The 288,358-nt window shown below is 39.1% G+C and overlaps 3 protein-coding genes across 8 annotated transcripts in view; 1 reads left to right on the forward strand and 2 right to left on the reverse strand.

Annotated features, from left to right (window-relative positions):
* Positions 1-19,054: 19,054 nt before the first annotated feature.
* bambia (BMP and activin membrane-bound inhibitor (Xenopus laevis) homolog a) lies at positions 19,055-32,191 on the reverse strand. Its single transcript, XM_039753879.1, has 3 exons — positions 31,681-32,191; positions 23,075-23,362; positions 19,055-19,895 (listed from the first exon to the last, which is right to left on the reverse strand). Exons 1-3 carry the CDS (start codon positions 31,838-31,840, stop codon positions 19,477-19,479), a joined length of 867 nt encoding a protein of 288 aa, XP_039609813.1. The 5' UTR covers positions 31,841-32,191; the 3' UTR covers positions 19,055-19,476.
* A 26,543-nt stretch (positions 32,192-58,734) lies between these two features.
* On the reverse strand, positions 58,735-197,071 carry waca (WW domain containing adaptor with coiled-coil a). Of its 2 annotated transcripts, none has more exons than XM_039753881.1 (14): positions 196,777-197,071; positions 196,513-196,546; positions 191,182-191,377; positions 137,278-137,381; positions 119,722-119,837; positions 100,174-100,289; positions 99,631-99,942; positions 91,840-92,082; positions 71,077-71,199; positions 69,845-69,993; positions 67,654-67,772; positions 66,582-66,768; positions 62,030-62,157; positions 58,735-60,023 (listed from the first exon to the last, which is right to left on the reverse strand). In XM_039753881.1, exons 1-14 carry the CDS (start codon positions 196,815-196,817, stop codon positions 59,954-59,956), a joined length of 1,938 nt encoding a protein of 645 aa, XP_039609815.1. In that variant the 5' UTR covers positions 196,818-197,071; the 3' UTR covers positions 58,735-59,953. The 2 variants fall into 2 exon arrangements, with proteins under 2 accessions (XP_039609815.1, XP_039609814.1); XM_039753880.1 differs by having other exon boundaries at positions 66,582-66,771; positions 196,777-197,070.
* A 53,433-nt stretch (positions 197,072-250,504) lies between these two features.
* Positions 250,505-288,358, forward strand: part of mpp7a (membrane protein, palmitoylated 7a (MAGUK p55 subfamily member 7)) — a 371,884-nt gene continuing 334,030 nt past the window's right edge. For 3 of the 5 annotated variants that reach the window (XM_039753883.1, XM_039753884.1, XM_039753885.1), the window contains exon 1: positions 250,512-250,727. The gene's annotated coding sequence lies outside the window, so the exon portion shown is untranslated. Of the gene's footprint in view, positions 250,728-288,358 lie in introns of all 5 variants that reach the window. The other 2 variants (XM_039753886.1, XM_039753882.1) reach the window with 2 other exon arrangements.

Below are 288,358 nucleotides of genomic sequence, written 5' to 3' on the forward strand. Positions count from 1 at the left end.
TGTGTGTTGGTTTAACTAGAAGTTTATATTTATTTGCTTAGCTGATGCTTTTGTCCAAAGAGACTTACAAAAGAAGTCAACATAATCGACTAAACATCAGTCCGGACTGCTTGGGAATGAGGCAACAACCACACCACTAGTCAAACTAAATCCATTGTGAATTAGTGACAATAAAATGACAATAAAGTGACAATAAAATAACTAAGTGGATACTTTTAAAAGTCTCAGTAGATTAAGTTATGGACGGATGAAAAGGGCAGCTCTCTGTTTAGTCTGTCTTGTGTGGCTGGTTGAAGAGTTTTCATTTAAAGATCAGGGTATGGACTCCTGAGATTAGGAGCTAAAGGCCTGGAAGCCCCCCATAATGACTTACACCACTGGACTAGAACTCCACCCAGAGATCATTCCAGCCTTGCACTCAATGTTGTTGGGATAACGCCTGGCACCTCTGAGCCTTGGTTTGACAAGGACTAGCAAGATGGATGGATTGAGGGGCTTGAGTGAGTCAGGTGTATGCATGAATCTACATTGTGATGGACTGGCACAGGGGTGTCATTAGCTATAGTACTTATTAGGGGCTTATCCTGTCTCCCAAACTCACTCCTAGTGATAATGTGGTCCTCCAACGAAGTTTTGCAGAGCTGAAGAGTTTTCACATGAAGATCAGGGCCTAGATGCCCGAGATTAGTGATTAATGCACCAGAAGCCCCCCACACCCAAGAACGCCACTCAAGGATGGTTCCAGCCTTGCAATTGATGTTTTTGGGATAACGTCTGGTACCTCTGAGCCTTGGTTTAAAAAGGTCTCCATGGACGGATGGATTGATGGGCATGAGTGATGCAGTAGTGTGCATGAATCTGTATTGTGATGGACTGGCACAGGGGTGTCACTAGCTTTAGCATTTGTTAGTGTCTTCAAGACCTCTGCAATTTGACCTGGCATGCTGTCAATCAACTTTTGGGCCAAATCCTTACTGATGGCAGCCCATTCTGGCATAATCAATGCTTGGAGTTTGTCCGAATTTGGGGTTTTCTGTTTGTCCACCCACCTCTTGAGGATTGACCACAAGTTCTCAATGGGATTATTAAGGTCTGGGGAGTTTCCTGGCCATGGACCCCAAATTTCGATGTTTTGTTCTCCAAGCCACTTAGTTATCACTTTTGCCTTATGGCCTGGTGCTCCATCATTGTGCTCTCGGAGGATGTTTTGGTATTTTGGTTTTTGGTATTTTACATACTGCAAGACAAAAACCGAGGAACTCCACTGACCAATGAGGAAAGACTGCCCACCAATGAAAACGTCAGATTGCGATCATGTGATTTAAAGGCAGTGACTGTGTGATTTAAATATCAGGTATTGTTGATTCGTCAAAAAAGACAATATTGTGTACGTGAAGCTCAGGTTAAATTAAATCTAGAGATCGTTAATTATAGTGGCAACATCATTTGCTCAGTTTGCGGAAAACTTGAAAGATGTGACTTACTGGGTTTTTCCATTGATAGTGAGAGGGGTCTGCCACAGATGGAAGGGTACAGACAATTCTTTTCTCAGCAGACCTCATAACACACTGCCATTTATTGTTGGAGGGTGTTGTTGCTAAACCAAACCATACAATAATGGAGAACGTGATTACACTTTCAATTGCGGAAAACTGAACTAGGGTTGGCTGGGAAATATTTAATTTCTTTCGTTGGTGTAAGTAATTCAATCGTTACTGTGTCTCTTTAGTGATGTAGGTGGTGTTTGTGTTAGCTGTGCCCAAAAATGTGAAGGATTACACCATTGTGACTGCAGGATCATGAATTTCTAAGGTGAGAAGTTGTAACTGCTGTTTGCGAAAGTCAATGACCATCTCCACTGCCTTGGAGGTACTTAGCACTAGGTTGTTGGAAGCACATCAAGACACAAGATGAGATCCTTTTTTCTATAGTGTGTTTTTCTGCCATTAGTAATTAGACCAAAAAACTCGACTTGATGTTATTCTAGAAGAATTAAGTGGATAGGACTGGTGAACATTCTTGGGCTGAAAGGCCTTTCCTCGTCCATACTGTTCTAACGTTCCGTCCACAAAAACTTAATGATGGGACAGTAAGAAGATTCTTGAGGGAGGCACCAAGACACCTTTGTGAACCCTGAAAGAGTTACAAGCTACACGTTCAAGTGTTAGCACAACATTACAAAGTCCAATTTAGGCTTGCATGAGGCCTGTCCTCACAAGGCAGGATCCAGCCTTGGATGGGATGCCAGTCCATCATGGGCTGTACTCACTAACACACATGGGCTAATTTAATATCGTTGAATAGGCTAAACTGGCTAAACCTGTCCAAGAGTTTTATAAAGAACGAAACATTCATTAAGCAGTGGAACGTCAAAAACTGCTGCCTCAGGACTCTCAGGATCACACTTCGATTCCAGGTGGGATGGTGTGAATTTGGCATGTTCTTCTCTGCCAGTGTGGGGTTTTCACAGATGATGAACCTATTTGGTCAGTTGGTAGAGGGTGCAAACACCTGGTGTGCCATTGCTGCTGGGATAACTTGGCTGAAGCATTCTGAGACTTGACAGAAAAGCTGGCTCAGTTAAAAGATGGAAGGAAAGCAGACACTGGGATAAAACGTATTATGCTTGGCATCTTCTCTCTCCCCCAAAGCCAAATAAAATAGAAGTCAGCATCCCGTTGGATATTAACTAGTATCTGGAAAGTCATTTTGAATTATCAAGCCTGAAATTGTTACATTTCTTTCTTTCATTTTTTTTTTACCTCTCTTGGACTCCGGTTACTTGGTTTTTTCAGGGTCCATCTTTAGACAGTGGCTATAAAAAGTATTCACCCTCTTTTGGAAGTTTTCACATGGTTGGTGGCAGTCACATCATGCTATAGGCATGCATGGACAGAGAGACTGGTCAGAACTGAGGGAAAGATGACTGAAGCCAAATAGAGAGAGAACCTTGAAGAAATCACCCTCCAGAGCGTACGTGACCTCAGACTGGGGCGACGGTTCACCTTTTCCCATGATGATGACCCCAAGATGATGCTGGGGTGGCTTTGGAACAAGTCTCTGAGTTTCCATGAGCAGCCCAGGCAAAGCCCGAACTCCACAGATCATCTGAGGAGAGACCTGAAGATGGCAGCTTACAGACACATCCCATCTAATCTAATGAGGCTTTAAAGGACCTGCCAGGGAAAATGGGGTGAGCTGCCCACATCCAGGAGCCCAAAGCTTGTAGAGACTTAATCAAGAAGACTCAAAGCTGCAATTGCTGCCAAAGGGGGTTTCCACAAAGTACTGAATTAAGGGTCTGAATATTTCAATGAATGAAAGATGTTACTTTTTGATGTTTAATAAATTTGCGCTGCTCCCTAATAACACATGTTCACTTTGTCCTTGTGGGTTATTGAGAGTGGCTTGATTCGCAAAAATGGCAATTTTATCCATTTAAAATGAAATATACATTATAAAGTGTACAGAAAGTGAAGGTATTTGAATCCTTTCTGAATCCATTATATCCTCATTGCATCTCTAGTCTCTCCCTGGAACAGAGTTTGCAAGCATTCATGATGATCTACATTGTGGCCAGTAGGGGGGTGCCTACTGAGCCTCTAAATCTCGAACACAACTACATGGCACAGTCCTGGGTTCAGCCACAAGATGTTGTTATTTTACAGTACTTTCACAGACCGTCAAGTCGTCTTTCATAATATTATAATACAATAATGTATTTCTTGCCTCCTCCCACACCTCCCACGTAGTCTTGTCCACTCTCTTCCCGACTCTGGCTACTCTATAGCATAAGACTTGTTCCTTTTATGCTGAACCTGGGAGTACTTCCAGTGCCACAGTATTGCGCCTTGGAAGCAGTTCCAGATCATACGGAAGTCTCTCAAAGAAGGGGCAAGGTTTCCTTGTAGCTCACCCTAGTGGCCCCCCTCAGGAAGCCCAACAGGGCTATCCCACTGGACTCCAATTCCGATCCTTCCCTGCGAGTATTTATATGGTGCATCTAACAGAGAGCGATCTTTCTCCTTGGAATGAGTTTCTTGATGCAGAAGGGCTAAATTTAAAAGAAGTGGCGAGGCAGCTTTCTGCTGTTATTCACCTAAAATCTCAAATAGCTGACCGATAGAAATTCGCCAGGCTAATACGGTGGGGCACTTTAAAAAACTGCTAAAAACTCTTTATTTGAACATGGCTCTCTCAAAGCTACATTTTAGTGTAACCTTGATATACTGTATATGCATTTACAGTAATTATCATTTATCATGGTTCCACAATCCATACTAACCACTACTTTCTCTGCTATTTTTTTTTCCGGTTTTCTGTGGTGGTGATGATCTGCACCAACCAATCATCTCTTCAGGGCACCGTGATGATCTTGCATTGATGGATTGAAGGCCATATGTCCACATGACCGTCATCATCTAATTCTTCCATGTGAAGCCTGCAAACTATGAAGACTGATTGAGAACATTTATGTTATTATGCCTAATGAGTGCTGGGTGGTCTTGTAGCCTTGGAACTCCTGCAGATTTTGAGTTTTTTTTTCTCCAGCCCTCTGAAATTTGTTTTGTTTTTTCTGTCCTCCTGGCCATCTGACCTTACTTTATTCTTTGTTATTTAGTATTGCCTAATCTTATTTTTATATTTTTGTTTTTATAAGCTTTTCTTCTTCATCTTGTAAAGCACTTTCAGCGATATCATTTGTATGAAAATGTGCTATTTAAATAAATGTTGTTGTTGTTGGTATTTTCATAAATATCTCCTCTTGAGTTTCAGCAGAGATCTCAGCAAAGTCACAATGGACTCAGAATTGACTAGAGCCCAAATACTATACCTTTTGTATCTAGGTGTAAAAAAAGAGAGAAATATGGTACAAAAAGAGATATATGTGTTTAACTTACTTTATCAGGTAACATTCTTTCCCAGAAATATAATGTATAACCCCATATTCATACATATTTAGGCCGGAGAGTAGCATTGGGACATCACAGCCAAGTGGGAGAATGCTGACAAAATCAGATGTCCCATCCAGCAGCAAGAATATCAGTGGTATAGTAACGCCTCTGTCATCATGCTGTATCCACGTCATTATAGTCACTCACATAATTAGATTTTCATAGAATTCATGTTTGAACTGGCTGGTTATTAATACTTTCATAAACTCTGGGTTTTGTAACCCTATTTGTTAAACAGACACCAGCACTTCCCAAATCAACCTGCTTGTATCCTTCACATGTTTTCTTCCCATCTCCCTAATCTGATTTACAGCTGTCATTTGTCAATCTTCCTGGCATGGATTTGTGAAATAAATTTCACAAATTATATTGGCACAGATAATCTTCTTGCTACATATGGTAGTTCCCCCCAGTTGGATGCTGCCATCATGTGTACCGGGGAGGGGGAACACACATAATCCTGGTGTGCAGACTCCTTCTGTTCTTCCAAGCTGGCATCCCGTACTGATAAGGAACCAGCATTCCATCTTCAACCTTCTGTTACAGTCTCCCTCAGGACAAGGAACCATCACCCACCCGGGTTGGGATGTCCATCCATCATATATGATACTCATCAACTTTAAACATTACAGCTGGTGCATGAGAGGGGGCCCAGAGGTCCCGAGGGTAACAAGTTGAAATTCCAGATCTTATCCTGTTGGTGAGTAGTTCAGATGTTCTCCCCAGGCTTGCAGGGTGGGTTGACTTGTGATTCTATGAGTGTGTGGGTTTGGGTGGGTGTGGAAGTAGAGTCTCACGGGTCTGGCTTCTCGTAACAATATTCAGAAAACAGAAAGGGCTGATGGTAATTCTAGGTTTGCATCAGGACACCTAACGTTGCTCATGCTAACACGAAACAACCTTATCAGCCAGGAGCAGGCCTTATTTAAAAGCTAAAGTCCTGGACGTAAACTGCTCTAGTAAAGATGAAGTCACATTATGTAACTTCTAGTCTTAGGGCACGTTGCTGATCTTGTTATTGGGCCATGTTAATGTACAGTCCTGAAATTTACTGCACATGTCACATTATATGACTTCTAGTCATAGGGTATGTTAGACTTGCCAACTGCCATTACTGATCTTGATGTCAGACCTTGTCAAGGAACAGGACTGAAAACCACTAGACATGTTGCATTACACAACTTCTAGTCATAGGGTACGAGGTGAGACACAAAAATAACCGGACTGGGCTTGGGGCTTTCCTGGAAAACCATCTGGAGGTCAGCTGGACATGAATTATAGAACTACAGTCATATGAAAAAGTTTGGGAACCCCTCTTGATTCTTTGTTTATCATTGGCTGAGCATTCAAAGTAGCAACTTCCTTTCAATATCTGACATGCCTTATGGAAACAGTAGTATTTCAGCAGTGACATTGAGCTTATTGGATTAGCAGAAAATATGCAATATGTATCATAACAAAATTAGACAGGTGCATAAATGTGGTTACCCCAACAGAGAAAGTACATCAATACTTAGTTGAGCCTCCTTTTGCCAATATAACAACCTCTAGACGCCTCCTATAACCTTTGATGAGTGTCTGGATTCTGGATGGAGGTATTTTAGACCATTCTTCATTATAAAATTTCTCCTGTTCTGTTACATTTGATGGTTGCCGAGCATGGACAGCCTGTTTCAAATCATCCCATAGATTTTCGATGATATTCAAGTCAGGGGACTGTGACGGCCATTCCAGAACATTGTACTTCTCCCTCTGCATGAATGCCTTTGTAGATTTCGAACTGTGTTTTGGGTCATTGTCTTGTTGGAATATCCAACCCTGCGTAACTTCAACTTTGTGACTGATGCTTGAACATTATCCTGAAGAATTTGTTGATATTGGGTTGAATTCATCCGACCCTCGACTTTAACAAGGGCCCCAGTCCCTGAACTAGCCACACAGCCCCACAGCATGATGGGACCTCCACCATATTTGACAGTAGGTAGCAGGTGTTTTTCTTGGAATGCGGTGTTCTTCTTCCGCCATGCAAAGCCCTTTTTGTTATGACTAAATAACTCAATTTGTGTCTCCTCAGTCCAAAGCACTTTGTTCCAGAATGAATCTGGCTTGTTTAAATTCAACATTGGCATACAACAAGCGACTCTGTTTGTGGCGTGAGTGCAGAAAGGGCTTCTTTCTCATCACCCTGCCATACAGATGTTCTTTGTGCAAATTGCACTGAATTGTAGAACGATGTACAGATACACCATCTGCAGCAAGATGTTCTTGCAGGTCTTTGGAGGTGATCTGTGGGTTGTCTGTAACCATTCTCACAATCCTGCACATGTGCCACTCCTGGAGTTTTCTTGGCCTGCCAGACCTGCTGGGTTTAACAGCAACTGTGCCTGTGGCCTTCCATTTCCTGATTCCATTCCTTACAGTTGAAACTGACAGTTTAAACCTCTGAGATCGCTTTTTGTAGCCTTCCCCTAAACCATGAGACTCAACAATCTTTGTTTTCAGATCTTTTGATAGTTGCTTTGAGGATCCCATGCTGTCTGTCACTCTTCAGAGGAGAGTCAAAGGGAAGCACAACTTGCAACTGACCACCTTAAATACCTTTTCTCATGATTGGACACCCCTGTCTATGAAGTTCAAGGCTTAACGAGCTCATCCAACCAATTTGGTGTTGCAAGTAATCAGCATTGAGCAGCGACAGGCATTCAAATCAGCACAATGACAAGGGGACCCACATTTTTGCACAGCCAGTTTTTTAAATTTGATTTAATTTCATACAACTAAATACTGCGTCTCTAAAAATCTTTGTTCAGAAAACACCCCAGTACTCCTAGGAAATGAAAGACATACCACTGTTATCTTTTTGGTTGAAAGGAGAGTCAATTATTATGCAGGCTGAGAGGGGTTCCCAAACTTTTTCATGTGACTGTACAGTATATCCCAGCGGGGTATACACTGTGAATAGCCCAGTCAGTATTTGAACAATAATCGCTACACAAGTTGCTGCAACAATGTCAGGTGAAAAAAACGAAAAGCAAGACAACACTTCCGTGCACAATGCTTTTTCCCGTAAAGTAGTTTTTGACCGACAAAAACATTCCTGTCGTCGATCATCCTCCCTATTCGCCCGTTTTAACTCCCTGTGATTTTTTATTTGTTCCCGAAAATCAAAAGTGACCTGAAGGGAAGACATTTTTCTTCAATGTTGAAGAGCCTTACGCAAGAAGACTTCCAGTACTGTTTCAATCAATGGAAGATATATGGAGCGGTGTAGAGATCGAGAGGGAGGTATATAGAAGGTGACAATGTTTAGAATGCTGGAATTCATCAATAAATATTTTTTTACCAATCTGGTTATTTTTGTGTCTCACCTTGTACGTCAGACTTGTCAACTGCAGTTGCTGATCTCATTGTCATCAGACCATATCGATGTACAGACCTGAATATTGCTGGGAGTGTCACATTTAGCATCTTCTAATCTTAAGATACGTCAGACTTGCTGATCTTGTCACCGTCAGTTTACAGGACTTAGTATCGCTAGACATGTCACATTATGTGACCTCTAGTCGTAGGGTACGTCAGATTTGCCAACTGCCATTGCCGATCTCGTTGTCAGACCTTGTCAAGGTACAGGACTGAATATCATTGGGCATGGCATATTTAGCATTTTCTAATCATAAGGTACACCAGACTTGCCAACCACAGTTGCTGATCTCGTCGCCATCGGTTTACAGGACTTGCTAGACAGGTTGCATTACACAACTTCTAGTCATAGGGTATGTCAGACTTGTTAAATGCTTCGCTGATCTCGTTGTCGGACATCATCAGTGTATAGATCTGAAATTCAGTGGAAACGTCACATTATCAGACTTCTAGTTGTAGGGTACGTTACACTTGCTGAATGCAGTCGTTGGACCATGTCAATGTAGAGGACTGCATATTGCTTCACATCTCACGGCTTCATGAGAACTTTCTAAAGCTGGACAGTCGCAGAGTGGAAAAATGTAGCCTGGTCTGATGAATCTTGATTTCTGCTGAGGCACACAGATTTGACGCCATCTGCATGAATCCAAGCAGTCAAGCTGCATTGCGTCAACCGTTCAGGCTGGCGGTGATGGTGTAATGATGTGAGGAATGTTTTCTTGGCACACTTTAGGTCCATTAATATACCAACCAATCATCGCTTGAATGCAGTGTGAGTACTGGTGCAGACCACGAGCATCCCTTTTAAGCCACAGTTTACTCAATTTACCCTTCTAACGGAAATGTCCAGCATGATAATGTGCCACATCACAAAGCAAAAGTTGTCTCGTGAACATGTCAAGGAGTTCAGTGTTCTTCAGTGGCCTTCCCAGTTAACCAATTTAAATCCGATGGAACACCTTTGGGATGCGGGGAGATTTGCAGCATGAATGGGCATCCGACCAATCTGCAGAAATTGTGTGATGCCATCCTGTCAACACAGACCAGAATCTGAAAGGAAGTTTTACTGAACAGTCAGCATGGGTTCAGAAGAAGGAGGTCGTGTTTTACCGACTTGCTGGAATTCTATGAGGAAGCGACAAAAGGATATGAGCAGAGTGCAGAATATGATATTACGAGGGGGTACTTGAAAATAACCGGAATCTGTACCTGGCGCACAACCTCGATTTAGTTGTGAATTTCACCGCTAGGTGTAGCACACTTCTGTGGCAGTCTGACGAGTGGCGTTGCTCTGTATTGTTCTACAACATTCCGTGTCGGTTTTTCTTGGTGCTTATTAAACGTGTTCTACGATTTGGGTGACTATAAAGAACACCGAGTCTGCGTTACATTTTGTCTTCTCTGAGGGAAAACAGCTGCTGAAGTTGTAGTGATGCTTGAAACTGCTTTTAAAGAGGAAGATTGAAGTAAAACACAGGTCTACAAGTGGTTTTCACTTTTCAAACGAGGGGAAATGTCACTTGAAGAACAACCGAGATCTAGCCGACCTTCCATAATTAGGAATGACGAAAATCTTGAAAAAGTTTGCAATGCAATTTACAAAGTTTGCCGTCGGACTATTGAAGAGATTTCTGAATTGACTTGTGTGTCTTGGAGGTCTTGCCACCTTCCCTACTCGCCTGATCTTTGCTCTGTACGACTGTTTCTTGCTCCCATATATGAAAAATCACTGCAGGCCTTGGCCAATGTTCCTCTTTGGCGATTCCAAAAATGTTTCTACCAGTGGGAAAACCGTTGGGACAAGTGCATTCAATCACATGGAGAGCACATTGAAGGAGACTAAAGTTTCAGTAAAAATTATTACAACAATTTTTTTTCTTTTCAATTCCGGTAATTTTATTTATCTTGACTTTCAGAAAGAATTTAATAAGGTGCCACATGAGAGGTTGGGCATCAAACTAAAAGAAGTGGGAGGTCAGGGTGTTGTGTGTAGGTGAGTGCAGAATTGGCTCAGACACAGGAAGTAGAAGGTGATGGTGTGAGGAACCTCATTAGAATTGGCTGATGTTAAGAGTGGTGACCAGCAGGGGGCAGTACTAAGGCCACTTCCATTTTTAATTTACATAAATCAGGGGTGTCGACCTGCAGGCCTGGAGGGCTGCAGTGGCTGCAGGTTTTCATTCTAACCCTTTTACTAATCAGTGACCCGTTTTCAGTATTAATGAACTCCTTTTTCCTTCATTTTCATAGCCCTGTTTTTAAGGATTCAGCCCTCTGAATTGATTAATTTCTTAATTAAATAACAGCCAAACAAGAATAAGATGTGAAACGAGCCAACAGATGACCAGCTAAACTGGGGCTTCAAACTCCAACCAATTTCACTCCAATCACCTTCTTAATAAGAAGCAAATTCTTGCTGTTAATTAAACCCGTTATTTAATTTCATGGCTCGTTGCTGATTTCATTCAGTCATAGCAGATGTTTCCAAAACTGTTGATTTTCTGTTTTTTCTAAGAACGCCGTCAAAATGTTTTGGTGACCTGAGCAGATCAACCTTACTGAGAATGTCACCTTTCTTTATTTTCAGATATTATATGATGGGCACAGGTGAGCTGGTCATGTGGCAGCTTGTTTTGTGTCTCATTATTGTTTGGCTACTAATTAAGGAAAAGGAAACAACAAAAGGGCCTGAGTCAAGTTAATTAAAATTAAGGCAAAAGAAGTTAATCAGCAGCAAAATCTGGTCACTGAGTTAAGAAGATGGTTAGAATGAAAACCTGCAGCCACTGTGGCCCTCCAGGACCGGACTTCAACACCTGTGACATAAATGATTTGGATAGGAACATAAATAGCAAGCTGGTTAAGTTTGCAGATGATACCAAGAACGGTGGATTGACAGACAATCTGGAATCTGCTAAATCATCACAGAAGGACTTGGACAGTAGACAAGCATGTGTAGATTTGTGGCAGATGAAATTTAATGTCAATAAATGTAAAGAATTACACATAGGAAGTAAAAATGTTAGGTTTGAATACACAATGAGTGGTCAGAAAATCGAAAGTACAGTGGAACTTCGGTTCACGAACGTCTCGGTACACGTACAACTCGGTTTACGACCAAAAAGTTCGCCAAACTTTTGCCTCGGTTCACGACCACACACTTGGTATACGAACAAGCCAGTTCCCCTTTCGGTTTGTACATGTTCAGTCTCTCCCTATGCATTTCCTGTGCAGCGAGCAAGAGAGAAAGAGCGCGAGAGCGCAACACACACACAGGCAGCGTGAGAGAGAGACAGACGCACACACGCAGGCAGCGCGCACACACACACAGGCAGCGCGAGAGAGAGTGCGACACACACACACACACAGGCAGCGCGAGAGAGACAGACGCACACACACAGGCAGCGCGCACACACACACAGGCAGCTCGAGAGAGACAGACACACACACACAGGCAGCGCGCACACACACACAGGCAGCGCGAGAGAGACAGACGCACACACACAGGCAGCACACATACACAGGCAGCTCGAGAGAGACAGACGCACACACACAGGCAGCGCGAGAGAGACAGACGCACACACACAGGCAGCTCGAGAGAGACAGACGCACACACACAGGCAGCTCGAGAGAGACAGACACACACACACAGGCAGCTCGAGAGAGACAGACACACACACACAGGCAGCGCGCACACAACACAGGCAGCGCGAGAGAGACAGACGCACACACACAGGCAGCACACAGACACAGGCAGCTCGAGAGAGACAGACGCACACACACAGATTGCGCGACAGAGAGACAGACGCACACACACAGGCAGTGCGAGAGAGAGCTGGACGCATTAAGGTAGGAAGGCAGTTAAAGAATGCACTGGGCTTAATTTTGTTTTCCAGCGATCGGTTTGTAGCGTGCATTGTTGCAATGTTACTTTTCTTGGTGGTTTATTAAATTACGGATTTTTTCAAATGTTCATTTTTTTCCCTGTGCTTAAAACTCATTAAAAAAGTGTTTTTAGCCAGCAGTTGGTAGCGCTATAGCGTGAACTATTGCAGTGTTAGTTTTCTCTGTTGTTCAAGGTTTTCTCAGTGTTATTCAATGTTTTTACATTTAGTTTACTATTACGCGGGCGGCACGGTGGCGCAGTGGTAGCGCTGCTGCCTCGCAGTTAGGAGACCTGGGTTCGCTTCCTGGGTCCTCCCTGCGTGGATTCTGCATGTTCTCCCCGTGTCTGCGTGGGTTTCCTCCCACAATCCAAAGACATGCAGGTTAGGTGGATTGGCAATTCTAAATTGGCCCTAGTGTGTGCTGGGTGTGTTTGTGTGTGTCCTGTGGTGGGTTGGCACCCTGCCCAGGATTGGTTCCTGCCTTGTGCCCTGTGTTGGCTGGGATTGGCTCCAGCAGACCCTATTTGGATTCAGCGGGTTGGAAATGGATTTACTATTACGCTGTGCATTCTGTGGTTTAATTAACTATATTTGTGCTTAAAAACCCCGCCCACTCTAAAGCGGTACTAAACTGCAGTCGAAACACAAACCGAGCTGAACTGAGCCGAACCAAGGTGAGCTGTACTGAACCGTGTCGTGCCGTACTATGCAGTGGAAAAGCGGCTTATGTGGATAGGGCTGGTGGGCTGTGCTGGGCTGAACGGCCTGTTCTCATCCAGACTGTTCTAATGAACGTTTGCAACATCTTGAGGAATCCAAGGCATGAAGAGCTGAGGCTGCTTTGAGAGCACAAGAAGGCCTTACCCAGTGTCAGTAGAGTGTGCCTGACAGTTTGCTCAGCAAGTGTACAGACCTGACTCTTTAACTGCCTTTTGGAACTCAGACCTCTGTAGACAGGTGCAATCTGGGAAGTCTGGTCACCCAAAGTGGGGTGTTGCCATCCTGAGCTTCCAACATGATGAACCCTTTAAAGCACAGATGTCAAACTCCGGTCCTGGAGGACCGCAGTGGCTGCAGGTTTTCATTCTAACCATCTTCTTAATTAGTGACCAGCTTTTACTGCTAATTAACTTCTTTTGCTTTAGTTGTAATTAACTTGAGCCCGGCCCCTTAGTTGTGTGTTTTTCCTTAATTAGCAACCAAACAATAATGAGACACAAAACAAGTCCCCACATGACCAGCTCACCTTGTGCCTGGTTACACACCATTACAATATCTGACAATAAAGAAAGGTGAAGGTCTCAGTAAGATTGATCTCTCAGCTCACGAAAACATTTTGAGGTTGTTCTTAGAAAATCAACAGCTTTGGAAAAGTCTGTTGTGGCTGAATGAGAGCGGCAACAAGCCATGGGATTAAATAACGGGCTTAATTAACGGCAAGAATCGGCTTCACATTAAGAAACTGGTTGGAGTGAAATTGGCTGGAGTTTGAAGCCCCAATTTAGCTGGTCATCTGTTGGCTCGTTTCACGTCTCATTTCTGTTTGACTGTCATTTAATGAAGAAACGAATCAATTCAGAGGACTGAATTCTTCAAAACAGGGCTATGGAAATGAAGGGAAGAGAAGTTAATTAGCAGTGAAAACTGGTCACTGATTAGGAAAAGGGTTAGAATGAAAACCTGCAGCCACTGTGGCCCTCCAGGCCTGGAGTTTAACACCCCTGCTTTAAAGCCACTGTAGCCAAGAATAATCACATTGGAGAGACGTCTAAATTATTAAGCCACACGCTTGTCACCACATTATCTTTTCTTCCAAAAAACTCCATTACAAAGATAGCAGCATTTTACAGTCTGCAATCAGACACTGGCTTTATCCACTGGGTAATCTGGTTTGTTAGAAATAATTATGTGTTTCCCAGAGTACAAATGGAAACTTAAAACAGGGAAAACAATCTCCGCATCAATACGCCGCCATCACCAGCCGGGATTGTTAAAAAGGGGGACGAGGCCTGGGGGCCACAGTCAAAGTAAAATCACCTAGAGAGCAGACGAGCGTGCAGAGCCATCGCCCTTGTTTATAAGTCGGATAGCCCTGCACACCTGCTGAACTCCCATTTTTTAATCTGTTGATTACATACCTTCCAAACAACCAGATAGGATTTACTGTTTATGTGCTCGGAATAAGAGACTTGTAAGATCTTCCAGCTCACATGACAAATCGCAACAAGCCTTTTCATGCCAGCTATTTGAGAGTTAGGACAGCATCACGAAGCTCATTTGCTTACGAAACTCGACCGCGAATAGCTGCTGTGAACTCACCTGAAAAGAGAACCCGCTGCTGTTAAAATCTACCATGTAATGTAGACGAGCTACTGTGCAAGGCAGCCCCCTGTAGTGGCAGGTCACGGCTCTGGAGCTGGTCGCCTTCGGACGTCAAGGCTGAAAATGAGCATTAACGGCGAGGCCCGGTTTTAAATAAAGGAGATGGGTAACAGTTTACCTTTCCCTATCCTGAAGATGCAGAGAATACAGAAAGGACTGGCAGACCAATAGGCGCCTCGTGTTTAGGTGCATATGATCCGAAACATGCTTCCTCATAAAGCATACGCTCTTAGCTGCTTTGCACTGCCCTCCATATCCTTTAATTGGCAGGAGCAGGAAAAGGTTTGATTTCATATGGACAACAGGAACTGGCAAAAAAAAAAATAAATAAAAATTAGAATTACAAAGCAACAATGCCAAGGTAGGCAAACAAATAAGGGATTGTTGAATGGATAATCAACTCTACCTGGCAAAATGTGCACAGAGAGGAGAAAGAAAATTCACGCCTGTAAGATTTTTTGGTAGTGACTTGGGCTAAAACAGTTTGAATCATTAGAAAATAATGGAATATCACTTCAGCCAGGGTAAATGTACAGGGTGGTCCAGATCTAATTAGGCAGATCCAGATCGTCTGGATGACTTGGATTTATGTGGGGACGATTCTTCATGTCGTCAGTTCATACACTTCTCGATGGTCCGGGATTTTTCGGGTGATTTTCTATGTAATAAACCTAATAAGTTATAGCGTAATGAAAATGGCATAATTAGATCTGGACCACCCTATAGAGTACATCTGTATAAAACAGTAGTACACGGTCATTAGCAAGAGTAAAAAAATGAGATCGCTCACCCTTCACTCCTGCTATACTGGTCTACAAAAAAATACAATTTTAGGTGTTCTTTACAGATTTCAAGGCACCGACAATAAATTTGCTTCATCTCATCCAGTTTTTAAGCAATAAAAGGTTTAAAGAATACTGGAAGGTTGGACAAGCTGGTGAAGAAGGCTGGCTCAGTGCTGGGCAAGACTGTGGACGCACTGGGAATTGTGGTGGAAAGGTGGATGGGGAAGAAAGTACAGGCCAGCCACCTCGACAATAGCAGTCACCCTCTCCACAACATTTTGGTGTCTCCGAGAAGTAAACACACAGTAGCCGTCTTCTCTCACTGCACCGTAGACCAAAAAGCTTTAGAGGATCATCTGTTGTGACTACCGTGAGATTTTAGAACTCTGATGTCAATGCAAGTGATTCATGGCCTGGTCCAACACTGTAACAACCGACCCATTTGTACTTTTTACTATTTATTTATGCTTGCACTCTATGCCTTTATAATCCATCCATCTATTTTCCAACCTGCTATATCCTAACTACAGGGTCACGGGGGTCTGCTGGAGCCAATCCCAGCCAACACAGGGCGCAAGGCAGGAAACAAACCCCGGGCAGGGCACCAGCCCACCGCAGGACACACACCACGGACAATTTAGGATCACCAATGCACTTAACCTGCATGTCTTTAGACTGTGGGAGGAAACCCACGCAGACACGGGGAGGACATGCAAACTCCACGCAGGGAGGACCTGGGAAGCGAACCCAAGTCTCCTAACTGCGAGGCAGCAGCGCTACCACTATGCCATCATGCCGCCCTGCCTTTATAATACTTTACCAATTTTTAATGATGTGTTTGAGATACTGGATGCCTGATTTTCCCCTGAGAGGATGTGGTAAGAAGTTAAGCAAAATGTTATACTATGCAAGATTTCAAGGACACTCAGGCAAAATCCACATCCATAATGGCTAACATTGAACAACACCCTAGTACCTGAGAGGATAAATAAAGTATTTATGTATATAAAGTGAAAAATCACTCTCTCTAAGTCAACCATTTAGACTGCGCCGGGGGGGTAGGCTGGGGTGGGAATATAAATTACACAATTGTTTTAAATATAATTAATTATTGACTTACTCAAAAACCCTATTAAATCATTTTGTGGCTCACGCCAGATCATAGGTATAGCAAATCAATTTGATTGAGGAGTTCCCTTTAGCCAGCCTGTTTGTCAACTCTAACAGTTATTGCAGCTAATGTTAGAAGCCCAAACTTTATATTGATCACAAACTCTGCACCTGAAATAAAGACGGCCAGATCCCCCCCACAATTGGTGTAACTGACAGTTCGCTGTGCTATCAAGTGCAATTAACCACAAATGTATTAAAAATTACCAGTTTGTTCATGTAAGCACACAACATGTTTTACTTCCACAAAGGCACAACTTTAATAAAATAAAAACCAGCCTTCAGACAACTGAGCTGCTACTGAACCCAGAAGTGAAAGACAGGGTTTAGTTTTCTAGTGGGATTTACCTCTTTTGAAATATACTGTAAATACATAAGAGTTTATAGGAATAGATGGAGACTGATGATCCTGTGTGGCGACTCCTAAATGGGAGCAGTTGAAAGAAGTATAATCTATAATAGTATAGTATAATAAGAAAGAAAGAGAGAGATACAGGGATTGACCTATATCTTTCTATACTGTATATAGGGATAGAGAGAGAGAGAACTCTAAGTATATAGAGAGATAGGTCTCTCTCTACCCCGTCTATATATATATATATATTTATTTATTTTATTTGAGAGAGAGCGATAGATATATAATATATAGATATCTCTATATATATATATATATATATATATATATATATATATATATATATATCTCTATATATCTCTATATATATATATATATATATCTATATATATATATATATATATATATATATATAGGTATCTCTCTATCCCTGTCCCTATACATAGAGATATACGCTCACCTAAAGGATTATTAGGACCACCATACTAATACTACTGTTTGACCCCCTTTCGCCTTCAGAACTGCCTTAATTCTACGTGGCATTGATTCAACAAGGTGCTGAAAGCATTCTTTAGAAATGTTGGCCCATATTGATAGGATAGCATCTTGCAGTTGATGGAGATTTGTGTGATGCACATCCAGGGCACAAGCTCCGCTCCACCACATCCCAAAGATGCTCTATTGGGTTGAGATCTGGTGACTGTGGGGGCCATTTTAGTACAGTGAACTCATTGTCATGTTCAAGAAACTAATTTGAAATGATTCGAGCTTTGTGACATGGTGCATTATCCTGCTGGAAGTAGCCATCAGAGGATGGGTACATGGTGGTCATGAAGGGATGGACATGGTCAGAAACAATGCTCAGGGAGCCCGTGGCATTTAAACGATGCCCAATTGGAACTAAGGGGCCTAAAGTGTGCCAAGAAAACATCCCCCACACCATTACACCACCACCACCACCAGCCTGCACAGTGGTAACAAGGCATGATGGATCCATGTTCTCATTCTGTTTACGCCAAATTCTGACTCTACCATTTGAATGTCTCAACACAAATCGAGACTCATCAGACCAGGCAACATTTTTCCAGTCTTCAACTGTCCAATTTTGGTGAGCTTGTGCAAATTGTAGCCTCTTTTTCCTATTTGTAGTGGAGATGAGTGGTACTCAGTGGGGTCTTCTGCTGTTGTAGCCCATCCGCCTCAAGGTTGTGCGTGTTGTGGCTTCACAAATGCTTTGCTGCATACCTCGGTTGTAACGAGTGGTTATTTCAGTCAAAGTTTCTCTTCTATCAGCTTGAATCAGTCGGCCCATTCTCCTCTGACCTCTTGCATCAACATTGGCATTTTCGCCCACATGACTGCCGCATACTGGATGTTTTTCCCTTTTCACTCCATTCTTTGTAAACCCTAGAAATGGTTGTGCGTGAAAATCCCAGTAACTGAGCAGATTGTGAAATACTCAGACCGGCCCGTCTGGCACCAACAACCATGCCACGCTCAAAATTGCTTAAATCCCCTTTCTTTCCCATTCTGACATTCAGTTTGGAGTTCAGGAGATTGTCTTGACCAGGACCACACCCCTAAATGCATTGAAGCAACTGCCATGTGATTGGCTGATTAGATAATTGCATTAATGAGAAATTGAGCAGGTGTTCCTAATAATGCTTTAGGTGAGTGTAGGTCTCTCTCTATCCCTATCTATGCGCACACAGAGAGAGAGAGAGAGAGAGAGAGAGAGAGAGAGAGAGAGAGAAAATGTGTACCAAATACTTGAATTTGGGTGGTTTCCATCTCAAGTAATGTTAATATGGAAGACTACCATTTTTCACCACCAAATAATAATCTGAACACTAGTTTTTTCACTGAATCCGATATCTCGCAGGAATGACTTGTGGTAGAAAAGTTCCAGTCTCAGAAATAGACTTAACCCAACTAAAATTTATAAAACATGCCATTTTTTTGGTATGTGAAAGGATGATGGTGTAGACCAGTACTACTTACAGTAAAAGTTAAAAAAAAAAAATCTTTGGAAAACATCCTAATTAACATTTAAACCGAGTGCCCCAAAAATACTCCCCCTTCAGAAAGTAAAGCAAAATGTTTTAGGCAATTTAAAAAAATCTTTATATAAAAAATAAAATTAATGAAAATCATGTAAACAGCAACAAAGAGTCTACATTTGTTTATTCTTTTGTGGGTCTGTCTGTCTCACGAGTAGCCTCTTTAGTCTGCCATCACTGTGCATCTTCTATTTTCTTTAAAACAAAAAGAATGTTTTTTTGTTTTGTTTTTATACAAAAGTGTGCAAATAAAACAATATTTGGAATCCTTCAACAATTAAAAAATAATCATAAAATCCAAAATTCTCCATCAGTTAAAACAAGTCCTCTTCTTTCCATTTAAATTACACCCCCACCCCGACCATTTTTAAAATGTTCTATTTTCAAGTAAAGTGCTCCGCAGAGAAACCTAAAACAAAAGGGCTTGCTTCTCAGTTCTCCTTGTTCCTTTTTTCAAACAAGTCATACAAATTCCAATTTCCCGTGCCCACTGTACATCCCCCAGTGGACCAGAGACAGTATTTTGTCATTGGCAAGGTCAGCCTGGCGCATTTTGTCACAGGTCAGGCAACAGTTCTCATGGCCCGTTACGGGCACCATGCACTCCAAATCCAGCTTAGCAACTTGGCCCTTTTTCGTATGATGTCCATGAAAGCTGTAGTGTAAGCGAGAGAGCATCTGCTGTCTCTGGTCTTGCAGTCTCTTGTTCTCACTGCGCAGCATCCGCAAAGCCAGCATAATTAAGAGCACCAAGATGAGTCCCCCGGCGATGGGGACAGCGATCACAGCTGCCCTGAACCACAGTTCTTTGGAGGATGTCAAATCCTGAACTCGGGTGATAAGATTTCTGCTGCTGTCTGGCTGATATCTTGTGCTATGATCTGCAAATAATAAAAAAAAAAGTCAGCAAAGCAAATAAAGCATTCAATGCCACCTATACTTCATGTCTAACATTTCACACAAGCTTGGTTATGGGCAAACTCAGATTAGAAACTAAAAAAAGTGAAGAGAGACAGCAAGATGCATGTAAAGCAAAGGGGCCTTCCTCAAAGTGCTATTTGTAAAAATGGATCAAAGAACTGAAAAGTCCAGTCAGTCAGTCATTTTCCAACCCGCTATATCCTAACACAGGGTGAAAGGCAGGAACAGGCGCCAGCCCACCGCAGGACACACACACCAGGGACAATTTAGGATCGCCAATGCACCTAACCTGCATGTCTTTGGTCTGTGGGTGGAAACTGGACCACCCGGAGGAAACCCACGGAGACATGGGGAGAGCATCGGGAAGTGAACCCGGGTCTCCTTACTGCGAGGCAGCAGCGCTACCCACTGTGCTGCACAGAACTGAAAAGTGCAACATAAAAAGAAAGCCATTGAGTTTGTATAATAAAAATTGTTCACAGCCCAAAATTAGCTAGTGAGAATAAGACGGAGGAGGATGAATGGGCAGAATCCGTTCACTACAGAAATTTAGTTTAGCGTGAATGATAAAATGTGCACAAAGTATCACAAAGCACTAAAACCATGACCACTGTTCTGAGCAGCCAGCAACGTATTTTGCCAAATGGCTTATCATGGCCTGACATTCAAAACATTCATCCATTTTCTGACCCGGACTTGATTTTTACAGGGTCAAAAAGAGTTGAGGCCTCAAGTAAGTAAAGACAAGTGCCAGTCCATGACAAGATGGCACCATTTGATGCGGGGTAGGAATCAATCCTAGATGGACTGCTGCCCTTACAAACTAAGCTGGCTAATAACAAGCCGATTTAGTCTTGCTAATCAACCTAAACAAGTATCTTAAAATGTGGAAGGAATTTCAAATTTCTAGATTCCTTGGCATATAAAAAAGGTGCCTACTAAACAAAGAAAGTTCAGAAAAATGGACGAATGAATAAACCAAAAGCACAAAGAGTATTGCTCACTTTGCAAGATGGTTTACAGTTAGCTGCAAGTTTTCACACACACACCCGCCACAATTAGTTTATCAAGGAAAACTATGCAAAGTGCTAGTTAAACGCTGTACACGACTTCATTTTATTGAAGTATAACAAGAATTCTTCACCCGGTCCAAGGCTGCCTCCTATCTAGCAAGCATTCACAGGGTCAGAGCAGGATTACATGGGTTTGATAAGATCATGTAAAAGCATTCTTGGACAACTTGTAATGCGTTGGGAAGTGTGAATGGGACAAATATTGTCTAGGGTTAGGCTCGAACGACCTCTCCTCCAAGATCATGAAATAGAAAACAAAGTTTCCAAAATTTGATGGAAAATATTTAAAAATAAACTAAATTGACAAGTCTCAGGGTGGATGTTGATAAGCAGACTCTGAGTTACTGCAAATAGTGTTGTACTTAATTATATCCCAAATTACAATATGCTAGAAATACACAACTGTGATACATTATAGTGCCTCACAACTGCAGAATTTGGTTTAAAGGCCATCTAGGCGATTTATTACTCTTCAGGTAACGTTAATTTAAAATATCCAAATCCCAAAATGTAAAAATGGCCGTTCTACACTGTGAACGTGTCTTACATTTGCTAAACTAAATCGACAAGTCTCAGGGTGGATGTTGATAAGTCGACACCGAGTTACTGCAAATAGTGTTATACTTAATTATATAAGTAATTGTGAATTTCCCCTTAGACAGATAGATACTTTATTAATCCCATCTATCTAGATCCCAAATTACAATATGCTACAAATACACAACTGTGATACATTATAGTGCCCCACAACTGCAGAATTCGGTTTAAAGGCCATCTAGGCGATTTATTACTCTTCAAGTAACGTTAATTTAAAATATCCAAATCCCAAATTGTAAAAAATGGCCATTCTACACTGTGAACGCGTCTTACATTTGCTAAACTAATCGACAAGTCTTAGGGTGGATGTTGATAAGTCGACACCGAGTTACTGCAAATAGTGTTGTACTTAATTATATCCCAAATTACAATACGCTACAAATACATTAGTGCCTCAACTACAGAATTCGATTTAAATGCCTTCTATTTATTACTCTTCGGGTAATCATGCTTTAAAATATCCAAATCCCAAAATGTAAAAAATGGCCATTCTACACTGTGAACGTGTCTTACATTTGCTAAACTAATCGACAAGTCTTAGGGTGGATGTTGATAAGCAGACAGATAGATAGACAGATAGGATTAATAAAGTGTCTATCTATCTATATCCCAAATTACAATATGCTACAAATACACAACTGTGATACATTATAGTGCCCCACAACTGCAGAATTCAGTTTAAAGGCCATCTAGGTGCTTTATTACTCTTCAGGTAATGTTAATTTAAAATATCCAAATCCCAAAATGTAAAAATGGCCATTCTACACTGTGAACGTGTCTTACATTTGCTAAACTAATCGACAAGTCTCAGGGTGGATGTTGATATGTCGACACCGAGTTACTGCAAATAGTGTTATACTTAATTATATCCCAAATTACAATACGCTACAAATACACAACTGTGATAAATTATAGTGCCTCACAACTGCAGAATTCGGTTTAAATGCCTTCTATTTATTGCTCTTCAGGTAATCGTGCTTTAAAATTTCCAAATCCCGAAATGTAAAAATGGCCGTTGTACACCGTGAACGTGTGCTTACATTTGCTATACAATGGACTGGTTTCCCATGCAGTTCTGGATCTTGCTTTGCCCCTAATGCTGCCAGCAGAGGTGCAGGACCCCTAACATCCTGAATAGCAAGTTAAGTAATGGATGAAATGCTTACATGCTGGTGCCCTGCAAAATAGGGCTGCATTCTTAAAATGAATAAATTTAATCTGAAACGATGCTAAGGCTTCCAGAAATAAACACATTCAATAAAGTACAGCCTTCAAGAAGCACATGAACCCTACATATATTAAAAAGATAAATTTGCTGCAATTTTTAGCCACATGCAGGCCCATTAAAAAGGGAAGAAAAACCACATCTTGGGTTACTTTAGTGCAAAATGAGGATCAATACAAGCAGACATGTTTACTGTGGCAGGAAAGCAGAACAAGCAGAAAGAATACAATGAAGGTGTGCTAACCTGAAACATCGCCCCTGGCATGAGAGAGCACATCATGCAGTCCTCGGTAATTGCACATATCATCGTGACAACACTCCAGCTTAGCCGAGAGTCCTGCGTGGTTCTCAGTCACTTTAGCACGGCACATCTCGGATGTTGTGCTTGCAATAGAGTCCAAACAGCCATGTGTTAGAGGAGAATTTGTGTTTTGAGGGTCCAGCAGTTTACTGAAGCAGGCGTTCAGCTCGGACTTGCACATGTAACCTGTTGCCACACAGTGGGGAGCATCACAGTAGCATCTGATCTCTCCTAAAAGGGGAAAAAAAACAAAAAAATAGAAAACCTTAGCTTGTTATACGGTACAATGAAAAGCAGCCGCAGACAACAAAAGCATTTAAAAGACAAGTTTATTAGCTCGGTGGGTCCAAATCGTTACTACAATTAAAGCGCTTTATGATGTGGCTGCCTAGAAAGGTTCTCTGAGCAATAAAGTCTCATCGATTAATCATATACAGTATGCAGGGTCACGGATGGCATCATGGAAAGCGGCATCAAGCCCTGGATGGAGTCTGAGCAGAAACTTAAATGCTGCTTCTCTAACCAAAGATAGAGAACTCAGAAAGTGCCAGATGGTGATCAGCATCCTAACAAAACACCAACGACAAAGAGGCAATATTAACCAGCAGCCCAAATGCAAACATACATCATAAGAAAAGTAAAATTAATCTGCAACTAACAGAAGATTTCAAAAATGAGGGATTCCTGCAAGGGTGAAAAAACACACTAAGAAAAAAAAAAAAAAAAAATCTGTCATTTTCCAACCTGCTATATCAGAGTCACGGGGGTCTGCTGGAGCCAATCCCAGCCAGCACAGGGTGCAACGCAGGAAATAAACTCCAGGCAGGGTGCCAGCCCACCACAGGGCGCACACACACACACACACCAAGCACACACTAGGGGCAAATTAGGATCGCCAATGCACCTAACCCGCATGTCTTTGGACTGTGGGTGCAAACTCCACGCAGGGAGGACCCGGGAAGTGAACCCAGACGGGTCTCCTTACGCTACCCACTGCGCCACCATACAAAAAATCAAAATGGAAACAAAAAAAAAAAAAAACTAGGGGTAAAGAATTGAGACAGCCCCCCCATTATAATGTGCTACTTAGGACTTGTCCCCTGAACATCAACATGAGCCTTACATAAAAACTAAAATTTAAACAACCCATTAAAAAAAAAAATCCATTATAATGGACCATCATTGGAAATTGCTAAATTAGCATTTATGATACACGTGTCGCCGCTTTACCAAAGTCTTTTTTTGCCAAACATTCCACACCCTTTTTTTTTTTTTGTTGCTCTCTGAAGAACTATGTGGTAGGTTTTGCAGTGCCAGAAAACTCAAAAAGTTCTGTATTGTTTCAGAGACCATTGTTAGCGGGTGTGCACATAATGAAAAATGTCTCATCGCTTTCCCAAACCCATTTAATTCTATTCTGGGTCACTAGGACTGAAGCCTTTCCTGGCAGCGCAGAGTGCGACCAACATTAACTGTTAGGAAGACACGCTGAACGGGATGGTAGTAGTCGGAGACTGCAAGTCGGAGACTCCCTCACAGACACAAACACACAGAGCCAATGCGTTTCTAAAATTTGAATTACTTTTAAATTGATTTACTTATTTATGATACAAATATTCCTTTAGGACATGACAATTTTGTATGCAAAACTTAATTTTCTACCCCAGCGTAACACAGCAGGATGGTGTGACAGGGACATTAATAAGAAAAAAATTGCCAGTCTCAGTGTTGTGTCATTATGGGCTTTCCACACATCTCAAAGACATGCAGGTTAGACTTGGATTTGCAGTTCTCAGTGGACATGGTGTGAAAGTGAGGGGCTTCCTAAGCTCTGCCTGAAGCTGTCAGGGTAGGCTCCTGCTCCATGTGATCCTGACCTGGATAAACAAAGTGGCAAGTGCTATCCACAAATTTAACATTAATTGATGCTTGAACAAACAAGATGGTATAAATTGTGAAATGGGCTATGTGAAACTTTACAGCAGTGTCGGGGGGGGATTTGAAGCTCTAAGTGGACACGCCGCAAGCGTGTGGGCTCCTATTCTCTGCCTGAAGACATCAGGATAGTTTTCTGCTCTACGTAACCCTGCCCTGGATTAATAAAGTGGTAAGGGTTATCCACAAATGTAACATCAATTGACACTTGGAAAAAACAAGCTAACATTACAAGAAGATAATATAAGACGGTCTATATTGTGAAATTGGCTATGTGAGACTGCGGCTCGGTATTTAGGGGATTCACAGTTCTAAGCGAATATGGTGGAAGACTGGGAGTTCCTATTCTGTGGCGGATGTTGCTCCCCATGATCACGACCTACATTAACAAAGTGATGTGTCACCCACACATTTAACATTCATTTATGCTCATGGGGAAGCAAGATTGCTCTTTGCAGAACACTTTATTCATTTATCCATTTTCAAAAACGCTTATCCTGAGCAGGTTTGCAAGGAAGCTGAACTCTACATTGGCAAGCATCGGGTGCAAGGCAGAAACAACTCCTGGACAGGATTCCAGTCCAGTGCAAGGCGAGCACACTCAAACGCAGGACCGATCTAGCATAGTCACGTCCTTTAACCCACATGCCTTTGGATTGTATTAGGAAACCCGAGCACCCGGAGAATAAGCAAACTCCATGCAGGGAGCACCTAAGCTGTAAATCTGGTTGTCTTGTTGCGAGGCAGCAGTGCTACCACTGTGCCACCCAATTTAGGATTGTGCGAGTTATGAAATGTGAAATTTTGCATAGCCCAGCAGCGTTTGGGGGAAAGAGCAACCATTATTGCACTATATATTTGTCTCATTGACCCAGTTCCAAATGGAGGATTACTTCAGAATGTGATTTTTCTGCCAAGGAACAAAACTTTTTCAAACTGGTTTAACAGAAGTAGGGGTGATAAGAGTTTTAAAAAAAAAGATTTGTTTCAAGGGCCAAACGCACGAACACAACTTTGTATATGTAAAAGGAGGTGAACCATGAACAAATGGGATACTGGATTCAAAATCTCAGGAGTCTTTAATTACAACTTGCATTTATTTTATTGGTGAAGCTTTGCTGCACTAGATGTGTAGTGGAAGGCAAAAAATAAATAAATAAATAAATTGTGAGAATCTGCGACAATCTACAGAGACATGTAGCTGAAGCGGACACTTTGATAACTTTTAAGAAGTATCCAGATTTGATATTACCACTAGCTATTAGCTAAGCAAATGAGTATGTGGACAGAATGGTCTCCTTTCGTTTGTCAAATTTCTTATAGTCTAAGAAACATTTTCAGCATAATGTGGAAACCTTTTATTATTTAATATCTGGTACAACAGTTACAAACAAGACTGTAAATAACGTATAACGTCAAATTTGGTCTAAAGGAGTGAAAATAGCACCACGTGAGGAAAAAAAAAAATCTAAAAATGCACACCTAGCGAAAGCATCTATTTCATTGTTAAATTACCCCTTTATTCGCTAAACCTCAAAAAAAATAAATAAAAACAGGCTGCTACTTCTTTAAGAGCTTTCCGTGCAAAAGGGCCCTTTTAGACAGTATTATAAAACAGGAACCGTGCAGCTTATAATTAGTGGTTTGCTTGCCAAAGTCAATTTATTTCAACCCAAATGGAAACTCATAAAAACGGGGCAAAGGAGCGATGCCTTTTTTTAGAGCATGCACGCAAACTTACATGTGGCTCAAAGGAGGGGATTGTTGGGGGGGACTCGGATTTCAATTTTAAAATACTGTATATATCCCTCGGAGTAAATGTGACTTCAGCTCAGCGACGGACCCGTGTCGTACTCCTGCTCCTCCTGAAAATGCTTCGAGTGACCGGCGCGGGCAGCGCCAAAAGCCAAAAGAACGGCGCGAGCTAGAGCGCGCGCGCATACACACACACACACACACACACACACACAGGCACTCTCGCGCGTGCGCACAGAGTTTAGCGCGAGTCTCTCGTCCGGAAAAGGCAGTGTGGAGGCCGGAGGTGAACACGCGCGGGTACAGCGGACGACACCTGCCCTGCCCTGCTCTGCCCTCCGCCCAGACGCTGTCGCCATCTGAAGTGGCCCATTGTCTCCTTCGGGTTAATGACCATTGTATTTGGCCGCAAGAACTGAAAACATACACACATTCTTTTGTGTGCAAACAGGGTGCGAAAGATTGTCCCGGGGGGCTTTGTTTGTATTGGAGAGCTTCAGGTTACAGGTCACCTTAAAAGCTTTCTTCTCTCTCCAGAAGGTGAAGCAGTAATGAGAAGACGTACAGGCCAACTGTACAATTGGAAGGTAAACTTAAAAGGGATACGGGGGTGGAGGGAGAATATTTTCAGTATCTGGTTAAATTGCTTAATTATGCAGCTTGGCAAGCAAAATAATAACTGCACAGTAGTATCTAAAGATGCCACCCTCCAGCAGAAAGGCTTGGTTTTATTACAGCAATTGAAACCTTGTTAAAGCGCCAGCCTACCCAAGAGTGCACACTTTGAGCCGTTCAGCGAAGGGTCCCCGCAAGGGTGTTGGGTGGATTGATGGGTATTGGGGGGTGCGAGCCATCTGAAAGAGTCCCGAGTTGATACTGGGAACGACACCAGCACTCTTCATCGGGGTATGAGGGGGTTGCTTGTGGAAAAAAAGTCTGATGAAGTAGGAATAACTCCATATACTTAATGTGCCAGCGTTTTACTGGAGTGGTGGGCCCTCTCTGTAGAACATGCTCTTAAAAATTCAGGCTCTTTAATGGTACTTTAGTGGGTTATATGGTTCCAGATTGAATGTGTACATTCATTCTGGGACGGTTTCTTTGCAAACAAAATTGGTTCTTTGGGGTTTGAAAAGGCACCTAATCCAATATATAAAGCTCAATGCGTGTTTGTTTTTATTTGTTCATGACACCATTCTGTAGTCAAAATAAAAATGAGTGCACATACATTCCATTTTGTCAGGGAGACACACTACTAAAACTACTTTGGAACTCAAATTTTTCACCATTTACAGGGGTATTGGGTTCCCTTTTTAAGGACAGTGACATTTCCCAGATTGAGTCCAGAAATAAGTTACTGTTTCTAAGATTGTACACTTTCAAAAACACCATTTATAGAAATTAGTTCTAGCCTTAAAATGACTTACTCAGGCAATGCCGAGTGCTTCTGCGAGAAGATAAAACGGATCTTTAATGTATAGTAGGCTACCGAGCAGGATACAAGCAGAGGAAGAAAGCAGAAACTTGCGCCCAAGTACTGAAAATAGCAAATAAGTCCTTTAAAAAAAAAATCAGGAACCTAATGGTATTTCACAAATCTTGTTATATATACACATTTTATTCATTGAAAATGTTACATGTCTAAATAAAATGCTTTCTAGGACCTTTATGCAGATGGTTCTAGAAACCAAATAGTTCCCCTATGGCATTACTCTGGCACTTTTCTTTTTAAAAGTGCAGGCCTGGGTACTTCCTCTGGTATTCTCTTCATCTAAAGTTGCCCCAATACCATATGAGCCCATGATGGATTCTGTACAAATCCATAATTTTGTTTTCACTTTCTTTTAGAGACATTTGCTTATTGTTTATAGCAGAAGTATCCCAACTCTGATCCTAGAGGGCCACGGTCGTGTCAGGTTTTCTTCTTGCCCATTTCAATAAGGGACCAATTTCTACTGTTGTCTGCTTGTCCCTTCACTTTAATTGCCTTTTCTTTAAGACTCTGTCATCTGAATTTTTATTTTTTTCCTTAAATGGCAGCCAAACAAAAAAAATGAGATGTGAGGTGGGCCCAAAAAGTGACCAGCTAAGCTGGGCCCTCAAACTCCAGTTTCTTAATCAGAAGATTTAAAAAAAACATTTAAATTCCACAGCTAGCTGATGCTCTCATTCTGCCAGAGCCGACATTTACAACACTATTGAATTTCCTTTTACCAAGACCACTGTCAAACGTTTATGGCTCGGAGCAGATCGACATTATTTAAGCGTTCACCTTTCTTTATGTTCAGATATTGTATGATGGACACAGGTTAGTTATGTATGTAGTGGTTTGGTTTGCATTTCATTGTTTTGTTACTAATTAAGTGAGAGTCTTAAATAGTCACTTACAATGAAGGCAAAAGTTAGTAGCAAAACCTGGTCACTAATTAAGAAAATGGTTAGAACAGCAATCACACCCCCACCCCAGACTTGGCCACTTTTGGTTTAAAGGACAATCGTGTAACGAAATGTTTCATTCATCTCTTACTGGAAATTAACCGATTGTGTTATGATGTTACCCATCACAAGAGACGCTGTATATATTTAACTTTATTCCGTTGTGTTTTGTATTATAAGACACTTAAAAAGCCCGTTAAAACGAGAGAAAAAAAAATGCGGATATGCATAAATTTTGGCGAATTTTCAAACATCGGAATGCAATAGTTTGTTCAATTATCGGCACCCGTTTTTTCATTACGGCGAAAACATCATGAAAAAAAACTTTCGGGAATCTCGAATCATTTAGGATATAAAAAGAATAATATTTATATAATAAAAAAAGCCCTCTCAAGCAACCAAGCCCCCCCGTGCCACCCCAACTTTGCTGTAATTGTTCTCTGCCATCATTCAAGAGCAGCCACAGAAAAATAACTCACGTCAAGATGGCTGTGTGGTTCTTCTCAGAGGCAAACAGCAGCAGACAAATGCCCTCTGATCCCCTAATTATATCGTTATCACTCGCGTAGTTTCGGTATCTCTGCCTATGCATCAATTTCAATCACTTCAAGTTCCTGCTTTCTGTCTCCGACGGAGACATTTAACTACGGGTAGAGCTCCCTTCTGTCTGCCAGGATGGTATTTACAGCTAATTATAACCTGCCTCACTCCCTCTCCTAAAGTAAATACTTAGCAGCTCCAATCTGCAGTCTTTTAACTTGAATTCAACTCTTTTAAGACTTTAAAAGGACAGAAACCTAAAACAAACGTGTCGCTTAATACAAAAGAGCAGAAACGCGCACACAACACCCTTAGTTTGCAGCAGTACATTTCCTCTGGCGCCCGCGTTTAGTCCGCAGAAAATGCAAACAGTACGTGTCGAAAGCCATATAGTGCCCTTCTGGTGCAAATGATAACGACTATGGTGTTTACTTAGTAAAAGAGCTAAACTATTACGAGATCCGAACCCCCCATGAAAACACGTACTTTGTCTCAATCTTGAAATACAACACACACCGATTGCCCCTTCTGTTGCATAACTAAGGAAATCCAGCGTATTAGCATCTACATAGCAATTTAGCTCGTAGACGCTAATGACTTCGACTGCTCATTCATACGGAGCTACTAAAAGCGCAACAAAATTTAACTTTCCAAATCTCCCCTGGGTGACAGCGTAGCCGAAATTATCCCACGGTTTAGCCTTTACTGCTTTCAACATAAGACATTAACAAAACTACGCAGTAGTAATACACACTAATACAGATGTGAAATACGGTACATACATAGCGCACGTGTATAGCGCACTGCCAACGACACGCTCATTGCGCTTTACGTGTTTAGACATTTTACAGTTCAAACGTGTACAATAAGTGCTGTGCAAATTGACAGCTTACTTACATTTTTTGCAGTTTAAGTTTGTAATACAGTAAGTGAATAAATATATAGACCACATATGGAAGCTATTTTCACGTTAGAAATGTATTTTTATATATGTGAATGCACTATATATATATAGCACTATATATATATAAAATTTTTCCAAGAGAACATGTTAAGAATATGGGGTTAAACCCTGACGGTACGGGTCTACCTTCGTCTATCGATCGTTGAGTTGCCCAAAGCCGATATAATTATAAAGCAGTATCCATAAAAAGCAACATGAACCATATTCGTGTCTATAAATTAAGACACCAGAACTTAAAAATGTGAATGGTATGCAAACTATAAATCTGTGACATTAGATACCACAAGAACGCTATTTTACATTCAACACAGAAGTTGCGTGTTCTCCCCGTGTGCTCAAACACTCTAAAGGGATGCTGTCGCGTCGATTATAAAATGTGCGAGTGGGGCAGGGCCTTACAAGGCCCGCACTCTCGTCCCGTTTAGTTCCTGCTATGCAGTTAGCGCTGACGAGTTATGCTCTGCACGATCTTGTGGAGGAATCAAGTTTTTAAAATGAATGGACAGGGTCAATCAGGTCCTGGCCTCACTGCTAATAAGCTTTATATATAAAGGAATTATCCTGCAAAAGTAAAAACAGAAGAAAAGGAAAGGCGCAGTTTACCGATCTTAATTATAAAAGTGCCTAAATTAACGTTTCCATTGGACTGATCAGACGTTTCTAAGAAAAAAAAAAACACGTTTTACATACACCAGTTACAAAAACCCTAAAATAACTAAAACAGCATTTGTTGTCTCTGACTTCATATAAGCTATAATTCCGCAACAAAAATAAAAAACAGGGTGGTCCCGAATTTATAGATTTATGCCAAAGGCTACGCGCTACTACGACCAATGTTCCAAAAACCCTCGTAACTTTATATTAAGGTTATTACAAAGAAGAAGAGCGAATGCCCCATTCGTAATAAGTCTGCACTCACCTTTTGACAGCAAGACTGCCATAGCACATAACTCCAGTTGCAGCCAAAGAGAAATTAAACTGGAATGGCGATCCATTTGAGTGCACTGAATTCGTGTCCACGCTGCTTCAGACACCAGAGCCCCGTAATTCCAGTTCCTGTCCCGTATCTTCAGTTGCATGCATATAAATATCGAGTTTTAATCCTCAGAAGGGCTGGCTGCGGTCACGTCGATGATGAAACACACGCATTTGAGCCTGTATCGATTCACAACCTCCGTGAAACAGCACTTTGACTTTTGTAGGATTTCAACAAACCAACATACCGTTGCTATTACCTTGCCATAAAACAGCTTCAACAGTTAAACACACTTGAACAAGAAAACAGAACTCTAACTTAGCAGGAAATCAGAAGAAAATGAAGAAGATTCAGCAAAACAAATGAACACTCCGCTTCTTCTCTGACAAAGCTCCACATCTAAACAAACAGTTCTTCGCTTCGCAGCAGTCGCTTTTCTACTCATCTCAATGAAAAGCTGCAGCAGAAATAACTCCGTCCCCGACGCAACCGAACGATCAGGCTCCGCCCATCGGACCTGCTCATTGGCTGTCTCCGTTCCACAGTTTCCAAACAGCCCGAGCCGGATTCTCATTGGATGACTGCGAGGTCAGGTAGAGGAGGCGAGGCGCCCTGGCAGAGAAGAGGCAGGTCACAGAATCCTGGAGCCTGTGATGTCACTTGAACTATAATGCATCCTTGTGGAGGGCAGCGATTAGCCGACGCTTTCCTGCAGTTTGGATATGAAGCAAAAAAAAAGAGATGTGCTCTTGCTAAGGTGTGCGTTCTTTAGATGATTTTGTAAAATCATAACTAATATTATTATTAGAAGTTGATAGTGTATTGCTTGACAATAAACCATGTTGTATGCGAATCATGCTTTATCACTTAACGTAATTGTATGAGGGTGGCATCCCGTCCAAGGATGGTTCCAGCTTTGCCCCCATGTATACTGTGACAAGGAAATGGGTAAAAAAAAATTTAATACCCTTGATACTGTACTTAATTAAAAGTAATGACTACGCGGGTTTGACAGTATAATGTGTTAAGCTAAAATAAGAATATAATTAAAGTATTGGTCGATAAAATGCACAAAAGGCTTATACCCATAGTGAATGATGAGTGTTTGGGTCCAAATATTATTTTTAAGTGCCCTAAGGCCGTTGTTAAAATGAATGGAAATCCGTTGTTTCCATTATTGCATGAAATGTGTTTATTTACACTTTTAAGACATTCAGCAAGGACATTTATTTTTCTTGATCGTAATATGCCGACGATGGGTACAACGTACACAGGGAAACCCACTAAAGCAAATGTGAAAGGTCCAGACACCTGAGGTCCGAAGAGGCTGCCGGTCGCTTCACAGACCACGCTTCATTGCGCGAGTGGATGGAGTGGGCGGGGCCGACAGACAGTTAGTGAAATTAGCAATCCAAAATGCTCTTGGCGCCACAGAGACTACAGACACACAGCGGCTGACACTCAATTATCCCCCAAAACAGTCTCATGCAAACAGAGAGCCCGGTCTGATCGATATCAAGAGCCTATCCGATCCTTAGTGATATGTCAATGATTGTATATGCACAATACCGTCTGCCGCTCGGCTAAAAACGACTGCTCCTCGCGTCTCCATTTTTTAATTTACGGCGAAAGAATAACACCATAGTGAAGAAAAAAAAAAATCGCCTGCCAGATTAATTAATGGTGTTTCTAGTCGGGAAGACACCCAGCATACAGTCTGTGAAAATTAAAGACCAACCCAAAGGCAACCTGAGAAATGAAGAGAATGTCTCTTGCATTGAAAATAATAATTACACAATACAGTATACAGTGCTCCGTACAGTTAGTATCTTGTCAGAAACAGACGCGGCTTTCTTCCGATGTTTACCGGAGACATACTGCGCTGAAATAAAGTAATACCCCATATAACAGGATTAACAATAATACCAATATTATTATTATCATCATTATTGGTATTATTCTCCAATCAGAGTCAACGATCAGGGCGTCAGGCCATAGTATGGTCCATAATCAGCATGTCTTTTGGGATGTGCAGGGCATACCCACGTAACACATTGGCAGGGATATGCCGACTCTACACGGTTAACCACCACCGGGCGCTCCCTTCGAAATCAGGCAGGCGGCAACGCTACCCACTGCGCCACGGAGCCGCCCATTATTGTTCCCTTTCTTGCTGTATTGGGCCGACGCCTTTATCTAAAGGGATTTGCAAGTTCAGCACGCAGAACATTTGTTTACTGTACTGTTATCAAGAATGGTTCGGTAATGGCACTTTACTGGTTTGTTGGCTCCTCCCAATGCTTGACCCAGAACCATTTTATTCTAGGAAGTGTTCTTGTATGAAATTGGCTCTTTGGGCTTTGAGAAGGTACAGTAAGTATAGTAGGCAGGATACTAACAGATCAAGAAAACCTGAACTTAGCCTGTGTTATTGTACGCATCAGGTGTGCTTTTAAAATAGAGGACCAATTGGTATTTTATAAACCTTCTGTTATGAATTCATGGATATTTACTGAGTGAGTTACTAATAAAAAACTTTTTTTTCTGGAACTTTTTATCTGACTGGTTTCTCCAAAGACATCGGCCTGAAGATCTGGTCTGGCACCTTTATTTTTAAGAGTATACCCATACACTTTTTAGTTTTGGAGAAGAGACTAAATTATGTGGCTCGATTACACAGACAATATGTATGAATTTCGGTAAAATGTGGTGTAGCGGATAAGGCTCTGGACTTAAAATCCTGAGGTTGTGTAGGTTCATGGTGTGACCATGAGCAAGTCACTTCACAATTAGGAAAAAAAAAAGAAATGCAACCAAATGCATTATGTTTTACATCACCTTGGATAAAGGTTTCAGTCAATAATAATAACGTGACTTATTAATGTTTTACGGGAAATTTAATAAATAAATACAACAGAATAAAACGAAACCCATCTCAAAAAACACTTAAATAAAAATGATATATAGTTCAAATCTGTAGGTGATTCTTTTAATATTTTGACAAGAAATTGTATTTTAAATGAAGCTTCAGTGACATCAAATTTCACTCAGACCCCGAAGAACTTTTATAAATTTATTTTTAAACCAACTTTTTCCATTATAGTGACACAGGGAGCAGGACCCCTTTCCGACAACATCGGACAGGACAGAAAGGCACGTGTATTGTGCACAGGGGTGTGTGAAAGATCGAGAGAGAGAGGCGGATAAGTTTATGGAATGGGCCTTGAATATGATAATAGCTTGGGACGCTATATGTGATCAATACGGTGAGTGTGACAGAGGGTGAGTTAGGAGAAGGAGCAACTCACTGACCTCTATACTAGAGGACATGGAGGAAACTGAGAAGGCGAACTGCTAACCTTGGATCACACAGTGACTAGCAATGCTGAGCCCAGTTCAGTCTGTTAGTTTCTGCACCACTCCACTGGCACACGTGTGCCTATCGTATGAATCACATACACCGTGCAAAGACCTACGCAACGCTGTAGCCGATGCCATATAATCTCTCAAACAGTCCAGTTAGCGCAAGTTAAAACAATACGGGATTCCAGCCATACAGATTAAACAATGTTAAAGAGAGCAGTTGTCATCTTTAACCAAGTCAGAACGTTTCTCCTTTTTACTCATTCATTTTTTTGTGTGTTTGACAGACTTTATGTGCTCTGCAATTGTTTTCTATGCTGTGCAATAAAGTCTAAATTCTGACTGCCTTCATAAAGACTCTGCACGTTTTTTCTGAAGTTTTCTCCACAACATCGTCTGCTATAATACTTGTTTGTGTATAAAGCTACATTTCCGTCTTGCTCTCTCTCAAGCCAAGTCACTTTTATTGTCACATCAGTTAACACGAATGCACATACGTGTGAATGAAAAACAACATTCTCAACTTCGCCAACTCCAAGTGAGAGTCACGGTGGCCAGAATCTACACACACATCTATATATTTATATACTTTGTGTATATAATGTGTGTGTGTGTGTGTGTGTGTATTTCCTGCCTCGTGGCTGATGTCGCCAGTCTTTAAAATTTGGGAATGTGCTGGGAAAACTTGAGTATCTGGAAAAAAAAAAAAAACACGTATTATTGAGGAAAATGTGCATACAAAACAGGATCCAGTCATGGAACTCGAACTCAGCGACCTGATCTGGACACAGCAGAGCTGAAAAAGTCAAGTCACGTTTGTAATTAAACATAACATTATCACTGCGCCAGTTATCTCTACCACCGTGCAAGGATGGGCTAAAGTAAGTTTATAGTTGTGAGTATGAGAAACACAAGAGTTTATTCTTGCATTATTATTTATTTATTAATTATTGCCTTATTTATTTGTATTGTTTGTTTTCTTATTACTGTACTACTGTTATTTGCAAGTACGACTACAAGAATGTGTAAATAATGAAAATGGTCATTTGAGCGCTTACGAAATTAGTGCACTGTGTCATCGTGACACTGAGTTAATAAAGTTATTCAGTTAACAAAGCTATTTTTATAATCATAACTTGCATATATTTTTCCATACGAACAACTGTAAACCTACTTTTGCTCACCCCATATATAGACATATATATAGAGAGAGATATATACGCACTTCATGTATTTATAAATACACATGTATTACACACACGTAAATATTTTGGTTTCCAAAAGAATGCATATGAAGGTTACAGAAAGAACATTTTATGTATTAAGAACTGTACCAGACTCCATAAATAAAACGAACAGATGCTAACAGATTTATGATTTTAAAAGGACTCTAGCTGCATATAATGACACTGCCTAAGTTTGGGTTTTCCTGATCTTTAATTATCCTTTTAGGTCGCCTACTACACATTAAAGATTTCTGTTTTGTTCACATATTGGGAACTTTTTCAAATGCCGACGGACCCATTTCGTATACAAATGACCTTTTTCTCAGAGCTGAATGGTTCCTTGTGAAATGATGGTATAAGGAGAAGCAACACAACCAGGTATTTAGAACCAGTATTTTCAAGAGTGAACAGTATGTCTGTAAACACACGCACGTGTGTGTGTTTGTACTTCTGTATAATACGGTGGCGCGGTGGTTTAATTTATGATTAATCCCGTTAAGAGGTCTTCCAATGCGTGTATTAAAGTATTTTTCTGTAGTTTTTCTTTCAAATCTTTTTGCTGTACCGTCTCGTTGTCTGTGCACGTTCTCCCCGTGTGTACGTAAGCGCGTTTCCTACTCCCGGCAATGAGCTGCCGTTTTGGTTAATTGGGGGTTCCTGGTTGGCCTGGCGCCCATGTTTACGGCGTTGACTCCCGTTTCCTCCGTGACGCTGACTTACAGCAAACAGGTTTGAGGAAGGCGTGACTGACGTTTTTATATGGCGCCTGTCGTGATATTAAATATTAGGAAAGCGGTAATTGATCCGTGCACACATCGACCTAGCGGGCTGAGAGGTCTCCTAGCCTTTCCCTTATCGTGCACCGTATGTATGCGCTGTAAATGCACATTGTGTACCCCTGGAGGCTGATTGTATAGGGACGCTACCAGCCTGAGGAACAGAAGGCTTAATTGCCGGCTTTCCCAGTAACGAAGCTTCTTTCAAGTGCGGCTTTAAAGCGCCCTGTAATACAGGCAGGTAGTGAATCAGCACGGAACGAACAAAGACTCCCAGACGGTTATTCAGAGCGGCTTTTGTAGGTGTCGTGCCAGGCTGGATTAGGCATTCACCTTGGACAAACATTTATCTTTATTGATTGGCGTCAGGCAGGTGAATCAGTAAAAAACTCCTTCCGAAAGTTAACCTGATGTACGTCTACAGCGCCGCTCACACCCTCACATCATCCCACTCAAACTGATAAACCGAGTGAAGAAAGAGAATTCGTTACATTTACTTCACGAAACCAAAGTTATTGATAACCTGACACGAGCATGTGAGGATTTCCATGTCAAAGTTCTTTGAACGTCGGCGTACCCTGGGGAGATCCATAAAACAACAACAACAAAAAGGACAAACTGGATAGGCAACAATTACACTAATTATAGTCAATGACTGCGAGGCGCCACTCGGAATGTGCGCGGCAGCGCCCAGCCCAGACCGAAAGGTCTCGGCGCTTTCCGCATACTCGGCGCTTCGGCCGGGACAGGACAGGGCGGCATTTGTCCGGCTTGCTACCGGGGCTTCTCTTGGTCTCAACACGTCAGACGCACCACGTGCGGGGCCGCCGGAGTCCGATCTGCGCCGCTCGGTCTGCCTGGAGTGGGGATGTCAGTTGAACTGATAAGAACAGCACGAGATGGTCACTGCCAGCCGCTCTTATCGCTCATCTCTGCTTTATCACGGGACGGGTGACGCCTCGCGGATTCTTCGCATCGTTCCGTAAAACCTCCAATTAGACCTTTGAAGGCGGCCGGGCTGATGCGGAGCCGATTCTGCTTGAGGGCAGACACACAACACGTCCGTAACACGCGAGAATGAACGTCAAATCATTTCTTAAAATTACAAGAATGGTCACCCGAACAGAAACAAATTCTGTGTCGACAGCTCGTGTTATTGGCAACATTTAATCAACACAGATTAATTACATTGTCACTAAAGTTTACTTTTTGCCTGAACCCGTTTATTTCAGTTTAAGGGAGAGAACCAATCCTGGACGGAATAATCGCCGGCCGCACCAAAAGATTCCTCCCGGTCAATGTCGAGAATAAATAAACAGACAGAAACACAGATACGTAGGCAGACAGATGTGAAAGACACTATTAGATAGATAGGTAAGACAAGGCGCTATATAATAGAGTGTTAGAAAAGGCACTATGATAGATATATCACTTTATAACGCATAGACAGGAAACACACAGATAGATAGGCCAATATATAATAGAGAGGAAAAGGAAAAGGCATTATACTAGACAGATAGTTAGGAAAGGCGCTACATAATAGTTTATTATAATTAAAAGATAAGAAAGTCGTTATATAGTAGAGCGATTTGTTGGACACTGAACGGAAATTGGAGTGCTGGGAGAACAACTCACGGAACCAAAGAAGACATATTCACCCCTTGATATTTTTTTACCCCCCTTAATTGCAAATAAGTCATTCATGTGTGTCGCAGTTATTTAAATTGTAATAGCCATACATCATTCTATTCTTAGTATTAATTAGGTTTTGATAGGGGAATAATCATTTTCTGTGTTGAAACTGGAGACTACTGCAGCATCAAAGAGGGCATGGCAGGAGCACAACCCAGACGGGACGCAAGTTTGTGGTATATAAAAGATGAGCTGGCACCTTACTTATATACATGATTCTAGTTTCCTGATTATCATTCAGTAGAAGACGTATCACTACAAATTATTACTATTATTATTATCATCTGCAGTGGGCTGACGCCCTGCCCGGGGATTTGTTCCCGCCTTGCGCCCTGTGTTGGCTGGGATTGGCTCCAGCGGACCCCCGTGACCCTGTAGTTAGGATATAGCGGGTTGGATAATGGATGGATAATGGATGGATTATTATTATTATTATTATTATTATGCTTAACTTTTACTGGGATAGGCTCCAGCTTCTTCACAACACTGTTGTCGGTAAACGGGTTTGGATTATTAAAGTATGGATTACTATTATTATTATTACATTACATTTTTAAAGTGAAATGTTTTATAACTGGAGACTACAACAGGGTCAAAGGGGTGAAAGCAGGAAAGCAACCCAGACGGAACGCCAGTTCGTGGTCGGACACATTTGTTATTACATAAAGATAAGCCGGTGTCCACTCAGGTGGATCTTATTTACAGTCGCCAGGAAGAATCAATACATATTATTAAGAATTATTGCTACTATTATTATTGTTATTAGCTTATCACGCAGTTTGAAGTGTCTTGGCCAGTGACTCAAAGTTTAACCCGGCACTTTGTGTAGAATGTGAGCGTCGGCCATCAGTACGATCCTAAGCACTTCTTGTATCCTGGCAGCTCCTTCTGCAGATTCTGGTCGAGATCTTTCCTGATGGTACCAAGCACACCAGTCGGCACTGACACACAGCGCTATCTACACATCCTGCTGATCTCGACCTTCAGATCTTTATATTTGCTTTGCTTCTCAGCTTCTTGAAGATGCTGTCATCTGGGACTGCTACATCGATTAGTAAGCATCGCTTCTCCTTCTTCCAATGGACCACACGATACCAGGAAATGGTACAATCGGTTTGCCCTGCCATGTCCCACACGATGGTAACATCTCCAATGTTTGTGGTGTGCTGGTCCATTTTCTCCTGCTTATATCCACCAAGCGCACCGCAGATTGACAAGTGCAGACAGCTGACAACTTTGTCAGTTTGTGTATTCGGCAGAAGCTGGCGTTGTACACCCCGCAATGATATGGCCGAAGACCCGCTGCTTCAGGATGTTGGGCTGATGGTACCTGGTGTTCAGGGCCTGGTCCTGAGCTCCACATGATTAGGCGGGCTTTCAGACTCTGCCTTGAGCCCAGCGCTGCTGTCCGCAAATGGCCGGCCAAGCGTATAGGCTATAAGTAGCTGGGCATCATTGTTATCAATTAACACTTAGAAACAATAATAATGATCAGAAAAATGATCATAATTTCTGAGTGTTATCAATTCATAATTATATGTTAATGTTAATTATTCTCATCATCGTTGTTGTTATCGGTTATTAACAACATTAACAATAATACCACTAAAAATAATGGTGACGATGATAATGATAATAACGCTACTACTAATAATATAAATAATTATAGTAATAAAATGATAGCAACACTAACAATAATAACAATGATGATTATAATAATAATGGTGATTATGATCATAAATAATACGAGATATTAACGGTAGTAATACATTGATGCTGATGTTAATATGAAGATTAATAGTAATAACCATATTAATACTAGTAACAATAGTAATGGTGACGATAATGACAACGATAATAGCAATAAAGATCACGATCAGTAACAACACTAATAACAATAATCATAAGAGATGATGGCGACAGTAACAATACTACTTACTACCAATAGTAACACTGAAGCTGATCATTATTGTGCTCCCGTCTGGCGCCCTCCGCTGGCTGAATTAGGCTGTTCGGGATCAGCCGGCTAGGACGTCGGACGGACGTTTCTGCCCTCGTTTTTTCTTTCCAATAACAGAAAATAATGTCATGTATTGTAATATATGGTATAATAATAAAAAGGATACGCTTTGTAATTTTATAAACCACCCTTTAATTTCCCTTTTCACCAGAAAGCAAGCAAACTCGTTATTTTACTGACAGAAAACTGAATTGCGTTGAACAAACTTGTTGAGAGGTTTCACGATTGACGGCTTCGAGAAGTTCTTGCTGGGGCTGCTGTGTCATTGGACCGCGAACACTTACATTTTCACGGAACTCGATATTACAGTTTTTATTTCAATCACTTATCGGCATCCCCGTTTATTCATTGAGTGTTAAAAACAAACCCATGCATGTTGAACAACTTCTACTTAAACACTGCACTTTTAAAATTACTAATCGAACATACTCATTAATACTAATAAAAACGTGGGTTAAGTGTGCAGCGCTCTCGCCTCTTGGTCCCCACGTCCTGAGTGTGACTAACCCCCACAATGTGCGCATGAGTGGCCTCTGTGATGACTCGGGCACCCCGCGACCCTGAATTACATTAAGCGTTTTGAAGAATGTCTGCTATGTTAGTATTGACAGAATCATTTTTCTTTTCTTTTTTCTCATTACTGTATACTTAAGCAAATCCACGACAAACTTTAAAACATTTAAGCTGCTTATTACCACTACAGGAGTTCGGCAGTTTCCATCAGTCCTCCCCCAGTTTTATGTGGACGCGGCTGGAGCTTCAACGTCATTTGAGCAGAACGCGCAGACCGCAGAGCAAGAGAAATGTTTTGTTGCCCTCTAGTGGAAATCATAAAGAACATCAAAACCGAATTCTTTTATTTCGAGTTGCCAGTCGTGTTCTGGATTATTTGAAAAGGGTCAAGCTACAGCTTGCAATACCTATAGCATAGATCAGGTAATGCCCACAACGTCGGTCACAAAACAGTAAGCATAGTGTAACGGGGCCCTAATGTTAATCATAATCTAACATCGCGTTATGTGACTGACGTTGAGGGTTAGGTACTGAGGTCTGCAATTACATTCTGTTGGATTACACGTACACAGGCACACCAAGGAAGACAGACGCACTCATCTCATAATAATTCTAAATTTGTTGTATAATTACAGGTGTCCCACAAGGCATCACAATCTTGTCTTAGGATGCTAACTTTCTCCCCCGTGGTACACATATCTACAAGCATGTTAATAGTATCACAATTTCAAAATGAGGAATATTATGGTTTAATGGGAAGCATATCATTTAAAAATGTGTGTTAAACATCAATTACTTAATTGTACAATAAAAGTATTAAAATCTCTATTCTGCAATTTTACTTCTGAATTTTCATCTTACTTCAGTATACTGGTATTAAAATATATTGCTAGATAGGTTCCGGGGTGTTTAAAAAAAAAAAAAAAAAGCTCACGTGTTCTCTTAAAGACATACATCACGTGTCCGTAAAATGTACCAATCCATCCATTGAGTAAACCCGCTTATAACCGAGCAGAGTCGCGGGCAGGGACGGAGTGGCCATTAGGGCTTTTGGGCAATGCCCGGTGATCCGCGGACTCTGGTCTGGTCATGGACCGGCCGTCTCATGAAATAAATTCTATGTACTGGTTACTGGTTGACATTAAAATTAATTTTCTAAACTACTAAACATTATCTGTCCGGTACTGCGATTTCTATAGTCCTATATAATATACCGTATTACGTCAAGTTGTTTTAGTTGTCAGTACACAACGTTGCAGCGAAATGTTTGTTCACAACTGCCTTCTGCCGAATTCTTTTCGATACACTACGGTTAGCATCTACATTATTGCAATTTATTTTTATCTCATATCTAGTATTTAAATTCTTCAGTACTAATAATTAGTTTAGATTATATATTATGCATTTTATTGTTCTCTGGTCGTCGCCGCGAGCGATAATTAGTGGTTTTCAACTGCGATTTTTAGTATGATGAAATAAAGATATAAAGCACAGAATGGGAATTTTTTCATATCAGGACTGAACATTTATATTTTGTCGTTAAATTAATGGAACATTTCAATCATGTGAGGTTTTCATTATAACATCGGTTATCATTTATTCCATTGTAAATGAGCAGCTTGATTATCGAGTTGACAATAATTGTTTCATACCTGTAATCACTTACTTTGCTTTAGGCCGCCTAAAGATCATTCTCTGTGTTGAAGAGAATCAAAGACCGCCTGAGAAGCACAAGGACGCAAGGACATCTTGAGGCGTTCGTGTTGATGTCGGTGGTGAAAAGTGTCCTCGCCAAACTTGACACTAACAGTATTGTTGATGATGTGGCTGCTAAAACCAGCGAACTGCGTAAGCTGCTAGGGTACTGGCACTTGGACACGACGTTGACATTTGACATGTACTCGAATAACGTGTAAGCTGTGTTACTACATTTTTATGTTTCATTAAATTTGATTTCTGAGCATGCCGTCAAATTTTAAGTTGTGTCTGAACAACAGTTTAGATATATTTCATATCATAGGCTCATAGCAAGTAGCGAGTCGTGTACTCATCACAAATTTTAAGAAAAATACAATGAATAATGGGCCGAGTGGGTCGACCTCGTCAGCTGGTCGTGGGGCAGCTGACTGGGCACCAGCCCATAATAATAATAATGCATTGGTTTGGACGTATGCAGAGGAGAGATGCTGGGTATATTGGGAGAAGAGTGCTAAGGATGGAGCTGCTAGGGAAGAGGAAAAGAGGAAGGCCTAAGAGGAGGTTTATGGATGTGGTGAGTTTGGACATGCAAGTGATGAGTGTGACAGAACAAGAAGACGAGGACAGAAGGAGATGGAAGAAGATGATCCACTGTGGTGACCCCTAACGGGAGCAGCCGAAAGAAGAATAATAATAATAGTAATACATTTTATTTATATAGTGCCTTTCCCCTGTTCAAGCTCATCACAGGGCTGACCACACACACACACACTCACTGAGTGCCAATTCAACTAACCAAACTATTCCAACTTCTATAAATTCTATTCTCGTCTTTTTACAAGATTATTGGAACTGTGGCACCCCCTGCTGAACAAATCAGAAAAATTTCTGATTTAAAATCTTTTAGTGCACTAACTAACCTAACAGTCACTTAAAACAAAAAAGGCTTCAACCTGGCTGGGACCCTGCAATACTTTCAGATTGTACTGCTGTCATATTCTGTACCTTTGCCTGCCTGTGTATCGCGCCATCGTTTGTTTGAACCTTTCGAATTCCACTGCTTTCATAATCTCTTATCTTTGTTTCTCTCCAACGCTTTTGGGTCTCTTTTCTCCACGCTGCTCTTTCTTCTTTGCTTAGTCGTTGACGTTTCATCGAGAACGTATTGTCCTTATACGCTTTATATGTGCTGAGAGCAGAGCATCTGTGTGTGCTACGTGCCTTTACACGACGGAGTGTTTTGCTGGCTGTGCTCTTATTTCAAATTGTTTGCGTCTCGCGGGTCCTTTAAGTGTCTTCTGAGAACTTCCGAGAAGATCACGTCTCGCTGCCCTGCCCTGCTTTTCCTTTCCAGGGTTTTTTTTTTTTATAATAGGGATATATATATATATAAACATATACTTTTTAAAAAACACCCTTATGTTAATTTAAAAAGTGTGCTAAAAAGTAAAATTTAAGTCTCTCCTGCATTACTGGTAAAATAGAAGGTGGGCACTGTTGTCAAGATTTTAAGAAGTGATTTTGAATGTTGATCGATGAACTTCGGCAGGTCGTCTTGATGAAATACAAGGTGGGCGCTTTTCATCAATCAACATTCAAAATCACTTCTTAAAATCTTGACAACAGTGCCCACCTTCTATTTTACCAGTAATGCAGGAGAGACTTAAATTTTACTTTTTAGCACACTTTTTAAATTAACATAAGGGTGTTTTTTAAAAAGTATTTTTTAATTTATATCATTTTCAACCTTTTAGTCTTGGGTTGTTATACTGTATATATATATATAACTGCTCAAAAAAATTAAAGGAACACTTTGAAAACACATCAGATCTCAATGGGAAAAAGAAATCCTCCTGGATATCTATACTGATATAGACTGGGTAATGTGTTAGGAACGAAAGGATGCCACATCGCTTGATGGAAATGAAAATGATCAACCTACAGAGCCCTGAATTCAAAGACGCCCCAAAAATCAGAGTGAAAAAATTATGTGGCAGGCTAGTCCATTTTGCCAAAATTGAATTGCAGCAACTCCAAATTGTACGCAGCACTTTGTATGGCCCCTGTGTTCTTGTATACATGCCTGACAACATCGGTGCATGCTTCTAATGAGATGACAGATGGTGTTGTGGGGGATCTCCTCCCAGATCTGGACCAGGGCATCACTGAGCTCCTGGACAGTCTGAGGTGCAACCTGGTGGCATTGGATGGACCAAAACATAATGTCCCAGAGGTGTTCTATTGGATTTAGGTCAGGAAAGTGTGGTGGCCAGTCAATGGTATCAATTCCTTCATCCTCCAGGAACTGCCTGCATACTCTCACCACATGAGGCCAGGAATTGTCGTGCACCAGGAGCCACTGTACCAGCATAGGGTCTGACAATGGGTCCAAGGATTTCATCCTGATACCTAATGGCAGCCAAGGTGCCTTTGTCAAGCCTGTAGCGGTCTGTGTGACCCTCCATGGATATGCCTCCCCAGACAATCATTAACCCACCACCAAACTGCTCATGCTGAATGATGTTACAGGCAGCATAATGTTCTCCATGGCTTCTCCAGACCCTTTCACTTCTGTCACGTGCTCAGGGTGAACCTGCTCTCATCTGTAAAGCACAGGGCACCAGTGGTGCATCTGCCAATTCTGGTATTCTATGGCGAATGCCAATCGAGCTGCATGCTGCTGGGCAGTGAGCTCAGGGCCCATTAGAGGACATGGGGCCCTTGGGTCACCCTCATGAAGTCTTTCTGGTTGTTTGGTCAGAGACATTCACACCAGTGGCCTGCTGGAGGTCATTTTGTAGGGCTCTGGCAGTGCTCATCCTGTTCCTCCTTGCCCAAAGGAGCAGATACTGGTCCTGCTGATGGGTTATGGACCTTCTATGGCCCTCTCCAGCTCTCCTAGAGTAACTGCTTGTCTCCTAGAATCTCCTCCATGCCCTTGAGACTGTGCAGGGAGACACAGCAAACCTTCTGGCAATGACACGTATTGATGTGCCATCCTGGAGAAGTTGGACTACCTGTGCAACCTCTGTAGGGTCCAGGTATCGCCTCATGCTACCAGTAGTGACACTGACTGTAGCCAAATGCAAAACTAGTGAAGAAACAGTCAGAAAAGATGAGGAGGGAAAAATGTCAGTGGCCTCCACCTGTTAAACCATTCCTGTTTTGGGGGTCATCTCATTGTTGCCCCTCTAGTGCATCTGTTGTTAATTTCATTAACACCACAGCAGCTGAAACTGATTAACAACCCCTCTGCTACTTAACTGACCAGATTAATATCCCATAAGTTTCATTGACTTTATGCTATACTCTGATTAAAAAGTGTTCCTTTAATTCTTTTGAGCAGTATATATATATATATATATATATATATATATATATATATATATATATATATATATATATACACAAAATATTACTATTATTATATTTTAACACTTCTTTTAATATTTCTATCCATTACTAGCGCCATCTATTGGTGAAATCTTGAACTATTCTTCATATGAAAATTTCATTTCTTAATTGACAGGGATTAATTGATCAATTAGTGAAGCTGAATATTGATTCATGTATTGTCATCAGAAGTAAGTGTGCAAAATTGCAAGTCATTTGGACAATAGGAAGTGTGTTAAATATTGATTACGAGACAACTCCAGACAACAAACAAGAGAAGTTAAAAGAAGCATGGTAATAATAATAATAATAATAATTAATAATAAAAAGGCACCTCAAAGTCTTCCTCTGCTCTGATGAAACCAAAATTGAACTGTTGGTCCTCAATTCTAAGTGTCATGTTTGGAGGAAACCGGGGATGGCCCCCAATGGGGTGAAGCATGGTGGTGGTGGTGGCATCAATCAGGGACTGGTAGACTAGTCGGGTTGAAAGCTGAACGGCGTAAAGTACAGAAAAAAAATCTGCTGAAGGGAGAGCTCTGGAGCTCCGACTGAGCCGAAGGGCCACCTGCTAAGAGGCACACAGGAATGGCTTAGGGACCAAACTCTCTGTAATGTCCTTGGAGAGGCCCACCAGGACTTGAACCCAGTCAAACATTACTTGAGAGGCCTGAAAACAGCCGTCCACTGAGGGTCTCCATCCAACCTGAGGGGCGATCTGACGAGAAGAACAGCAGAGAAAAAAAAAACAAATCCAGGTGTGCAAAGCTTAAAGACTACTGGCTGGAATTGCTGCCAAAGGGTCTTCAGAAGAAGTGCGGAGTAGAGGGTCTGAATACTTGTGTCGATGTGATAGTTCTGTCTTACTTTATTTTCAACAAACTTGGCAAAAATTTCTAAAATCCTGCTTTCATTTTGTCATTCTGGGCTGTTGATTAGAGAAAAAATGAACTTGGATTTTAGCACAAGGCAGCAAACACGACAAAAGATGACAAAAGCGAGGGGTCCGAGTTCTTTCTGAAGGCAATGACAGCAGGTTACCACTTAATTGGCCCCACCGTGGTTTACAGGCATCCTGGCCAGGGTTTGTTCCTGCCTTGTGCCCTGTGCCACCCAGGATAGGCTCCAGACAACTCCCAGGACTCTGGGCTGGATTAAGCGGGTCAGAAAATGACACGCCTGCATATTGTTGGCTTATGTTACATGTCATTGTTGTTCAAGTGCTGAAAACAATCAAGTGTTTAAATTATCATAAGGCAAGTCCATTAAAATGAGTGAAAAAGCAGAGTGTGCCACTAGCCGCCATGTCTGGCTGCTAAATAAGAAAAGTGGATGGAATGAGAGGCACTGTGGCCCCCCAGGAGTTTACGGTGGGTCCCGATGACACGCACAGGTCAGTCACAAATATTTCACTACACCGTAAGCAGAACCATGCGGTACGCACACATGAATTCATTCAAAGCAAGTAAATCCCCCCAAATGTCCGCACTCCATCTCAAGCTCACACAATTCCTCCTCAGGAAAGTGAATGGGAGTTTCAGCTGTTAGGCTAGCAGGACAGGCTCCGGGGGTCTCAGCCTCATTTCCTTTCAGACAGGTAGATGTTTTTCAACAAAAGGCTGACGGTGGGGTGTCAAGAGACTTCGTCACGGCTGAGACCTCCGGGGAAAGTAACACAGCCTGGAGGTGTGCATGTGGCCTCCTGCTGGGATGAGCCTTTGTGTGCCACGTGAGCCGTCACTTGTCAGCAGTGTGACACCTGGTTGGGTGGGTCTGGCCTCCTCCTCTTCCTCTTCCACCTGTAGAGACTGCAGAGTCGGGGAACAACATCACTTTTAATTGCACCTGTAAAACTCACCTGAGGAGCAGACGGGCTCAGTCAGACTTCATCAGAGTGGAGGTGTCTGTGTGCTTTCAGAAAATCCTTATATATAATTTGATACAATCCTTATGTATGGCGTTCACGTCAATACCCCGTATGTATTGTGTTAGCTTTAATACGCCGTATGTATGGCATGTGCGTCAATACCTCGTATGTATGGCATTCGTGTCAATACGCCGTATGTATGGCGTGCGCGTCAATACCCTGTATGTATGATATTCACGTCAATACCCCGTATGTATTGTGTTAGCTTTAATACGCCGTATGTATGGTGTGCGCGTCAATACCCCGTATGTATGGTGTTCGTGTCAATACCTCGACTCAATACAAGTCAGAACCACGCAATGGGACTCTGCCTCTGTTGTTAGAACATAACGTGGCAAACACGGACACAGTATTGCATGATTGGCTAAGAATGTTCGAATGCTTTAGTGACGCCGCTGGACGGCCAAGTACAGTAAGTCTCTGTTGGTTCGAGCAGATAACAGTAAGTTCGGTTGGTTTCTGGGGGCATACTTTCCAGGTCACACTCTACTCAATCATAAAGCGTACACAGCAATCTGACCTCACCGATGTTGAGCAGAAGCGTCTCCGACTCGCTTGATCCAAGTGATAGGCATCAGGAGACGTCCGATAATCATGGGGGCAGCTACTGTGGGCTAATGGCCCCTTTTTGTCTCCAAACCCCCGATTAGAGTGACCAGCTTGAATCTTCCACTGTCCTCTGAGGTTCAGGCCTTTCCTAAGAGGGGCGGCATGGTGGCACAGTGGTCAGTGCTGCAGCCTCCAGCAATCCCGATTCGACTGTGCCCACTTCCTACTTGCACTGTATGGAGTTTGCATGTAAAGACTCCATCACATTTATAGAACTTTTCCAATGATTTTTAGTCACGGCCTTCATTTACGTTATCTTAGAGAGGCTGGGGGCCGCCGGTTGTGTAGTGTGACATCTAAATTAGAGATTGCGATTCCCCCCCCACGTCAAACAGGGCTGATTGTCTCTGTAGTTGTAGGCATAACAGTGGATGACCAATGAATGCTCAGCTGGCAGTACAATGCACACTCACCTGTTCGACGGCTTGTTAATGCAAATATCTAATCAGCCAATCACACGGCAGTAACTCTGACATCGTCAAGACGACCTGCCAATGTTCAAACCGAGCATCAGACTGGAGAAGAAATGAAGAACGTGGCATGGTGGTTGGTGCCAGACTGGCTGGTCGAAGTGTTTCAGAAACTACTATACTGGGATTTTCACACACAGCCATCTCTAAGGTTTACAGAGACTGGTCGGAAAAAGGAGAAAACATCAGTGAGCGGCACTTCTCAGAAGTCAGAGGAGAATGGCCAGACTGGTCCGAGCTGACAGAAAGGTAACAGTCACTCAAATAAGCACTCGTTACAACCGAGGTGTGCAGAAGAGCATCATTGAACACACAAGTCAATCCTTGAAGCAGGAGACCACACCGGGTGACACTCCTGTCAGCTAAGAACAGGCAACTGAGGTGACAATTCACACAGACTCACTAAAATTGGACAACAGAAGATTGGAAAAATGTTGCCTGATCTGAGAAGTCTCAATTTCTCCTGCACATTCAGATGGTGGGGTCAGAATTTGGTGTGTACATGAAAGCATGGAGCCATCCTGCCTTGTATCAACGGTTCAGGCTGGTGCTGGTGCTGTAATGATATTTTCTTGGCACATTTTTGGCCCCTTAGTACCAACTGAGCATCGTTTCCATGACACAGCCTACCTGAGTGTTGTTGCTGACCATGTCCATCCATTTTTTGACCGCATCGTCTGATGGCTCCTTCCAGCAGGATAACGCGCCATGTCCCATAGCTCAGATCACCTCAAACTGGTGTCTTGAACATGACGATGGGTTCACTGGGCTCAAATGGCCTCCACAGTCACCAAGATCTTAATCCAGTAGAGCACCTTAGGGATGTGGTGGAACAGGACATTCTCATCATGGATGTGCAGCATCTGTGTGATGCTATCATGTCAATATGGAGCAGAATCCCTGAGGAATGTTTCCAGCACCTTGTTGAATCTGTGAATTTCTGAAGGCAAAAGGGAGTCCAACCCGGTCCTAGCAAGGTGTACCGACGAGTGTATAAAATGAGGAGTAAAGGAGCATCAGGGTCTTGGACCAGAACAAACCAAAGGGAAGCTCGTCTCTCTCACGTAGTGTTGAACTGGCACTTTGGTATCGACAGCAGGCTTTCACTCCTTGGCACCAAAGCAGTTCTGAAACAACAGAGAACTACAAGCCACAGTCGTACTCCAGTGTCCCTGATGTGCTGCACAAGAACCGACCACACAAATCGCGCCGCTCCCTCCTTGAGAGCATAAAATCGGCATCAAAGCAATGGGGCAGTGACAAGGTGTGCCCTGTGAAGTGACAAAAGCAAACAAGGGGGCTTCTGGATGAGGTCTCCATGAAGTGACAATGTTTGGGATGGGAGTGGGCAGGTCTCGTCAGGTCACGTGGCTTCAGAAAGTCTTCAGCACGTTTTTACTTGGCTACTCCACCAAGTGCTGAGGGGATTGAGGGGTCCGAGTGGAAAGCCGACGTTTACTTCCGGTACCGGAAAATCCACAGATGCTGGTACCGTCGTCACATTTTAAAATGAAGGTTTATTATTCCAACACTGGCAGAACGTGCAAACCCAAGTCTCACATTTCATGTTTTATGTACCACAACAGAATGGGGATTGAGATGGCAGCTGAACTCTTAATACCTGTGAACCCCTCCACTCGGGCAGCAGGCTACTGAATGCCACAAAATTGGGTGCACTTGTGACACTTGAGGGGGGGAATTGCGGAAGTGTGCCAAAAAAAAACCATCAGGGAGTCTTCTAATCGGACACACCCTGCCATTTGTAATCCGACATTCACATTAGGGTAGCGCAGTATGTTTAAAAATTAGGGTTACGGTTAGTTTACAAAAAAAAAAAAAAAAGTCATCTACCAGCATTTCATTATTGGGAGTAAACGTCCGCCTTCCTCTCGAACTCGAGATTCTCACTACTGCAGTAAAGTAGTAAATGATTTGCGGGTGAACGCAGACAGAGGCCATTTCTCTGTTCTCATCCTCTTAGATCTGAGTGCTGCATTTGACACCATTGATCACAACATTCTTAGAAATCGCCTTAGGGTGGGCCTCTCTGGCAGGGTCTTAAATTGGTTTGAATCCTACCTGGCAGGGAGAAAATTCTTTGTTAGTTGTGGTAATTATAACTCAAAGACACCTGATATCCGATATGGTGGTCCACAAGGCTCTATCCTGGGTCGGCTGCTCTTCTCAATCTACATGCTTCCGTTAGGTCAGATTATCTCAGGTTACAACGTGAGCTACCACAGCTATGTTGATGACGCACAACTGTACTTATCAATGGCACCTGATGACCCCGACTGTCTCGATTCACTAACACAATGTCTGACTTGTATCTCGGAATGGATGAATAGTAACTTTCTCAAGTTAAATAAAGAGAAAACAGAAACCTTAGTGATTGGCAATAATGGAGACAATGAGATTATTAGAAATAAACTGGATACATTAGGATTAAAAGTTAAGACGAAGGTAAAAAACTTAGGGGTAACTGTTGACTCTGACCTGAATTTTAAGTCGTATATTCATCAGATTACTAGGACAGCATTTTTTTTCACTTAAGAAACACAGAAAAAGTTAGACCTCTTATATCACTGAAAGATGCTGAGAAATTAGTTCACGCGTTTGTTTTCAGTCGACTAGATTACTGTAACGCACTCCTCTCAGGACTACCCAAGAAAGACATAAATCGTTTGCAACGAGTGCAGAATGCAGCTGCTAGAATCCTAACTAGAAAAGAAAATCCGAGCACATTACTCCAGTTTTGATGTCACTACACTGGTTACTTGTGTCATTCAGGATTGACTTTAAAATACTGCTTATGGTTTATAAAGCCTTAAATAATCTCACTACATCTTATATATCAGAGTGTCTTACACCTTATATTCCAAATCGTAATCTTAGATCTTCAAATGAGTGTCTCCTTAGAATTCCAAGAACAAAACTTAAAAGAAGTGGTGAGGCAGGCGGCCTTCTGCTGCTATGCACCTAAAATCTGGAATAGCCTGCCAATAGGAATTCACCAGGCTGACACAGTAGAGCACTTTAAAACACTGCTGAATACACGTTACTTTAACATGGCCTTCTCATAACTTCACTTTAACTCAATCCTGATACTCTGTATGTTCAGTTCATCATAACTACTAATCATGGTGGCTCTAAACTCCATACTGACCCCAACTCTCTCTTCTGTTTCTTTTCCTGTTTTCTGTGGTGTTGATCTGCACCACCACCATCTACTCAAAGCATCATGATGCTCCAACATTGATGGACTAAAAGACAGAAGTCCGCATGACCGTCATCATCGAGTCCTTCCGTGAGAACCCTAACTACAAAGAGGGCTGTTTCATTTATGTGAGGTAGAATGCCCAGAGGGGACAGGGTGGTCTCGTGGCATTTGAACCCCTGCAGATTTTATTTTTTTCTCCAGCCATCTGGAGTGTATTTTGTTTTTTCTGTACTCCCTGGCCATTGGACCTCACTCTTATTCTTTTTATTTCTCTTTTCTTCATCATGTAAAGCACTTTGAGCTAAATTATTTGTATGAAAATGTGCTATAGAAAGAAATGTTGTTGTTGAGAAAACCTCCATTTTGTAGACTTCACAAAACGAAATTCAGTGACATGCAAACGTTTGGGTCCCCCAACGTAAAACGTCTGTGACTGTGGACAGTCAAGTGAGCACAAGATGGACTGACCACCAAAAGGCACAACATTAAAGTTTCTTTCCAGCATTTTCTGTAAGATTAGTGTATTGTTTTATCCAATTGTACAGTGATTAAAAAAAAAGAAAGGAGCACCATGCACATTAAGATATTGGAGGTCTCTTACGTTTTCCCAAGGTGGTCTCAGACCCTCATGAGGATGATGGCTTGTTCCCAGACACCATTAACAAACCCCAGGTGATTGAATTGCAAAGCCACATAAATTCTCAGACTCCTCAGTAATCAGCAGCCATGGGCTCCTTTAAGCAGCTGCCTACTGCTGTGAAAAATTCAAGAAGTGACGTTCACAAAGCCTGCGGTGGGCTGGTGCCCTGTCTTGTGCCCTGTGTTGGCTGAGATTGGATCCAGCAGAGCCCCCCATGACCCTGTAGTTAGGATATAGCGGGATGGATGGATGTTCACAAAGCAGGAGGAGGCTACAGGAAGACAGCAAAGCGTTTTCAGGTCCCCGTTTTATCAGTTCATAAACAGGAATGGCGGAGGTCAAGCTGTGGTCTGGAAGACCAAGAAAACATTCTGAAAGAACTTCTCATTGAGTTGCTAGAAAGGCAAACCAAGACCCCCGTTTGACAGCAAAAGACCGTCAGGGAGACTGAGAAGACTCTGGAGTGGTGGTGCTCTGTTCTTCTGTGCAGCGACACCTCAACAAATGTGACCTTCACGGTCGAGTCAGTAGAAGAAAACCTTTCCTGTGTCCTCACCATGAACATCTAAACAAGCCTGATGCATTCTGGAAACAAGTCCTGTGGACTGAGGAAGTCAAAATAGAACTAACTAGCCACAATGGGCAAAGGTATGTTTGGAGAAAAAATGGGGGCAGAATGCCAGGACAAGAACACCACGTCTCCAGCTATTAAACCTGGCAGTGGACTGATCAGACTTTGGGCTCGTGCTGCAGCCACTGGCACAGGGGTACGTCACAGGTAGAAGGAAGAATGGATTCAAATAAAATACCAGAAAAGTCTGGAAACAAACATCACACCATCTGTAAAAAAAAATAATCTGAAGTTAAACAAGAGGTTGGGGTCCTACAACAAGATGATCTGAAACACACCTCACAACTGACAATGGGAGACCCTCAAGCTCACAGACCCCCCAGACCTTAACATCACTGAAAATCTGTGGATTGATCTCAAAAGCGCAGGGCATGCAAGGCGGCCTAAGAATCCTGGAGAATTAAAAGCTTTTACAGGACGAATGGGCAAAAATATCCAAGTAAGAACTTGAAGACTCTTAGCTTGCAACAATGAATTTTAACAAGCCGTGATACTCGCCAAAGGGGGTCTTACTAAATACTGACCATGTCCCAAACTTTTTTTGGATTTTCTAAGCTGTGAATGCTGGAAATTAAAATGTAATCTTGCTTAAAATATTCAAGAAATGTGTCACCTTTAACTTGATGCCTTTTGGTGATCAGTTCATCTTGCGCTCACGTCACTCTTCACAGTAACAGACATTTAAGGTAATGGGGACCCAAACTGTTTGCATGCCACCGAGTGCACTTCAAATACTAGATTGGTGTAAAAAAGTCAATTGTGATTTCATGTACCTACATAACTAAAATCTCTATAGGCACAATTCCGACATAAACGGGTTATTCTTAAAATGTCTCTCTATTCTGAAAGGACACCTGGGATGAGACTTTCCCAGAGATAATTTCAGGTCCCGCGAGATGAGACTTTTTAGCAAAGCGATTTTGCCAAGCCCCGCCCTCCTCTCAAACATTTATAGCCACGCCCACAGTCCACTCGCTTCTCATTCGTGTGAATGCTGTTGTCAGACACAGTTCCTGCGCTCTCGGCTCCAGGCAGGGTCCTAAATAAAAGACAAAGAGTAAACGTCGTAAAGAGGTTCAAAAATGTTGACGTGATACTCGTACAGAGCAGGTTAGAGATTATGAAAGTACCAACATTTAAAAGTCTCAGAAACACTAATACTAAAGATCGCACTTGGGCTAAACCGAAATTACTCGGTGAAATAACGGAACAGTGAAGAGAGATCGATATATGGACATAAGGGATATGACAGAAGTATGTAGATATCGTTCGGCTTTATAGTCGGAGACTTGTAGATCGTCGAAGTCGTGTTGCCATCAGGAAAAAGTTGTGTTGCTTCCCAATGAAGAGGCGTATCCGCGAGAATTAAAAGATTTGTTGTTCGGTGAAAGTGAAGTCCACATATGCGAGTGACAGAGATGCAAAGCGAGCAGGGGTCAAAGACCCCTAGTCTAAATAACTAAAAACTCCATTACCACAACTCTGACAAGCAAAGACATTAAAATGCCCCATTTGTGTAAAAATGGTGATTTCATGTACCCAAATAACTAAAATCACATCACTCTGGGACACAAGGTGTCCTTAAAGGGCAAAAACATTAACAAAGAAATGAATACAATTAAATATTTCTAAGATTAATACTAATTTTTTTTTGTTCTTACATTTTAAGCTTCAATGGCAGGATTTTTATTCTTGACAACTTAACCATACAAGAACAGAAAGAGTTTACACTGGGGGTCTCAAATTCCAGTCCTGGAAGGCCCCAGTGGCTACAGGTTTTCATTCTAACTCTTTCCTTAATCGGTGACCTTTTTTTTTTCTCTCTGCTAATTAACTCCTCTTCCTTTTAATTGTGTTCATATATATTTTTGAAGATTTGTTCCACTGAATTGCTTAATTTCTTTCCTTAAATGGCACCAAAACAGAAATGAAATGAGCCAACAGAAGACCAACTAAGTCAGGACCTCAAACTCCAACCAGTCGCTTCATGAGGCTCTGATTCTTGTTAATTAAACTCAATCTTTAATTCCATGGCTTGTTGCTGCTCTCGTTATGCAATAGCATGCATTTCCAAAATTATTAATTTCTCTTTTCTAAGAGCATTGTTAAGATGTTTTGGGGACCTGAGCAGATCAGCATTCCAGAAACCTCCATCTTTATTTTCAGATATTGTGTGATGGACACGGTTTGCTGGTTCTGTTTGGGCTCATTTTGCACCGCATTACTGCTTGGCTGCTAATTAAGGAATGTGAAACAATTAAGGGGTCCGAGTCTTCAAGAGCTGGTCAATTAAAATTAGTTCAGAAGAAGTTAATTAGCAGCACAAACAGGTCACTCATTAAGAAAAGGGTTAGAATGAAAACCTGCAGCCACTGGGGCCCCCCAGGAGACCACTGGTTTACACTGCTGTTTTCTTTCAAAATAAGTTTTGCACAAATCAAAATAAAACAAACGTGGGATCTTACCGTAGGCGACTCAGTGGCACACTTCCGTTTTGTTCACAGTACCCTACGAGTCTATCAGCCTTGACATTCTTAACTCATTCAGGCCGAACACGTTTTAACATCTCGCGTCCATCTGTTCAAACCCGACTCTGATTTACTGTTCGATATCCCAAAGTAACACCAAGATAATATTCCTTAAATAATTTGGTAGATTTTTTTGAGTTTCAATTTTTGACGAAAACAGAACTGAGATGCATAAGGCATCTATGGGTGCTGAAAAATGTCCATGGCTCAAACATTTTTCATATAAAATTACCAGATGGAGTTATTTATACAGTTTATTTGCATATGCATTTAAAAATTAATTCAACCACAAAGTTTCCCAACAGCAAAAATTCAAAAGCAAGAGAAGGCAACATTAACACAAACGTAACACTTTATTGAACCACTTTTCTTGCATCTTAGGTATGAAACATAAAATACTGTTCTTTACCAACATAACTTGTAAAACTTTTTAAAAGTCTGCACTGGACGTCGGTTCCTACTACTTTATAGCAGAGGAGCTTCCAGCCAATAAGCAGGGTGATGCAAGTCATGAAGGGAAAGCCCTCGGCAGACGTAACGGAGCTCAATGCCCTTTCTAAGAAGTGCCAACTCTTACCAGCTTTGGAGAAACTTGTGACGTATTTCCTCAAGCTGGTTTTTGGCAACTCCTTTTTATTGTCAAATTCATTTTTAGGACTTGAGCTGTGCTGAGAAACCTTCATCCATATCTACTGAAGACATATACCAGAACCCCTCCAGATGAGATGTAAAAGTGAGGTCATGACTCTCTGTAGTCGATAAAGATCCCTGGGCATTGCATCAAGAGTAGAGGTGTATCCTGATGTCCTGGCTAAATTACCCACCACGGCCTAGCCACTCTGACCCCCCTAATTCAGGGGTCCTCAATCACGGTCCTGGAGGGCCGCAGTGGCTGCAGGTTTTTGCTCCAACCCAGTTGCTTAATAAGAAGCCCTTATTGCTCAAGTAACACTTCTGCTTCACTTTAGTTGTCTCGCTCGTTAAGATTTTGAATCCTTATTGCTTATTTTAGTCTTAAACGGCTGTATTCTTGGTTTTTAATTCCTAATTACCAATAACATGCAAACAACAAGAGAGACCAGGATTTCTCTATTTAACTTGTTACTACCATTGATACCCGTGTGTATTTATCATGCACTATTGGGTTTAATTAAATACTTGAAGAGGAAAAAGTGAAGGACTGAGAACTACTCCTCCGTTTTAGCCTTCAAATCATTTGGATGACATCCTTAGAAAGGGGAAGAGAATCGAGGATATGAGAATGAGCTGACATAGCGGAGTTAAAGCTCTGACAAGCCATGAAATGAAATTACTGACAAAAATTGCACTCTAAGCAACCGGGTTAGAATGAAAACCTGCAGCCACTGTGTGATTGAGGACCCCTGCCCTAATCAATCCCCCGTCTCTAACCACTTCACCACCCAATAGCTGACGTGTGGTGAGCGTACTGGCACAAAAATGGCTGCCGTCGCAGCATTAAGGTGGCTGCTACACACTGGAGGTGGGTGAACAGGGTCCCCTCTCTGTCTAAGTGCTCTATTAATGTAATTATTAATCAATCAATCATAAATACCACTTCTAGGCCCTATTAAAAAGTTCACATTTTCATAACTGCATACAGTAAAATGGTATGACATGTACACTGAATACACAGTTGAATATAAATCTTACCAGCCCATGGGCCAAAAATTAAAAATACACGTCCCCTGCAATGTTACAGTTAAATGTGGATGACAGTAAGGCCTTATCTGGTTACAACTCATGTAACTTTCAGCAAAAATGAAAAGGCAACTATGTCCCGTGGTAGCATAGTTTTATTATTATTATTATTTTAATATACTTTAGGAAACAATATACAAAGCTGAGCTTTTCCACCATTACCAAACAGCGGCACGCTCCAAATACACAGACTTGCGCATTGTGATGGCAGAAAACAGCAGCCAGCACTGGACGTGCACAGTTAGCAACAACACACACAGACATCCTCCGGAAAGGAAGGTCCTAGCAAGACAAGTAAACTCGGACTCAACACAGGTCGGTCAATCAGAGGGGAGAGTTCCAGCTAATCCTTGTTGAAAATCTTACTTGTATGATACATCTTAATGACCAAAAAATATAAAGAAAATATTAAAAAAATATATTTTATATATCTTTAAAATGACCAAGCGCAAAGGATCTTCAACAAGGACATCCTAAATCAAAAAAATACTCCCTCGTAGCATTCCACACTCCAATAATGCAGTGGCTAAAAAATAAAATAATAAAATAACCAGTGCGCTCTCTCTCTCTTATTTTTTTTTTTATTACATTACAATTTCATATCCGACCTTCCGTCCTCGAGAAACCGTCCCCCTCCCCCCAGATTAACTGACATGGCTTTGTTTTACTTGGGCTGCTCACGAGTGCACAAAGCACATGCATGTCTCAGGAGCACTTTATTCCATCCTTACAGGGTGCAAATGAAAATACGTAGCAATAATTTATGTATACAACATATTGGATATACTAGTTTTCACTGCAAATTTTAATACAGCTTTTTATTTATTTGTTAGGAACTGTACATAGGAATGAAAACTTTAACCAAGGTGTCTTCAAAAACAATTTCCATGAATAAAAATGTACAGAAGGAACAAAAACAGAAGCAGGTAAGATGGTAAGATGGTAAAAGTTGGGAAAGGACCTTAAAGAGGGGAGGTGTGGCGACGTACAGAACAAACAGTCTGCCCAGGAACGAGAAACGTGTATGCAGCGGCGAACTGTAAAACTGTAGCTGCAAACACAAGGTATCCCTTGATCACGGGCACTGCGAACAAAACTTCTCCTGTGTGCGGCCAACTCTGAATGAACTCCATCAGGCACTGGTAGTCTTTGTAGGAACGAAACGCTGCACCAATGAACAAGAAAACTGAGCCTTGAACCATTGCTACTTGGCACACTAATGCTTTCTTTAAAAAGGTGGGGCCAGCTATCTTCAATCTGCATGTCTGAATTTGAAATCCAATGAAATTGTGACCATTCCAAAAAAAAAAAAAAAAAGCAAAAATAAAATGTTCTCTTTATAATTTAATAAACATTCTTTCACGAATTTAAATTCAGTTTAATCCCCCACCCATTGATCATGCACATCCAACATTCTTGCAGCAATGGCTCACTGATCTATCAATAAAATCTACATTTTGCAGACAAGTTATCAGGTGAAAGGTTAAAGTGTTTAGCCACCTCAGCATTGATTAGTTTGGATGTCAAAGCTCTGAGACGCATGGCTTCCCATGGCTTCACTCTACAAAACATTATTTACAACATGAAGGATACATCTACAAGAAATCTACATTTCAAGGGTTTTTACAAATCTTGTATCTTTCCCCTGAATCAGTTCCCCCTCCCTGGTCACACATTCCCTGCCCAGCCCAACGGTCCAAAGCCGAAAAAAACTGCAGCTCAAAAATGTTAAGACTGGGCAAAAGGACTAACAGTTCCTGGGTTCCAGCCTTGTGCAATTTTCTGAAGCTTTCACACCATAAAGGAATTCTGATTCTTCAATTTTTCAAGTTCTTTAATTTGTTGTCTCAAAAAGAGTATCCTGCAAATGGGAGAAAAACATAAAATGTAAATTTCAGTATGAGAATTACAATAAAACAAATCTCTTTCAATTATTTAGAGCAAAGAGGAGATTCATGACGCAAGCTATTGACAGTATGATCGTACAAAGCAGGGCTCTGGAGTTGGAGTCGAGGACAGTTTTGGGTACCGGGGGTTGGCGTCGGCAAAAATGTACCGACTCCAACTGCTAATAAATTTAAATTGTAATGAAAAAACAAATTACAGCAAGTTCAAATGTCCCATTTCACAAACAATAGTCGTAATTACGTACTTCTCTGATGTACTCTGACACACCTTCCCTTGAGATTCGGTTCATGGACAGATGTCCTGACATTTTCCTTTAGAATTCTCGGATATAATTCAGAATTCATTTTTCCATCAATAAAGGCAAGCCGTCCTGGCCCAGATGCAGCAAAACAGGCCCGGACCATGATACTACCACCACCATGTTTCACAGATGGGATGAGGTTCTTATGCTAGAATGCAGTGTTTTCTTTTCTCCAAACAACGCTTTTCATTTAAACCAAAAAGTTCAATTTTGGTCTCATCCGTCCACAAAACATTCTTCCACTAGCCTTCTGGTTTGTCCACGTGATCTTTAGCAAACTGCAGATGAGCAGCAATGTTTGTTTTGGAGAGCAGTGGCTTTCTCCTTGCAACCCTGCCATGCACACCATTGTTGTTCAGTGGACTCATGAACATGAACATTAGCCAATGTGAGAGAGGCCTTCAGTTGCTCAGAAGTTACCCTGGGGTCATTTGTGACCTCGCCGACTATTACACGCCTTGCTCTTGGAGTGATCTTTGTTGGTCGACCACTCCTGGGGAGGGTAACAATGGTCTTGAATTTCCTCCATTTGTACACAATCTGTCTGACTGTGGATTGGTGGAGTCCAAACTCTTTAGAGATGGTTTTGTAACCTTTTCCAACCTGATGAGCATCAACGACTCTTTTTGTGAGGTCCTCAGAAATCTCCTTTGTTTGTGCCATGATACACTTTCACAAACATGTGTTGTGAAGAGCAGACTTTGATAGATTCTGTTCTTTAAATAACACAGGGTGCCCACTCACACCTGATTGGCATCCCATTGATTGAAAACACCGGACTCGAATTTCACCTTCAAACTAACTGATCATCCGTGAGGTTCACATACTTTTGCCCCTCACAAACATGTAATAGTCGATCATTTTCCTCAATAAACAAATGACCAAGTATAATATTTTTGTCTCATTTTTTAACTGGTTTCTCTTTATCTACTTTTAGGTCATATTTATGCACAAATATAGAAAATTCTAAAGGGTTCATAAACTTTCAGGCACAACTGTATATATGTGCAGAGAGAGAGAGAGATAGGAAAGGCATTACATATGATGGGTAGAGGATGAGGACAGATTCACTGTGATGGCCTACCACCACACTAGTAGCATGTAGACTTGCCCTGCTTAACTGGAGAATTCCCAACCCACCTTTCGTAACTCGGTGGGTAACCAATTTTTGATATTTGAAATCAGAAACAAATTAACTCTTGCTTAAGAGGTTCATTTCTTATCTTTTTTTAAAATAAGGTAAGGCTTCAAAAAAATGTTTTTTGCTTTTGGTACTAGTTATTTAAATTATTGTTTTGTTGATGTCCTTTATAGATTGATTTTGAAGTCATTTGTTGTAAGTTCTTCAACTTTTATCTACTTGACTGTATATGTTACTTTCTTTAAATAAAATTTTAGAAAATGCATGCTAGGTTATCTGTAATCCTAAATGTGCCTGTGAGAGCAAATGATAGCGTGCTCTTGACCGTGCCCTCCAACTGTCACCACATTCCTGGGTTGACTGCTACTTTGTGCCCAATGCTGTTTGAACAAGCTCCACTCCCTGTTAACTCTATAACTGGACCAAGCATATTAAGACAATGAGTGGATGGACGAAGTTAGTGTATTATTTTGCTAATGGTCAATTCATTTGATTGTGAAGACGAGAAATATCTCACCTTTGCTCACGCAACGTTGCCTGAATTTCACATACTCGAACTAAAGATCTTAGATTTTTTAGTTCAGTGCAAATTTCAGACATATGAATGCTCCCCATGTTGTGGGCTTCCTCGCGCAATCTTGAAGCCTAAAAATACAAAACAAAAACAAAACATGAACCTGACCACATTTAGAACAACACACATTCAAGTTTGCTCAATACAGTGTCGAGCGTTAGTGTTATCCCTAGTGATACATCTGTTAACTAAAGACGGCTTGTTTCTCTTCATAAGATTAAGATGATTTCATACAGTGAATATAAGTTGACATGGCCCTACCAAAATCATGTGTACCCTGTTAGAACTTACAGGTGCATCTCAATAAAACAGAATATCATCGAAAACTTAATTTATTTCAGTAATTCAATTAAAAAAGTGAAACTGATATATAGATTCATTATACACAAAGTGATATATTTCAAGCATTTATTTCTTTTCATTTTGCTGATTATGGCCTACAGGTAATGAAAACTCAAAATTGAGTATCTCAGAAAATTAGAATAATACATAAGACCAAAAAAAAAGAAGAAAAAAAAAAAGATTTTTAATACAGAAAGATTGGCCTACTGAAAACTATGTCCATGTGCACACTGAATTCTTGGTCGGGGCTTCTTTTGCACGAATTGCTGCATCAATGCGGCGTGGCATGGAGGGGATCAGCCTGTAGCACTGCTGAGGTGTTATGGAAGCCCAGGATGCTTTGCTCGCGGCCTTCAGTTCGTCTGCATTGTTGGCTCTGGTGTCCATCTTCCTCTTGATAGATTCTCTATGGGGTTTAGGTCAAGTGAGTTTGCTGGCCAATCAAGCACAGTGATACCATGTGCTTGATAATAATTAAATCAGGTATTGGTACTTTTGGCAGTGTGGGTAGGTGCCAAGTCCTGCTGGAAAATGAAATCAGCATCTCCATAAAGCTCATCAGCAGAGGGAAGCATGAAGTGCTCGAAAATGTCCTGGTAGATGGCTACACTGACTTTGGACGATAAAACACAGTGGCAGATCACATGGCTCCCCAAATCATCACTGACTGTGGAAACGTCACACTGGATGTGTGAAGCAACTTGGATTCTGTGCCTCTCCACTCTTCTTCCAGACTCTGGGACCTCGATTTCCAAATTAAATGCAAAATTGACTTTCATCTGAAAAGAGGTCTTTGGACCACTGAGCTGTTAACAATCCAGTCAGTTTTCTTAGCCCAGGTAAGACGCTTCCGACGTTCTCTCTGGTTCAGGAGTGGCTTGGCACAAGGAATGCTGTGACATTTGTAGCCCATGTCCCCGATATACGTCTGTGTGTGGTGGCTCTTGAAGCACCGACTCCAGCCGCAGTCCAATCCTTGGCAATCTCCCCCAAATTCTTCAATGGCCTGTGCTTCACAATCCTCTCAAGGCTGCAGTAATCCCTTTTTCTGCCACATATTTTCCTTCCACACAACTTTCCATTAACATGCTTGGATACAGCACTCTGAACAGCCAGCGTCTTCAGCAATGACCTTTTGTGGCTTAGCCTCCTTTGGAGGGACGGTGTCAATGACTGTCCTCTGGACAACTGTCAAGTCAGCAGTGATTGTGTGGTCTACTGAACCAGACTGAAAGACCATTTAAAAGGCTCAGGACCCCTTTGCAAGCGTTTTGGGTTAATTAGCTAAGTGAAATGGGACACCAGGACTTTACAGTATTGAGCTTTTTCACAAGATTCTAATTTTCTGAGATACTGAATTTTGGATTTTCAGTAGCTATAAGCCAAAAATCAGCAAAATGAAAAGAAATAAATGCCTGAAATATACCATTCTATGTGTAATGAATCTATATATCAGTTTCACTTTTTTAATTGAATTACTGAAATAAATTAACTTTGATAATTTATTGAGATGCACCTGTATTCCACCTTTATTTTGAACTTCAATCAACACGAAAATAAATCAAAAACTTTTTAGTGAAAAAAGGGAAAAAAATCCTACAAAAACCTTGTTGCTTCAGTGTGCAGACCCTTTAATAATCAAGGATGTGGCTGCGTTCAGAATCAACCAATCACAATAAGTCTCTTCTTAAATAGCAGTTAGTATACACCTAACATCAATTACAGTGGCTCTGACTGAGCTCGGGTAAAGTTTTGCTGCTCCTGTAGGATTATTCTGATATCCTTTTTGTTGCAACCTACTGTATTCCAAAAGCCAGGGTCCACAAACAGCTTTAAAAACATGAATGGGATCTCATTATTGAAAATTATTAATTAGGACAGGGGTACAAAAAATGTATGATAAACATCCCACGGACAAAAGGTGAAGAAAGTCATCAACAAGTGGAGAAAATATGGTTCAACGGCGACTTTACCAAGATCAGGACGTCCACCCACAACCCAAGATTAATGAAAAAAAGACAAGGAGGAAACTGGTCAGGAAAGCCACCAAGTGGCCAACAGCAACATTAAAGGGGCTGCAGGATTTCTTGGCAAGTACTGGTTGCTCCCTCCATGTGACAAAAATCAGTCGTATTCTTCATATGTCTGGCTTGTGTGGTAGTGTAGTAAGACGAAAGACTTTTCTCACGAACAAAAACACCCAAGACGAGCTAAACTACGCAAAGGGTATACCCAAGTCTCCCATAATCGTGTAGAAAAATCAAGGTTAAACTACAGGGTGTGGCAGAAATAACTCCCACATTTCAAAGGGGGATTGAAAAAAAAAAATGCTACGAGGTATCACCAAAAACTTTTTATTTCCAAATGTAGATATAAAGTTTTTTTTACTTTAAGTTTTAAAAATTATATCGCCCAAATGGTGGCCTTGACGGCTGATACACATATGGAGCTGTTATTGGAAGTTTTCCATCACTCTCACTAGCATGGTCGGGCGAAATTCCTTCAATTTCTTCTTGAATAGCCTTCTTTAGTTGGTCCAAGGACCGAGGACGATGTTTGAAAACCTCCTGTTGCCCTTACTATTTGAAACCACAGCAAAATCGTTTTCCAGTTTGGAACACTTTCATTAGCACGTAAACCGAACTGTGTGCGAAACACCCTCTGCGACGCAGCTACAGATTCGCCATTTTTGAAAAAAGCCTCCACTACAAAGACTCGATGCTCACCCGACCACGGCATGGTGACAACTGAAAACTTTATCATGTACCGTACCTAACAGAACGGACTGCACCCGTCTACCTGCTTTGGGGACCCCACAGTAATTTTTCAAAATGTGGGAGTTATTTCTGCTGCACCCTGTATTTGGCCATAATTCCAAAAGGTATGTTTGGCACAAAAATTACACAACACCCCATCAAAAGAACCCCATACCTCCAGTGAAGCAGGATGGAGACAGCAGTGTACTTTGGGGCTGCTTTTCTTCAGGTGGAACTGGGGATTTAGTCGATGTGGATGGAATCCTTAATAGCTCCAAGTATCAGTCTATTCTGGCACAAAACTTTCAAGCATATGCAAGGAAGCTGAAGAGGAACTTCACCTTTCAGCATGACAATGAGCCAAAGTATACATCAAAATCAACACAGGAATGGCTTCATCGGAGGAGGAGGATCAATATACTGGAATGGACCAGCCAGAGCTCAGATCTTAATCCAACTGAAAATCTGTGGGGCAACTTGTAGAGAGCTGTCCACAGGAGATGCCCTCAGAATTTGACAGATCTGGACATGGAGTGGGCAAAAATCGCCAAGACCAGAGTTGCCAAACTGATAAGACTCTTACCCTAAAAGGCTGACTGCTGTAATAAAATCAAAAGGCGCTTCAAGTGGGTGTTAGTTTATGGGGTGTGCGCAGTAACGCAACCACGTTTTTGTAGATTTATTTTCCCTTTTATCACCAAACAGTTTGATTTCTTTTCACCTTCTTTTTATAGATATCAATTTTGCAATAAGGGTGGAATAAGTTCTGACAGGATTTATCTTTATTTCAGTTTTTTAATTACACAAAATCTGTGATTTTAAGCAGGGGTATGTAGACACTCTAAAGAACAGACACACGTTTGGGGAAAAAAAAAAAAAAAGCACTTATTAAATGAATACAGTCAACTGAAAATGATCTGTGCCAAAACAGGCACTTAGAAGGCAAAGCTTCACTCCTGACAATATAGTAAAAAAAAAGAAGAACATGAATGGTTACCTTTTTGGAAGAAGCACTGTACAAAGAGTACATGAAAACAGTCCAACAACTGACAGTATTAGTAACAGTTTAACAGAATATTTTTGTGTTGGCCATTTCAAAATAGTACCTTTTACATACCACATACTGTAGGGAAAAGCTAAGCAAAATGACCCATTTTATTGGCTAACTAAAAAGATTACAATATGCAGGCTTTCGAGGCTTACATCTCGCCTGAAGAAGCGGCCTGAGTTGCCTCGAAAGGCTGCATATTGTAATCTTTTTAGTTAGCCAATAAAAGGGGTCATTTTGCTTGACTTCTCAGTACATTCATAATGGCTAACACGGTACAACACCCTAGTACTACAGACCTACTACATACTGTATATCACATCATAAAATGAACGTTATAAATGCATACCTGTTTCTCTGCATGGTCTGCAGGCCAGCCTTGAACATGCTTTATAAGATTTTCGTTGAAGTGTGCTGCTAACGTTGGCGTAAATGTACATGTTGGTCTTGTGGATGCACTTTGTGACGCAGAGGCAGTACCTGAAGATACAGTGTTGCTAGGGATATGATTTACACCAGGTGATGGACTCCTCTGACTACTGTTTAAAAGAAACAAAAAACACTTAAAAAAAATATAAAAGACAAGGCAGATTATTAAAATTACTTTCATTTCTCTACCTGGTTTTTCCCCCAGATACTCATACAAAACAATATGTTCTTACTTAATGACATTAAAGGAGGCATGTGGTACTTATAGCATGTAAGCAGCAGTGAGGCATCAGACAGAACCGCTGGCTAAAAATGTAGAGATTAGGAGACCATCAAGGGTGTACAGTTCACACAGTGGGTCGAAGGTACTGTAACAGTACAGGCTTTCTCTAACATGTTAAAATGCCCAACGCTACAAGTTATAGAAACTGAAATCTGATTACTGGCATAGGCAGTTAAATTTGGATTATGAAATCTTCAAGAGCAAAGAATACTAATAATCTCATTCCTACTAAGGAGGTACACAACATACTGTACAGAACTCGGCTGCGAATGCAGTAACGTTTAATTTCTCGCAGCTACCAATGTTTTATTTTTCTTGCTTCACCATTAAAAAACTCACTATGATTACTAATTTTTCACATATACCGATTTTCTTGACTACTTTATTTTAAAGAAATGACTTTAAATATTTACAAAGGACTTTTCTCTTCATAGCTCTTTAATTATAATGCAAAATCTGTTTCTGTCTATAAATCTGAAACACTAATAACAATGAAATCACAAGGACAAAAACCAGAATTGTCTTGATAAACTTACACGAACAAAGTCACTGATAATACAAATTGAAGATTAGGCCAAGGTAAAATAAATTTCTTTTGATGTCATAATTCTATACTAATAAAACATTTTAGGTCAATAATGCAATATGTGGAAGCGACCACTACAGGCCTTACCTTAATATGTCTTGAATACTGTAAAAGTGTACACACCTTGACCTCTGAAGAGTGCGTGGTGAAGCTGGTTCATGCCCATGTTGCTTGTCAGCAGGAAGAGGCTGCTGAGGTATTGGCTGTGGTGCTGGTCCTTGTTTCACTACTGGCGTACTAACCTGTATGTGGACATTCAGAAATGTAATATACAATGAGAAATGTACAGTATCTACTACATGAATAAATACATTTGCAAGGCAGTTAAATATAGGTTCAATAAACGAAAAAACACAATCAATGGACCAAACGAGAAGTGATTCTTAGTATTTACTTCTCTGTCATGGTGATATAAGAGAAAAGAAGCGTGAAGGCAGATGCTAACGTATATATATAAGGATATTCTCTCTTTTTTTTTTTTATAAAGAGTTAATATTACTAATGCCTCTTTTTTACTTTTGAAAGAAAAGGCATCTTTTTATTAGGGCTTTCTTGCATGTACCATGTGAAAAAATATTACCTTGCTCTACGAAATTTATAGGCTTAATGTACATTTTTATGTAATAAATGAATGCTAACAAAAAGAAAATAAATCACATTTTGGCAGACACCTTTCGAGAAGTGACAGAACACTCCCATAATGGCTATAAGTCAGATATATTTACCATCCATCCATTTTCCCACCCGCTGAATCCGAACACAGGGTCACGGGGGTCTGCTGGAGCCAATCCCAGCCAACACAGGGCACAAGGCAGGAACCAATCCCGGACAGGGTGCCAACCCGCAGCAGGACACACACAAACACACCCACACACCAAGCACACACTAGGGCCAATTTAGAATCGCCAATCCACCTAACTGGCATGTCTTTGGACTGTGGGAGGAAACCCACGCAGACACGGGGAGAACATGCAAAATCCACGCAGGGAGGACCCGAGAAGCGAACCCGGGTCTCCTAACTGCGAGGCAGCAGCGCTACCACTGCGCCACCGTGCCGCCCCAGATATATTTACTTCTATTCCATTTCAGCACTATTTACCTCAATCTGTACAGAATGACAGAATGTGGAAAATATAATGCAACACAGATTACGTGAAGACTGGACCGCCAATAAACATCACATCTGCACAGCAGGAACTTCCAGCCCTTCCAAAAAAGCACTGCAAACAAAGCCACGGATGAAGATGCAACTCAAGAGAGAGTCTTGTGTGTACCGCTGCTATGCTGAATTCAGTGGACACCTGTGCTGCTGAAATCTCACAGTAGAGTTGGGACCTGTTCAAGTTGGGGCTTTTGAGGGCAACAGGTGAAGAGACAACAAAAACACAGCAATGGGTTGCCAGAACTGTATTTTAAGTTGTATGGTTTGATATGAAACTGAATCCTCTTTAAAGGAACATATGTAGCATGTTCTACAAGCTGTCACAGCACACTACCTGCCAATAACAGACGCGTTTAATTCTGCAGTCAGAGTCCGGCCAAGCCACAGTTAAGAAACTGGAGCAAATCAACAGGAACAACCCTCTTGCCTGGTCCTCCTCCATCTCCGGGAAGGCACCTACAGCTTTAGAACATGCATGCTTCAAGTATATCAACCCACACCTTTTTTTGGGAAATATTTTAAGCCTGAAATTAATTGATCCAAACTGCAAGTTTATGCACCCCTTTTGTCATCTCACAGGTCATTCGCTTTGGATAAATGTCGTAAATTCAAGTAACACATGCAAATTACCAGTGACTGTGTCATATTAAGGACCCCAACAATATAAAGGATTTCACACATTAACTTAACTTCTTTTCTTCCTGGTCAAAAAAGGCAGCAATTAACACTAACAAAGTGCGCCTCGAAGATGGTTCCTATATTTCACAGAGAGATGTCAATTTTCTATTTTGCCATTTCAGACAGACTGAGCAGAAACTCACATTTATGTGCTTCTACCCAATGGCTTTTCAGTATAACAAACGACAAGGCACACACACAGATCTATCCATCGTAAAAATTCAGCTCAATATGGAGGAAATCTGGCATGCACTAAATTCTGCATTTTCAGTTTACCATCTCTACCATGCTGCACTCTATTAGGGCTGCTTTGGGTATTTAAATTTCCTTTTATTGTGAAGGTCCACTACTTCACAAGTTTGTATTCATTTACTCATGGTCACTCCAGAGGCCTACATGGTACAAATGTTTTTCCTTATACTGTATTTTACTTTGTTTAAATTCAATTCCCAACTCTTGTTACCTTCGCCTTACCTTTGGCTGTGATGACACTGGAGGCGTATTTATCATAGGCTTATGGGGAATTGTGTTTGTCTGTGGTGTGCTTATCCTGGGTGATACGTATGACCTTGGTGAAGAGGCATCTGATGTTAAGGACATCGGGGACTGGTTAGACTGCTGAGCTGTTAAAACAGAAATGCACGCATAAACATTTTTCAAAGCATCCATTCACCTGCTCATGTATTTTTCCCTGTGCCAGAATATCAGATTTTATTCTAAAATTGCAAACTGTATGGATATTAAGGAACATATTAACAAAAATCCGTTATTTACATTGCATAAACTTTGGAAAAATGTTTTAGCAATATACAAACATTTAGTTATGGAAAATTGGTTGCATTTACTATAATAAAAAAAATGAAGCAGGCTAACCTGGCTAATTAGAAAACCTGAAAAATCCACAAAAAACATTAACAAGAATATTATCAGCTACTAAGTACTGAAACAAGACAATCAACTGTTGCTGTCCCATACTATAACTGGGTGTGCCGACAGAGAACACATCAATATATTTTAAACTTGAAATTAAAATAGATTGAACAATTTCAACAGTGGATTACTATAGAAATGACTATACAATGCACTACAAAATACTACTCCATGACAACAAACAGTAATTATTCCACCCTAACCAATTTGGTTAGAAATGCATTTCTATATCGACAAATTATATACATATTAATTGCTAACACAAAAAAAGTCAGTGTCAGCAAAAAAAAAAAAATGTTCAAATTAAAACACATGAAACAAACCCCTAAAAGCGAACCTGAGTAAATAATCTAAATGAAACAAAGTATAAATGCTGTCATTTTTGCAGCCACACTGAAGATTTTATTAGCTTAAATAGGTTGACAGCTTCAAGGGGAGTGTGTACAGTTTTACTCAGTTGTTCAATTAAAATGTTCCAAATTGTTTTACACATGTAAAATGTTTGAAACATACCCTTGATCCCAGATATAAAAACCTTTAACAATTGCTAACTGTTAAAACAGGTTCAAATATTTAATGTAAAACTAGTGCCATTTAAAATCTGGTCCATTTTTTCTTCCTTTTGCTTTTCTTAAGATAGTTATATATTCAGATTAATGTGAAATGCAAATTTTAAAGCAAATGCTGTTGATTTATGAAGCTGGCAATCAGCAACAAGTGTGAAAAAGCACACGACAATCCTGAGGGGTTTTGTGCAGTTTCGCTAGCAGCCCTACCTGGTGTAGACAACTGAGCAGCCTGGGAAAGCAAAGTAGTGATGTTGAAAGCAGATGGTCCAGCTGTGAGAATCTTATGAAGCATAGACTGTAATGAAGCTTGTGTAACAGCAGCCGTAAGAACTACAAAGGGAAAAACAAACACACGCAAGTATTGATTTTGGCTTTAAGGTGAAGATATTGAAATAGCATTCACTATTAAAGCAGGTATTACACAATCCATCATTATGTAGCATTTTATTATTTTCAAAATATAATCCATTTTCTATCATGCCTTAAATGAAAAAAAGTAGGAATGCTCCTTTAATTTAACAGTAAATCTAGAAAAGAAACGTTCAAGAGCAATCTAACAAGACAAAACTAACCAAACAGCAAAATATTCAAAAAAACATATGTATGGCATCATAACTATTCAACACAGAATTTGATATTTTTATATACAAGGAATATTTTCAGTGAGAATTCAAACTTGGAGTGGACGGAATCATTGACCTTAGGTAAAGCCTAACTACAGCATTAAGTCAATGACCTTTACTTAAATTTGAGAAGTCTTTTACCTGTAAGAGTTATAGAAATTAACATACATACAAAACATGGAAACGATTCACAAAAAAAAAAGTACAGAGTTGACAGGCAAGACCGAACAAAATTTAAGAAAAACAAGCATCAACATAGTGTCAGGGCTTGAAAACGATGGAGCAGGGTCAAAGAATCAAAAGACAAAGAAAAACTCAGAGCTGCAGCAATTCCAAGTCCTTTGTCAGGTCAACATAAGATACATGAGCTTCCAAACTCAGCAGAAGACTACAGAAATGTGAAGCTCACTGCACAAGTCAGCAGTAACAAGTGAGAAACAGTAGAGATTCCCAGCCAGGTGGTTAAAGAGGTTGGTTGTGCAACACCAAACAGACTTCCTGCAACGCTCTGTCCAGAAAAAGAGACATCAGACGTTACTTGTATTGAACAGCTGGAGCACTAGAGCAGAAAGGGACTATGGGTGTAGAAAGGGATGAGAGTTAGATATGAATAACAGTAAGCACTACAAGCGTTGTGTAACCAAGAGTGAACATTAAGTAGACTGATCAATCAAGTTTAAAGTAACAAAATAATAAAGAATTGTAAAATCCTCTGGAAAACAGAATACAGGAGTGACAGGACTGGGTCAATGAAAAGGTGTACAAGTTAGACTTGCTAATGGTCATATACAGCAAGTGTTCAAGTTCAGTCATGGTAGCCAAAATGGAAACTATAAGGGGGCACCAGTGTGAGTGATTAACTACTGAGCTGTCGAAATAACAATGACTAGCATCAAATGACATCAATGATCTATACGTGCGAAATGCTTTTTCCTCTGCAAATTTCTTTTAGACATTCAAAATAATGTACCAAAAAAAAAAAGAGATTGTGCAAGGCAATAAATAACTTTAAAGAAAAAAAATGCAAAACAAGAAAGTTTTTTCTAAACATTTAAACAAATCAGTTGAGACAGAGAGCCCTGGACAACAACAAAAAAAAAATTAAAAAAATTAAAAATAACTGACCAAAATGCAACATTAGAAAATGAAGTGTCTGGTAACGAAACAGATTCAGCATAGAGTGGTTAATTGTTTTTTATCCCACAAGCTCTATTTTGTTTACGTAAAGACACAAACGTACTGAATACAGAGAGATAGAGAGATACACATACACACATACAGATAAGCTTAACCACAACATTAAAACCTACTTACGCAGGTCTCCTCTCCATGAGAGCTGCCATTTGTATCAAAGCTTTGTATCACAGAAGTTCGACTTTGTCTTTAGTCATATGCACGGCCTCTGTGTTCATGACAGCTGACAATCAATGCATGTGCATCAAAGAATACAGTAGAACTTATCTGTTTGAGGTTTTATGTACCAAGACAGAACAGAAAAAAGGGGGGAAAAAGGGCAGAGAACATGGCTGAATTTAATAGCTGTAGCTGTTAATCTTTCATACAGCATAGGCTCTGCCAGGTATACGGCCTATCTATGGCCGTCAGAAAAAGGGGTGAGCATGATTGTGCTGTGAAGTTGGCAGGGGATTGTTTAAGGTGACATTTACATCAATTTTCAGCCATGTCAAGTGGCATGGTCCAGTAACAAGATCAGCAGCTGCTAGCAGAAAGTTTGACAAACCCAATGACTAAAAGTCGAATAATGAGACCTCAACTTAAACTGTGAACAAAGTTTGGCCTACCTATATCATCAAACATTACCTTTAATTTTGATACATGACTAAATAAAACCAAAACCCAGAGTTTTTGCAACCTTAATATTTTCCATTTAGGATATAGCGGGTTGGATAATGTATGGATAGATGTTTTTATAGCAATGTCAATGTAGAATTATGTTTGAGAGTCAAAAAAAAGCAGAGTTTAATTTTAGTGGAAATTCATAGTGCCATTTCATTTACTGTATATATAGAAATCTCTTTATGAACAGAAATAAGTTCAATTGGATTTTCAGTTTAAAATGATAAGCCTAATAAATCTTTATTTGTTCCTTCACCCAAAGACCATCTTAAAGTATTTCATTCTCTTAGCATATATACTTTACTTTTGAGCCCAAGTTAATGTAATGTGATCTTGGCAACTGTGAATCAAAGTAAAAGTGCAAAGGTTATGAAACATGACACAAATGAATGAAAATATGATTTTATACAGGTAAGTTCAAAATAAAATATATTATTTTGAATATTAATGAGTTCCACTGACTGTTTGGTGAAAAAGTGTGAATGACTATAGGCTAGGACAAACTTCCAGGACTATATCCATTGTGAATTTTGTCAAATAATTGCAAAAAAACAGAATAAATGGTGCATTATTCTGTGTTGACACCACTGCATTAGTTACGTCATACTTGATACACTAACAAAACATTTGCATGGTGGAAGGACACAGCATTCCAAGAACACCACCAGCTACCTACTGTCAAATTTGGTGGAGGTTCCATCATGCTGTGGGGCTGTGTGGCTAGTTCAGGGACTGGGGCCCTTGATAAAGTTGAGGGTCGGATGAATTCATCCCAATATCAACAAATTCTTCAGGCTAATGTTCAAGCATCAGTCACAAAGTTGAAGTTACGCAGGGGTTGGATATTCCAACAAGACAATGACCCAAAACACAGTTCGAAATCTACAAAGGCATTCATTAAGAGGGAGAAGTACAATGTTCTGGAATGGCCGTCACAGTCCCCTGGCTTGAATATCATTGAAAATCTATGGGATGATTTAAGGCAGACTGACCATGCTCGGCAGCCATCAAATTGAACTGAACTGGAGAGATTTTGTAATGAAGAATAGTCAAAAATACCTCCATCCAGAATCCAGACACTCATCAAAGGCTATAGGAGGCATTTACAGGCTGTTAGATTTACAAAAGGAGGCTCAACTAAGTATTGATGTCATATCTCTGTTGGGGTGCCCAAATTTATGCACCGGTCTAATTTTATGATGATGCATATTGCAGATTTTCTGTTAATCCAATAAACTTAATCTCACTGCTGAAATCCTACTGTTTCCATAAGGCATGTCACATATTTAAAGGAAGTTGCTACTCTGAAGTTGCCAATGATAAACAAAAATCCAAAGAATTAAGAGGGGTTCCCAAACTTTTTCATATGAATGTATATGTGTGTGAGTATATTATATACAGTGGTGTGAAAAACTATTTGCCCCTTCCTGATTTCTTATTCTTTTGCATGTTTGTCACACAAAATGTTTCTGATCATTAAAACACATTTAACCATTAGTCAAATATAACACAAGTAAACACAAAATGCAGTTTTTAAATGATGGTTTTTATTATTTAGGGAGAAAAAATCCAAACTTACATGGCCCTGTGTGAAAAGTAATTGCCCCCTTGTTAAAAAATCACCTAACTGTGGTGTATCACACCTGAGTTCAATTTCCGTAGCCACCCTCAGGCCTGATTACTGCCACACCTGTTTCAATCAAGAAATCACTTAAATAGGAGCTGCCTGACACAGAGAAGTAGACCAAAAGCACCTCAAAAGCTAGACATCATGCCAAGATCCAAAGAAATTCAGGAACAAATGAGAACAGAAGTAATTGAGATCTATCAGTCTGGTAAAGGTTATAAAGCCATTTCTAAAGCTTTGGGACTCCAGCGAACCACAGTGAGAGCCATTATCCACAAATGGCAAAAACATGGAACAGTGGTGAACCTTCCCAGGAGTGGCTGGCCGACCATAATTACCCCAAGAGCGCAGAGACGACTCATCCGAGAGGTCACAAAAGACCCCAGGACAACGTCTAAAGAACTGCAGGCCTCACTTGCCTCAATTAAGGTCAGTGTTCACGACTCCACCATAAGAAAGAGACTGGGCAAAAACGGCCTGCATGGCAGATTTCCAAGACGCAAACCACTGTTAAGCAAAAAGAACATTAGGGCTCATCTCAATTTTGCTAAGAAACATCTCAATGATTGCCAAGACTTTTGGGAAAATACCTTGTGGACTGATGAGACAAAAGTTGAACTTTTAGAAGGCAAATGTCCCATTACATCTGGCATAAAAGGAACACAGCATTTCAGAAAAGAACATCATACCAACAGTAAAATATGGTGGTGGTAGTGTGATGGTCTGGGGTTGTTTTGCTGCTTCAGGACCCGGAAGGCTTGCTGTGATAGATGGAACCATGAATTCTACTGTCTACCAAAAAATCCTGAAGGAGAATGTCCGGCCATCTGTTCGTCAACTCAAGCTGAAGTGATCTTGGGTGCTGCAACAGGACAATGACCCAAAACACACCAGCAAATCCACCTCTGAATGGCTGAAGAAAAACAAAATGAAGACTTTGGAGTGGCCTAGTCAAAGTCCTGACCTGAATCCAATTGAGATGCTATGGCATGACCTTAAAAAGGCGGTTCATGCTAGAAAACCCTCAAATAAAGCTGAATTACAACAATTCTGCAAAGATGAGTGGGCCAAAATTCCTCCAGAGCTGTAAAGACTCATTGCAAGTTATCAAAACGCTTGATTGCAGTTATTGCTGCTAAGGGTGGCCCAACCAGTTATTAGGTTCAGGGGGCAATTACTTTTTCACACAGGGCCATGTAGGTTTGGATTTTTTCTCCTAAATAATAAAACCATCATTTAAAAACTGCATTTTGTGTTTACTTGTGTTATATTTGACTAATGGTTAAATGTGTTTGATGATCAGAAACATTTTGTGTGACAAACATGCAAAAGAATAAGAAATCAGGAAGGGGGCAAATAGTTTTTCACACCACTGTATATTTATTTATTTTTGTCACAGACAGCCAGGACACCTCTTCACGGAGGTGCTGGGAGGAGGGAGACAAAGTTTGCCAGGAGGCGTGGAAGAGAAAAACAAAGTTAAGGAATTGTGACTGTGCTTGGGACTGTGTTGTGGGCTCGGGAAAGACGTTCTCCACGAGCGAAAAGAAAATAAAAACCGTTTGTGTTTTTGTAAGTGTGGCTCCTGCGTCTGTCTGTGTCTGGTTAAGCGCTGCAATAGCACCCTCAACTGTCACTATCTATATGAAAAAACCCTAAACAAAAAATGGTAACCCTACCCAAAATTAATCCATTCAACTAGCATTTTACAACATGCTGCAATATAATAAAAAAAACACTAGATGGCAACATTGGGCAACACCGGACAACATTACAGGAAATGTTAGTTAAATAATAAAGGGTATAAAATTACAACAAACTTTCTGTACACTGGCATTTTCACACAGACAGGATCCGATTAAACTACAAAGTATATAACATTGTCAGTATGCACTTTTGCCAAAAATATATTTTACAATGACCCATTACTTCAATAAAAATGAGATGTCAATTAAAAAATTCAGATAAAAGGGTATTAAAATAACTGATATGCACACAGAACAAATTATTAAACACTTAAAACAAACTGCAGAAAAACAGTAGTCATGCCTAGAAAACCCCATCATATTCTGCACAAAGTAGCCAACCACCCTAGTAATACTCTGTCAGCATCAATGTGGGTCTCAAATTGTTGTTGCAAATTCTTTAAACTTCTCCAAAAAATCTACAACTGTCATTAAAAGTTATTCAATTAAATTATTCTGTTTGCTTTTGTTTAAGTAATCAATCTTGTCTGACATTTTTATCCAAGTTGGCCAAATTGCAATACTGACGCAACATTTAAGATCTGTTGTGTGCAAGATATGCCCCAGAATAACCAGAAATGGTTCACAACAGGTGTCCAATAAGGAAACAAATAAAGGTTTCATCTAAGATAACATGTGGCCCACCTGATGGTTGGATTGGGTTGAGTCTGGCCTGCAGTATGACCAGTCAAATACGGAAATGAAAGTTGGGAAGTCCCTTCAACTTAGAAGATGCAATTTCCATTTTATGTCCTTCCTGGCTTTCTTTGGCACCTTTTTTATATACCTCATAGTAAACGCATTAAGCAGGGCCCCAGTTGCATTTTAGTTTGAAATATACTACAAAAATGTCTTGTTGAAAACACGTCCAAGTAGATCTTGAGTGCCAAGTGTTCCAGGAGAAACGCACAAGAGCTTTTATTTTTTATTTTTTTAAATAAACTGCAAAATCATTTGCTTATAGCAAGTGATCGTTCCCAAATAATTTAATTTTCGAGGGCACTAGGAAACCAATCATGGTAACATTGGAAACATATGCATATATTATCTCTATAAAATCCAACATGTTTTTCATGAGAGAACTACAGATTTAGATTGGGTTTTTTTCTATAATTTGCTTGAAAATTCCAGTTGATTTTGCCACTTCTCTCATTACACCAAGTATCATAGTTTGCTTGCAGGAGCGATTAATTCATGCAAATCCGAGAGAGAGGCTGCGGGCTGAGGGGACGGGGAAGTGTGACGTCAGGAGTGGGGAGTCGGGCAGGACCCTCCTCACTCACGCGCCAGCCTCTGTTTGAGTTGGTCTATTTGTCGGCACATTTTAGAGAGTACCTTGCCTCCTCTTAGCTAGCGAAACCGGTTTGTTCATTTTTAAAGTTTGTCCCGTTGTGTGTGTAATGTGTTGTTATATATATATATATATATATATATATATAAAATACAACAAATACACAGAACAGCTACAGACAGACTTGGACAATGAGTTAATTTCAGCTCTTCCGGCAGCAGTCTGCTTTCACTCACAGTCGCAAGATGAATGCTGCCACTGTGAAGGCGAGATGTTAGTATTGCCAATGAAACTGCATCAGCATTGAAGCCATATTCTAAACAGCACTTCATTAAAACATGCATGTTGAAGGCAGCTGAACTGGTGTGCCTTTACAAGCAACAGGCTTTTGCTAGTGCAAGTTTGTTAAGACAAGCGTTAGCAGGCAGACTCACAGACTTAGTGAAAAATTTGGAAAAACAATTAAAAGAAAAAAATACAGGCATTTATTTGTTTCTCATCACAACAGATAAGAGCACCAATGTGGCTCAACTTGCAGTTTTCATCAGAGGTGCTGACAACTCTTTGCATGTCACCGAGGAGTTTGTTGAACTGATACCTATGACAGACACAACTACAACTGGTTACATTTATAATTTTTTGGTTCCATCTTCAGATAAACTAGGAGCGAATCCGGTTCATGCTGCTAGTATGGCCAATAATGATGTATCAACAATATATGTGTGTATATCCTGGGGGTGGGGAAAGCAGGTTCGTTGCCAAATTCCAAGAAAAAGTCCAACCAAGCTAAGGTATGGATTTTTGTGCATTTCATTATTTTGTACATCAAGAGTCATGATGTAGCAAATTGCCTAATATAGATAATGTCATGAGTGTTTTGAATTTCATCCTTACAAAAGAACTCCACCAGCGCCAGTTTGATACTTTCCTGAATGAGCACAATGTTAGCCATTGCCTCTTGTACCTCGAAGAGGTAAGATGGTTAAGCCAGAGAATCATATTCAAGCATTTTAATGAAATGTACATGGAATCAAAAGGGGGAAATGGTGACAGAACGGAGTATTGACAAATTTATTTACGATATTCCACTTACGGTGGATACTAATAAGACTTCAATACTCTCAATACAAGCCTGAAGGTCAAAACAAACTTCTAAGAGAATTATGATAGCATCCATGCCTTAAAGCATATACTAAATCTGTTTTTAGTGCACTGTGTGGAGAACAATCCTGCACATTTTCCCTGTCTAAGATGTCAACAGCGCCAAGGCACCGATGTAAAACATGGATTAATACAAAATTAAAATAACACAGAGCACACACTTCAGCGGAACCTTCCAGTCCTGAACCAACTTCAGCTGAAAATTAGGGTGTTTACTTTGCCATTCAACATAAATCTATCTGACATGGAGGACCTACAAATGGAACTGATTGATTTATAGTGCAACACTTTTGTGTTGAAGGACAAATTTGCCAACATAACTTTGGACACATTAACAGCATATTGGACCAAACTACTAAAAACTGACAGCTTTTGCCTCTGTGATTTTCTGCATGTTTAGAAGCACCTACATTTATGAGAAGGCATTTTCTATTATGAACATAAGTGAATCAAAGCTGTGCTCTCGCCTGACACACAGATACTCAAATCACATAATGAAGGCTGCTGTTTGCTCAGAGGCTCACTCTAAACTTTGTCAAGATTGTTAAAGCCAAACGTCTCCAGGTGTCAAGGAGTTCCAAGTATCAAGTTTTAGCTCATTTATTTGTGTCTTACTGCAACTTTTTCACTATCAGAGAATGCGCAATAACCTGAAAAATATTATTAGGTCCCTAGTCTGTTAATAACAAGCACTGCCACTCAAGGGGCTTTAGCAATATGTTTTTTTGCATAATGATTAGAGAAGTAAAAGTTTAGCAATACAAAGATATACTTTATTATATTCATATCGATTGTCCAGCAAAGGTGATTTGAATATTATAATTAAGTTATACTTAGACACATTAAGTAATGGCAATTAATTGGATTTTTGAAAGGTATCAACCGACTGCCTTGTGTGAGATTTTTAAACAGTGCGGCCCACATCCCCAAGTGAGTCTGTCACCCCCAGTCTAAGATATCCAACTTCTCCCACTTTATGACCTTTAATGAAATGGTAACAAAGCTCATTAACAAATGCCAAGCAGAGGAGTTCAATGTTAGAAATGAGGTTATCTGCAATGGTTATACCAAACAAGATTAATTCTGTATATACAGATGAAGATGGTCCTTGCTCATTAAGTAACAGGTTTCTGACAGTTCCATGACACACAATACAAAAAGCACACTGGGGTTAGATAGCCAAGAAACGGCAGCAAAAAAAGTGTTGAACACTATTGAATAACAGAAATTAAGTCAAAATCTCAAAACAAAGACAGTACACTCTAGAAATATTTGCACCCCTCCAGAAAGTCCATCCATCCATCCTCCCTCTTCCGTTTATCCGAGGTCGGGTCGCGGGGGTAGCAGCTTAAGCAGAGAAGCCCAGACTTCCCTCTCCCCGGCCACTTCTTCCAGCTCTTCCGGGAGAATCCCAAGGTGTTCCCAGGCCAGCCGGGAGACATAGTCCCTCCAGCGTGTCCTGGGTCTTCCCCGGGGCCTCCTCCCAGTTGGACGTGCCCGGAACACCTCACCAGGGAGGCGTCCAGGAGGCATCCTGATCAGATGCCCGAGCCACCTCATCTGACTCCTCTCGATGCGGAGGAGCAGCGGCTCTACTCTGAGCCCCTCCTGGATGACTGAGCTTCTCACCCTATCTTTAAGGGAAAGCCCAGACACTCTGCGGAGGAAACTCATTTCAGCCGCTTGTATTCGCGATCTCGTTCTTTCGGTCACTACCCATAGCTCATGACCATAGGTGAGGGTAGGAGTGTAGATCGACTGGTAAATTGAGAGCTTTGCCTTACGGCTCAGCTCCTTTTTCACCATGACAGACCGATGCAGAGCCCGCATCACTGCGGATGCCGCACCGATCCGCCTGTCGATCTCACGCTCCATTCTTCCCTCACTCGTGAACAAGACCCCGAGATACTTGAACTCCTCCACTTGGGGCAGGATCTCTCCCCCAACCCTGAGAGGGCACTCCACCCTTTTCCAGCTGAGGACCATGCTCGGATTTGGAGGTGCTGATTCTCATCCCAGCCGCTTCACACTCAGCTGCGAACCGATCCAGAGAGAGATATATGTATATACCCTCCAGAAAGTTGACAACATTATTAAATATAGAAAATACAAATAATGTTTTCATTTTCAGCAAATGTTGGGGAGAAATTGCTAACAATTCATTTAATAAAATGAATTCCTGCAAAATTGTTATTATCTACAGACTACTCTATCTAGTTTGTTCTTCCAAAACTATACATGGCAAAATTATTGGCAACCTTGAAGAAAACTATAAATAAAACCAAAAGAATTTATGCCTTTATGGAGATAAAATATTTCTTTATATTGCTTTTAGTGTCTAGGAACTTTATTGTTGTCTATGACCATTACCCTGTTTCACTGGGGTATAAATTATGAGGTAACACACAGGAACAATCCTTTCATAATCCATCAACATGGGTAAAAACTGAAGAGCTCTCAGCTCAAATGAAAAATAAAACACTGAGCTACATAGATTGGGAAGCAACAAAAAATATGTAGTTGAAACTACAATTAAGTACAGTTTGAGCCTTACTGTAGAAGTTTGAAAAGCATGTAACTGTTGAAAATTTGCCAGGAAGGGAACTTATCCAATATTAACCCCAAACACACAGTGAGAAGGAAGCAAAGAGAGGCAAAGGGTAACCAAATGATCAGTTTTACAACATCAATTTTTAGTTGAATCGTGATGTTTTCTAAACCAACAATGAGACACCACCTCAATAACCACAAGGTTTTGGGAGAGTTCAACTAAAGAAGCCCTTCTTAATATTGTAACAAATCATAGCATCTGAGCTTTGCATAACATCATTTGAGTTACAAATTGAATTGTGTGGTCAAATGAGACAAAAATTGAGCTTATTGGCTATGCACACCTTTGTTATTTTAGCAAACAAAAAAAAGGGGGGGAAATGCATACCAAGATCTGCACCTCATACCCAAAGTAAAATATGATGGTGCCTCTTTGATGCTTTGGGGCTGTTTTGCTGCCTGGGGCTCTTGTTAAGGTCAGTGGCATAATGAAGGAGGTTGAAACTGGGCCATGGGTTGGGTCCTCCTACAAAACAATTACCCAAAGCACACATCCAAATTGACAAAGAAATGGATGCAGCAACACAAAATCAAGGTTTTGCAATGGCCCTCTCCATCTCCAGACTTGAACACAAATGAAAATCTGTGGTCTCAATTGAACAGCGGAGTTCAAAAGAGAACACCCAAGAATCTCAATGAGTGACAAATGTTCTGCATAGAAGAACAGTCCAGGATCCTTCGACAAGTGTTCTCTTAACCTTGTTAAGCACAACAGAATGAGGCTCGAGTGAAATTATTCACTCCAGGGAGGGCCCCACCAAATCCTGAAATTTGGGGTGCCAATATTTATGAAACCTGCCTTTTTATGAAAATTCTTATTTTCTTTTGTTCCAAAAATCTGTCTGACAAAAGCATGAGACTTACCCATTTATTAAGCCCAAAATAATCACTCAGAGCATGTGTGTCTCTTTTTATACATTAAATTGAACTCCTTTTCATGAAGGGTGGCAATATTTCTTGAGCTTACATAAATATATTTCCATCTATGAATAACAAAGAACCACACAATTAGAAGAATAAACTATGGTAAGCACCATATTCACACTCCGACTTTATGCACTCTCATATGTGAGCAAAATAAAAAAGTACTGTGTCACCATAATCAAAAACATCAAAATGTTCTAGAATAGCAGGCCATCTTGCAGGCAGGCTCTACATCGTTTACCAATGACTTCACCTGCACCCTCATTCACTGGTTGGGAAGCAGTAAAGGCGGTTTGCTGTATGACAGCCACACAGCCAGTCTTTTTGGTTTTATCACCGCTACGTCTGAAAAGAGTGAATTGTCTTTTGTCCCTAAGCAAACCTTTACTCTCCGGCATTGGTCGTCCATTATTTAACACTTCCTGTTTTGACTGAAAGTCCAGTTTTGAGAAATTTTTAAGCTTAGATATATAATCTTCCATTTTGGCAGTCAGTCAGAACAAAAAAAATAAACGGACTGCTGCAGTGCACTTGACTTTCTGATATTGCTAACTTATTGGCACCTACAGCCTCTGCGTAGACCACCACCAGCAACAAGAACCTGTTGGGCTCACATGCCACCCCCTTCAGTGCGGCACGGTACTGTCTGCCTCACCTGGTACCTTTACATGGTGGGTTTACGTTCCATTAGCAAGACTAAATATGTCACAAACATTCATTAAAGATATTAGCCAGACTGTAGAAAATCAGGGTGTATAATAAACATGTTTGGAAATATTATATTTTGCGACACAGACAGCACCAGACACGCACCAATTGTGCGTGCACACCACATTAACTCAGTGTGTGATGGAGAGCGCAGTCCGAGCTGAGGCTCAGTTCGTCGCTGCCACACCTCACAATTCTCCCCTGTATTTGAACAGAAAATGCGCAAATTTAGAGGTTTTGACTATAAAAATAATCAAAACTATTGGAATCAAACAAAAAACAAATTTATAGCACAGACCAGTGGACAAATTTCTCTTATTATCAGTTTTTTTTTTTTTTTACTTTTCATGAAGGCACCTGCTACCCTGACCCACACATCCCTGAAAGCACAAGGATTCACAAACAATCATCTAAAACAACTTCAAGCCAATTGGACCAAACTACACTTACATTTTTTTGCAAAGCAGACGCTTTTATCCATAGTAACTTATAAAAGTGGTCAACATTATTGAGTATTCATCTGGGGGACTGTTTAAGAGTAAGTGCTACAGAACAAAGTTACAAAATGATCATCACAAGTGAAGAGCTCAGAATCAAATGCAAGCTAGTTTAACTTCCTCGATTCCAAAAAACCTAACAGCCTACAGGAGTTGGATACAAATTCACTAAACAAGAGATTCTTCAAACGTAAGGAGGCACACAGTATTTTCAACAGACATAGGCAGTTCATTCCACCAGCTGGGAGCTTCTTTCTTCCTCTTCTTCCAGCTGCTCCTGTTAGGGGTCACCACAGTGGATTATCTTCTTTCATATCTTTCTGTCCTCTGCATCTTGTTCTGTTAAACCCATCACCTGCATGGCCTCTCTCACCACATCCATAAACCTTCCTCTATCCCTTGCCTGGCAGCTCTATCCTTAGCACCCCTCTCTCAATATACTCGGTATCTCTCCTCTGCACATGGCCAAACCAACACAATCTCGCCTTTCTGACTTTGTCTCCAAACTATCCAACTTGAGTCGACACTCTAATGTCCTCATTTCTAATCCTATCCTCCTTGTCACACCCAATGCATATCTTGGCATCTTTAACTCTGCTACCTCCAGCTCGGTCTCCTGCTTTCTGTTTCTGGTCAGTGCCACCATCTCCATAAAACATAGCTGGTCTCACTACCGTCCTGTAGACCTTCCCTTTTACTCTTGCTGATATCCGTCTGTCACAGATCACTCCTGACACTCTTCTGACTGCACTCTCTTTTTCACCTCTCTTCCACAATCCCCATTAATCTGTACTGTTGATCCCAAGTATTTAAACTCATCCACCTTCGCCAACTCTACTCCCTGCATCCTCAACATTCCACTGACCTCCCTCTCATTTACAGACATGTATTCGCTCTTGTTCCTACTGACCTTCATTCCTCTCCTCTCTAGAGCATATCTCCACCTCTCCAGGGTCTCTTCAACCTGCTCCCTATCGCTACAGATCACAAGGTCATCAGCAAACATCATAGTCCACGGGTACTCCTGTCTAATCTCGTCTGTCAACCTGTCCATCACCATTGCAAATAAGAAAGGGCTCAGAGCCGATCCCTGATGTAATCCCACCTTCACCTTGAATGCATCTGTCATTCCTACCGCAGACCTTGCCAGTGTCACACTCCCTTGCACATATCCCTTACAACTCTTGCATACTTCTCTGCCACTCCCGACTTCCTCATACAATACCACAGCTCCTCTTGAGGCACCCTGTCATATGCTTTCTCCAAGTCCACAAAGACGCAATGCAATGCCTTCTGGCTTTCTCTAAACTACTCCATCAACATCTTCAGAGCAAACATTGCATCTGTGGTGCTCTTTCTTGACATGAAACCATACTGCTGCTCACTAATCATCACCTCACTTCTTAACCTAGCTTCCACTACTCTTTCCTATAACTTCATGCTGCGGCTCATCAATTTTATCCCTCTGTATTTACTACAGTCCTGCACATCCCCGTTATTCTTAAATATCAGCACCAGTACACTTCACTCCTCAGACATCCTCTCACTTTCCAAGATTCCATTAAACAATCTGGTTAAAAACTCCACTACCATCTCTCCTAAATACCTCCATGCTACTACAGTTAGGTCATCTGGACCAATGGCCTTTCCATTCTTCATCCTCTTCATAGATGTCCTTACTACCTCCTTGGTAATACGTTGCACTTCCTGATTCACAATCTCCATATCATCCAACCTCTTCTCTCTCTCATTCTCTTCACTCATCAGCCTCTCAAAGTACTCTTCCCATCTACTCAACACACTCTCCTCGCTTTGAGTATGTTTCCATCTTTATCACCCTATCCTGCTACACATCTTTCCCAGCTCGGTCCTTCTGTCTAGCCAATCGGTACAATAAAGTCTGGGCTGAGATTTGATGCCACACAGAAGTGGCATCACCAAGACCTTAGCTTAACATTTAATTTCACATTCTTTGTAACCCAGATACTATTCTTTCACTGTATTTCTGCTGTTTAGATCATGAAAAGTTTAGGCAAAAAAGTAAACTACATACATCAGTTTTCAGTAACTGATCCCGATATATATTAACTAAATAAAACATATTATTACACAAATCTTTACATTACTCATTCATGTTTCAAGACAGCTTTTTCAGTTTAAGGTAATGGTGAGGCTTTCTTAGCAGCATCAAAAAAAACCTTAAATGAAGCATCTGTCCATCACAGAACACACTTACACAAAAGGATATTTTCACATGTCAAGCTAATGTAATGGTCTCATAAAATTAAAAAAAATTTGGTATGGTTGGCACTTTGGATCAGTACCTCAGAGAGATATTTGAGGACCAATACGGCCACCATCAAACATTTGCTGTATCCACTACTTGCCTAAACCATTAAAAGAATCCAGAAACCCTCCGTTGGACTTTGTCACCTCCAGAGGTTTATTTTCTATAGATTATGTGGACTGGAAATGCGTCTTATTTTCAGATCTTCTATCAATGTACTCACATGTTATGGTATTTGCAAGTACAAGGTGGTGAAGGAGTCCTGCACATGGCAAGGAGTTTTATTTAAAAAAAAAAAAAAAAAAACTAGCACTAAGTCCCCGTGAACTTGCTGGAAAGACGACTACAGTGTAGTCGTTGAAAATTTGCCAGGAAGGAAACTTATCCAATGTGAAGCTGTATGTCTGTCTGTACAGGCAACTTCAAGCTGACACATGAGGGATTTCTGGGGGAAAAAAATCCAGTTGTAAGTAAATAAAGCAGCAGTATTGGTTCCGAGAGTAATGCATCTCGTTTTCTCCACAGGTTATCACGGATACTGTAAGTTTTATGACACGTCCTCACAAGTTGACGCTGCAATTATCATAACAGACAGATTTGCCACAAAGGTCATGTCAGCAAGAACCAGTTACTGCACACTGTGCTTTACATTACCAATGGTGGAAACCATTCTCAACACAACATTTTACGTAGTCAATAAAAATCATTAATAACATTCTCTAAAAATAATGTGTGCCCAATTCTTTAATTAATGTTAGAACTGTTCATGACACAGGCACTAAATCAGGTTTCAGTGCCACCTGGTATTACACTGAAAAGAAACACTTCTATTTCTATACTGCATGTATGACTATATTCATGGTGTTATGATTCCATGCTATGACTAGTATTGCTCAAAACAAATATTTTTAGATTTTGCTTTTCAACATTTTTTTAATGTTTCATCCTATTTCGTTTAAGCTTCTCAGGAGTTAACTTTTAGCTTCTGTCCCATTTTATTTGATTTGCTTTAATCACCAAAAGATGGTCACAAGAACACTTTTGCAACTCTAAAAATCACAATATTCTTTATTTTTTGCCAAATTGTATACCATTCATCCTTCATACCAGTCAACAAAAATGAGTAATCTGACCATCTGTGACACAGAACAGTTTTCTTATGATAAAGTGAAGAGTTCAAGGCTTTCAGCGAAACCAACAAAAATGCTAGGACCAAATATTTAGCATGTTCCGTTGTTCTTGTTACAGAATCCTGCAATGTATTAAAACAAGTTCCTATTTCATTTAAAACATGATTTCATTTCCCTTTGCAAATATTAAGATCACCACACACTAAAAATAATCTTTCAAAAATTATGCTTTCAGGCAGAGGTAAAGTAAAGTAACACTTAAAGGTACTGTTACTTTAAAAAGAACTGCTACTTAAGTAAAAGCACTCATTTTAAAATGTGCTTAATAAATAAAGTTAAAAAAATATCAGGTCAAAAACGTCTATCAAAACCCACCTAAACACAGGAAGAATGTGCACATTCTACATGAACAGTGGGCTACAATTTAAATCCAGTATTTTACAATTTTGAGGTGGCAGCAGCAGCACTACCCACAAGACCACACTGCAACTGCCAATCAGGGAATGGTCTTCCATTCGAATAACAGAATGTGACAAATGTGAACTTTAACACTGATGCATGTCCTAAATGTGTATGGAATGCACATGTGACATATATTCTTCCATATTCACTCTTGACATTTCTTGATGCTAATCATCTACCTATTTCCAAACAATGAAAGAATAGATTTTTCCCAAAAATTCTTTGGTCGTTTCTTTCAAATACTGTGCTATTAACTAAAAGCAGAAACACAGATGGTTATACAGTTCAAAATGAATTTCTTCGAACCAATTTACATCAAATGTGCAGTATGTCTGCTATATCAGCTTCTAAAATAATCATATGCGAATAAAATGTTAACAACTCTGTCTCTCTGTTACTAGTGCCTTGCTACTATGCGTGTTGGAAGCATAACAATGTATTCCCCTATGGCAGAAGTTTATGCATTTATGACTCTACTGGTTGCAGCATACATGTTAGCAAGTACATAATGTCAATGTCTGTAGCATACTGTTAAATTCTGCTCCGTAGTACTAAAATTTTTATTTTTATACTGTATTGAGGATTTCTTCTGTTCTGTGTATTGTATTAACCCTGTTCTTTTTGACATACACTGCATGCCCAACCTACCTGGAAAGGGGTTTCTCATTGAACTGCCTTTCCAAAGGTTTCTTCCATTTTTTCCGTACAAGGGTTTTTCTTAGAGAGTGAAAGCTGGGGGGCTGTTAAGAGGCAGGGCCTGTTAAAGCCCATTGCGGCACTTCTTGTGTGATTTTGGGCTATACAAAAATAAATTGTATTGTATTGTACAGCCAGGGCAGGAATCAGTCCCTGTACTAAACTGGACACATTCATGCAGCCTTTCCAGATTTTCACAAAGCGTTCGACTCAGTTGATCGAGCTGCACTGTGGGACATCCTGACGATTCACAGGATCCCCTCGAGGTTGCTGGATATCATGGCTGGCCTGTACACTGGTACTGTGAGTGCTGTGCAGAGTGGAGGCAGGACCTCTGCGTTTTTCCCAGTTGATTCTGGGGTTCATCAGGGGTGTGTTTTTGCTCCTACTCTGTTAATGCTTGTATGGACTGAGTGTTGGGCAAGGTTGTGGGGTTCAGTGGCTGTGGGGCATCTGTTGGTAAGGAAAGGTTCACGGATCTCCGAGTGTCCTGGATAAAAACCAAGATCCAGGCCTTTAATGAACTCTTGGGCACGGCCATCAGCAGTGCGACTGCTTGCGGAAAGAATGTCCACCACGTCAAGAGGTTTACTTACCTTGGCAGTGACATTCATGTCTCTGGTGACTCTTTCTATGAAGTCAGCCGACGGACTGGGAGAGCATGGGGGGTCATGAGGTCACTGGAAAGGGGTGTGTGGCGCTCCCGATATCTATGTAAAAGTACGAGGGTCCAAGTCTTTAGAGTCCTGGTGCTTCCTGTCTTGCTATGTGGTTGCGACACATGAACGCTATCCAGTGACCTGAGACGAAGACTGGACTCCTTTGGTACTGTGTCTCTCCGGAAAATCATTGAGTACCATTGGTTTGACATTGTGTCGAATGAGTGGTTGCTCATGGAGTCCCGAATGAGGCACATTACCTGCATTGTGAGGGAACGTCAGCTGCAGCACTATGGCCATGTGGCGCGTTTCCCCGAGGGTGATCTGGCTTGTAAGATCCTCATTGTTGGGGACCCGAGTGGCTAGACCAAGCCAAGGGTTCACCCATGTAACACCTGGCTGCAGCAGATAGAGGGTCCTTTCCGGAAGGTGGGACTGGACCGCGTGTCTGCCTGGGGGTTTGCAAAACGGGAATTTGAGTTGTTTTGTTGTGTAGTGGGTGCGGCAACGCTCTGTACCAGTGCATGCTCCCCAACTTGACTTGATTCATGCAAAGCATTTAGGCCAGACAAAACACTCTGACTGTGAGAAGGCCTAGTAAGAAAAGGCATTAACTCTGTCTCTGTGCCACAGATCTGCCCACATTTATTTATTATATATATATATATATAAGCACAGATGCGTAGAAATAAACCTCTTTTAAATATTTCATTTTGAGTTTATATTACGAGCGTCTCTGATAATCAGTATTATCAATAAATGATACTGAATTTGGGACTTTCATTAGTTGTCAGTTATAATTATCAAAATTAAAAGAAAGAAACATTTGAAATACATCAGTCTGTGTGTAATGAATAAATCTAATATACAAGTTTCACTTTTTGAATGGAATTACTGAAATAAATCAACTTTGTCATATTCTAATTTTATGACCAGCACCTGTACAAACAATTAGAAGAAACCAAGATGTTGCCCTTATGCTCTTAAAAAGGTCAAAATGAAAGATTCCAAGCTGCTGCTCCTACATGCCAGTTAATTCCCCAATGACAAAGGGGAATGCGAGTTGAAGTCAGACAGTGACAGAATCACCAAGGATGAGTAACAGTACCTTTAGCAGATTAAGCCTTATTTACAAAAATGGCAACAAGTATGTACTGAGTTAATTAACACAGCAACAAATAACCAAAATTTGAAACAAGATAAAAGTTTCACTTATTAAGTGTATCAGCTGCAATAAACTTAATGTTCAAAAGCAAGTTGTACATGAAAACTTGAATCAGATTTAAAATAAAAGCAGTAGTGCTGTAAAACAACTGGGATATTAAACCTTACCTATATTATATGTTAAAATAAACTCTAGTCAATCTAAAAGTATACACTCATGCACACCTTTTTAACCTTTAATCATCATCCCCCATCAGTAACTACATATGGCTTAAAAAACACACCTTTTGAATACTCATGACTTAATCACAATGTAAATTTGGCCATGTGCTTGAGTGATATGTTTACCTTTAAATCATTAAACAGTAGTTTAAATCATCCTTTAGTTAGTACATTCAACAGAGTACAAACACACTACAGGCAATGGGAATGATGCAACGCTCAAGTAGCACTCTCATCGCTCAGGTGCTGGTGACGTGGATCGGTTAACTACCTCGTACGTGAAAACAATGGCACAAAAAAATATAACCTTAAAGAAAAAACTGAATGTTCAGATGTCTGAACATTGCTTGCATGGAATTTCTTATCAAGAGATTAGTATATCTGATTGTGAAATGCTACTACTACCAAAGTAAATGTCCTGAACAATTGTGCAAAACGTTTTCATATTGTAATAAATGCTTAAGATTAAAATGAATTAATGGAAATTAACAAGACTGATAACTTAATGAATTATGAGGAGTTTAACAAAACTAAGTTATAAGTTAAGCCTATATAATGTACCAAGATGAAGACATCCTAGACTCTCCACAAACCTTAAAACATTAGCAATTAATTTGGGAAAACATTTTGGGGAGTACAAAACATGACAGAAATTTTATTAACCACAAACAGCAAGTCTTGATGATTATTATTATTATTACTACTGTTACAGGGATTGTGAACCATAATCATCATCATCATCTAATTGCTGCTCAATTCACTTGATTTCCAGGTGCTATTGACTACTACAGTGGTCATTTATTATCTTTATCATAAACAATATTAAAACAATAGAGTTTGAAACATTTAGTAAAAACATTTGAACAACTGAATTCATCATTTCAACTGAAACAAATACAAAAAGAACCTAGATTATAGCAAATGTGAGGAGTACAAAAAATTCTGCCAAAATGACTGTCCATTCTATTTACGTACATGTTCCAAAACAACTACCATCTCAAGATTTAAAAAGGGCCCTAAAGCTCTGCTCAGCACCACACTACTTCATAATTTATACCATTCTATGATTTTCCTTCTAACATTTGTCCAAATCTGCCCTTAAGCTTCCAACTGGGCCCTAGTGCCATTCTTCAACACCCTTAAAAATGTTTTCTAAAAATAAGAGGGGAAAATAAAAAAAAAAGTAAAATTATACTTAAATAGCTAAAAACATTTTTAATATATAACATTTTTGTATAGGGTGTTCTTTACAGATAAGTATAAAACACAGCATTTAAACATTAACATACAGAGATAACCAAACATACCTTCATTTATTTTTGACATGTCAACATTCGCGTTATTAAGCTGCAAAGTGGCTTGTAATGCAGGTAGAAGCTGTCTGAGGAGATTTGGGTCCTGAAGTAAAGGAGGAACGGGTGACTGTGGAACAGGTGAAACAGGAACTGTAGATGCTGAAGGTGGCTGAGCAGCAGGGTTTAAAACAGAGGTGGAGGAAGACGACTGGGAAGTACAAGAATGAGAAGAAGGTTTGTCCACTGTTGCAGACTCTATAAAGAGAATGACAGATTCAGAATTTATTAGATACAATATTTACAAAAGTATAAAAATAGTGTAAACATAGTAAATAAATACAGTATTAAATAATGATAATTACAGCAGGATGTAGATTGCTTTTAGGGCTGGTTTTTTTTTTAATGCATGAGACAGCAGTAAGTGAAAGAAAAAAGTCGTATTGCCATGAAAAAGAAGACTTTCAAGTTAAACTGCAATATTTTTTAAAACTGAGATAATAATCAGCAAAGGTAACTAGTATTATGAAGGATTGTTTATTGATACATGTCAACATTAGCAGAGTACCAAATCATGAAAAATTCCCCCATTCATCCTTAAAACTAGTTAACCAATATATTTATGATACCTACCTAACAAACTTTAAGTAGGGGACAACAAAGTGAAAACACTCTTCAAGAATGTATGTACACACTTAAATGTGTACTTGCACAGCTGTCTAGCATGTATCTTTTTATCAACCAGTTTGTCTGCTATTGACTATTTTTATTTTGAAGATAAATAGATTTTTGAAGGGAGCTTCACCAACACGTGCAAGCTTTTCTGTTATTGGGAATCGGGAAATTGCAAGAAAGAGCTGGCTTGGCTATTCACCTGTTGTAAAACAAAAACTATTATTTTATGAACATTCCCTGCTTCTTCTTGTCTAGTAAAATTCAGAAGTATGGCAATATGAAACAAACACATACTTTAATGGTAGGAATTGAATGCAATGGACCTTACACTAAGAGTACTTTGATGAGTATAAAGTTAAGATAAAGAAGGCCTCAACACAGTTATTCATATACAAGATTTATAATTATTAAGCCGTTAACAAGTATGTTCTTATTCTAGGCAAAGGTGAAGTTTACTGTAACAGAAATACAGTACATTCGGATTTCTACTAGTGTGCTTTCCATACACCAACGGCAGTACCATGACAGGGCACGCAGTAAACAAATCCTGCAATTAAGATACATCCAAAAGCAGACAATAAATGCACCCAAACAAACAAAAATCAAAACATGATTATGATATTAATGTCTTTACCATGAATTTTTTGCTTTTAAACACATGAAAAGTGGCAACTCTGGTTCCTTTAACAGAAGGAATCAATATACACTCCCAATCTAATTTAATGCACAAAATATCTTATTAAAATAAAATTCTCAGGGTGGAATATTAATACATTAGTAAACTTAAGGAGAAGAAGAATTATCACAACAATTTGAAAAGATAAATATCATACCGATTTGACACACATTTTGTTTGTATATCCAGTTTAGGAGACTTCTTACTAAATTTCTCTTTTCTGCCTTTGCCAACCTCCCGTCCAGACCTACGCGCCAGCCACTTCACGTTTCTGCTGCTTGTGGATGTAGATTTCACCTTCACCAAAAAACAAATCTTTTAATTCTAGCGGATACGCCTCTTCATTGGGAAAAAAACATTACTTTTCCCTGATGACAACACAAATTAGATGATCTACAAGCCTCCGACTTAATGTTTAAATCTAATCAATATATTCAATCTCTTTTCGCTGTTCCGTTATCACTGAGTAACAACTTCTGTTTGTTTGTGCTAATGCGATCTTTACTATCATTTGTTGAGACTTTCGAATTTTCATACTTCCATTATCTCTAACCTGCTCTACATGTGTATCGCGCCAATGTTTTTGAATTCTTTACGACATTTTACTTTGTCATCTACTCATTGTCATTTATTTCCGGCCCCGGGTGTGGTTAAATCTCATAGCACAAAGTCTCGTCTCGCAGAACTTGAGAGTATCACTCTGAAAAAGTCACGTCTCGTCCCAAGATTTTTTTTTATATAATAAGGGGATATATACATCAATGACCAATTAAGAAGGGAATGTGATGTGCCACTGCCTTCACATTTGCATTTAGATGATATCTGAGCAACTTTTATACCCCTTAGATGCACACCAAGTTTTATGCTCTGTTACACAAACAGGCTCTTGTCAATTTTTCCAGCCATGTGATCTTATATATCAGACTGTTTCTCACCTATTATTCTTCAGTAGTTGCAATCCACAATCTCATCAGAGGGGCATTTCAAAGTTTGATTTAAATAACAAAACCAAAAATAACAAATACCTAAAAAATATGCAACATAGCTAGACCTAGAAGTACACTGATTGATCTCTGTCTGCTTTATATTACCTAGTTAAACGAATCTCACACTATTCTTTTCACTCAAGCAATCCCGAATTAATCTACATTCTTTATACGATCAAGTGAACATTGACTGAAAAAATTTAGATTTTTTCATATCCTTTTATATTATTAAAAGTGAACCTACCATAACTATAGGATGCATTTATAAAAGACTTGGGCCACAATCAGAGATTACTTTTTATCTAGCCATCCTGTAAATTATGATCAGATAGGACTGATGGGTGATTCTAATTTTCATACAGATGCTAACACTTGTTTAAACTCAGAAGGGTTTTGTTAAACAGCAATACTATTCACTATCATAGTAATACATTGGAACATATACTATTCATTGAGACTGAAATTCAATTTAGGCGTTTTTAAAGGAACACTCAACCGAAAAAAAATAATTTGAATAGAAGTCAATAGTGACCAGTACTGTACAACAACAAATAATGTCCATGGAAAAAGAAAAAAAAAGTCACATCACTTGTGTTGCATAATCGACAAATGTGCTATCCAATTCCATGCTTTTCAGCTTAAATATTGTTCAATAATTGCTTTCAAAATAATCAGAGCACACATAGAAATCTAAAGACTCACAGGAATGACTTTTTGACCAGAAGACCAGCTTCTCTACCTATAACTGTTTGGTTAGGAGTTCTTTTGTCAATTCAAAAACCTTTTTCTCCACAGAGGCACCTTCTGATTATTATAAAATACACTTGTACATTTGGTATTCAAGAATTTTTTGAATGCAGTTTTTTTCTTTACCTAAGTATTTTAAACTGAAACACTTCATAATTCAGAGTAAGAAAGATTCTGACTAAGTAATGTGACTTAAGTATAATTTCTAAGAGTTTTTTTTTTATAACTCGGTACAAATCATTGTCTTTCCTAATAGCTTTCTCCATTGTATAAGATACTGGTTCTAATGAAAATCCTATGTCTTATACAGTGGTGTGAAAAACTATTTGCCCCCTTCCTGATTTCTTATTCTTTTGCATGTTTGTCACACAAAATGTTTCTGATCATCAAACACATTTAACCATTAGTCAAATATAACACAAGTAAACACAAAATGCAGTTTTTAAATGATGGTTTTTATTATTTAGGAAGAAAAAAAATCCAAACCTACATGGCCCTGTGTGAAAAAGTAATTGCCCCCTGAACGTAATAACTGGTTGGGCCACCCTTAGCAGCAATAACTGCAATCAAGCGTTTGCGATAACTTGCAATGAGTCTTTTACAGCGCTCTGGAGGAATTTTGGCCCAATCATCTTTGCAGAATTGTTGTAATTCAGCTTTATTTGAGGGTTTTCTAGCATGAACCTCCTTTTTAAGGTCATGCCATAGCATCTCAATTGGATTCAGGTCAGGACTTTGACTAGGCCACTCCAAAGTCTTCATTTTGTTTTTCTTCAGCCATTCAGAGGTGGATTTGCTGGTGTGTTTTGGGTCATTGTCCTGTTGCAGCACCCAAGATTGCTTCAGCTTGAGTTGACGAACAGATGGCCGGACATTCTCCTTCCGGATTTTTGGTAGACAGTAGAATTCATGGTTCCATCTATCACAGCAAGCCTTCCAGGTCCTGAAGCAGCAAAACAACCCCAGACCATCACACTACCACCACCATATTTTATTGTTGGTATGATGTTCTTTTTCTGAAATGCTGTGTTCCTTTTACGCCAGATGTAACGGACATTTGCCTTCCAAAAGTTCAACTTTTGTCTCATCAGTCCACAAGGTATTTTCCCAAAAGTCTTGGCAATCATTGAGATGTTTCTTAGCAAAATTGAGACGAACCCTAATGTTCTTTTGCTTAACAGTGGATTGCGTCTTGGAAATCTGCCATGCAGGCCGTTTTTGCCCAGTCTCTTTCTTATGGTGGAGTCGTGAACACTGACCTTAATTGAGGCAAGTGAGGCCTGCAGTTCTTTAGACGTTGTCCTGGGGTCTTTGTGACCTCTCGGATGAGTCGTCTCTGCGCTCTTGGGGTAATTTTGGTCGGCCGGCCACTCCTGGGAAGGTTCACCACTGTTCCATGTTTTTGCCATTTGTGGATAATGGCTCTCACTGTGGTTCGCTGGAGTCCCAAAGCTTTAGAAATGGCTTTATAACCTTTACCAGACTGATAGATCTCAATTACTTCTGTTCTCATTTGTTCCTGAATTTCTTTGGATCTTGGCATGATGTCTAGCTTTTGAGGTGCTTTTGGTCTACTTCTCTGTGTCAGGCAGCTCCTATTGAAGTGATTTCTTGATTGAAACAGGTGTGGCTACGGAAATTGAACTCAGGTGTGATACACCACAGTTAGGTTCTTTTTTAACAAGGGGGCAATTACTTTTTCACACAGGGCCATGTAGGTTTGGATTTTTTTTCTCCCTAAATAATAAAAACCATCATTTAAAAACTGCATTTTGAGTTTACTTGTGTTATATTTGACTAATGGTTAAATGTGTTTGATGATCAGAAACATTTTGTGTGACAAACATGCAAAAGAATAAGAAATCTGGAAGGGGGCAAATAATTTTTCACACCACTGTATATCTCAAGCTATTAATTTTTCTTCCAAGAGAAAAAAGAGCTAATTTACCATGTGCAGTAAACATTTCCCAGTCCAGTTTCACTATTGTTAGGTACTTCTGTAGTTTAATACAATGATGTGTAGCAAACTTTTTTTTTTTTTAATTTCATTTTCTCATGTCAGTATTGCCATGATGAAGAGATTTCTCACTTGAAACATCAGCATTTTAATAGTTTTGCTGCTCTATTTAAAGCCACCAGCTTTCTTCTTGCAGATATACAATCAGAACACATCTTTTGATTTCCGGTCCCTTCAATTTTTTTTTCTTTTTTATTTACTCTTTAGTTAAAACTTTTGCTTTTCAGTGTTGTTTGAATTACAAATTTGTTTGTGTCCTGGAACATTACTTTCAAAATCTATTTGCAATATATACCCTTTAATTGTACATACAGGTAGTCCCCAGATTATGGACATCCGACATACGAACAGGGCTGCATCTGTGATGCATGCGACTCAGTAACTGCCGCTCTATCACCTTCGGTCTGGGGACGGAGGCTGGAGGGGGGTGATTTCGCTGCTCGCGCAGTGTAGTGTAGTGTCCCTTGGGTGGTTCCCGGCGACAAGCGGTTTCACTGCCCGCCCACCACACACTGCTGCACCGTTCATTCTAGGTGGGCAGCTGGTAATGCTGCAAGCAGCGCCCCGGTTGTGGCTGAACGGAGGCCACTGAGGTTAAACGGGGCGGCAGGGGTAGCATTGTAGTGTGCCTCGGATGGCTGCATGTTGAACGGGGGGGCGGTGGTGTTACATATGCTGCAGGTGGTGGTGGTGTTATGTACGCTGTAATGGAGGGAACTGTGATGTGGGCTGGTGATGAGCCGCCCTTCGCTGCCCCCATTCATTCTCAATAGCAAGCCTGCCTGTACTTGTACGCACATAGCAGGAAGTTGTCTCTTGTCAGTACAGGGTGGCCCAGATCTAATTATGCAGATCCAGATCGTCTGGATGACTTTGATTAATGCAGGGACGATTCCAGTTCGATGCAAAGACAATTCTTCATGTCATCAGTTCACACACTTCTCGATGGTCTGGGATTTTTCAGGTGATTTTCTATGTAATAACCTGAGTAAGTTATAGCGTAATGAAAATTGCATAATTAGATCTAGACCATCCTATACATCAGATGTGTTGACGATGGGTGCCTTCCTGCTGTGATAGCGTGTACAGTGCTGTGCAGAAGAGCTCATCTTAACCTTTTGTCTTCACCCTTCAAGAATGTCTCTGAAACACAAATCTGATACAAGTGCTGGTGATACAGTAAAGAAGAGAAAAACCATCACCATTGAAAATAAAGTAGAAATAATACAAAGGTCAGAGAGAGGTGAAACTCCATCATTCATTGGCAGAGCACTTGGTTACAGTCGGTCAACAATAGCATTTATTAAAATAATGTACCTGTTCCGACTTACATACAAATTCAACTTCAGTACAAACCTACAGTCCCTATCTTGTACATAACCCGGGGACTGCCTGTATGTGTAACTTTTGTGTCCCCTTCAAGCCCTTTTTAGGTTCAGTTTTTCCAGAAAATCACTTTTATAATCTAACAGTCAACTTAAGGCGCTGTACATTGACTTTGTGTCTTAATATATTTTGAGTTCTACACCAGTTTTGGAAATCTTCATCATCATGTTTAATGCTTTAATGTAGAGTTCAACCTTTAAATTTCATTGATCTTTTTTCATGATAATGTCTTTTCCTAAAATATAAGTATGTGATTATTCATTTTTAATTATCATAATACTGCTCATTACTTTTTTTAATATAAAAAAACTACTTTTCTTTAGCATTTAAGTATTTTTTTCACATTATTTTCCCAATTCACTAATTCAAATGAAAATTTAAAAGTGGTTTAACTATGCATAGGGCCACTTCAAAAGAGAATCAATTAAATTTCCCCTGGGGACAAAAAGTTATTTCTGTCTGTCTATAGCATCTTTAACTAAACATACTGTGCCATAAACCTAAAGACCTTTATATTCTAATACAGGTCCTAACTCAGGAAATGCTAGTGAGATTGTGATTATACCCTTTGGCTGACCAGCAAGTACCAAATCCCAGGTAGAAATAGAAAACCGTTACATAGGTTAAGGTGACCTGAACGGTTAAGTTTAGCATTTTTGCCAGTGCCACCCTCATCAGGAAAGTGGACTGAAAAATGTACGTTCAAAGTGGGAAGTCTTGCAATAAAAGTCCACAGTATATATGAGAACATTAAAAATCCTTCCCTGAAAAAAGGCTTCAAACAGTGTTAGGTTAGTTGTCTTGATTTTGGATTTTCATTATCATTTCAATGACACTAATCCACATACTAAGTGCTTGTGATTTTGTAGTAATGGTAGGACAACAGACAGCAAGTACTTTCTGCTGGACAAATTTTTCCAAAAGAAATAAAATAACTCAACAATCTTTGTAATACAAAGCACCTTTGACACCACACACTTAATCATCATGGTATTTAGCTTTTTAAACAGCATACACCAACAAAAAAAAAAAAAGGTGCTTTACATGACCACTAAAAATACAGTACCAAAAACTGAAAAGTAAAATATCGAAATAAACCCAACTGTTAAATAAGCCATTGCTAGACACCAGGACTACCATGGAAGTATGTTTTCCAGATTTGATGCCACAAATGACAAAAGGTGCTATTCAAAATAGGATTATCTAGGATATTTATAAATGGTGCCCAACAATAGTATCATTATTGATTCATTGCACCATTCCATCTCCTGCAAACTTCAAATGATGTACTTTGGGAACATAGTGCACATTATACATACCTTTCCTTTCTGCTTTCTGTACAGGGGTGGAGGATGTAGGTGTGGGTAGTTTCGACAAAGTAGCAGCTCCATTTGCAGCAAAAGACTTCTTTGGCTGATGACCAGGCTGGAGAGTAAAAGGACTAGAAGGAAGAGTGCTTGGGGTGACAGCAGCAGGATGAACCACTGGCTTGCTGGGGTGCTGTGATGAGGCAGAACTGCTCTGAGTCTCTGCTCTCGGCAATCTGTAGTCTCTGTCATTGTGTCTGCTTGTCTGAGACAAAATATTCTGAGGATGTGCATTACCGACCTCACTGGAATGCTTCTCTTCCACTTTAAATGATATACAAAGAGAGGTTGCAATGGAGGGGAAACCACAAACATTGAAGTTAGAAAGATTTAATATTATGCTGGTTAAGAGTCTCATGTAAATTAACACTGTAATTTGATACTTAATATATCCAATATTCCTAATATATGTAAACCTTGCCAAAATACAAACAACTTAAATATTACATAAATATATTTTGTAAACATGTTGGGAATTTCAAATCTTGTACTTACTTCCACTGGAAAACCCACTAGCGGCAGTTGCCTGAATGGCTTCTCTTCTGTAATCTCTATCTTTGGGGAAAATGTTGACTGCCACCTTAGTAGTACCTTCTTTCTGCCGTTGCTCTCTGAATGAAGTATCAAAAGGAAAAGGATCTTAAGTCTTCAAACCTAACAGTAGATCATACAGGGAAACAAAAAACACTCCAAAAATCTACAACTTTTCACAAACACTTTAGCAAAGATAACTACTTTTACATAAACTCTAAAGAAGTTTCTGATACGACCAAAAATTTAATGGCAATCTCTAAATTCATTACCACAGTAAAGATTAACAAAAATTACTGCAACTGATGACAATGCATTGCATTTTTCAAATGCCTCAAAGCACCACCTGCTTAGCACAGTATATAGCCAATTCTACGTTTAACTGAATCATGCTAATGTTTCAAGAGCTAATATTCCAATGCGATAAAATTCCATTATAGTAGAGACACATTAACTCCCAGTGGTCAGAGTAAAATGCCATTACAAACAGAACTATATTTGGATTGATTTTAAAACATTATTTAGGTAAACTTCACACAATAGTAGTACTCTACCTTCTTTAAGGGAAAAGAAATAAATAAAAAAATAAATAAAACTCTGACTGTTGGACAGTTCACAGTAAGGATATCACATGTACTCAGTAAGACCTGCATAGCAAGTTATTATTTACCTAATTTGCTCACCAGACTGATAGCATACCAGATGTTTTCCTGCAACTACAGATGAAACAGTAACTGCTAAAAGGATAAATGGTGCTAATACCCTTAAAGTGATTAACCCTCCTCTGTGACCTTGGGTTAGGAAAAGGTGGCCATCCCCCTGACATGTCAATAAAGTAGACTAATAAGAGAATGACATCAGAAAGACCATTTGTTAAATTATTGCACTGCACCAAGTTTGTGATGCTCTATAATGTTAAGACTATTGTTTCACTGAAACATTCACAAAACTGAAGGGTGAAGAGGTGGACAAATGGTTTAACATGATGCCATATGTTAAAGAATCCCCACAGCTTTCGTTTGTAATGACCACATTAGAGAACCTCAGTCATACTTCTGGTTTCATTGAAACATCTACATAACTTAAGGGTAAGACGGGGAGCTGCGCAATGGGGCTGTGCAATGTCATAAAAGTTCACATCGTCACAGCATCATTTTAAAACATTGATAATATACAACACCATTGCCTGCGTGCTTTGTGCGGGTGTGTCTGGAGGGGCTTTACAAATAATTTGCTGCTATGCTCATGCATCACATATTGCGTATACATGGTGGAAGTTTAATTCATACTCTTTTCTGCTATGAATACAGGTGTTAACAACTAGTTCATTTGGAACCCTTTTTTGAGATCTGACACAGTTTCCACAAAAGTCTGCTTCGTTTAGGTAGCAGTGGACATGACATGCCAATAATATCCTTGTGTGAACCAAAACAATCTTATCGAGACACTTTGGAAAAGATATTCACGGTGCAGTACCAAGTGAACCATGGAATAGTCCTCATGAGGTATGAATGTAACCCGACATGGAACTGGATTTGACTACATGAAACAATGTGCATGCTGTGGTAGTTACGCCAGGTTTCTGATGCCGGTAATACAGAATCTCGTTTATAGCATAATGAATCAAGGGTTATCATGAAGCATTAAAAACAATAAAAAGGTACAAATAAAAACACACATAGGCACAAAAGTAAAACAATTATCATAAAACACAAAGTGCTCAATTACCAGTCAATCACAGCAAGCCAAGCACCTTGCTTGGACATGCATTAGATCCTCAAATGAGTGTCTCTTTAGAATTTCAAAAGCAAAACTTAAAAGTGGTGAGGCAGCCTTCTGCTGTTGTGCACCTAAATCTGGAAGAGGCTGCCAATAGGAAATCGCCAGGCTAATACAGTAGAGCACTTTAAAACACTGCTGAAAACACATTACTTTAACATGGCCTTTCTATAACTTCACTTTAACTTAATCCTGATATTCTGTATGTTCAATTCTTCATAACTATTCATGGTGGCTCTAAAATCCGTACTGACCCCTACTCTCTCTTCTGTTTCTTCTTCCGGTTTCTTTATGGTGGTGGCCTGCGCCACCATCATCTACTCAAAGCATTATGATGCTCCAACATTGATGGACTAAAAGCCAGAAGTCTGCATGACCGTCATCATCGAGTCCTTCCGTGAGGACCCTAAATGCAGGACTGTTTCATTTATGTTAAGTAGAATGCCCAGAGGAGACTGGGCGGTCTCATGGTCTGGAATTCCTACAGATTTTATTTTTTTCTCCAGCTGTCTGGAGATTTTTTTTGTTTTGTTTTTTCTGTCCTCCCTGGCCATCGGACCCTACTCTTATTCTATGTTAATTAATGTTGACTTATTTTAAATTCTTTTACTTTTCTATTCTTCATTATGTAAAGCACTTTGAGCTACATTTTTTGTATGAAAATGTGCGCTATATATATATATATATATATATATATATATATATATATATATATATATATATATATATATATATATATATATATATATATATATATAAATAAATAAAATGTTGTTGCTTAGGCTAACTGCTTCTAATCTTACACTTTGGAAGTGAGGCTCACAATGAGATGAGGTGTTCTCCCAATGTACACACTAACTTTGACATATGTAGTAAAAGTTAATCAAGCAATCCAAAATGAACATTATTAACAATTGTATACAAGAATTAAGGCAGTACATGTGATCCGAGATGAACTAAATTGAGGATACGTTCATGGCTACTGGATGGTAAACATAGATCAAACATGTAAAAGAAATTTAACTGCTATATGTACCTTCACAAACCTGAAGCACCTGACCTCAGCAGAGCTGGCTTTTTATTTGTACAATTGCTTATTTTAAATGGCCCAATGTAAGAAGATCATGACGTGGCCACAGAGTATTACAGATACGTTTAGTTTGCGTGAAAGTTTGTAGCATGAAACCTTCTTGAACTAACCAGAAATTGAAACAAAGCAGCGAATCACCCCCTGACTCAGAACAAAGCAAACTGACTGAGTGCGAAAACATCTTACATGCTTGACAGCTTTACTATTAGCTGATGACAAATGCAGTTTGATGCTTTCAGAAAATGTCTGCAAACGTTTGGAGTCCATCAATGATTTTTATTTACATTGATGAAGTGGCTGCCAATCAATGATGGACAAAGACACTGACCATTGTCCCAGACCTATCTGGCATGTCTAAGCAGTGGAAAGAATTTTATCAACATACTGAAAATGGAAAAAAAAAAAATTTAAAAAAGACAACGGGCCTCCTGTGTGGCTATTGTAACTACTGGCAACATTCTAATCAGATACAAAATGTACCCTGAATGTAACACAAACAAAAATACAAGGCAAAAAAAACATCTAAAAGAAAATCTACAAAGAGCAAGAGATCAATTAGTGCAGCTATACTGGAAAAACAAATGTCTCAAATATTATATGTACAATGTGAAACAATTAATAACACCCTCAGTTCAAGCATGATGTCTGCCCTGCCCTTACAAAGATTCTGTCCTCAATGTATATGTATATGCTAATCTTTAGCATTTATTACACTTTGATATACCAAGTGCAAGGTTAAATAAAGGGCTTAAAATTCAGACCAAAATATACTTTGAAAGAAACAACTGTAAGTTTAATGAATTACTTTCTAAGAGTGTGTGATTTTAGTCTTGCTGAAAGCTTATCGGCCAAGTTTTAGCCTGTTTAATAAAGATTAAGGCAAAAAAAAGGGAGGGGTATCTTTTATAGTCATGAATATTAAAAATTATGTTTTCATTTGAAAAACTGGACACGAACATAGGTTAAAAATTCTGGGTGCTACATGAGTACTTCTGAACCAAGTATAGAATTCTATCAATGAGATCATTAACAAGCTAATTTTCAAAATGCATTTTTAAAACATTCATAGATATATACAGGATGTAGTTCTAAGTGATTTACATAATGTCAAAGAAAGGGTTACAAGAAAAACATTAAATTAGGTAAGAATAATAATGAAAAAGCAATGAAACTAAATAAATTAAAACACTTACAATGTATACTTCCCCTGCTAAAAAGATGCATGGAAACACGGCAGACAAACCAAAGTGCTGCTTGTTGCCGTTTTTAATATATACAGCTTCCGTAAACTACATGTTGTCAATCAGTTGTCACTTTGTTACGAGTTCTACCTTTCATCTAGCCTTCAAGGAAACTGAAATATGCTTCTTGTGAGGTACTTGAAACTGTTTTACATTGTTAACTGTGCAACTCTCCACCGATTACTAAATATCAATGCTGCTGCACAAAATCATTGTGGCCTACTCTATGGTCTTTACAAGATACCTGTAAAAATCAAACAAACTTATGAAACATGTAAAGACACTGTGCTACAATTCTGTCTAGTGTTACACTCTAGGCTCTTGCAACCTTGAATCAAATTAAGTATATTAAGTGATGGATGAAATGGCAAAACCAATGGAGTATTGACTCTACTACACATTTGACAAATCACCGTTTTTTTCCCAAAATCTACACAATGTTCAACAGTGCTATAATATATGCACTTTCTACTTTTTCATGATCATGTTAGCATGTTCTTGCTTAGACTCCAATATACACCACTGTATTAATTATAAATCAGATTTTAAGCTTACCTAGCAAGAACAGAATCCAACTAATGGAGCTCTCTGTCAAAGGAAGGGCTGGTTGATAATGGACTTTAATACTATGACAAATCTGGAAGTGCAATAATTAGTATTTTTCAAATTGTTCTAAAAAACACTTTAAAAGACTGAAGATCACCTCTATATAGACATGTGTCATCATATATATTATATCTATCTATATATCTATATATATCTATCTATATATCTATCTATATATCTATCTCTATCTATCTATCTATATCTATATCTATAAATATATCTATATCTATATCTATATATATATATAGGTTGTCCAAACAGAGACTAATGCACAGCTTATTTTCTCACAATATAAACCATGAAATATTAGAGAAGGAAAAATTTTTCACAAAGTAACAATTTCATGATTAGCTGTACCTCAAAGAAAAAAAGCCCCTAGAACATTACTTTCCAACCATTTTTGTTTTAAATCTCCACTACTTTCCCCAAACAACCCCGCCGAGTTTTCACCGGAGGTACTGTATTCAATACATGGCCAGTTTTCCTAGTATCTCTGCCTGCCAGTCAATATCATCTCATTAAACATTACTCGAGCTCTCTTGACCTTTTTATACAAGCAAAGACAAAGCTCTCGATTCATTAACGTCCCAATTATAGATCCTAATACATACATATTAGAGACATTATAATTGACATATTTTTAATGGTTTCAACGAATGCATCTGCATACAAGTGGCATTTCGGGTCTGACAGTTTCACTTTCTATAATAAAATAAAATCATCAGAATATTAAAGAACTGCATTTGAGGCCAAGCAAGTTGTACTTTGCACCTAACATTAAATCTTTCTCTACAGTACTGATAGGCACTTTACAGGGCTGGCACCAAGGAAAAATCTGAAGAGGCAGGTGGTCTTAGGGTGGGAACAGAACTGCTGCAAGTACCAACTGAACTTTACATTCAATCCCAATGGACACAGAGGGTGGTAATATTGCATTACCCAATTACTAAATTATAATCAAAAAAGTACTGTATCACTATTGCAAAAACAGACCCTAATGGACTCAATGATAACCAGGAAAAAGTAGTTACAAATGTTAATGCAAAATAAACATGCAACACATTGAATAATTCACAACTATTGTAATTAGGAAGCTCAAGTCACTTACTAAACAAAAAAATACACAAATCAAAACAAAAATATAATGGTCAGTAATGTTTAGCCCATAAATGATAAATGAGCATTGAATAATTCACAAAAAAAGAAAACTCTGAAGGCTATTGTTTTTATTCCCAATTGTAATGTTTCAGTACTGAGTGAAGACCACAAAAAATAAACAGAAGAGCATTTACGGCATGGGAATGTATTGTTTTTGCTAGGACAGCAAGTATTTTTAGGGAACAAATTAAATAGACAAAAGTGTTTTTGGCAAAACGGTAAGTTAGTACAGTCTAACTTAGTCTCCTTACACCTGTTGCTGGTCCACTCAGAGGCTCAAAAGCAATCAAATATATTTTTTGGAATTTTGTTCAGCAGGGCCCTGTTTTTTGACTGGGAATACTGCCTATGTTTTACTGTTTGCACTTTCATACCAACTTAAACCAAACCATTTCCAAAGAGTAGAGTCAATACCACCTGTTCTAAACTCTTCCTCTTCTGACCCTTTTTTAAAAACAAAAAAAAAAAACAAACCTTGCACTCATCACTACCAGGTAATATGGTCAGAATCAAACAATCACACACTGTCAAAGCAGCAGTCTTTGCACATTTTATTCAACTCTTTTAAACAAGTTGTTGAAAATCAAACATACTGAGTATTATATTAGCTTTTGTATATTGATTTTTCAAAAACACTGAAATTAAAATTTGATAAACTGCCTAACCCTAGCCAGCAATTTTCACTTCATTAGAACCAAGAAAGATTTCTCAAAATATCCATGAAAGATCAGAATAGTTTTGATGTTCTAATCAGTAATATTTTAAAATAAGCTTATAAAGCACAGAGAATTTATTAATTAAGGTATGTTTACAAGCCTTAAATTTTATGCCGTTTGGCTTGCTCTCTCTCTCTCAGGGGTGGGGATCGATCTGTTCTTAACATTATTCTTTTTTTTTTTTTTTGTAAAAACTTGATTGCTATGTATGGATTGTAATAAAATTAAAAAAAATAAAATAAATAAATAAATAATAGTTTTGATGTTTATTGTATGAAATAACTTAAGGAAAAACTGGTATCACTTCAGATAATGTGTCCCAAATATGCTGTGCTCACCATGTAATTAATTGTATAAGTAGAGAGTAATTAGGTGTTATTAACTTGTACTTACTGTGTAATACACTGTAATGCTACAATACTCAAATGTAATTGTTAAACTACAATTTTTATAAGTACATATGAATATTTATTGTGGAATAACAATTGCAATTGAGTACTTAATTATAGCATTACACTGTGTAACACAGTAAGTACAAGGTAATTAACACCCAATTACTCTGTAATTATACACATAATGTACATGTTAAGTACAGCATAATTAGGGACACCTAACCGAATATTACACCAAAAACAATATCCTTTATAAAAAAAAAAAAAGATTCAAGGATTCCATTGTTTGGGAGCATTTTATTCTGAACACAGATTAAAAAGAGATTGTCAGCTGCAAAATGTGTAGGTCTGATCTCATATAGCATGAGACGTACAAACATTTGAACAGTAAACATACTGTTACAGGCTCTGCAGTCCTCACTGGAAGCTGAAATGTTATGAGATACAGATATATGAACACAATGTTTACTAGGCTAGGCATAATGGCATGACTTTTGGTTTGAAGTGAGGAATAATTCGAGTCATAGTCCAGAGCTCTTTAATGTAAATAAAACACTAGCATGTGTGACAGAATTTCATGACAGGTAACTAAAAAATGTGCCATCAGCCACTAGCTAGTAAACACCTTCTGTGTTTCACCTGCCTTACTTTTTGTTTTTAGTTTTATTAATTGCATGAAGGTAAAGCAGGATCAGGTGGGTCAATAACAGTATGTTAACCAGTTAACTAAGCAAACAAATTAAACTGATGATATGCAGGAGCAGAGAAACAATGACAGGAAAACTACCTTTGCTTGTTTTCCTTACAAGTTCAATATTATGCCTTAAACTAAGAAACAGAAGAACAAAAGCAATGGAAGCTTGTCATTTTAAGCATGGTTATAAAGCTATTTCAAAAAGATTTTGAATTCATAAAACAACTGTTAGACATACAGTGGTGTGAAAAACTATTTGCCCCCTTCCTGATTTCTTATTCTTTTGCATGTTTGTCACACAAAATGTTTCTGATCATCAAACACATTTAACCATTAGTCAAATATAACACAAGTAAACACAAAATGCAGTTTTTAAATGATGGTTTTTATTATTTAGGGAGAAAAAAAATCCAAACCTACATGGCCCTTTGTGAAAAAGTAATTGCCCCCTTGTTAAAAAAGAACCTAACTGTGGTGTATCACACCTGAGTTCAATTTCCGTAGCCACCCTCAGGACTGATTACTGCCACACCTGTTTCAATCAAGAAATCACTTAAATAGGAGCTGCCTGACACAGAGAAGTAGACCAAAAGCACCTCAAAAGCTAGACATCATGCCAAGATCCAAAGAAATTCAGGAACAAATGAGAACAGAAGTAATTGAGATCTATCAGTCTGGTAAAGGTTATAAAGCCATTTCTAAAGCTTTGGGACTCCAGCGAACCACAGTGAGAGCCATTATCCACAAATGGCAAAAACATGGAACAGTGGTGAACCTTCCCAGGAGTGGCCGGCCGACCAAAATTACCCCAAGAGCGCAGAGACGACTCATCCGAGAGGTCACAAAAGACCCCAGGACAACGTCTAAAGAACTGCAGGCATCACTTGCCTCAATTAAGGTCAGTGTTCACGACTCCACCATAAGAAAGAGACTGGGCAAAAACGGCCTGCATGGCAGATTTCCAAGACGCAATCCACTGTTAAGCAAAAAGAACATTAGGGTTCGTCTCAATTTTGCTAAGAAACATCTCAATGATTGCCATGACTTTTGGGAAAATACCTTGTGGACTGATAAGACAAAAGTTGAACTTTTTGGAAGGCAAATGTCCCGTTACATCTGGCGTAAAAGGAACACAGCATTTCAGAAAAGGAGCATCATACCAAAAGTAAAATATGGTGGTGGTAGTGTGATGGTCTGGGGTTGTTTTGCTGCTTCAGGACCTGGAAGGCTTGCTGTGATAGATGGAACCATGAATTCTACTGTCTACTAAAAAATCCTGAAGGAGAATGTCCGGCCATCTGTTCGTCAACTCAAGCTGAAGCGATCTTGGGTGCTGCAACAGGACAATGACCCAAAACACACCAGCAAATCCACCTCTGAATGGCTGAAGAAAAACAAAATGAAGACTTTGGAGTGGCCTAGTCAAAGTCCTGACCTGAATCCAATTGAGATGCTATGGCATGACCTTAAAAAGGCGGTTCATGCTAGAAAACCCTCAAATAAAGCTGAACAACAACAATTCTGTAAAGATGAGTGGGCCAAAATTCCTCCAGAGCGCTGTAAAAGACTCATTGCAAGTTATCGCAAATGCTTGATTGCAGTTATTGCTGCTAAGGGTGGCCCAACCAGTTATTAGGTTCAGGGGGCAATTACTTTTTCGCACAGGGCCATGTAGGTTTGGATTTTTTTTCCCTCCCTAAATAAAAACAACCATCATTTAAAAACTGCATTTTGTGTTTACTTGTGTTATATTTAACTAATGGTTAAATGTGTTTGATGATCAGAAACATTTTGTGTGACAAACATGCAAAAGAATAAGAAATCAGGAAGGGGGAAAATAGTTTTTCACACCACTGTATAATGGGGGAACATTTAAAACAATGGAAACCATGCCAAGAATTAGTAAAAGGTAATTATACATTAACATTGAGGTCTTCCAAACCTACCTAGCTGGCTCTCAAAGGAGGGTTTTTTTTTTTCCCCCCAAATGAACAGTAAAGGGAGACTTAGCAGAAACAAGAGACTACTGTCAAAAAAGATCTTAGTGGTCGCCCGGAACCTTTCCAGTGACCATCTAGACAGCTTAAAGAGTTCTGAAAGTGGGGTGTTTTCTGGATAGACAGACCCTCTTGTGCTTAATTCATGCTTTGACAAGAGGTGAAGAAGGATGTTCAGGTAATACGTACTTCAAACTTCAGCGCTGGTGAATGGTTTGTAAAGTTGATGGGGGTTGTTTCCTTCAGCAAGATTGCAGAAAACTGGTAGCTAGTTATAGGAGACTACTCTATTAAGTTATTGCTGCATACAAGTTATTTGCTGAAAAGGGGCGATTTACTTTAGCACATAAGTGTACGAGGTGATACTTAATGAATCAGTCTTATCACAATCTAATAATCTATGAGTTTAAATCCGTTTTTAAAGTATGGAAAGTTTATTTACAATTTTATCTCTATATATCGGAATGCCTGACACATTATATTCCAAATCGTAACCTTAGATCTTCAAATGAGTGTCTCCTTATAATTCCAAAAGCTAAACTTAAAAGAAGTGGTGAGGCGGCCTTCTGCTGTTATGCACCTAAAATCTGGAATAGCCTGCCAATAGGAATTCGCCAGGCTAGTACAGTAGAGCACTTTAAAATACTGCTGAAAACACATTACTTTAACATGGCCTTTTTATAACTTCACTTTAACTTAATACTGATACTCTGTGTGTTCAATTCATCATAATAACTATTCATAGTGGCTCTAAAATCCATACTGACCCCTACTCTCGCTTCTGTTTCTTTTTCCGGTTTCTTTGTGGTGGCGGCCTGCGCCACCTCCACCTACTCAAAGCTTCATGATGCACCAACATTGATGGACTGAAAGCCAGAAGTCTACGTGACCATCATCATCAGGTCCTTCCATGAAAACCCTAAATACAAAGAGGACTGTTTGACTTATGTTAGGTAGATTGCCCAGAGGGGACTGGGCGGTCTTGTGGTCTGGAACCCCTACAGATTTTAGTTTTTTTGTTTTTTCTGTCCACCCTGGCCATCGGACCTTACTTATTCTATGTTAATTAATGTTGACTTCTGTTTATTTTTTATTGTGTCTTCTATTTTTGTATTCATTTTGTAAAGCACTTTGAGCTACATTTTTTTGTATGAATATGTGCTATATAAATAAATGTTGACTGATTGATTAATTGATTAAGAGCTTCTCAAAACAATCTCTCTATATCTAATACAACCACCTCCTTTAAGGGTTCAATGACTTTTAAATAAGACTGTAAATACTGGCTGTCTGCATTTAACTAATTTTATATTTGTCAATCCACATACCATTAAAAGGTTACTCAAGTACTGCATTTTAAAAATCAGTAGGAAAAAGAAACAAGCAATTCCATTTTGATGGCCAATGAAAATGTGCTCAAGGGTTGCAGGTAGTCATTTTCTGGTTAGTGTCAAGGTACTGACAGCCAAAATACATGTTGCCACACAAGCGATTTTTTAATCATCCCACTGGCACATTTTTAAAAAACACTTTCCAGTATTTCACACAGTACCAACTGGTGCTGGATAACTCTCCATTCCATAAATTACACAAAAAAGTGTTATTTGTTCACTCGGCTGTCCTGGATTTAAGAGTAGATTTAGGTTAAACACTCAAAAAACTTCAGTGTCAAAAATTTCCAACACAGAATATTAAGAAGGGGGCCAATTAAATATATTAATTTTTTTCCTGAGAAACCCTGTCATTTTTATACTTAGAAAATTTTATAACAATACAGTCCTACTCTATTCAAGTTACTTTTATACCGCTTTATTAAAAAAAAATAGAATTGCCTCACAAATCAACATTAAAATAAAACACTGCTCTTTTTATCTGAACTTTCAGTAGCGTAAGGCGTTATCTGTCGTTTGAGATAAATGCAGAGCCTGTTTAAGAGGAAAGGCAGCTGAGCTGTCCTCTCTCCCTTCACCTGAATTTCAGAATGAACAACAGGCTGAGACGTACTAAGCAACTTTTGGAACACATACAATCCCACAGGTAACTCTCAATAACTTCTGAATTTTATTTAGACCAGTGTTAATCAAGATATGTGGACAGGTCTCCACAAAAACAAATCTGTGTAAAAGGAATAGTTGGAACTAGCAATTAGTCTTCAGTTCAGGAAGACAACTATTTCATCTGTTTTGCCTACTCTGATGAGCATGCCGATGTAACTTTAATAAGCGAGCAACTCTTAGGTAACTCCAGATGTGCTGTTCTTAAAAGCTCTAACTCTGCGCCGGCAACTGAAACAGAAAGTAATATGTACCAAGAAAAGAACTTCAGGAACTCAACCCCAAAATATTAAAACTGGTTGTTCATAAGATAGCTTGGTGCAACGTAATAAGTTACATTTACCTATAAAAGCTTCAGAACATATGGCAAAGAACCCAACACTGACAGCCAAAGAAGTAATAGACAAGGATAAAACGAAGGCTCTAATAACATAATGCAATTTCTCCACCAGAACTAGGATCAATGACAACACAAATCCAAAAAACTATAGGATATCATATGAAAGCTGAAGTACCACTGAACCACTTGATTTTCATCATGACAGATTTAAGTTTTAAATAGGCAGTGTAATAGGAGAACTGGTCAGGCCACAGTTTGCATCCAGTGGTTTGGTCGAAGAACAAAAAGTCCTTGTGATGTGCTTAAGCTGCAATGCTACTTTCACAGAACTGACACTGTCAAGGTACAGTAGTTCTTGTATGTAGCTATGGCAGTAGTAATGTCATGTCTAAAGCATGGCACCCCAGAAAGACAATAGACAAAGACATCATTACAGAAAGAATGTAGAGTGTTTTGCTTGGGGAGAGATGTGCCACATTACCCTCTGCACAAAAGCATCAGCTTTTCACCATATATTCCACATAACTATAATGAACTTTTGTCATTATAAATACTTCCAATGTTATACTCAACCCCAAATTGGTTTCGGTTGCATGAAGTACCACTTTTTTCAGATACATTTAAATTTTTATCCAACATATTGAATGAAGTAAAGACAACATAACTTAGGAAGAACAATTTCAGGAAGATATGACTTAGCAAACCCATCAGTGTTGATCATATTTTAAAAACTGTGCGAAGTCTTTTGATAAATAAAAGAAAATGACTACTGTTATCTTATTTTGCTCTTGATCGCCTGCTGTAAATGGATATGCATTATGCACTATATAGTGTAAAAGAGTAATTAATGGTTATCTATGTCATGAACTTAACACCACTGGAACTTGGTGCCAATTGCTTAACTTTCATGCACTCTTCATACTGGACAATACGGTTGAATTTTAAAAGGCCAAAAAAATGTTTGTGTGCAGTGGTTTAACAGCTTACACAAAGCAGTTTTGAAAGAAAAATGCTTCCAAATTATTGAGGATTCTCTTCATATTGGTACTTAAAACATCCAAAGTGTCAGGTGATCTAGGTTTGACATTATACTAAAGTTTTTTGAAAACTGCTGCAAATAGAAAAACAGACTTACTTTATAAAAGAAATTTCTTAGGATCAGTCTACTAAAAATGTGTTTAGCATTTTGCATGTCCTTCGTCCTATGATGCAAGTCTCTCCAATTCGACAGAGCACTTGTGCTTTGTGAATGAATCACTGCTGGATTACAACACCCATTTGCTGTTTACATTATGTAAGCTCTTTTTAACTGGGAAATCTCAATCTCCGAGAGAGCGAGTAAGCAAAATTCAATGTAGTAATTGTTACCTTTCATGATTAGTATATTGAGGCAGTTTTAATTTTAATTGCTTTATTAGATCTCTGCGACCTAAAATTTGATGACAGTTTAAAGTCAAGCAAAATGACCCCTTTCACTGGCTAACTAAAAAGATTACAATATGTAAGCTTTTGAGGCAACTCAGGCCCCTTCTGCATATTGTAATCTTTTTAGTTAGCCAATAAAAGGTATCATTTTGCTGGACTTCTCATAACATCGCATAATGGCTAACACAGTACAACACCCTAATACTGATGATAGTTTAAGACAGGGGGAGAGTGAAAGTCTATTTCCATATTTGGATAAACATTAAGCCTTTTCTTCTACTGGTATCAACAATTTCTCACCAAAAAAATGTAACTTGAAATTTAACTACTTGAAATCATTTTATATAAAAAGCTCCAAACAGGTTAGTTTGTTTTGCAATTTATCTTAAATTAAATGGTATACATAATGATTTGTAATGTTATTTTGTGCCCACTTAATATGTTGAAACACACCATTGCTGTACTTTAAGTTATTATGATGAACCTCAGATACCAGACTGAAATATTGGGATTCCTGAATTCTGCATTTCTCACAGTAACAAATAAAATAAGTGTAATAAAAGCAGCATCAAGCTATCATTTATTAAATGGGTTTGTTTATACAAAGTCACTGTCTTACTCTCAAATAAATAATTTTAACATGTTGAAGTGTAAAAAACAAATGTTAGTCTTCAAAACACTGACAAGTACATTCATCGTTTATGAAAGTAATTTCATAAACAGGATATTAAATATACAAAAGTTGACTATTCAATACAATTTAGTTTATTTTTATACAGCACTCTTTGCTATGTGCAGCCACAGAGCACTGTGACAAGTTCACAGGTTCACAAATATAAACTTTACAAAATTACTAATTACATAATGAAAACAAAAAAAGGCAAGAGTTGCCTAAACAGACAGAAAATTGATTAATATAAATGGAGTTGAACAATAAATTACTGATTATTAATTGTATTGGCGGTTTATAAACTATTTTTTTCTGTTTTTAAATAATAAAAAATTTTAAATAGATGAGTTGTGTACAAGTCGTTAACTCGCTTTAGTAAGAACTGTAAAACATGGTACCAAGTTGATTTTTAGGCTGTTATATTAATTAACAAGAAAGAGTGAAAGAAAAAGAAAAATTGATAGGCAGCCAAAATAAATAATGCAAAACTAACTAAGTCCTTTTGACTAAACCTTCAGCAGGTTATTCAGCAGAGAAGTAGTTCAGTTAAAAATATTTACTCAAATGTCTATGTTTCCTTATAATTATGAACAAATGCTATGCAAATAAAGATATACAAGTAATTTAATACCATTTTATATGTTATGAACTACAATGAAGATGAACTTTTGTTATGACTGCCTCTAGGATGAATTCACACAAGTAGTACGAACACGTGATGATCTCTGCAGTCATTCCAAGTACACCACAAGGAAGGTCTGCTAAAAGGAGTTGGGCTAGATGTTTGTGACTTGTGTTGATTGGCAAAATACACCAATGTGATCTTTGCAATGAACATGCCGCATTCACCAATGACATCTTCACCAAGTACTTTCCTGGAAACTGACTAAGTGGATGGATTAGACAAATATTTACTAGATAATCCATGATACTTTGCATGACATAACAGAGCTGTAGCACCCATTTTCAGAACTTTCGGGAATGTTTACTGTAAGATTGCTGCTAGATCTGCATGTCAAGACCCTATCCAGGCAAAATTGCACAAGTATGCAAAAAAAAAAAAAACCTTGCCAGTGTTTTCATTTAAAATGTGTAACACTGATCTCCGTGTCTTACAGCACAGCAATGTATGGCTATTTTGTCCTCAAAAGTCAAAACAAGCCTTAAAGGAGACCTCTCACCACAAAAAGTCAGAATGAGACCACTTTCCTAGCCTTTCTGGGACACATAAAAGACCATTGAACTATTAGAATCCATTCGATTACTCCTTGCCCATTAACTTCAACACATTTAGTAAAGTCTGGCAAGTTAAACATTTCTGCGAAGCAAAATTTGTGGTGTTCACTTTTCACTATTGGAGGCAAAGAATCACAGTCTCAGTCACTCTCACAACTGATGCTGCATTCATGTGCTGCAGTTCAGTCAGCCTGCAACTTCATATTATCTGAAGAAGCTGGCATCAAAAACAATTGAGAAAGCATTGGAAGATACCAAAGAAATTTGAAAGACCATTCCTTTGAAAGTGAAATTTAAAGAGAGAAACTGAATTTATTGAAGGAAAGCGCTTGTTTGGATGAACAAAACTTTCCTAAAATCATAAACATTGACTGAATTTTTTTTAGTTTTTTGAGCAAGAGAGAATTTTTGACGCATGATAATGCTTAAAAACTCTTTTCATTTAGATTAATAGTAATTATGTGTTTGCACACAAGAAAATTCACTTTATGAAGGGATCCTAAGGAACAGATTAGCTTAGCAAAACAGGGAAAGCCTATACTTCAAGATAGAACCACATATTGCTGTTAACAGAGTAAGCGCTTACTTTATATGTACTTTAAAAGTAACATGCTTTAAATGAAATGTTTACATGTAATGTTCTTACCCTTTATTTCTTTAGAGACAATTGGAATCCATTCATGGAACTTGGGGTAAACTAACAAAATTATATTGTGGGTATAGAAAAGAATCACCCCCTTCGAAATACAGTAATCCCTCTCTACTGTATATTGCGCTTCGACTTTCGCGGCTTCACTCCATCGCGGATTTTAAATGTAAGCATGTCTAAATATATATCACGGATTTTTCGCTGGCTCGCAGATTTCTGCGGACAATGGGTCTTTTAATTTATGGTACATGCTTCCTCAGTTTGTTTGCCCAGTTGATTTCATACAAGGGACGCTATTGGTGGATGGTTGAGAAGCTACCCAATCAGAGCACATATTACGTATTAAATAAAACTCCTCAATGATATACGATATGCTTCCGTGGGCACACTTCAAAGCTCTAACAGCCCGTATTGATTTTTGATTGTTGCTTTTCTCTACTTCTCTCACTCTCTCTGACATTCTCTGCTCCTGACGGAGGGGGTGTGAGCAGAGGGGCTGTTTGCACAGAGGCTGTTTGCTTAGAAGATACGGATGCTCCTCTAAAACATGCTGAAAAGACTACCTTTACATTGATCCCTTTATTGCGGCGGCTTTAAGCTTCGTTTACTTAAGAGCCCAACAGCCCTATTGATTTTTGTTTACTTTTCTCTCTCTCTCTGACATTCTCTGCTCCTGACAGCACTCCTTTGAAGAGGAAGATATGTTTGCATTCTTTTAATTGTGAGAAAGAACTGTCATCTCTGTCTTTTCATGGAGCACAGTTTAAACGTTTGACTAAAGGGTGTTATTTCATGTCTAGAGGGCTCTAAAAATGTTAAAAAAACGTATTTAGAAGATCGTAAACATGTTTCTATGCTCTAACTGCGAAAATATTAGATTTATAAATAAAGAATCCTACTTCGTGGAAATTCATTTATCTGTCTGGAGCGGATTAACCGCGATAAACGAGGGTTTACTGTATAACTGTGCGGAGAATATTTATAAACAGTGTGGGAGAGTTTCTAAGGGCTTAAAATATACAAAAATAACCATTCAAACATATGGTTTCTACTTCGCGGATTTTCACCTATCGTGGGGGGTTCTGGAACGCAACCCCCGCGATCGAGGAGGGATCACTGTATTCTCATTTTTTCTTGCGTTACAGCCTTAAATGAAAACGCACAAACCAATAATTTTTTCCAGCTTTACTTACTCAATGCAGTCTATAACATCCAAGTGAAAGATATCACAGCTACAGTTAAGAATTTAAAAAAATAAAAAACAATAAATAATGAGAATAATAAAGGATCAAAAAACAATATTTGGAAACTTAATCAGGTAAACACAATTTCCATTGCAGACCATGGTTACTGGCTTCCTTCCACCTGTGTTCAATTATAATCCGTGTGATTAGTGACGCTGTACCTGGAGCACCAATTCCCTTGCTTGGTAGTGCAACTGACAGCAAACAACTGACTATGGGGGGGGGCAAACCACTTTTTAAAAGATCTAAGGGATAGAGTTGTAGAAAGACATAAAGCAGGAGATGGATACAAAAAAACCTTTAAAGGCTTTATCTATCCCAAGGAGCCCAGTAAAGTCCATAATAAAGAAGTGGCAAGTGTTTGGTATTACTAGGACCCTCCCTGGAACCGGCCGTCCCGCCAAACTGGATGGAAGAGCAAGTAGGAAACCAGTAAGCGAGGCTACCAAGAGGCCAATGGCTACTTTGAATGAGTTACAGGATTTATAGCAGACATTGGTCATTGTGTGCATGTGACAATAATTTTACAAGTGCTCCACATTTGTGGCTTGTTCAGGAGGGTCACAAGGAAAAAGCCACTTGTCAAGAAAGGCCACATTAAGGACTCTTTGAACTTTGCCAGAATGCACCTTGAAAATTCTGATGCCAAGTGGAAAAAGGTTTTATAGTCAGATTAGACCAAAATCGATCTATTTGGCCTCAATACCAAAACAGTACACCAATGCAGCTCACCATCCACAACACACCATACCCTACAGTAAGGCATGGAGGATGCAGCATCCTCTTGTGGGGGTGTTTCTTTGCCGCAGGTCCTGGGGCTCTCATTAGGGTAGAAGGAAAAATGGATGGGGCAAAATACTGTCAAATTTTTGAGGAAAACCTGCTACCCTCTGCCAGAAAGTTGAAGATGGGCAGAATGTTCACCTTTCAACACAACAACCACCCGAAGCATACAGAAAAATCAACACAGTGGCTGAAGGAGAAAAAAGTGAATGCCCTCGTGTTGCCCAGACAGAGCCAAGACCTAACTCCCATTGAAAATCTGTGGAAAGATTTGAAGATAGCAGACTACCAATGCTCACCATCCAATTTGACCGAGCTTGAACAGTTTTGTAAAGAAGGGTGGGCAAATATTACTCAATCTAGATGTGCAAAACTGATTGAGAAGTATCCAAACAGACTCAAAGCTGTCATTAAAGCAAAAGGTGGTTCAACAAAATATTGACATGGACGGGCGGAGAGGGGGTATGTGGTGATCCTTTATTAATCTCAGTATGTCATGTTTTTGATTATAATTTTCCTCAACTGTAGCTGTGATATCTTTCACTTGGATGTTATATGTTGCATTGAGTAAGTAAAGCTGAGAAGAAATATTGTGTGTGTGTGTGCTTTCATTTAAGGATGTAAAGCAAAAAAAAAAAAATGGAAATATTTTGAAAGCGGTGATTCTGTACTATACCCACTGTATAAATTATTCATTCAGCCCAGGATGATAATTTACAAATCTCAATAAATAACTAAAATAGCCATTCAAAGATTGAAACAACAATGAAGATGTTAACAGCCAACTTTGATCTTTCCAAAACCTTAGAAGTTACATTTTACTATATGCTCACTAGCTATGGTTTAATGCACCTTTCCGCATATTTTTAAACAGTTGTTCATTAAGTACTGATTAGGACAATTTCAGTTTTTCTGAATTTTTTCCAGGTCATCAGCCTCCATAAGCTTACGCTTTCCCACAGATAAATTTCTTTTTCATAGAAATATATCTAAAGCATAGAACAAACAGCAAGCTTACTTAGACGTCTGAGGTTTTCCAAGGTAATCCATGCTTTTAATTTTAGATCAGCAAATGAAAACAAACTTAAAATGTAACCAAAACACCACCAGTGCCAAATGCATCGTTTAAAAGCTGTCTGTGTAGTCTCATGTTAGTAAAGGAAAAGTAACATTTTAGTAAATGGAAGCATCTTACATTACAATGCAAGTACCACCAATAGATCCTGGTCATTTTTAAACTGCACTAATTCAGAAAAGTTAAAATAAAAAACACTCAACTTTGTTAAAGGTTTAAACCACCAAATGACAATAAGCATACAAAAAGACAGTTAGCACTTTTTTTAATCTTAAACTATAATAAAAACCTTTATACTACAAATTATATGATAAACACAACCATCATAAAACAATGTAAACGAGAAAACAGCACACACACTACCTTTCAAGCCATTCTTTAGGTTTCTCCCATTGTGAAACTTCCGTTCTGCAGTTATAGTAGTATTTCTTCCCAGAAGAGCTGATGTGTTCAGACCAATCATCTGCTGGTTCATAAGGCTAAAATGAAGAAATAAAATTAACATTTAATATTTAAAATGTAGCAGTTATAAAGGTGTTCATTACTGCATTTGGTGTCACATTCTATTTTAAGATTTTACGGTTTCTTTTTTTTTTTTTTTTTTTTTTTTAAATAGATCTGTAGTAGGTTTTCAGATAGCAATAAAACACATTTTATATGGTTTCATATTAGTTGACTCATGGCATTTATCATTTTGGGTAGCCTGAAGATCTCTAAAGTGGGCCAACAGTGTCTTTGTACTTTAAGCACACTTGCGCACAATTGCAAAAGTATTTTTTGTTAAATCAAAACAAGCTCAGGAAATCCAGAGTCAATAACAACTATCACAATTCAAAAAGCAGAGTAGAGCAACTGTGACTAAGCATTAAATTAATGGAATGTACGGTTTACTGGGGGACATCACTGAAAAGTTTAGTTTTATTGAAGTGTCACTAAATAAGAACATGCAACACAAGACTGAAAAATCTTTTCTGCAGTTTATCAATATATAATATTTAATTTGTAGTAACACAAAAAGGAAATTTACCAGCTATTAAAGTTAAGACAGGCTGCATGACAGTGCATACCAGACTAATGTCCAAGTACATCACATTTCCAAATTTGATCATTGCATAATTAAATATTAATGACATTAATCAAATAAAAAAAATCCATTTAATTGTCTAGTTTGATTGAAAATGTTTAAGTCCACAAACTAATACAACTAAACATTCAGTAGCAACATGAAGCACATTTAGCAGCAATTGAAAATTGTATACAAGAAAATGCTTTGGAACTGCTAGAACATACATGCATTGCGCATTAAACAACCAAAAAAGAAAACTGCCATTTCTGCCACTGATGCAATACCCCAAAGTCCATCCATTCATCATCCAACTCGCTATATCCTAACTACAGGGTCACGGGGGGGTCTGCTGGAGCCAATCCCAGCCAACACAGGGTGCAAGGCAAGAAACAAACCCCAGGCAGGGCGCCAGCCCACCGAAGGGTGCACACTCACCCACCCCAGGGATAATTTAGAATCGCCAATATACATCTAACCTGCATGTCTTCAGACTGTGGGAGGAAACCGGAGTGCCCAGAGGAAACCCACGCAGACACGAGAAGAACATGCAAATTCTATGCAGGGAGGACCCGGGAAGCGAACCGAGGTCTCCTAACTGTGAGACATACCCCAAAGTCACTCCGGTTACAGAAGTTCACCCTCATCGAAATGTCTAATTGCATAATCCAGGTGGTCAAACATGTCAATGTCATTTAAAATGACTTACCTGCACACTGATGCTACAGAATCATTTGTGTTTAACAAAGCCAATTTATAATCCCTTAGCGGTGCTGCTGTTCGCACATACTTTAAAGCGTGGTCTATTGTGCATATGAAGTTTAGGAAGCCTAAACAACATTATCTAGTGTCACTGATACAACTTTGGATAAACACATCTTACATAAATCCACTTACACAAACAAAGAGTCCAATTAATGAAAAAGGTTTGCACAATAGCCAGGCATTTGCTGTGGCAAGCTGACTTTGCAATGTATAGCTTCCCTTAATTGCATATAAAGCTATTTTTGCACTTTTATAGTTGTTAGGAAATACCTAGGGGTCTGTGTTGACCGTAGACAATATTCGTTACTGACAATCCAAGCTCCCTCATTCATCAGATTTTCAAAGAATAAACACATCATGGATGATTCCTCAGGGATAGTGAAAGCAAACTGACTTTATTTATTTATTGAATGCAACCTCAAACATCTGTATAAAAATAATCTGAGTACCAGATCATACATGGCAGTTTTAATAATGAGCGTTTGTTTCTATTTTACTGGCAGATGCTCAATTTCAACACACTTTGTATTTTTTCCTATTTTACAAGGTTAAAAATGTCTGAATAGACATAAGCCTCTGTAATTCAGGGTGTTCATAAGAAATGTAATGATTTGCACTGAATGCACATAACAAACAAGAATAGTTGCATCAGATATTTGAAATATTAAAATGTTTACTTCAATTTAAATGTTTAAAACCTAGATATTCTCAACTGTGTTAGATATTTATCATTTTCACCATTTGAAAGAGGTCCATAGAGAGCTCAACTCCTAGTAAAGGATCAAAAATATCATACTTATAATTGCTGACCTTGGAATAGTCCAAAATGATAGTCGACAAGCTTATGCTTGAATCTTGACCTTTTTAGTACACTGAAAGTGATTCTTAGGGGGCTATGATGATCGGTAAAAAAATCAAATACTTAATATTATCATATTCATAGATTAGCAACTTGAAAACGACACTCCACATGCCTCTGTTAAAGTATCCCAAAGTTTTGGGAGAAGAAGTTACTTTGACCCTTCAAATATTCAATTAGGGAGTTTGTGCTGAAGACAGGTTTAGTCTTGATCATAAGGGTGTACTTTTCTTCACAAAATATATATTAAAAAAAGCTTTCTGGGTTCATCAGCCCTCTAGAAAAAAAAAAAAAAGAAAGAGCTGACATCCTGTATAACAAGACCTCAAAATGAATCAAAAAAGTATCATATGTAGGAGCTTTCTTGTATTGGTGAATACAAGAGGAAAAATTAAACTGATGTGATTTCAAATTGTTAAATTAGTAATTATTAATTCAATAAAGGTCAAATGACAATCTGCTATCTTTCTAATCATTATTTATGCTGAAAAAGTTTAGAGGTTCGACGTAGTTCACAAGGACAGAAGCACATCAGGTCCTGAAGTGTAGTATTTTTTTCTTGCGCATTATATTACTGTGAAAATCATCACATTACTGTAGAGTAAGAGGCTTGATGGCTTAACAATGGCACTTTTTATACCTTACAATTTTAACATTATGGAATATACTTTCTAAATTATTATTTCTTCTTTTCCTCACTCTTCCCCTCATTGACCAAAACAGCAATAGAGACAAATGGTGCAAACATTTAAATTGTGGTATAATGTATTATTAAATCTTGTCATTTTCAAAAGACAGTACAGCTTTTAATGTTTTACCATTTTGCAATGAACATAAACCAATTTAAATGAAAGTAACTTAACGATGCAGCAACCTTAGATGATCTTAAAAAATCCTCCAGAAAGACTATTCAAATGTCACTTATTTTCAAGGGACAGTTTAGGTTAAAATGCTTTACTATTTTGTAATGAACATGTAAATTTAGCAACATCAGAGAAGTTAGAAAAAACAGCTCTGTACCTTTCTACAAGATGTTGTTTCTTTTTTGTTTGTTAATTTCATAAACTCTTATACCACAACACTACACCACTAAGCTGCATATCTTTAGCCTGGAATGAAGAATGCTAAAAAGATGACCCCCAGTTGCCAAGTGTGTCCTGATCCTCTGAAACTGAAACCAGCTAAAATGAGCTTGACGTCTTATTAATGTGTGCCTTACTTGCCGAGTCTGCTTTGTTTAATACCCACTGGTTCACTAAGAGTAATAAAACCATTGAGGGTAACCAAAACTAATTTTAAAAGGAGATGTGGGCAAATTCAAAGCAAGCAGTAAAAAAGGACTAAAGCTTAAGAGACTTGTACTTTTCACAGTAGTCTAGAGCAGTTGTTCTCCAGCTCAGTCCCAGTGAACCCAGGTAGCTACATACTTTTAGTGGTTCAGGCAGAACAGTACAAGATGATTAGGATGCAAAATATTTCTTGGACATTTAAGAACTTATTTGCTGTTCATCATAATACCCGTACCAAAGACATCCATTGTGTGTTGCATTAATGACTACTGAACCGTCACAATGAAAGTATCTAAGCAACTTATAGTTGGCTTGTTGACTAACCTGCACTTGTATTTGTACGAGCGTAAATACTGTAGGGGGCGAATAGATAGTGGAAAATTCACTGTTATATTCAAAATCTATAATCACAGAGTGAATTATGACTGGATGTCTCATTAAGTACAGCCCTTTGCTTTTAACAACCACCTGACAAAAGGCAGGTGATGAAGAGGAGGCACAACACATTTAAGACAATTAACTCAAAGTAAAAAGTGTTCCCACTTGGCTGCATCTTATTACCTTTGCGTTTTATGATATACACAGAATTACTACATATTACATATTACTACAATATGTATTGTATACAATAATGTCTTAATTGTCATTTTAACGATGTGCAAGCTGAAATTAGACAGTCCATGCATTCACTGACTCATGTAACCTAACACAATGTTTACCAACCTCTCTGTTATGGCACACTTTGTTAGGAAAAACCACCCAAGGTACAACAATATTCTAACCACCACAAACACATTATGTGTCATATACTTGCACAACTGTCTGAAGAGGTGGGACTGCTGGAGAAGAAGATAAAATACAGCTCCAAGATCAGCATTCAAATATACAACACTTCGCTGGCATCTCTCAGTTGCTTCATCCCTTTTCCCATCTCCTCTCCGCCTCAGAGGCAACTCTCATGATCACTAACCACCAACCCTGTGAGACTCACTGGAAACCACAAACTCAGGCAGGTGGACTCTAGCAGCCTGGAAATGTGTCTGAAGTTCTCCAACTGCTGGGTCTGCCAACACAGATTGAGTAGCTGCTTTTATGTCTGCTTCTCCAGATAGCCCTGTCATCATCAGAAAGTTCCCAACCACCTAAGGTGCTTAACCTTTTCAGCTTTGGATCCAGGAGCACTACATTATTTCCACGGCATAACTAGGTAGCTCGGATGGTGCATGCCACTGTGCAGTGGCACATTGCTTGAAAAACACTGACTTAACAGGATAGACTAATGCATGCGCACAAAGTAAGCATGCACAATCAGTCCACCACTTAAGCTAGTGTAGCAGTCTACAAATAAGTGAGTAAACAGCGCAAGAGGATAAAACAGCCTCACAATTTACATCATTAGATTTAATTGTAATATGTGGATCATGGCTTTGAAAAGACTAATGTTGCTCAAAAGATGGCAATATGCAAACTATGTTGGAAATCGGTTGTTGTTAAAAACAGCTCAACAACTAACTTGTTTCTCATCATCTGTGAACTAACCACTGGACAGAATATGAAAACAAAAAGCATCAGGAGTCAACTGTCCAGAACAGGTCAAAAATCACCCAAAGTACAAAAACAAAGATAAAGTCTGCAAACTTTAGCGGAATCATTCTGCAAAAAGTGCCTTATGAGAAGAGGCACAGGTATCTTATCCAAGCATGGCAAGATATTGAGGTACTAGTGGCAGCAAGCAAAGAACTTGGCCCCTTTCTTTACTTCACAGATGCTCTTTCAGGTGAGAAATTTTTTTTACAGCTTCTCACTTAAAAGATGTCTTGGCCTTATTCAACACTGAAGTCTTAGCAGTGAAGTCTGATGAAACAGACCTAACCAAAATGAACAAACAAACCATTCTGAACACCAAGTACACAGGACAAGCTTGGCATCCAAACTTGACCCACAGTTCAAAATCAGCTACTATAATGACAGATTTGAAGCCATTACAACAGCAGCTACAACAGAATGCAAAGCTATTGCGACAGAGAAAGACAGCCCTACTCCAGGCCCTCAACTGCTTCAGCTAACACTATGGTTGCAGAAGCTGGAACAGGTGATGACACAAGGGAGAGAGCAAAAAAGAAAAAGTCTTTTGGCAGGTATTTAAAAAAAAAAAAAAACAGAATTCAGAGAAGGCACGTCTTGCACACTGCCACTGAAAGAGAGATCAAGAACTACTTGATGATACCTAAGGTGGAGAGTGATGTAAAAACACAAGTAGTACATTTCCCCAATTTGTGTAAACTTGCAAAAAAGTACTTGTGCATCCCTGCTCCAAGCAGCATTCTAAGGGGCTTTCAGCACCGGAGGAAATGTAACACATAATCGTGCTGATCTGAAGCCTGATGCTGTCGACAGACTGGTGTTTGTCACACAACTTGCAGTTTCCTCACTAGAATTTTAAACTGATTTCTGTGACATCTCTGTGCAATATTGGACAGAACTTATTTATAAATGATAGTTTTTTTCCCTGTGCAATATTTGACATACCTTTAGATGTTTACACTATAGTACTGTATGTTAGATTTTTGTTCTTGCTTGTATGATGCACAAATCATCTTAAAGTAGAGCAGCTTATGTTTGGATTATCTAGACTGTAGCGTTCATGCACTGTAGTTCAATTATGATAAGCATTGTATTTGCTATGGATTCATATCATGTTTACATCAAGGATAAGTGTGTTTAAAATGCTCTCATTATAATAGCCATTTGTCTTGGCGTAATTGTTTTGGTAAATGATTTTGTGCCATTTCACTTCAGTTTTAAGTAAATAAATAAAACCCATTTTCCTCAATCGATGTTTCCATTAATCCCATTAGAAAGACCAAGCTAGATCAGTAAGAACTTTAGAACATTAGAACAATTTAGAGAACAGGTCATTCAGACCAACAAAGCGCACCACTCCTATGCACTTAATTCTTCTAAAATAAAACATCCAAGTCTAGTTTGGAAAGTTCCTAAAGCGTTACTGTCAACCACGCTACTTGGTAGCTTACTCCAAATGTCTATGGTTCTCTGTGTAAAGGAAAACTTTATTTATTATAAATAACAAATATTTACATTGTTATATAAATATAACAATATTTTTTTGCGAAATTTACCTTTAAGTTTCCAACTGTGTCCCCATGTTCTTGATGAACTCATTTTAAAACAGTCTTGATTCACTGCATTAATTCCCATTATAATTTAAACACTTTAGTCAGGTCACCTCTTAAACTTCTTTTGCTTAAACTGAAAAGGTTCAGCTCTTTTAATCTTTCCACATAATTCATTCCCTGTAGTACTGGAATCAGCCTAGATGCTCTTCTCTGGACAATTTCTAGCGCTGCTATTTCAATTTTGTAGCCTGGAGACCAAAACTTCACACAGAACTCCAGATGAGGCCTCACTAGTGTGCTATAAAGCTTGAGCATAACCTCCCTGGACTGGTACTTCACACATCGTGCTATATAATGGCCTACTTAATGGTTTCTGAACACTGTCGAGAAGTCGATAGCTTAGAGTTCACTATGACTCCTAAATCCTTCTCATAAGGTGTACTCTCGATTTTCAGACCTCCCATTGTGTATTCAAATTTCACATTTTTAATTCCCATGTGTAATACTTTACATTTACTAACGTTAAATTTCATCTGCCACAAATCTGTCCAAGCCTGTATTGCTATCCAAGTCCTTCTGTAATGATTTAACGGATTCCAAATTATCGGCACACCAGCTTGTATACTTATATTCCTATCTAAATCATTTATATCTATTAAAACTAGCAGCAACCCTAGCACTGACCCCTGTGGAACACCACTTTCATCAGCCAATTCTGACTTTTAGAAACACTGACTTTTAGAAACACATTTTTAAATGATGCAAAATATCATCTAATTATAGTTATCGTCAAAGTCCCAGATAATATTGAGATATAATTTTTTGCCAATATCGCACACACCCCTACTGCACATCATATTCAGATCTGAAATGGCCAAGCTTCAACCTTTTTATTAAATTCTTCTCAAATTGTCACAAGTGTGCATATAAGAAATGAGAAAATTGGTTTAATGATTTAGACTGAATGTTCAGGAATAAAATATTAGGAAATAAAGCAAAGGATGATGGATTTTAAGTGAGGCCAAGAAAACAAATTACCACACTGATACTGATGCATCAATAGAACTCTTTCACTGGTATCTATGATGACTTTCTGCCTGTTTCTTGCTGGGATGATCAACTTCCTGTTGAATGGTGATCAAACACAATGGATCAATTGGGACTATTGTTCAGTTATTCTCTCAAACCTCTTCCCAAACTGATCATATCATATGTTAAGCAATTAGTGGAGTGCAACATGTTATCTAAAAAATATGAAAAGGGAAGCAAATATTTTCATGAAAACTATCTTTTCAACTGCAAAGGTTCTCTTGTTAATGCAACTTTGCTAGCTTGTATCATGTGCCATGCTCATTTATGAATGGAGCAATTTTTATTTCATTTTCTTTTGTTCTTTCTGCATGATTAGTATCAAAAATGTTGAATATGGTAGTAGTGGTAAGATGCGGGTGTCAACAGATCATAGTGTTAATTTTTGCTACTGTGTACAAGTATTGAATATCTGAAAACTGCAGATCTTCTTGAGACCCAGAAGTGATCTATGCAAAACTGCTTATGAATATGCTCATAACAACAACAAACATACATCAAGATCTTCACTTAACGAACTTTTATCATTTGCAGAAAAAAAAGAAAAACAAGGAAAAAAATGTTTTATGATATGAAAAAACTCACCTATTACCTCTAAAAACTCAAGTGTAAGAGCAAAACAAACACCAGACAACAAAAACAGAATAAGATGCCAGTTATTTTTGACAGTGACAGAAGTGTTTGGTAATGATAAAGTAAAAAGGGGACAGTATTACATTTTATAAATTGTGTTTGGCAATCCTAAATACAAACCAAATACAAAAAAGTCATAAAAAAGTACTTGTATTGCAGGACACATTGACATTAACCATTTTGCAGACTGGAACCCACGTCCTGGCTTGGAAAGCCACTAACAGATACACGTAATACGAGCCTCTTTGGGACTCCCTTGGGAATGCAGTCTCTGCTGCTTATCTGACAAGTTAATCAATACCAGAACTTGTAACATAACAGGAATGTCTCTCAATAGCACAAGCTGCCTAAAGAATTTCTGAAATAAGGACCATAAAAGATAAGAGGCAGTGATGGATAGAACTTTGCACTAGTCGTCAACTAAGAGGATGGACTTATGTGCACCCACAAAACTAATGGCAAGACCTCTGTTCCCTCTTTTACAAAAAAACCCTTTTAAAAGTTTACCTGATTGCATTATCTACCAGGCTTTCGACTTAACCTGACCATAACGTCCACACCATAGCAGTGATGCCAGTGCTAACAGCGAGCGGCCATAGCACAGGTTAAAGCAATCCCTTCTACTCAAACAGTAACTGGGGCAAATGACAAATATTTAACTGGTTCAATAGCTGAAATCAAAAGGAAAATTTGAATATTTCCTTGTTAAACTAATTAGTAAACAGTAAATTCTTTTAAAGTGCTTTTGTCTTCATATCTATGAAAGGAACAAATAAGAGTGCTACATTAGTTGCTTGAACAGAATAATCAAATAAAGCAAAAAAAAAACAAACCAGCTACAAAATAAATGAGCACAAATTTAAAAACTGGCTTGTATGTTTGACACTGTTCTCATGTAGATGCAGCAGTAAATACAGTAACTGTCACCTCTGGCAAAGTTGATGTAAACTGGAAACCAGGAATAGCTACTCTGTGTATCTAACCTGTGTGATGCCAGTTCCTTTGTGTAATTTAAGAAGCTATATCATAGAAATGTAATAGTGTGGCAAAAAAAAAAAAAAAAGCACTAGATTCATTTAAATGTGTGACACCAAGTGCCAAGGCGTTGTCCTTTCCCCCGGCCCTAACCCCACAATTAAGCCTACTATCATTTACTTGTAATGACTCATTGTACTGCACATCTTCAACCTGAGCCTGGAACACGGGAGAGTCCCAAGGCTTTGGAAAACATCTTGTATCACCCCTGTCCCAAAGGTATCACGTCCTAGTGAGCTGAATGACTTCCAGCCTGTTGCTCTGACGTCACATCTGATGAAGATCATGGAGCGGCTACTGCTTCACCACCTGAGGCCACAGGTCCTCCACGCCCTCGATCCTCTGCAGTTTGCATACCAGGAGAAGGTGGGAGCGGAGGATGCCATCATCTATATGCTACACCGATCCCTCTCTCACTTGGACAGAAGCAGTGGTGCTGTAAGAATTATGTTTTTGGACTTCTCTAGCGCCTTCAACATCATCCAACCTCTGCTCCTTAGAGACAAGATGACTGAGATGGGAGTAGACGCACACCTGGTGGCATGGATTGCGGACTATCTTACAGACAGCCCTCAATATGTGCGTCTTGGGAACTGCAGGTCTGACATTGTGGTCAGCAATACAGGGGCGCCGAAGGGGACTGTACTTTCTCCGCTCCTGCTCAATCTATTTACATCAGACTTCCAATATGACTCGGAGTCCTGCCACGTGCAAAAGTTCGCTGATGACACTGTTATTGTGGGCTGCATCAGGAGTGGGCAGGAGGAGGAGTACAGGAAGCTAATCAAAGACTTTGTTAAATTGTGCGACTCAAACCACTTACATCTTAACACCAGCAAAACCAAGGAGCTGGTGGTGGATTTTAGGAGGCCCAAGCCTCTCATGGACCCTGTGATCATCAGAGGTGACTGTGCAGAGGGTGCAGACCTTTAAATATCTGGGAGTGCAGCTGGATGACAAATTGGACTGGACTGCCAATACTGATGCTCTATGTAAGAAAGGTCAGAGCCAACTATACTTTCTGAGAAGGTTGGCATCCTTCAACATCTGCAATAAGATGCTGCAGTTGTTCTACCAGAGGGTTGTGGCGAGTGCCCTCTTCTACGAGGTGGTGTGCTGGGGAGGCAGCATAAAGATGAAAGACGCCTCACGCCTGGACAAACTTGTTAAGAAGGCAGGCTCTATTGTAGGAGTAAAGTTGGACAGTTTAACATCTGTGGCAGAGCGACGGGCATTAAGCAAACTCCTGTCAATCATGAAGAATCCACTGCATCCACTGAACAGTGTCATCTCCAGGCAGAGGAGCAGCTTCAGTGACAGACTTTTGTCACTGTCCTGCTCCACTGACAGACTGAGGAGATCGTTCCTCCCCCACACTACGCGACTCTTCAATTCCACCCAGGGGAGGAAATGCTAACATTACTTAAAAAGTTATTGTCTGCTTTTTAATTTTTTTTTTCATTTTTATTACTATTTAATTTTTTTTTTTTTTTTTGTATCAGTATACTGCTGCTGGATTATGTGAATTTTACCCTTGGGATTAACAAAGTATCTATCTACTTGCCTTTCCCCCCGCTTTGACTCCCTTTTGCCCACATTACACTCACAGTAACTCACAGAAAGCATCTTGTGGATGATGCATTTTATAATATACAGTATACAATGATCTTGATAAAAATATAAACAAGGCAGCCGAGTTTGAACATAGCACTAAACTAGGTGGAATATTTACTACAAAGAATAATGAATTCAAATCTAACACTTTTGCTTTCTTATGTGTTTAGGTTTTAAGATTTTAAAGTCTCAAACTTAAGTATCTCTTACGAGAAGGGCCAGTCTTTTTACTAACTACAGCACATCCAGGTACTGAATAAAATTAAATAAGGCGGCTAATAGGATTTTTAGGTTATACAGTCCAATATGCAGAATACAAAATTGAGGGAAGTTGCATTTAAGCTATACAACACACTACTGAAGTCTCAACTGGAGTTTTCTGTGTAGATTTAGATCTCAAAACTTAGTAGTGTCAGAAAAAACTGTAGAGAAGATAAACTAGACTGATTACATGACAGATGGGTATAACCTGTGAGGAAAGACTAGAGGAATTTAACCTTTTTAATTTAACAATTTCAGGACATGTCAAAAATAGTCAATATCAAAGCAATCTAGCATGTATTGTTTTATATGCTAGATGGTAGCAAGGTCTGAAATAAAAGCCAAGCCTGCATGCTTAAGGAATTCATCATAAAATACTGACTGTTGAACTTAATTTGAGAATTATTTAGGACTAGGATTCTTGTCCAGCAAAACGATGATTTTGAGTTATGAGAGTGCGCTAATGAAATGTTCCCAGGGTCCATGGCAAATCTGAGCAGATAAAGATGTTTTTAAAACAGAATGTAAGGTGTGCAGAAGGAAAGCTATGTGGCCAAGGAGAAGATAATGGTGGAACTGACTGATTGCTCATTTAAGAGCACTATGCAGTCAGCACAATCATTGGATTGCCCCGCTTCACAGATCGTTACCTACAATCACAGGATTAGAAACAGTCTGAGTAGATCAGAACAAGGTGAAAAAAGAAAAACAAAGGAAGAAATTTTAAAGTAGGATCAGGCCAGTGCCATGGAGAGGAGGTCAAGTAGTCAAGGAGCAAGAGAAACATAGTTCAAGCAGGTTTAAAGTGTCCCAGCAGGTACTGATGGAAGAGTCTAAGACAGGAGTCAGATTGGTGGGTGTCTCAGCCCTACAGAGCATACTTGTGTGGGTGAGCAGGAGAGTCAAGAGAGTGGAGTACTGAGACAGAGAAGAAAGACTTGTTTATTTGTATCTTTAGACACTGCACTGTTTTATGAACAATTTATTGAATGTACTGCACCTTTTGGTCACTATGAACTTTAAAACATTAAAAGCTATAGTTTTCTTCTCATTCACCCTAGTCTATGTTCTTTTATGACCAACAATGTCCTGGAAAAAAGACAAAGCTGATGGCTGTAGGCACTCAGAATATTACATTCCCAAGTGTAAGTGACATCAATCACCACCATAAAAAAAACGTAAGTGTTGTTTAGGAAAACCATCCAGGTACTGAATGCGGAGATGCCTCTTGGTTACTAGTGTAAGACAAAAGGGGACACTGCCCATTCTGCTAGATTTTGGTGGCATACAAGACCTGCTAAGACACACGATTTAACAGGGATGAAGACATCCAGCTGTTCCATACCTCAAATTGCATTCCAGAAAAGGGCAGAACTGCAGTTCATACTAATTTCAGCCCTCTACTTTATCTGGTAACAAAAGTGTAAATCACAGTTAAAGTGACAACCCTGAAGACTCAAAGACCACAAGGCATGGAAAATAGATACCCCATGTCCAAACAATGAGCTAGAATTCTACAAGCAAGAACTGTGATGGACAAAATAACATGCCAACAAGTAGTCACTGATATCCTAACTGGTAGTGACTTCAATCACTAGAGATGCCTTTCATCTATCCTTCATACATCTTCCATTCAAAGCCTAACTACATTCATCTCTCCTAGAGGAAAATCTGTCAGCACTCTTCAAAATTACCTCTTGCACTTTCTGAAACGTAAAAACTAATGAACCCCTCTCTCTTTAGGAGCTAAAAGTGGACAATCTGTTCTCTTTGTGACCCTGAAAGCAGAGATCCACTCTGGTAAGCCAAGCTCTGAGGAAGTAATGCAGCCCAGTCTGAGAAGTGCACATTTCAGCATCGAAGACCTTGTGCCAGCAACAGTAATGATTTTCCCAATGAAGTTGCAAAGGTACTAATTGAGAAAAGCACACCATACCACAAACAAACAACCACACTGCAAAAAAGAATAAGTGAACTCTAATGGAAGAAGAATCCCCCACTTGAAGCAACAACAACAACAAACTCCACACAGCATCAGATATCATACTTTAAGACCTGGTATGATAAAACGGTTTATCTGTGCCAAGACAAATCAGAACCTGAAATAGCCAGTAAATAGCCAGATTCTATATTGCATATCCACACTCATGCAGACAAATTTAGGCCACCAATCAGAAATATCCTACAGATTTTACATGCAACATGAGAACATTAGAACAATCTAAATGTAAACAGGCCATTTAGCCCAACAAAGCTCACCAGTACTATCCACAATTCTATTAAAAAAAAAAAAAAACGTCTTACAAAGTCTTACTGTCAGTCATGCTACTTGGTAGTTTATTCCAATAGTCTATGGTTCTCTGTGTAAAGAAAAACTTCCTGTTTGTATGAAATTTACCCTTAATAAATTTGTGTCTCTGTGCTCTTGATAAACTCATTTTAAAAGAGTTTCAATCCACTGTACTAATTCCCTTCATAACTTTAAACATTTCAATTATGTCACCTCTTAATCTTCTTTTGCTTAAAAGGGCACAACCTTGACAGAGAAAATTCAGCATATGACACATTTTTTTCACTCACAGCGTCAGATTCCTAGGGCGGTAGTTTGTATCGTGAATGTGATTAAGAGAATAATAGTGAAAAGAAAAAAACAGTAACTTTTACAAAACGGCAAATAAAGGAGGTAGTCGGGAACGAACCGTGGACTCTTGATCACAATTCTGCAAATCTAACTGCTATGCCACGGAAGCTGTTGTCTTATCCTTGAACCTTTTGTGAAAGTGCTTATTTGATCTCTGGACTTCAGGCTTCACGCATTATATAGTTTATGCCAACATTTTGTCATTTACTACTAAAATATGAAAAACGTTTGTTTTAACAATGTGTTTACACAGATTATTGTAGAAAGCACTTCAGCACTTCACTCCCAGATAATCGAGGCATGAGCTGGGAGAACTTTGTTTGTGCATGTCCAGCGGCGAGGGGGGGTACGGGGTTTGGGGCTGATTGGGAGGGATAGAATAGATTGCTGCTTGTCTATCAGCTCATCTACAGGACAAAAGACGCTGACGGAGAGGTGTGACGGGATTTAAGGTGGGCCGGATCTACGAGTTTTTTTTGTAGGCTCTGGTAATTCTAGTGTTAAATGCATGTCTGCTGCCAGCAGTATAAGAATATGAACACATTTAATGGCTTTATTCATTTAAAGGAGCAGGTACACATCCCTAAAATGTGGCTATGCTTGTTTTTGAATGCTTCAGAGATGGCCGTTATCAAATATGTTATAATAGTATACTGTAATGATCTTAGGTGTGTGCATAAAAACACAAGTGCTTGTAATGCTTCTTTAATACTGGAGCAAACCACACACCTTCAACAATGTAGCAGCTAAAAAAGTTTTCTCAACATCAAGTACTTTCACAGCCCACTTGAAAACTTGCTAAGTGCCATAGAGATTCCAGAATAAGAAGTTAATAAAACTACAAATAGTATGTGGTAAAACACAGTAAAGTGGCAAGTGGTTAAGTTTTTTTTTTTAATGCCATATCTATTGTGAATAAACATTCTGTATACATGTTAGCTTAAAAAGTAGGTATTTACTATTTTATTGTTACTGAAACAATAAGCCTTAAAATTTTGTAAATACAAAAATGAACAGGTAAACCATGCGATCTGCAGTTTAATATTAAAAATACAAACTTAATAGTTTAATATAGACCATATGTCTTCAACATGCCTGGTTATGCAAGAGCAAGAGTTTTTAAAAAAGATTTTTTAATTTTAAAAATACATTGTTGAATGTGTTATCAGATCTTAAAACTGCTGGCAAATTTATCTTTAATCCTGATTAAATTATGAAAATCTGCATCAATTAGACATTACAAAAATACCTACTGTCAAGATCCTTGGTGGTTTTCTTTACGCACAAGTCAATTTTCTTTTTTGACTTTAGTAAATTGGGAGATATGCAATATGTTTAATGATTAAGATGCTTACTCAGAGTACAATGAAAATTATAATCTAAAACTGTTTTAAAGAATCACAAATTCCAGAAATGAACCAGATAAATACTCAATGAAATCTTAGATGCTGCTAAATCTAAATACAGTATAAAAGCTAACGTAATACAGGTAACATTCATGGATCTAAAAACAAGCCACCAAAAACACTATACCTAGTATCAACCAACTCAGGTCAAATTACATGTTCTCCATTAAGACTGTGTTAATTTCAAATAACTATAGATGTACAACACGAATGCATATGGGAGTGTACTCTTTAATGTGCTGGGCATCTCTTCCTGGGTTGATTCCTGCTCTGCCTCTGATGTCTGGATGCCCAATTCTCTCCACCACTCTTTTCTGTCCAAATTAAAGCAAACAACAGAAAAAAGTGTCCTTATTTTACAAAATCAAGCTGGATTTGTTAAAGGCAGGCAACTATTATCAAATCTTCGACCAAATAAATACATTTAAACTTATAAAGCAGCTATTCCTAAACACAGAATAAAATCTTTAAACAGTCAAATAGGGTTTCTTATTCACTACATTACACACAGTTAGGTCTGAGTCCAAAACATTTTCATTGAATAAACCAACCCAAAGCTTTCAGTTCATGTGAACAATATAAAGCTCATTTTAAGTATAGCATAATGGCAGACAAGGATGTGTTTATTAGATTTTATAGCCAAACCTCTCATTTTTAAAGCAGAAGATATGGTGCAGATCCTTATTCAGTTAGTACATACACTACTAAATTCAAGGAACAAGTTGTATACAGTTCATATAAAAATACATACTTGGCCTTAATTTATTGTATTCGTTCTTCGCATTATACCACTGTCACAAGTCTACAGACAAGCAAGGAAGAATCTCATTGTATTTGTATATAACAATAAACCTCAACTTGAATCTAACTTGAAATGCACTGGAATTCTATAAAGAAATTCTACAAGATCCAAGAGCTGTACATTAATTTTGAATAAAAGGATATTCCTTTGAACAGCCTTCTACATCAGCTTATATTTTATTGGCATACCTATGAATCTTAATTACACAATAATTTAAAGACCTTTTCAAATTTAACTTTGGCAAACTCATATCAAGTGTTAAACAAGTCCTTATTAACCAGTCATGCCATCACCCCACAAATCGTTGGGGGATTTAAATTAATTCCTTCCCTCATTTATTTTGTACATTCAATATATTAACATATCCTTTTTCAAAAAACTAGATACACTAACTTGATTTCACTTTGAATATGTTTTCAATGCAGGAGACACCTGAATAACTCCTTGTCTGCTACATGAAAAAATGAGGCCCTGCTTTCCATTTTTCCAAATGACCCTCTGTTAATTAAAACCTTTTGGCCATAATAAAGGTAGTATCAAACTATACTAATGTTCCCAAAACAGTGCACATCTAGTTAATGTGAGAAATCAATGAAAACAGGACCTGAGATTTGTTGGCAATCGATGGAAATCTGCACTAGATAAAATACACTTATACTATATTTGTGAAAACTACTGTTGATCTCAATTTAGAATTATACATCACAAATATCCCTCTCAAAATAAATAACCCAACAAGCATCTGGAACCCTATACTTGTGAGCTATGTCGGAAGGTACCTTCCTAAATGGGTTACTTTTCACAAAAGTAGCCCTGCTTAGGGCCCACTGAAATTAAAAATCTGCTTAATTATCAGAATGTCTCAAGTTCTCAATAATTCATATCCATCTAACAGCCATGTTAGTAACAGCCAATGGGATATTACAGGTTAACAACAAAATCAACTATGAAAATTTATAACACTGAGCAATCACATCGTACCTTCAACTGGAACCCAATGAATATAAAACAATGACTAAGGACTTTATTTTGCTTATTAACCGAAAGAAAAAACTCAACAAGAAACAGTTTAATAATTCACCAGAATCAAAGCTACCTGTTAATGGGCCAAAAATGTGCACCAGCAAAGACAATTAAAAGAAATCCATACCTTTAAAATGAAGGTTATCTACTTTAGATTTAAAATGAACCGGGTTTCTTTTTTTTTTTGTGTAAATTCCTGAGGGGAAAATGTTGTTTTCACAACATACAAACATAGAGTCATGACAGCCTTAGAAAATACAGAAATTTGCCATATATATTAAATGAAATTTCAATGTACTTACTGCTTCTGTTTTGCTTGAATTACTGCCTGGATTAGAAGAATGTGAATTTGAACTATGAAGAGTACTGTGATTGTGTGAATTTTCTTGTGGAGAATAACTGGTCCCTGAAAAAAATAAAAATAAAATCAGAATAAAGCACACTTAATATATAAGCAGGAAGAAATTATATCTAAACAGAATACAACTTTTCACAATGCATGTGTTAAGGGATTTTCAGTAAAATGCAATTTTTAACAAATACATAAGGTCAATGTGATTAACTGCAGCAGTATTTCTAAAATGAAAAAGAGGATAGTAAACTTGATTCCTCCCATACCCCTTAGAGTAAGGCAAGAACCAAGCATGGACACACAGGACTGGTCTGGAATCAACTAATACAGGTCTTTCAGTGGTGGGAATAAACCTTGACTACTCACAGAAAACCTCATTACTGACATAAAGAATACTTGAAAACTCAACACAAACAGCATTTGGGCACTAAAAAAAATTATTAATGGAAATAAACAAAAATGTATGCTTTATTAGTTATTTTACAAAAAAAAATCAAACATATTGTTGCAATGATGGTGAAGCAGTTATTACTAGTACTTTAAAACAAAAAAAAACTAGAATTAACCACGAATATATATAAAATATGTGCTTAAAATATAATATAGTACCTAATAGAGAGAGAAAAGGCATTATTGACAGAAATAAAACTCCCCACTAACTGGCAACTGATCCTTCAGGACCTTATTCTTATTCTATGTTGTTAATTAGTGTTGTCTTATTTTAATTCTTACTCTTTTTTTTCTCTTTTTATTCATCATGTAAAGCATTTTGAGCCACATTATTTGTATGAAAATGTGCTATATAAATAAATATTATTGTTAATGTTCAATAGTGTCCTAACAACAAACCCCCACCCTTGCAACTATACTCTCTGCTATGCATGCTTAAATACACTGAGAACTAAGAGACACAGCTAAATAGTGACATGGTTAGTGAGCTGCTTATCTTGGGAGTGACATTTCTGCATAGCTACAAATGCTAGCAGTTACATTCAGGAACACATTCACATGAATGAACAAAATGACTGAAAAAGGTGTCGAAGTCTACACCATGAAGCATAACTCCTCACTGTTAGTGATAACTGCTACATATTCATCCACACCATATATATATATATATATATGTGTGTGTGTGTGTCAATGTGTGTATGTACCAGCATCACTTCCAAACGGCTGGAGCAATTTTTATAAAACTTGGTACACGTTTCCCAATGCTCCACTAAAAATACTGTAGGGTGAAATCAACCCTAACCCATCCCCTTTTGGGTAGGGCTGGGGGTGATCTTGTGCTCATTTATGCATGTTATCATCCAGTTGACGCTCCGAACGACCACCAGAGGGCAAAATGGAGGTGACTGCCAGCATTCTTTATGTTTGAGCACCACCACCACACCCCTGTTGTAGTGCTGGGCGGTATACCGGTTCATACTGAAAATCATTTCTTTAGGTTTGTTATTATATGGATTTTTCTTATACTGCAACACCGGTGTAAATAGCCTAAATGACGTTCAGAATGTGGTGCAGCAGGAAACTGTTTAAGGGGGACCTTTTCCACTGCTAGACCGCTAAACACATGCCACAGAGGTGTCGCGCAGGGGCTCTTTTTCACTGCTACACTGCTAAACAAGCATACAACGGAGTACAGTACATACAGTAGTGTTGGTATTGCGTGGTGAAAATGGACATAGAACAATCTGAATCTGAAGTTGTAGCAGACAATATAAAGTTGAACTTAAAGAGAAAAGGGAACTTTTGCTAGAAAAAGGAGTCACGTCTGTTGTCTGGAGATACTTTGGATTTAAAATGTTGGATGTGGAACATTATGTTCAAATGTGTGAATACTGTTTCTATACTACTGGATAATACTGCAAGCCAAGTTATATTTTTTTCAATACTGTGTAATGTACCCGAGTACTGTGTAATAGTGTGATAACATGTTGACTTTAATCTCGACGCTTATTACAAGAATAATGTCAACATTTCTACTTTATTCTCGTCGTTTATCAAGATTAAAGTCGACATGTTGACATTATTCTCGTAATTTGTTATTAAAGTAGAACATCGTAAACTAAACTTAATCTTAAAATGAATATTTAATTTACTAGATTTTATCAAACCCCTCATAAGTTATGTAGCACATTAAATGCTTTGTGTTGTGATCCCGGAGCCGTGTTAAATCGCTACTGCTTCTTAAAACTGACTTCCTCTTGCACTAAGAGGAGGCACAGACAGCACACAGTATACATTAATTTCATGATATTCCTGCTCCCTGAACATTTAGAATGCAAAGATAAATATTTGATACAATTTTCATGATGAAATGCATTAAAGCATGTATTAATCATGTTGTGGACACGGCAGCGTCAAGGTTGCACTCCTGCCTCACAGCAATGGGGTCCCAGGTGTTCCCTGCTTTGAATTTGCATGTTTTTCTGGTGGGTTTACTAGGCGTGCTTCAGTTTCCTTTTAAAGCCATGTAGGATGGTGGGTTTTATGCTATATTAACCCTGCTAGTGTATGTATTGCTCGTATTCACCCTGCAATGTGCTGGCGCCACGTTCAGGATTTCCTCCTGCCTTGCACACAATGCTTGCTGGGATGACATGTATAACGAAGATTTTATTTTAAAGTTCTGAACACTCCCTGGTCTAAGTTTATAACTAGTTTTAATTTCACAAGGACATTTATCGTGTGCCGATTGGTTATGTGGAGAAAGAAAAAGGAAGGATAGGAACTGGGGGTTTAATATGTCAGAAAGAGACAGCACGTATGCAATAAAGAAAGTCCGCTCAGAAGAACATCCATTGAATTCTGTGTTCGTGTCTTCGACCACCAGATCACAAACCCAACATTTACAGAATATTTAAGTTAAACGTGTGCGATATCCATTCATACATCTAATTTTTTGGAACCTCGTCACACCAGCCATAAAGTTCCCTACACTGAACGTACACCTGGGGATCCTTACTGCGAGGGAGCAGCACTACCATGCATGTTGAATACCTGCTTTAATGCATTTCATCATGAAAATGATATCAAGTATTTATCTTAGGATTCTAAATTTTCTGAGAGCAGGAATATTATGAAGTGAATGTATTCTGTGCGGCAATACCTGCCTGCACCTCCTTTTAGTGCGGAGGAAGTCAGTTTAAGAAGCACGTAGCGATTAACAACTGGGTCAGGGAACACTTAACACAAAACATTTAATGTGCTACATTAACTTATGACAAGGTTTGAGAAAATATCTAGTAAGTTAAACATTGATTTTAGGATGACGTTTAGTTTACGACATTCTACTTTAATGACAAAATAAACAGAATAAAGTGGAAATATCGACTTTAATCTCAACAAACGTTGAGAATAAACTGGAAATGTTGAGAATAAAGTCAACATGTCGACTTTATTCTGGACACAGTTTTTTTTTTCTTCACTGAGGCCCTAATATGCTTCAATAGGGATATACCACAAACAGCATTATAAATGAAACTTGCAGTTTTATTATTTATGTATATAGCTTAGCTGGAATCAAGGTCCATATTAATGCAATTTGCCTTAATGATGGTTCAGTTGGTAAAGATGTCTCACCAAGTTGCACTTGTTTTATTTTATTTTTATTTGGTGAATACTGTGTAATGCACCTGGGCTTGAAGTAATAGTATGATTACTGGAGGTTGCACTATAATTTATTTTATTGTTATAATTTATTAGTTTAAATATTATGCAGTTTAAATGATGGTAAAGTTGTTTAAAATGTCACTTTTAACGTGTCAGTGGACAGAGATCGTTAACATTAACAGAAAGTGTAGTTGGTTTACAAAAAATATTCACTATTTATGCCTTTTCTAAGACATGTTCAGCGCAACACAGCTTTTGACAAGCACCTCTGAAAGTCCAAAGGCCTCTTTGGATGGTTGAAAATATGTTGTCAAAATTTTAGCTTAAGTTGTTTGCAAAAAGTGTTCAAAATAAGGTTCTATATTTTGACTGCATCTGTCATGCAATGTGATTCCTTCTCTTCATTTAGTGCCATCCCCTTGAAAACTATCACTTTCTGGGGCCATGCAAACCTGTATTAATACTTGTGTGCACATTAAAATTTATTTTGTACAATGTTCATGACAGTGGAATAGGTTATTCTTAGCCAGTCTTCTGCAGTAATTGCAGTGGAAAATGTGGTTAACATCCACTCGCGCATGGGGAAAAAAAATACTGTCAAATATCGTGAAACCGGTATAATTTTGAAAAAAACAGTGATACAGAATTTTGGTCATACCGCCGAGCACTAATATATACTTCAAAATCTGATTGATCCCATTCATGCTACACCTGCAGCACTGAGTGCAAGCCCAGAAAAAATACTAGACAAGGGCATCAGTCCATCCCAGGCGGTGCACACATAGGCTCACTCACAATATGGTCAATTTGGAGCCAATTAACCTAACCTAAACATTTCTTGACTTCACAGAAAGAAAACCAAATTGGCCGAGGGGAAGCTACAGGAAAACGGAACATCAAGGATGCTCAAAGGCAATCACTAAATTTATAATCAAACAAAATTAGATCAACAAATCTGCAGCACTAACCAATTGTGATAGCATAGGTCATATTAAATTATTGTTCTGTGAAATAATCTGTGGCTGCTGTGTTTTTTTTGTTTTAACCTACTATACACCGTTTCTGTACCTACAAGCTGAATTTATGCATCATAGACATTTGTGATATTAGGAAGTCGTTGTGAAACTTTAAAAATGATCAAAATGAAAAAGTCATTGTGCAATTTTAAAAATGATCAAAATGAAAAAAATTGCCTAGGAATTCATGGAATTGAATATTTAATATTTAACTTAAACAGGCAAGAAATACTCAATACAGAGAGGGTGGAAAGTGCATAAAGAGGCAAATAGCTGTTAATCTTCATAATAAATCAAAGTACAGTAATACCTACATCAGCACATAAAAATAAAAATATCGTTTAGCACTTAAAATCAATTAAATATTGGCTAATTCACCGTCAAGAGGACACAAAAGCATTTTGTCTCAAACCAAAACAAAGATGGTGATTAGTGAACTGCAATATTGCTGAGGTAATATCTAGAAGGGCTAACATAATAAACTTCTGACTGACAATAAGAAGCAAATTCAATGGTCTGCATTATGAACAATGCAATTTTGATTTTTACTGGAGGCCTGAAGTTGCCGTCAGAAAAGGAGTAGGACAAAGGAGAAAAAAACAATACTAGCTACCACAGAAAAATATTAAATGTTAACTCTGACAGTTTATAATTTCAGTAAAGAAAAACAAGGATTTTGCATTGGCTGCTATCAACAATGAATGCATCAAGTACCTAAACCTCTTGGAAATGTAAGAGATGATTTGGTACAGTACTTACAAAGTGGTGTAAACCAGCTCAAAAGGCAGCCATTGCAAAAACACCTGCCAAGAGGCAAAAGCAAGCAACAGAGTGTGGTATTCTTTCATTTTTGTACTTCGCATTGTCCAAGTTTTAAATAAAACCGACAAAACTTTAAAGAGGGATATGTTGATGTACAGACAGACAAGGGATGAACTACTTTACATATAAGCAATAATTTCTTCCAAAAATAAGAGTCTATAATGAAATTCTACAGTGAATGAGTAAGACTATAATAAATTACTAAAAAACATTTCATACAAATTTAATGCATTTATAAGCAAAAGCTGAAAGAAACCGAAAAAGCAGAATAAATCAGAAAATTGGTAAAGATGTGAAACATCTCCAAAGCAGTGTTCAGAATTTAAGAGAATGGTCGAGGAGGGAAAAAAAAAAAACAGCAAGGATTAAGTAAAACAAAAAATCGGAAACAACAAATATACTTGCATTTTTGTTGTTGGACATTAAGATACAATTGTTACAATAGTTACAAAAACATACATTCAGGTTATCTTATAAAAAAGATGATTCAAGAAAGGAACAAATACAGCATTGACTTCAGTTTTCAAAACCGCCACTGATAATACTGTATAACATTTTCAAGGGCTTCTACAAAGCAAAGACAATTAGTAAGAGTACAAGATGCTTTTCATCAAATTCTGACAGGGTTTCATTGTGTTGTGTGTATAGACACTAGTAAAGAACTGATTTCTCCAAAGAAGAGAGAGGCTAAGGGTATATGAATAGTTCTCAGAGCTGTATTGAGTATCAGTTCAGAGTTATTGTGCATTTTAACTGGTTTAAACACACAATCAATATTAAAACTCAAGTCAGCAACATCTACACAGATGGAAAGACAGCAAAGAATATAGATGAACCAAGCAGTGAAGTACATAAATTCCAAGTTCTATTCTAAAATTAAGATGTAAAAAGATATACTGGAATTCTAGAGCCAAGTAAATCTTAAATGGTAAAAAGGTGCTACTCTACTTGTTGATCATCAAAACAAATAAGACACAGCGACTATAAAGTGAACTGGAGGCATTACAGATTAAGAAAGGTAATACTTAGACGGTATAATCTACTACAGACACCATATTTAAGTGTATGATATATTTAAGCATGCATGCCTTTCTCAGATTTTCTCATTTATAAACACCGTCTTCTGGTGGGTTCTTCCAGTTATTTTCTAAACATTTCTGCTTCATTATCAGGGGTCAACTGAAGATGGATCCACCCCTGTACCTTCAGGATGTATTTCAAAATGGGATTTAAGTGTGTCTGGATAATAGAAATAAACAAAGGTATCCAGAGAAAGCCTCTCTGCCTCATTCATTGCTCAAAAGTAATGTTTTCAATTTATAAGTGCAGAACTGAAAGAAGAATCTTCTGGTTTGTGAGCTACTTTCATTTTCCAGAGTTAGTTACTTGGCAATATTTTAGGAAAAATACATACATTTTAAAATGTTCTGAGCATATGACTGTAAGGCTTGACGTGGATTATGCAACACTAGTCAACCTGCGGCGTACCATACTGTGCATTAACAGGCCGGTTTTTTAATGATTTTTAAGCACAGGGAGAAAATTAACATTTGAAAAATCAGTAATGTAATAAATCAGCAAGAAAAGCAACATTGTAACAATGCACGGAACGAACCAACACACAACCGTTCGTGACTGAAAACTGGCGGACTGTCATCGCGCCTTCTCCTGCCAGACGGAGGGATGGGGGTGCACGGCACTCAGTGTGGAACGGGAGGAGAGGAGGACGACGTCCATTCAGCTCCCTCCGTCATGCTAGTCTGCTGATTTCTCGCTCAGTATGCACTGCCCGCTGATGTGCCAACCTCCAACTCCTCACTTGAGTCGTTGTCGTCTTTACACAGTCCAGATGCACCTGTGACTTACGTAAACGTCTCATTCCTCTGTGTGGTTTTGGCCGCTTTTCAATATATATAATCCACCAAGACACCCGACCACGGTAGTAGCGAGGTGGGTGTGCACAAACGGTAGGGACGCAACCAGTGGAGGGTAGGAGTCGCACTTAGTGGGAATTATATATAGGTCTTACTTTTCTCTCTCTCTCTCTCTCTATATATATCTATCTCTCTATATCTCATGTTTCCCCGAAAATAAGACTGGGTTTTATATTAACTCTTTCAGGGCTGATGTTGACTTTTGTTGAAATTCGGCGGTAGAGGATGGTAATCAGCTGTAAACGACGACAAAACTCGCGGTTATGTTTTAGTTCAACCCTCTATGCTAGAAGGAAAGTTAGCTTCATTAATTTGACCTCAATTCTTTGCGCCTGCGTGAGTAGCAAAGAGCAAACAACCTCTAAAATTACATCGACATTTGATGAGAGACCAAAGCGAATGCACAAAGCAAAATAGTATCGCCAAATTGGACTCTGACTTCCCGGACTCCAATTTTGATGCAAGTGATCTGAAGATGGAGTTTGAAAACTAAAGTGAGGTACCGGCTTCAGCTGATTGGTCCCCAGCTGATCGTGGTGCTCAATACGCTTGTGTAGCCAATGCGCCAACGGTAACGTTCACCTGGGAGGACCGCCATTTATGATGGCAAGAGGTACAAAACACATTGCGTAGCACTGCCACGCGAAGACAGGCCAGGCAGCCGGCCCGCCACGCATTCCTACCAGCCATTGTGCTGCCCTTACACAACCACCAGAGACGCTGAACAGGAGCCGACAGCAGCCACAGCAGCAGACATATTGTGTTCATTTACATGTGAAACCTTTGCTTTGTGTGCTTTTCAGGAAACTGAGTATCCTGCAAAAAATATTCAGCCCTCAAAGAGTTAATTTTTGCTCCAAAACATGCACTAGGGCTTATTTTCAGGGGATGTCTTATATCTTCATGTACAAAAATATACATTTATCCAGTCATGTCATCTTCTTCTGGAATATTGTCATAACTCTCCACATTCAAACCCTGAATATCTTGCTACTCCAGCCGCTTTTAGGATCCTCCAAGATCGTTGTGTGTTTGATGAAAGGTTTGATGTGGTGAAGCAAAATGCCAACATACAAATGCATTCATGGTGCTTTTATATTCAAGAGTTGCATATTCCCCAAAGTAATGACATGATACATTTTAAAAGTCTTACATACCAACTTCTGTGCCGTCTTTTTTTTTTTTTTTTTTTGCGCCTTTACAATATACCATCAGAATGTACAGTGGCTTATTTGAGCCACAGAGAAAAAAAAAATAACAATGAAAATGTCCATTTTGTGATTAAAGTGAAAATTTTGGCTTTAACCTTATAGTTTACTTTATCATTAAAGCAGACTGTCGTAAATGTCATCTTAAAACCGACCCAGTTTTTAAATCGCTATGCGATTCTAAGGATTCCTCCTGAATTGACAGCAGCATTGCCCCACAAAACACATTACATTTATGATATTCCAACTCCCTGCACATTTAGAATTCTTAGATTTATACTTGATATCACTTTCATGATAAAATACATTAAAATATTTATGTTACATTTTACAGATAAATTGTTAACTTTGTTTAAATAATGAATACTGCTAATAGTTACACATATGGGGTGGCACAGTTGTAGAGCAGTAGCGCTGCTGTCTCACAGGGAGTCGCGTTCCTTGTGTTCCCTGTCTGGAGTTTGCATGTTTCCACAGTGTGCTCAGTTTTCCATCCAAAGACATGAAGGTATGGGGATTTGGTGAAGCTACAATGACGGCAAGTGTATGAGTGTGCTTGTATTCACCTTGCAATGAGCAGATGCCTCATCCAGGGATTTTGTTTCTGTGTTGCGCCGATGCTGCTGGAATGGGCACATCCCTGAATTAATGGTTGTAATCATTAAACATCTTTTTCAAAGATATTGTGGCAAGGTGTCCTCGGAATTTAACGGATGTTTCAGGCACACGCATCACATCTCGTTAAGCATAAATCTGGCCTTAGGCGGCTTACTTTTCAGTTGACGATCTTGACTAGGGCTTATTTTTGGGGTAGGACTTAGAGAGCAGCTTGAAAATCATGCTAGGGCTTATTTTTGGAGTATATATATATGGAGCCCCGCCGGGACGCCCAGGAGGACGTGAGGAGGGCTTGTGCCTCCTCCAGACCGCGAGGGGGCGTCCGTCCTGGTTCTATTGGGGGCCACGGGTTGAGGGCATGGAAGCCCTTCCCTGTAGGGGCCCGTGGTCCCGCCAGGCGGCGCCCCGATGACGGTTTATCCCGTGCGGTTGCCGGTCGCGGCAGGAGCCCGGCCGGGACGCCTTGGAGGACCGGAGGAGGGCGAGTGCCTCCTCCAGACAGAGTGGGGCGTCCGTCCTGGTTAGGCAGGGCCTCGGTACAGGGCTTTGAAGCCCAGCCCTGTAGGGACCCGTGGCCACCGCCAGGCGGCGCCCCGGTGCCTGATTATCCCGGGAGCCCGGCACGGGGAAGACTTTGTGTGGCACCCGGAGAGCTGCCAGGAAGGCAGCCAGCACTTCCGCCACGCTGGGGCGTGGCCAAGGAACAGATGCCGGAAACACCTGGGGCTCGTCCGGGAGCCTTATTTAAGGGGCCGCCTCCCTCCAGTCAAAGGTGGAAGTCGGGAGGAAGCAGACGGAACTGGAGAGAGAGGACTGGAGGCGGCCAGGAAGGCACAAAAGACTGTGGGCCTGGACTTGGGGAGATCGGTGCGAGAAGGCACTGGGGGTGCACGTGAGCACAAACTTTGTAAATAATACTGTAAATAAATGGTGTGTGGTGACAATATGATGTCCGTCTGTCTGTGCCGGGGCCAGCCGTCACTATATATATATATATATATATATATATATATATATATATATATATATATATATATATATATATATATATATATATATATATATATATATATATATATATATACACACACACACACACACACACACACACACATACATACACATACACCCCTCAAAAAAATTAAAGGAACACTTTTAAAACACATCAGATCTCAATGGGGAAAAAGAAATCCTCCTGGATATCTATACTGATATAGACTGGGTAATGTGTTAGGAACGAAAGGATGCCACATCGTTTGATGGAAATGAAAATGATCAACCTACAGAGCCCTGAATTCAAAGACGCCCCAAAAATCAGAGTGAAAAAATTATGTGGCAGGCTAGTCCATTTTGCCAAAATTTAATTACAGCAACTCAAAATTGTACGCAGCACTTTGTATGGCCCCTGTGTTCTTGTATACATGCCTGACAACATCGGTGCATGCTTCTAATGAGATGACAGATGGTGTTGTGGGGATCTCCTCCCAGATCTGGACCAGGGCATCACTGAGCTCCTGGACAGTCTGAGGTGCAACCTGGTGGCATTGGATGGACCAAAACATAATGTCCCAGAGGTGTTCTATTGGATTTAGGTCAGGAAAGTGTGGTGGCCAGTCAATGGTATCAATTCCTTCATCCTCCAGGAACTGCCTGCATACTCTCACCACATGAGGCCAGGAATTGTCGTGCACCAGGAGCCACTGTACCAGCATAGGGTCTGACAATGGGTCCAAGGATTTCATCCTGATACCTAATGGCAGCCAAGGTGCCTTTGTCAAGCCTGTAGCGGTCTGTGTGACCCTCCATGGATATGCCTCCCCAGACAATCATTAACCCACCACCAAACTGCTCATGCTGAATGATGTTACAGGCAGCATAATGTTCTCCATGGCTTCTCCAGACCCTTTCACTTCTGTCACGTGCTCAGGGTGAACCTGCTCTCATCTGTAAAAAGCACAGGGCACCAGTGGTGCATCTGCCAATTCTGGTATTCTATGGCGAATGCCAATCAAGCTGCATGCTGCTGGGCAGTGAGCTCAGGGCCCATTAGAGGACATGGGGCCCTTGGGTCACCCTCATGAAGTCTTTCTGGTTGTTTGGTCAGAGACATTCACACCAGTGGCCTGCTGGAGGTCATTTTGTAGGGCTCTGGCAGTGCTCATCCTGTTCCTCCTTGCCCAAAGAGATACTGGTCCTGCTGATGGGTTATGGACCTTCTATGGCCCTCTCCAGCTCTCCTAGAGTAACTGCTTGTCTCCTAGAATCTCCTCCATGCCCTTGAGACTGTGCAGGGAGACACAGCAAACCTTCTGGCAATGACACGTATTGATGTGCCATCCTGGAGAAGTTGGACTACCTGTGCAACCTCTGTAGGGTCCAGGTATCGCCTCATGCTACCAGTAGTGACACTGACTGTAGCCAAATGCAAAACTAGTGAAGAAACAGTCAGAAAAGATGAGGAGGGAAAAATGTCAGTGGCCTCCACCTGTTAAACCATTCCTGTTTTGGGGTCATCTCATTGTTGCCCCTCTAGTGCATCTGTTGTTAATTTCATTAACACCACAGCAGCTGAAACTGATTAACAACCCCTCTGCTACTTAACTGACCAGATTAATATCCCATAAGTTTCATTGACTTTATGCTATACTCTGATTAAAAAGTGTTCCTTTATACTGCTCAAAAGAATTATATATATATATATATATATATATATATATATATATATATATATATATATATATATATATATATATATATATATATATATATATATATAAAATCAAAGTCATGCAATGTTTTCATTTGAAGTTATCATGCAACACTCATTTTTCTTAAAATCCGTACATCATATAGTATACATCAATTTTTTCGTCTTCATTACAAGACTACAACACTCTTGTGTCAATACAACCAGTTTAAAGCATATACATAAAAAACAATTATAAAACATCCACTCCACTAAGAACAGTAGTAGTTCCGTTGTGTGTTAGCAGTTGACAAATAAAGTACAGTAATGGCACATGGTTACAAATTGAGAAACTGCATAAAAATTCAATTAAAGGCGATCGTGCAGTAGAAATAATTTTCCTTCTGCATATTAAGTTAGACACTGGCAATACTTCAGCAAATAGATTATCGCTCATCTTGCACAGACAATAGTATCCAATAGTTTTACAATTTGCTGTAACTATAAAATTTCAGGGCTAGAGCTTTGACCGTATTGGAATATGCCAGTGGAATGACAGCAATTGAAGCAAGCTAAATTTAAAACGAGCATAAAAGCAAATTTAACAACAGATTCAATAAGAGACTTTTGTCCACTTTCAATTTTTTTTTTTTTTATAAATAAAAAGAATAGCCATGCCAGGTGCTTCTGATTTTAGATCAAAGGTTAACAATAATCAATGATTCTCCATAAATATTTGTAGCACTACACCATGTTCACAGTCTTCTGTTATTGTTGAGAGGGTGGAAGGAGGGGAGCACTCCTCCACAGCCAGATCCTTGGTCTTAAGATGTTTAGCTATAAAAATGAACAATCAAACCAATTAACAAAGGGGCCTTGGCTGTCCTCCTCATCTTTTTAAAGGACTCCCAATGATAAAGTCTTTAGGAAGTTTCAGGATAGCTCTTTCCTAAACTGTTGTGGCAGAAAAATTTGCTTTACCCTATGAAATGGCGAAGGACACTGCAAAGAGCCGAGTACTTACAGAAAGTCAAGAATGAGACCAGCACATGATAGACAAAGGACCACAGGCCAAAGACAGGGTGCACTCCACTGCAGAGTACTCAAGACTCACAACACAGTACTCCACAAAGAACTGCACAAGCTTCTTATAATATAACTATGTTATCTATGTCAACAAGTAAGTAAGTAAGTCAAAAGTAAGTGATTGGTGAATAAACAGCTAAAGGCCTGCTTTCTTGGTTTGTTGCTATGCTCCTGATAAACTATGTAAAACTGAATTTAATTATAAAGGCTTACAAGCTTTCAACTAAATTTAGAGACCAAGCATCTCCAGTCACAGCCTAATAGTCTGGCCTACCACCTCTCACCTATTAAAATGTGCATTAAAATAAGGACAAGTTAAATGTGATGTTATACTAGAATTTTAAAAGTAAAACACTACATTGAAAAAGCTTGTAAATCAAGAAACTCTAAAATAAAACTAATGTAATTCTCGTGTTGTTTGTTTTGTGTCTAATTCCTGCAAAAATGATATAAAATGTAATCATATCTTCTATTTATCCATTTGTTTAACTTAAGTGAACATCACAAAAAGTTATAACCCAAAATACACAATTTTATTAATTTATTGCTCAAAAGATTAAACATTAAATGGTTTTACTGGAGGAAAGACAGAAGTGTCAAACAATGAGTTAACAATCTGGCTTGAATTTGTGTGGCTCTACCCTAAAAAACCTTCATCTAAAAGGTTTGTTAATATGCGCATGCCTCGATTAAAGATTTGATGACCTGAGAAAGAAAGCTGTTCCTGCTCACGAGGCTGGAAAACAATGCCCAAGATTCCAGACTTTACCAATCCACTGTCAGACAGATGGAGTACAAATAGAGAATTTCGAATATTCCAGGATATCACAAACCAAAGATCTGCAGGCCTCTCTTACACTGGCTAATACCTCCGTCTGAAGTTACCATGAGAGAAACACTCAAAGGATAGCGAGGAGGAAGCCACTCATCTTCAAGTATAACATTTTACCAGTTTAAAATTTGTTAACGACAACCTAAATGAGGCAGAACAGTAGAGAAACTTTTACATAGACAGATGAGTCGAAATTAGACATTGTTGGCTTCAATGAACACCTATACCTGGGTGGAAAAAACACTGCATCCCAATACAAGAACCTCATTTGAACTGTGAAGCTCATAGGTTGCAGAGGCATGGGCTTGTTCAGCTGCACACAGAGCAGGATGGCTTGCTACCACTGAAAGAACTGTGAATTCTGGAGTGTATCAGTAAATGCTATACAAGAATATCAAAGTAGTTGTCTCGTAAGTGAAGAATAACAGAAGATGCATCAATTTACCAAAGAATGGCTGAAGCAGAAAAAAAAAAGTGTTTTGAAAAAGTCATTTCAAAGTGCAGACCTTTTTCCAACAGAAATGTGAGGACAAGACTAGGATAATGGAATTAAAGGATTTCTGTGGAAAGAAATAGCCAAAAATGCCGCCAAGCTGATGCGTCAGACTGATAAACAGTTACCATACACATTTGATTGAAGACACTGCTGCTCTATACAGTCACACCAGCTACTGAAAGCTCATGTTCACATACTTTTCCCAAAGAAGGGCCTGCTGTATCATTTTAAGGAACAAATTAACGAATAAGCAGAATGCTTGGAGCATGATATATTTTAATATGTTCTCTTTATTAATGACTTGGATTAAGATTTGAACACAATGTAGGTCAAATATAAACAGAATTAAAAAACTGAAGTTTCACAAAGTTTTCTAGCACCACTGTGAATGGGGAGGAAAATAAAGTTGGAGCCTTAACAAAATGTAAAATTACTTCAATTGCCAGCAGCAAAGTCAGTAATTAAATTCCTCTGCCTCTACATCAGAATTAAAAGGGTTTGATAATTCATATCATAATGTTGGTAAGCTGAACAAGACAAAGTTTATATATTAAAAAAAAAAAAGTTTGTTCCTTAACCTCCTTGGCGTTAGACCCAAGCATCACTAAGGCTATAAAATTAGTGCTAAAAGCATTGGTCCTGAGCATCATTCGGGCAACTGTATAGAAACATTTTGTGTAAACGTTGGACCAGAGGATTAAAAGCTGTAAAAGTACCAATAGCATTATTGCTGAGCGTTGGTATCTTGTGTGACAGGCCAGAGTGTTACCAAGGCAACGGTACAGACGCATCCTCTCCTAGCATCATAATGGTGTCTCGTAAGAAATTTTTCAGCAGCCGTGTTACATGTTCTTGTTGAAACGAATCAGTCTTCAGGCAGTGAAATTGAAAAGGAGAGGGAAATTGAAACTGATTCTGATGAATCCGAAAGTGATGCTTGCATCAATGGCACATGTGCAGTGTGCTGTTAAAAAGCTGATCAGTCAGAAAAGAAAATCTGCAAGGAATCACTTTACTATTGTCCCAACTGTGGCATTGGGATTGAGCATTTCACCGTGCTTCAAGATATACCAAACAAACGACACATTTTGATAGTATATATGGTATTAGCATTATTTTTATCATTAATTATTATTATTAGTAGCAGTATCTTTATTAGAATTTCTACATTTGCTGACTTTGTACTTTTAGTATTTTGAACATTTCAACGTAGAACAATCGCATTTAATAAATACAGTGGTGCTTGAAAGTTTGTGAACCCTTTAGAATGTTCTATATTTCTGCATAAATATTACATAAAACATCATCAGATTTTCACTCAAGTCCTAAAAGTAGATAGAGAAACCAGTTAAACAAATGAGACAAAAATATTATACTTAGTCACTTATTTATTAAGGAAAATGATCGAATCTATACTAATAAAAGGCAAAGCCCTGACTGACTCATTCACTGATTCACTCACTAATTCTCAAACTTCCCGTGTAGGTAGAAGGCTGAAATTTGGCAGGTTCATTCCTTACAGCTTATTTACAAAAGTTAAGCAGGTTTCATTTCGAAATTCTACGCCTAACAGTCATAACTGGAATCTACTTATGTACATATATACGGCCATAGCCTACAGCTCGGTCGCCGTGTGAGGCGGAGTTGCGTCCCCCATCATCACGCCTCCCACGTAATTGAGTGCCTGCCCAAAGGCGGCCGTCCATCAGCAGCAATCCAATAGACACGCTGCAGCTAAATATTCGCAGGTAAAGGACTGTGCTTATGCAAACGAAGATGAGATGGTCAGGGATAGACTAGTGTTTGGCACAAGCTCAGCAAAAATGCGAGAGAAACGTTTAAGTGCCGGGTCTGAGCTAACATTAAATGAAGCCATGGACATCACAAGATCGCACGAGATAGCACAAGCACAGCTGAGAACCTTCGATGCATGTACTCCGAGCGGCTCATGTGAACGCAGCACGCAGACAACAAGCAAGAGCTCCAAATAGCGCTGAACAAAAAACGCATTACACAATTGAGATGGCAGCAATAGAATATGAAGCAAATGACACATACAAGCATATTCATAAGTGCAGCTACTGCGGAAACAAACCACACTGTGGAAAAAGTCAATATCAAACTAAAGGAAGACAGTGTAAAAAATGTGGTAAATTGAACCACTTTGCTAAAGTTTGCAGGACTGGTAAAGGTAAACCCGTGCATGCAGTGTGTGATGTCTCAGATAAAGAGGAAGACGAGCGGTTTATTGATGCAGTAGGACAGGAACAACCTGAAGCTGAACAAACCTTTGTAGACATATCAATAGTAAAGCTTAAGTTTAAATTAAGTTCATAGACACGCTGCCGCTAAATATTCGCAAGCAAATCCACAACTTAATACCAGGAATGCCTGTTAAACATCTTAGATTCATGAGTACCGATTTGGGTAGTGATCACTTCGATGAATGAAACCTGTTATCTTTACAACAGTTGACAACGAAGATGAGATGGTCAGGGATAGACTAGACAAACACGGAATGTAACTTGAAAACAACACATCCTACAAATACGAACCTGATTGAAACAAATAATGATAATCAAATCCTTGATGACAGCAACACTCATAACAGTCACAAAACAATTACATTGTCAATCATGTTGCGTTATTTTTAAAATGTTTCCTTTTCTTTTTCATAACTTCTTTAACACACTACTTCTCCGCTGCGAAGCGCCGATATTTTGCTAGTATTACATATGTGAACCTTTGCTTTCAGTATCTGGTGTGACCTCCCTTTGCAACAATAACTGCAATTAAACGTTTTCAGTAACTTTTGATCATTCCTGCACACCAGCTTGGAGGAATTTTAGCCCATTCCTCCGTACAGAACAGCTTTCCTCACATTAACTAATCACTTCAGGTCCTTCCACAACATTTCGATTGGATTCAGGTCGGGACTTTGACTTGGCCATTCCAAAACATTAACTTTATTCTTCTTTAACCATTCTTTGGTAGAACGACTAGGGTTCTTAGGGTTGTTGTCTTGCTGCATGACCCACTTTCTCTCGAGAATCAGTTCATGGACAGATGTCCTGACATTTTCCTTTAGAATTCTCTGATATAATTCAGAATTCACTGTTCCATCAATGAAGGCAAGCCGTCCTGGCCCAGATGCAGCAAAACAGGCCCAAACCATGATACTACCACCACCATGTTTCACAGATGGGATAAGGTTCTTATGCTGGAATGCAGCGTTTTCCATTCTCCAAACATAACGCTTTTCATTTAAACCAAAAAGTTCTATTTTGGTCTCATCTGTCCAACTGATCTTTAGCAAACTACAAACGAGCAGCAATTCTTTTTTTGGGGAGCAGTGGCTTTCTCCTTGCAACCCTGCCATGCACACCATTGTTCAGTGTTCTCATGAACATGAGCCAATGTGAGAGAGGTCTTCAGTTGCTTAGAAATTACCCTGGGGTCCTTTGTGACCTCGCCGACTATTGCACGCCTTGCTCTTGGAGTGATCTTTGTTGGTTGACCACTCCTAGGGAGGGTATCATTGGTCTTGAATTTCCTCCATTTGTACACAATCTGTCTGACTGTGGACAGATGGTTTTGTAACCTTTTCCAGCCTGATGAGCATCAACAACTCTTTTTCTGAGGTCCTCAGAAATCTCCTTTGCTTGTGCCATGATACACTTCCACAAACGTGTTGTGAAGAGCAGACTTTGATAGATCCCTGTTCTTTAAATAACACAGGGTCACACTCACACCTGATTGTCATCCCATTGATTGAAAACATCTGACTCGAATTTCACCTTCAAACTAACTGCTAATCCTAGAGGTTCACATACTTTTGTCACTCACAAATTATGTAATATTCGATCATTTTCCTCAATAAATAAATGACCAAGTATAATATTTTTGTCTCATTTGTTTAACTGGTTTCTCTTTATCTACTTTAAAGGACTTGAGTGAAAATCTGATGATGTTTTAGGTCATATTTTGCAGAAATGTAGAAAATTCTAAAGGGTTCACAAACTTTCAAGCACCACTGTATGCCATTTTTCAAGCCAAAAAAAATGCAAAGCACAAGGCCAGAATTTGTTTTCTTAATGCTACAATACTGCAATTGTTTTTGCCTTGATAGAGCAATGTGAGAGTTCATATGTATTGAGCATTGATACGTAAAGGAAAAGTTTAAGAAAAGAGTGTGTGCTCATTAAAAGTAGTGTGAAAACCAAAACAGTAGGAAATATGAGCCAAAAGGAAAAACTGGATTCAAACATGACAAAGCATATGCTCCTCAAAAAAAGAACTGGGGGCCTCATTTATAAAGCATAGTATGCACAAAGAGGCTGAAATGTCTGTATGCAACTTCCAATGCAAATGTTGAGATTTATAAGAAAAAAAAATATGAATGGGTGAACATTTGCATATACAGGTATATCTCAATAAATTAGAATATCATTGAAAAATGAATTTCAGTAATTCAATTCAAAAGGTGAAACTCATTATATAGATTCATTTCACACAGAGTGATATGTTTCAAGCGTTTATTTCTTTTCATTTTGCTGATTATGGCTTACAGGTGGTAAACTCAAAATTCAGTATCTCAGAAAATTAGAATATTATAGACTCATGGTGTCACACTCCACTCATCTACAGCAACTCTGACCCATGTATGTGCAACAATTTGGAGCAACTGGGAAATGACCAGATCCTTGATCAAAGAATATGCTTAGATGTAATATATATCACCAAATGGTTATTATAATATGCATTGATGTGGCAAGCATATTACACACAAAAGTGATTATTACGATGTACAGACTACAGGTGCCGGTCATAAAATTTGAATATCATGACAAAGTTGATTTATTTCAGTAATTCCATTCAAAAAGTGAAACTTGTATATTAGATTCTTTCATTACACACAGACTGATGTATTTCAAATGTTTATTTCTTTTAATTTTGATGAATTTCTGACAACTAATTAAAGTCCCAAATTCAGTATCTCGGAAAAATATTGTGAAAAGATTCAATATTGAAGACACCTGGTGCCACACTCTAATCAGCTAATTAACTCAAAATACCTGCAAAAGCCTTTAAATGGTCTCTCAGTCTCGTTCTGTAGGCTACACAATCATGGGGAAGACTGCTGACTTGACAGTTGTCCAAAAGACGACCATTGACACGCAACACAAGGAGGGCAAGACACAAAAGGTCATTGCTAAAGAGGCTGGCTGTTCACAGAGCTCTGTGTCCAAGCACATTAATAGAAAGGCGAAGGGAAGGACAAGATGTGGTAGAAAAAAAGTGTACAAGCAATAGAGATAACCGCACCCTGGAGAGGACTGTGAAACAAAACCCATTCAAAACTGTGGGGGAGATTCACAAAGAGTGGACAGAAGCTGGAGTCAGTGCTTCAAGAACCACCACACACAGACGTGTGCAAGACATGGGTTTCAGCTGTCGCATTCCTTGTGTCAAGCCACTCTTGAACAAGAGACTGCGTCAGAAGCGTCTCGACTGGACTGCTGCGGAGTGGTCCACAGAGTCTGGAAGAAGACAGGAGAGGCACAGAATCCACGTTGCTTGAGGTCCAGTGTAAAGTTTTCACAGTCAGTGATGATTTGGGGTGCCATGTCATCTGCTGGTGTTGGTCCATTGCGTTTTTCTGAGGTCCAAGGTCAACGCAGCCGTCTACCAGGAAGTTTTAGAGCACTTCATGCTTCCTGCTGCTGACAAACTTTATGGAGATGCAGATTTCATTTTCCAACAGGACCAAAACTACCAGTATCTGGTTTAAGGACTATGGTATCCCTGTTCTTGATTGGCCAGCAAACTCGCCTGACCTTAACCCCATAGAAAATCTATGGGGTATTGCGATGAGGAAGATGCAATATGCCAGACCCAACAATTCAGAAGAGCTGAAAGCCACTATCAGAGAAACATGGGCTCTCATAACACCTGAGCAGTGCCACAGACTGATCGGTGTGGCATCAGCCAACATTTCTAAAAATCCTTTTTTTGCATTGGTCTTAATTGATATTCTAATTTTCCGAGATACTGAATTTGGGACTTTCATTAGTTGTCAGTTATAATCATCAAAATTTAAAGAAATAAACATTTGAAATACATCAGTCTTTGTGTAATGAATGAATCTAATATACAAGTTTCACTTTTTGTATGGAATTACTGAAATAAATCAACTTTGCCATGATATTCTAATTTTATGATCGGCACCTGTATATATGTTCTTTACTTTTAAGAAGAGGGCTAATGCTGCGTATTTGTACATTAGACAATTATTTGGTTATTTGTCAGTTTAAATTAGCTACATGTTGTCACTTCTCAGGGAACTGTCTGACACATCAGAAATAGCTCAGCTAAACTTCACTCTGTCATTCCCACTGTCCTGGAAGCCATTAACCAACCAAAACAGCAATACATTTTAGAGCTTACATACCATAGATCCAGTTATATAAGCCGAGAATTTCGTCCTAGATTTTTGGCTTGGAGTTTGGGGGTCGGTTTATACAACGAGTATCGTTTCAGATTCAAGATTTCCAGCGCAATGCCGGTTTTGCTGATGAATACGGAATAATGACGAAACCACAGAGCCATCTTTCAGATAAAGTAGTAACTTTGCATGCCGGTACTTTAAATTAAATAAAGAATTTATTCAAAAAAGTGTTTTAGTTGTTGATTTTATTAATAAAATTTATAGTAAACTATCGGGAAGTTTAAAATAATTTTTGTTTGGATTTACGACCAACATCTTGCGTTACGACCCGGATGTGGTCACGTGTATCCGCTTGCGCGATTATAAACAAACAACCGAGAGCGTTAGTAGAGTCAGTTGGAGCCCAGATACATGTGTTTGTGGATGTAATTTTGGTCATTGCAGTGATTTACATATATATATATATATATATATATATATATATATATATATATATATATATATATATATATATATATATATATATATATATATATATATATATAATTCATTAAGACCATGTAAGCAAGACACATAATTGCTAAGGAAGGAAGAAAAGGTAAAGAAAGCGATCACAATCCAAACAAAGATGGAAATTGTGTAGAAATATGAGAGTGCTGTTCGTGTGACTGATCTCGCTAATATGTACAGCATGTCGAAATCCATCTCGACAATTTTAAAAAGAAAAGATTTGCATAAGGAGGCTCCTTCTAAACAATAACCACCTTCCGTTTCATTCTCCACCTCCTCCCTTCCTGCAGCCCAAAGATGTCAAATTAAATGGTGAGTACAGTATGAAATTGTTGTTTCTAGAATAGAACGCTTTTTATTGTCACTATACACATCTACAATGAGCTCCTTCAGTGCAGAAAAAAATTCTGTATAGGGCTTGTATGGTTGTTTTTTTTTTTAGCCTTAGCATAACGCCGGATCTGCGGCCCTGCTTCTGCTTTCTTTCCCTCCTCCATCTGCGTCGTCTCCTAGACCCAACAACAATCCACGGAGAGCCCGCTGGTCTCGCTATGTTGGCTGGGATGTTGTGCGTGTGATGAAAAGCACTCAAAACAGATGTCTGGCTCTGGACACCGATGTCTAGAAGGTTCTGACGGGTGTAGCGGATGTTTGCCGAACCGATCGTGCACAAACAAGGAAAAAAAAAAAAAAGTACAACAACAAAAAAAGTGCACTGAAAAGGAGAGCCCTGAGCTGCTGCGACCATGCGCGCCGCCATTCTCCTAGCTTAATCTAGCCTACTTCTGGTAGGCTAGGCACTTTTTATAACTTTTTGGTTAGTACATTACAAAAATTATTGGCGTTTTGGTAATTTATGCACATTAAACAACCCTTTTTTATTATGAAAAGGTTAAGTAAGTGTTGCAGTGGGAGTTTCAGAATGCATTATGGGTTAGCCTTCGCGAACGAATTAGGTTCGTAAGTCAAGGGTCCACTGTATTGCGTATTTAAGTTAATCAAATTTATAACGAGTCTCCGGAAATCCACCCGCCGATGTACCGTATTTGTGTATATAGTTTCAACACAAAGGTTTCATTTTACCAAACTTCTCCGCAATCACTTCCTGGTTTCCATCAAAAATGCCGGCAGTCTCAAATTCTCGCCGATAAACATGATAACTATACCTGAAGAGACACTTATAAGGAAATTTAGAAAATTTTGCTTGGAGAAGGGGGTCGGCTTAAATACCGGTCATCGGCAAATACATGTAATTTAGTAGGTAGAGAAGGGGGTCGGCTAATATACTGAGTCGGCTTATATTCCAGGATCTACGATACATAAAATATTATGTTTCAGTCAACATGTGAAAAGTAATCTGCAGCAGTGTCCGGTTCTCCTAAAGTAATTGTAACAATTTAATGCACTTATATTGCAACAAGTGCACCTAGTGAGAATGAAGCTGCTTTTATTAATCATGAGTAGTGAAATTCCATTAATGCACAAGTCATCCACGTAGCCAAAATGGCCTGGTTCAACCCATAATTTACTTAGAGGAAAATAAGGTTTAACAGACATGAAGGTGCTATATATACACTCACTGACTTGTTGGTAAGGTAACTGGCCAAACCCTCAGTGTCTCATATGGCCTGTAATGTTCATTGTAAGAGCACTTAAGTCAATGTGTGTGTCAGTAAATACAGACTACCTGCCCAGACGAGTGTGCCTTGCGCCTTTCCCTGATCCCCAGAATGCAGAGGGGATGCGCCATAACTCCACACATAACCTTCCAATCTCAGTTGCAGAGCCCAGCCAGATACTCATAATACCCAATGCATGACGTGGGAACCTGTTCTACCAGCCAGTGAAGCTTGCATATGTATGAGGTTGATTAGCTCCAAATATGGATGTTTCATGAAGGCATAGAAAAAGTGCTTATGCCAGGTTTTACAAATCGGGCTTCTTTTTTTGGTGTGTGCATACTTTTAAACTCAAATCCATGCAGCCCCAGGACAGCTAATAAGATTTTATATGTTAAAAAAATTATTGTATTGTCTTGATGCCCTTCATCTTCTAAAAAGATTTTCAAAAAATAAAAAACACGCATAAAATTGATTTGTTTACAGCATGTCAGTAATCACCCACAATAATTTAATCTACAATCCTTCTAACTTTTCACTAATACATTTTGAGCATACTACAAAAACATTTTCTCCTGTGATCAAAAGCACTGGTAATCTAACTACTCAATATGTTGAGCAAAAAAAAAAAAACAAAAAGGTTGAGATGTGTTGATGTGAAATTTTGCATACAAGTTGATAAACAAAAAGTAAAATAGAAAAGTTAAAATTGCTCTGTCTGATATATATTTTACTTTTGTTTATAATCTGTGTTTTGCCTATTGTTCGATGTCCTTGAATGTTTAGAAAGTTGCCTACAAATAAATAAAATGTATTATTATAATAAATATTTTGTATGTCTTTATTTGTAACTTAGGCAAAGCGATGTAATATTAGTGTTACATTAGTGAGAAGCATTCATGTTTACTCCCCTTGGGGGAAGTGCCTGAAGTTTGGCTAATATTTCTCTTCTTAAGTCTCTCAGTCAACCCCCACAGGAAAGTCAAGCTACCTAACTGTACTGCCAAGCTTTATCTTAACACATGGTTTGGAGGGCAGGTGTGAAGGCGTTCTATCCCCCCATTGGTCTCAAGTATGGTTGTTTGGAGCTGGCTTGTATCAGAAGCCTTTAAGTACCAAGATGCCCTATTGGCTCTAGGGGTTTGACGGAAAACCTATAAATTTGCTTGCTTTACCTCGCTCTCTCTCACACTAAACTGATAAAAGACCAACACAAACCATGAACTGAAAAGGACAACACAATGAAGAGCACAGCTTGGCAGCCATATTGAGACAGTCATGCGGCCTGTTCTGAAGAAACCGACCTCAAATGATGCCTTAACTAGAGGCATTTTAAGTAACTAACAAGTCTGTAATGCCAACTGAAACTACACATCAACATTTATCAGGTTGTATGGTTGACAATATTCAAATATACTTTGCATATTATTAATGAATATTATCAATAATACATTATTTAAAGTATAACTTAACTCCTGCTTGTCTTTTACTACACCTAATTGCTTGAGGTTATAGATGTAGAAGGGATGGTGGGGAGAGGTGATATGGTACAATACCTTATAAACAGTGGTATGTCTGTGAGATTTGAGGCATTCTGACAAAGACTACGCATTAATAATACAAAAGGGGAAAGTGGAGTAAAAAAATTACTCTACCAAGACAAAACAAGATGTTTCCAGCCACAATGAAAACACAAGTTCACATTTAATGGCTAAGTTCAGCATTTTTCAAGTCACAGTACTTTACCTGACACTTTGCATTTTTCCCTAGTTTAATTCTTCCTCTTAACACAGAAAGAGAAGATTGACGGATGGTAATCTGTCAGATGAAAGGCATAAAATACCCAGCTCTTAAAAAGGTCAATTTTTAATGAAGTAGTTACATTTTGAAATAGGTTTTGAATTATCCAGTACCTTCAATTTTTTCAAATATTGCTTCTGTCCAGGGTGGCTTATTTCAGGACTTGATGCTTCTGAACTCTTAAGTGACTGGAATGGCACAGATTTGAAATTAAGAATTCCAATGCAGGAGATACTACTACAAGAAATATTACCACTGCTATAGGAGGTAAAGCAAGGAGTGACCTGAAAATATGTGGAAAAAGTGACAAATTAGCTGGCTGTCTAAGAAAAGCTGTTTTTATGAATTTACCAGAAATCAAGCAAACCTGTTTTTTTACTAAACTCGTTAGCCTGATACAGACAACTGCATATTTCCATTTAAATTTTGTAATGAGAACATTAAAAAAAAAAAAAAAAAAAAAAAGACTATTTCTAAAAAAAAAAATAGGAAAATGTGGTGCAGAATGAACCTAAAGGTCAACCAAACTAGGTATGCAGTTACAAATTAGTGTGGAGTCCATTGTAAGAAAACTGCAGAAACATGAGAACATGGGAAATGTGTGCACTCCTCTGGCTTTTTTTTTTTTAAAACATAATTGTGTTAAGAAATTTTCTGACAAAGCTATATGTGTGAAATGTCACTGAAAATGAGACCCTTACTGAAATGTTACCATAATAAACAAAGAATCTCTTATAGAGACTGAAAGTTACGGTTTCTCAGCAAAGGTCTTTTAAAAAAAAAAAAACAAATTAACTCCACACCCTTTTTAATGAAGGATAAGGATTTCTTCCTTTAATGATTTCAAGTTTGTCATTTTGCTCATCAAGTTTCACTGCAACTCAGACCAGATCTGCATATGCTTCAGAAGTAAATAAATTCTACGAGATTGGGATACGAGTTAGCACAATATGCCAAAATGCACAGGATGTTACTTACAGAAATCTTATGCACACGGCACCTTTTCAAAAAGCAGCTACAGATGTAATATACTGGCATTTCAGACCATTAACCAACCAGTTCTGTTAGACTTACTTTTCATTTTATTTGAGCCAGACTACAGTACACTGCTGTATGTAAGCAAATTTTCAATTGTCGAGGTGATGGCAGCTTCACTCTTACATCCAATACTAAGCGTGTGTGTGTGTGTGTGTATACAGGTGACAATGTATTTATTAATATTAGACAAATATAAATGAAAGACCAGTGTGTGTATGCCACTTTCAACTCTGCTCACACTCAACCACAGCCACTAGATGGCACATGTATGCACCACAGTAAAACTGCTAGGGATTCTTCAGGTTGTTTTTCATCCTGAAGATGACACACAGTGTGTGTGTATGAGGGGATACAAAAGTGAATACAACCGACGAGCCCCAATAAGGACAAAACACATGTTGTGTACTCTTTGTATTATCTGGTAGATACTGTATTTATTTTATATTTATTATATATTTTTATATTTATTTTATACACAGACAGACAGACAGACACACATACACACGGGGGCTTTAGCTACCTGCTCACTTTGCTCGCCAACCCCAATGTTTGGTTTTCCGGTTACACACTTTTAAGATTTTTTTTTTCTTTGCATTTTTGCTATTTCATTAGTTTCACTTTTATTTGAGAACTTCTGTAAAAATAATATTTGGGATCTTGCGAGTCCCAATATGCTGAAACTCTTGAACGAGGTCTGTGAGACGTGTTTAATGACTTTGTACCATAATTCAGGATAGGTTTCTCTGTTTGGAATTGCAGCACAGACAAAACGATCTACATCATCAGCATTTTTTTTTTTTTTTTAAACAAAGTAACCAATAAATGCATGTGCGGTAAACTCTGTTTTTGAAATTCTCAAGATTGTTTGTCACATGCATATACAGGACAACATGCAGTGAAATGCATCCTGATCCGCTTATCAAACACTGTGCAAAGTTAGAATAATATCAGTTAGATTAACAAAGTCATAGATTGAAAGATAACAGTATAACAGATAACATAATAAATAAGTACAATTATGTGAATAAAGTAGAATTAAGTGTTAAGGTGCAATAGTGCAGTGATTATTGTGCAACCAAAGTTGTTCCGGGCTGATAATTACTTTCCTTATTTTCTGAATTTGTACCTAGATTATTCTTTTTTACTCTTTTTTCTCTCCAATGCTTCAGAGTCTCTTTTCTCTGCATGGCTTTCTTCTTCTCTTTTTCATTGACGTTTCAATTTATAACGTACTGTCCTTATACGCTTTATATGCGCCGAGAGCCCTGGATCCATGTGTGATCAAATCCTTTAGAGAACTGAATGTTTTGCTGCCTCTTGGCTTATTTGATCTTGACTGTAAGTAGGGCGTGTCTTGAAAGAATCTCATGTTCCACGTCATCGTGAGACGGTCCTGGGTCAATCTCTTGGCACAAAGTCTCATGTTTATGGTCCCCACAAGACACTCTGTGGCCAATCTCTTTCATCTCGCAGTTTCTTTTAAATGTCTTCTGTGATCTTAACGTGAAGATCAGGTCTTGACGCCCTTGTGTTTCTCTCTCTCTCTTTTACATATTAAAAAAAAATCCTGGAGAGAGAGATAGATATACAGTGGGTACGGTAAGTATTCAGACCCCCTTCAATTTTTCACTCTCTGTTATATTGCAGCCATTTGCTAAAATCATTTAAATTATTTTTTCCCGTCATTAATGTACACACAGCACCCCATATTGACAAACAAAAAAAAGAATTTTTGAAATTGTTGCAGATTTATTAAAAAAGAAAAACTGAAATATCACATGGTCCTAAGTATTCAGACCCTTTGCTCAGTATTTAGTAGAAGCACCCTTTTGAACTAATACAGCCATGAGTCTTCTTGGGAAAGATGCAACAAGTTTTTCACACCTGGATTTGGGGATCCTCTGCCATTCCTCCTTGCAGATCCTCTCCAGTTCTGTCAGGTTGGATGGTAAACGTTGGTGGGCAGCCATTTTTAGGTCTCTCCAGAGATGCTCAATTGGGTTTAAGTCAGGGCTCTGGCTGGGCCATTCAAGAACAGTCACAGAGTTGTTGTGAAGCCACTCCTTCGTTATTTTAGCTGTGTGCTTAGGGTCATTGTCTTGTTGGAAGGTAAACCTTCAGCCCAGTCTGAGGTCCTTAGCACTCTGGAGAAGGTTTTTGTCCAGGATATCCCTGTACTTGGCCGCATTTATCTTTCCCTCGATTGCAACCAGTCGTCCTGTCCCTGCAGCTGAAAAACACCCTCACAGCATGATGCTGCCACCACCATGCTTCTGGACTGTATTGGACAAGTGATGAGCAGTGCCTGGTTGTCTCCACACATACCGCTTAGAATTAAGGCCAAAAAGTTCTCTTGGTCTCATCAGACCAGAGAATCTTATTTCTCACCATCTCGGAGTCCTTCAGGTGTCTTTTAGCAAACTCCATGTGGGCTGTCATATGCCTTGCACTGAGGAGAGGCTTCCGACAGGCCACTCTGCCATAAAGCCCTGACTGGTAGAGGGCTGCAGTGATGGTTGACTTTCTACAACTTTCTCCCATCTCCATCTCTGGAGCTCAGCCAAAGTGATCTTTGAGTTCTTCTTTACCTCTCTCAGCAAGGCTCTTCTCCCCCGGTAGCTCAGCTTGGCCAGATGGCCAGCTCTAGGAAGGGTTCTGGTCGTCCCAAACGTCTTCCATTTAAGGATTATGGAGGCCACTGTGCTCTTGGGAACCTTAAGTGCAGCAGAAATTTTTTTGTAACCTTGGCCAGATCTGTGCCTTGCCACAATTGTGTCTCTGAGCTCTTCAGGCAGTTCCTTTGACCTCATGATTCTCATTTGCTCTGACATGCATTGTGAGCTGTAAGGTCTTATATAGACAGGTGTGTGTGGCTTTCCTAATCAAGTCCAAATCAGTAGAATCAAACACAGCTGGACTCAAATAAAGGTGATCTCAAGGATGATCAGAAGAAATGAGTTAAATATATGAGTGTCACAGCAAAGGGTCTGAATACTTAGGACCATGTGATATTTCAGTTTTTCTTTTTTAATAAATCTGCAACAATTTCAAAAATTCTTTTTTTTGTCTGTCAATATGGGGTGCTGTGTGTACATTAATGAGGAAAAAAATGTATTTAAATGATTTTAGCAAATGGCTGCAATAAAACAAAGAGTGAAAAATTGAAGGGGGTCTGAATACTTTCCGTACCCACTGTACACACACACACCTCTACCTCACATGCTGTATAGTCACATTTCAGGCTCAGAGTTACACAAAGAATATGAACTAAAATCCTGTTAAAAACATTTCATCCTTGAACTTCAAAAAACAATACTGGAGTCTATTAAAGGCAGATCATAAATATCATAAACTTGATTCTTTTGACTCTATTCGTCTTTTTCTGGAAATTAAAAATTCACAGGAATCTCCATCAGCACGTTTGAGCTCTGCGATTGGTGTGCAACATGGAAAATGTATCTGGGCAATAAACATATACAGTAAGTTACTGAGATTTTAAAGTTTCTGCTAGTGAGAGACATAAGATTTTACGGTCTTACAATCCTGCACTGTAAAGGTTCTCTGTCCGAATGTTTTTTTCCTGTGTAATTAATCTGTAGAAGACATAAATCACAGACCATTCAATCACAATATGTACTTTTTATTTATTTATTTATTTTTTTTAAGAAAAAGTGCCCATGCTAAATTCAAGCACACCAAAAAGCATACAAGCAATATATAAAAATATATATTAAGCAATGCATTTAAAAGGAAATTCTGGCATAGCCAAGAGCCACACTCAGAAATCCAACTAAAAATCTGGTAGTTTGCATCTACCTTATTACTTTCCTTTAAACCTTCACACATACACACCCTTTGCTTGTTTGCAAATCTGCAATGAACCACACATTAATCATGCCCCTGGCTAATCGAAACATTAATCGCCTTCATTCTTAACACCACCCTCAGACCTTCTGCTTCACTGCTCAACATTCCTCAGCAGAATAGGTCTCAAAAGTGACCAAAACAGCTAAAATACATGACTTTCTTAATCCTGGATTAAAAGCAGCACTGTGATGTTCAAGCTTGGAAATGACCTCCCATACTGGGAAATACTAAGAATTTATATTGGGTTCATCTCAATTACAGAGTCCACAATGCAAGTGAGAATACTGACACTGTAGCAAGTGCTTAAAGTGCAAATCTGTTTATACTGCAGTGATGATGCAACTTAATAGACAGTAACAATATCCAAGTATATTCTCTTCTTTCCCATTTTACTATGATCAAGTAATCCAGAATTAAATGCAAATAATCAAACTACAGCATAATTAAAACTAAATATGGTGAGCTTTCTTCTGTAAACATGCTTAGTATTAATGAACTTTTGCAAATAATTTTTCAAAAGAAAAAACACAATTTTCCAAGCATTCATTGAACAAGACTACTGATTGACTTTAAATAAACATGAAACTGGAAGCAATAACATATTAAGCGGGAAAAAACTACTTCATATCTTATTTAAGGGGAAATGTTGATCCAGTTAATTTTAAATCATTCTTTCATTTAAGAGTCATGCGCACCAAGAACGAGCCCCACCAGAAAATGGTATAGGGCACTTAAACCCTCAAGGATGGTATTCTAGCACCTGACAGAGTGCAAGCAAATACGAGACTCACACCATGGAAGTTTGGCGGTGGCCAGCAATGTAACAGCATGCTGTATTGCAATTATGAAGGGGAAAAAAAAAAACACACACACACACAAAATATAAGTACAGAAGAAGGTTCCCACAAAATTAAATTTACAAGCTAATTGAAAGAAAAGCCCAAGAACTGTGACTGCAATAATACTTAAAACAGCCATATCATCAATACTTAAAAGGCAAGAAAAAAAAAAAAAACATTCAGTGCAACATAACTTAACATAAAACTTAAATGGAAAATTACATTTATAAAACTACATATAGGTATCCAGAAAAAGAAAAAAAAAAAACAAAATTGAAAAAATATCAAGGCCTGCTAAAGAATGAGCAAAAAGGTAAGAACAAAGTAATCCTCTTTAATAAAACCCCTGTGAGCGTCCAGGTGTCCGTGTGTGTGTTTGTCTTCTGGTGAAGTGCGCATGCGCGGGGCCGCACATCACACCGTGCCACACCCATGAGTATGGCACCGTGGACACACACACACTGGAAGCTGGCCACACAGTGAATGGCCTAGCCGCAGCTGCGCATGATAAGCAAATGAAGGACACCATTGCTGGGGAGAGTGCTGATTCGATAGTCGCAACCGCGCACATAATAATCAGCTCCACGCCACCACAGATTAAAATACTTGCTGGGGAGACGCCACACATTACGTCAGTTGCTGCGGACACTCTGCTGATTGCCCACTGTTGTGACAGAAAATTAAAGTCATATTACGGACATCAAAGCCAGTATTACTGCCAGGAAAAATTACAGGCATTTTACGGAAACACAAACCAGTATTACTGTTAGAGAAAAATAAAGGCACACAATACAGTGACGCATATTACAACCACATAAGCCAGTATTACTGTAAGAGAAAATATTACGTATCTACTAACAACATGCCACCCGAGAAAAAACGACACATCAAGTAGGACAAAAGACACAATCAATCAAATCCTATATAAGCAACATCTCCTGGAAGAACTGTCAGCTCAACAAGTAAACATCAACAAAAGAAAGGCTGAAAGACAAAGAAAAATACGAGCAAATAGATCGATTGAAGAAAAAGATGAAAAACGCTAAAAGAGAAAGATTTAGAAGATCAAACCTTAGAAAAAGTTGGCATTTACTGGCCAGAACCAGTATTCAGCCACGGTCAGTTATATGTTGCATTATCAAGAGTTAAGACGTTTTCCAGATGTTGTTGTCAAGGTTGTAGATGGTCCTGAACAAGGCAAACTATTGCCAAACTCAGACAGAATATTTACAAGAAATGTTGTCTAAAATGAATTTATAGAAACATTTTATGAGGTAAAAAAAAAATAAAAAATTTTTCCTAAATATCTTCTTCAGATATTGTGTATCTTACACTAAGGCAATATTAATTATACTTACTGTATTGTCATATATGTTACTTATTTTTATTATTATTTTACTTTAGGCTTCTTGCAAAAATATTTTTGACAAAAAAAATTAAGACAACAAACAGAATGAGGTCAAGGTCCCTTGCCATTTAATATAGACTGTTCCTACTAATGTTTATGCAATACTGTTCTAGCACCCGTTATTGTAATGGGCTTAATGTCTAGTAATTAAATAAATTGAAATTACAAAATTACGCACCCAAAACTACCCTACACTCAAGTGCTAACAATTAGCAGCAAAATGCATACACTCTGGAAAAAGAGGTTTAAAAACCAATACTTTTAAAATTCACAGAAATCAAGAAAGAAAAACTAACTTCTGATAAGCATGGTAAATTCAATAGAAAGACATCTAAAAAGAAATTGTAGTGAACTATAAACCAGCCAACATAAGACTCGCTCTGCCAGGACCTTACGCAACAAACAAAGAATATCAGGAAGAGTGACAGAGCTAACAGGGTAAACTGAAAAAGAATAGACACTAAAGAAAAATTCAGTGTCTACTATCCTCAATCGGATGATTAACATAAATGTCAAATTTTCCAATTATATGGTGAAGGCCAAATATTTTAAAGTTTAATAGAAGCAGTATAAGCTTTTTAGTATAATTAAATCAAACAAATCTAACAGTTTAACCTATAAGGAATTTAAATATTTACCTTTTACAAATATTCAGAAAACCACCTCAAGGCTGTGTCATGGACATAAATAGATGAAGAAAAACTGCATTTCAACTATATTTTACTTTTGAAAATACTTTAATGAAATGTTTATAAAGATTAATGAAGAATTCGGTGTCATCAGTTATTCAACCTTTTTATTATCAGAGATATCCTGTATTTAATTAACCAGACAGGAATCAATTATAATTAAAAATATTTAAAACATTAACAGGAGACTAATGAGTCAGAATGAGAAAGAAAAAGTAGCTCAAGTTTCATCAAAGTCTAAAAGCCAGTCCTCAAGTTCACGATACAGCCTGCCACCAACTGAACTGAAAGAGATGGGCGAAGGAATTAATTAGTCAGGGCCTCACAATGCAGCATCTCATCCAGTCGACAGCAAATGTGGCAGCAAAAATGCAAGTGAGGTAGGCAATAAGAAGTCAATGATCTCGGGTGGCATATAAGAATCAAGAATGACTTCTTTATCTCCATTGTCAATTACTACTAACATCCACCACCAAGTCAACAGCATCAACTCAAACAGGATAGAAAAACTCTTTTCTTCGGACAACAGAGAAGATGGAATCAAGCTGTAGGAGCTGAAGGTGTTTATTACCGCACCTGGTGTAAAAATAAGCAAAGATTAATGGGCTGTCATATGTCACACTGTTACCGGTTTATTCAATAGGACAATCTCACACTACTCTCCACTCTGTAGTTGCCAACACACAAGGGGTTGACTGGATAGAACAGGAAGAAGAAAATATTGTGTCTCATACAAATGTTTTATTTTACATAACTTGTTACCTGAAAACACAAATTGATAAACTGTAGTTTTCTCTGTATGTGAAGATTAATCTTCACAACAGCCTACATCTCATCTCAAAATACCCAGCTTTGTAAGTAAGGATAACTGGCCAAGTAAGAAAACTGGCCTAGTAAGAAAGTGAATGAGTTGGCTTCATTAAAGAGTTTTTTTCTCAGCCATGGTTGGGACCTGATACTGTTGGAAAAGGCTACCTCTATACCAATGGAAGGAATTGCATTTTATTACTGCATTTTATTACATCTTGTCTGAAGAAGGGGCCCGAGTTGCCTTAAAAGCTTGCATACTGTAATCTTTTTAGACAGACAATAAAAGGTGTTATTTTGGTTGACTTTTCACTATTGGCATCATTTTGGTTGACTTTTCACTATTGGCAAAGAGATAAAACCTCAACATGATGTGCTGAGAGATGAGAAAGACGCCAACTTAATACACGTGGTGCCCCATTGATACACCAGCATCCATGACAGGAAAATACAAGGGACATTTGAAAGATCATCACACATAGACCTGGTGGTATATGGAAGCCAATTCACCAAGCATTTATTTGTGCAAGCCTAAGAGAAATGAATCCAGAAGTCATGACAACAGTGAAAAAAACTGTCAATTAGTCATGCACTAATTTATGGTCACCTGAGATGAGACCATTCACATTTAAGGCCATGAGCCACAGGAAAACATTTGGGTAGTAATAATCTAGAAAATGCTAAAACCACCCATCACGTATTGTGGCAGTGTTGTCAGCCATAGTGGGATATACTCTGTTGAAGCAGTAAGAGAAGCAGTGGTGGAGCTGCAAAGGTAGCACTGATGCTGTAACCAACAAAATGTCACAAATTACCAATAAGATGTATTTTATTTAAAAAAGAACAAAAAAAAAAAATCACTGCACTACAGCATTTTAATCTTCGTGGCATTGATTGATTCATGCTACATAGCGTTTTCGTCCCTCTGAGTTGAACTCCACAACAGCTAACACATCTCATTCATTTTCAGTCTGTGCAGATGGTGCACACTTTTTTCTTCCATCAAGAAGATTAAAACACCTTGCGAACAGTAATAAATCTTTCATTATTATTATTTCACAGGGTCTCATATGTGGTCGGGCTCTTTGAAGGTCCTTTAAAGTTTGTTTTGAACAACGCTGCAACACATGGCTAATTTTTATGCATTTGCAACAGTCTTCCATTATTACACAAACACAGACCTGCGGCTACCACCAAGACTCAAATATTGGTTAATGCTTGAACCAGAGGTTGAGAAACACTGTCTTACAAAACATGGTGTATGGCCGTCAAGACTCCAAGATTGATTTGCGTTACCATGTACTGGCAATTGAAGTATGCACCAGTGACCCACACCAGACAAACAGAGCCTCAGGTGCAATGACCTGTACACTATGTGACCAACATACAGAAAATATGACAAACAGCCAAAATGTCAGTAACAAATGAAACCGTACAGATTGTTTTTGAAAGCATCCTCTGCACTGCAGCATGTTATGCCACACACATTCGCCACAGAAATTAGACTTGATTTACTACTTGAAAATAACGTTGTTTAGCTTGGCTGAGGCAGGGTACTGGAATATTTTACGTCATTTTGCTTTTTTTTTTGACTGAACAAAACACTAGAGACACAGGGTTGATTCCATGCAAAATGACAAGAAAATGCAAGTTTTCACTTTTTTGTCTGATATAACATCCCACTTCAGTTGCCTGAAAGTCAGACTTCAGGGCAGAATTACCACAATAAGTGACCTCATGTTAGCACAGCGTTCTTTCCATAGAAAGCTGGAGGTATTTTAATGTAGTCACTTTCCAAAACTCTTGGCACAAACAAAAGGAAAACCTAATCATCACAATTACCATTCTGAAGACTTCAGTCTGTGAAAACAAGTCCTACCGTGTATTGAAAACCCATTTGCAGCAAAAAGTGTCAATGGTAGCACAGGAGATCTGTCAATGGGCCAGGCCTGGTTTATTGTTAACTGAGTTGATCGACTAAGCTTCTATCAGAGCAAGGTTTGCTTGCATACTTTTTCGAAGAGAATAGTTACTGAAGCAAATTTTCCTCTCCTGCCGACATTGGCCTTTCAACCTCTCATCATGTTTGCCTCAATATACTGCACTTCTGTGCAGCACCATTTACAAGTATCATTTAGAAAAAAGGTCATACCTCTGCAGACTCGCCAACAAACATCTGGAGGAATCTGAAAAGCTTGGTTACACAATGAATGGTCTAAATCTCTCACTATAACTGTAAAAATTTGCTTTGTATATAGTTGAGCCGTTTTTGGGATATTGCTTTGGACATATTTATTTGCTCAGTTGGTTGGAGTTCTCCTGAAGTATTCAGAAGACAATAAGTATAAGTCTTGCTCAGAGAGTTCCAGTAGGACTGTTACTAAAAATCATCATCCTCAGCAGCTACACAGTCAGACTGTGATGTTCAGTCTGCAGTAATAGCCATACTTTGAAGCAGAATCTACAGCTTATTTTGTCTACGTATGTTCAATATGCTGCACTAAAACAATAGTCTATCAAGCGACTGACATACAATGGTACTGAACATTTTAGCCACATTAAAGTAATAACAAATTACTTCACATGTTGGACCACTTTTATGCAATATTTAAAGGTGCTGTTGATTTGCTGCTCAATCTGCAGAAGCAGCAACACTACCTCTAGTTTTTTTCATTAAAATACAAAGTAAACAAAATGCAATATACACAAAAACCACAAACCTCCAAATACACTTCTACTACCCAAATGCCAATTCTAACCAATTTTTTATCAAGTGTACTGAACAGGGGAAAGATCAGTTTTACGTCACAACTCATTTAAGCTGGGTAGTAAAATTATCCCTAAATCATCTCATTGGAAACTATCATTTGGAAGGGTGCTTACATGAAATTTCCCCAAGGAAACTTTCTAAGCAATGAGATTGTAGATTCATTAAATGGTTGACAAAGTAACAACGCATGCATTACTTTTCCAACAATGTTCAGCTATTGCCTTATTTGCATAATCTTTGCAAACTGCAGTCAGTTATGATGCATGCTCAAGAATACCAGCAAAATAAGTGCAAGAACCACATCGACACAATCCTACTCAGTTATGGTGCTCTACGACTTACCACTAACAGTGTTACAATGCAGTACAATGCATTAAGTGAACCAGCACAGAGTGTGTAGACAGACAAGCCTCTCTTTTGCTGGCATGGTCTAAATGTCTCCGTTTGTCACACCACAAAATAACAGAAAAAAAAAAAAAACTGGCAGAGACTGAACTGGCTGAACTTGCCATATCTGGAAAACATCCATAGAGCCACTGGGCACTGTCAGGCAGCATGGTAATTGATGGTCAAAATGAGATGAGCTTGCAGCACGTTTGTGACATAACGTCTTAATCTTTTTTTGCGATTCCTAGTCATATAACCCAATAACCACAAAGCAATAAAATTCAGCAACTGCAGTTGTTGACCCTACTGCCAGCCTTAAACAGATGCTACCATAAAATGTTAAAAATAAATACAGCTAAGCAACATTAAGGGGTTTACACAAATGGAATACTATAATGTTGCGCCTTATTTCAGGCACACATTTGACACAATCGTGATATATGTGTGACAGGGAGAACAAACTCCCCTAATGAAACAAATGAGAGTATTTTATTGGCAGGCTTGGAGATGTTATCATACTGTTAATTAATGATGATCTGATTACACCTTGCCTGATGAAGGGGTCTTAGCAGACTCAAAAGCTTGCATTTGTAATCTATTTAGTTAGCCAATAAAAGGTGTCATTTCACCCTACTTTCTCCTGTATCAATGATATTACTGACATTCTGCCTTAAGATAAAATGTGTTTACAATCAATATTAAAAAGTAAAAATACAAATCATTGTATCAGTGGCACATGAATTAGAGAATATTCTACATTTTTATATACAGTACACAAATTCTTTTGACAACTTTACAAGGGACATGCTTAACATATGATCTACTTTTTAAAGCATTTTCCAAACCCACTCTTAATTAGGCACTTTACTTTTATATAGCAAAAAGTTGGACACCTATAAAATAAACCCAACAGAACAGACAGACATGTGACATGAAAGGAGGGTGGGGGGGATATTTCTTGGCCAACACCACCATGTTGTTTATTAAGGTGCGTGGCACCATTTTAAAAATCAAGAAAACAACAAAAGTGGAATGAAACAAACATAGGCGTCCACACATTATGACCTACACTAAATTTCACCTACAGACACCTGTACCTGGACAGCCTTTTGGCAATATGTATATTTTGTGCATGCACATTTGATTTATATAATCTATATTTTTTTACACAATCTTCAAATCCCATTATATATTAAAAATTCCCTCACTCCTCTTAATTTATTAAGACTGAGTTAACTCAAGTACAATGAAATAAAAGCCAAGTTTTATTTTTAATTAGAAACTGGTGAACAAAACAAAGTAAAATGATAGTGATGATGGTCTGCATATCACCTGCTCCAGCCTGGTATAAATCCTATTTCCTAAGATAATAAAGTCTCCAATTTCAAACCCTCATACCTCTTTTAAAGCAATGTACCACAGCACATACAGAAATTACAGTGCAGCCAGGCTGAGGTAAAATAGATGAATAATGCCTTTGTGAAAAACAGCATTAACGCATTTCCCAAACAGCAATGTCTACACCTTGCATATCACCACAATGAGGACCTGTTGATGTTCTGAATTGTTTTGTTGCATGCGTGAAGTGGCTACCCACTATCACCAAAGTAATCTCCACCTGTGAACTCATCCTTTCTTGCCTTCTGACACAATACCAAATTGACCAACAGACTAAGACTTAGTGGGTGTTATGCAAGAAACAAAAAACATGAAACTGTCACAAAACCCTCCAAACTGACCACCCATCTTCTTTCCTGAATCATCTGTCTTCAGTTTCCCACTAGCTCAGTGTTTTATGAAGAATTGTGTGTTTACTTCAAAAGCAAAATAAAAATCTCTCTATTATATATTTAAAAAAATAAAAAAAAAATCTTGTAAGGCTTGGAAGGAGACGATATGTGATTTTCTCGCAGACACTTTAATGTCCCGCGAGACAAGGCAGTAAGACAAATGGACAGCTGCTGTACAGGCTTTTAAATGATCAATGCACAGCAAGACAAGCAGAACACACAGCTCGGCAGCAGCAAGCCAGCAGCTGATCCAACCGTATCTCCTTAGCGTGTGTTCAGCCAACCCACCCCCCACCCTTTACAATGGGAGCAGCAGAGACGCAAAGAGGCTGGGGCGTAGTGCCCCCTAGTTTATCTAAAAGACTAAGAAATAAACTTGGAAACAAAACTTTTCAAGGCACAAAAACAGTTTTATGTAACTGTGAACATCTAATAAGAAATATTAGTTTGAAGATAAAAGAAAAAAAAAACCTTTCAAATTATTCTCTTTTAAAACTAAAAATATTTAAAGGATATATTAATTCTCAACAGCAGATACACCCTGGCCACTTTGACACAATACAGTAGACCGCATCTCATTTACTCCCAGCATTCAAACATATGTGTCATGTGTGCTCTCAATGACATTTGGTGCACTTCAACTGTTATACTAATAAATTTCACTTTGGCTTCAATATCTGCAGCTGGTTTTTTCCATCCTGCAGCTTTCATCCCCCAAAGGGAGTGGTTCATTTCCATATTGCTACAATTGCCATCTCTTTAAAGAGTGACCCGAGTACTTAGGACATGGCCATCAACTATCTAGATATAGGCTTTTAAAGCACATGTTAAATAAAACTGAATAAAAATTACAGTTTAATGAGGACTGCAACTGCCTCTTTCTGATACAGCGTCATTCTCTGCTCACCATTTAGGATTTCTCAGCAAATGAAGATGCCTCTCAGAAAGCATGGTCAACCTTTTATCGTTCTGCTCGTGACCTAACTGCCAATCTGAGCACCCGCAAGAACCCCACAATCCTGGCTCCTTTCTCCCACCGTCATCACTGAGCAGGAGTCCACCCACAGTGATTAGTCTCTTCATTCTACTAGATGCTGAGCAGGAGTGATCCTACCCCAGAGCACTACCCGCTTGCACCATCAAGTGCTTTTGCTAAACAGTACTTAGCAACTTAAAACCACTGCCACGTTAGTTGTTTATTCTTAGCAAACCAACAAGTACACACTGATGATGAACCAAGCTTAACAATCTGAAACTTATCAATGACATCATTACTGTATACTTTCTGTGTGTTCTGAACTGTAATGTTATTCTCTCAACCATAGGGTTAATTTTTATTTGTTTGCTTTACAAAACCCATTTGGGTAGTACTTACAATTTAAGGTGTACCATACTTTCCCTAATCCATTTTCAATGCTTTAAAATTAGAAATTTCCTTTCACTGCAAATGCAGAACCCTACTGAGTCTATCTCAGTCGTCTATCTTCCACTAGAAACATTTACAAGGTTAAAAATGTCAGAACAATGGCACCTTTTAAAAAAAAAAAGTAAAAAAAAAAAAAAAAAAAACCTTTCACTTTCATTTATATGATCCAAGTTGACAAGCTACAACAGCATCATAGTAGTGCTCAAAGATTTGCATCTAGTCAGTTTGGTCAAAAGCCATCAATTTACAGAACTTATATTAAAACATTTTGAAAATGCATTAACATTAAAGCATAAACCTCTTTATTCAGATGTATCAAAATACAACTGAACTGTTGATGTAACAAAAAGAGACCTGAAAGCACTAGCCAGAAATACTTTTAACTACAGACATCAGCACTGGACGAGCACTGCAAAAAAAGCCTGCTTAAGTACTGACGGCATAGGCTAGGGAACTAAAGTTATTAAGTGAACATTATAATCACTAGCAGAAAAGCAGATGAGAAAATATCGCTACTTAGATTTATGACATTACTCTGTGTTCTGACTAGTCTAAGAAAAGGAAGTCACTGTCATTGAGGAAAATGGACCTACTATAGGAGTTGCACTGATTGTATAATGTCAGCAATGGAGGAGTTTCTGCAGAGCGATCAATAATATTTTGTAGAAGAGCATAGTTGAGTGGGCCATTAGTGTTAATTGCATAAATAACAAATATCTTAAGAAAACAAACTGACAGTAACTACATTAAAGAAAAAAAAAAATCTCAAAAATAAATGTTTCAACTGTTGCTATATATTAAAGTTTCACTAAACCAGTGGACAAATCCAGACAAGCTGATTGCATATCAATAAAAGATCCTTCACAGAAAACAGAAATTAAATAGTACATTCTCTTCTACATGGAGTTAACAGTAGCACTGGCTTTTAAGTTAAATTAGTTAAAGATTCAAAAATGTGTGTGAAGAATGAAAAGAAAAAAAAAGAAAAAAAAAAAAAGAGGAAAAAAAAAATAGCAACAGGCCAAATCCAAGTTCCACACCGATTACTTTCACAGTATACAACAGTAATCACCACTGTCTAGGTACCAGAATATTAAACGCCTAACACAAACCTTTAAAACAGAGATTCAGTGGAGAAGTGTTAATTCATTCAATAATTCAAAACAATGAGAAATACACTTAAAAATACAAGCTGTAGTCATACATTGCAAGTTAATGCATCTAATCACTACTGCTAGATCACTTTATTTATGGGACAGTATGATCATCAATATATCTCTAACAAAATTTCCTGAGAACGCATCTACTTAACAGAAACAAGTGGCATTTAAATTGTCCCAAAAACTTGGTCAAACATTATTTGCAGTAATAATTTTATAATTCTGTTTGGCATTTTTCCTTGTTTTCTCAAATACTGGTTCAACATGTAGGCACAGTTCCTGCAGTTTTCTTCTGCTCACTTAACTATTCAGAGTAAGACATTTTAAGCAAGGGTACCTAGACTTTTGCATGCCACTGTATATTGAAGACCACACTTTATAATAAAAGACTTAATCACTAGAATCCCTGAAGCCTACGAAAAAAGTCATAATGCCAGGCCACCTTAAATTCCATCGCAGCTCCTCATCAGCATCTTTTTTTGTAAATGTGTCAATCAGCACATGCAGCCTGCTATCCCATCCCCCCATCAAATCAGCTGAAGTCAGTAGAAAAGTTCTCCCAGCTCAAGTCTGTTTATCTGGGTGTGAGGTACAGTCAAAGTAAAAAGTATGTGAACCCTTTGGAATTATCTGGTTTACTGCATGAATTGGTCATAGAAAGTGATGTGATCTTCATCTAAGTCACAGGTACTGCTACACACAACGAGCTTAAGCCAATGACACACACACAAAATTCTACTCTTTCATATCTTTTTTATTTTACAAAACGCATTCAATGTTCGCAGTGGCAGTAGAAAAAGTAAGTGAACCTTGGGATTTAATAACTGGTTGACCCTCCTTTGGCAACAATAACCTCAACCAGGCAATTCCTGTAACTGCAGATCAGACCTGCACATTGTGCAGGGGGAATTTGAGCCCATTCTTCCCTGCAGAACTGCCTTAAGTCTTACATATTCTTTGGTTGTCTTCCGTTTATGGCTCTCCTCAACTCATTTCACAGCATCTCAATAGGATTGAGATCTGGGCCACTCCAAAAGGCGGAGTTTGTTCTTCTGAAGCCATTGTGCTGTGGATTTGCTGCAATGTTTGGGCTCATTGTCCTGGTACATCACCCAGCCTCTTCTGAGTTTAAGTTGACGGACAGACACCATCACATTATCCTGGAGAATTTGTTGATAAACTTGTGAATTTATTTTCTCTTCCATGACGGCAAGCTGTCCAGGCCCTGATGCAGCAAAGCAGGCCCAAATCATGATGTTCCCTTCACCATATTTTACTGTAGGGATGATGTTTTGATGTTGATATGCAGTGCCCTTTGTACGCCAAATGAAGTTCTGCTTGCTCCTCCCAAATAGTTCAATTTTGGTTTCATCACTCCACCAAAGATTTTCCCAGTAACGTTGCGGAGTGTCCAAGTGCTCTTTCGCAAACTTCAGGCGTTCAGCAATGTTCTTTTTTGATAGCAGTGGCTTCCTTCTTGGTGTCCTGCCACAAACTCCTTTTGTTCAATGTTTTGCGTATAGTTGACTCATGAAAAGAGATGTTAGCCAGTTCTAATGAATTCTTCAAGTCCTTTGCTGTCACTCTGGGGTTCTTCTTTACCTCACTGCTGACTTTGCGTTGTGCTCTTGGGGTCATCTTGGTAGGCTGTCCACTTCTAGGCAGAGTAGCCATTTATAGACAACTTGCCTAACAGTGGACTGATGAATATCTGAAGTCTTTGAGATGACTTTGTAACCCTTTCCAGCCTTATGTAGATTAACAATTCTCGATTGTAGTTCTTCAGACAGCTTTTTTGTGTGAGGCATGATTCCCATCTGGATATGCTTCTTGTCAAAAGCTCAAGCTTCATAGTGTTTATCATTCAAAAGTAGTTCTAGGGCACACCTATGAACTTGTTTCATTAAATGGACTCCAGGTATACTAAATTTGGACTGCAATGAGCTTTATAAAAAGTCATTAGTTTAGGGTTCACTTACTTTTTCCAACCTTCAGTTTCACAGTTTGAATGATTTATTCAATATGGTCAAAACTTCTCTGAAAATCTGTGTATCTATAGTTATTGGAGACTGTATTTGCTCATTATTGTGACTGACATGAAGATACGACCATGTTTTATATGGGAATTAGACATATAGATAATTCCTAGGGATTCACAAGCTTTTTACTTTGGCTGTACCTGGAGTTGTATAGGGGTAAATAATACATTGCTATTTGGAATACATACATGTCATGTGTATTCCGTGTCTACAACGATCTGGGTAAATGTACGACGATAGGAAATACAAGGCAGGAGATGAACATAAAACTAAAACAAACTTTTTTCATGTTATTAATTAATTGACAAAATTCTGACGTGAAACATATAGTGTGTGAAGACTGAAGTCCAAAAATCAAACACTTTCACTAAAGATATAACAAAACAAGTGCACCTTTATTCAACAATATAAACCATAGAAATTATTTTTACATGTTGCTGTCAATATGCAAAAACCGAAGCCCCTAGTATCAATGGCTAGTATAGAGGTAAGAACGGCTGCTTCTAAATCAAGACGATACGGGTTCGATCATGATTGTTCTCCGCATTTACTGTTACGAGTAGTAAGCTGCTGTATTACTATTATATAATAAAAACATACATTTGCTCCGAGTTTGTAACAGCCAGTGTAAAGTTTTGCAACTTGTAAAAGGTATTGCTGAAAGGATATAAGCAGACACATTCAATTTTTTTATTCAGTTTTATTCATGAATAAAAGCATTCACATGACCAAGAGCTCAGAGCACAGGAACTGTGTCTGAGAAAAGCATTCACACGACTGAGGTTAGATGACAATGGTCTTGTTTGAAAATAGTTTAAGTAGGGCGTGACTTATCTCATGTTAAAAGTCTCCGTCTCATGGGACTTCATACCACGGCAACGTTTTTAATTCTCGCTGGCAACACGAATTAGATGATCTACAAGTCTCCAACTTAAAGTTTAAATCCGAACAATACATTCAATCTCTTTTCACTGTTCTGTTATTTCACCCAGTAATAATTTCTGTTTGTTTACACTAATGCGATCTTTACTGTGGTTTTTTTGAGACTTTAGAATTTTCGTACTTCCATTATCTCTAACCTGCTCTGCATGTATACTGCGCCAATATTCTCGTGGGGCATATAAGTGTCTCTCTGAGAAAATAACGACTCGTCTCCTTCCAAGATTTTTTTTTTTTTATAATAGAGAGATATAAGGTGTATCATTAAATCTAAAAAGACTGAAATTATTTATAGGCCATATCACCCAGCCCTACTTTGTACTATAGTCTCATTTGCTTGGCAAAGAATGCCCCTACAAATATTACATATAAAACACTGATTGGCTCATTTTCATCCCAGCTGCTCTATAGCTAGCTATGTTTGTTAGAAACCATCTACAAACAGTCACTCAAATGTGAATAGTTCCTTTAATTAAAGTATAGGTTTAAAATCACTTTTCTAAAATCCTTGAATCCAGAAGTAGAACAAACAAAAAAAAAAAAAAACTATATGGGTTTCATTTTGGTTATACCCTGGGGGTAGAGCAAGGAAAATGACCAAAGCTTTAAATGTTCTGGTAACAAGACTCCAATGCCTTGCTAACTATATTAAGATTGAGGGAAAATTATTATAAGTGATCTAAAGGCATGGCTCTGTAATTCTGTTATATAAAGTATTAGCAATTTAAACTTGAAATACATTTATAAACCAGTACTCTAAAATGATACATTAATATTATAAAAAGTAGAGATCTGTTTTTTTTCAGTTCAAGATGGATTTGAACATTCCCCTGCTGAAAATGAAGGAGGCTTAAAATTGAAGCATGGTTTCCCCAAGGAGATCATTTAATTATACAGATTCAAATCAGAGCTAAAGGATGTTTTTAATACAAAAATACCCTTCAGCTAAATGACAACCAGTCCACTGTTGATGCAACATGTCATACACAAAAAACTGCTTTTTCATGACACTCGATGACTCGATGTGAGCTTTCGAGGACTGTGTCTTACAATATGTAAAGAATAAAGAGTGAAATACTATATATGCATAAAGCCATACGCATAGAGGAAACCAATCATATTTGAATGGAAGGAGGCAAAATAGACAAGAAATTTCTGGAATACATCACTTCGAGACGTAGAAATAAATAACAAAAGATGTTTCAAAAGTGAGGACTTGAAAAATACTATATTTGCCTACGCTCATCATAAATGACAATCAAGTACAGAAATGATCAAAACAAATGCCACAAAATTTTCTGATCTTTGAGGATTTTGACTTTGAAATTAAAAGACTGTGATTCTATATTAAGGTAGTGTTTTGGGAGGATAAAAATCAATTCTGGACATTAAAAAAGCAGGTTGATTAAGTTTTTATTCAGATGGACAGTGATGAAGCATATTTTATTCTTTTATATATTTTTGCAGACCTGAATCTATAAATGCTAGCTGCCCATGGGTCAACAATATTGACGAAATAAATTAATTCTTTGTAACTAGTGATGGAAGATGTTACAAGAAAATTTCTGCTCTATTTAAAAATTGGACATTTACAAATACTCTATTCCTTTTCTGTGCTAAAAAAAAAGGATGTGATGGCAAAACAGCTATTATATTACTTGGTTACTGAAAATTGTACATTGACTATTAATGTTTCTGTGTTTGCTTAGGAATTAAAGTAATTGTCCAACCATTTAGGTAAAGAGTAAAAGCTCTGCAGCATTGTAAATCTGATGTAATGATAGCAGAAAAAAAAACCTGCATAGCCTATCTACAGTGTAGAACCGACAGTATAATGCATATAGCGCATTCTAAGTTGTATCTAAGTTATACAAGCATGCTACAATGCTGGCTCCAATGTCAAAAGTGTAAAGGAGCTTTACAAACCCTGGATAATGGCAAAGAGGTATATAAACTCAGAGATGAGAGTGAAACATCAAGAGAGAACGACGTGAGAGCCAGAGATAAGTCAGATAAAGATCTATCGATTCATCTGGACGTTGAAGAACAAAATTCCTGCTTCAACCTGTCTCCTGAATCTAAAGCTGCCCAGGACATCCTCTTTTGGCAAGGCTGCTAATTTTCAGTAAGTTTAACAGGTGGCTGGGGCCGGGTGGATGAATGGATAAATGGGGATGTCACACATACAGACTTTTCAGTACCAAGTTTGATACTTAAGTTTCGAAAACATAATGGTAATCAGCTTAACAACAGTATCAGTGGTAGCAAAAAACTCTGCCCAACCTTGTGTGTGACTATAAGTAGATGAATTACTTAAGAAAGCACGAAAACACCTAACAAGAACATGAGCAATACCTCATACAGAAATGAATTATAATGGTGATGATACACATTAACACGTGTCAAAAAGAAAAAAAAAATACACAAGTTAAGCCTGGTGTGAAGCCTCAAGGCAAGAACTTTAAGTTTGAGGTAAGAGAACTCCAGTGTAACGACAGGAAGGAATACATTCAAAAAAAAAAAAAAATTTAAAAAGTCAAGATACACCTAGCATCTGTCCATTTTCTAAGCAGTTCATACAGTTTGCAGAGGACACATCACATGCTTCCACCATTGCACATACAAGACTGGCAACACAAACATTTGTTCCAAGTAAACATCAGAACTCCTGAAACAATCTTTGTTTGGCAGTTTACAAAGTTATTTGGGCGAGTGATCAGACTTTGTTATTGCTAATGCCTGTGAACAAATAGAGTTTGAAAATTACCTGGACTATCGTTACCTGTGCTGAATAAATTTGAAAATGTGGCGGAGCATTACATTCTTCAATATAACATTCAAATATAACTATGCTGTGTGCTTCCACTTATGAGTTATACTAATGAATGGTAGTTTACCTTCAAAATCCAAATGAATGACAAATTCAGTATTTGCAGATTCATATTCAGCAATGAAGTATGCGGTTTTCATTGTCCTACCAACTGTGTGTTTGGGTGACTGCATGTCTCTGTTAACACAGCATATGTCGATATGCCATGTCATCCAAAGCACTGAAACACTAAATAAATTTTATTTTGGTATTAACAAATGGAGCTGCTCATGTTAATGCTGATGAAGACAAACCAAACAGTCGCTTCATTTAAATATTGTGTCACTGTTTACTTGACACAATTATTGGGAGTATAGGACTTCAAGGTTTGGGAGGATTGGCAGCGCTAACAACTGTGGATGTGTAAGTCACACACCAGTATGACCCTGAACTTTAATCTACAGTTAGAAAATGAACAGATGCTTGTAGGAGTGCTCATTAAAATCAGAGAATGAATGCAAAGCCTCTGTTCATTTATCAGGGATGTGTAGGACACTACTGAAAAGCAAGATAGATACTTTATTAATCCCAAGGGGAAATATGTGGCAATACAAGTTAAATGATCACACCTCACTTGATCACCAACATTACTTCTTTTTCGAAGTACACACAAATCTGTTTCTGAATACTGGATAATAAATAACAAACCTTTGTATGTTTTGTTAAAAAAAAAAAAAAAAACCCAACAACCACCAAAAAAAAAAAAGAAAAGCCAAGTACAATTCCTGCATTCACACGCTGAAATTTTCTTGTGCTAACACAAAAGCATTTCCAGACGTTACCTTTTCTGATTTTATTTTCAACATATGCTGATGCAGCGCTTTATCATCAACACTGTGAGCCATTTTTTAGATGTAGTTTTCACTTACAATTTTTCACACTAATTATTGTGTCTTCTGGAGTTATTTGTCTACTTGTAGTCATGCATGAGTCCGTTACCAACTTTCTCAGTACAACTGATACTGTGAAAAAGCTGTTCAAACATATTTTGGAACTTTGGTACCAAAATGGCACTGAAATATTGGTGGTCATGACATCCCCATTACCCAATGAAATAAAATTATACATACAAATGAGAATTTGGTAGCCATGGAGTTAATATTGTTGGAAGTTCTTTGCTCTGTGCTCCAGTGATTACCATGTTTAGCCAATTTAGTAAATATTTCCTCAAAATGTGGCATAAATCGAGGAGATAATTAAAAGGTTAAGGTGCTATTCTAAGCCTTACCGGTGCAAAATAAAATACACCAGCCTTCTTTAACAAAGACTTTAATTCGACGAAGTCACTAGGAATTCAGACCCTTTGATACACAGATAGAAATACACACACACACACAATCTATAAACATAAACACAAACCAACAATGAATTGGCAATCAAATATATTCTTTCCAGTACCACAATATCTTTCTTTATGAATAAACTAGAGATTTTGCCAAAATAAACCTACCCAACATCTTAAACAAATATCTGTACTTTACACTAGGCTAGTAATGATGAAAACAACATCTGTAAATACCACCTCTGTCAAAATGTGCACACCCTTAAAATGATTTTAGGCAACAAAAGAAAAATTAGACAATGAATTGAACTCCACCTTCATGAAGATACATTCTTCCTTTTCAACCTGTGTAGAGTATGGTGTAATTTAGCTAAACGTATTCTAAAGTATATGCAGGACAAGATCCAAACCATAAATGATGTCAATATGCACATGCTTCACTCAGACATGTTTTCGGGATATCCCAAACCCATTTTGGTGGAAAATATTTACTTATGTGAAATATTGTTTGATGCACTTTAACTATCTTTTTATAGTAATACAGGGATTTATTGTGATAGTCAAGAGTAGTTAGGATTAATGACAGTATTAGAAATATTAACATGATGGACCAGTAGCTAATAAACATAAAAACCTAGACAGACAAGATGGAGTAGTGACAAAATAGGAGGATCTATATGTAATATTAATTCAAAGAGAAAGTGCAAAAGAATGTTTTAAAACTTCCATATTAACCAGTGAATCATGCAGTCTACCATATGATGCTGCTCTAAAACTGGAAGTATAAGCAAGACCTCTTTAATAAATATCACATATAATGCAAACTAGCTTACAGCTGGTAAAATTTATTAAAAAAACCACATTTTTAAATGTTTAAAACACAACAAATAAATCACTATGAAAGCATTGAAAATAAAATTGGTGCTGATTTAATTGGAGCGATGGATATTCTGTTTACAGCATTGAGTTTGGACTGTCAAACTTAAATTTCAGCATTCACACTAATAATGTACAAGTTAAACTTCTGAGTGCTATGTACACAATTCTACCATATGTGCTTTTTTTAACATTGTAGTTTTTTTTACTTTTTTGCTGAAAACAGGGTTCACTGTGAATGCAAAGTAATGTGATCAAAGAGAAAGAACAGCCAATTACTCTGCCATTTTATACCTGTAACACACGTAAGAGGCAAAACCAAAATCACTTGTGATTAAATGCAATTACTAATTAAATTTTCTTTATCCCAGCTATGCTGCTTTTGGCTCCTCAATGGCAGACAACATATTTTTTGCCTTGCTCTTTTTTACGATAATACTTGGTTTACAAATTTAACAAAGGCACTAAACATTGAGTTAACAATTGTTAATTACTTTTGTTAAATCATCATTACTCTTTAGCAAGTACCCTTATTCAAAGCAGGTTACTAATCTATAAAACAAGATTTGTGTTCATTTGGAAACTACTAAAGTAGTATACAATAAAGAATATATTTTTACATAAAGCACAAGAAATTTAAGCTGTAGTTCATTCCATGGAGAGATAAAAACTAACAGTGTTAAACATAAAAAAGTAGCCTGTGGATGACAGAAAGGGAGTGCAGGATCTAACATGAGACTTCACAGCAGTTCAGTGTTAAAGACAAAAATCTCAATGTTCAATCATTTCCGTATACTATGTATTCACTTTTAAGGAGGAATTGTATTAAAAGGTACTCCAATTATTGCAGTTAAGGCTGGTTTTGCAGATGGGCTTAAAGTTCATAAAACCACACACGTGCACCAAATAGTAGCAAATGCCTTATCACTTAAGATACCTTGAAAGCCACACAAATTGTTTCCATAAAAATAGGCTAAAACTTTCATTAACACACATATTCAATATATAATCTCATAACAGCAAATGCCAAGCATCTGTCAAGGTGACCTGCCCAAAAACTATGTGAAAATTCTGGTTAGAAGCTTTGAAGAGTTGTTTCAAATCATTCTACAAAATCATGTCATTTACTGGATCACATGGCACTGGCATTACAATGAAGAAACAATGCTAACAAGATGAAAATGCAGACATCTTCCAAAGGGAAGGGGGGCTGGTTTGGGCAAGACGTTAATGAGTAAATTTTGTACGAACAACATTCATTAATATATACTAAGCAATCTAATTATGACAAATTCTTTCAAAATTATAGGACTTTGAAATAAATGTGACAAGGACAGAGTGTACCAACCAAGGTAGCCCTTCAAACACCAAGAAATGGATGACTGATGACCTATGGATTACAATCTTAAAATGCCCCAGGGACGGGACTGTAAAGCAATCTGGCCTATACCTATTCAATTCTGCATTCACATGAGCACCTTCAATACCACAGGGTACCTTCACTTTCACGTTTCCAATATTCCTTTCCCACTTCACCACTGCCAAATTAGAATGGTTGAAAAATCACAGCTAACTTGTCTGTCACACTTCATTATCAAACCAAGAACCAATCATTTACCTTATTTCTGATCTCACAAGTCTTAAGGTTCTTATTTTTGGATGTTTTGACAGGGCAATAGGATTTTCTGCTTTATTAAATCATGGGGGATTTTTGCATGCGATTCTCACAATCTCATACTGAAACATAAGCCCCACAGCATATTTATCAAAGATGCTTACCATGTGCTTGTCATAGTCCTTTAAACTTTGAAATTTGAGATAGATCCCCTAATACATTCTTCTGTACACAAACATTAAAGGAAAACTGACATTTGATTAATCAATTAACTGCCAATGAACAGCATCAAACAGACTGCTAAACGCCAGTGTTACTGGCACTAATAAAAGACAGTATAGCAATACAAATACGTCTAATCAAATGTTAAGGCAGTTCTACTAAGAACATTTTAGTCTTTACATTAAGGTTTTCACACATTTATCCTCTTCAAATACTGATCTTTCTTGTATAATATACTAAGTACGTTTTTCCACTGGTCCCAAACACAAACGTATACAGTATATATTCCCATTATAAGAATCAAATTACAAAGAATCTGGAAATTACTTGTACTAAGTTAGCGGGAAAGAAACAAAATGTCTGTAGCAATTGTGTCACTACAGATTAACAAAGCCTCTTGTACAACCTAATTTTTTCAAAAGAAATAATTTCATTTCATCTTGGTACTGTTTGAATAATTGTTTTCTTATTTGTATTAATGAAGACAACATATATCAACAAAGACACCACCAGAAAACCAAACAATGCCACTTAATATTGTGTGGCTAAAGCATCCTTGCCTTTACCAAATGGTTCAGAAATAGTAGTAAGATATAATTAAGAAAGGTCTATTACAAATGTTTATGCATGGAATACAGTTCAAGAAACTCAAAAAGGTACAACGGGCAAAACATTTAATGAGCCATCAGTAATCTTAGGGTAAGTTAGAGAGACCTTGAAAAATAATTTACCTTACAAATTCTGATGCAGTTACAATAATGACACAGAATAGTGCAGAGGTTCTTTTTCCTACACTATAGAGAAGTGCTCTGCAAAAACATTACAAAAGCCACTTAAACTGTGATTACTTTACAGGATAACAATAAAACCTTTCCTTGCCAAGAGAAGAAATTAATTCTGGATTCACTATATCTACGAGGGACGATCAAAATGTTTCTGCATTTTTTTTTAATTCTTATTTATTTAGAATTTAAAAAACAAATCACATCACTTTTCTACTACATGGTCACCTTCTTTTGCGATGCAATTTTCCCAGCAATGTACCAGCTTTTTAATACCCAATTACTACTCCTCCCACCTTTACAGTTTACAACGAAAATATAAAAGTGCAGAAACTTTTTGAACGTCCCTAGTATATGCAACACAAACATTACAAACCATAATCCTTTGCACTCGGATACATCTAAAATAGTAATAAAACATAATCTCTTCTAATTAAAAAAAAAAAAAATCACACACTAACCTTATTATTAACAACCTGAACTGATATAGGGAGTTAATTATCTAGCATACATCTAGCCACCTTAAAACACTTCCAAATCATTAAAATTTCAATGTCAGCCCATCTAAAATGGTTTTCTAAGCTTGCCTAAGAATAGTCTGCCGATTTATACGTCCGAGGAGTAAAGCTTTGGATTGTTCCTAAGACTTTCATGGCTGAGTGCACAAAGCAAATTACCTTAAAGAACTGAAAATGTTACCATACCAGGTATGACCAACTCTAGATAAGCAACACTCTATATTGTACGGCTGTCTCACTTCAAACAGCCTCAAAAATACAATGTACATAACATGCAAAACTCGCCAAACAAATATCTACCTGCACTCTGCCTGTTAATTAAATTTTTGCATAAATTCCAATATACTTAAACTGTAGTATTGCTTTAAAACATCAAAAAACATTTAAATGATCAACAATATTCAGAAATTAGTTATCAGCTGGAGTGTAGGCTACGAATCTATCATCAAGTATACTATATATTTAGAAATTTGTATACTATGAAGAATGTACTTGCTATTCATGAACAACTACATTGTGATACAATAAAGTTAAAAGCTGTCAGAAGGCAGGTATACAAGTAAGTTTGAAAGCTGTACATCTGCTTAAAAGATAAAACATGCAATTACACTTCAGTGTTGTAATAATAACACCCTACAGAGTAGAGTGCTAAGCCCCCTGCAGTACATCTTGTTCACCTGGCTGTAAGGCCAAACACAGCTCCAGGTCCTTATTTTAACATTGAAAGCTTAAATCAGCAGGAAAACAAGATACTATACCTTATGTACTAACTGCATACGTTCTGTCACAGTGGTGCCAGGAACACAAGCTCTTCATTAATTTTTCCAAAACTGGTGAAAAATTTCATGAAGTAGTAGGCAGTGCACACTGACATCTACATTTACAAGGATACTGCAGAAATTGTCAGCAGGTTTACATATACACATATACATATATATATATATATTTTTTTTTTTTTAAAGTAACCATCACTAACACTCTAAAATGGGCAAAACATAACAGCCTACATCAAGAAACCTTTAATTCCTCAAACATCTGAGGAAAGCCTGGATGTCTCCAACTACACTCACTAATTTCTACAGGTGCACAGTTCAATCCATTCTTGTGTGGTACCTGTTCAGCTTACAATGGCAAAACACTGCAGAGGGTGGTGAATTTGGCATATGATATTATAGGCACAAGAATTGCCTTCTGGTTTGGACATATATTACATAAACTGCATTAGAAAGCACTTGGACCAGTAGATTCAGAGACAGCTTTTCTCCATAGGTCACAAGGTTACTGATCTTCCACTGATACTATTAAAAATGCCCAACTTCCTGGTCATGTACTATATCTTGTATACAGTATATATTCATGTTGTGTTAAGTGGTTGGTGATGTATTAATCCCTTTCAGTGCCTCAAGTTAGATAGGCAGTGTGACATAGTGATTAAGGCTTTGGACTACAAACCCTGAGGCTGTGGGGTCAAATACCACTGCTGACACTGTGAGACCATGAGCATGTCATTTCACCTACCAGTGCTCCAACAGGAAAAACAAAAGAAATGTAACCAATTGTATCTTAAGTGTTTTAAGTCACCTTGCATAAAGGTGTCATCAAAGAAGAAAGTCTGTATAAGCCATGCCAAGGAAGAATTTCAATGCGATATGTTCACATGACACTAAAATTTGAACTAAACCTGATCTAAACAACGTATTCAATGCGCAACAGGCAAACTGAAATTTACCAATATCAGAAAGAAACAAATAGTTTAGTTCACTTTTCTAATAAAGCCAAAAAGGTATTTTAGAAGTACAGCTGCAGCATTTCACTTGGCCAAGAATATTTGTGGACCTTACCTCCATCCCTCTCTCTACCACGATGTGCATGGCCCGTTTTCGCCTTGCTGTGTCCTGTGCCATCACTGTATTTATTGTCTGGGCTGTCCGACCGCCGCAACATTTTGCAGGGAGGTGTGGGATCACCAGTGTCTCGCATCTTCTCATGCCTATGATCACCAGTACCAGGGTGACTCTTGGATGGGTATTTAAGAGTCTGCAAAAACAAGAAAGGGTGCTTACTAACAAAATCTCTGATCTCCTGTGGTGACTAACTTATGGTGCACTTCTTTAAAATTTAAATCAATGAATCCATAATAATAAATGCATTAGAAGAGTAGACCTCAACAATTATGGCCATGGAACTTTTATTTATTCTATTTTTGTTTATCAATGACCCTTTATTAACAGTAATTTTGAAACAAAGCATTTAACATTTTCCCATGAGAGGCACAAAGAAACGGTAGTAAAAATATATTCAACATTTAAATAATGTGTATACAATAGATGAAATGTGCACAGTACTCATCCAAAAATAACTTGACATATCTTTTTAATGGGCTTCCTAGGCTTGTCTGTTTTTCACAAGTTTGTTGAAATCGGGGTAAATAAATCAAGACAGGGATAAGTTTTAGCTCGCAGGTGGCCAACTCATCTAATTTATCAGTGCACAAGGCAAGACAAGCTGTTCTGCAACTGAGTGTGCTTTCTTGGTTTTGGCAGTTCGATGAGCAACAAGATGATGCCCAGAGTGCCTGCTGTCTTGTTGTTCAAAAACGTTAATATGTTTCTTTGAGAAGCATCAAGATTTTCACTTTTTCACATATAGTCAAACTATTTACTGCTGTAAGTAGCATGCTTGGTTTCCAATTGTGCATAATTTGGAAGGCTTTATGCTATTGTTTGGTAGTAGCACACGGCAAATAACGCACAACTGCTGTTGCCTGCCACGCTTCACATTAAAAGTAAATTTATACCTCAGAAAATCTGGCTTTTTACAGAAGCTCAATAACTAACTAAATACAATATTATGAAAAACAACAAACCCTTCTCAAATATACACCAGAAAAACTAAAAAGAAAAAAGCCCTGAACTGGCAGTTACAGTCACAGCATGTTCTTTTAACATTCCTGTTTAGTTCAGGTTTTTGGGATCGGTCTTTTGAGGCTGACAAAAAAATTCAAAGAGGTCAGAGAAGGTGATGCTTTGGGGCATTTGTGGAATCGGTCCATGTTCTTTTGCTTTCTTAATGAAGCATGCAGGGTTGTTAGCTGCTCAAAAATTAATTTAGGTCAGTCAATTTGACTTCTAAGTATGCAGGAGCAAAGTGACCCTTTGACAGGGTGCCATCAGTAACTGCCCCTCAAACCCCCAAAAAAAACCAATAGTTATTATTGCTTGTTTAACATCCATTAAGGGCAGGTGTGTCAAGTTCAGATACTGCTGGACTGCAGTGGGTGGAAGGTTTTCGCTCCAGCCACCTTCTCAATTAGTAACAAGTTACTGCTGCTAATTTAACATAATGCATATGGCCTTAATTATGACTGACTTGCTTAACTGTTTCTTTTTTTTCTTGAACTGGTAACAAAAACAATAATGAGATACAAAGCAAGTGAACAGATAACCAAATAACTCAGGGTCCTCAAACAGTCCTTGAGAGCCAAAACTTTCACTCAAACCAACTTCCTATTTAGCTGTTAATGAAACATGTTCTATAGTTTGTTGACTCTGCCACACCAGACGCTTCCAAAACTGATTTTTTTAGATCACCATCCAAATATCGTGTGGTTCAATCGCTGTACAAAAGACACAGGTGTAAACAAAATCTAAGTTAGCTTGTCATCTTTTGGTCCACTTTGTGTCTTATTGTTTGGCTACTCATTAAAGAAGAAATTAATCGATGAAAATCAATTAAAATCAAGACAACATAGCATGTGCAATTAGCATTAGTATCTGGTTAATACTGAAGACAGTAGTTAGAATTAAAATCTGTAGCCACATCAGCCCTCTTGGAACCGAGTTTGACATCCCTGATCCAGGGCGTCCAGCGACCTACATTTGGGTTGCCAGGAATAGTTATAAAAAAGAAACATCTGCTACAGTCAGTGTTGATCACTGACTCGCTTAAGGTGCCCTGCTTTACATTGTACACCTGTGAACCCCTAATAAAATTTGCTTTAACAGACATACTAAAGGAATAGAAAGATGACAACTTTGCAACAAATGTACAAGTCCAGGAAGAGTTAAGATGTGGATAATTGACTCACTTAAGGTACTCTGCCTTAAACTTTAAACCTATGAACCCCTAATAAGAAATATATTACTAGTAAATAAAGGGGGCTCATTTGCAACAAGTGTTTAATACCAGGAATTAGGGTTGTCACAAGACCAAAATTTCAAAGTTTCGACAAGATACAAAGTATAGAAATTCTATACCATTTTCAATACCCAATTAAAACTTAAATTACAATTCCATAAGCATTAAAACAGTTACTTTGATGAAAATAAACTGTACTCAAAGTGTAAGAATAATCAACTACACTTGTAGTCAATAGCCTCAGCATTAACCTCAATGTGCATTACAGCCTATCCCAAAACCGACAGTTGACATCCACCTAAATCATAATCCTATATAGGCGAATTTGAATTTTGAGCTGGTACCTCAAACAGTAGGAGGAAACTGCAGCAAAACAGCAAAAAATAATAATCAAATCATATTCTGTGCTGAGCCACACTTTTGTGACACAGCTCAAATGAAAACGCATCACACACTGCTGAATTCACAAAGACCCCATCCATAAGCGGGCCAACCACAGCCAGCCAAAACCAATCAACTTTCACTTTGGTCACCATCCCACAATTCAATTTCTACTATAACACAGAGTATATGGGCAGATACAGAAGTAGTGCAACTGATTAGGAAAATGAGCACCGAAATTTTAGTGCCTTACAGTAAACATTAAAAGTTATTAAGTATAATAAAAAGGCAGCAACACAATACAGCTGCACACTTTGAGGCAGGGGTTTCAAAGCTGTGGGACTGAATAAACTCTGGGGCTTAAGAGTTGTCCCTGACTGCGCAGGATAGAATATAACTGGCCAATAGGTTAAAAAATAAAAAAAATCATTGTTAATCATCTACCAAAAAACATTTCAACCTGTAGAAAAAACATCAAACGTCACATCCCTACTTCATACATAAGAGTTCACAGGCTTATACCGATTAATATTTCTGTAATTTAGAAATTTTAAAAGAAACGGGGCTACAGCTCTAGCAATGCCCATTTGTAACCTACAAGGGTCAACTGTCAAATGCCAGAACAAACCGAAAGTGCATTCATAATGTAGACTGTAGAATCAATACCATGAAAAATTAGTACACCGAAAATATTTTTTAAAAAAAATTACATTTGATACTTGCCAATGTTTTGATACTTTTGACAACCCTACCATGAATAGTTAAAAGAAACATCTGATATGGTTAAATGTTTATTTAGCACTGACTCACTTTAGGTGCACTGCTTTAAAACTTTACACATATGAACCGCTAATAAGACATGTATTAATAGACATGATAATGAACAGTTATTTTTTTTAAAAAAAAAAGCTATAGTTAATGTCAATCATTGACTCACTGAAGGTGCACGGCTTCTAGACATAAATTAGTAGACAATGCAAGAGTAAAAACACAATCGCACATTTGCAACAAACACAGTGTATAACAACAGAACTAGTTAGAGCAGCAACTGCTATGGTCAATGTTGACCGTTCACTCACTTAAGGTGCAGTGCTTTATAAATGACGTTCGAAGGGTAAGCAAAGGTGGCACATTTGTAACAAATGTAAAACATCAGTAATAGCTGAAGAAACATCTGCTGTGTTCAATGTTGACTATTGACTCACTTAAGGTGCACTGCTTTAAAACTTTACGCATATGAACATCCTAATAAGACATGAATTGGTAGACAACTCAAGAGGAAAGAGCAGTGTCACCTTTGCAACAAGTACAGAACGTAAAAAATAGTTAAAGCAGCAACTGCTATGGTTAATGTTGACCGTTCACTCACTTTAAGGTGCGGGGCTTTAAAACAGATATTTGAAGAGTAAGGAAAGGTGGCATGTTAGCAATAAATGCATACCATCAGGAATAGTTAAAAAGAGAAGCATCTGCTGTAATCTATGCCGATCGCTGACTTGCTTAAGGTGCACAGCTTTAAACTTTAAACTAGATGAACCCCTAATTAAACACAAATTGGACCATGTTTGTAAGAGTAAATAACGGTGGGATATTTGCAGCAACTGTATAACATCAGGAAAAGTTTATAAATAAAAAAAAAAAAAATCTATGGTCTGATCAATACTGATCATTGACTCACTTATGGTATACTGCTTTATAATCGACTTCCTAAGATTAAGGAAAGGGGTCACATTTGTAAATAGTGTTTTATGTCAGGAATAGTTACAGAAACATCTGCTATGGGCAATGTTGATCGTGGACTCCCTTATGGTGCACTGCTTTTAAGAATACAGGAAGTTAACATATTTGCAACAAGTGTATAATGACAAGAAGAGTTAAATAAAAATCTGCTATGGTCAATGTACATCACAATAATGTAAATAATGTTGAACGCTATTTAAGGTGACAGGTGCACCATATAAAGTGTACCGGGCTGTTAATATCAACACATACGTTTCTCTTTGCATTTTACTGCACTAGTAATGATCATTTCCATGGTAATATACGACCACCAGTGGCAAATTGATCAAAACGGTAGTTTCTAGCAAATAAACTTCAACTGCCAGTTTAATGGGGACGACGACCATTCGCAAGAACAACGAGAACAAAATAGTCGGCTCTTAATATCGAAGATTTGAGGATCAATACGTTAGAATTATAACCGTAGACATGCATTCTGTGACGGGAATGTAGGCAATTCGAAATCGGGGGGGGTCAAGTCGGGAAGTAACCAGAATTGCGGGAGTGTACATTTCGGGACTCTTAACTCCGATTTAAGTTTTGAGGTACATTTCATATAAGGCCCATTTTTTTACCCTTTGCTACGAGACAGTCTACCTTGCATAAATGCAATTCAGGCCTTCCAATAACATGACGGCTTTCCAAATTGTAGGACCAAAACGATCAGTAGATTGATATTATTTAAAAGCCCGACTGTTTCCTGTAATGCATTTGTCGCGACGGCGATTATTTCACCGCAACGGCCCTTGAATTGTCACTTTTTCCTGTTTTGTTTTGGTTTTTTTTTCCGCACAGAGGCCTGAAGGTGCTCGTGAGGCCTGCGCCAGAATACACCCCCCACCACCTCCTCCGTAATCTTAACAGCTTTTTTTTACCTGATATGGCTGGGATTCCCTTCGGTCGTTACACCTAGAAAACAAAAAGACAAACAAGACAGAGGGTTAAGGAGAAATCCGTCACCGAAAAGACAACCGGCGACACTGGCAAAGGCAGAGAGAGAAAGACGAGGAGCTGAGAGAGCTTCCTCAAGTTTCTACTTATTTTGGTTTCAAACAAAAATGGCGGATTTGTCAAAGCGGAGAAGGAAAAGGGGGAGAGAAAGAGAGACAGAATCTAAATAAAAATATAGAGCTGTTTACCCATCACTGAGTCTCGGTTGTTTCCTTGCATACATTACCATCAATGCCGTGTTGTGTGTGTGTGTGAAGTGGATGCGAAAGGTAAACTATGATGCAGTGTTTTGTAATATTCTTATTATTAGATTGAAGCGCCCCAGTCTTCGCTGGTATTTTACTAGTTCTGTGTGTATTATGTGAGTTGTTTTAATGCCTCGCTAATCGGAAGAGCGCCCTCGATCCATCTCTTCACTCGCACACCACTGAAAACTGCCTCTCTCTCTCTCTCTCTCTAGTGCTCACTCGCTCTATCTGGACAACAGCGAATACCCCCTTTGACAACTTGCATCCGGGGCTCGCCGATATCCTCGGCAATCTCCGACCAAAAGAGGCCAGTCGGCTTCCTCACCTTGTTCGGCTATTTCCGGCAGAGAAAGCCGGAACCCATAGGCCAAACCCTTCTTCGTGCCGCATGACGCAGACTTCGTCGATTTTTCGTATTTCCTTACCCCGCCCCATCACGAAGCAAAAACAATTTCTCATTACCTCGGCCAGACTCTCCAATCCATTGCCGATGGCGCTTGGATGACTTCGTACGCTGTGAAGTTGTATGCTTCGGCATTTTTTGGCTGGCAACTGGGACCTCCTCGAGGTGCATCGATTGGGTCCCACAGCTCAGTTCTACGCTGGGTGATTCCGTATTTCCAGGTATTACGGTCCATCGTCCTAAAGAATTGAACTTGTTTAGTTTTACTTTAAAAGAGCTTTTCGTTTACACTTCAAGAAGTACGGGATATAAGAGGAGTGCTCATCAATAGCGGAGGGATTGCGTTGGTGCTGTTAGTAGCAGACGTACGGCCTTCGGTCCGTACATTTCAGTCTCCTGGCAGTGTCGAGAAAAACTCACGTTCTTATCTGTGTTTACAAAGTCGCGTGGGGGTACAGAAGCAGCTAAAATGGGGCGTTGTCGTGGTAACGCGATGATTGACACGAGGTCGATACTAAAACACTAAGGTATTGCTTTTACTGTTCCGCTTTTATGTACGTGCTGGATGCATTAATTTTTATAAGAAGGTAAATGCTGCGTTTAAAGAAAAGCGTATAGGTCATGTCTTGTTTATTATAATAATAAATGCATATAAATCTTAAAATGTATCCCATCTTTTGAGAGCCTTCCTAATCCAAATAAGGGCGTGAGGGCCCATAATAGTGAATGTTAGGAAAAGTGAAGCTCGATTTGCTTTAAAGAAATCATTTAGGCAAAGTGTATGTTATTATAAAACTAAATAAATTCATTTAAATCTTAAAATGTATTCATCTTTTTTGACAGCCTTCCTAATTCGAACAAAGGTGTGGGTACTCGCAACTGTGACCCTTGCAACAAAATGAGTCCGTTTGCTTTAAAGAAAGCATTTAGGTAGAGTCTAAGTTATTATAGTAAGTAATAAATGCACTTAATTCTTATAAATGTATAGGTCTATTTAAGAACCTTAATGTAAATAATGGTGCAGGGGCCCAGAGCCGTGTAACAAAACGCAGCCCATTTTGCCTTAAAGAAAACTAAATTTTGCCTAAATACTTATTGTAATAACTGTTGAATTCATATAAATCGTATCATTAATCCATATATTTGAGAGTCTTTTTAATCGGGAGCTCCGGTTTCCTCCCACAGTCCAAAGACATGCAGGATAGGTGGATTGGCGATTCTAAATTGGCCCTAGTGTGTGTCCTGCAGTGGGCTGGCACCCTGCCCAGGATTGGTTCCTGCCTTGTGCCCTGTGTTGGCTGGGATTGGCTCCAGCAGACCCCGTGACCCTGTGTTCGGATTCAGCGGGTTGGAAAATGGATGGATGGATGGAAGTTGTTGAGACCCACAACTCTAAGCCTTGTGATGAAATGAGGCCTGCTTTGTTTTAAGGAAAGCATTTGGGCACAAATCGCAAAATCTAGTTTATCATAATAAATATTCAATAAATGTAAGTCTTATTGGGCGGCACGGTTGTGCAGTGGTAGCGCTGCTGCCTCGCAGTTAGGAGACCCGGGTTCGCTTCCCGGGTCCTCCCTGCGTGGAGTTTGCATGTTCTCCCCGTGTCTGCGTGGGTTTCCTCCGGGCACTCCGGTTTCCTCCCACAATCCAAAGACATGCTGGTTAGGTGGATTGGCGATTCTAAATTGGCCCTAGTGTGTGCTTGGTGTGTGGGTGTGTTTGTGTGTGTCCTGCAGTGGGTTGGCACCCTGCCCAGGATTGGTTCCTGCCTTGTGCCCTGTGTTGGCTGGGATTGGCTCCAGCAGACCCCCGTGACCATGTGTTCGGATTCAGCGGGTTAGAAAATGGATGGATCTTATCATATATCCTTCTTAATGAATGCATTTAAATTTTATTTATCTATCTTTTTGAGAAACCTCCTAATTCAAATGAAGGTGTGGGGGCCCACAACTGTGATCTTTGTGACAAAATGGGTCAGTTAGCTTTAAAGAAAGCATTTGGGCAGAGTCCAGGTTATTATAATAATAATAATAAGTAATACATGCATGTAATTCTTATAAATTTATAGATCTGTTTGAGAACCTTCTTAATGTAAATAATGGTGCAGGGCCCAGAGCTGTGTGACAGTTTTGCTTTAAGGAAAACTAAATTTTGTCTACATGCTTATAATAATTATTAAATGCATGTAAAGTTTATCATTTATCCATTTATTTGAGAACTTTTTTAATCCAGGTAAAGTTTTGGGTGGCCACAACTTTAAGCCTTGTGAGATAAAGAAGCCTGCTTTGCTTTGCTTTAAAAAAGCGTTTATACAAAAATTGAGTTTATGATAATATTAAATGCATGTAAATCTTATCATTTATCCATCTTAATAAATGTATATAAATCTTATTTATTTGTATATTTGAGAATGTTTTAATCTAAATAATGGTGTGGATGCCCAGAAATGTGACCCTTGTGAGAAAGTTAGTCAGTTTACTTTAAAGAATGCGTTTAGGCAGAGTCTAGGTTATTATAATATTAAATAATAAGTAATAAATGCATGTAATTCTTACAAATGGAGAGATTTATTTTAAGAACTTTTTTAATTCAGGTGAAGTTGTGGGGCTCACAACTGTAAGCCTTGGGAGATAATGAAGCCTGTTTTAAAAAAGCATTTATAAAAAATGTAGTTTATTATAATACAAAATGCATGTAAATCTTATCATATATCCATCTTAATAAATGAAAGTAAATCTTATAATTTATCCATATAGTTGAGAACTTTTAAAACTAAATAAGGGTGCAGGGACCCAAAAATGTGACCCATGTGATCAAATGAAATCTGTTTTGCTTCAAAAAAAGCAATAGATAGATAGATACTTTATTAATCCCAAGGGGAAATTCACATATTGCAGCAGCATACTGATAAAGAACAATATTAAAGAGTGATAACAATGAAGGTACAACAGACAGACAATAAGTTTGTATAATTTTAACGTTTACCCCCCCGGGTGGAATTGAAGAGTCACATATTGTGGTGGAGGAACGATCTCTTCAGTCTGTCAGTGGAGCAGGACAGTGACAGCAGTAAGGCAAAGTCATGGTTATTATTAATAATAAATGCATGTAATTGTTATACATTTATACATAGATTTGAGAACCTTTTTAATGTAATAAATAGTTTCGAGACCTGGAGCCACATGACCAAGTGAAGCCTGTTTTGCATTAAAGAAAGAATTTCGACAAAGTCTTATTATTAGATAGATAGATAGATACTTTATTAATCCCAAGAGGAAATTCACATACGCCAGCAGCAGCATACTGACGATAACAAAAGGTATAACATACATTAACTTTGTATAATGTTAACGTTTACCCCCCCGGGTGGAATTGAAGAGTCGCATAGTGTGGCAGAGGAATGATCTCCTCAGTCTGTCAGTGGAGCAGGACGGTGACAGCAGTCTGTCGCTGAAGCTGCTCCTCTGTCTGGAGATGATCCTGTTCAGTGGATGCAGTGGATTCTCCATGATTGACAGGAGCCTGCTCAGCGCCCGTCACTCTGCCACGGATGTCAAACTGTCCAGCTCCATACCTACAATAGAGCCTGCCTTCCTCACCAGTTTGTCCAGTCATGAGGTGTCCCTCTTCTTTATGCTGCTTCTCCAGCACACCACTGCGTAGAAGAGGGCGCTCGCCAAAGCCGCCTGATAGAACATCTGCAGCATCTTATTGCAGATGTTGAAGGACGCCAGCCAGAGGTGTCACCTATTCCACAACTGCACTCAGCTCCTAATTTCTAATCCTGAGGTGGTTCGTTATGTGGTGGGTGCAGTAACGTGCTGTATCAGTGCATGCTCCCAACCTCCTCATTCTCCTAATCCACAGGTGTCAAACCCCAGGCCTGGAGGGCCGCAGTGGGTGCAGGTTTTGTTTCTAACCCTTTTCCTAATCAGTTTCCAATTTTCACTGCTAATTAACTTCTTTTCCCTCTATTTTAGTAGCCCTGTTTTTAAGGATTAAGTCTTAAGTGTCAAATGACAGCCAAACAGAAATGAGACAAGAAACGAGCCAACAGATGACCAGCTAAATTGGGGCTTCAGACTCCAACTGGTTCCTTAATGAGAAGCTGATTCTTGCTGTTCATTAAACCCGTTATTCAATTCTATGGCTTGTTGCTGCTCTCTTTTTGCCACAGCAGACATTTCCAAAACTGTTTTTTTTCTAAGAACTCCTAAAATGTTTTGGTAACCTGAGGGATTGACCTTACTGAGACCTTCATTTTTATGTTCAGATTTTCTTTGATGGGTACAGGTGACCTGGTCATGTCCTGCTTGTTTTATGTCTCATTACTGTCCGGCTGCTAATTAAGGAAAAACAACTAAGGGGCCGAGTCAAGCTAATTAAAGCTAAGGTAAAGAAGTTAATTAGCATCAAAAACTGGTCACTAATTAAGAAGATGGTTAGAATGAAAACCTGCAGCCAATACGGCCCTCCAAGAATGGAGTTCGACACCCCTGTTTAATCCAAATAAGGGCCACAGGGCTTACAGCTGTGAGCCTCGTAACCAAATGAAGTTCATTTTGCTTTAAAGAAATCAGTTCGGCAAAGTTTAGTTTATTATAATAATAAATACATGTAAATCCTATAAGTTATCCATCTTAATCAACACATATAAATTTTAGAATTTATCCATCTGTTTGAGAACCTTCCTAATCCAGAGGTGATTCCTCTCTATTGGACCCTTGAACAAGGCCGTTTACCTGTAATTGCTTTGTCCTGGGTTTGGATTATGGATGATATTGGGTGATGGAGTCCAGTGAGGTGGAGTAGACATTAAATAACAAGAAGCACCAATTTAAAAGTACAGTTACAATTAACAGTTCCACATATACACAGAGTAAAATTAAAGATAAATATATAAGCAAACAGATAAATAATAAATGAAGTCACAGTGAGAATTACAGCAAATGCAATGGTCATGGGATGGAGTGGTGGCACAGTGGCTAGGGATCTGCTCCAGATCTGCAAAAGTTCAAATTCAATAAATGATAGATATATAGATACTTTTATTAATCCCAAATGCCAGAAGTGGTTCCACTCTGTTGGGCCCCTGAGCAAGGCCCTCAACCTGCAAATGCTCCATCCTGATTATGACGTTAATCTGCATCCAGCCCTGCAAGTTGGTAGTCCTGCTAAAAACTCGGGGGTTTGTGGCAAGATTGGCACTCCGGCCACTGTATAAAAAAAGAAAAGAAAAAAACCTCACACTGTTCCATTCCATTTGAACTAGTGTGATGGTGAGGTGTCACCCATTGCACAACTGCACTCAACTCGTAATGTGGGATCCTGAGGTGGTTTGTTATGTGGTGGATGCAGTAACGTGCTGTATCGGCGCAAGCTCCCAACCTCCTCCTCCTTCTCCTAATCCAAATAAGGGCCACAGGGCTTATAGCTATGAGCCTCGTGACCAAATGAAGTTCATTTTGCTTTAAAGAAATCAGTTTGGCAAAGTCTAGTTTATTATAATAATAGAAACTAAATTCATGTAAATCCCATAACTTATCAATCTTAAGTGCACCTTCTTTAAGAAACTTCTTAATCCAAATAAGGGTGCATGGACCCAGAAGTTTGTGCCTTGCGACAAAATAAGGCCTGTTTTAGTTTCAAGAAAGCATTTAGGCAAAGTATAGTGTATTATAATAGACTAGCAGACCACGTGCGCTTCGCTGCAGTCACTGTAGTTGGAATAATTATGTCTCTACATGCGACTTATAGAGCTTCCTTATATACAACATTTTTGGTTTGTCCTCCTGGAGCCAAAATATATAAATTTTCTCTATGACTAATTTGTGAACATGCTACATAAAAAATAGAACAAGAAAAACAGCAACACCGCCGGGAACAACAGTAAATGAGATAAAGTAAAAGTCTACCAAACACTAAATAAGATAAATAAAAAGGGGCAACAGCGCCTGGAACAACAGTAAAATACAACAGTAAATGAGATAAAGTAAAAGTCTACTAAACACTAAAGTACAAAAATGAAGTAGAAAGTAACAGTAAACCGCAACACCGCCGGGAACACCGGTGTTCTAACGAAACATCCTACTCACTGATCTACTCACTCATACTACGCATGTGCAGACCAAAATTATGCAACTTAGCCTTACTACATTAATGCATTTATTACAGTTTACTGCATAGGTACTTATTGTCAACATTTTATAAGTTGTATATTTTGCATGTGTGACTTTTAATCTTGTACAGGCCATTGTATCCATGCACGAGTAATGACCGTCTTGTGAAATCTTTGCATCAGGCTGTGTCTCTTTCGGGCATTAAATGATGCATATATAATAAATTGAGAAATGTTAACATTTCCATAAATTGATAGACGACTTCTAAATACAACATGTTAAATGATGACATGGTATAACGTTATAAGTTTAATGTTATGACTTACAATAAACTACTGTAGGATACTTCAACAAAGTAGGACAAATCGTCAGAACACCGGCACACCGCATCTACTAAACACTAAGAAACACTAAAGGAAAAAATACTATTCAGTAAGTACTGCATCTAGTAAACAGTAAATCAGTAAAGGAGAGAGGACTAAACACTAAGGAAAAAGAATGACAAGACTGCGTCAGCTGCGGAGCTCAGCTCGGAGCAAAATGAAGTGAATGAAATGACGTGAATGGGAGGGGAGATGATCACGTGACTCCCCCACCCGCCTTAACTCTCAATCCCTCCACAAACACAGTCTCTCGGATCCCAACTCTCCTTTATATAAGTCAGTAAAGGAGAGAGGACTAAACACTAAGGAGAGAGGACGGTAAGACCGCGTCAGCTACGGAGCTCAGCTCAGAGAGAAATGAAGAGAATGAAATGAGGTGAATAGGAGAGGAGATGATCACGTGACTCCCCCACCCGCCTTAACTCTCAATCCCTCCACAAACACACAAACACAGTCTCTCGGATCCCAACTCTCCTTTATATGTATAGATTCTGTCCATTTTAGATCATTAGTTTTCAGAAAATGTTCCTGACTGGCCATCTCCAATTTGTTTCATACTTGCTGAAAATAATGTCATTGTACCCAACAGGTAGTGTGCAAAATTTTAAACTTGTGTGTTCATTAGTTTCTTAGATATGGGGGTTTTGAAAAAGCTCCATGGGACTTGTGGAAACTAAAGTAAGTGGCAGGTCGAGTGAAATGGGCTCAGTGCGTGTCCCAGGAGGTGGCTGGAACGCGAACTCGTTGGAGGACCTCATTCACCGGTGTCTTCTCCCTGCTGAGCAGACAAGCAGTGGGAATGAGAGGGAAGTGCGGACACTGACTGTGATTTTGACCCTTGGTTATGGTAATTTTTTATTCAACTTATTTTTTGGATCTTAACCTCCTCACTATTGATTTTTATGGATTATTTATGGATGATTTAATGGTAATTTTTATTGAACTTATTTTGTAGATCTGAACCTCCTCACTTTTGATTTTTGCGGATTATTTATTGATGATTTAAGCACCCACCTTTAGACCCTGTTTGCCTGCTTTGTTGTTTTTAATAAAAACATACTTTACATTTTTTGCACAATAACTTGTAGTTGTGTCCTCACTTGCCTTAGTCTATCCCCAGTTATGGCTTTCAATATACCGGGTGATGGGAGATGCCCATGGCGATGGGCACCTAGGGTATCACACACCTGACAATATATTTGTACTTAAAAACTATTAAGGATAAAAGGAAGACCAGCAAATAAATGTAGTGGACAAACATGACGTTCAGCCATCTGACAGCACCTGAACAAAACTGCTCTCTACAGTCAATTAATTGTTGTTGTTTTTTAATTTCTGATTTGAGGCCCTGTGATACAGTGCCCAGAACTGCCTCCAGCTTTGTACCTAGTGCTGCCAAGGTAGGCTTCAAACCACTACAACCCTTTATTGGATTAATGTGTCATGAGAATGTTGTTATTATTAATTTAGCAGATGCCTTTATTCAAGGTGACTCAAAAAGCAAGTTAAAATACATATACGAATGAAGGTGCAAGCATTAGATGCAACAAAGCAGAAGGTAAAACAGCAAACATAATGCAGTAGTTGGGTAATTCTGATTTGATTTCACGTCTTCAGGCTTTATACAAAGCTTACTTTATTTGCACATGCATCTGTGTTATTTTGTATACTTTATAGTTGAACTAATTTTTGCTGAACATCTTACAGTGAAGATCTGTGGGAAAGATGCCATGGTATAGTACTACTCATTTGTCAATTTTTTGTTTGCTTGAGTTGAGATTGGATAAAGGTTTCTGGCATAATGTTAGGATGCGTAATTATCAATGTTACCACACTTTTGTTCTCAGAAGACATTTTAGAGCACACTAATTAAAATTGGAAACATTTAGGCTTCTTTATGTTAAAGGTTTGCACTGTGTTCAGTTCAGATCGAAACCTTCCTCAGATTTTAATTAAGTAGAGTCATTGACGTAATTTGCAAAAATATCTGGATTACGCACTTGGACAAATTCACCTGATGGACTGAATAAGCTCCTCTCATTTGTAAAATCTCTACAGCTTCTTGTAGCTGCATCCACATTGTTCAAGATGGATATTGATTCCTGATTTTTCTTATGCAACTAAAAAAAGTAGCTTTTAATAGTTTTAAAAGTAGCTAGAACTTTTAATTTCACTTCTGAGTTATTGTGGAAGAGAGTCTTTTGCGCCAGCTAGGAGTGACTCGGCCACTCCAGGACATAAACCTTATTGCTTTTAAGCCCATTACATACTCGTGCTTGGGTTTGTCTTCTTGCTGGGAAAACAAATCTCCCATACCACAGGTTTCTTGTGAACTGCCTCAGGTTTTCCTCCAGAATTTCTTTGAATTTTGCTGCGTTCATTTTACCCTCACATGTCTTCCAGGGTTTGCTGTAGAGAAGCCCCCCCACAGCCACTACCATGCTTCATGGTGGGGATGGTGTGTTTTTGATAATGTGCAGTACAGAAACATTGTGTTTAGCCTGATGGTCAAAAAGGTTCATTCTGATCTCTACCAAGCAATAGAACGTTTTCCTGCTGAGCCCAGAGGTCTCCCATGTGCCTTCTTGCACACTCCAGGCGAGCTGTCTTATTCATTTGTTTTAGTTACCGTGACTTTCTCTTTGCCACTCTCCCTTAAAGTTTCCACTTATGAAGCACCCAGGCAACAGTTTCTGTCTGCATAGTCTCTCCAATCTCGACCTCTGTAGCTTGTGACTCCTTCAGCGTTCTCAGTAGTCTCTTTGTGGCCTCCCCTGCTCAGGGCTGTCTTAACAACATTACAGGCCCCCAGGCAAAGCAGTGCACTGGGACCCCTACCTACACGACCACTCGGCAAATCACAACATACCTAGATTAGCATGGGCCCCCGGGCAACTGCCCATCATACCCATGCATTAAGACTGCCCTAGCCTTGCTTTTTCTTGCATAATCACTTTATTTTTGTGGACAGCCTCTCTCGCAGATTTACACCGGTGCCATACTCTTCTTAACAATTCATTTAACTGGATATTCTGTGACTTGGATATTTTCTCATCTCCATCCCCTGACTTGTGCTTTTCAATCTCCTTTTTCATGGAGGTGCTTGGTGTGTGTTTTTTATTTATTTCTTTTTAATTTTATTTTATTCGGTAGGTCAGGCCACCAGTTAGCTCTTCCACATACAGGTGTTAGGCTACAATTAACTGAAACCCCAGCCATGTGATCCCCATTGACCTGAGTATCTGTCCCTAAAACCACTTGGCTGCACCAGTGATGATTTAGGGGCAAATACATATGCCATCAATATTTTGTACTGTAATGTTTGCAGTTACCACTTTACAGAGTCTTTTCACCTTGATATTAAATATGTATTGGTCAATGTCAAAAATGCAAAATTAAATCCATTGTGATGTAGTGTTGGATAACAATAACAAATATGACAACTTCCAAGAATGTGAATACCTTTTATAGATACTGTGATAAGGATTTGCTCTTTAACTCGAATATCTGCAATTCTAAACAAGTTTAATTGTTCAGCTCAGAGCCAGTACTATTAACAACTCACAAATAAATACGTACAATTAAAAAAAAAAAAACACTGTATGTTCTCTCATCTGGTAGTATGGTGTTGGTGCCAGGAAGGAAGGACAGTCATCCTGGCCAGGATAAAGGAAGGTTTCATACCCAGCCAGGAGGCCATAATGAAGAGACTGGGCGAACAGGCTTACCAGGAGCATGTCATTCCCCCACACAGCTGGTGGCAGTGTTCTTCTGAGCTGAACCTAATTAGGACACTCGCAGGGTGCCATGGGAATTGGAGTTCAGAAACGCAGCCCTGAGGGCACTGCTGGGGAAGGACAGCCGTGGTTTCTGTGTGACTCAGAAGTGCTCTGTACAACATGGTCAGGATACCAGAAGTAGTTCGACTGGTCAGCTTTAAAAGAAAGCCCGCTGCCTCACTTTAGTTGCGCCAAAGTCGGGAGGCAGTGGACAACGTTCATTTGGAGGAGGAAGGAGGAACTGTGAATGGTTTTTTGCTGGTGCACTTGTGAAGAAGGTGTTGGAACTAAATAAAAACCCTTTATTTGAGCTGAAAGTGTGTCTGGGCATTATTGTGTCAGTGGTTTGGGGCTCAGTGGCTCCCCTTGTGGTTGCAATGGTTCACATGTGCCTTACAAGGTTGTGTCAGAAAAATATATCCACAGAATCTTCCAAGCATGGCAAGGATACATTTAAGAAAACGTTAAGAACATTTATAAGGGACAAGAAGGAGAATCACAAACATGGGCGCTGATATTGCTGCCCCTTTGACATAACAAATGACAAGTTCATCTGTCAGTCGTAATGTTCAGGTTAACAGAAAGATGCAGAAACACGGGGAAAGGAAGGTTGTTAAGAATTAGGGACACAATGTGCTTAAAATATAAAAATACAAATAAAATCATCTAATGTATCTGTGTATTTTTAAACATTGAAAAAAAATGATTAGGAAGCAAATTGTTTCTTATGTTGAGAAGACCTTAATGTTGTTAGGAAAATCTGAATTGATTTGTCCTACCAGAAGCTCTTATAATTTGCTCTGTATGCTGATACTCATTAACATCTGATTGATCCTTTGTTATGAATGTTATTCATTGTTTTGTTTTAGCAATGATGGAAAACAAATGACAAAGCATAAATTAGGTACATTATTAAAAATAATTTAGTGCAGATAGATAGATATTTTATTAATCCCAAGGGGAAATTCACATGAATGATGAAGCTAAGAAAGGAAAATGGCTTTTTTCTATTAGCTTGCTTTATCCACCCATCCATTATGTGAATTAGCATTGATAAATTGATTTGTATCTGTGTGTGCAGGGGCTGTCCTATCCTGTTTGGTGCCCTGGGTGAACACCCCCTTTGGTGCCAATCCCCCCCAGTGGCCCCTGCGCCACCCCAGTATTTTAATAAACAATGAGTGCAATAAAACAAACTATTAGAAATGTAATGTCTAACAGAGATAAAATCAAATTTTACATTTATACAGCACAAAAATATTTCGTTATAGTGTAAAGAATTTTCACTTTAGTACCATCACCAGTCATCAGTTCACCAGGTCACTAACAACTCCATAAACCTTTTCTCTCAGAGCTGCAGTCAGTTTATTATTTCAGGTTAACTTTCCCCATGTACCACTCTCCACTACGCGAGTCATTTGCATTAGTAAGTTAGCACGCAAACATATATATCCATACAAAAAAACAATCCCAAAAATGCGCTGGCATGATGTCGGGGCAGCATGGGCACATGCAAAATAAAACAAAAATTTTGCCGATACCCAAGATGCCGCCCTGGACAACGGCCCATGTCGCCCATATCAAAAACCACCACTGTGTGTGTGTGTTTGCCATGCGATTGACTGGTGCTCTGTTCAGGTGTTTGTTCTACCTTGCGTGAGATGCTTGCTTTATTTTCAGTATATCTTCAATTTTTAGGTTGGCAAATAGTACAGCTCGTGATCCACAACAGATTTTGGTCACTATGCCTTCTGGATTTTTTTTTTTTTTAACAACAGTTCTTCCTTAATAGTGCTGGGTGTGGGTCCCCATGCTCAGCCTTAGGTGGCCCTGCCTCCTGAGGCTCAACCAAAAGTCAATACAGCATAAGACATGGAGCAGAATTAATTACATTAACTCTTTACAGGCTGAATATTTTTTTTCAGCTGCCATCGGCAGCCAGAGCTAAAGGCGGATCTGACGAAAGCAAAGCGAATGCACAAAGTGAAATATTCCATAGATAGTATGCAAAATGTTATTGCTGAATTGGACTCTGTCTTGTTGTACTTCCGATTTCGATGCAAGATTACCAGGAGATGGAAAAGAAAAATGATGCAACAGCATCAGCTGACTGGTCCTCAGCTGATCGTAGCGCTGGACGCGTTCGTGTAGTGGCCGGCATTCCTATGTGTCATTACGCGATATGTCGACATCTGCCTCGAAAGACTTAATAACATATAACAGAACTGCAAAATCTATAAAAAATACAATTGTAAGCTGTTTGGTTTTCTTTTTGTTTATCAATCATGAGTAGGATGTGTAAGGGGATCACTGTTTCACCTTCCAGCCAGGAAACCTGAAATATGAAGAAATCTGTACAATTTATGATCAAAGTTCATAAATTGGCAAAAGACTACATTAAGTAACTCGCTTTCTCTGTTGTGGTCTGGATGTAATCATAGATTATTTTTCAAGAAATAACCCAAACACATTTGATGCAATTAATCAAATAAAACAATTTATTCTTAACACAAGGTTAATATAAAATGAAAATATGGAAGTACAGTATATACACTCACCGGCCACTTTATTAGGTACACCTTGCCCAGTTCCTGGTTGGACCCACTTTTGCCTTCAGAATGGCAGTAGTTTTTTGTGGCATAGATTCAACAAGGTTCTGGAAACATTAAGCAGGAATTCTGGTCCATATTGAAATAACAGCATCATGCAATTGCTGCGGATTTGTTGGCTGCACATCCATAATGCGAATCTCCCATTCCACCACATCCCAAAGGTGCTCTACTGGATTGAGATGTGGGGCCTCATGTCTAAATGGTGCGTGCGCACAAAAATGTTGTGTACTCCCCTTTCCACGCTCAAATCACGATGTATAAAATCTAAACTTGGCGTAAAGCCACGCACATTTTCACAGTAGCTCAAACCCTGGCGTACGCAGGTTCTCCAGTCGGTTTTGCAAACTGGCGGCACCCAGCGTCAAAGCAGTGCTTTTGTTCCAGTGTGGCTTCCCTTTCTTTTTTAGATCCATTTCCCTCACGTGGCTTTATCATATACACTGGAATTAACCGCATATTGTTTATTAGTTTTAGGTGTCTGATTGTAATTGACCTGTAACTATATAATGGTCCACGAAATAGCTAAACTATTCCAAATACTATAGTTGCTTTAGCGTTGTTACTCTCACTGCACCTTCTTCTTCTTCTTCTTTCAGCTGCTTCCATTAGGGGTTGCCACAGCAGATCATCTTTTTCCATATTACTCTCACTGCACCACTCGAGTATTTATATCACTGTATCTGAGTGTGGAATCACAGCTTTACAGCAGCTGATGGGAAAGAGAATTGTAGGTATACAGCATCTAGCACACGCTGCCTCAGCCATGCTGCCTATTTGAACTGCTCTCATATGGCAAACGCTTCAGAGCCCTTCCTGTAGGGACCTCGCGGTTCAGAAACAGTTTCATCCTAAGAACTCTAAACGCAATCAATCACTGCTCCTTGTAGAACTGTTTGTACTTATAAGTACAATTACCTCACTATAAACTTGCGATACAGTTATGATATTCCACAACCTGCACCACTTTATAAAGCGCATATTTACATATGATGACGATATCATTTTTAAGATGAAATGCAGCAAAATATATATTTTTTTTGTTATACAGATAAAACTTTTACTTCGTTTAAATAATCTATATTGTTAATAATTAAACATATGAGGACACGGTGCCGCAGCACTAGTGAGCCGCTGGCGCTCCTTTCACGGTTTATTCCTGCCTCACGCTGTATTCTTGCTGGTGCTGACGCGACACTGGAATGATAGATGGGTAGAATAATTAAACATGTACTACAAAGATATTTCAATGTTCCTTAAAAGTTTTGAAGAATCGGCGTTCTAAGCTCACAGATGGCTTAACGTCTATTACAGAGCTGATTGTGTGGCGATTGGGTATTTGGAGAAAGAAAAGCAAGGACAGGAATTGGAGGTTAGTATGTTTGAAAGGGACAGTACTGCTACAATAAAGTATTTCCTCGAAGGTCGTGCACAGCGCAGAAAAGAATCTTACATGAGACATGAACAATCACTGCACCACCGTGTTCCCATGTTTAATAACTGTGGTCGAATAAACGTCACAAAGTACAAAAATAAAGATTTGGGGACCGTCCCCATATATTGTCGTCAGACAATAAGAAAATTAAATGATTCAAAGCCTTGTAAAAAGTACAATGAACTGTTTTCAAAATGGCGGTTATATAGGAAGCAAAACACATGTGCCAGGAAACGGTTGGCAGTGTGGTGATGTGGCAACAGGATCCGGAAGTGAGGTGTTTTGTGGGGGCCGGAAGTGATGTCATCAGTGGTGGCCTGGAGTGACGTCATCGTGGCCATTTTGGAACTCGGATGTTGCATTATTATTTTCCTTCTTGTTTTCTGTTGATGAGAGAAAAGAGTTCAGGTAAGTACCACGTGACAACCCTTATCTCGCGATGTTTTACTCACCTTTATGCTTTTTGACTGCCTCCTAATCGCCCATCTGTGACATAACATGCTTTAATTCCTATCATCATGAAAATGATATCGCGTATACATCTCAGTATTTTAATTATTCAGAGAGCTGTAATATCACGAATGTAATGGATTCTGTGACCAGTTGGGAGGAAGAGAAAGCCAGTTTAAGAAGCACGTAGTGATTCACACACATAGAGCACATAGAAGATCAAATACAAAACAAAGCATTTAACGTGCTACTTTAGTTATGATGGGATTTCAGAAACTAGTAAATTAAACGATTTTAAGATGAAGTTCATGATGTTCTACTTTAATGACAAAATAAACTACGTGATTAAAGTGGAAATTACGAGATTAAAGTTGACATTTCGTGTTTTTTTTCCCCCACTTTTTTCCTTTTCTCCATACCCTAATAGGCTTTCATATGACACTCAGACGGGGGGGCTACGAGTCGCCTTTTCACGGCGACTTTGATATCTGACAACTTCTTTTTTATTTCGGCACTATACGACTTTGAACTTGAGCTTTCGAGTGTCTGCGACACTCTGTCACTCGATCAACTTCCTTTTGTGACACTCTGTCACTCGATCAACTTCCTTTTGTGACACTCTGTCACTCGATCAACTTCCTTTTGTTTAAACCACTTTTTAAAGCAACAAATAGTATGTTTTTCCTTGCCTCCAGTTGGTATTCGCTAAAATTCTTCTATTTCATGCCCCCCTTGCTTTTGCCATTGCATTTTTACAGAATGCTGCTGAGCTTAAGGGCTATTTATATTGATTTGCATATTCAAAGAGGTATAATTCTGTGGCATTTAACTGATGCTCAGTGGATACTATGGGACCAAAAGTATGTCAAGAAAATGTCCCCTACACTATTGCACTACTATCAGCAGCATGAACCATTGATACAAGGCAGGAGGGATCCATGCTTTCATGTTGTTGACCTTAAATTCTGACCCTACCAGCTGAATGTGGCAGCAGAAATCAAGACTCATCAGACCAGGCAACATGTTTGCAGTCTTCTGTTGTCCAATTTTGGTGAGCCCGTGTGAATTGTAGACTCAGTTGCCTGTTCTTAGCTGACAGAAGTGTCACCAGTGTGGTTTCCTGCTGCTGTAGCCCATCTGCTTCAAGGTTCAACGTGTTGTCTGTTCAGAGACGCTCTTCTGCACACCTCGGTTGTAACGAGTGCTTATTTGAGTTACTCTTTCCTTTTTCTCAGCTAAAACCAGTCTGGCAATTCTCCTCGGACCTCTGGCATCAACAAAGCATTTTCACCCAAGGAAACTGGTGCTCGTTGGATATTTTCCCTTTTTCAGACTATTCTCTATAAACCCTAAAGATGGTTGTGCATGAAAATCCCAGATAGTTGATTTAGATCACCCTAAGGTTTCATCGATGTCTCTAATGATTTTATTCTTATTTTTCAGTATCATAATGGCTTCTTCGACTTTCTTTGGCACAGCTCTTGTCTTCATGTTGAACAATGGCAACTATAGACTCCAAAGGGTAGAAGCTAGCCAAGGTAACTTATGAAGCAATGAAACCCACCTGAAGAATCACAAACACCTGGGATGGCAATTTTCCAAAACATTCTGGTGCCCTGAAAAGTAGGAACCGTGTAGAAAAAGTGTTGTCATTTCCGTATCGTGTTACCAAAATGTATACAAATGCCCCTAAATGAAATGCACATTAATCACGTCTGAACTGTTCTACTGCGGAGCAGAGGGGTAATCAAGGAAAAATTTGTTTTTGTCCCAAACGTCATGGAGGATACTGCATAATACAACTGATGTACAGGAACAAACGTGTGACCCTAGGTCTTTATGATGATCTCCAACCTGTCTGCATGAAAGGCCTCGGCCTTATTAAAATTTGATTAGGGCCGCTCTATGTTCTCTTGGAGCTCGGTGAGCCTGTGCCGCACTGCATCTGTCAACCCCAGGTGACGGACGCTCCCTTGTAATAGTATGAGTTCAGGTTAAAGGGTATTTTTAATGAAAGATTACAAATGCATTGTGGTGTAAAGTATTATGAACAGGACCCCGAACCCCTACCCCACCCTTTAGTCATCCTGCTCTCATAGCCAAACTCGCTGCCTCCTGCATAAATAAACTATGACCTTCTGTAATGCAGTAGCCATGCAGATGGGACAGGTCAAATGTCTAAAATGGGAGGGGAGCATGTTATGGCTTAAATTGAAGAAGCCCCCACTTATGAACTCTCCAGAACTGAGCAGAAGGAGAGGGATGACACCTAACAGGTTATGTTGATTGTCATGTGTACATAGTGCATACTGTAGTGTACATAATGTAGTCCAGAGAAGTACTTTTACTATGTCTCCTTATAACAGTTGACAATAATACAAAGTACACAAACACAAGGCTGTGGAGTCAGTACACAAAACCCTAGACTCCAACTCCTTAACTTATGGAACCACGGACTCTGACTCAATACAATAAGGCAGAAAATCTATCAAGTTTTAATCCATTCGTATGGATTCTTCCCCAGACTGCATCAAGCACAAGACAGAAATTATTACTGGATCTGGTGTCCGTATGAGTTAGAACCAGGGCTGAGGAAAGCCTCTGACTCCTCAGTTTATGGTATCTCTAGTTTGGACTCCTCAATTTATGGTACCTCCGACTCCTTAATTTATGGTACTTCTGACTCTAGCTCCTCAGTTTATGGTACCACAGACTCCGACTCCTGAATTTATGGTACCACCAACTCTGTTTCTTACACCTTAATTTATAGCACCTCTGACTCCTCAGATATGGTACATCTGATTTGGACTCCTCAGTTTACAGTACCTCTGACTTGGACTTCTCAGTTTCTGATACCTCCAATTCGGATCCTTCAGTTTATGTTACCTCTGACTCCTACATTTATGGTACTTCTGACTCCAACTCTCAAATGTATGGTACCTCTGACTTCAATTCTTGAATTTATGGTGCACACCAACTGTGACTCTGACACCTTAATTTATAGTACCCCTGACTCCTTAGTTTATGGTACATCTGATTTGGACTCCTCAGTTTATGGTACCTCCAACTCGGACTCCTCCGTTTATGGTACTTCTGACTCCAACTCCACAATTTATTGTACCTCTGCCTCCTTGGTTTATGGTATTTCTGACTTGGACTCCTCAGTTTATAGTACATCCAACTCCTTAATTTATGGTACCACCAACTCTGACTCTGACACCTCCACCATTTAGTATCTCTTACACAACCTCTTCACTCTATGGTACCGCAGACTCCATCTCCTCAGTTTATGGTACCACTGACTCTGATTTGGACTTTTCTATTTTCAATATGACTAATATATTTACTATGTTGTTTAAAAGTACGTAACATAAAAGGCACATTTCATCACTGGCCATTTTTAATCTTCAGGCTACTTTTCAGCACCCTATCCTGTTAAAGTTTAGGTTTAAAGGCTGTAGTGATGCCATTGTGGCTTTTTAATGTTATTTATTAAAGAAGTTACAAACATTGAATAATACACATAAGACAAAACTTTAAAATTTAACAAAGAATCAATATTTTTATCAAAAGGCTAGAAGAAAAAATTGTTTATTGAAATTAGAATATGTGAAATTGGAAACTTTAACACATTACAAATTAAATTAAGTCAAAGTTGGTACATTTTTGCTAAATTTCATTTTCTGGATTTTCCACTTTCTGCACACTTTATTGTGTTGTAGATTTAATTTTCAATGGACATTTTTGCCTATCAATATAGTCAATGACCCCTAATGACAAAGTGAAAACATGTTTTCAGAAGGTTTGCAAATATATAAAAAAAATCAAAAACTGATATCTCACAGTCATAGAAGTATTCGGGGCCTTCAGTCAGTACGTTGTAGAAGCCCCTTTTGCAGCAATTCCCATTTTGACTCATTCTGTATCTCTACAAGTTTTGCACACCTGGATTTTGGCCCTTTATCGTATTCCTCCTGCCAGATCCTCTCAGAGGTGTTAGATTGGATAAGAAGTGTCTATAAACTACCATTTTCAAGTCTTTCTACAGATGTTCTCTGGGATTTAAGTACTCTGCCTTTCCTACTTTGTCTGAGTTTGGTTAACCGGCAGCTCTAAAGTGGCCCTGCCACACACTCATTCTGTCCATTGCTGTTTCTTGCCTTGCACTCAGAGCTGCCAGGATTGGCTTCAGCCATAACCCCTAAACGTCCCCTGCCACCCTGAACTCTGTTAAACTGGTCTGAGGATGTTATGTTCAAATTTAAATAGATGTTAGTTGACTGAGGGGCAACACAATGACGAGTTCTGCCATGCAGGTCACCGTCGTGGGTTTAAATCCCTCACCCATATATTTTCTCCTCGACATTTACATGGAATTTCTGGATTTTTTTTTCCCCACTACTGTTTTTTTTTTTACCCACACATCCAAAGATACGCACTTTCAACTAACTGCCCTCTTTGAAGCTGACCCTGTACAAAATGTGAGTGTGATTGTGTGTGTGAGTGTGCAGTCCCACAAATGGACTGGCCCCCTGTCCTAGACCTTTAATTTCCTTTTGTCCAGTACTGTAGCCCACTACCACCCTGAGGTTTATTAAGCAGGTCTGAGAATGTTACATACCATTAAAAAAGGGTTGCAAGGTTTTGCTGAAAATTTGATTTTGGTAAATTCAGTGTCAGTTTGGTGCCACCTAGTGGTGAGATGTAGGTATCACATTTGATTTCCTCTGTCCTTAAATACGGTTTAAGGCTATTATTTAGTTAGGGCTTACACAAGAAAACTTGAAACCTACCTTGTGTCTGTTCGTCCACATAATGATGAGCAAAAAGTTCAAATTTTCCCAGCACCTCTCACCCGCAATACACTTTTCATTCCCATCCATGATCAGCAGGCACTACAAGTCAAATGTGGACTTTACTTGATATCTCTTCAATTCATCCTTTTATAACTGCTTCTAAACTAGACAGACACTATATGACCAAGTGTAAGTGGACGACCCTCCAAAGTATTGAGTTCAGATGTTTCATTGTTAACAGGTTCATAAAGTCAAACGCACAGCCATGCAGTCTCCATTGTCAGTGGAATGGGTCGTACTAAAGAGCTCAGTGACTTTGAATGTGCCACTGTCATAGGATGGCACCTTTGCCACAAGTCAGTATGTGAAATTTCTTCTCTTCTAAGTTTTCCCTGTCAATTGTAACTGCTATTATTGTGATGTGGAAACACTGAGGAGCAACCACAGCTCAGCCACAAAGTGACAGACCACACACACTCACAGAGCACTGAAGCGTGTTAAAATGGATAATCCTGTCATACATCACTCGCTGCCTCTGGCAGCCACATAATAATTCTTTACATTTAATCTTAACAATTTAGTCTTTGCATCTGTACTCTTACAAAATACTGAGAATTGTATTATATTATGGTCACGTGACCCTAGTGGTCCAATCACCTCTACACCCTCAATTCTATCCTGATTATTACAGAATACTAAATCCAGACAGGCTTCACCCCGTGTTGGTGCTTTAACATGCTGTGTTAAAAACAGTCGCAATTACTTCTAAAACTCCTGCTCTTGTGCTCCTCCATCTGCAAGGTTATCCCAGTTAATATTTGGATAATTAAAGTCCCCCATGACTATAATATCCCCCTGTAAACTTGCCTTTTTGATATTACTAAAAAGATGTGTGTTGAAATTACTGTCTGAATTGGGTGGTCTATAACACACTCCTAAAATAAGATCTCTTTCCCTAATATTTTCCAGGAGAAGCCAGATGTCCTCACTAAGATGGGGCTCATCATCCAACTGAAGATGACTTATATTCAAACCCTGTTTGGCATAAACAGCCACCCCACGTCATTTTCTGTTCTGTCTATCCTTCCTAATAATGTGTATCCCTCTATGTTACACTCATCTCCATCTTTGTTATTTAGCCAGGTTTCCGTTATTGCTATAATATCATAATTATGCTCTGCTACATACAACTCCAACTCACTTACCTTATTTTTGATACTTCTAGCATTAAGGCAAGCTATTTTTAATGTGTTAATCCTTCTACCTTTACGTGTTTGCTTAAAATTTACATTACTATGCATTTTTATTTCTACACCATTGTTTGTTCTTCCATGTATAGATCTAAATCTGGCCTGTCCTAAACTCCCTGTCCACCCATTCCCTAGTTTAAACAATCCTCGACTAGCCTACACATACGCCTCCCCAATACATTGGTGCCCCTCCGGTTCAGTAATCCAACACCACTAATTTGTAGCATCCACTTGGATGATGTGACGGCAGCCATCTTTGCTCCAGTAGACTCACCACACATGAGCTGTTAAGTAGTGAAGCCAATTAGAGACAGGGGATGATTAGGGGGCCAGAATGACTAGGCCATGGTGGACAATTTAGCCTGGACATCAGGATGCACCCTCTTCTTTACGAAAGATGCCAAGGGATATTTTATTACCTCATAGGGTCAGGACCCCGATTTTATGTCTCACCCGAAGGATGGTTCCATTTTTAGGGGATCTGTTCCAGCTTTTTCTTACAATGTTGTTTGTAGTGATGAATCACACTTCACTATCTGGCAGTCTCATGGATGAATCTGGGTTTGACGGATGTCAGGAGGACATTATCTTCCCTAGTGCTGATCTGAATACTTGTGTCAATAGGATATTTAATTTTTTTTACTGTTATTAAATTTACAAAATTAATTTGCAAAATCCTGTTTTTGATTTGTTATTCTGGGGCATTCTGGAGGTTTCTTTGCAGCCTTTGTCAGTTTTCTTAAAACATTCGACTCGAGCTGCCCTGTGGGACATCTTGAAGGTTTGTGGGATCTCCTCGAGGTTGCTGGATATCCCGGCCGGCCTGTACACTGGTACTGTGAGTGCTGTGCAGAGTGGAGGCAGGACCTCTGCATTTTTCCCAGTCGATTCTGGGGTTCATCATTGGTGTGTTTTTTTGCTCCTACTCTGTTCAATGCTTGTATGGACTGGGTGTTTGGCAAAGCCGTGGGGTCCAGCAGCTGTGGGGCATCAGTTGGTATAGAAAGATTCACAGATCTTGACTTTTCTGATGATGCTGTGATCTTCGTGGAATCAATGGAGGCTCTGATCAGAGCACTGGAGAGACTGAGTGAGGAGTCTGAGTGTCTGGGCTTGCAAGTGTCCTGGATAAAAAACAAGATCCAGGGCTTTAGTGACCTCTTGAGCACAGCTCAATGTCTGCGGTGACATTCACTCTTCCTATGACGTAAGTAGACAGACTGGAAGAGCATGGGGGGCTCATGAGGTCGCCGGAAAGGGGTGTGTGGTGCTCCCGATATCTATGCAAAAGGACGAAGTGTTTAGAGTCCTGGTGCTCCCTGTTTTGCTAAATGGTTGCGAAACATGGACGCTATCCACTGACCTGACACAACTGGACTCCTTCAGTACTGTGTCTTCAGAGGATCATTGGGTACTGCTCATTTAATTTTGTGTCAAACAAGCGGTTGCTCATGAGGTCCCAAATGAGGCACATTACCTGCATTGTGAGGGAGCGTCAGTTTTAGCATTACAGCCAATGGTGATCCAGCTCATAGGATCCTCATTGTTGAGAACCTGAGCAGCTAGACCAGGCCAGGGGGACGCTCTCATACAGGGCCGGATTAAGGTGGGTGCTATTGATGCTGCATTCCTGAAATCGGCCCAGATGAAAACAGACAAGAATTTTCCGGAAGCTGAACAGTTTTCCTTTGCTATATTAACCACAAAATAATTCTTAGAATAAAATTTGGAGTCCGACTTTCAGATGCCTAGACACAGCGTTACTTATTATACAGTTACTATTGTTTTTTGCGCTGTGACGTAACTATAAAGTCGTTGTGTTTATTGTTAACTGAAGATTTCAAGTTATCAATTTTACGTTATACAGTTTACTTAGTAATTTAGCTGCGTTTTTTGCAATATCTTGGGGATTCTTGCCACTTTATTATTGTTCGGTAAGTGCCGCGTAGTAAATTTTTCACCTTGAAAGTTAGTTGTACAGTAAAAATCGATGGCTATTTAAATGGTTATCTGTAAAGGTAAAACTAAAAGCTGGCCCGTCGGCCCAGCATGGATGTTTAGAATTTTTTAAATCCTCGACAGGATTCTTCTCTGTTATGAAATTTAAATCATGGACAAATTTTTACCCTCAAGAGCCTGAACTGAGTCACATTGACCCAATGTCTCTGCAAGTTCATTTTTTCTTACTCTCTTTCGTAAGAGAATTGCGAAATTTTGTGTTTTTCATTGTTAGGTTTTCTGCATTAAGTGCACTTTTCAGACAATTGCTATTGAATGTTGATGCTACATAGTTTGATGTTAATCTCGAGTTGTTACGATACTATGTCGTTATTATTATTCATGTTCAATAAAGGCTGGCTGGTTGCGTCATAAGCAATTAAGGCTCCTCGTTCGTTCTGAGTGCGCATGTATGGTGAGTGTCGAATGCACAGGCACCAATGCCAAGTAGAAATAGGCCTTTTTTTGCGCTGCAGCATCAGGCCCAATTTCGTTTTAATCCGGCCCTGCCCACATAACACCTGGCTGTGGCACATAGAGGTCCATTTCCAGCTAGGATCCCGAGCTGTTTTTTCATGTTGTCGGTGCAGCAATCCACTGTACCAGTGCATGCTCCCCAACCTGACCTTACCTGATTCTTGGATATTAAGTCTTGCTTGAGAAGGGAAAATAAATGTAAATACTTTTAGTATAAACCTGCAGCTTAACAAAATGAATAAAAAGTTAAGAGTCTGACTACTTTCTGAAGACTCTTTAGTTGGCATGACAACCCCATAGATGCCCACAAATAAATAGTTCTTCTGTCTGTATTCTGTTTGGGGGCTTCTCTTAATTTGCTCTTTTGCAAACTCATAAACCCATTTTTCCCAACCATGACTGGCACCGGTTTGTAGAAAATTTTAGCCAGTCCAAAAAATGGCAGGCCAAGTCATTACATGAATGCAATGATTGCATGTTGACAGGTTCCTGAAAATAATATAAAATTGGTGGCACATTGAAGTCTTCTTGTATTAAACCAGGATGCATATGATGATAGGAGCAGATCATTTTCCAACTTGGACGAAAGATTGAGCAGCTCAAAACTCAAAATGAGAACATATTCCCCCTGCCAACCCAACCCCTAGAGGATCAATCAGAGACCGAAACTCCAACGGGGAAACCTAGAAGGACAGTCGATAATCATAAAACAAACATGTTAAAACTCCAAGGGAGACCAAAGGATGTGCAATTGTCATTAAATGAACGCCTCGAAACTCCAAGGGGACCACCTCTCCCAGGTTGATGACTGATCATCATTAAATAATCAGCTTGAAACTCCAAGAGGGACCCTCAGAAGGATGAGTGATCGTCATAAAATGAGTGCCTTAAAACTCCAACGAGGACCGAAATAAGTGTCATTACATGAATGACTTGAAACTCCAGAGAGACTACCAGAAGGAACAGAGATTGTCATAAAATGAGTGGCTTGAAAATCCAACGAGGATTAAAGGATGATTAATAAATCTCAAAACTCCAAGGGGTGGGGACACCCCCAGAAGATGATTGTTCATCATAAAACAAGCATCTTCAAATTCCAACAGGGACTGAAGGATTCTGCAATTGTCATTAAATGACTTCCTCAAAACTCCAAGGGTACCACCACCCCTGGAAAGACGATTGATCATTGTTAAATAATCAGCTTGAATCTCTAAGGGGGGACCCACCCTGGAAGGATCAATAGTCATGAAATGAGCGGCTCGAAACTCCAAGGGGGGCTCAAGGACGATCGATCATCATTACACATGTGCATCAAAGCAAGGGGAAAGGAAGAACAATCGATCATCATTAAATGAGAAGCTCGAAACTCATAATCAGACCATCGTCACCCCTAGATGATCGATCAGGCTCAAAACTGCAATTGGGAACCCCCAGAAGGATGATTAATCATAATGAAATCAACATCTGGAAACTTCCAAAGGGGAGTGAAGAATGTGCGATTGTCGTTAAATGACTATCTCGAAACTCCAAGTGGACCACCTCCATGAACAAGACAATTGTTCATCATTAAATGATCAGCTCGAAAGCCCAAATTGTTGGGGGGCCCTCAGAAAAATGGTTGATTATCTTAAAACAAGTGTCTCAAAACTTTAAGGGGGGCTGAAGGATGTGCAATTCTTACTCCAGAGGGACAAACAGAAGAAATATAGATTGTCATAAAACGACTATCTCGATACTTTAAGGGAGATTGAAGGACTATCGATTGTCATTGCATGAGCTCATCAAAACATCATTAAATGAGCAGCTTTAAACTCATAATGAGATCCCCAAAAAGTACGAATTGTCATCATAAAATGAGCTGCTCGAAACTCCAAGGGGACCACCTCATCTAAAAAAAGACACTTGTTCATCACTAAACTATCAGCTTGAAACTCCGTGAGGGACCCTCAGAAGGACGGTCAGTTATCAGAAAACAAGTGTCTCAAAACTTCAAGGGGGACTGAAAGATGTGCAAATGTCATTAAATGAGTGCCTAGAAATGCCAGAAGGACAACCAGAAGGACTATATACTCACCAACCACTTTATTAGGTTAACCTGTACAGCTGCTTGTTAACACAAATATCTAATCAGCCAATCACACGTCAGCAACTCAATGCATTTTGGCATTTAGACATTGCCAAGACTCTGTCCTGAAGTTCAAACCAAACATCAGAATGAAGAAGAAAGATGACTTAAGTGACTGTGAATGTGACATCATTGTTGGTGCCAGATGGGCTGGTCTGAGTATTTCAGAAACAGGGTTTACAGAGAGTGGTCTGGTAAAGGGAAAATATCAGTGAGCTGCAGTTCTCAGAGGCCAGACTGGTTCACACTGATAGAAAGACAACAGTAACTCAAATAAACACTTGTTGCAACCGAGATATGCAGAAGAGCATCTCTAAACACAGAACATGTCCAACCTTGAAGCAGGTGGGCTACAGCAGCAGGAGAACACACTCGGTGACACGCCTGTCAGCTAATAACAGGCAACTGAGGCTACAATTCACACAGGCTCATCAAAATTGGACAAAAGAAGATTGTAAAAATGTTGCCTGGCCTGATGAGTCTTGATTTCCGCTGCCACATTCAGATGGTAGGGTCAGAATTTGACATCAACAACATGAAATCATGGCTCCATCCTGCCTTCTATCCACAGTTCAGGCTACTGGTGGTGGTGTGATGGTGTGGGGGATATTTTCTTGGCACACTTTGGGCCTCTTAGTACCAACTGAGCATCATTTAAATGCCACAGCCTACCTGAGTATTGTTGCTGACCATGTCCATCCCTTTGTCACCGTAGTGTACCAATCTTCAGATTGCCGCTTCCAGCAGGATAACATGCCATATCACAAAGCTCAGATCATCTCAAACTGGTTTCTTGAAGATGACGATGAGTTCACGTGACTCAAATGGCCTCCACTGTCACCAGATCTCAATCCAGTAGAGCACCTTTGGGATGTGGTGGAATGGGAGATTTGCATCATGGATGTGTAGCTGACAAATCTGCAGCAACTGCGTGATGCTATCATGTCAATATGGAGCAAAATGTTTCCAGCACCTTGTTGAGTTTACAGCATGAAGAATTACGGTAGTTCTGAAAGCAAAAGGGAGTCCAACCTGCACCTAATAAAGTTACTGATGAGTACATAGAACGTGGCGATGAGGAGTAATGAACATTGGGGACTTGGACCGGACAAACCAAAAGAAAGCTTGCCTGTCTCATCTAGTTTTGAATCAGTACTAAAATCTTCACTTTGGTATTGATAGTAGGCTTTCAGACCTCAGTACTGGGAACACAGCGGTTCTGAAGCAACAGATGACTACAAATCAATTCTATGCCATGAAGAATTACAGCAGTTCTGAAGGCAAAAGGGGATCCAGCTTGGTACTAGCAAGGGGCACCTAATAAAATGTCCAGTGAGTGTAGATCGTCATAAATTGAGCAGCTAGAAACTCCAAGGGAGACTACAGAGCCCATTAAAACTAGTGGAAAGGAGGGACAATCAGAGCATCATTAAATGAGCATCTCGAAACTCATAATGAGAACCACCACCAAGGGAAGGATGAGTGTCTTGAAACTTCTAGGGGGACTAAAGGATGTGTGATTGTCAATAAATGACGGCCCCGAATCTCCTAAGGGGACTGTCTCCCCCAGAAACATGATAAACATTGTCACATATGTGCCAGTAGGAGGACGTTGTATGGACCAAGCGAAGGTAATTCCATGCCAGGCCAGGGGGTGGCGGGGTGCACTAAACCGTTTCCTATTATCTTTGCAGACCATCCGAGAGAAAACCTATCTGACTCAGCATTGACAACGTCACTTCCAACATCAACATGACGTCACTTCTGGTTCTGCCCAGAAGAACGTCACTTCTGGTTCTGGCGCCCAGAAGAACATCACTTCTGGTTCCTACACATCACGTCCGGTTTGGTCCTTTAAAGCCGCCTTCTTTACAAACCTTCAGTAATTCAATTCTGGATTCCATCAGAGAAAGATCTCTTGTTCAAAAATCAGCCCTTTGAAGCCAGGGATAATATACAGGTGGCTGCCCCAAACCTTTTCAAGTGTGTCGAGTCTGATCCTTTTCACAACACTAAATGATCTGCTTGAAACTCCAAGAGGGACTGAAGGATGTGTAATTGGCAATAAATGACTTGCTCGAAACTCTTACTGTGAAACTGTGACACACGTGCGAGTAGGAAGATGTTGTATGGACGAAGTGAAGGTAATTCCACTCCAGGCCAGGGGGTGGCAGGGTGCACTAAACCTTCTCCTGTTATCTCTGCAGACCATCCGCTGGAAAACCTGTCTGACACAGCATTGACAACATCACTTCCGGCACCCAGCATGACATCACTTCTGGTTCTGGTGCCCAGAACAATGTTCCTTCCGGTACTGACACACAGACTGACATCAAAAGGACATCACTTCTGGTTCCTACACATCACGTCTGGTTTGATCCTTTTAAAGCCACCATCATTACAAACCTTAGTTTGTAAGGTAGTTCTGGACTCCATCAGAGAAACATCTATTGTCCCAAAATCAGCCCTTTGCAGCCAGGGATAATATATGGGTGGCTGCGCCAAACCTTTTCAAGTGTGTCGAGTCTGATCCTTTTCACAACACTAAATGATCATCTTGAAACTCCAAGGAGGACTGAAGGATGTGTAATTGTCAATAAATGACAACTCTTAAGGGGACTGTCTCCCCCAGAAAGATGATTGTTCACCACTAAATGATCAGCTTGAAACTCCAAGGAGGACTGAAGAATGATCGATCATCTTTACACAAGCACAATGAAATAAAGGGAAAGGAAGAACAATCTGATTAAATCATGGGGTTCTAAACTCTTAAGACGGGACCATCCATCCCCCAGAAGATTGGCCACAGGTTCTTAAAACATTTCAACTTTTATAAAGTGGTCCATTTGACTAGAAAGTTGAAAACAACTGCTCTAAACAAATTGACTTTTCAAAAGATGTTTCGTTTACTAGTGGACCTGAGCGGTAATTGGAAGTGGAGCGACTTGTGAAGAGCCCTGAACGTTAGCAATGGTTCCAGTCGCAGCATGAAAAAAAACAGGATGTGCGGAAACTGCAGAGAGAGCCCAACTTCCCACCCTCCAACTCCGCTGCTGGACAGATTCCCAAAACATTTAGGTAGAGCCAAGGACTGGACTTTCACACCTCCAGCATTTTGGCAGTTCTCCAGAAATGTCTTCCTTGAAATTAGTTCACATAACTGACTCTGGAGCATAACCATTACAGGAAAAAGTTTGTGGACACTTTGCTATCTTGCCTTTCTTTTTAATCACTGCTGACGTTATTTTTGGTGGGAGAGGTGAGGCATTGTTTGTTTTTTAAGCAATTCTGATTTCTTTTCCAGAGCCAGCCACTCAGCCTGGTGGGATTGTTGATGGTCAGCTCGAACTCCGCAGATGGACTCCCATGAGCCTCTGGGGTCAAAGCTTGTTAGATTGAGGGCACATCAGCAGACCTGGGAGAGTAAATGGACAAGCAGCAGGGGATGTTGAGAAGGACAGGAAATCAGAAACTAGAACTGGCGACTGGTGCCAAGAATGAAGTCTGAGAAACGTCTAAACCTTTGACTGAATTATAGGTCAGTTTTCTGTTTAGTGACTGAAGTAGCAGCTCAGTAGAAATTCTCAGATCTGAGATGACATTAGCAGCTAAAAATATCCTACTTAATATTGACTAGAAAGCTGCCCCCTGGCACCCTTGGCCAACAGCCCACTCTGTCTTCTGCAGACCCATTGGGCATAAGCTAAAAAAAAGAACAAGACAAGTGGAGCAGAACATTAAGGAAAGGAACGACCATTTCAGGTCGCAGAATAGCAAATACAGAATTGTCACAATCTGCTTGATGGACTCTCACTTGCTGCCACACAAGGTTTTTTGTTACTTTCTTACTATTTTGCATTGGTATGTTTTATCATTTTGTTTGCTGTTGTCACCACAAATCCATTTTGCTTACAGAAGGCGGCCATTTTCTGTTCATTTTTAAATTACTGTAAGTCATTACTGTTACCACTAGAAAACACATGGACTTCTGGTCATCCCAAAGTCGAGTTTCCAGCTGCAGTAGTTTTCGAATACCAACAAGTTGTGAAGAAATAAAGATTTGGGGGGTTCACCCCGTTTAGGTTCCCAACAGAGTACAGTGGTGCCTTGGTTTGCTAGTGTAATTCGTTCTGAAAATGTGCTTGTAATCCAAAGCACTCGTATATCGAAGCAAATTTCCCCTTAAGGAATAATGGAAACTTGGATGATTCGTTCTACAACCCAAAATGTTCATATAAAAATTATTAATATTAAATATAAAGTAAAAATACATCAAACAAATTCCATCCATCCTCTTCCGCTTATCTGAGGTCGGGGCGCAGGGGTAGCAGCTTAAGCAGAGAAGCCCAGACTTCCCTCTCCCCGGCCACTTCTTCCAGCTCTTTTGGGAGAATCCCAAGGCGTTCCCAGGCCAGCCGGGAGACATAGTCCCTCCAGCGTGTCCTGGGTCTTCCCCGGGGCCTCTTCCCGGTTGGACGTGCCCAGAACACCTCACCAGGGAGGCATCCTGATCAGATGCCCGAGCCACCTCATCTGACTCCTCTCGATGCTCTACTCTGAGCCCCTCCCGGATGACTGAGCTCCTCACCCTATCTTTAAGGGAAAGCCCAGACACCCTGCGGAGGAAACTCATTTCAGCCACTTGTATTCGCGATCTCATTCTTTCGGTCACTACCCATAGCTCATGACCATAGGTGACGGTAGGAGCGTAGATCGACTGGTAAATTGAGAGCTTTGCCTTACGGGTCAGCTCCTTTTTCACCATGACAGACCGATGCAGAGCCCGCATTACTGCGGATGCCGCACCGATCCGCCTGTCGATCTCACGCTCCATTCTTCCCTCACTCGTGAACAAGACCCCAAGATACTTAAACTCCTCCACTTGGGGCAGGATCTCTTCCCCCAACCCTGAGAGGGCACTCCACCCTTTTCCGGCTGAGGACCATGCTCTCGGATTTGGAGGTGCTGATTCTCATCCCAGTCGCTTCACACTCAGCTGCAAACCGATCCAGAGAGAGCTGAAGATCACGGCCTGATGAAGCAAACAGGACAACATCATCTGCAAAAAGCAGTGACCCTTGAGCCGTCACCTAATCGTAGTGGAGGGGTTTGCGTGTCTCAATGATCCTAGGAGCTATGCTGTCCAGGGCTTTATGCCCCTGGTAGGGCCACCCAAGGCAAACTGATCTTAGGTGAGGGATGAGACAAAGAACAGTTCAACACCTCCAATGAAGAATAAAAACTGCGGACGACGTTTTCCCTTGCCCGGACACAGGTCACCGGGGCCCCCCTCTGGAGCCAGGCCTGGGGGTGGGGCTCGATGACGAGCGCCTGGTGGCGGGCCTGCACCCATGGGGCTCGGCCGGGCACAGCCCGAAGAGGTAACGTGGGTCCTCCTTTCCATGGGCTCACCACCTATGGGAGGGGCCAAGGAGGTCAGGTGCAGTGTGAGTTGGGTGGTGGCCGGAGGCGGGGACCTTGGCGGTCTGATCCTCGGCTACAGAAACTGATCAAACAAATTAACCTGCACTTTACCTTTGAAAAGAATCGTGGCTGGTGTGAGGGAGACGAGAGAGAGGAGGGTTATTGTGTAGGACGACTTTCACCATAACTAACGGAATCCCTGCTCTCTGTTGGCTCACTGGAACCTTTTTCTTTTTTTGCGACTTTAACAAGGAGCCTATCCAACGACAGTTGCTTTTGCCAGAAGAGTCACTACACTTGGACACAAAATAAAAAAAATGGTTTACACACCGTAAGGTTTCTAAACTCTTTTGGGTTTCCCCCCAATGTGGAAGAGTGTCCCGAAGCAACCGCAAGGCTCGCAGCGCTGCAGCAGTTCACCGCAAAAGCAAATCCAAAAAGGTCACGATCACACTATAAGCGTCTGCCGTCGATGGGTAATGCGAGAAACATTGTAAATGCCAATGCACAGAATTACTTGGCCCCGACCCTGCCTGATTGCTGTGTCTGTGTATAGGAGAGCGGCAGATCCCGCTACAATAAATAACCGTGCTGCTCCTGTTTCATGCTGAATAAAAGCTGTTTCTGCTGAATTACTGAGACTCAGCTTCGTGTTTTGGGGTGCAAGACAGGGACTCACACGTCACAGCACACACACGTGGTCATGATGCTGTAGTAAATAGTATGCGCTCGTACGGATGTTGACTATATAAGTCAGGCACGCCAACTGAGACCGATAATGGGAGACGATTACCCACAATCCTGCAGCAAGAGAGAAGAACCATCAGCTCAGTTGTGATCACGTGATGCTTGGCAGATGAAGCGCATATGTGCTACTCGTATTGCAAGACTTCGCTCGTTTATCAAGTTAAAATTAATTAAAAATTGTAGCTAATTTTACAAAACACAGACCAAGTTACTCGCAATCCAAGGTTTTACTGTAATCATAAAGGACTGAGTCAAACATCGAATGAATGACAGAATGAACGCTTGGGTTTTTATAGGTGGAGGACAGGAAGTGGAGGGATCTCAGGTGGAAATGAGGTCTTCAGGAGGGCTTGATGAAGAAGCAGAAGTAGGCCGTGTCTTAACTGGTTTTTCTTACTGGTGGTCTGTGAAAGAGGGAAAAAAGGCATTAGTCCATTCATCAACCCTTGCCTCTGTATTTTACTCCCAGTTGAGCCCTTAGACTGCCTTCCTAGCGCACATATGTGACCAATTTTAATGTGCTTGATGGGCAGCAGATGCCAGACCTGTCATTCTTCTTCTTCTTCTCCCTATCATATAATTGGCATCTGCAATTCGCTTTATGTTCAGAAGATGTCACTGCTGTTCATTTTTTTTCTGCCAAGTCACCTTCTTGATAAGTTAGCATATGCAGTTTGCCATTGAAAAGATATTAAAGGAGGAGGACAGGCATCCTGGCCGAGAAGGAAAATGCCTTACGCTCAGCAGATGTCGCTGCTGTTCTTTTCTATGTTAATTAATGTTGACTTATGTTTATTTTTTATTGTGTCTTCTATTTTTCTATTCATTTTGTAAAGCACTTTGAGCTACATTTTTTTGTATGAATATGTGCTATATAAATAAATGTTGATTGATTGATTGATTGATTTTTCTTTCTGCCAAGTCACCTTCATGATCAGTTTGCCTATGCACTTTGCCATTGAAAAGATACTAAAAGAGGAGAACAGGCATCCCGGCTGAGAAGGAAAATGCCTTACGCTCAGCAGATGTCGCTGCTCTTTTTTCTTTCTGCCAAGTCACCTTCTCGATTAGTTTGTCTATGCAGTTTACCGTTGAAAAGATACTAAACTACGACAGCAACAACATTTATTTATATAGCACATTTTTATACAACAAAATGTAGCACAAAGTGCTTTACATGATGAAGAATAGAAAAATAAAAGACACAATAAGAAAAGAAAATAAGTCAACATTAATTAACAAAGAATAAGAGTAAGGTCCGATGGCCAGGGTGGACAGAAAAACAAAAAACTTCAGATGGCTGGAGAAAAAAATAAAATCTGCAGGGATTCCGGGCCATGAGACCACCCAGTCCCCTCTGGGCATTCTATCTCACATACATGAAACAGTCCTCTTTGTATTTAGGGTTCTCACGGAAGGATTTGATGATGATGGTCACGTAGACTTCTGGCTTTTAGTCCATCAATGCTGAAGAATCATGATGCTTTGAGTAGATGGTGGTGGTGCAGGCCACCTCCACAAAGAAACCGTAAAAAGAAACAGAAGAGAGAGTTGGGGTCAGTACGGATTTTAGAGTCACCATGAATAGTTATTTTGATGAATTGAACACACAGAGTATCAGGATTAAGTTAAAGTGAAGTTATGAGAAGGCCATGTTAAAGTAATGTGTTTTCAGCAGTGTTTTATACTGCTCTGCTGTATCAGCCTGGTGAATTCCTATTGGCAGGCTATTCCAGATTTGAGGTGCATAACAGCAGAAGGCTGCCTCACCACTTATTTTAAGTTTTGCTCTTAGAATTCTAAGCAGACACTCATTTGAGGATCTAAGGTTACGATTTGGAATATAAGGTGTCAGACATTCTGATATATAAGATGGAGCAGATTATTTAAGGCTTTATAAACCATAAGCAGAATTTTAAAGTCAATCCTGAATGACACAGGTAAGCAGTGTAGTGACATCAAAACTGGAGAAATGTGTTCAGATTTTCTTTTCCTAGTTAAGATTCTAGCAGCTGCAGCTGATTTATGTCTTTTCTGGGTGGTCCTGAGAGGAGTGCGTTACAGTAATCTAGTCGACTGAAAACAAACGCGTGAATTAATTTCTCAGCATCTTTCAATGATATAAGAGGTCTAACTTTTGCTGTGTTTCTTAAGTGAAAAAATGCTGTCTTAGTGGTTTGATGAATATGCGATTTAAAATTCAGGGTACAGTCAACAGTTACCCCTAAGCTTTTTACCTCTGTCTTAACTTTTAATCCTAATGCATCAAGTTTATTTCTGATAACCTCATTGAATCCATTATTGCCAATCAGTAAAATTTCAGTTTTCTCTTTATTTAGCTTGAGAAAATTACTATTCATCCATTCAGAAATACCAGTCAGACATTGTGTTAGTGAATCGTGAGAGTCGGGGTCATCAGGTGCTACTGATAAGTACAGCTGTGTGTCATCAGCATAGCTGTGATAGCTCAGGAGGAGAACAGGCGTCTCAGTCGAGAAGGAGAATACCTTCTGCTCAGCAGATGTCGCTGCTGTTCTTTTTCTTTCTGCCACATCACCTTCTTGATCAGTTTACCTCTGCAGTTTACCATTGAAAATGTACTACAGGAGGAGTACAGGCATCCCAGACTGGAGGCCAAAGTGGAAGGACAGACAGATTAGCTGGTGGGAAAAAAAATAACTTTGTGCCCAGCCTGTATAATATAATGGATGGACCAGTGGAAACTGAAAGTTGGAAGCAGTTCTTCCCCCCATAAGCCTGGTGGCAGTGGTCCTTGTGTGGCAGCCCAGTCAGGACACCCACAGGGGTGCTTTGGAGTTGGATTCCAGAAGTCCCTTGGATGCCAATAGAAGAAGCATTCCCTGACCCAGCTTAAAAAGGAGCCCATTGCCCAGTGAGTCAGAGTTGGGAGGCAGCAGGCAACAATCAGCAGGAGGAAGAATTGATTTGATTTATTGTGATTGTCAACTGATCTTTGGAAGGGTGATCTGGAATGTGCCAAGGTTTACCTATAAGTGTTTTGGGTGTTACTGTGTCTTGGGTTTGGGACTCAGTTGCACCAACTTGTGGTTACAATACAAACCTTGATAAATTTATGGAGGTTGCTACTAGACACTCTGTCTGTTTCACCAGCACATAACGGTAAATTTCGCACAAACATTAGGAAGTTTTTCTTCATCCAGAGACTCATAGAAATATGGAATAAGTGACCAAGTAGGGTGGTAGACAGTAGGAATTTTAGTGACCTTCAAAACTCAACTTGATGTTATTTTGGAAGAACTAAGTGGACAGGACTGGAGAGCTTTGTTGGGCTGAATGGCCCATTATGTTATATTACTAGCTTGTTGTAATGTTTCACATCAGATGTTAAGATGTGACCATTGTTGCGGACGGCTGGGGGTCCTGCCTGGCCGGGATGCCTGGAGGGACCAGGAGAGGAGTAATACCTTCCTTGGGCCATGAGAGGGCAGCCGCCCTGGTTTGCGTGGGGACCAGGACAATAATGGAGCCTTGGAAGTGTCGGGAAGTGCTGCCGGAAGAAGAGTCCAGGTACGCTTGGAGTGCTTCCGGGTGTAAGAGCAGCACTTCCGCCACACCAGGAAGTGCTGCCGGAAGAAGATCAGGCAGCACCTGGACCACATCTGGATGACGTATAAAAGAGGCTGCCTTACTCCACTTGGGAGCCAGAGTCGGGTGGAAGAGGACGGAGCTTGCCTAGGAGGAGCTGAAGGCGGTAGAGAGAAGACGATAAAGAAGGAGGAAGTCTAAAGGACTGTTATGAGCTATTGATGCACTGTTGTGGTCTTGTGCAGGTGCATAGCAATAAAAAGTGTGTATTTTGGGACATTCTGTGTCTGCCTGTTTGTGTCCGGGTCCGAATATTCCACACTGTGCAGAAAAGGTGTTGTAGTTTCTGCAGAGTGTGACGAAAATGTATGCAAAAGAAAGAAAGCCTGTAATCTGCACCTTAATGACATCTGAATTGTTTAATTTATGATTTGAAATCTGTGGAGCAGAGGGCTAAATTGAAGAAAAATGTGTATTTTTCCCAAACCCTATGGAGGGTACTGTATGTGTGGCATAATATTCAGGTGTGTTCAAGGACTGCGCAGGCGTTGTAACCCTCAGTGGACTGCATTCAGTAGGTAAGTTCCTGAACTTTCTTAATCCATTTCAGGGTTGCTGTACGTGCTCCCTTGAAAAACTTCTTTGAGGAGTCAGTGTGCCGCATTTTAACAAAATCAGTCCACAGTGTGTGGAGTTCTTTAATGTGGACAGACAGACAGACAGACAGATGTGGCTATTGCAGTAGGTGCTTCTTGCCTGATGTGCGAATACACCTTAAAATAGCCTTTATCGCACTGTGCATCAAGTACAGAGGTAAGAGGGAAATCATCTCAGTGTTTCCCATTATTGATAAGGTAGTAAGAAAAAAAATGTTTTCTTTTAATCTGTTTGAATAAATTAAGACATTCAGGACTGATTAACTAGCACTTTGTGCGACCCCGCGCTATTCCTTGTTTTCTGGCTGAAGAAGAACCACACGTGTAGAGAGGAAGAGGCTTCAGTGTGTCACTGTCATGAAACTGGGGAGTCCTGAATGCACCGGTACCAAAACACTTTCAAAAATTGCCCACTAGAGGGGGGAAAACACCATCAAAGACTCCGACTAGAAACCAAAAAGAGTCGTTGCAAAATGTTTATAAAATAAAATGTTTATTTTAAGCAAAGTACTAAAGCGCCAAAGGAATTGCCTGAAAGGCAAGGCAATACACAGCAAACAAAGTCCCAATTCAGAAACAAGTAGCGTGGTTCAAAATAAAGTAGAGGTAAAAAAAAAAAAACAATAAACACAATCCCAATATGAAATCCAAAGGCGTAGACAAAAACAGAGCACAGGGTCGAAATGCTAGAAGCGCACAAGCAAAAGTAACACTCCACTCCCTAACACATTTGCAGTGAACCGCCAGGAACTCCCATAAATAGGGCTACTGGCAGGTGGCCCCGCCCCTTGGGGAACCACCCACAAAACACAAGGACATAACTTAGGACATTACTGCGTACAAATGAACACAGAGAAATATATACAGCTCTCTTTTTTGAAGAGATTTTTTCAGGTCCCACCCTCCTCTCAACCATATTCAACCACGCACACGATACTCTCACCTCTCACTCGTGTGAATGCTTTTGTCAGACACAGTTCCTGCGCTCTCAGCTCTTAGAAATTTTAGTGTTTTCCTCACTTTAAGTTCCCAATTAAAGAAGACTTCTTATGTCAAAATCTAATTGAAGAATTTCATCACGAAGGGTTACCAACAGAAAAAATGAGTACACGGGCAATCCTAGCAATGAGAAACGATGAAGTCAAACAAATTAACGCCAAAAATGTTGATCGGTTACACAGCAAATTGGTTAAGTGCGTATCAATAGACTGTGCTGGAACAGTTGCTGGTGATCATGCAGAAGATGAAAACAACAACTTACAATATCCTGAAGAATATCTACAACCATTAACAACGTCCGGTCCTCCACCGCATGAATTACTGTTGGAAGAAGGATGTATCCAAGAAAGGTAATGCAGTACAACTTCAGGGGACATTAGACACCAAAGGAGATCTCGATATGCCATTTTTATTAAAACGTTTGTACTTTGTCTTTGGAATAGCTTTTACAAAGTCAATTAAATCTCAGAGCCAAACAATCGAAAAAGTCATTTTATTTAATAGAGGAAAAGGAACGGAATTCACTTACGGGCAGTTATACGTCGTCATGATGAAAGTCCAAACACAGAATCAAAATTCAATGCGATATTGATGAAAATTTAGTTAAAAAAATTGTTATTGCTGAAGTTTTTTACTGTAAATGTGTAAATTTAAAAAGTATTTGCGTGTTAATTTCAAAGCCAAACAGAACTAAATCATATTACTCAATGATTAACTCTAATGCAACATGAAACATAATTTACAATTTTCAAATTATTACGATTTACTAATTTTTCAGTCAATCAGTCATTTCCCAACCCGCTATATCCTAACTACAGGGTCACAGGGGTCTGCTGGAGCCAATCCCAGCCAACACAGAGCACAAGGCAGGAACAAACCCCAGGCAGCCCACCGCAGGGCACACACCAAGCACACAGTAGGGACAATTTAGGATCACCAATGCGCCTAACCTGCATGTCTTTGGACTGTGGGAGGAAACCCACGCAGACACGGGGAGAACATGCAAACTCCACACAGGGAGGACTCGGGAAGTGATACCAGTTCTCCTAACTGAGCGTCAGCAGTGCTAACACTGCGCCACCGTGCTTCCCTTTTATGGTTAATTACTCGCTGTAATGTAAAATAGTTAGTTCTATTATGCATATGTAACAATTCCCTTGAAAGTTAAAATCTGTTTAAATTGTACATCCACATCCACAAGTGGTAAAACCGCAAAGAGGCTAGTGCCTAGCACAGGGGTTAGCGAGCGGGGGCAAAGCCCCCTAGTAATAAATAAAAGAAGCATTAATATAAATAAATGACATTAAATTAGACAGAATAGATCTGAAACATGACTTGGCTGAAATATGTAAGTCATGTTATTGAAGTTGGACATAACATGCATGTCTGTTTTTCTCTTTTTTAATGAAGCTGACCATATCAGTTTGAGCAGAGTTGACATCCTGTCTCTCTCCGCATTGCCATTCCTGAATTCTCATCCAAAAATTTAAACAAATGGCCACCTTCGCCTTGAATTATATCGTAAGCTTTTTGGGTTTTTTTTATTTCTTCATTCTCCTTAGAAAACATAGCATTACATTTTTTTCTTGGTCATCACCTTAAAGCACGTGGGGCAAATAACATAAAAATATCATTTTTGGGTGGCGTATAAGCTCTAGCTGAAGTATAACACTATTAGGTATGAACCATCCATACCACCCTTTTAATCAAATGGTGGCCTCATGTGTTTTAACACCATTGTCATCTACAGAGGGAACACACACGTCCAGTAAAGCAAAGTTGGGGCACCAAATGGGTCGCCCCGTTTAAGAACTAAACAGTCCTCCGGTGGTGCGAACAACATAAAACATAAGAGGACGGTATCACCTGCTAGGGATGTGGCAATTCAAGGCTCTGTAGAACGGTCACAGGGTCATGTCAGAGTTACATCCGGTGGTTTGCTCTTTCCGAAATGAAGCGACCCTACCTGGGAGTGTCTCGACTTTATAGTCTCTGAGCCAGAAGGAGTGAAATCAGTTGCCTTCATTGGACAGTTTGTCCGAGAGACGATACAATCGACAACAGCGCCCCCTCTTGTCCCAGTATGGTAGTGCTTACTTTTGATGTGCCCGTAAGGTGACCCAGCGATGCGCATTGTGACAACATATTAAGCTTAGTGGTGTCAGAGTGACACAGTGTTGCCTCAAAAGGTTCAAATATTGCTTGACCCCCCCATAAGGTTGCTTGAGTGCCTTCTGTGGGGAGGGTTTCTTTACATTTTATTGAGATTCTTCCCATGGGGTTGCTTATTGTGCAAATAGAAACTTGGAGAACACACTTCTCCAGTATTCAATGCTGTCCAGCCTCACCTATTAACTGAGTGACTAAACAATACGTGTGGTATTCCATACATGAATTCAGGATCTTTAAATCTTCCACAGATACAATAGACGGCCTTTTCCTTCGTGTGGTGCCCAGGACGCTGATCCAATTCAGTCTTTTCGTGAACATAGGAAATGAAGCATCCTGTTGGGCAAACCCTAATTGACCAAACTCATTAACTACACACACTCAATCAGCGACATAACTGGGCAGAGAACTCCAAAGGGAGAAGAGCCAGGAGCTCAGATGTGGCAAAGAGACAACACAGTGGCTTGCCGTGCCTAACAGAATGAGACGTGAGACGCTCTCCCCAGGTATGCTGCTGAGGCCATTTAAGACTCTGAATGCGCTAACCAGAGGTAGATGTTGCCAAGAAAAGAGAAAAGTCTCCAGGGGGTTGGTATTTTTTTTAGCCTTTACATCCTTTTGACGTAGCTCTGGGATCAAAAATGATTGTATTGAAGTGCGTGCTATGGTTTTAATGATCTGGTGCGACACGAGTGACAAAAAAAATACCACGGAAAAGGTTAAACGCAGGACACATTCTAAATAAGGATGAATAAGGAGGAGCTGGCCAAATGTGTCACAATTTAATAAAAAACAAAAACTTTTTCTTCATCGCATTGCATCAGGTATGCATCCCAAACCCCAACAAGATGCTGGCCTCAGTTTTTTTTACTTTGTCTACAGTTTGTTCCAGTGTGACTTTAAATATTTTACATTGAACAGCACTATTATTATATATAAAATCCAACTCTGTCTGTCTGTCTGTCTGTCTGTCCGCTTTTCACGAGAAGAACTACTTAACGGATATAGATCGGATTTTTTTCTATAATTTGCTTGAACATTCTGATTGATTTTGCGACTTCTGTCATCGTGGTAAGTATTATAGTTCGGTTGTGGCACCGATTTATTCTCGCCGAGGGAAGGGGGCGGCAGGACCTCAGGAGTAGGGGGCTGGGCGGGGCCTTCCTCACTCATGTGCCAGCCTCCGTTCGAGGTACTCCACCTTTCGCTACGTGTTGGAGCGTACCTTGCCTTCGCTTAGCTAGCGATACCTGTTTGTTCACCAGACATTATCATCTAGAATTGATTAAGGAGTAACATTTGACGTTTTTGAAAGAGAGAGAGAGAGAGATCACAGCTACGTGTGTTTTAGAGTGTAGTTCCTCATTGGCAGAGATATCATGGCCACATTCTTTCCTCCCCACCCGGAGAATGCTCTCCCATCAGACCTAAACACGATCAGATAAACAGTGGCGACGTTTGACGTTGGGGCGTACCTACCATCCACTTGGCCAGAGATACTTTGCCAACTTTTTACATATTTGGCAAACAGATCACAGCTACATTTTTGACCTGATAACAAAACCAAAAATATTGTATATCAAGAAGCTCTCGGATACGAAAGCTATCAATATAAATTCTTGTCAATACAAATTATTACATAATTTTATACTACGTGGGTGGAGCCGCGGGGACAGCTAGCTTTGTAATAAAACAGGCAGTACACAGAAAAATGTTTAGGGGTGGCCACTCCGTATACTTGGAAAAAAGTCAGGCAAAAACTGAAAATATGTCTTCACAGACACAAGTTCAAAACAGAACTGACTAACAGGATGAAACTGGTCTATAAATATGGTGGATTAGAGAAAGAGGTAGAGTCAGGGAGGCCGGAACAGGAACTGATGTGGCAAGTAGATGGGTTCTGGGTATCAGGAGTGACGTCTTCAGTGGGTGGTACGGTAGTGATGTCACTGAGAGGCATCGTTTTCAGCTGGTCTGCGGAGGGACAAGAGCAGAAAGAATTATATGACAGCGCCAACCCCTGGTGTGACTGAGAAATGACATCATTTGAGCCTGTAAGCCGTCTCCCATGCACACGTGTGTGACAATTTATTTATTCTTCACTTTCCTGAGGAGTTTTTGGGCCTTCTCAGTGGCTATTCTGATGCTGAGGAATTTGATTAAATTGTGTGTGATATTGGTTTGTTTCTTTAGTTTTGATATAGTGCAGGGGTCCTCAATCACGGTGGTCCTGGAGAGCCGCAGTGGCTGCAGGTTTTTGCTCCAACCCAGTTGCTTAATAAAAAGCACTCATTGCTAAAGTAACACTTCTGCTTCACTTTAGTGATTTTGAGCCCTTATTGCTTAATTTTGTCTTAAACAGCTATTTTAATTGCTCCTTATTATCAATAACATGCAAATGACAAGAGAGAGCAGCATTTCTCCATTTAGCTTATTTACATTTACACCTGTGTGTATTTATCTGCACTATTGGGCTTAATTAAATACTTGGAAGAAAAATGAAGAGAAAAAAGTGAAGGACTGAGAATTACTCGTCCATTTTAACCTTCAAATCATTTGCATGATAGAAAGGGAAAGAAAATCTAGGATATGAGAATGATCTGACACAACAGAGTTAATTTAATTTCATAGCTTGTTAGTGCTTTATTGGCAAGAATTGATTTCTAATTAAGCAACCAGGTCAGAACAAAAACCTGCAGCCACTGCGGCTCTCCAGGACTGGGATTGAGGACCCCTGATATAGTGCATACTCCATTTTGCTCTCAGTTCATCTTGTGGCCTCGAAATAAAAATCATTCCGCTTCAGTAGAACAAGTGCACTGTGGTTGAATAATGTAATGCAGGTCTCACAGATAAACGATGGGACACCAACCCGGTCATCCCTATTTAATTCAGTCACAGGTAATGTAACGGAAAGGGTCTCTCTGCATACCAGTAGAAAGAAAAAAAGAGGAGGAGGTTAGTGTGTTATCGTGATATTTTCCACTACTTAATTTTACCAAGGAGTAAGTGTACTCATCAGGTTCGTTACCAGGTTAGCCTACTGTAGCACCTTAAGATTAACACACACATGGGTTGTCCAGCAATCGGAGGGTCACAGGTTCAATCCTGGCTCTCGGCATGAGAATGCAGCTGTTGTTTCCTTGGGCAAGACACTTAACCTACCTTGCCTGCTGGTGGTGGTCGGAAGGATTGGTGGCGCCAGTGTTTGGCAGCCTCGCCTCTGTCAGTGCGCCCCAGGGCAGCTGTGGCTACAAAGTAGCTTATCATCACCAGCGTGTGACTGTGTGTGTGAATGGGTGAATGACTGTTGTGTTGTGAAGCGCCTAGGGGGGTTCTTGAACTCTAGTAGGCGCTATATCAAATACAGGCCATTTACCATTTACCATTTACATACATAGCTATATGGATACACACAGAAACTCAACAATGCCCTATGAATGACACATACACATCTGCCTTAGGAATAACACAGCATGTCACTCTTGTGGCATTTCAAGAGACTTACTTATTGTCAGAACGAATAACATACAATGTTTTAAATACATCTCAGACGTAAATAGGAATATATTCAAACATACAAAGGCTCAACATCCTTGGCTATAGGCCATTTATCAACCAAGAATGCCTTACTTTACGTACTGTTCCCTAATATTGGGTGGAGCTCTCACCCTCAGCCCTTAATAAACCCTGCACCACAGAGTGTATGGCAAACTGCCGGCTACACCAGGTGCTCAAAGAAATCTACCTCTTCTTCAATCACTCTAGATACATGAAGACATAGCATAGAAAGTTAAAAAGCAGTGTGGTATTTATTACATGAATAATAATACCAAATAGAACAAAGAATAATAGAAAATAAGATTGATAGTAAAGTCTAGATATATATAGTCTTTAGAAAAAGCTTATGAAAAAGTAAAGAGGTCAAGAATGAATGACCCAGAGCAACTTGTGATCTAGCACTCGAGGTTGTTCATGAGATGCTTTGCTGAAGATCAGATGGAAATGGCCCCACATTGCTGGATCCCTCTTCTGACATCACTCTCACCCTCCTATGATGTCGCTCTGTTCTCGTTTTCTGTCTCTCTTCAGACGTGGCATATTTATTATAAAATTCTACTAGGGGGTTTCGCAAGATGTGATTGCTGAATACACCCAATTGGCTGGCAGTCAATAGCATGAATGAATTTGCTCAGACTCTTTCATCAGTTTGAGTATGTCCGTTTTTTCAAGCAATAAAGTTTCTAAAGTTTTAACAATCTCCTGTCTCAAGCTGTCATTTCCAGTCCCATGGCATCTTCTTCTGGTCACAGACTGTAAAGTAATTGAATACAGCTTGAACCATAGCATGTCTTCCTTTCCCAAGTTGTAAACCAATTTAGTCCCATAGTGCCTTTCTTTTCACAGGTGATAAAATCATCAATACAGCTTGAGGTTTCTCCTGAATTCCTGCTCATTTCAAACAGATGGTACTGATATTGGTACAATTAAGGAAAACCGATTGCCTTTGATGTTAACTGTCCATGCAAGTGTCCTGTATTTAAGTTCATCTATTCTTTTCTCTTGAGTAAAATATAATAAAAATATAGAGCAAAATTTACAGATTTTGTATACCACAACAGGTAGTGTCAGCGCCCCCTGTGGACCAGAGGCGATATTATTTGCTTCATATGAGCCCAGTGGGTGATCCATAGATGCGCATGCATGACAACACACATTTTTGTCTTTGAAGCATGGTTAAACACAAAAAACAATAACAAGGATTTAAGATGTGAAGCCATCTTAAACAAACACCATATGTATATCAATAAGACTCGAAGAAACCTGTTTGCTGGTTTAAAGGAATACTCCATAATGATATTTTTTGATGTTTTATTTGACCCATGTGCTTTGCATTGATGACTAAAAAAAAATACTTAATCTTTTCATGGAGATCAGAGATAAAAGATTTACGACAGAATGACTGTCCAGCGTTGTACAATGGCAAACAATAACTATAAAAGTCCATAAAAAAATAATCCATATGTCAGTTATATAAGATGTAAATGAGAGGGAGGTCAGTGGAATGGTGAGGATGTAAGTAGAGTTGGCGAAGGTGGATGAGTTTAAATACTTGGAATCAACAGAACAGAGTAACAGGGAGTGTGGAAGAGAGGTGAAGAAGAGAGTGCAGGCAGGATGGAATGGGTGAAGAAGAGTGTCAGGAGTGATTTGTGACAGACGGTTATCAGCAAGAGTGAAAGTGAAGGTCTACAGGATGGTAGTGAGACCAGCTATGTTATATGGGTTGGAGATGGTGGCACTGACCAGAAAGCAGGAGACAGAGCTGGAGGTGGCAGAGTTAAAGATGTTAAGATTTGCATTGAGTGTGACAAGGATGGACAGGATTAGAAATGAGGACATTAGAGGGTCAGCTCAAGTTGGACGGTTGAGAGACAAAGTCAGAGAGCCGAGATTGCGTTGGTCTGGACATGTGCAGAGGAGAGATGCTGGGTATATTGGGAGAAGGATGCTAAGGATAGAGCTGACAGGCAACAGGAAAAGAGGAAGGCCTAAGAGAAGGTTTATGGATGTTGTGAGAGAGGATATGCAGGTGATGAGTGTAACAGAGCAAGATGACGAGGACAGAAAAATATGGAAGAAGATGATCCGCTGTGGCAGTCTGCTAACGGGAGCAGCCTAAAGAAGAAGAAAAAGAAGTTGTGTGCTCACAATGAGCCAAATGCTGACAGTTTATGCTGTCATCAATTCAGATCTGCCTCTCGTCCTAATCTTTTAAAGGGATGTGTAACTGATGGTTTAAACTTTAGCATGCTGTCAATGTGACTTCTGAGCACATACATCAACGTGATCGTGTTTGCAGGAATTTGTGGCATGTTAACTACTTGGGTATAGGATTTTGGCTGAATTAGCAAATGTTAAGTGTAAAGTTAATGTCTCTGCTCATCTCAAAACATAGTAGCCCCAGTGGCTGTTGGTTTTCAAGTCATCCCCTACTGTCGTATCTTGTCTTGCTCCTCTTCGAGCGCTCATGACCTCCCATTGGGAAGCAAATGACTTTAAATCACAGCCTGTGTTGTGAAAGCTTTGAGCGAACAGAGCGAGCCACCAGCTATCCCCTGGAGGATGGAGCATCACATTTGGCAAGATCCCAGAAGCAGCTGGCTGGGCTGGCCATCTGTGTAGTGCCCCCTCTGTACCAAACCCCCCACCCCCCCGAAGCACAGAGAGAAAGACCAACAAGAATAACAATGAGAATAGATTCAATACCACAGCTTTTTGTCCTTTATAGAGTGCCTTCTGAAAGTATTCAGACCCCTTCATTTTTTCACATTTTGTTATGTTGCAGTCTTGTGCTAAAATCATTTAAATTCAGTAATCCATATCCCAGAAAGAAACATTTGTAGAGATCCAACCCACCCCAGCCATAGCCTTTTCACTTCTCTGCCCTCCGGCAGGCGCATTAGAGCTTTGTATGCCTGCAATTCTACGCTGAAGAGCAACTTTTACTGCAAAGCAACCTGCATATTAACTGCATGGCAATCACTGCTCCTTCCAATAAAAGAAACCACCACTGATTGAAGTGAACGACTGCATCATCCACACATAGTCACACACTTATATATGACCCATGTGGAACTCATGACGTCATGACCTCCAAGTATACGGGAGGCTGCCCTAAGCGCTCTTCTGTGTCAAGGCGTATTCTGTCCGCAATACCTTTATCTAGGGCATCTATAGGCTTTCTCTAAACAATATTTCATTGTATTGTACAATGACAATAAAGGTATCTTACATCTCTCTCATATGAAGTTGGATATCTATAAAATAACGACAAGACTTCTTTTAATGGAGTTTTCTGCCTACAGAGACATTTTGGAAGAGAGATTTTTTTCAAGTCCCGTGAGATCAGACTTTAGTGCCTTGTGGCATGAGCTTTTTGTACAAGGAGCAACCTCACGCCCTCCTCTCAAACATTTTCAAATCCTCCAAGACCACGGTCCTCATCACCTCTGCATTCGGGTTCAAGGATTTCATCTCATACCTTATGGCAGTCATTTCCTTTTCTGTCAGAAACACTTCCTGTGCTCTTGTCTTCTCCAGACTCTTATACACAGCTTTTGCTCTCGTCTGTAAAAGTACGGGCCAGTGGCGGACTTGCCAATTCTGGTGTTCTCACTTTAAGTTCCCAATTAAAAAGAGGTCATTCTGTATGCTCAGCCTGTTCCCAAAAGGAGCAGGTCTTGCTGATGGGTTGAAGAATTTTATCACAATTGTGCTGGGAGGGTTATCAACATAAAAAGGAATGAGTACAAGCCAAAACTAGCACGAGTGGAAAACCAATCCTTGAGACCTCCACATGAAAACCAGTCCTGTTTTGAAATTGTTGCGAGGAAGTCAAATGAATTGATGCATGCCAAAAAAAAAGTGTTCCTTTAATTTTTGATCGGACTTACACATCAAATTGCCATGAGCTTTTTCAAGTCATGTGACCACGGTCCTCTCAAAATGTTTTGTCAAAACACTTCCTGTGCTGTCAGCTCTTATACATTTTAACGTTTTCCTCAGTTTAAGTTCCCAATTAAAAAAGACGTATTATGCCCAAATCTTATTGAAGAATTTTATCACAAAGGGTTACAACATAAAAATGAGTACAAATTGGTTAATTGGTTAAATGCGTATCAATAGACTTTGCTGAAACAGTTGGTGGTGATTGTGCGGAAGATGAAAACAACAACATACAATATCCAGATGAATACCTACAACTCGTTAACAACGTCCAGTCTAACAATGCAGGCATTACTGTAAAAAGAAGGATGAATTATAGAAAGGTAATGTAGTACATCTTCAGGGGATAACATTAGACACCAAAGGAGATCTTGATAAGCTATTCATATTAAAATGTTAACAGTTTTCGGTTAGAATAGCTTTTTGCAAAGACAATTAAGAAATCTCAGAGCCAAACATACGAAAAAGTCGTTTTATTTAATAGAGAGAAAGAAATGAAATTCAGTTACAGGCAGTTACATGTTGCATTGATGCATATGTAACAATTCCCATGAAAATAAAAATCTGTTTAAATTGTACATCCGCATCCCCATACGCGAGCGACAGAACCCCAGGGGTAGGCGAGTGAAGCAAGCAGGAGGCAAAGTGACATTTAATCCTTAAATGAGAAAGTGAAAACAGGATTTTAGATTTTTTTCCAAATTTATTAAAAATTAAAAACTGAAATATAACATTCAGACCCTTTGCTGTAACACTTGACATTTTTCTAAGGTACTTCCCATTCTATAGATCAACCTTGAGGTGTTTTTGCACCTTGTTTGAAGTCCAGTTGCAGTCAATTCAATTGACTGGACATGATTTTTAAAGGCACACACCTGTCTCTAGAAGGTCCAACAGGTGAGCAAAAACCAAGCATGAGGTCTAAGGAATTGTCTGTAGAGCTTAGAGACAGGATTGTGTTGAGGCGCAGAGCTGGGCAAGGCTACAAAAAATTCCTACAGCATTGAAAGTTCCCACCAGTACAGTGGTCTTCATAATTCCTACATGGAAAAAGTTTGGAACAACCAAGTCTTCCTAGAGATGGCCACCTGGCCAAACTGAACAATCATGGGAGAAGGGACATGGTAAGAGAGGTGACCAGGAACCTGATGGTCACTTTGGCTTAGCTCCACAGAACCTGTGTGGAGATGGGAGTAACATCCAAAATGACAGACATTACAGCAGTGCTCCACCAATCTGAGAATCGTGTTAAGAATGTGGCCAGTGCAGTTTAATCTGCTGTAGCCACTCAAGGCAGCGATCGTGTTTGCTCCTCGGTCAGTCACAGTCAATTCCGAAAACTCTTACATTTTTCTAACAGTAAAGCTAATTGTGAATGCTTGAAGTGGAGTCGCAAAAAACAACCTCAACACAAGACTGTACTTTGCGTTAATATAATGGATGGTAACAGGTATGAAAGAGGTTTTCTTAAAGTTTTTGGTCCAAATTATCAGTTTTGACAGCACACCCATAATTATTGACAGTCTGTAACATGTGTCACAAGAACGAGACATGGACAGATAAAGAGTTGGGGCAGCCACCCGTATAATGTGGTATCCTGGCTGCAAAAGGTCGTTTTATCAAATAATCAGCACTGAAGTGCATTCAACTGAGTCTAGAACAAGACTGAGGAAACAAAGGAAAAGGGGCAGGTTTTAAAGGGGGAGACAGGAAGTGAGGTCATATGGATCCGGCACGTGGTCTTCCACCATTGATTCATAGCCGGACGTGACATCAGAGGGACTGGAGCTGGTGTGGCCGACTTCCATTGGCTCAGTCCCGGAAGTGATGTCAGGAGAGCCAGGTGAAATCCCCCAGGGATGGTCTACAGGGAAGGGAGAAAAAGAGTCAGTGCACTCTGCCACACGCTGGCATGCCTCCGAACTGCCTTCACTCAAGCCCTTTAGCTGCCTCCCATGCGCACGTGTGTGACACATGTCATATGCAATATCCTTTCTCCGTTTTTGGACTTTTTCTATCACATACCGTGATACAGTCTTTTGGCTGCCGTGTCAACAAGGTACTACTCAAGATGAATATTGGCCCTCACCAGACATATGTCGTAAAACCTTATATCCTTGCAAACAAAATCAGCACATTTATACACTGCTTCGCTTTTAGCATTAGTTGTTACTTTTGGCAGGTTTGGTAACAATGTCAGCTTAGTTTGACTCTTCGCTACTGCACATGGATGGCACTTTAAATTGAGGTGCTTGACTTGTGTCCACTGTATGTTGACACATTTATTGCAGCAAGCAAGCAGCACTTGGTTACCATCAATATCGATAAAAATTGAAAATGACTGGCAAATGTCAGACTTCGCTTTACTAAGTTTTGCATTCTTGTACTCTCCTTTTTTAATGATTTTTCCACCACTGTGGATGTAAAACTTGTCTCCAGTCTCTGCAATCTTGAGAAGGCTGCGCGTGAGATAGTATATGCATGCGTCTAAACTACTTAGGGAAAAGAATATATATATATTTAGTAGCATCGGCACCAAGCACCACAATGGATGGATTCTCTGCTCCTGATTCTTTGAGGTGGCTTTCTATTCTTAAAAGGACTGCATGCCTCTTGCCACACTACTTGGAAAAAGCACACAACTTTGAAGGCTTGCAATTTTTACAAGTAGCCCTGCCACTGGCGATGTAATGCCAACTCATACCTGGCTGATGTAACTTGTTTGTGCTGTCACTATATATATATATATACTGTATATATACTGTGTATATATAAATATATATACTAGCCAACCCGTGTCGTACCATACGCAGCATAATCAGGCCGGTTTTTTAATGATTTTTAAAAATCATTTGAAAAATCGGTAATGTAATAAATCAGTAAGAAAAGCAACATTGTAACAATGCACGGAACAAACCAACACATACTGTAATCGTCTGTGCGGCGCACAGGCACGGAGGGTGGAACGGGAGGAGAGGAGAAGGACGTCCATTCCGCTCCCTCCGTCATGCTAGTGTGCTGATTTCTCGTCCAGTATGCACTGTCTGCTCATGTGCCTACTTCCACCTTGTCACTCGAGTCGTTGTCGTCTTTGTACAGTCCAGATGCAGCTGTGACTCACGTAGACTTTTCATTGCTCTGTGCGGTTTTGGCTGCCTTTCTATATATGATCAACCAAGACACCCGACCACGGTAGTAGCGAGGTGGGAGGGGGGTGTGTACAAAGTGCAGGAGCATCTAAGAAGACGCATGTTTGTCGCGGATGAGAATTGCTGTATGTAGCGTGTAAAACAGTTTGCTATGGTGCACGTGATCGTGCGTCGTAACCGAAAACTCGGTTTTTAAAGACTGCTTACTTCATTGTTTATACGACTGTAGGTGAATGAAAAGATGTAACTCTGGAGAGGGCAACATACAATACAGCCATTTTACACGCTGCATACAGCGATTCACATTCGCGACAAATTGTTTTACACGCTGCATACAGCGATTCACATTCGCGACAAATTGTTTTACATGCTGCATACAGCGATTCATATCCGTGACAAATATGAATCTTCTTAGATGGTGCTGTCGCGTCCACCTACGCTCTCGAAGCACACACACTGCCTGGTCATGTGTCCGCTCGCAAGAGCAACTAACAGAGACCCGCCACCAACTGTAAGACCATGGGATATCCCTCGCAAACTGCTCTACACGCTGCATACAGAGATTCACATCCGCGACATGATTTTTCTTAGATGGTCCTGTCGCGTCCACTCTCGCACTCGAATCATCCACACTGCCTGGTCATGTGCCCGGTTGCAAGGGCAACTGACAGAGACCCGGCCACCAAGTGTAAGACCATGGGAAACCCCTCGGAAACTGTTTTACACACTGCATACAACGATTCACATCCGTGACAAACAAACTGTTTTACACGCTGCATACAGCGATTTACATCCGTGACAAACATGCCTCTTCTTAAATAGTCCTGCCGCGTCCACTCTCGTTCTCAAAGCATACACACCGCCTGGTCATGTGGTGCCTCTGTGTGAACCGGTCAGGCACAGAGAAGGTCAGCTGCTGACAGAGCGTCTCGACTGTTGCAGGGCCCGTATTGGTGAAGCAGGTGAGATGGTAATGAAACAGAGGCACAGGGCTTATTGGTTTTTTAAAGACTGCTCACTTCATTGTGTTTTAACCTCAGTTTTAAAGGATTGTTTTAAGGATCCCATGGGATACCCCTTACAAACTGTTTTACACGCTGCATATAGCGATTCACTTCCGAGAGAAACATGCCTCTATGAACAGTCAATGTGGCTCAGAGGTGCATGTGGACTCTACGACAGACGAACATAAATGACGCCGTTTTTCCTGTGTCATCGCGTCCGAGTTGGTGGGCGTGATTCTGCGAGTTGTCATCGTATCCAATGGTCTTAGAGTTGGTGGGCATGGCTCCTTTCTGCGTGTGCCATGGGTGTCTTACTTGTCGGCGGCTTAGTGAATCCACGCCTCTTCCGGCATGCTTTCAATGGGTGTCTTGCCTTAGTGAATTATATATATAGATGTTACATAGTTTACTGTCAAATAATGCAAATAGTACACAACATGTGTTTCGCCCTTATTTGGGCTCATCACACTCCACTGCAACCCCTGTGGGGATCGAACCTCTGACGTCAGCATCAGAGGCAAAGCCAATGGCGTGTGGTTCTTTTATTTGACAGCCTGGAGATCGGAGTAATTAAATTCATAGTATTCGTAGTGAAATAAGGACAAAACAAGTGTCGCATACTCTTTACATTATTTGACAATAAACAATGTAACATTCTATGATCTGCTTCTCACAATTGATTGGGCCCGTGGCAGATGTTTGCCAACTGGAAGACCAAACACATGCGTTACCTGGTAGGTAACCACCCATACAATCAGATTGGGACTCAGACTACAAATGCTATGAATATATATATATATATATATATATATATATATATATATATATATATATATATATATATATATATATATATATATACACATACTAGCTGGGTAAGCCCAGGGTCCTAGAAACTATTGAAATTGTCAGAAAATAAAATGAAATGTTGAGATGTCAGGTAATTGAAAGGAACTACTCTGGGCCTCCTGTCCTAGGAGGTGTCGTTTTGCCGATGTGCTCATCACTTGTGCATTAGCGGCAGGGGGAATAGTAAAAGGGATACCATTTTGCCGATGTTAGCAGCTAAGTGACTTTGTGTTTTTTCTGAGGTTTCATTCTGCTGACGTACTCACCTCGCTTGTGTTACTAACGGCTAAGCGAGTTTTCTGCTTCCTCGGAGGTGGAGTCCTTACCCCGACTCCACCTCTCACTTCCGGGCCGGACAGGCACACAAACTTCTACGCGTAGACGCTTATCTATAAGATATATCAATGTACATTCTGTTTTAAATTTAAATTTACCAGACTTTCAACAGTCATCTCTTTTGTCATATCCAGATTAAGAGAAAGATTGTTGCACTTAAACCAGTCCTGTAATCATTATATCCCTGTTCTGTATCCCCCATTGCTGATGAGACTCACCACTGTTGTGTTGCAAACTTAATGATGGTGCTTGAACTGTACACAGTGTGGTGGACAGGCGGGACTCTTACCCGGCTGGGATGCCTTCTTAAGGGAAGGAACGGGAAAGGCGCTTGCACAGGGCAATACCTCCCCCAGGACGACAGAGGGCAGCCTCCCTGGCTTTCTGCAGTGCCACGGGGTTGGAGCTTGAAAGCTCCACACTGCCAGGGCTGTGGACACCTCCAGGGGACGCAAGGGGAACGGCTTAGTCTTCCTCTTTAGGGCTGTTGCCACACCTGGAAGTACACCTGGAAAGAGATCATGGGACACCTGGGGCACCACTGGGTGCTCTATAAAAGAAGCCTTTCCACTCCATTCAGGGAGCCAGAGTCGGGAGGAAACAGACGAAGCTTGCCGGGGAGAATGGAGGCGGAAGGAGTGATAGAAGTGTAGAAGTGTTGTGTCCTTGTTTATTGTGCTTGGTGCTTTGTACTGTGCTGCTGTGGGGAGCGAGGGAAAAGTGCTTTGTGCTCTGTGTCTGTTGTGGCCTGGGTTTGGGGAGCTGTTATGCCACCTGGTGTTCACATCAGCCATACAGTCGTGGGTCAGCAGAGTAAGCAGATTTGGGCTTAGTATGCAGCCATAAGGTGCATCAGAAATCAGCATGATGGAGCTGGAGACGGTGTTCCCGATTCGGTCCGTCTGGGGGTCTCTCTGTTAGGAAGTCCAGGATCCAGTTGCATAGGAAAGCGTTGTAGGCTCGCAGACTCAACTTCCATATTAGCTTTCGAGGGATGATGCTACTGAATGCTGAACTGAAGCCTATGAAAAGCATTGTAGCATAAATGACTCTTTTGTCCAGAAAGCCCAGGACCAGATGAAGAAATGATGATATGGCATCTTCAATGTAACAGTTCGGGCGATAGGCAAACAGGGGAGGATTATGTGATGTGGGAAATACACAGAGTGATGGTTGATACAATTTAAAACCAAAATATCAATACTAAGTAATATTACTGTAATAATTGTTTATCTTATACCAACACGCTCTTTTTCCTAACTTGTAGAGTGTCTAACAGTTCTTGAGAAACACCTGACAGATACTCGCCAGTCCCTCCGTACTGCATTCTATGTTCACGCCCACTGTTGATGACGCATTCAACAGGCGTCCAATTAGCCCGCAGGATTCCCCCTCAACTTCCGCCAGCCTGTTCCATTGATTGAGCGACTGACGGGTGTCTCTGTTTAGAGCGCGTCGGGAAACAGGGATACGCGGGCGCAGTAGGCACTTCACAAAGGGGGGGTGTCAGAAGAGCCGTAAGCTTCGGTTCTGATTTGTTTACATTCTGCGGTGGAAGGAGTGACACTCGGTCAATGTTGGAGACGTTTTTGTCGGTGTCTTGAAGAACAAACAGGATAATAACCGAGCTTGGGACAAAAAGCCACAGGACGAGAAAGGTATTTATTTCATCCTGCGCCGTAAAAATAAGAGATATTGGGCAGATAGATTGGAGGGAGTGCGGGCGGACGAACGGATTCGCTCTGCTGTAGAACTGAGGCGTCGCGACTCACTTCACCTGTTTCTTTGCAGTTTGTTGTGCTGTCTCGGTTAAACATTTAACAGCAATGTACTTTATTCGCAAAGTGTACACTAAGAAAAGCTTTTCGTGTCCCTGTTTCCTCTGTGATCCCCACATACCCATCAGTAATTTTATTTTTTTTTTAATTGCGAGTGACCGTGCTGCTCCTGGTGGAGTCTTCAGAGGCGATATAAGCACCTCCAGTCAAGAGAGGGGACAGATGCCCTCCCGCGGTTTTTTGGACAGCATGGGGCCGTGGTGTATTTGATTTCATCGAGGTGAGAGTATTTTTAGGATAAGATATTTTGAGACGTTTGATTTCCTTGTGCGGCAACATAAATCAGCCCATAACTTTGTAAGGGTTGTGAAAGACGGTGCTGTGCAAGTAGTAGTAGTTTCAGAATTATGACACCCATTTTAGATATCCGTAGTAGTGTACTCAGGATTGCGGAGCTTTTGTAAATTATTTCTTGTTCCTTAATGCCTTTAATGTGACTATTGCCTCATGGAACTGTTCCAGATAAAGCTGGATACATTAACCAATTAGACAATTCGATGCAAACCGCTTGTTTAGTAAGGGGGGTTTAGAAAGCAGAGCGTAGCCTACTATAATGTAACATGCACGAATCAAGCGATGGGTAGATATCATTTTCTAAGCCTGCTTAATCCTGAGCAGGGTCATAGGGGACTGGAGCCTACTATCACAGGGTGCACGGCAGCAATAATTCCTGGACAGGGTGAATACTCCACACACACACACACACACACGGGCCAATTTAGTGTCGCCAGTCCCCTTAACTTGACCGTCTTCAGACTGTGGGAGGAAACTCATGCAGACACGGGGAGAACATGCACACTCCACACCGGAGCGTGAACCCTATGCGCAATCATTGATCCAGTGTTTTACAAAATGGATAAATAATTAAAAGTTATTGTCTGTCTGTTATACCTTCATTGCTTTCACTCTTTAATTTAATATTGTTCTCTATCAGTATGCTGTTGCTGGAGTATGTGAATTTCCCCTTGGGATTAATAAAGCATCTATCTGTCTATCAATCTAATATATGCATATCACTGTGTATAGATGTGACATTGGCATTTACAAAAAGAAGTCCTAATTATTATTATTATTTAATACATCTTTACAGTGTTTCACTTTGCCTATAACTGCCAAGTCAGACGTTTTCTTTTTAGTTTTATCTTTTTTTTTTTGTCTTTGTGGTGTTCGTTTGAGAGGGGTGTATTATTAGTCTTAATTGATATTATTATTTATTTATTATTGAGTTTTTGTAAAAAGCCAAATTTCTCCCTGTGGAAAAATAATCTAATCTGCTCTATTTAATTGGCACCTTTGTCCACGGTGACTGGCATTATTTGAGAGATGCAATTTTCTTTTGGTTTTCCATTTGGAACTCGGGCAGCTGAAGCATAGTGTTGATAGTGGGATTTGAACCCACATCTTTAGGGTTTGAAGTCCGAATCCACACTGCCAGGTTGTTAGTCAAGCGCTTCAGTCCAGAGCAGACCAATCAACTTTCATCTTTTGTTAACTGTGACTTGTAGGCAATGATGAATGGTGGCTTGCTTGATGTTGTTTTCAAGATTCAAGAGTATTTATTGTCATTTCATCCATATACAGTAGTGCTGCATACAGTGAAACGAAACAACGTTCCTCCAGGACCATGGTGCTATATAGAACACAGGACAACGAATAATCCACAACACATAACAACAACAACAACATTTATTTATATAGCACATTTTCATACAAAACAATGTAGCTCAAAGTGCTTATCATAATGAAGAATAGAAAAATAAAAGGCACAGTAAGAAAATAAAATAAGTCAACATTAATTAACATAGAATAAGAGTAAGGTTCAATGAGCAGAAAAAAAAAAATACTCCAGACGGTTGGAGAAAAAAATAAAATCTGCAGGGATTCCAGACCATTAGACTGCCCAGTCCCCTCTGGGCGTTCTACCTAACATAAATGAAACAGTCCTCTTTGGATTTAGGGTTCTCACGGAAGGACTTGATGATGGTCACGTAGACTTCTGGCTTTTAATCCATCCATCATTGTTGGAGCATCATGATGCTTTGAGTAGGTAGAAAGCAAAGAAACCGGGAAAAGAAACAGAAGAGAGAGTCGGGGTCACTACGGATTTTAGAGCCAGACATATAACATAAAGACACATAATATATATCAAGGTGCATGTGAGACAAATGTGCAACCATGTGCAACACTGCAGAGCAGAAAACATATATCAGATATTAGACAGTATTCCTGGCAGAGTACTAAGGGAATGTGCAGACCAGCTGGCAGACGTTTTTACTGACATCTTCGACATCTCCCTCAGTACCGCCATTGTCCCAACCTGCTTCAAAACCACCACCATAGTTCCTCTGCCAAAAAAGTCACAAGTATCCAACCTCAATGACTACCGTCCCGTTGCACTCACTCCCATTATCATGATATGCTTCGAGAAGCTCGTCATGAGGCACATCAAAACCCTCCTGCCCCCCCTTACATGACCCCCTGCAGTTTTCTTATCGCCGGAACCGTTCAACAGATGATGAATCTGACTGCTTGTGGGGAAAAAACTGTTCCACATTCTGGTGGTGAGGGCCCGAATGTTTCGGTACCCTTTTCCCAATGGCAGAAGTGTAAACAGTGAGTGCGCAGGGTGCGTTGGGTCATTCACAATGCTGGTGGCTTTGCGGATGCAGCGTTTGTTGTTAATGTCCATGATGGAAGGAAGAGAGGCACAGATGGTCTTCTCAGCTGTCTTCACTATCTGCTGTAGGGCTTTACGATCCCTGACCGTGCAATTTCCAAACCAGACAGTGATGCAGTTGCTCGGGATGCTCTCTATGGTTCCTCTGTAGAATGTTGTTAGACTAGCTGGTGGAAGATGGGCTTTTCTCGGCCTGTGCAGGAAGTTTCTTATGCAGTGACTAAATAATGAATTCTTATGAGCGCAATTAGCTGACATGGAGTTTCAGTCAAATTCTGTCAAATCTGCCATTTATTTATATGAAAGTTATTTACAGTGTAATGTTAGGATGGGTATGACTGATAATATACAGTCAATGATAATATTAAAATGTTAGGAGCACCCGTACACCGGCTTATCCATGCACTTCCCTAATTAGCCATTCATGTGGCAGCAGTGCCGCTTAGTGCATAAAATCATGCAGGTACAGATCAGGGGCTTCAGATCACGTTCACATCCGACACCAGAATTGGGGGGAAAATGTGATCTGTGAAATGTGATGTTTGGTTTGCTTTGCTTTATTAGTACCATAGATATAATTGTGTTGCAGTACAGAAGGCTGGTTGTCCTTCTTGACAACAAATGAATAAAACCAGACACACACACACACGTAGCATCCATTCATGCACTATAAAAACACATGTTAAAATAAAAAGTTTCACAAAAACACAAAATAATAAAAATAAAGATAATAGTTCCTAAATCTAACATTTATTGAGCTGTGGTGATTGCTGCTGGAGCAAAGCTAATTGTATATCTGTTTGTTCTGCTTTTGGGAACAGTAAACCTTTTTTTCCCCAGGGGGAAGTAACTGAAATTCAGAGTGTAAAAAATGGAAGACATTACTTAAGATCAAGCTTACCTGTTGCTGCCTACAGTACAGAAATGATGGGCTGAGTTGTGAGCCTCCCATCAGCCTACTTGACCATTTAACAGTTTGCTTCAAATTACGGTGGTATGATTGTTGGCACCAGATGGGCTGATTGGAGTAATTTCTGTGACTGCCGATCTCCTGGCATTTTCACACATATTAGTGTCTGGAGTTTACTCAGAAAGGTGCGAAAAACAAAACGGCATCCCATGAGCAGCAGTTCCGCATATGGAAACACCTTGTTGATTAGAGAGGTCAGAGGAGAATGGCCACACTAGTTTGAGCTGACAGAAAGACTACGGAAATAGAGAGAACCACTTTGTTTAGCTATGGAAAGCAGAAACACATCTCAGAATTCACAATACGTCTAACCTTAAGGTGTATGGGCTACAACAGCAGAAGACCAATGTTGGGTTACACTCTGACAGGGACAGAAACCTGAGGCTGCAGTCAGCACTGGTTTAACAAAACTGGACAGATGAAGACTGAAAAAAAACATAGCCTGGTCTGATGAATCTCAGTTTTTACAAGAGGCAAAGGTGGTAGGGTCAGAATTTGGTGACAAACTGCATGAATCCATGCATCCAATCTGCTCTGTGTTAACAGTCCCAGTCGGTTGTGGTATGGTGTAGCAATGGTGTGGGGAATGTTTTCTTGGAACATTTTGGGCCTGTTAATACCTGTCAATCATGGCATGAATGTCACAGCCTATTTGAGTATTGTTGTTGACCATGTACTCCCCATTCATGGTCACAACTTACTGATCTTCTGGTTGCTATTTCCTGCATGATTAATGCACCATGTCACAAAACAAAATTTGTCTCAAACTGATTTCATGAACATGACAATAAGTTCAATGGCTTTTTTAGCCTCCAGGTTTGAATCCAATAAAACACCTTAGGGATGTAGTAAGTCAGGAGATTTACATTGTGAATGGGCAGCTGACAGATTTGCAGAAACTGCAAGATGCACTCTTGCCAACATGGACCAGAATCTCAAAGAAATGTTTCCAACTCTGTTCTTTAAAGAATTGAGGCTGTTTTGAGAGCGAAAGGAGGCCCTACCCACTATCAGTATAAGGTCCCTAATAATTTTCCCAGTGTGTGTATTTGAAAGGTCATTTTCACATTCCAGGGTTTGAACGTTCAAAAAATGAATCCATCCAGCATTATTTCTTAAAGGGGACAGTGGCTATCTTGTCACAGTCCGAGTCAGAATCAGAATGAGCCTGTTCTCATCCACATTCACGTATCAGGATCCAATTTAGAGTCGCATAACATCTGAGCCTTTAGGAGGTGGCGGGTATGCAGGCAGAAAGATGGAGTCCAGGCCAGGATTCAAGACTAAGCCTCTTGAGTGTGCTGCTGTGCTATTAGAAGAATGTAGTTAGTTAGATAGATACTTTATTAATCCCAAGGGGAAATTCACAGTTAGTTTATGTTGTTGATTTTTTTTTTTGCGTTCAGACACCACATATAAATCACAAAGGTACAGTAGCTTCCCTTGGAGTCAGAATGTGCATTTTCTGAAAGATCTAGGTCAGGTGGCTGAAGTATTTTAGTTATTTCCTCTCTGTTGCCAGCTTACCTTGCCGTGTTTTATAGTGTTACAAATATGTGCTGGGGTGGTGTGGTGGTAGAGCTGCTGCCTTGCAGTTAGGAGACCTGGGTTGTCTTCCCGGGTCCTCCCTGCGTGGAGTTGGCATGTTCTCCCCGTGTCTGCGTGGGTTTCCTCCCACAGTCCAAAGTCATGCAGGTTAGGTGTATATTGGCGATTCTAAATTGTCCCTAATGTGTGCTTGGTGTGTGTGTGCCCTGACGTGGGCTGGTGCCCTGCCCGGGATTTGTTCCTGCCTTGGCTAGGATTGGCTCCAGCAGATCCCTGTGTTAGGATTCAGCGGGTTGGGAGACTAGTATGGTAAATATGAGCTGTATATCTATCTATTATGGTAAATATGAGCTGTATATCTATCTATCTATCCATCCATCCATCCCAAGCAGCTCTGAAAATGTCTGCTTTGTTTGGGTCTCCATACCTCTGTGAGTCTGACATGAATGTCATTATGTCAAAGTTTAGTAGAAGACTGACAGACGAACATTTAAATGACTCCATAAGAGTGAACCTGAGTGGCTCCACTCCACCAGACACCTGCCTCTCTTGTTGACTCCATACAGTGCCTGTCATCTCACTAACTAAAAAACACATCACACCTGCAACTGGACATGTGAATAAAGTGACACAGTCACATGTGACAAAATGACAAATGAATAAGGAATATCTGTGTAGTTGTGATTGCATTTGCTTTTGTTTTGACAGCATTCATGTTTCAATTCAGTAGTTAGAATGCATAAAGACAGACAAAATGCACTTGCGGGTGAACTAAATATTTTTTGTGATGTTTTAATGCCTAATGTGAGTTGTGGACACCAACATTTTGTAAATGTTCAGGCAAGACAAACTTATTCAGTTTGTTTGGGTTGAAATAAGCAATGAAAATAAACGTTACAAAACATGAGTAGCTCTCTGCCATTTTCATTTTGTAGAAGCAGCTCTCAGGGGGAAATAGGGTTGGAGACCCCTGATGTAGACTCTCAAGTACTTCCAGCAGTACACCATCTCCACATCTTCTCCATGAACAGTGACCAGGCATTGAATGTTAGTAAAAGTCAATAAGCCATTTCCTGGTTTGCTGATGTTAAAGTTGCAGATGATTTTTTTTTCTGAGTTGTCCACCTGACTCCTCTCCAGTGTGTCATCACCCTTGCCAGTACACTGCAGTTTAGTACAGAGTCATCTGTGAAATTCTGCAAGTGCCATGACCTGGTTGTTATATTTACCATTAAATGTCATTATCATAGATTTCCCTGTTTTATTGTTTCTGAAGTGTATGTTTATATATGCAAGTTAATTTTATTCTGTTATAGTTGTAAATGTGTGCATTCAGTCTTCATCTCTGGTTACTTAATAAGCTGAAATAAATACACTGTATAATCATTAGTATGTACCTGACAGAACACCCAACAATCAGAGAGTACCAGTAATTGAATTACTTAAGTCAGTAGCATTGAGTCAGAACTGCCAACTGTTTGGTAGTGCAGGTTTCTTGCAAAATGGAGTCTTGGTCACAGTGTTCCATGGCTGTCCTCTATGAAATGTGTCAGCATGACATAAGAATCTCGCACAACTCAAGTGCACAGAGAAGGTGGTGAAGGTTGCCAGTCACTTGGTCTCGCAATAGTTTTCATTCGTGGTGAATAAAGCAAAAACCTTACACTTTATAGTCTAGTGTGATCACCACAAACCCTAAAAAGTAATTGGTGCCAGTTTCAAGAAGCTGATTACAACCATGTAATGTAAAATGCTGAAAATAGTATACCACTGCTGCAATATTTCTTTAAAATCAGTAATTGCCTTGTATATTTTTATTTGTTAATGGGCTGAGTAAGCAAATCATTAGTTAGAGAAAACCTGCTGGCATGGCAGTGTTTGGGGACTAAGATTTCTTCGCCCTGCTCTATAACTTCCAGCCTGGCCTGTGGTGGCCTGATAATACTCCCAGCAGATAGGCATTTACATAATAAAGTTTTCATTGTAGTATGTAAATAAGCACTTGACAGAAGGCAGTCAAACATAGTGGTGGCTATGAATCGTACAACAGTCATTTGAATAAGCGAACAAAAGGGAGATCATTTTCTAAGCTACCCTCTGCTCTTTGCCCATTGTAAGCTTGCTACACAGTGTAGCTGGTGTGTATCTTTTCAGCCAGGTGGTAATTTATCTTTTCTGTTTTAACATTTGTGAAATGCCAACATGTATTTAGGACACCCGCAGAGAGGCAGCTGGTGTGAATTTTTGAGCAATTGTTCTGTGGTAAGGATTAATACAAATGTATGTTTATGCCCATCTTTTTTTTTTTTTGACCTGTGCCTGGCTGTCCAGTGATTGGCGAAGAGACTAGGCTTCGCTTGCCCTAGACCCCTTCATCCTTCTTTTATCCTGGCACATTGCCAGTTTTAAATCCCCTTCTGGCCTGATCATTGATTCTTGCTGGCTGTGTCAAATTGGACCGCAGGGAGTGTGGCCCTTGTTTTGTGGCGATGTGACAAGGCAGATTTAGATTGCATGACCCCGTGGTTTGGGAGATGGCATTTCGGGAAGGGACATATTCAGGCTTTTGTGCACACACTATGGGTAAACATAATCTAAGTGTTCTACACTATGTATTCTTCTGTTTGCTTCGTCTTTCAGAGAGAGAGAGCATCTTGAGCTTTGCTGTTGTTCCTGTTTGAAGCATGTAGTACAAATCTGTAAAACGAAATGGGTTGGCGCTTGTATGGACAGGCAGGTGCATAAATAGAATGAATAATGGGTGTTGAGTACATGTTGGTTGATGTACTTTGCAAAATGACTTGGCAACGATCTATCACACATTTGTAAAATAATTATAGTACAGATAAAGCGGGGGAAAAAACACTTTTTTTGAGTAAAATGTATTTTAGGTTGTTTTTGAATACCGGCAGAATTTGGCAAGCCTTCTATCAAGAATACTTTTAAAGCTACACTGTTTTCTAAGGTAAGATGGAATTCTGCGAGAGTTAAAAATATCGTGCAAACTGCTATCACTGAATGGGTGAAATGATTCTGGCTCATTCTCAGAGAATGCAGACTATATTCTAAAACTGTACATTTTCATATTTGATATGAGCAACAAAACTTCTATAGAAGATAAAGAAAAATATTTGCATTGAATATATGCATCAAATCTTAAATAGAGTATGTTGGCTATTGTAACAGTTACAAAAGAATAAGCTAATCATAAAAGAGTTGGTTAGGGTGAGTGTGTTTGTAAATATAAAAAAAAAATGGTTGTCTGACTCCACATCAGTGGCCACTTTGAGGCCTGTTAGAGTAAGAGGTTATAATTTTATTTTTGCACATATGGGCAGATATCTGAAAAAATAAAAAATAACTGAAAATATGCTGCACATGAGGAATCTTATGTTTGTTGTGAGATTTAGTATTTAAAAACATTCTCTAACCAGCCTAATCCTACTCAAGGTCACGGAGGTCTGGGAGTTGAAGCCTATCCCTTTGGCACTGGGCATAAGAAACAACTCTGGGCAGGGTTCCATCACAGGGCACCCTCACACACGTCCACCCTTAAAGGACAGAATTGGGATTTTTCAAGTTTAAGTTATTTCTTCACAGTCATAGTTTATAGTGGTTTCCCGCATGAAATTGCTTCATAAAGTGAACCGTCTACTATGTGATAAAACACTAAGGTCTGTGTGTCCAGTTTGACTTTGGTGTGTTTGCTCAGCTTGGCTTTGGTGAGACACACAAGGAGGAGTAAAGATGTATGAGACATGCTGAGACAGTCATTTTCAACGATGACGAGTATAAAACCAGACAGGAGGTGAGAAAGGCACCTTGAAAATAATGGCAGAGTCTGAGAAGCAGGCTTTATGGCAACACGCTCAAGAGAGGGAGCTTCGGTTCAGAGACGTTCACACATGCAAAAAAGCGGCAAAGGTAGAAGTGGTTGGTAGGTAGATACTTTATTAATCCCAAGTCAGCAAATATATATTGTTTTACTTATTCTATCTATTACTTGTCTTTGACAGTTACTGTGTCTAGTATTTTATAAATTGTAAAACAAAATGACACCTTTTATTGGCTGACTAAAAAGATTACAATATGCAAGCTTTTGAGGCAACTCAGGACTCTTCTTGTAATTACATCTTGCCTGAAGAATTTGCCTGAGCTCTCTCGAAAGCTTGCAATAAAAACCAATAAAAGGTGTCGTTTTGCTTGACTTCTCACTACATCTGTAATGGCTAACACGGTACAACACCCTAGTACTACATACATTTTTTTTTTTTAATTATATAACAACTAACCTGTTCATTCACTTTATTATGGAGCTAAAGGATACGGGAGTCGTAATGTGATCGAAAGCTTTAACACTCTCCAAATATGTTCTTTTTTTCAAGCTAGAAATGTTATTGAATGTTTATTTGGGTCTTGAGATAACACACACATTGCAAACATTGTATCTATGTTGTTTGAAAAAAGTGAAAAAGGCAAATATTGTTGTGAAGTCCATCCATTTTAAAAGTGAACTGGCAATTTACCCCACTTTGCAAAAATTGCCTTTCCCGCTGCAATCTCTAGGGCCAGGGGTGTGGATTCACCTTGGAAAGTCATTGCCAAACCCGGTTATTACTTTCTCATATACGAAGTATAGGGAAAGCATTGTAATCGTTCAAAGATTTGATGTTGAGATTTTGATGAGTCTCTACATTTTTTAGACTTCCCTGACTTTCTCGTGTACGAGTATAAGGAAAGTATTGGAATCCTCCAGAAATTCCATTTTGAGGTTTTGATGAATCTTGACTTTTTAGACCTCCCCGAGTCCGAAAATACCATTTTTGGAATTGTGTGTGTGTGTGTAACAAACGTAGATTTCTATCAACTTTTGTGCTATTTCCGCTACTTTACCTTTCATTCATGCAGCTGCAGAGTTTGACTTATTCAACTTTTATAATTGTTCAATATATTATTTATTTGATTTGTTGTTGATTCTTTTTCATAAAATAAAAAATCATTGTTTTGCATTTTACTCCTCAAATATCCAACCCCATATCTGAGTATACAAGAAAGTCTAGGGGAGACCACTCCCGATTTGTAACCTTGAATGTTGATGCCCACATTTGAATTCCTGCCTCAGTTCTGAGAGCAACTGAACAATAATTACTGAAAATGGTCACGCCATTGCTTATATTCCATTACTACAGTGCGGAGTGGTGGCTCTGAGGCTAGGGATCTGCACTGGCAATCTGAAGGTTACCGGTTCGAATCCCATAAATGCCAAAAGGGACTCTGCTCTGTTGGGCCTTTGAGCAAGGCCCTTAACCTACAATTGCTGAGAACTTTGAGTAGTTAGAAAAGCGCTATATAAATGCAATGAATTATTATAAGGAAGCTTTTGTTCTTCGCAAAGACACTGCCTGCTGCCACTGGATTGATAAAGCATGTGGGCTTTAGGGAGGGAGAATATCGAGCAGGATGTAGTCGGGGCTTGACGTGGAGTGGTACTGTGTTGCCTGGGTGTCTGCAGCTTGGCATCTTCTTGTTCTTGGATCACCGATTGTTATAAAACCAAGAATGGACTAGTGCAGTAAGCACACAAAACAACATAAGTAGGTGTAAACAGTGTCTTGTGCATTTTAGTCAACTGGCAAATCAACAGTCAGTGTCAAAAGAAGAACATTCGTTGCTAATCTTCAATCAAAAACAAGTGCACTTTTGTGGGAGATAGAAATCAAGGTTCAAAGTTGCTTTATTTAGTCGTGTTTACACAAGAAAACATGAAATTTGCCTTCCCAGTTGCGTCTAATAACAAGACAGAAGGAAAATTAACAAAACAAATAGAGACAAGACAGGTTAAGGTAAGGCAGTTTGATAATGTATATTTATACAAGAATGGTTACAAGATACATATCATTCCTAAAGTAATACAATTATTACAAGGGTTATAATCAAAAATAAAACTAAGGAGATAAAATTGGGTCATCATCATCTCTATCTTTCTCCTCGCCCATCTTGTGTCTGCAGCGGGTGATACATCCGCAATCTCCGTCAACCATCAAATGGCTTTTATCCCAGATACCGTAGCTATTCACTGCTTGGATGCCAAAGCCCAGCTTCATGGTCCTTCCACCACCACCACGACCCTTTTAGTGTCCTCAAGACGATCCCTTAAAGTCAAACGAACGCTTTTGTTCACTGAACGCTCAGTAGGAACGACCCTGCCCCAAGATCGCTGTTCCTCTCACTTATTCATTCTCTAATTGAGTTAAGTCTTTTTTGCTTGCAGTTGATATTGTTTGCTGGTCATTACTGTTGTCACTGTTGAATTTTTCCTTCCATCTGAAAGTTTTAAAATTTCTAGGTAGAGGTAAGGATTCCCTTGTTTAGCCACAACACTGTATGTTTATGAGTAAGTAAAAGATACGAAAAGGCAGAATATCAGTCAAATTACAAATCCTATTTAATAATTTTTTTATGGGTACTGGAGCCTTCCCCGACCACGCCGAGTACAAGGTAGGAACCATCCGTGTAACTTGGAACAGCTTTTAGTTATTGACGAGTAACTATACACATACACACTCTGCGCTGACTTTATGGGGAAAGTGCTTTTTGTTAATGCGACTGGGCGTGAGTCAGTGAGGTGGGGAGTGTGCTTGGTGAATAGATAAGTCTTTAACACACCCTAAATTTGATGTTTGGTTTGGCGGTGACGATTTTTACTTGTCAAGTCAAACTGAATTGGGCCCTGAGGGTGTCTGAGTAAATATTACTCCAACTTGTGCATGCGTTCATGTTTCTCTTGAGTACTGGTGTTTTTCAGCGTGCCTAATTAGTTATTTTCTTCCTCATGTTCTATCAGGAATTTAATTTTCTGACTTTTATATGATTCCAATCTAAATCTTTTATTCTCTCTGTTTAGATTCAGTATATTCTTATAAGAAGTTTTAATTCAGAATTGCAAACTATATACAGTGGTGTGAAAAACTATTTGCCCCCTTCCTGATTTCTTATTCTTTTGCATGTTTGTCACACCAAATGTTTCTGATCATCAAACACATTTAACCATTAGTCAAATATAACACAAGTAAACACAAAATGCAGTTTTTAAATGATGGTTTTATTATTTAGGAGAAAAAATCCAAACCTACATGGCCCTGTGTGAAAAAGTAATTGCCCCCTTGTTAAAACATCACCTAACTGTGGTGTATCACACCTGAGTTCAATTTCCGTAGCCCCCCCCAGGCCTGATTACTGCCACACCTGTTTCAATCAAGAAATCACTTAAATAGGAGCTGCCTGACACAGAGAAGTAGACCAAAAGCACCTCAAAAGCTAGACATCATGCCAAGATCCAAAGAAATTCAGGAACAAATGAGAACAGAAGTAATTGAGATCTATCAGTCTGGTAAAGGTTATAAAGCCATTTCTAAAGCTTTGGGACTCCAGCGAACCACAGTGAGAGCCATTATCCACAAATGGCAAAAACATGGAACAGTGGTGAACCTTCCCAGGAGTGGCGGCCGACCAAAATTACCCCAAGAGCGCAGAGACGACTCATCCGAGAGGTCACGAAAGACCCCAGGACAACGTCTAAAGAACTGCAGGCCTCACTTGCCTCAATTAAGGTCAGTGTTCACGACTCCACCATAAGAAAGAGACTGGGCAAAAGCGGCCTGCATGGCAGATTTCCAAGACGCAAACCACTGTTAAGCAAAAGAACATTAGGGCTCGTCTCAATTTTGCTAAGAAACATCTCAATGATTGCCAAGACTTTTGGGAAAATACCTTGTGGACTGATGAGACAAAAGTTGAACTTTTGGAAAGCAAATGTCCGTTACATCTGGCGTAAAAGGAACACAGCATTTCAGAAAAAGAACATCATACCAACAGTAAAATATGGTGGTGGTAGTGTGATGGTCTGGGGTTGTTTTGCTGCTTCAGGACCTGGAAGGCTTGCTGTGATAGATGGAACCATGAATTCTACTGTCTGCCAAAAAATCCTGAAGGAGAATGTCCGGCCATCTGTTCGTCAACTCAAGCTGAAGCGATCTTGGGTGCTGCAACAGGACAATGACCCAAAACACACCAGCAAATCCACCTCTGAATGGCTGAAGAAAAACAAAATGAAGACTTTGGAGTGGCCTAGTCAAAGTCCTGACCTGAATCCAATTGAGATGCTATGGCATGACCTTAAAAAGGCGGTTCATGCTAGAAAACCCTCAAATAAAGCTGAATTACAACAATTCTGCAAAGATGAGTGGGCCAAAATTCCTCCAGAGCGCTGTAAAAGACTCATTGCAAGTTATCGCAAACGCTTGATTGCAGTTATTGCTGCTAAGGGTGGCCCAACCAGTTATTAGGTTCAGGGGACAATTACTTTTTCACACAGGGCCATGTAGGTTTGGATTTTTTTTTCTCCCTAAATAATAAAAACCATCATTTCAAAACTGCATTTTGTGTTTACTTGTGTTATATTTGACTAATGGTTAAATGTGTTTGATGATCAGAAACATTTTGTGTGACAAACATGCAAAATAAGAAATCAGGAAGGGGGCAAATAGTTTTTCACACCACTGTAGGTCAATTTTATGTCTAATACACTGTTGTGTTAGATTCTGTATTTATGTTTTTAATGTATGATCTTTATTTACATGTTAATGTTCTATATTTATATGTGTAAGGACTGCTGCTTTGTAACTTGAAATGAAAAATGAGCTCATGTTCACTTACTTCAAGAATACTTGGTTCACAGTGGACGTGATATTTGAGACAAGGAGAAATGCAAATTACTACGTTTTTCTTTTTTTAATCTCTGCCACTTGAAAAACCATTTACTTTGCTTCATCAATACATGTTTTATGAAAGCTCTTGCTAGTCATAATAGTTGGTGAAAACGCTGCTTGTAAAAACTGCTTTGTGTGACATTCCATGCAGTTAAAAGTGTGTTTGTCTTTGCGTTATTAAAGCCATCCATCTAGGCTGTTGGGGTTGAATGGCATATTATTTATTTTACATGTTGGGGTTGTTATTAGAGTACCGTGCTGTGCTGTGCTGTGTTTTTTTTTTGTTTTTTTTTGCTTTTTGTAGAGTGGAATAAAGCTGCTTTAGTAGAGCATGCGGTGTGGGTGTGCTGTCTTGGGATTGTGGTTAAATTGTATTGAGCTTTTCTTAGTCTACCATCTGGCTTGGGTACACACCCATGTATAGTTATAGTTTATATAGTTTTTGATCTTGGGGTGTTTTAATTTCCCATTCCATTAAAATTAAGAAAACCCTGGATTTGCAGTATAGATTTCTTTCTGGCTTTGACAGGTAAAAATATAATTTTAAAAATCACTGGGGAGGTAGCGTGGTATTACAGTGGTTAGACTTAATGGATTTCTGCTTTAGAAGGCTGAGTTCGCCCAGGGTGGCACAATGGTGCAGTGGTAGTACTGTTGACTCATAGCAAGATGCAGGGGTTTATGTCCTGGATCCTCCCTGTATGGAGTTTGCATGTTCCCCTCATGTCCATATAGGTTTCCTCTATGTGATCCGGTGTTTCCACGCAGTACAAAGACGAGCAGATTAGGTGGATTGGCAATGCTAAATTGGCCCTAGAATATGTATGTGTATGCATGTGTGTGTATTTTCACCCTGAGATGGACTGACACCTTTCCCCTTGAGTTGTTCTTGCTTTGCACCCTCTGCTTTCTGGGGTAGGCTCTGGAATTCCAGCGACCCTACTACAGGTAAAGTGGACTTGGAAGATGGAAGGATGGATGGTTCAAATCCCAAACCAGCAACTGTCCTCCTGGTGACTGTTGGCTTTTTTTTACTGGCTACTTGCATCTTCAACCCGTAAAAGGCAAAATGTGCCAATTTGGTTAATTTATATGTCTAAATTTTTTACATTAGAACATTTACATTAGAAAAAAGTTGACAAGTACATGTTAGTGAGTCCTATGAGGACTCACTAACATATCTGCCCAATTTCCCTAAACTAATATCAAGTATGTGGTCCCCAAAGTACTATTATGTACCAAGCCTTTAACTTCTTTAATTTATCTGTGCTTCTCTGTGTGAAAGAGAACTTTTGATTTTTATTGTGATGTTTAAAGTAACCTCTTTTCACTGTGATTTGATGTATTTTTTCAGTTAGGTCCCTCCACATTAGGGTGTTGCCGGTGTGAATCATTGCGTATTTCTTGTTGTTCTCAACAGCATACACATTTACTGGGACTGAGGCCTTAGAGACTTGTTAGGACCAGTTAGTAGTATTGAGTTGTAACCAAAGGTAACATTTTGTCTTTTTTTCCTGTTAACATCTTTAAGTATTAGAAAGAAAAACAACTATACACCATCAAGACATATAAATCCGTTTTATGTACAAAATTTATATTAATGGTTCTGCACGAAAGACATGGTTTACATTTTGACCGCTTCTTCCGCTGATTAAACATTACTAATGAGACCTTGTGTTCTGCTTATACTTATTAGAGCATTTTGATATGGACGTTGGTGGCATGCTAGTTACACGATAGAATGCTTACTTTTCACATGATGTGAAATATCCTGCTTAACATTGAATACACTAGTGTGTGAAAATGGTGTTAAATATATACTATGTAGAATTGATATTGGCGGCACGGTGGCGCAGTGGTAGCGCTGCTGCCTCGCAGTTAGGAGACCCGGGTTCGCTTCCCGGGTCCTCCCTGCGTGGAGTTTGCATGTTCTCCCGGTGTCTGCGTGGGTTTCCTCCTCCCACAATCCAAAGACATGCAGGTTAGGTGGATTGGCGATTCTAAATTGGCCCTAGTGTGTGTTTGTGTGTGCTTGGTGTGTGGGTGTGTTTGTGTGTGTCCTGCGGTGGGTTGGCACCCTGCCCAGGATTGGTTCCTGCCTTGTGCCCTGTGTTGGCTGGGATTGGCTCTAGCAGACCCCCGTGACCCTGTATTCGGATTCAGCGGGTTAGAAAATGGATGGCTGGATGGATGGATAGAATTGATATGTATCAATAAATAATATAAAAGACATATAAGGAGCAGTCAGTCAGACAGACATTCTCCAACCCGCTATATTCTAACACAGGGTCACGGGGTCTGCTCGAGCCAATCCCAGCCAGCACAAGGCAAGAACAAACCCCGGGCAGGGCGCCAGGCCACCACAAGGCTGTATAAGGAGCAGATGCTACCAATTCAGAGAGCTAAGAAAAGTTCACGTTAACTCCATTACTGAGTTCCAAAGCAAAACAGAATATTCATATGAAAATAAATACTTTCTAGTTTTTGTGTTTTTCTGCACAATTGATATTACTATATCATACAGTAACTTCAAATTCTTTGAATGGTTAATTGTCGTTATCATTTATAAACCTGTTTTTAACGAAATGCGAAAAAAATAGTTTGGATTTTCTTTTCTTGGAGAATTACATCCATTTGTGTGATTAAGAAGAAGTTCTACTTTATTTTTGCGTAGAGGTTTTCCCTGAGCATAGGCTCAGAGTGCTCATGTTTTTAGCTATAATGTGCTAAGTCCATCTTAATAAAATGTGAAGTGTGTGTGTGTCTCTCTGTCTGTTTGTCTGTCTGGTTGGAATGTCTCGGTTATGTATTTGGTATGGGATTTGTAAAAAGCAATACTAATGTTTATGATGCGGCATCTGTTGGAATGAAAAATGCACTGCATATTATTATTGCAATAGTTACAAAGTGCATTCCAATAGACTGTGCACTGCAAATGTTAACGCTGAATATTTCCATTAGAGAGTAACTGCTGTATGCACAGAAATTCACTTATCCACATTAATAACAGCACTGTGTGTGTGTCAGTCTGTGTATCTATGCGACCATCCACTTGCTATAGTTTGGAAGAAAAATTCAAATTGGGCAAAACATGTTGAAGGAAGGGTCACAAAATTGAAAAATGATAATAAAAATATCAATGGTTTAAATATAAGAAAATTGGTCTTATTGTCTGTTCTGTCGGAAAAAAGGACTTTGCTGGAAGACTGGCATTCAGTCGGAAAGTGTATCATGGGCTGTGTTTTTTCAGTCATGTAATTTGACATGGTGTAGCGGCAAGATCAGGCACTGCGATCGGCAAATCTGACATACTGTGCAACCAAAAGTCACGTGATTGGACATTGGCTTTAGGCAACTTCCATATTCTAAAATCTGTATATGCAAGAACTTGAGTAAGACGAGAAGGCCTGAATTCTCACAGTAACTGCTGAATTGTAGAACTCCCATTATTACTATAATTCTGTATGTTTTATTTAAGGATTTTTTCACTACTCGGAGTGCTTTTAGCCACCAATGTGCAGCATCCACCAGTACTCTCACCACACATTACCTGTTAGGTGGTGAAGGGGTGAGAGACAGTTAGCCAGTTAGAGACAGAAAATGATAAGGGAGCCAGAATGACTAGGCTGTGGTGGGCAGTTTAGCCAAGACATTGGGATACACTGTACTCTTTGCAAAGGATGCCTTGGGATATTTTATTACTGCAGAGTCAGGACCTCGATTTTTTTTTGTCTCGTCCGAAGCACTGCGCCATTGTTTTACAGCACAGTGTCCACGTCACTACACTGGGGCATTGGGGTCCACATTCAGACCACAGGGTAAGCATCCCCTGCTGGCCTCACCAATACCTCATCTAGCAGCAACCCAGGCTTTTCCTGGTTGCTCTCCCATCCAAGTACTGGCTGGGCCCTGATTATTCTTCTTTCCATTGACAGGATCAATAGCTTGGAATTGTAGCAGGGATGCCAAATTTTACAGCAGAATACCAAGACAAGAAAAAGAAAAATAGAAAGTCATTTAAAATTTATAATGATTGTTCGGCTTTATTTTTTTAGAGCAAATTTTAACCAAATGAGCAGCCTACTAAGTATGTCTAATCACAATGTTTAAATAAAATTAGTGAGTCTTGAGTTAGGATTTCAATGCTGAAACTGATGGGCGTTCCATCAGTTGGCCAGTCATTCAAAATTCTGAGGCACTACAGATAAAAGTTAGACAACCTACAGTAGTTGAATTTAGTCCTGTGACCTTTAAGAGACCAGCGTTTTCGTATTTTAAGACATAGGGTTGTCTTTGGGGAAACCTGAGGAAGGAACTTAGGGCTGGAGTTATAAAGATGGCACATTCCCTGTATTCCACTGAGCTTCAAATAATGCAGTCTGATGAGGTAACAGGTTGGTTGGCAGTAAGGTAGCACATCTAGAGTTGTAGGCTGATTGACTAGTGAGTGAAAAATTTGATGTTTGGGCACCGTGGGCAAATGAGCTTTAGAATACCTCAGTTTTTGCTTTTTTTTCTTCAAATTTCATCAGTTGAAATGCAACTGATGACCTAAAATGGTGAAAAGGTGAGCAGTAAACTGCCAGAGGTTTAAATTTAAAGTTTAGGTTAACAACAAATGAAAACGTAAATATAAAATATTACAAATGGGCCTTCTTCAGGGAACAATTAACATGTTGCAGCCTATGGGTGTTTTGCAGCAATTAAAGTAGACTGTTTGCACAGGTATCCCAACTTCTGTTGATTACTTTTACTCTGTCTGTTCTGTCTTAAATCAGAGTTGGAACAGACTGTTATTACACCCTCTGATGTACTACTTGGACAATATTACACTGTAGAATTCCAGTGATAATGGGAAGAAAACAGCAATTAACAAATGAAATGACAACAGAGCATTATTACCCTTAGAAGTATAGTACTTTCATGTAGAAAAATTGCAAAATAATTCAGTGTCCGTGGGTATGGTGTCCTATACCATCCAAAGGCAAATGGAAACTGGAAGAAACTCTTGACAGGAAGAGGTCTGGCAGACCCAAAGTTGCAACTCAATCAGAAGACAAGTTTCTTAGGGTCACCAGTATGCATGATGACCGGACCCACACAGCACAACATCTTCAAGCACAGCTTAACAGTGCAGGTCAAAAAAAAAATTGTCAGTTTCTACAGTGAAGAGGAGACCTTTTTCTGCAGGTTTGAAAGGGCGAGTGGCAGTAAGAAAGCCATTCCTTAAAGGACAAAATAGGAAGCCTATGGACTGTGGACTACTGCAAGCTGGAAGAAAGTCTTACAGGGCCGATGAATCAAAAATTTTAATCTGTGTTTGTACACCGACGAGCGATTGAAAGGAGTGACACCAACTGTCAAACATGAAGGGAGAAGTGTGATGGTCTGGGGTTCTTTTGTTGGAAGCAGAGTTGGTGATTTGCTCAGAGTGACTGGCATTCTGAATCATAAGGGTTACCACAGTTTGGCTGTTATATCAGCAAACGGTGGCTACTTTTGATGAATCCAAAATTTTAATAAATAAATACATTTTATTTACACTCGATGATTCCTTGATTGATTTTTTTTTTTTCATTTGTTCCATGCTTTGATTTCATGAAACATTAATACATTAAACTGCACGCTTTCCCATAAAAACTGAGGTGTTCTGAAACATTTGACCAGTAGAGTATCAATGTCACGAAATGTGATATGTCTATTAAAGGAATATTCCATTCAAAAATGGTAATTTTTTTATATTTTACGTAACCCTTATTTTTAGTGATGGCTGATAAAGTTTCATGTCATGTTTTCATGCAGAACGAAGATAACAGCCTTTCTGTTCGAATGGGTATCTATGGTGAACAACGTCGGACAGCAGCAAATAGCTTTAAAAAGTCCATGGAAAATAATCTCACTTTACTCACGTTACATAATTCCGCATGTCAAGTCATCCAGTTGTATGCTCACAACATGCAAAATACATGCATTATTTTAAATAAACCTCCAGAAAATGAAAGTAGTCCTCAAACAGGAAACCCATTCACATGGTATCACATTTTTGAAATAAGAACCTGACTCTCTCTTCTCCTGTCTTTTTAAAATTTTTAAACCTTATATTTATGGTTTTGTGTGTGTTTTTACTTTTTGAAAACTACTCCAACATTTATCTATGTGGCACATTTTCATACAAAGAATATAACCCAAAGTGTTTTACAAGATACTTTGTTAATATTTAGTTTGGAGCCCCTCTTGAAATATTACGTCCCAGGATGGTTGTTTTAAAGTGTTTAAATGACCAACAAACATTATCCTAAACTAGACATTAAGCCCATTACAGTAACGGGCGCTAGAACAGTAGTGCATAAACTCTCTTACAGTAATACTGGCTTTGATGTCCGTAATATGCCTTTAATTTTTTGTCACAACAGTAGGCAATCAGCAGAGTCTCACCAGCAACTGATGTAATGTGTGGCGTGCAGCTGATAATCATGCCTGTGGCGTCTTCCCAGCAAGTAATTGAATGTGTGGCACGCAGCAGCTGATGTAGCCTGTGGCGTCTCCCCAGCAAGTAGTGTTCAGCTTCGCAGCTTGTACTGTATTTGAATCCGTGTTGGCGTGCAGCTGATTACTGTATGTCTTCCCAACAACGGATTTTATGTGCGCGGCTGCGACTACCCAATCAGCACTCTCCCCAGCAATGATGTCCTTTATTTGCTTATCATGCGTGGCCGCGGCTAGGCCAATCATTGTGTGCCCAGCTTCCAGTGTCCAGAAGAGACACACACACACACACACACACGGACACCCCTGACCCCAGGACGCACACAGGGGTTTTATTAAAGAGGATGATGTTATGGGGAAGTCTCTCGGAGATCAGTGTCTAACTGTATCATTTTCCTTGTAGGCCTTTTAGTTAATTTCCAAAGTAATATGCTGAGCTGATTCCAGCAGCCACTCATACTTCTGCAATATCTGTGTATTGTACTTGCCCCTAAATCACCATGGTTTAATCAAATAAAAAAATGATGCATATGGGCAGAAGTGCCACTAATGGCTTTGGATAATGGGGAAAAAAAATATTTTAATACCATTAATGTCGCCCTTAGGCATGCAAGTCAGATCAAGTCCAAAACTCAAATACTAAGCAAGGAAAACCCCAGGGGAAAAAAAATGTTACTGTGCTGTCATAGATCAATTATTAGATGTTTAAACCCTCATTTAAAAAAAATAAAAATAAAAAGTGAAATGTGCAGTACTTCAAGCAAGATGTCACTGGGGTTTAAAGTCAATGTCTATTTGACTTTTTCCCCCTCTTTATTTCTCAAGTTGTACTCCTTTTATTTATTTATTTATTTATTTTTTAAATGTTCCCATGATTTCTGTTGCCCTTTTGCAAATTCATGTTCATTTGTCCCCATTTCCTAAGCTGATGTCTTCCGTACAAATGTTTTGCTCAGGTAATGGTGGGCAATGCTTATAGGGTTTCAGTTGAATGCAAATTCAGTCACTGAAACCTTTAAATGAACAGATTGTCAGTAAGGAGGAATAGGACAGTAATGCACCAAGTAATGAAGGAGATGTGATAAGACTGCCGCTGGGACAAAAGTTCAGCCATGCTTGTCAGTCTGGCTAGTGTGTGTTGAAATACCATGAGCTGGCATGCATATCTAAGACTTGTAATTTCCAACTGTGCTTTAGATAGATACATTTCTTGTAGACAAATAAAGTTCTATTAGACCACAGCAACAAGGAGCAGCACCTTGTTGAGAAAATTCATTATAAAGAGACTTTAATATAAATTCTTGATATCGTAGCTTCTGGTCTTGACCCAGCAGGCTTCAAAGCAGCTTCTTCCATCAAGCTGTTGAGATGCTGAACTTTGCACAGTGACTGATGCTAACCCTTGTCACCTCTGCACTCCTCCCCACCATTCATTCTGCTATTGCTTCATCACTACATTCCATTGCACCACAACTGTTTTGTGTTATTAGTATGTATTGTATAGTCTATGAATTGTCAGTATGTGTGTATAATATACGAGGTGCGATCCAAAAGTTCCTGGAATGCATTTATTTAAAAGCATATGCACCAAATAACAATTAATGGTGAACAGTTCCTTCAAAATAGTCACCCACCGAGTTGATACACCAATCCCAGCGAGATTTCAACCTTTCGAAGCACCTCTGGAAGTTGTTTTTTGTCAGTGTGTTTAAGACATCGGTTGTTACCGCTTGGATCTCCTCCACCATCTCAAATCTGCATCCCTTGAGCCTCATCTTAGGAAATAAAAAAAAAAAAATCAGACGGTGCTAAATCAGGGGAGTACGGAGTACAGAGGGTGGGGAATGGCAGTAAACTTTGTAGAAGCCAAAAATTTGCGCACAACGTGTGAGCTGGTGCATTGTTGTGATGCAAAAGAAATGACTTGTCAGCCCACATCTGAGGACGTGTTCGACGAATTCGCTTTCGCAAATGCCTTAGAACGTCCCTGTAGAATGCTCCATTCACTGTCTGTCCTTGTGGCACAAATTTCTTGTGGATGACACCCTTCACATCAAAGAAGCAAATGAGCATTGACTTGGTGTTGCTGTGAACTTGTTGAGCTCTTTTGGGTCTTTCAAATCACTAATTTTCACGAGCAACCCTTCACAGATACAACTGAAGTTTAAACGAGAACTGCGACTTGAATAACAACTGCGCTGATGTTCTAACACGTGATAACAGCTTTCAAGGACAACTTGAACTGCTATCTAGCGGTGATTGATATAACCAAACCCTTCTGGCTGCAGAATAAATGCATTCCGGGAACTTTTGGATCGTACCTTGTATATGTGTTGTCAGCATGTCTAATTGTTTACTAATGTAATGAGTTTATGTTTTTTTAATATGGGGCTGATGACTTGATTTTTAAGTGCTTTTAGGTGTATACTCGGTTGTGTAAATACAATATGGACCTTGCACACAACCTTTTTTTTTGCATTCACTTATACAGTGCATTCATGTTAAGCGAATTGATGATACACTGACATGACTTGAGTTAATAGGTAGGCCACATTATCCTGTTTTGAACTTAAACTTTGTAAAACATTGTTTTCTGTACAACTTTTACAAATGTGCTGCAGATGTTCCTCATCACTTCATGCTTTCTGTGTTCCTGGGCATCCTTTTGAGGAGAGAGCCATTAATATCTAATTCAAACTATGATATACAGTATTCAGTTTTTGGTTATGAGTTAGTGTTTTTGGTATTCCACATGCAATTTTTGGGTAGAGTGCTGAAGAGTTTGGTCAGGCATGTGGTCACTCCTTAGATTTTTTTGAATACTGAGGTTATGCTGTATTTATTGTAGGAATATCGTTTTTGTCTTCCTCCGTTCCTGCTGATAATTCAGTTGTGAACCTGGCTAAAGTTAGGTATGTTATATAGATTAAATATTGTTGAGACTAGCCAGTTAGCACAGAAGTAATCTTGTGAATGTATAAATGCATTTGAAGTAAAATATGTTTGTGGTGTATACTTGCTTTGCTTGGTGCATACAGCACTCTGTATAACTATTACTGTACATCACAATGGACAGCACCTCTCAAGCGTAATACTTGGCTACTTTTATATTCGTTTTATAGCTATTATTTTATTATTATTAAATTCTTGTCTTCTTAGAGAGTCAAGTTTGGGGGGTGGACTGTCAAACACAGGGCCTGTTAAAAGCATTGCCCATTGAGGCATTCTTTATGTGATTTTGGGCTATAGAAGAAATTGTTGTTATTATTATTATGCACATAGTGGCTTATAATTGTTAGGAAATGCATGTCTGTTGAAAGGACAAAGGCTTTGGAATAAATCTCTTAGATAGCCTGTACTAATATGAAGATGTATACATTTTTACCATCACACCAGTCATGCTTGATGGCAGCTGTGAACTCTAATGAATAGATCAAACAAAAATATGTCATTCACAAATGATTTTTTTTCAATCTCCCCAAATATTTAATTAACAACATTTATGATAAATCTTTTTATTTCCCTGTTCATCCTTAGAAAGTTCAATGGAATACTAGGTAATAGTTAAGCCTTTCAGTGTGGTTTATTTAGGAACTTAAAACACACCTTTTATTCTTTCGTTTTTGTAAAAAGCTGAAAATGCAAGGGTATGGAGCATTTTCTTTCTTTGTAAAAATGGTGTGATGACATTATTCCTTCATTTAGAGTAATAGCCCCCAATAAATGAGACCTTCTACAATTTCATTACTCAAGCGTGAGTGCTTCTTAAAAGTGTGGGTGGGAGCAGAAAATCAACATGTCTTGTAAGACGAGACTAACTTGTTGCTGCCTGCAAACCCTGCAAGGGTTTGTATTTAAGCTATTATGTTACTAAACTGTGTGTATTTTTTTATTTTTGTAATTAATACAATAAAATGAATTGGATCTGTATGTTGTCAGAAAAGATTAGACTTTTAGAAATTGCGAGGAAAGGAAATATAGGCAGTGCTCTTTTAATATAACGTAAGGATAAGCATTTTCTTAGTTCTGTCGGTGAGACTTGTAAAGACTACCTGCACTCTTCTAATTATGTCATTTTCATATCTGTGCTCTGTTTCTTGCAAACTTTTAAAAGCAGAGTTTTAGTTTGGGTGAGTCACAAAGACCTTTTCATATCCCTCAACAGCAGCTCACTTTGTAATAATATATTATTGCTCAATTTTTGCACTGTGAATTAGCCTTTTTGGTAGCTACATTTTATTATAAAAGGAGAGGGTGGTGGATTTTTGACTTGAATTTCTCAGCAAAATTGAGAATCAAATGTGTTTCTGGTTCTGAAAATAAGAATTTTAAATTATCCCCATAACTTAGCATGACCACGGATGCATTTTTTTTTTTTTTATCCACTTGGATTATTTTTTCTCCAAATGTTAGGTATTCCATTTTTTAACTTTGCGATCACGGTTTTAAGGAACTGAGAGCAGATTATCCTGTATGAGCTAAAATGATTATCTCATGCACCAGTTCAAAAGTTTTAATGACGCTGCTTTTGTTAGAGTTGTGAAACTTAATGCTGCTAGTCCGAAAGAATTCATTGTAATGGGTTAATTGTGCAATTTAACACTTGACAACTAGCCCTGCATATGCATAAGAAATTACAGAGAGCTGTACCATCTGATGCAGTGTTTGTGCAGTTTCTTTTCATGTCTTATTTTCCTACTATGCTTACTGTATTTTATGCCATTAAATTCATGAGCCTAAGAAGGGGGTATTACGTCTGACAATAAGCTGATCTATACAAGCCTGTATTTTTTTTTTTTCCAAACAAGGAGTTAAATAAACAAATACATTCTTTTGAAAAATTTTTTTGTTGTAAGTTTTAATGCGATATGAGCTAACCCACTCCCCCACAACTTGAGATAACTCACTTTTTTGACAAGATCAGTATTTTTCAAGTTGGTCATTTCTTCCCAATATGTTGTATACATTTGCCATGTGAAATTGTGTCATAAAGTTAATCACTTTCTATAAATGTAAAACAATATCTTGCCCACATTCTCACACTATAGTCTATGGAGCACGGAGCATGGAGGAAAAGCTTAAAAACTTCCCAAAAACTGTACAGTATATAAACGCGTATAAGCCGGGTCTTGAAACCCGAAAAATCGAGCATAAAATCAGACCCCGACTTATACACCCGTTCAAAAATACGACAATTTTTTTTTTTTTTTACACTCTTCTTGCTTTCTCCAATCTCGCACCAGTTTCTCAGGACACGTCAAATTTTGTTGCTGCAGCACAGTTACCAATTTCTTTCACCACTTCAATGACTTTTAGTTTTAAACCTGCTTCAAATTTTATTCTGATCAAACGCTCCATCATAGATAAGAGATCCATCCATCCATTTTCTAACCCGCTGAATCCGAACAAAGTGTCACAGGGGTCTGCTGGGGCCAATCCCAGCCAACACAGGGCACAAGGCAGGAACCAATCCTGGGCAGGGTGCCAACCCACCGCAGTAGATAAGAGATGCTCTTACGATAAAGATGCATGAGGGTGTGAGATACAAAAAATACAAAACAGTGCAAACATCGCTTCAGAATAGTTTGGGTATTACCGTGTGGCCACTAAGGCACAATGTATAGAAAAGAAAGGCAGTGTGGTTACTCTCTCAGGTATGGAGGCGTATTAGGACCACGGAGAAGGAAAAAAATAAGGACACAGTGTGTTTTTATTTTATTTTAGAACATTAGAAAAATCTAGACAAGAACAGGCCATTCAGCCCACCAAAGCTCTCCAATCCTATCCACTTAATTTTGCCAAAAATATCCGGTCCAGTTTTTGAGGGTAACCAAAGGTCTACAGTCCACCATACGACTTGGTTACTTACTTCATGTGCCTGTGGTTCTCAGTGAACAGAAAAACTTTCTAATGTTTGTGTAAAATTTACCCTTAAATTTACATAGATAGATACTTTATTAATCCCAAGGGGAAATTCACAAATTTGCATCGGTGTTCCCATTTCTTTGATGAACTCATTTTTTAAAGTCTTGATCTACTGGACTAATTCCCTTTATAATTTTAAACACTTCGCTCAGGTCTCCTCTTAACCTTCCTTTGTTTAAACTGTAAAGGCTCAACTCTTTTAATCTTTCCTCATCACTCAACCTCTGTAGCCCTGGAATCGGCCGAGTTGCTCTTCTCTGGATGTTTTCTAGCACTGCTATGTCCTTTTTGTAGCTTTTTGTAGTTTTGGTTATTTTAACACAGGTATGATTATTTGGATAGGATGGCAGATGAAGACAGTATCTCCGGAAAACCAACATTCTAGCCCAATACGTTTTGTAAATAATAAAAAAAACTCTGAATCTCAAAAACATGTGGTAAAAATGTGTTATGGTAGGATGAGAACAGAGTACAGTTTTATGTCATTAACTACAAAAAATGACTTTTGGTAGAAAATTTACTCAAAGCTCATTGCTCAATCAATGCAGCAACTATTGTCTTGCTCCATGATAGCAGGTAGCATCCTACTATGAGGATACCTTCTGTTTAAGGCACATCACAGAGGAGTAGATCCATATATTTAGATGTTTTAGTGGAAAATCTGATTCCCAGTGCCAAAGCGCGAAAACTAATGAAAAAAACAACAAACACTTGAACAAAATAGACGGCTCAAGCAAGCAATGGCTTACAAAAGTTAATGTTGTGGAGAGACCTAGTTACAATCCTTTCACAAATCTGCTCAACTAAAAAATGTGTGTGTAACTTCACTGAGTTTCATCTTTTCTTTAAAAATAATTGGAATAACATAGCAAAATCTTCAGTAAATGTCTTACATTGACCTATCAAAATTGATAGCAAAAGGCATTTCATGAAGCGTTGAGGTGCGAGTTCACTCCTGTACATCCAGGGTATTGAAAGATTTTTATTAGTAAATATTTGTTAAAAAATAACCAATTTCTTTTAGACTTATTGTTGACTTCAAAACCATATTTAAGGAGAAAAGGGTCTGATATCATTTTCCTTTATTTTAATTTAACATTTTGATGCCCATTGTAATTAAAATGTAAAAGTTTTACTGCAAGTAATAGACTATCCTTGGAAGATCTGGAATGGTAGATGACTTATTCAAGTTAAACATTTCTGACAGGTGTTCTGGCATGTTTATTGATAGCTTTGCAAGTTAGTGGTCTCTTTCCGGGGTTCTGAAGTTCAGTCGTAGGGTGTGTGATATATGGCCGGCAGTTTATCCCGGCCAATACCCCCACACCGCTAGATGGAGTCCTCCCTGCAACTTGGAGGGGCCCCAAATTCCAGCAGGACATCATGGACATTGGAGTTTTTCATCACAGCCCTGCTGGACACAATGGGGGCCTCCAGGGGACACTGCAGGGAGGAACAGGGATTTATATTTTCCATATAGCCCAGAAGTACTCTCTAGTCATGGGGACGGAGGAAACGAAGTACTTCCGGGCTGAAGAAAAGAAGGATTTTTTTTTCCGCGTCAGGGAATATAAAAGGACGATGGGAAACCCCAGCAGACTGAGCTGGAGTTGGGTGGGAGTGTGACGGAGCTGCTGGGAGGAGAGGAGGATTTGATGTTATTGATTTACTGTATTATTGTGATTATTCTTGAGTAGTGGAGGTAGAGGTGCTTTGTGCACATTATTAGAATTATTAAATTCATTCCATGGACTTTTTACTTGGGGTCTGAACGTGTTGTCTAAGAGTTCAAGGGGCAGCAGCGACCCCTATCTGTCACAGGTGCCACAGAGGCTGCAGGTTTTCATTTCTGCCAGTCAGTGGGTGAGGCTTGTGTTTAAACTAAATGTTTATTTTGCTAGCCTTTTTAATTATTTTGCCTTCAGGAAAATATGTCAGAAGAATTTCAGAAATGTGTATTTTTGCCATAGCTTTAACTGCTTAACTTTCTTTTGTCATAGTCATTATAATTCACCTTTTAATGTGGAATTTCCACCCTTAATTGTATCCAAGTCCTGACAAATGATGACAAGCAATGCATACGGCACTGAATGTTTAGGGGAACAGCTGCTTTGGTCTCATTCACTTTCATGCTTACATACTGACATATCAATATGTGAGACTAATTGGAATTAAAAACTGAAACCACAGTGTTATTCTAGGATTTAACTTTAAAACCTCTGTTATGTTTAATTACGTGTGGCAGAAAACATTTGTTGTTGAGGTGCTATGTAATTACTATATAGAGATCAATTGAGCTCTTTTTTAAGCGTGCTTTATTTCTGGTAAAACTTGCATTTAATAAGATGGTTGAAGAGTGTAGCAAAGTATATATGGAGTTACCACTTGCAGAATCCTACACCTTGTTAGTTCCCACTTCAGTTCAGCTTGTTAAAATGGCTTCTGTCTGGTCCAGTGATGAGTGTTCAAATGCTGATATGCCTCAGGGTAGATATGAAGTGGCTGAGAGAAAGGTGAGTCCACTGTGCCCAGAGAGTGAAGTCTGGTAATCCTGGAGAGATGCAGTAAATGCTAGTCAACAGAAGAGTAGAAGAAAGAAGAATGACCTCTGAGGTTAGAGGGAAATCTTAAATGGTACTTCAAACTTGCGATAGTGTCAAATGCATTACCAACCCTAATTAAAGGCAGTGGATTTTTTTTGAAAGGGACCAATGTTGATGAGGGAGTTGAGATTCCTTTACTGCAAAAAGCTGCTTTATCTTGTTAGCACTGAGCTAAAGAAAGCGTTCATCCATCCATGCTCTGATTTCTTTGTGGTAGACATATTGTTTGTGCCAAATAGACATAAGTAGTGATTTTCATGTAGACCTGAGTGTCATCAGCATGTTAGTGTAAAAAGAGGTCATATATGCTTACTCTTATGTTAATGTTAATGTTAATTAATGTTGACTTATTTTATTTTCTTACTGTGTCTTTTATTTTTCTATTCTTCATTATGTAAAGCACTTTGAGCTACTTTTTGTATGAAAATGTGGTATATAAATAAATGTTGTTGTTGTTGTTGATATATGCAGGTTAGGTTACACAGTTGAATTTTCTTATATGCTATACTTTTTTCCCCTTTCCAGAAGCATCAGGTAATGGTGAATCTTCAATGTAAACTGCTTAGGGCATTTGTTTTATTTTTTATTTTTTTGTCAATGTTCCACAAAATGTGAACAAGAATAAATACAGAATGAGAAAAATCATCCTATTTATAGACTCCATTTACTGATCTTGTACATTTTCCCAGAGAGATTGAAACCCCTAATTTATCACCTGTGACAACTTTCAATGTGTTTCAGGTTGCAGTAGACTGATACTGTACATGTTAATGAATAGTAAGGTCTCTAAGGTACTCCTCCGATTTATTTAAAGCTTGGATGAATCTGGTTTTCACGCATAAAAATGATGAGTTTAGAACTGCGACAATGGGAATTTTTCTCCAAGTAATGATTTATGGTTAGGTATGAATAGCCTTAGAAATGTAACTAATTGCTTAGCTGTCTGTAATTTAGTATATGGTCTATTTTCCCCATAAAAGCTAAATACTGCTTTTGTCACTCACAGTGTTTCTTGATGTGTTGACCATGCTGGTTTTCATCTGAAGGATAACAATTAAGTTATAGTTCAGTGTTAGTAGTTGTATACAAAGTTTTTGTGCTTACTATTATCATTCTTATTATCATTATAAAACTAGCTGAAATACCCAGCGTTGCCTGGAAGGAAAATAATTATTATTATTTTTTTTTAATTGTTTGAGAAAAACATAATTAAAAAAAATAAAAACAAAAAAATACAACTTTAAAAATAAAAATAAATTAACAAACTCTAAAGACTCACTAATGCGTTTGTCTTGCCGTCTTGTATGTATGTTATCATCCAGTTGACTCTTGGAAATGGCCAACTCTATTTAATTTGAAAAGGAACAGGGGTGCGGTGTTGCTCAAACATAAAGAAATGCCGGACGTTTCCTCCAGTTCCCCCTCTGGTGGTCATTCCGAGTGTCAACTGAATGATAACATGCATATAAGACCCCAAGACTACCCCTCACCTTACTCAGAAGGGAGTAGGTTAGGGTTGATTCCACCCTACAGTATTTTTAGTCGACCAATGAGAAACATGTGTACCAAGTTTCAAGAATATCTCCAGCCATTCAGAAGTGATACTGGAACATACATACATCACACACACACACACACACACACATTGTACACACATTGACTTTTATTTATATAGATAGATATACAGTTTATTTGAATTCGAGCCTTGTTATACATTCAGTGATGCTGATAAATGAACTCAAAGTAGCATGCAATGTTCCCATTACAAACCTCATGGCTGAATTCCAATTTTTTGCTCAGATAAGATTTGCCTGTCTTGACTGTTGGCATTCATAAGTACAAGTCACCTGTGTCTTAACTGTAATATGAACACCTCTGGCCTTCAAAATAACATGCAAGTCCACACGGATACATAAAATACACTGTGTGTGTGTGTATGTATGTATGCGAGTATGTATATTTATGTCTATGTAATATATTGTGATGGGCGGCCTTGGCCATTACTCGGCTAGGATGCCAGCTAGATGGAAGAACAAGGGGAGAGAGCATCTCCGTGGCATTACCTCCCCTGGGATGGACAACCAATTGGATTGCAGGTTTTTGTCTCATGGTTTAACTTGAGTTGAATGAGAACTCCTTCCCCAACCCTAATCTTAGCTATAGTGTAACAAGGTGTTATCACTGATGTATGATATGAAGCAACAACCTCCTCAATGAAGTGGAGCTCCGGAGGTCCGCAGCTAGAGTATGTTGGCTTTTTTTACTGGCACCTCCAGTGTTCCTGCCCTTTTGGACAGTCGAGCACATGTATGAGCTATAATGTGTCTGTGGTTAATAGAACAGTGGTGTGCTTTGGGATGTTTTTGGTTACAACCTCAGAAAAAAGTTGGGAAACACTGCTGTAGTGGTGGAAGGAAATTGGCTTTTTTTTTGTCATTTTGTCTCGCTGCCATTTCTTTCTTTACACCCAGACATCCTCTAACACTATTCAATCTCTTTTTGCTGTTCCGTTATTTCACCGAGTAATATTTTCCGTTTGTTTGTGCTAATGCGACGTTTACTCTCATTTTTGTGAGACTTTTGAATTTTCCTACTTCCATTATCTCTACCCTGCTCTGCATGTGTATCACAGGACTTGCTTCCAAAATTTGTATGACGTGACTTCTCTTCAAAAGGTTACATCTCCTTGCAGGAAAAAAGTCTTGTATCGTCACAAGATTTTTTTTTATATAATAGAGAGATATATATGGTCTTTATGTATAGATGTATGTACAGCATATTTGTATATGTGTGAATATTACTTTATGTAAAATATTTACAGTTAATTCCAACTTTTTAATACTGTAGTTAAGTTAGCATTTTTCAGAACCTTTAAAATCAGTTTGTGAAGTTAAGCAAATAATCAGCTCTAAGTATTTTCTTACACATTACTTTTAAACGTTTTGGAAGCATCTGTTTGGCTAACATCTTTAACACACACTCACAATTTATTTACACTGTGTATGTATTGGCTTAGAAGGGGAAGATAACTTTTTTAAAAAATTTTTTAAAGTAAATATTTGATAAGAGAGACAATGTTTCCAGCTGAAGTTGGAAGATAAATATTGTTATTAACAACATATGCTTAAATATCAGAATAGGATGATGATAAGGTTATTCTTGTGTATTGGTAGTGTAAATATGTATCCTTTTGTCAATTTTCAGCTTGGTCAATGCCAAGTGAATTCATTATGTTTGTGCACATATATGGACTTGTATAGCTGATGCTGGTTGTTAAATGTAGGAGTTGTTTGAGTTCCATGCAGCATGCTGCCTCACAATTTGATTTGAAGTGATGTTATGTAATTCTGCGGAAGGGATTGTGAATTTGAAATGTATGGGACTCTGTGGCCAAGGAGCAGATCATTCAGATATGGAAGGGTTAAAGCCCCTTCTGTTGTATAACGCTTATCGTATGTGCAGTGTTTTTTGCGGCATTTTTCAAAAATGCCTACCAGCATGTGGGAAACTATGAGGGCATGAAATGTACTTCAATGCTCATGATTAAAACTGACATTTATTCTATAGGATAACCTACTGTGGCCCATTTCAACACAGAGAGGCATGTTACACAACATCAGTTTTAGTTTTTTGCTTATTGTATTACAGCAGTAGTAACATTAAATCTTTATTTTATTAAATATAAAATTATAAATGTGTATACTGTGTATAAATTGGGCTGTATAATTTCTACAGTAGAATAAGTCAATTTTAGGTGTGTTTGCTTATAATCCAAAAAGCACACGTGTGATAGCCATGTTTCTTTACTCATGAAACAACTTGGCTCCCAGTGGACCAATTTTGTTGAAATTTGTTGCAATTAAATTTGTCAGGACAATTGAATTTGCATGGCGATATCTTGCATACAACGCTCTGGAAACTTTTTTGAATATGCAAAATCTCCCATTGATGAATCTGCAAGCTGTTTGTATCTTAAAACTGATAAACTACGAATTATTAACTATTTTAATTTTACCATGAGAGTGGTTACTTTATATATTATTATTTTTTTTTTTAAACTCATTTGACAGCTGTTCCTGTCATATGCCTGTAGTTGTGATTGCTAAATTAAGAACTCCTCGCTACTGGATACAGGATGGGGTGGGGTCAGATTTAGGCAGGGCTGGATGATTGATTATCACAATCCAAAAAGGTACAACATTAGATATGTATTTACATGTTATTCACGTCTTTAGTTATGTACAAATTTACGACAAAGGTGTCAGTGACACTTTATGCTACAGCAAGGGTCCTGGTCCTGCCACAGTGGCTACAGGTTTTCATTCTAACCCTTTTCCTAATTCAGTCCTCTGAATTGATTTGTTTCTTCATTAAATGGCAGTCAAACAGAAATGAGGTATGAAACGTGTCAACAGATGACCAGCTAAACTGGAAAGCCAAACTCCAGCTAATTTCCCTCCAATCAGTTTCTTAATAAGAAGCCAATTTTTGCTGTTAATTGACATCATTCTTGAACAGCAGGACTTGTTGCTGCTCTCATTCTGCCACAGATTGTTGATTTTCTATTTTTTTTTTTTAGACCATTGTCAAGATGTTTTGGTGACCTTCACCTTTCTTTATTTTTAGGTTAGTTGGTCATGTGGAGGCTTGTTTTGTGTTCCATTATTGTTTGGCTGCTCATTAAGGGAAAAGAAATTACTAAGGGGTCTGAGTTACGTCAATTAAAACGAAGGCAAAACAAGTTAATTAGCATCAAAAACAGCTCAGTAATTAAGAAGATTTTTAGAATATAAACCTGAAGCCACTGCAGCCCACCAAGACCAGAGTTGGAGTTGGCTGCAGTGAATAAATGTATACTTTAGTATTTCCCTTACACTAAAACCAACCTTATCTCAAGGTTTATGATGAAGCAATATATCTCTAATATTGGATTATAGCAATGGTTTGATGATAAATTACAGTATCTATCATGTTTGAATCCAGACAACAATTTTAACTTAAATCGATTGCTTCTTTGAAAAATATTGTGTTTAATAAATCTGAACTATAATTAGCCACTGACCTTCCACATCCAGCAACTAAAGGCACATTTATCTTTTCATCAATTGAGTTGCAATCTGCTGTCTATAAAAGCAAATTTAGCCACATAATACTGTAAAATGGTATTCAGAAATAAATGTATTTACACTACTAATACATGTACTGTAGTTACATTCCATTACCACTATTAAGTTTGAATATAACTCAGTATTAAATATTAAACAGACTCCTTGATGAAGAGATTAGAAAATTTTAAAATGCACTGATTGCACTTGAATGTTGTGCCAGAAAAACATTTATTACTTGTCTAATGACAAATTTTTCTCAGAAGTTTTGGACTCTGTTTTAATGCTGGTATATATTCAGATAACAATCAAAAACTGCTTAACTAGAATATCTATCTATCTATCTATCTATATATATATATATATATATATATATATATATATATATATATATATATATATATATAAAAAATAACTTAAGTAGTATAATAATACATAATGTTTATTAATAAATAATTATGCTTTAATTTGTAGAATATCCAAGTTTGCATTAAGATGAAAGATTCAAAATTATAGATTAAGATTGTTTAGACAAGTTCACCTCTCCCTTTCCCTCTCTGTCTCTCTCTCTATCTCACACACACTTACACACACACACATTTTATTGAAGCTTTACACAACCTGTAGGATTAGAAAATTATGACATTGTTTTTTTAAATGCCCATGATCTAGTGATGTAGATCAAAATTTACCTTTTCCTTAATTAGTGTGGGTCTGGATGTGGGTGATATGGTAAAATTGGAGCTACCAGCACAGATCCATAGCGTAAAACATCCTGTCTCGGCATGTCCTGCTAACTTACCGAGGTTCCTTGGTTACAGTCATTAAGGAAATAACTACTGTAAATATTCTCATAGCAACAGATATTCACATAACTTGCTTTGCAAACTCATACAGTCATATGAAAGAGTTTGGGAACCCCTGTCATTGGCTGAGCTTTCAAAGTAGCGACTTACTTTTAATATATGACAAGCCTTATGAAAACAGTAGTATTTCAGCAGTGACATGAAGTTTATAGGATTTACAGAAAATATGCAATATGCATCATTACAAAATTAGACAGGTGCATAAATTTGGGCGCCCCAACAGAGATATCAATACTTAGTTGAGCCTCCTTTTACAAATCTAACAACCTCTAGACACCACCTATAGCCTGTGATGAGTGTCTGGATTCTGGATGGAGGTATTTCTGACTATTCTTCCACACAAAATCTCTCCAGTTCAGTTCAATTTGATGGCTGCCGAGCATGGACAGCCTGCTTCAAATCGCCCCATAGATTTTCGATGATATTCAAGTCAGGGGACTGTGACGGCCATTCCAGAACATTGTACTTCTCCCTCTGCATGAATGCCTTTGTAGATTTCGAACTGTGTTTTGGGTCATTGTCTTTTTGGAATACCCAACCCCTGCATAACTTCAACTTTGTGACTGATGCTTGAACATTATCCTGAAGAATTTGTTGATATTGGGTTGAATGCATCCGACCCTCGACTTTAACAAGGGCCCAGTCCCTGAACTAGCCACACAGCCCCACAGCATGATGGAACCTCCACCAAATTTGACAGCAGGTAGCAGGTGTTTTTCTTGGAATGCAGTGTTGTTCTTCTGTCATGAAAAGTTCTTTTTCTTATGACCAAATAACTCAATTTGTGTCTCATCAGTCCAAAGCACTTTGTTCCAAAATTAATCTGGCTTGTCCAAATGAGCATTTGCATACAGCAAGCGACTCTGTTTGTGGCGTGAGTGCAGAAAGGGCTTCTTTCTCATCACCCTGCCATACAGATGTTCTTTGTGCAAATTGCGCTGAATTGTAGAACGATGTTCAGATACACCATCTGCAGCGAGATGTTCTTGCAGGTCTTCCATTCCTTCCAGTTGAAACTGACAGTTTAAACCTCTGAGATCGCTTTTTGTAGCCTTCCCCTAAACCTTGAGACTCAACAATCTTTGTTTTCAGATCTTTTGAGAGTTGCTTTGAGGATCCCATGCTGTCTGTCACTCTTCAGAGGAGAGTCAAAGGGAAGCACAACTTGTAATTGACCACCTTAAATACCTTTTACCACTCATGATTGGACACACCTGTCTATGACGTTCAAGGCTTAACAAGCTCAACCAACCAATTTAGTGTTGCAAGTAATCAGCATTGAGCAGTGACAGGCATTCAAATCAGTAAAATTACAAGGGGACTCACATTTATGCACAGCCAGTTTTTCACATTTAATTTAATTTCATGCAGCTAAATACTGCTTCTCTAAAAATATTTGTTTGGAAAACACCCCAAGTACTCAGATGTACCTAGAAAATGAAAGACATACCACTGTTATCTTTTTTTTGTCGAAAGTAGAGTAAATTATTATGCAGGCTGAGAGGGGTTCCCAAACTTTTTCATATGACTGTAAGCTTATGTTTGTACTGAAAGATGACATTAAAAATTGATTGATGTACACCACCTCTTTAAATTGCACTGTTCTGCTATAAATTGTCTTCTCTTGTATATCTTATTCTTTTTATGTTATTTCCATGCTATATTGTCTGATTACTTCTACTTTGGTTTCAGTCTGATTTTCCAGTTCAGACAATTATAAATGAGAAGCTGGGGTTAAAAGTCTTAACAAATATCAGAACTAATAAATATGTTTCTGTGTTTCTTATGCTTGTCTGGTTGCCTTTGTGCTCCAGTGTTTTAGATACAGAAATAGAATAACTCATGACATTTTAAAATACAAAATTCATCCAGTTGGACATGCAAAATCATATGCTTGTTAAAAGTATAAGAGTAGTAAATTAATACAGCTGTTACAGAACAAGTTCCTCTTACTCATTAGGAACTCTTGTCACTAGACCTGGATATTATTTTGTGTATATATATATATATATATATATATATATATATATATATATATATATATATATATATATATATATATATATATATATGTATATATATGTATATATATATGTATATGCATATGTATATATATATATATATATATATATATATATATATATATATATATATATATATATATATATATATATATATATATATATATATATATGTATATGTGTATATGTATATGTGTATATGTATATATATATATATATATATATATATATATATATATATATATATATATATATATATATATATATATATATATATATATATATATATATATATATATATATATATATATATATATATATATATATATATATATGTATATATATATATATATATATATATATATATGTATATGTATATATATATATATATGTATATGTATATACAGTGGAGGAAATAATTATTTGACCCCTCACTGATTTTGTAAGTTTGTCCAATGACAAAGAAATGAAAAGTCTCAGAA

Source organism: Polypterus senegalus, chromosome 5 (assembly GCF_016835505.1).
Source record: "Polypterus senegalus isolate Bchr_013 chromosome 5, ASM1683550v1, whole genome shotgun sequence".
Classification (NCBI taxonomy): domain Eukaryota; kingdom Metazoa; phylum Chordata; class Cladistia; order Polypteriformes; family Polypteridae; genus Polypterus; species Polypterus senegalus.

Coding starts and splice junctions, on each gene's coding strand:
- bambia (XM_039753879.1), bottom strand. CDS start 31,840: ATGCAACTGAAGATACGGGACAGGAACTGGAATTACGGGGCTCTGGTG. Junction 23,363..31,680: donor GGCAGTCTTGCTGTCAAAAG/GTGAGTGCAGAC, acceptor TTCCCCTTTTAG/GAGAGATCAGATGCTACTGT. Junction 19,896..23,074: donor TGCCAGGGGCGATGTTTCAG/GTTAGCACACCT, acceptor TATTATTTGCAG/ATCATAGCACAAGATATCAG.
- waca (XM_039753880.1), bottom strand. CDS start 196,817: ATGGTAATGTATGCAAGGAAACAACCGAGACTCAGTGATGG. Junction 99,943..100,173: donor TAGTGGGTTTTCCAGTGGAA/GTAAGTACAAGA, acceptor TATCATTTAAAG/TGGAAGAGAAGCATTCCAGT. Junction 66,772..67,653: donor CGCACTCTTCAGAGGTCAAG/GTGTGTACACTT, acceptor TCTTTTAAACAG/TAGTCAGAGGAGTCCATCAC.